We start from the raw sequence: 244,070 nt of genomic DNA, 5'->3' as shown, positions 1-244,070 counted from the left end.
TTTGCTCAAAAAATTGCCTTTCTATGATGTTACATTTGTGCCCCCACCTGAGCACGCAGTGAGATTAATGTGAGCACATCTTTGTGAATCAACTATTCATGGTGTGTGTGTTTAAAGGCTGTGTTAAATCTCACGCTCGCGCCCTGATTCTCCTGTATGGCAAGCTGTTGCTATCGATAATAGCCTGTCAACTAAAACGTTTTAAACCATAGCCAGTGGTATTCACTGTTGTGATTGTGCAACCGTTTTGTAAATCGTAATGTGTAGTGAAGTAAATGTGATTATATCGCCAGCTATTTTAATTAACTGTATCTTAGCACCCCATATTACCAGCTACATGTTTTTTGTCACACAAACTCAATCAATTATTTGGTCCCCTCTGGATTTGTGCTCTTTTCCAAATTCTGCCCATTCTGTTGAGAAAAGCAACTGACCTCTAATTACAGAACCAACTTGACACCAATTTGAGTTTACAAAAATGGACTTTAAATGCATCAATTTTGAATGTGTTAATTTATTTATACTCCTTTTTTTTTTCTTCCTGTGTCAGACTGTATGATATTCACAATATAGCAAATATACAAAAAATAGAGTGCAATGACTTCACACTACAGTAACAAATAATATCACACATAATAAACAGTGGACAGTCTGTTACCTGCGGGCATGTACATGCATGCATGCACAGGAACGTACAACAAAATGATGCTGCAATTGCAGACAGGATACGGACTGGAACCCGGGTGAGTTCTGCCGTTTTTAAGCATGCATATCTCTGAATTATTATAGATCCACTGCAAGGCGGTGAACTGAGGTAGCATGCAGATAAATCACAGAGCAAATTAGGGTGGGAGGGGAAGCATCTTTACAAACCAAAGCCAGGAAAGCATCAAATACCTGATATTGTTTATGCCCAAACATTAGGCAGTTTCTATTGTAAATAATCTCACAACAGTTCACCATCATGCATTTTCATGTCTGTTAGAGACAGAAGAGATGAGAGTGTTGGATTCAAGTGGCACTAGTGAAGTTGGACTCACAGGGAGCATCATGGAGGTCCTAGGCAGAGTTGACAAAGTTCACGCTGCTGTCAAATGGTAAGTTTAATCTTTTTTGAAATATTAATAACTAAAAACAGTTAAAGACCTGGCTTGACCTTAAATATTAAGGTAAATAAGAAATATATGGTTGATTCTTTAATACTGTATCCTGAATGTCTTGCTTTAAAAATGTAAAATTCATTTTAATAAGACTTGTATCAATATAAAAAAGTTTAAAACAAACACCATATTACTCTTACTAGGATGGTTCAGGATTTTTCAAGTGAGGCTTTCTTAAAAGCAGAGATGATAGTTGCTATAGTTACATCTACCCAGTTACAATTACTTGAGTAATTTTTTGGGGAATAATTTTACTACACTGTCCTTTTTACTTTTACTTGAGTAATATTATGAAGCATCGCTACACTTACTTGAGTAACATTTCTGGCTACACTACCCACTATGAGTAACTTCACTAAATGAAGAAAGTTTAACTAAATGTGCACCAGACACACCTGCAGTTCATGTTAAAGTGAGATCTTCTGTTTGTACTCAAGCGTTGCTTTTCCAATTCTATTTTCTATCTTCTGATTTTGAAGGTCAAGTGAGCATCCAGTAAACCCAATACATTGGGAAGAAGGACAGAGTCCACTTTGGTTTCACTCTTAATTACCGTTAGCTTCATCCTTTAGGATGAATCTAGACTTACAATAAATTATGCATACTGTATGAAGATGTTGAACTGCAGATGAGATATTGGTGTAGAATTTTTCAAGAAATTCACATAACATAAAAAAAAAAATTCTGAACTATCCCTTTGAGTTGATCTGAGTGCTTTTGAACTTCACAAACAACTGCCTAGCTCCTCCACAGCAGGATGCAGGTGACAGCTTAAGGTTTCCACAGCCTTAACAGGCCATCCTCGCTGTATGTGGCAATCAGGTTCTCATGTGGGTGGTGAGCGATGCCAATTACATCTTTGTGGTGAACCTGTGGGTGCAGAGGAATGCAGATCAATACACATTCTCATTCCCCCCCAACCTCCTACAGACATCCAGCTTTCCTAACTGCACTTGCTGAAAGATGCTAGCACGACAATGAGGCAGCAAAATAGGGAGTCGAGGCCCACTAATGGTTTTTCTCAAAGATAATAGTTGGGTATGAGCAGAGGGGCTTACAGTCAGCGTTTTCTCCAGCCTCCCTGTCGTGTAGTTAAAACAGTACAGCACGCTGTCCTCCCCCACACAGTAGATCCACTCCCCGTGGGGTGACACGGCGCAGCACACAAAGCCTGCTCTCTCTGGCTGCTCTGAACAGAAAGTCTTCACTGTCTGAGGAGGAAGAAGGAAGGAAATGAGCTTTTCCGTAGTAGCCACGCTGTAAATTGGTAGGACTAAATGAGTGAAATATTATAAACTGTTTTAAATGTTAACTCATCTGTCACATTAAGGGATAAACATAGAGTTACAGAATAGAATCATACTTTCCTGTTTAGAACAGGTTCACTAAAAAGTTTAAACTTTTTGAAGTTTGTTTGTTGTTCTGCTTTCCCAGTAGAAGTAATTAAAAACCTAAACATGTCAAAAGAAGATCCTGCAGACACCTGGGAGGTTGGACAAATGTAATAAATATCTTCAATAACTATTTTTATTATTTTTCCCGTTAAGTTTTTAGTAAACAACTTTGTTGAAAGCTTCAGTACTTTAATAGTCAAAAAAAAAAAAAAAAACTTTAGACAGTAATTAGATTTTAATTCACTTTTCAAACTTTTATTTTCTTTAATAGATCAGACAGAAGGGCTGTGATACACGTTACTGCTGTATTCCTAAAGACTGGCGGACTGTGGAAAAGTTTGAAAACTTCGAAAACTGATTTAACGTATGGAAAAAGAAACTTATTTTCAAGAATAGTTACATTTTTAGTTGCTTTTTCACTGTATAAATGTTGTATTTAGTTATCTCTGTCTCACCCGTGTTTGTACTGAGAACTCTTGGGAAAAGGTCTTGAACATTAAGTAATATCGATGCTGATATTATAAAGTATTTGCTGAAACCCAGAAAATATGAGATGCTGGAGCTCTACATTTGTCTACATATCTGTGTTCCTTGCATCGATTTTAAGCTGTAGTTTAGTTAATTAGGCACTTTCTGTCACAAGGACGGCATCATGACCAGATAACAATAATTAAACTCTCAAAATTCAATGCAGGCCAGCCATAATAAAACTGCCTCTACACGTCATATTGGCAACTTGTGTTTTAATCACCCCAGCAATTTAGCAGACACAGTTTCCTCTTTGAGCATAACTACCTGTGTTCATTCAGTAAGACATCTTGATGTCTTCCATATGGTTTAAATAGAAGGGAATGTTTTCTACATCTTTTGAGAAAAAACATTTGCTGGGAGTTGCCCTATTCAGCTTGATTTGCACGTTGAGACATGTTGCCATATAAATGATTATCACAAGTTTTTGTGTATTATGAGAATCATGTTTTGTCTAAACGTCGAAATACAGAATGCGAAAAATTATCTGCTGTATGTTCATTTATTTATGCTGACACTAGTATTAGAAACGATTAGCAGAATATGTCATTAGTCTTTGTAAAAAAAAAAAAGGCAAGATTTAATTATTGCTTTTAGAGCCATTTAGTTTTAAAAAAAAAAACTAGAAAAAAAAAAATCACTAATAATTTCCATGAAGAAGCGTAAAAATCAGACTGTTTCAAACCAAGTCAAACGATGCTCTCACCTGACCGTGCATGTTCATGATGACCACCATGCTGGAGTGGTTACACACCACAAACTCCTCAGGCTTTTGGGGAAGAGGAATCACATTGTTGACTGGGACTTCTGACGTCATTGACTGGGATTTGAACGTGTGAATGCATTCGCAGGATTTTGTGCTCCAAATCTGGGAAGAAATATTTTCCAGCTTAACAATTCTAGTCAGAAGTTTACAGGAACTCGTTTTTGGCATAAACACATTTGAACCAAACACACTTGAGTGAAATTTTTAAAACAAGAACTGTGTGAATTACTTGATGGTTTTCTCTAATCCAAACAGGGGTCATAATTGTGCATACAGGCTCAGATATATACACACACATAAAATGTCCCTTAGCAAGTTGCAGAGAAGCCACACACTTTCTGTACCCATCAACAAAGTTTGGTCATAATTCTGCCTGAATATTTAACCACTTTTCTTTTTAGGAAAGGTACATTTAAGTCAAGTTAATTGGTTTTCTTACAGCTATTCACTGAGGTTGAGCTTGGAGTCATTTCAACAGCTTAATTATCCAGCTTTACCCATTCCAGAACCATTTTATTCCAATCAAGTGTATGACATAGTTGCCCAGTTGGAACACAGAGTTAATTAAAATTTTCTACTTTTAATTTGATGGGAAGCTGAAGAATTTGGAAGAAGTTCTTAGTTACTTAATCACTGCAGGGCTGGCAGGAAAACAAACCCCATCACCTTCTAACAACTTCATGCTTCACGGTTGCATGGAGGTTTAAGTTTATTCTGCTTAAATTATTTATTGCTGTGGTTAAAATACATCCATGTTTACCTAATCTGTCCAGAAAACTTTTATTCAGAATGACCTGAGGAAATCTGTGGACTATCCCAACTCTGCCAAGCAGAATTTTACCAGGAATCTAAATAAGTGTGTGGACAATGTGCAAACAGTCCAGACCAAATATCAATTAGGTTGTATAAGTATATTTAAGGATGTATTCATAAATATCTACAATAAATTCAAATTTGTGCATCCAACTCTTGGGTTTAAAAAGTTCTGAAGTTGTGTGACGTACAATCATTCCTTTCTGTACCAAATCATCCTTAAAAGCTCCAAAAATATTAGATCTATGCCCCGGATGATTGTATAACTTTTGACAGGAGCCATAAATTACATCTAATATGGCACAACTGAGTGTGGACCCAGACTGTTTATGTAAATCATACCTTAACAGTGCCATCGGCTGAGGCGCTGATGATGTGAAAACCGTCCTGAGCGAAGCACGCGTCGTTTACAAACGATGAATGTCCTTTCAACTCCCTCAGCGTCTTGCCTGACCTCAGCTCATGGATTCTGAAAATGATGTCGAAAAGCGAATGACTGTTAAGCCTTTGTTTAACTGGAGGAGCGTATTATTCTTGAAAGCAGACAAAATGTGTAGCCACTGAGTTATTTTTGGCTCCTGCTGAGTGAATGGGTGCAGATGAGCTAAACCACGACAAAACACCTCACGCTTACTGATTCACTTTGTCTCCTGGAAAGGAAGACTCGCTCCTTGTGAGGAATTTTCTCGACTTGAGGATCCGTGAGGTGGAGAGACACGTTGCAGCTTTGTGCCTGAGCGCATGGTACCTCAGCTGCACCCACACAGCACATGTGCCTCCAACTCGAGGCTCAGCCCACACCCCCCTCCCAGGAGTCAGAAATAACATTCAACCCCTCAAAATGTTTGTGTGCAGAGGGGAAGTCTGGAGCAAGCAGAATACTTTGAAGGCACTGCAACTTTGCATATTTGCTTATGCAAGTGGATTAAAATAGGTGAATTACAGATGCTAATTCTGTACTTTGAAAGTTGTTTTCTGTGTAAAATGTATAGTTACTTTAGTTTGGATTCGTATTTGCAGAAGTTTGAAATGCAAGCATATGTATATTCATGTCATTAATATGCAACCAGCCTGTTACTTCAGAAAAGAGTCATACATTAAACCGCAGTACCACAACTGAAGATTACTAACATCTTGAATATTTTTCAGGCATTTTTTTTCCTAACTTGTTGCCCACCCACTCTTGTGTTTCTTATGAATTTACAGTGGGCTGTAAAAGTAAACACTGCGATAAAAAAATAGAAAAAGCACCCATCTTCCTGCCGTCCTTCATGAGCCGATGCCTGTATGTGCATCTTCCAAACCTTTATGAATCATCTTTCAGGTCAATAAGATCTCTCGCTTTCCTCCCACTGCAGACAAACCTGCTTCTGCACAAGACTCCAGAAACTGAACAAAGCTCCTACCTCGTGTTTGGTTACTTTAAGAAGTCAATTTCAGAATTAAGGCTGTTGTAATGATAATTTCAAGGAACAATGCTTATCTGCTCCATTTCAGTGTTATCTTTTTAAATACATCTACATTTACCATAATTTGTTTTCAAATTTAGACACATTTTTCTGCCATGAGATGTTATACTTCAAGTGTTATGTATATAACGCACAAGCCTGCAACATAAAAATTAATAAAATAACAACTGGAAAATATGTCTTAAACATCTCAAACTAAATGAAAATTTGAATGCAGTGGTAAAAAATAAATTTAAAAAATTTAATTCTCAATGTGCTACAACTATTCAGCAGGGAAATTATCCTGAAATAGTTTTTTAGAAAATTATTTGTCAAACAATTAGTGTCGCCCTTTCAGTTATTACTTGATAATACCTCTTTTTACCAATGTAGTAGCTCCTGTTCTTTTCTCAGCGTTGGAGTTTACTGGGAGAGATGGATCTTGATCATCTGACTAAATCATTCAGTCCTGATTTCTTCTTAATCCTCTTTTAAATTCACCAACTGGCAAGTGTTGTACAGGATGTAGGACAGAGATGACCATGACAGAAGATTAATTTTGGGGCCTTTATGTGATGATTTGGCTGTATGGTTTCCACCAGGTGTTTTCTTTTTGTATTTTAACAATTCCATGATGACATATACTCTAAAAATGTCCCCCACAGCAACATGGGTACTCCACCATACTTAGCAATGGCATGTAATGCTTTCCACATATTCATCCATAGATTTTAATTGAACTGTTTAACTCGTCAAGTCAATATAGATATGTGGTATGGCTTTGGGCTCACTGTGGATGCTGTGAAATCCCACCTTATGGTTTGGTCAAATGAGGCACTGAGGATGTGGTCGCTGTTCTTTGAAAAGCTCAGACAAGTCACGCCTTTGCTGTGAGCGTGTTCGAACCTTCGCACACACAGGCCACTCTGGATCTTCCACACCTTTCTCATCAATACACAATGACATATTTCAATGTTTTAGAAACATGCACATTTTCTATTCAAATAAACATACCAAAGCTGAGACTCAAACAAGAAGACATCAGTTGGATTCTTACACTGTTTGACCAAACTAACCTTAATTTTGCCATTCTGAGCTCCTGTGGCCAGTAGATCTACATCTTGACTGAAGCACATGCACAGCACAGCATCGTCCATCATCATGAAGCTTTCTTGGGCCTGATACTTGAGATCCTGCAGGACGCCATTTACACACAAATACACAGCACAGACAGACCCATAAATAACAAAGGAACATTAAAAACACAAACCCAAAGCATACTGCTAATCACAAGAATGGTTTTGAAATTATAATCTTGATTTTTTTTTTTTTTATTGTAAGAAGTTGGGTAATGCGTAAACATTATTTAAAGAAATGCAAAACAACTTTATTACTATTCATGTAACAAAATTAAAAGGGAATATGTCTAAAAGTGTGGAAAAAAACATTTACCTTACAAATTTTTCCACTGTTGAAGTTCCAGAACACAATAAACCCATCCACTGATCCGGTGATTAAATATTTCCCATTAGGTGAGAACCGGGCGCATTCCACGTGTGAACGTCGTCCAAACTGCATATTTAAATCACACATAAAAATTACATAAGATGCCTCTTCTACCACAACAGTTTGGAGCGTATATAAACACAGGACAAAAACAAAATTTAATATCAGTCATCCTCAGGGAGAAAAAAAAAAATCTCCAGTGCTCTGCAGCAGCGTGGGCTGACCATTCTTATCACTTTTGTCACTGGAAAGCAATAATGAGTGGTGCCTGCAGCTCTTAGGAGCTAGCACTGAGAACACAAAGCTGACTGGAAGAGTTGTCCTGAGGCAAAAAAGGCAATTAGTTTTGTGTCAGAACGTCCAGTGGATGAATTCACTTATAAAACAAGCTCACATTGACCACAAATTGACCAGAAAGCACAACTTCATACATTTATTGTCCGAGCGGTTTCCTATGGATCAATACAGAAATGTGGTGATTTTTGTTGATTTACCTTTATGTGTCGGTACAGCTGAGATGGAAAGCTTTTTTTCTCCGCTTGCTGCTCCTTGTTTGTCAATGTGTCGATTGTCATTTCAGGGGAAAGATAACCTGGATTTATCTGTCGCTTCATATACTGCAACAGGGAAAACAACACAAAACTTAAAGCTGTAATACCATATAGGGCACTGGAATCCCTCATGGCTGTGTGCTCAGTCCGTTGCAGTTCACACCACTACACATGAGAAAAAAATTATCATTCAATTTGATTTAGTAGGACACATTCATATGAATTATTGGCCAATGTTCAGGCCAATGTTATTCACATAATATAGTCTACTTCAGCTAAAGATGAAAAGAGACTGTTTGCATACTTTTGGATCCATTTAGATGCAATTAAAGTCGAGCATCTCCCAAAATTACTTTACATTCATGACCCAGTCCTTCAATTCAGTACCAAAAAGGTATTCTTGAAATTTTAATGTAGCATTCCGGGGCAAAAATCAATGAAAGCAAGTAATTTCCAGGGAAATTTGACATTTATAACCTTTTTTGATTTTCTCTTCAGGACAGACAGATTTCACATCTCCAATGCTACCAAAAAAAAAGAATACCATAGTTATTATTCAGAGCTAGACCTTGAGCTTCTCTTAAGTCTGCATAACAGATCTACTGTTATGTCTGTGATTTTTTTTCCTTTTAGCTGAGAAATTTAGACAGTTTAAATGAGCCACTACTACTTTGTAGCTCATATAATTTTGTTATATAAGGCACAATTCCTATCTCTTCCGTACAACTATTGTATTATATTTCCAGAATATTGATTAAATTACAGTAATTTTCATTTGTTAAGTATTTTAAAGTACTTTGAAGTAGACTTTGTGCATGAAAACATGTCCTTCCTTGGACAAGTTTAATTAAAAGTTTTGATCCAAAGACAAAGAACCCTTTTTTCACAAGGAAAAGTTCTGATCAGCTGTGCCAAGTGAAACTATTTGTACATCTTCTGTTTTGTTTTTGTGAACCTTAGCGGTTTGTCTACCTACAAAAATTCTTGAGACATTTTCTCTGCAAACATTTCCAAGAAGAGACATTTTCTCTGCAAACATTTCCAAGAAGAGACCTTTCCTGTGCGGCTTCCTAGAGACAGTGTTCCTTTATCATCCAATAGAAAACCCTCTTGTGGATAAACCCGGAGAGTAACCGCTTTCTATTATTTGTCCCTATGTAGCCCCAGCTGGAGTCCAAAAGTCATCTCTCTAAACATTCGAGCCTAGATGACATCCAAGGCAGAAGATGACAGAGGTCTTTAATAGCATGTGCAGAGGCGCACACAACAAGTCCTGTAATAGTAGGACAAAATAAAATAAAAAAAGGACAAAAGCGAGGGGAAGTGCACATCAATAATGCACATTCCCCTGGCATGTAATTAGAGTGAGTACTAAGAAGAATATTGATCTCTGAACTCACGCTGACTTGTTCCAGGAGTCCAATGAGGCGAGAAGGAGGCACCACACTGACCTCTCTCGCTAAAGCCTCAGCTATGGCTCTGCGCTGCTTCTCCTTACTGCTGCCCTTTGGGTACGCCTGCAGTGACAGAGAAAGGGGGTTTCAGCTTGGACGTCACACCCTCATGCAAATAGTTTTCGCTTGAAGGTAGAACACTTTATTTATTTTCTAACCTCTCGAGGGTCAAAGTAAGGACACGTCAGCAGTTTCTCCAGATGGGCGTACCTCTCTGGCTCGGTCTGATTCAGCAGGATCATTGGGTCAGTTTGTCTGAGGAGCGAACGGGCAGCACCCACCTCCCTCATTTCAATGAGCTCCATTACAACCTGTTGAGAAGGCCGCTGGTAATCGGAGACGCTTTTTACTGTGTCTTGAAAAAGAATTACTGCCCCATGAAGGTTTTCATGTCGTGTCACATTACAATCACAAAAATTTTTTTTTGTATTTTATGCTGTATACCAACACAAAGTAGTGCAAGAATGTAAGGTGGAATGAAAATTATTCATCATTTTTAATATTTTTTCACAGGTGAAGCTCTTAGTCGATGCTTTGTAGAACCACGTTCCAAAACAATTAAAGTGTTGAGTGTTTAGGGAAATGTCCTGACATGCTTTCCAAATGCAGAGACTGAATTTTTATGCTTTTCTTGCCTGGCTTTACAGTTTAGGTGGTCAGTCATGTTTTGTTTGGAGTCATGCCGTTTCATTCTATGGTGGAGTAAACATTTCTCTCTAGCATCTTCAAACTTTATAAGTTTATATATATATATATATATATAATATATATATATATATAACTTAACACTGTTCTGAAATTCCCCACAATTTCATTGAACACCTAGCCATGCTTACTATCAAAACCTCTGAGGTCAAATTTAACAGTTGCAACTATACATAGGGTAAATTACACACTGCAACTGGCTAGCTTGGGTTTTAATTATGAGTATCAAAATGAAGGGTAATGAAAACCAATTATTTGGCGTTCTTTTCACGTTTTTGTTTTGTGATAAATGTTTAAAGTCATGCATTTTTCCCCTTCTAATTCATAATTCTGCACTACTTAGTGTCGGTATGTCGCATGAAATCCAATTAGAGAATACATTGACGTTTGTGGCTAAAATGTGGCAAAGTGGGAAAATGTTCAAGACACATGAGTATTTTTCAAGGTATTGCAATACACTCACAGGTTATCTGATGAGCACACTACAACTCACCTGTTCATAGAGGTCAATCAGTGTGTTGTCAGGCAACTTGAGAGACTCAATGGCCAGCAGAACAGAGTCCCAGTGGCCCCTGTTTATATCCTCTATAAAGCTCTCGATGCTTTGCACGGTGTTGAGAGAAACCGTGGTTTCCTCCTGTAAGGTCATCAGCGTGCGGTAGAGGTTATTCTCCTTGAGGTACTGCATGATCAGACGGATCACACTGCAGACACGGAGAAAAGACGAATTTCTAAGCACTTTAAACACTTTGTTTTATTGATTTTTTTCACACAACACCACAGACTATAATCATATCTGAAATTCATTTGATACAAGTGACTCTTTTCCAAACATGTGGATTTTGTGTCCTATTTAACGCCATCTGCTGTTCAAGAATCTACTTCATCACTTTTGCCCAGAAACATGCACCTGCAGGCAGTAGAGCATAAGTATAAATACCTGTCTCACTTTTTTAGTATTTTCTTATATTACAATGCATATTTTTGGAGGTTTAGTGATAGGTAAACACAAAGAAGTACACAATAGTGAAGGAAATGGATATATTGTTTTCATGTCTTTTGTATGAACCAAAAAGTGTGGCGTGTGCTCCATGTCTACTCGGTTCATGCGAAACACAAATCTGGTCTGTATAATGAGCCATTCTTGAAATAAAGGTGTTTGCATGTTGTAATGAGCCATATAGAGGGCACAGAAAAGGTCAGAAGAGAGCAAAGCTGAAAGAGTGTGTGATAATAAAAAAAAATAATAATAATAACACTGCGCCAAAAATTCAACACACCAGCCCACAGTTAGTCATGATTGTGGCAGCATCATCTTGTGGGGATGTTTTTCTGCCATATGCTACAAACACTGGAAATTTCAGCAGGAAAACAACACTTGCATTCAACCAGCAATACAGGAAATAGTTTCGAGCAAAGCTTACTGAGATGTTAAAATGGCCCAGTCAAAGTCCAGACCTTATCCTAATTAATAATTTGTGGCAAGACTTGTATTTTAAAGTTTATGAATACTTTCTATCCAATCATATTGAGCTTAAGCTAGTCTACAAAGAATGAAAAAAGGTTTTAATCTCCATGCTCAAGCAAAGCTGGTACGACACACCCCAGAAAACTCAGCAAAAGTATTGCATAGATATATGCCAAACTTTTTATATTTCTTAAGAGTAAAAACATAAAAACTTAAACATAATGTATAATTGTCCTTCATCTTCACACTTATTTTCTACTTTGTGTTGGCCCATGGGCATAAAACCCAATAAAATGTACTGAAGTTTGTGCATATAATATGGGAAAATGTTCAAGGCATGTGAAGATTTTTATAGTGCAACATCAACTACTACACCTCTAAAACTTTTCGTGAGTACACATAATATACTGCTCAAAAAAATAAAGGGAACACTTCAGTGTTCACTTAAATGTTAAAGTGTTCCCTTTATTTTTTTTGAGCATTGTATATCATCTGTAAAAAATAAAATAAAAGCAATGCACAGTATTGCCATCATACATACAAATTAACAAGCGCAAATTACCTCCCTTGAAAGGGAGGGAAAATCTACATGGGGAGGAGCAATTATAAGATCAACAGGCACATGTGGTTCATGGATGCAGGCTGACAAAATAACCAATTCTCTCCCAATATCTGCGAGACTTAAAGATCTAATGACTTTGTGCAAACATGTGAGCAAAAACGTCCCAGTTCTTCAGCGTTGTTGTTCACACAAACAGAACTATGCAGTATGAAAAGAAAATATCAAGAGCTCGTTCGTTCGTTTTTTCTAACTGGCTTTAAATATTACTTCAAGTGAACACACGAAATACAAAAACGTATTATAACCTTTTCTGTGTATTCTCTCGTGATATTATTTGCTCTAATTGTTCATGCATTGAGAATCGGGCGTGCACTTACTCAGTGGGCTCCAGCTCCACAGCCATGTTTTGGGGATGTTGTCTCCTGCTGCTGCCGCAACGGACTGACGCTGTGGAGGCTTGGCTCGGAGCGCCTCTCGGCCAGAGCCACGTGAAGACGGCGGGTCGGAGACCACCCACCCCACGTGCCGTCTCTAGCTTTTCGTATATGCTCGTCGCGGGAGGGGAGCGGCGGCCCCCAAACGTGGGACTGCCCCCGGCACGCACACAGAGAGTGTCAGAGTTGCGCCTCCCTCACTGTGACGCAAAAGAGGTTTTCTACAGATGTTTCCGAGCACGTTGAGCGCGGGGAGAAGCGGGATGCGGCTGCTGCAGCAGCAGCAGCAGCACCTCAGACATGTCCTCGTGGCTTAAAGCGTGCGGCAGCAGGAACGTTATTTTTCCGGCTCTAATCGCTCTAATGGAAAACCCCCATCCCTGCCCTGTACGTCACCATGCAGAGCTGGATGCACCTGTCCTCAATGAAAGGGCATGCTCTCAGAGGGGTTACGTTTTTTTTGTTTGTTTGTTTTTTGTCTCATTACGCCGTGCGTTTTAAGTCTCAGTTAAGTGATTATTCATCATCCACCACTTCATCGAGAGTATTTATTCTAATGTTTGTTTTGCTCAGTTAATCGACAACCACTGAAAATCGTGATAATATCAGGAATTAGGAACAAGGAGTTAAGTTATTTGAAGCTGAATCTAATGGGGAAAGTTCCAACAAAGGTTCAAATCTTGTCCATTAGCTGTAATGTTATCCTTTAATCGTTTTCACGGTAAAACAACTCATATAATCATGTCAGGGTCGTAACTTTCAGTTTAGTCGGCTGCTAACGAAATTGTAAAATACATAAATAAACGAGGTCTTGTGTGGAGGTCTTCTTACACCGTTTTGTGTTGTTATTGTTCCTAGTTTTGTCACTAAAGCCTGACAAAAAAAACAAGTCACCAAACACAGTTTTCCAACACATTGTGTGTGTTTCTAATTTTTCATTGCTAATATAAGAGGAGGGAAACTGGCTGATAACAGGGAACGAAAATTAAACTTTCTGAAAAGATGAGACAGAATTACTGGAAAATCCCCTTCAAATGTAAAATACATGACAGATTACTGGATAAAAGACATGGCATGCCTAGTTAATTATTTTTTCACAAACTCTGCAACTGTGCTTATTCCTCTCATCATCAACAAAAATCCTGTAATTTTGGTAACATTTGCTCCTTATAAGCCAGTTATTAGGACGCAACCATATATTTTAGGTGCCTGAAATAATCTGTTCCCCCTCTATAATATGGGAACAAATTAACTTAGCAAGTCTTTAACTGTCAAAAGCAACAACAAATCATGTGATTTTGGTAACATTTGCTTCTTATTTGCCAAAGTTATGAGAGGGGAACAACATATTTTATCTATTTCAGTTGCTTGAAATAATCTGTTCCCCGTCCATTTCATTGGAACAAATTACCAGCAAGTCTTTAACTGTGTATGTTCCTCTCAAAAGCAACAACAAATCATGTGATTTTGGTAACATTTGCTTCTTATTAGCCAAAGTTATGAGAGGGGAACAACATATTTTATCTATTGCGGTTGCTTGAAATAATCTGTTCCCCCTCCATTTCATTGGAACAAATCACCAGCAAGTCTTTAACTGTGTTTATTCCTCTCTCCATCAACAACAAATCCTCTGCTAAGTTTGAAAACATTTGCTCTTTATTTGCCAAAGTTATGAGGGGGGAACCATTTAATTCAGTGCTAGATTTATGATTCAGGCTTCCTTAAAATATTAACCATACTTATTGAAATGCCTGTTCCCCTTTCCATTTCCTTTCAGTAAACAAATGTCTTCTTCTTGTAGTGATGAGTCTAGTTCGAACAGATGAGACAGAAAAAACACTGCACATGTCTTTTTGCTGTTCTTGTTGAAATTAATAAAGAGCTGTTTGAGTAAAAATCACTGGCCACTGCTTGGTAATTATAAGTGACAGTTCATTTCTTCATTTAAGTTGTTTGCATTTATTTCAGTCACTCAATATATAGAATAATTACACACAAACTGATGTTTTCAAGCTTTTTCTTTCAGTTAATTATGACGTTTTCCTGAATACAGTTAAACAGTAATGGTTAAAAAACATTTTATTTCAGAAATATGGGCTTATGGGGAAAAAAGGCTCAATACTTTATTAATGTTAGTTATCAAAATGTGCTTTTAAATTGACAAAAGAACATATATTCTAAGTTATTGAGTATAATTAGGCCTTTTTAGTTGGTACAGCAGCGCTCAAAGTTATTATATGGGCACATCAACTTGTATTTTTAGATTTGGGTTCAGTTTATAGTTAAACAGTAAAAGGTGTTGAGAGTCAGAAACAACCATCGCTTCAAAGACACGTTTCTCTACCCTACTTATATATTTCAGAGAAGACACAAAAATGAGCCACAAACCAGAATGTAAAATATTCACAAGACCTTTATTAAATTTGTAGAAAAACGGCCGAGTCACTGGTTTCTACGTCAGTTTTAGCTGAAACAATGTAGCTGTGGTGTCAGGTTCTTGTCAGCAAGTGGCAGCATGAAGCTGCTTCTCCGTCAGGCCTGCAGGTGGAGACCTGATGTGTGGTTGTTGCTGCTGGAGGTGAATCATTCAACAGAAACTCATCACTCAAAAACCGTTTGTAGGAAGAAATTCATTTATAAAGATTAAAAAGAAGACTCAGGAAACAGATAGCCGTATTAAGTAGGTCAAACTCTACGACTGAACTGAAAAAAGAAGAGCAACATTTTAGTAAACAATCTTTATTATCTAACAATAACTGTTATTGTCTTGTCACTTTTGAATTTGAAATTTAATCCATATCATAATTTGATTTTATAATATTAAAAATAAAATAGAAACCTTAAACAAAAGGTTCATTAAGATTTAGTGAACTTTATGTCTGTGCTGTTGCCATCAAGTAGTCAGCAATATTTTTCTGCTGAATCAAGAACTCTTGAAAGAAAATGAAAAAATTACATATTTTGAATCTATATTTGAATTTTAAAAAATATACTCAATCATTCACAACATACCAGTGTCTAAATTAACATCTAACATGGATCTGCTAAGCAAAACCATTGATCAAAGCAAAGCATAAGTAGAAAAAAAGGATATACACAGTTATAGACATTTTCATCTTCAAAAGAAAGACAAAATTGAAAGAGAATGCACATTTATTCAAAGAGTATAATTGAATTTTGAAGAACCTCAGAAATTGAGAGTGACACCAATAAGTACAAGCAAACTTTTTATACAATCTTCACCATGTGGACAGTTCCCGCAGTTCTGGCCTCCACCTACAGACAACCGGTTCGGACCAGATCCAACAACGACCAATACAAAAACATCTCAAGGCTGTTCCACATTATCTTTTCATAAAAAGAATTTAACATAGTTAAAAAAAAGGAACCTCTGAGTTCTTTTATTGTAAGTAAGTCAAAGCACAAAGTTTCACCCTTTAAAGTTTGAAATATTCCAACTACAACACAAAATGGCTCCAACAGCTCCACAAGTCTGAAAGCTGACAGCATTCAGCCAATTGGTCTGGTAAGAAATTCAATTAATATTTCACTACACTTGGAAAAGAAAGCAAGTTTTAAAAAAACACACATAATGTAAATATACACTGCTCAAAAAAATAAAGGGAACACTTAAACAACACAATATAACTCCAAGTAAATCAAACTTCTGTGAAATCAAACTGTCCACTTAGGAAGCAACACTGATTGACAACGGGGACCCTCGTCAGGTTCCCGTTGTCGCAACGGTTTGATTTACTTGGAGTTATATTGTGTTGTTTAAGTGTTCCCTTTATTTTTTTGAGCAGTATATTTTTAAAGGCACTCAGGTAGCTCACTTAAAAAAGTCCATGGAAAGACAACATTGTCACAAAAAGGTGATTTACCTCCCACCCCCTGCTATTTTAGCAAAACTTATTTGAAATGCTTTACTTCTCTGCTACATTTTAAAATGTGTAATTACTCCACTGCCAAACAGCAAGTTACTAAAAATTGTAGAACTAGAGGTTCAAATTATGCCGTCTCACCTGTGTGAGTTCTCCCGTGAACAGCTAAAAGGTATTTTCGAGAAAAACCTTTTCCACATGTCCCACATGAGAAGGGACTCTCACCTGTGTGAATTTTCATATGATCAGTTAAACTGATTTTCTGAACAAAACTTTTCCCACATGTGCCACATAAGAAAGGCCTCTCACCTGTGTGAATTTTCATATGAACAGTTAAACTGCTTTTATGAACAAAACGTTTCCCACATGTCCCACATGAGAAAGACTTCTCACCTGTGTGACTTTTCATATGAGCAGTTAAATGGCCTTGTAGGGTAAAACCTTTCCCACATGTCCCACACAAGAAAGACTTCTCACCTGAGTGAATTCTCATATGATCAGTTAAATGGCCTTTTTTTTTAAAACGTTTCCCACATGTCCCACATAAGAAAGGCCTCTCACCTGAGTGAATTCTCATATGATGAGTTAAATGGCCTTGTAGGGTAAAACCTTTCCCACATGAGAAAGACTTCTCACCTGTGTGACTTTTCATATGAGCAGTTAAATGGCCTTGTAGGGCAAAACCTTTCCCACATGTCCCACATAAGAAAGACTTCTCACCTGAGTGAATTCTCATATGATCAGTTAAATGGCATTTTAGGGTAAAACGTTTCCCACATGTCCCACATAAGAAAGGCCTCTCACCTGTGTGAATTTTCATATGAACAGTTAAACTGCTTTTATAAACAAAACTTTTTCCACATGTCCCACATGAGAAAGACTTCTCATCTGCATGTATTTTCATATGAACAGTTAAACCGCCTTTTTGGGTAAAACCTTTCCCACATGTCCCACATAAGAAAGGCCTCTCACCTGAATGAATTCTCATATGACTAGTTAAACTGCTTTTATGAAGAAAACTTTTTCCGCATGTCCCACATGAGAAATACTTCTCATCTCTGTGTATTTTCATATGAACGGTTAAATTGCCTTTTTGGGTAAAACTTTTCCCACATGTCCCACACGAGAAAGACTTCTCACCTGTGTGAATTCTCATATGAACGGTTAAATTGCTTTTTTGGGTAAAACTTTTCCCACATGTCCCACATAAGAAAGACTTCTCACCTGTGTGAATTCTGCTTAGGTGACTAAGTAACTGAGATTTAGACATGAAACCTTGTCCACTGGTAACACAGGAGGAAGGCTTCTTATTCGTGTGAATTTTCGTGTGACAAAGTAACTGAGATTTAGTCCCATAACTCTTTCCACTGGTTAAACATGTGAAAGCCATCTTGCCTGTGTGAATTTTCATGTGATTAGACACTGAATTGTTTTGAGAAAAGGCTTTACCACAAATTTTAGAATATAGTTTTTGTTCTGAGTGAGCTTTCTTGTGTGTCTTTTGTTTTGAACCGTCAGTTGCGTCTTTCTGCTGTTTGGTTTCATGACATCTTTCATTTTGTTTTTGTTCTTCATCTCTCTCTTTTCCTTGGTCTTCAGAATTGATGCAGAGTCGCTTCTCTTCCTCTTTGAACTGTTGATGTTCTGGCTCATGTTGCTCCAGTTTTATCTGGAGAAGTTCTGGTTCATCTTGATTTAAAGCAGAGTTCCCCTCCTCCCGCTTGCTGATCTTAGTGAGAGCCTCCTCCTCTTTAAACACACAGCGTTGTGGGAAATCTGGACAAAAACACAAAACAAAAACTTTTAAATACAAGTAGCTCACTTGTTAATTAAAATGAAATACAAGGCAGGACAATACCTGCCAATTCTATGTGAAACAGCTTGTTAGAGCTTCAAGAGAAAGCTTAAAGCTTGACTTATTAGTGCAAGATTTATTTGCAATGGTTGATGATAAGATTTATTAACCAATCTCCTTTTGATATTTTTCAGTTAAAAACGAATCAAGAGAATCAGAATGCATTCTGTCATTATCTTATACAAGGGTCAAAGAAAAACGACTCGGCTGATCCAAGAGTAAAGAAACAAATATACACGTCTCTTTTTATAATCCACCAGTTACGTAAGAGCAAGACTTTCCATCAGCTTCTTCCCTTGAGAGGTTTAGGACAAAGAAGACACAGTATTATCTCTGGCTTTTGTTACGAAAATAAATCTAAAAATGCTAGGTTTTTGAACTTAACCACATGTATAATATTATATAAAATTAACAGTGTTAAAATAAGAAAATGTGCTTCCAAAATGCCTCCAAAGTCCATTTGGCATTTCATTTGTAGGATATTTATATTAAATATAACCAGGGGTGAAAGTAAGGGGGTACGGTACTGCGTACCCCTAAAAGATTTAGCGGGGGTAAGCAGTACCTGCAAGAGAGGGGAGCGGCTGTCTGCTGTAAAACAATCAATAAACGGCAAACTTGGACTAATTACCTCATTCTTTGTGAGTATATGTCAATCACAACAAACATCAAACACGGTAAATATGTTTCATTAAGTATTAAACAAATGGCTTCTACCTTGTCTAATATGAAAAAAAATAGTTTGGTGCCGTCGGGCTCAGGGTCTGATAGGCTTTTCCTTTATCAAACAAATTTTCTTTTTTGCCTCTTATTTAGTGGAAATATTGATGTTGATGAGACTTTCTCCAAAATTATAACCTTTTTCAATCTTTATAGCTCCACTGTTGAAAATGAGGCTCTAACATTCACAAATGTCATTGAAATAAAATCCAGTCCAACATCTGGTTTGAGGTGATTCCTCTGGAACTTGTTGGAGGAAAAATGTCCCAACTTCAGAAGATGTGCTTTAACCTAACAGAGCTCTGTGGTTCCTCCCGTCAGTATGAGAGTCAGGATGAGGAGGCGCCATGTTAGGAAGAGAAGTGGAAGCTGCAGGATCTTCAGGACAAACAGGTCATGATCCTAGGCTACAGATTATCAATATGTCTGGACACAGGATCAATAGAACCAGTTTAAAAGCTAAAATTAATGGTTATATGCCAGACATGGAAAACTGGGATGCACTCCATGCCATGATGTTCAGAATTTAGGTATCATGGCATCTCAAGGTGTCAACATTGCAACCAGTGGGCTGAAGGAAATACAGCTTTATTTTGTAGCAATTCAAGAGCTTATATATATATAAAATCATTATTATATTTAGATTAATATTTTGTCATAGTACCCCCAAGAATTTAAAACTACTTTCACCCCTGAATATAACACAATAAGTTGAATTTAAAATAGTTTAGTTTTCTATCATTTAAAACACAGTTCTTAACCTCGTGGCTGTTTGAGTTTAACCTTTTGACCATATTTTAGTTTTATTATAATTAATTGCTAAAATGTTAAATGTGTAGATGTTTATTTACTCAATACTACTGTCTCCTTTTTAGTTTATACAGAATATAATGATTCATAATCCGTGAGTTATATTTAGTGCTTACCTAACAAAACTTTTTTAAAAAGAATACAAATGTTTATACTCTATCAGAAGGTATCACAAACTTTCAACCATTTTATTCTTCAATTTAAACTCGAGAGTTAAGCAACTGAATACTGATAAATTATCTGCAGTTTCTTAAGTCCTGTATTGTGATGTGGAATGGTGTCACTACCACTCCAATATAGTGTGTCTCTGGGTCCAATATAGCATGACTGTGGGTCTTTAAAGCAACCAGTGAACATTAACATTAGTTTGAATATTATTCACAAAAATACTTTATGTACAATGAACCACTCTGGAGCATGTTTTTTATTATTATTTTTGATTAACTTGTGCAATGATAAATCTTCAGATGGGAGGAATGTCAAAGTAAGATCCCGTTTAACAAAAGTCTATTGTATGTATTCATGCGTATTCTTCTTTTATATCATCAATTCAACCAAAACTACGTTTTTCAGTGCTTCCAACACACATGTAATATATTTTAATGGATAAGATAAATTATTGTTTTAATATTCTTTCTCCAAACATACTTCTTCATGGCATACTTCTATAACTGAGCAGAACAATACCTACAGACGTCTCAAAATGTGTTAAACTGTTTGGCCCATTGCACTGCAACACCAACATGTATTTACATCTCCATTTGAAGGAGTTGGAATACAGGCCAGTATTCCAGTATTTGTGATTAAATACTGAGAATGTTTAATCACAAAGTCTGGATTAGGAGACAATTTCAAAAGAGTCAACAACAACTTAGTATGCCATGGACATCTGCCTGTGATCCTATAATGACCAACATTTTACATGTGAAAATGATTGGAACTTTGTCATGATGACACAACTGATGCTTTATGTAAAGCTCAGTTTTTTCACGTTGGCAGAAACACTTCGGTCTGCATTCCACCACACAATCTTGGATGAGCTTGACAGACATGCAATGTTGACAATATATCATCAGATTTACCCCGAAAATTGTACTTTGATATGCAGACTTATGCAGATTACATCCCCAAGTTGAGCTAAGTGTGTTCAGTGCTGGATGGCGAATGTCACACTAAATTGTTTCCATTTGTGTGACTTTGCAACATTAGAACATTTTCAACATTAATGCCAGTTTTATACTTAAATCTCATCATTTCTCAATTGATAACACTGAGGGGTTTTGGCCAGGTCCTGGGTCTAGTAAACAGGTGAACAAAAGGTAAAATGGATTAGCTACAACAGGAATGGGAGTCAAAAGGCCAGTGCTCAACAGTTGATTTGCATTTGCATGGCTCCCAGCAACTTCATTTAAATATGAAAACCTCTGCTAGGCACAAGGGGAGGGGGGTGATAGGGGAACGCGGACACGGACACTTTTGACCTTTCTTGGCAGTGCCCTACAATTTTCCACTCTGACAAAAACCTCTTGCCGATAGCCCTCAATCTCCATGCGCACGGCAGAACTAGATGTCAATAGCTGTTGAAAATCCCACTTTTCATCCAGTGCATCTTGATAAGGTTTAAACAGCTGGTGTAAAACTGAATGCAACATAGAATATCTATAAAACACAATCTAGTTTGTAATCTCTCCTAGTTATCAACATGTCTCGATTGAAATAGCCTAAATATAGTTTTTGGACTAATCTTTATGTTACCTGAAGCAGATTGCCTGCTAAATCTTTTGATCTGCCCTTTGTCTGTGTGGGAAAGAATGAGGAGAAGTTCCAGTTTTCACACTGATCTGTGAAAAGCCATAAAACAGCAGGAATTTAGGCCAGTGGAGGAGGAGCTGTGCTTCCACTTTGTTTAGATAAAGAAGACAACTGGTGTTTGATCTCGAAAACAAATTGTAGGGAGTTCTAACTTTGCCCATTTCCCTCTCTCAGGTAAATTCATGTGTTGTTTGCGCTTTGAGTTTTGTGATGTGCTTTTGTGGTGATAGTATGCATCTGACTTGAATAAATGCTGATTATTGTGACGCTGATACCTCTGTGAGATCTCAGTACTTTGCGCGCAGCATTTTTTGAATCCGGGTATGTGAGAGGATATAGCGAGTAAAAGACAGGAAATGGTGTGAAATCCACCAGCGGCATTAACGCCCAAACGGACAAGGAATCTTTATAATTCATCTTCTCTTAACACTTTGCAGCTGTATGACCCTGAACAGGATGGTAGAGACAAACACAGCTTCTCAGAAAACTCCTGTTATCAATATCAGTTCAGTTCCTCCAGTAAATAAGCCAAAGTTGTTTTGTCTCAACACTGACAATATTGACATGGATTGAACAACATACTGAAATTGTCCAGTAAAATAAGGGATTTTAGTACTCCATCTCCTGAACTAAGACGCAAAATGAGTTCTTGTGAAGCTGTAACAAAACACATATGAAAAGACTAAGTGTATAACAGCAATCCAATAATTTTATGCATATTGAGAAATGTAGGGTCTACATCAGCCACAGTTTTCTAACGCTGTTTGCTTTTCAATAAAGCAACTAAAGACAAAGATCCCTCCCTCTCTATCTCTGTCTCTCGTTTATTGAACAATTCTCTATGCGTTAAATAATTTCCACCACAAGAGTTAGCTGCAATTGAAGCAGAATTCACGATTTTCCGAGAGGAAATCAAACAAAGGGGGTTAAGAAATAAGAAATTGAAGAGTAACGCAGAAGTATAAAAATATGAACTTAAAGGAAATGATGATAGCTTGTGTTACATTTATGATGTATTGAAGAGAAATAATATAGACAGTCAGCAAATGCAGCAGCAAGACTCAACTAGTTACTACTCAATTGTAAACTCCGCACCATGATGCCGAATTCAGCATCGACCCCCAAACAACATTTCTTAACCTGTCTCTAGCTCTCTTTAACCTGACTAATCAGTAAAAGGTGAAGGTTTTTCGTACCTATCCGGTGTAAGATGGTCTTCGGTATCCGGGTAAAATCCAGCAGTCTGCGCTGATCGTCCATCTCTTCCATCTCGATCTTGACGTTGATTTCTTTCAACTCTGTGAATGTTTCTTCACCAGGAAGTACCTGCTCGTTGATAAATTCTCTCTGAGGCTGAATTGAAGACATTTTCACTTAAAACACGCAAATATTTACCTAAGACACCAAACTCGTCGAGAAGGACCTCGCTGCAGCAAACAGAAAGGAGCGGGACCACGTGCTTGGCCGGCTGGACGCAGAGCCGGTGTTATGCCGGTGTTATGCCCACCGGCTATCTTTACCGCGGTGTGGGACGGACCACTGGCATTATGGAAGCCCATTTCTATGGAAGCCCATTTCCGCCATGAAAGAAAAAATAAAAGACCAACAGGAAGTCATAATCATGACTTTCAAATTAATAATTATGAGATACAACGTCTTAATTTCGACTTTCAAAGTCATAATCTCATAATTCCAGTATGTTTTAAATTACATCTCAGTGTATACTTTAGGTTAATAAAGTATGCGTTTTTAGGTGCCTTAGTAATCTTTTATTATTTTTGTTAAAATGGCAAAGAATAAAAAATAAAAATAAAAAATCCTAATAGTTAAACTTGTTTTAATGTTGTTTAACAAATAATATATTCATGCCTCAACATATCAAACATTGACAGTTTAGTGACATAGGTTCTACAACAAAAACAATATTTGTTAACATTAAATGTAGCAGGTATCTTCAGTTTTACATCTCTCCGAATATGATCTGTTGTTTTCAGTTTTTTAACTAAAACACGGAAGCTGTTTTTACCGAATCCATTTTCAGATAAGATGTAAGATCTGTTAGTGAGCGGCATTTGCTTCAGTTCACACTCCAGACCAGAAGGTGGCGTTATTGCACACTTTCAGTTTTTTTGAAAAGCGCCATAAAAAGAAAAGAAGAAACCATGAGCCAGAGAAGATAATAGACGCTGTTCAAATTCGCCATTTTTACTCACAGATCATTGCCTTAAAAATAGAGCCTTGATAATAGTGTTAAGAAAATACATTTAAATATGCTAGTTTTAAAACTTAACATGTCTTGATTGAAATAGCCTAATTATAGTTTTCAGATTAATAACTTATTCTGCCCTATTGACCTTTATTTTACCTGTAGTTGCAGCAGATTGTTTGCTAAGATCTTTTTGAACTACCCTTTGTCTGTGTGGGAAAACAATCAGGAGAAGTTCCAGTTTTCACACTGATCTGTGAAAAGCCGTAAAACAGCAGCAGTCCAGGCCAGTAGAGAAGCTTTGCTTCCACTTTATTTAGACAAAGGGGACAAATGGCTTTTGATCTTGGAAACAAATTGCAGGGAGTTTCTAACTTTAAAGAGGGTCAGAGACAGCTCCTGGTTGGATGAGCAAAGATACGCCTTATTTGAATAAATTAAAGACAAGAATACGCCTTTACTACAAAACTTTCTACACAGGAGTAACAAATTAGAATTGCTCTTGCAGTTCTCCAAAGACGTCTGCTTTTCTTTCTTTCTTTTCTTATTCTTTTCCATTTGTCTCAGGTAAATGAATGTATGTCTCTGTTGTTCTTCTGTTGTAATTTCATACGTTGTCTTCTATTGGATTAAACTCTGTAATTCTGTGACGTCAACACTCATTGTTGTTTTCTGTGTGGCTTCACTTCTCGCCGGGAGAACCTGGGATCTGTAAGAGGAAGATAGAGCCAGAAATTTCCCAAAAATATACTATAACTTAAAATCTTCTTCAATAATAGTTAGTAGTTTTAGTAAATTCAAGCTTGTGACGTCCTAGTCTGAGTTAGACGACAACACAACTGGACAAGAACCGGATGGAAATTAAATGTGGGTCACGAAAGGAACCGAAGGGACGAAGGCTGCTAACGTGTGGCTAGCTGGTGGAAAGTTTGCTTCAAAATGCTAATTATCTTCGTTTAATTATAGATGGTGCAGTAAAGATATAAACAAGCTTAAGTTGGTTTCAGAAATAATTATTTTATCAATTTTATTATGACTTTTATGATTATTACTATAACAATCATTCATGTTATAATTGCATGGAGACTCTGTTTGTTGCGACTTAATATACTTTTTTTTCATAAACTTAACCTGGTTTTAATTAAGCTCCGTATGACTTTGATATTATGAGGTTGTTGGTATAACTTGTTCATCAATATTTTTATCTTCAACATATTTTTGCAGTCTAAGCAAATGAAGATGAAAAATGAAGCCAGAGAGATCAGGTATTAGAAAACCTAAAGACTTTCCTGTCTCAGATGAAGCTGTGACTCCACCAGATCAACAACCACTTCTGAGTATGATCCGCCACTTTGTCTTCATGGTGTAAGTATTTATCTATTTATTTTTTGCTGACCAGCAAGCTACATTTTCAACAGCAAAGACTGGTGTGTTACCAACACTAAGTGCTTAACAAACATAATTTGATTTAAAAATAACTGGACAGAATTTTCCCCCTTGTTAATCTGCCATTTCTCTTTAATACATTTTATTCATTGTTAGCTTTCAGGGCCCTGTGATGGACTGGTGACCTGTCCAGGGTGAACCCTACCTCTCATCTGATGGCTTCTGAAAATGGGCACCACCAGCCCCCTCGCTACCCTGCAAGGGTCAGCATGGTCAGATCATGGATGGAAAGCTTTTAAGGGAGTTTGTCTCCTGAAGTCCACACTTAAAACAGCTTCATAGTTATTGCCAACATCAACTGATTCTATGACATTGCTGACTATTTTTTTCTACTTCTAACATAAACAGGCAAAGAAGACACCCAGAAATGTTTTTCCACCCCAGGAATCCGGTCCCAGTCATCATCAGTTCTGATTATGTCACATATACAGCGAGTCTACAACGTCTTAAAATTGTAAGTCTTATTTTTTCGTTGCCATTTTTCTGTATTCTTTAAAATACAAATGCTTTCTTTGTTTAATTGCTCTTTTGTTATTTGTTTGTAGGTTTCTGTAAAGTGCAGTGGTCCAGTGAATGGGAATGTTCTGTCGTTGATCCTCTTTGTTCTTGGAAAGAAGAAATGTCAGTTTATCTGCAGTAATACTGGAATAATGTAACATTGCATCAAAACAATACTCTGTCCTTGGTGAAATATTCTTCACATTTCCTCTATTTCACATTTCCTATTGTTTTATTGTGCTAATTTTTATAAGCATGTTGTCTGTAAAGTTTGAATGTATTGACAATTTGTAAAAAAAAATTTATATTGGCACTTGAAGAAAATGTGGGTAAGACTTTATTTGACAGGGTGTGCATAAGAGTGATATGATACTGTCATAAACATTACATAACACCTGTTAAGAACATACCAACAGTGTCATGAAGTCTAATTCAGTAAATAATTATACTTTTAATGAGAATTTGATTTAAAAGTTGGATGAAAGGTTTTATGTTTATGACGGTGTCATGTCAGTATTATTATTATGTATTATGGACACCCCATCAAATAAAGTGTTACCAAAATGGTAATATATTGAAAGCACAATGTAATTAGTTTCATCAGTAAAGTGTGTTGTAATTGATCCTTCTGTGTTCTGGTACCTGATGTGTTGGCAGTACTGTAGTGTGTATGAAACGTAATGTAGAAAGTGGCAAAGCAGAATAATAAAAGACATTAAGTAACTAAAAAGTGTACTTCATTAGCAATTATAATAAACCAAAAGTGTAAGTGCAGCATACTGTAATCACACTATTAATATATTAAATATATATTTACAATATACTTAAAATACATTCTAAGTATATGTAACTCAATCACTAAAATAGCACACTCTAAATATACCAATCAAGCACATTTTTGGTACATAAAAAACAGTACAGTACACTTAAAGTACACTAAGTACTACTTAAGTTTGACCAAAAACGTATGTTGAAGTATGTATAGTACACTTTAAATAGTGCTTAAATACACTAAGCACAAAATTAGTATGTCAAAAAAGTCACACTTTAAGTATACTAATTCTAAGTATATTTGAAATATACTCATGATTAGTCCTACTAAAAGTATGCTTAAGTACGTTAAAATTTAACATACTTAATACAAATTTTTCACCAGGGGTATATCATCAGAACATCAAATATTTTATAACAGATGTAGCACCGACATGTAATTTATGTTAAAGTTACTTGAAGAATTAGCCAGTTAGATTTTGACCAAAGATTACAAGCTTCGATGTATTAAGATCTCGCGAGATCAAGGGTGGATCTCACAACAGGTGAGCACTAATTGATGACACCAGAAAGCTATTTGAGTTGGGGCCTTGACGTCAGCAGCATTTCTGAACAATGAGCTTTTTATTTCTTTGAACCGTTTCCCAAGCAGGTAAAGTGTTCATAGAAAGATTCGGTTTACGTGATAACTACATTTTTTGGTGTTCGAAAAGTGCGAGGGAAAAAAAATGCCGGTGAACAATAACAACCAGGTGAGTGCATTAAGGGAAAATAAACGCCTACGTTAATTAACTTTTTTCTGTCTAAACGTTTCTGAGGGCATACATTAAATTTCGTTGGTAATTGTGCTAATTTTAGATTTGTTCTTTCATTTTAATCAGAAAGTAGTACCGAATGCAGCTGCCCGGCTAATCAAGCTACCCCTGGTTCGCTCAGCCTGTGCCACCCTGTCTGTCCTGTACAAGGATGCTAAAAGCAGCAACCCCGGTCTGAGATCCCTGTGCGAGGCGCTGGAGAGCGGTGTGATCGCCCTGAGCACCGCGGCCTGTACCAGAGCCTCGCCGGTCATTGTTAAACTGGAGCCACAGAGTGAGTCCGACCATGACTGGTTTACTGGAAGTCTTATAATCTTTTGATGCGCAGTGGATTAACCCTGAAGCTAGACGCATTTCTCGACAGGCTGCTCTGAATATCATCAAAAAAGTAATTTCACTACCTTAACTGAAAAAGTAAGACTTTTGTAGACTTGAAGGAGTTTAAATGTTTGTCACAAACGTCAAAAATGTTTAAGTTATCTTAAAATGATTATATTGTTTTTAAGACTGAAATGTTGTGTAGACTACTTATTTTGACTGTCCAGCAGAGACACCGACGTCGTTCACGAGTCGGCCACAAAACGGTCAAAGCTGGTAAAAGCTGACTGCCCAGTTTTAAGAACATGAATAGAAAGCTGAGTGGAATAAAACCCAAGAAAAAGGTGCAGAAGGTTTTAATTGTCACATACTTTAATCCTGAAAAAAAGGGATTGAGAGGGGAGTTCCTGTTGTGCTTCATGGAGGCAACCTTTTCAAAGATCACCGTAGCTGCGATAAACGGATTTAACATATTATTCTCTGTCCTCATGAAACGTACAAATCACCAACGATTTGCCAATGTGTTTGGTTCGTGGCACCTTCATGCTTAGCCATCTACAGCAGTATCAATCACGGCTTGGCAGTTTTCAGTTTAACTTTTGCTTAAATGAGTCAGGCTTGACTCTAACTTGAAGGTATCAGAATCCATAATTTTTACTATAGTTTGAGTCAAATATATATATTTTTTCTCCGTTCTACTTTGAAGACATGCAGTAGAAATGCACTGCTGGGTATTGTCTTTAAAGCACACGTTTCTTTTCAGTCTCCATTGCAAATGATTTTGCCTGCAAGGGCCTTGACTGGCTGGAGACTTCATTCCCTGTTCTTCTGTCCCCACCAGATGAGGTACTTCTTATTTAAGTGATTGGCCTACTCTTCTGAAAGGGTGATCCTCATAATGAATTTGACTCAATCACACAGGTTGTTGCTGCTGCCAAGAGCAAGGTAAACGGGATTAGAGATGTGGTGGGCATTGCAGCCAGTGGGACAGTTGTGACAGTGCAACACACCGTCACCTGGGTGATCAGCAGACTGCATCAGGTAGACGGCATTGAGAGCCAGTCAATGGTGGAGCGAGCCATCAGCATGGCCAGTATGGGATTGGACTCGGCTCTGACTGTGTCAGAGGCTTTGGTGGACCAGGTGCTCCCACCGCCAGAAGAGGGGAGAATAGGCAAGTATCAGTCTCCCGAGTGGCAAGTCGTTCTCACTTCATTGCCTACTTTTGCTTTTCTGTCCACAGAAGAAGAAACCCATTTGGTGGAGGGTTTTGAAGCTTCTGTCCGCTCAGGAAGTTATTCTGTGCGCATGATGAAACTCACTGCTAAAGTGTGTTGGAGGACCTACCACATGGTTGGCTCAAAAATCCACTTTGTTCAGGTGTGTTGTGAGTACAGTTTGATCAGGAAAGATGTTTGAGTTTTATAAAAGTTAAATATTGGAAAAGGACCATCCCATTATAAATTTTTGACTCTTGAGATCATTTGCTTTGGACACTTCATCACAACGAGACATTTTTGTGAGATACTTCATTACTTTAGGGAAGGTATCAGTCCTTGAGTTCCAGAACCCTACAACTTTTGGGTGCATCCCTGCTCCTACACAACTGCATCATCTCCTTGGTCTCGGCAAGTTTTGTAAAGGTCATTTGATTTAGGTGTTTGACTAGGGATGCATTCGAAAGTTGCAGGACAATGGCCCTCTAGGAATGAAGTTGCAGAACAACTTGTTTTGAAACCCCAGACTTCCTATTGGTGTCTTGGCTTCTGAGGTTTTCTCTTTGATGTCCAGTTGATTTAGGAGGAGAGCAATGTTTTAGCAGGTTTGCAGCTGTGCATACTTTCTGCTTGAACAATGCTTTGTGGATTATCTAAGGCTTGGGGAAATAACAAACCCTACTTTAAACCTTGGCTTTCTACCTGTCTGGTGTTTCCTGCTCCAAATGTTTTGTTCACTAATGTTCTTGAACAAACCTCAGAGGCCTTCATCTCAGGCCTCTGAGGCCTGAGATGTGCTTATGTGAGATTAAATGACACGCAAGCAGAATACCAAATACCTATACGTGACACAGAATCAGCATTTCCAATGTGGCTGCTTAATGTTTATTCACCATTCAACAGATCACGGAGAGTTTATCCAGACCCACCATTCTGGTTCAGGACCTTCAGACGAGCTGTCAGACTCTGGTGTGGAGCCTCCAGGGGATACCCCAATACTTTCAGCATCGGGCAGTTTCTGTGTTTCTCATCTTCAGCCAGATGTGTAACCTCAGCAGTCCATCATCCCGTCAGGAACAGACTCGACGCAGAAGTCGCTTCAGAGCTGCTGAAGGTTCACCACTCTCCAAGGAACTGGCCCGCTCACAAAGTACACCAGCTTTACGAATGAGGCCCACCAAGACATCTGTGTTTGAGAATGGCTGTGTTGTGAAAGGATGTGTTCGTCGTTAGTTTTGACTTTTTGATTCTGGATTTAAACAATATAACGATGTATTAAAAGATTTGAAGCTTCATGAAACTTGATTCTTTAGTAGCAAATGTTTTCTGTCCAAATCATAAAATGCTTGTCATGTTGCAAACAAACTGATCTTGGTGTGTAAAAAATTCTAGCTTCCTTGAACACAATTTCAGAGTTACCCTTTATCAGAAGGAACTCATTAATTTGCAGAGGGGTGGGAGGGAGCGATCAAAAATTTCCAATTTTGGGTTACTGTCAGTTTTGTGAAAGCATAAAGTAACCTTGATTTTTAAGCTGGTACCATTTAGGGGTGGGAAGTGTAAAGATCTGAAGTCCAATTAAGAAACTTGGTCTCCCGTTATAAAATTACAAATTTGAAAATCAAATGGAGTTCAGTGAAAATCACTCGCTCTGAAAAAGTCCAATTAAATGCTTGTAGGGCTTATAGTTGCCAAAGTACCACATTAAGTCAACTGATCACAGTAAAACTATCCAATTAGTCAGATTAGCTCTACACTGCACTGATAAAGGGCCAGTCCTTTCACATGCCATCTTTTTAAAACTGCAGATGCATACTTTATCAAGTGTACACTAACCAAATTTTTACTTATTGCTTGAAATAAGCTTAAATGGTAAAACCGCAGAATTTGCCTAAATACTAAATTACCAAATTGCTGCAACCCTACTAAGATTGTGTTTAATGGAATAAACTGAAGAGCTGCAGCACTGTTTCAAATGTGACAATGAAGTGATTGCAACACAGAGGAACTCTTAGAAATTTAGTTTATGCTGCATCATGGGCCAGTAAGGCTCAACTAGTTTAACTATCACATGTACTGATGCTTATAATCAGTTTTCATAGAATCTTAATGTATAAATCGGTGGCATTTTCTATCAAGACACCAAGTACAACACAAATCACAGTTTTTCAGCAAAACGTTATTTTATTTCATTTAAGGATTTCACTTTTGGCTGGACTCCGACTTGGATGTGGATGCCCTCAGAGAAGAAAGGCGGCGCCTCTTGGCGATCTGTTCCTGACGCTTCTCCTTGGCCTCCTGTTTTTAAAAATTTAAGAAAATTCGAACAAAAAAAATGTTGATGGGTGTTTTACACATTCTCAGAAAAAAAGTTTATCAGGACTCAAAGATCCAACTATAAGAATTCAAATGTACTGACTATCTTGATAATGACAAGATAGTAAAGGTCTTGTCATTATCAACTTTATTTTGACTTCTATATGGACATACCATCCTAGCAGAGTTTTAGGAAAATGGTAATAATCCCATTACTTTTTGTAGTTCTGAAGCTCAGATCGATTGTAGCATTTTTTTTTATAAACATTTGAAAAATGAGCGCACCTTCATCCTCTTGGCCAGCAGCTTGGCATACTCAGAGGCCTCCTCCTTGTTCTTCTGGGTGCGTTGTCTCTTGAGGGCAATGCGGCGGCGCTTGTGCTGCAACACACGAGGGGTCACCAGTCTCTGGATCTTGGGGGCCTTAGTTCTTGGCTTCTTGCCTAAAAGAGGGAAGTGGCCATCAGTCACAGTTCAAGACAGCAAAAAATGTGCTAATAAAGAGTGAAACAACAGAACTACACTTTTCAATCATCTTTAAAATCACTTCAAGTGAAAGAATTCAGAATGTATCCAAACAAATTGTTCTGCCTTCAAGTCAAAGTGAGGTGACTTCGTTTTGAATCAGAAGTCTAAAAAATTGTTTGTTTACCCAGTTCTACCCAAAACTGATCTGAAATCTGCAGGTAATTGTGCTGGGTTATGCAACAAAAATGTTTTAGGAAAATGGGAAAAGGAACTAGGGAATACAGCAGCTTAGAAGTAGTTATGACTCCCACCTTACAATATTTAGAACAATGAGAGGCATGAGCAGCAGCACAAGATCTTAAAATGGCTAATCTAAAAATGTTGCTGTAACTGCAGCATTCATAGGGTTCAAGCTCTTACTTTATCCTAAACATTGTGCCTCAATGGTCAATTTTACTGAACTATAAGAAAGCAGCTCAGTCACAAAAAAGCCAGAATTGGAATTATTCTCCCTTTTCTACTTTTTGAAACAGAAATTGTGATGGATCCCAGACTTTTGCAGTAATAATGTTAAAAAATAAACTATAATACACCAATACAATTTTAAAGATGTACCAAAAGAAGGATCGTGCAAGAGGACATCTCAAAAACAGAAAAAAGTAGAGGCTCTTGCAACAAATTTAACAGCAGAAAACCTCCTCTGGCTGTTGTTGATATACAAGCCATAATCTCCATGTAAAAAACATTCATGCAGGCTTGGACACAACTTTCACCTTCTTTAGTCAGGGGCCTCCTCACAACATACTGCCTCACGTCATCCTCCTTAGCCAGGTTGAAGAGCTTGCGGATCTTGCTGGCCCTCTTGGGACCAAGTCGGCGAGGGACAGTGCTGTCGGTCAACCCAGGAATGTCCTTCTCACCTTGATGGCAAAACATCAGAACGTGATTGAATCAGACCACAGAGCAAATTTTCAGTTCTACAAAATCTAAAACGGGACATGCATACTCAACTCAAGGACTGAAGGGAAACTATAAGATCATGGTGCTTGCTTTATTTTTTCAACATAGCACCAGTTACAAGGTATTGTTTACTGACAAGATTAGATTTAGCCATTTGACAGACCATTCACCATCTGTTTTTTGACAACAGATTTGATATTATTTTCAGCTCCGAAGAGTAGGATAGATAATCTCTGCCTTCGCATCTTAAGGGCAGGAACAAAATAATTTAATATAGTCAGTTCTCCTAAAGAGGAGAAATATGAAACAAAATACAAAAGATCTAAACATTTCAATTAAACATTATAAAAACTTTAAGTCGTAACAGTGAGGAAGCATTGCAGTTCAACCATCCACTGTCACTGGGTCTGGTCGCATCTGGAAAGCAGCTCCACAGTTACTCTGGCAACACACTATCCCCTCTAATTTGACTATTAATCAGTCAAAAGAGACTCCATGGTGTGCCATCCATATATGCAGCAAGTCATTGGCTTACATAGGCTAACATTACTGATACAGCATGAATAATACATAAGCTTTACACAGTTGGGTTTTCCTCCACCAGATTACCTTTCTTGACGATGACCAAGTTCAGAACGCTGAGGTTGGCATCAACGATGCAACCCCGGACAGACTTGCGCTTGCGCTCGCCGGTCCTGCGAGGACGGTAGCAGGAGTGGCCCTTGCTGAGCAGCAGACGCACTCGGCCATGAGTTAGTACCCCCTGCTTCATGGGGAAGCCCTGCTTGTCGTTGCCGCCGCTGATGCGCACCACATAACCCTAGGCAAAAACACTTTTTAACATGTGCAGAAGAAGGCAGTTTCCTTTCAGGATGTCCTAATCCTATAAGATTCCTAACAAAGACTATCACTAATCCACAATCAAGAGTTTTCACAAGTCTCTAATTACATTTCAGACTTATTAAACCCTTTTGAAAGTCATCAAGTCAACATCAACATAAATAACAAATCAAGTTAAACTAACAAGTTGAATAATTTGGGTTGGAGGTTTTTGACCGACATGTGGATTATTACTTTTGCAACAAGACTGTTAACACTTCTTCACCTTACACTATACGCATAACTTCATAACAGTCATCTTTCAGTCAAACATTAAAATCCCCAATCAAGTCGCACTTTAAACATACAAAGCTATGTACAAGTTTACTTTGTACATAATGTGTACATGGACATATTTAGGATTTCTTAAAGTGTTAAAATTGAGATATTTAAATGTGTGACGCTGACTTTTGGATGCTATTAAATCTGCAAATCTGATCTTAAACGTAAAAGGCAAATTCTGCCAACACATCACTTTGTTTTCCCATCCTAATATAATCTGTATTTCCATCACAAACTAGAAGAAAAAATATATATCAATGCAACACTGCACAAAACAAAGTTTGTGTTAATGACAGAAATGCTTAACACCTTTATTCTTGCCAATTTCCCAAGTCAGCCTCTCAGCCAAATCCCACCTTAACTCACTAAACTGTGGTGTCTAATGCAAGGAAGTCAATACTTCAAAAACATGCTGCGATACATCCTGCAATCCTAGATGTTCCATTTATTGGAACAAGTCATTGGGAGAGCACAGTTGTTTCAATCTGCCACGATTAACTGGGCTGATCGCATCTGGAAATCTGCTCTACTGTTGCTCTGGCAACACACTGTCCCCCCTTAAAGACTACAGATCAGTCACAAGGGTCTCCGGTGTGCCATGATGATGTGCAATGGACAAAGATAAACTTACCTTCCACTCATCTCCCAGAGGGTCAGCAGCCACCTCAGTGGCCATTCGCTTCTCATAAAATATGCGCAGCTTCCGCTCATCATCAACTTCAATCAGCTTCTGGCAGCCGGTAGCAGGGAATGAGATGTTCAGCTAAAAAGCAATTTGAAAGAAACAACTGTTGGAGCTTTTGACCATCATAGAGACGCACAGACAACACGCCAAAGCTACAGATGTGATAACTAGGATAATCAATAACATGAATGAAACTTATAAACATCTGTGATAAATATGTTCTAGAAATAGTGCCACAGTTTCAATTGAGTAAAACAGAGGCCTGTTAGCTTCTCTGCCGGGTCCAGTTCAAAGCTGAAAACACTAGCTATGTGCACTCTTTACAAGAACATACCCAGACTATTGTATTAAAGTGTTAAAAAGAGCGTATCTCTCGAAACAATAAAGGAAATTTCACAAATCGTTCTTAATGTAAGTAGTTGCACACTGTGCGGCCATGTTTCTACAGCTCACTTTCCGACGGGCTAGTCAGCTAGCTCGTCACAATCAAAGCTCATCCTCAACTACAAAGCCACAATACCTGCATTAAACCAAACGTTCTAAAAGTCTAACATGATGGCTTTATTTCAACTAATATATTTTAACAATACTGGCTTTCACAAACAAAATAAAAGCAACTCATGGTTGTACCTTCATTTTGCCAAACCGACCCAACGACGGTCCGCCAGGGGAAAGAGGCAGGATATCCGCTCCGTGATCTCACATAGAACAAAGTAATCTCGCGATAGCTAGATCGCCGTCATGAACCACCCTAACAAGTCAATAAAGTAAATTGACATGAAATAAAGTAATTTTATTTAATTTGTTCTTTTTTTATCATCAAAAGACGTCAGTCTTAGAAAAAGACAAGCGCATAGGTGTAATGCTGCTCTGTAGCGACACATTTACACAAATAAAAGTACAGGCAACATTAAAATCATACAATGTTACATGTCACTTTTCTCTTTACATTTTAATAAATTATTGACACTTTTATGTAATAATATGTTTTATTTATTTATTTTTATTTAGATTTCAACCTTATATTTTACTTTTGTGAAACACTTGATATGCAATATGTAGAAAAAATATATATATTTCGAAGTGTAATTGAAGTCAAATTAATTTTTTGTGTGCGCAAAACTTTGCAAATAAAGCCGATTTTGATTTGTTACCAATATGTCTTATATACATATATATATTTGAGAATATTTACCTTTGGCCCTCAAACTTAATTAAAAAAATAATGATGAAAATACTAAGATAAAAATATGATTCAATATTTTCTGGTTTTACTCATAATGACTACTTTAACAATCATATTGTCAGTGTTTGCAAGAACATAATGCTACAAACAATATTGACCACTGCAGGGCGCCAGAGAGCAGATTAGTTTATGACGTTGTAGCCTACAGCAGTGTTTTTCAACCACTGTTCCGCGGCACACTAGTGCAGTGTTTTTCAACCACTGTTCCGCGGCATACTAGTGTGCCGTGAGTGATCGTCAGGTGTGCCGTGGAAATTATTCAATTTTACTACGGTACCGTATTTTCCGGACTAAAAGCTGCTACTTTTTTCCTTAACTTTGAACCATGCGGATTGTAGCCCGCTGTGGCTTTTCTGCGGATTTTTCTTCAACCACCAGGGGGCTCTCTAGCAGGAAGTGAATCATTAGAAGTCCAAATTGTGAATCAAAGAAGAACGGCTAATTTTCATTTAGAACAAGCACATGCTAGCAGCAGGCACGACGGAGAAATGTTTTCAAACTCGTATGATGCAGCTTTTAAGTTGAGGGTTGTCGATCTGGCACTACAGGAGGGAAATAGAGCCGCTGCACTTAAGTTAGGTGTGAACGAAACCATGGTTTGACTTTGGAGACGGAGGGCTGCGTCCAGCACATTTATTAGGACGAGGCATTCTGCTGGGTCCTAATGGAAAACCGAGAGCAGCTTCCAGTTTTTATTTTATTTTATTTTATTTAATTGAGGGTGCTAGTATGGTGCGCTCTATAGTCCGAAAAATACGGTAATTGGTTTTAAAAGATTTTTTGAAAATGAGTTATCTGCAAATAATGCCATCTTCGAGTATCTGCTGTAGTAGTAGCAGCGGCGTAATCATGTAATTTTCTCACCACTAGATGGCAGTAGGTATAGAGCGTTTTACATTAAAACTAGAATTGGTGATCCACGAATGTTACAGGTAGCGGTGAGAGCACTGAATCTAGAAAGACTGTGACGACAGTGATGGAAAAGACAGTGAAGCTCAGCAGTAGTTGGAAAGAGCATGAGTCCATTTCCCACAACATATCTGTGTGAAGTGAGCTTCTCCAGCCTGGCTACTATAAAAACTAGAAACAGAGAGACAGAGATGTTGAGGAAGAGCTTTGTCTTTCTTCAATTTCTGCCAGTAAATCAGATCTGTTTTCATCCAAACATGCTCAGGTTTCACACCAGGTGGGTAAAGTATACAGATATTGACATTTTGTACATGCAACTCTTCATATTGTAACAGTGAATATGAAGTGAAATGTTTCCCAAATATTATTGCTTCTTTCAAAATAAGAATTATTTTCTGTATTCTGGCTATAAGATGCTTGTGGATTAGTTTGTAAAACACTTTGGCGTTTTCTACAACTTCTTTAAATTTAACACCACATTGCTGTGGCTGTTGAGGTGTATTTTTGAAGTGGATATGTTAAGTGCAATTTGAAATAAGAAATGTAAAATGTGATAATACATTTTTGTGTTTATTTGATTCCTATTCAAGAGACTTTGATAAGAATGACTATATATAGGCGGCTACAGAGTATCTTTATTTCCATTTTTAGTTAGTGGTGTGCCTCGGGATTTTTTCAATTAAAACAGTGTACCTTGACTCAAAAATGGTTGAAAAACACTGGCCTACAGAACTTAAAATGGTTGCAAATGTTTAAAAAGGAATGTGAAATGCACGAAAGGGCTCAGACTTTCACCATTAGCTCTCGAATGGGATCAGCGCTATCTATCCGTGCTATGGTAAAAAAAATCTGACGAAAAGCAGCTTTTCGCATGCGTGACTTATTTCCAATGTGGACACAGAATGGGGTTAAGTTCAGTTCAAATGTATTTAATCAAGGACAGCACATTGAACAATGCTACATTTGGAATAAAAGAGATAAACTGTTGCTTTGTGCATAGGTTTTCTAACTTATGCACAAAATTTATTTCTTGGTTGTAGCTTTATTTTAAGACAATAGTAGCAAAAGACAAAAATTCTTGCATATACACAAAGACCTTGAATTTCTGTGACTATAAACAAGAAAAACATAAAAATATATATCAGAATGTGAGAAATCCAATTCCCCATAACAAATGTAGGTCAGTATAAATCAGTCTTCACTTATTGGTTTTTGTTTTAGCCTATGTTTCGTCTGGGAACCGAAAACTCTTAAGATTAGTCTTTTTTCCATTTTTATTCCTGAAGGTGGGGTCTCTGTGTGCAGGTGAGGTTTTCTGAACCAGGTTACTGTGGGACTGACTGAGTCAGCGCGAAGTGAAATGTGCATTTTGAGTTTTAAAATACCATATGAGTTTGTTATTTGGCTTTTGATGGTTACATTTACAGATTTACCTGTGGAAAATTAATGGAACGAGAGCTTCTAACTCGGAAATCTTCGCATGTGTTTGTATTGAACCAGTAATCAGAAAACATGCTTCTGAAAAAAACTTCATTTAATTTTAGGCTAATTTTCCCTTAATCCGCTGTGAAAGATGCATTTGGCAGGTGAAGCTAGGGCTCTTCTTGACTTCATCGAAGTTAAGAAATCCCATTTTCAACCCAATTGCATCAGACATTAACCATAAGTTTTTGTGCACTTACACACACACACACACACACACACACACACACACAGAGAGAGAGAGAGAAAGAGGGAGAATATTGCTGAGGATTACGGCCATTGAAAGAGGATATAAAAATTTGTGACTTTTTTTTTCTAGTGGCTCTAATCGTCTTTCGTAATTTACAAGCTATTTTACATAAACATGAAAAACTGATCAGTGTCACAATTGTTAGAAACATTGACTAGCAACCCACTTGTGGAAGTTTGAATTTATTAATTACATTATATAAGTGATTATAAATGATAAGTCATTACGATAGCAACTCACTAAATAAACCATATACTTTTGTAGGATTTTTTTTGTTGTTGTCGTTTAATCATGAGTATTAAAAAAAACCCCATCACCAAACACTTCCGGTTTTACCGAAGAAGGAAGCTGGGCGGAGTGAGTCCTCTTGCACAGCATGAACACTCTTTGAGGCCAGAGTGAGCAGCTGTCAGAGGACGGGGCAGACCGTCACGAAGAGCAGAGAAGAGGCTTTGTGGAAGGAAGAACTGAGTGAAAATGCAGCACAGGAGCGAGTCCCTACATCAACACTTGTCCACAGTCCGACTCAGGATCCAGACTTTAAACTGCTAGCCGTGTAGCCGCCGAGCTGGCTCATACCTCCGACTTTCCCTCTGCTGTTGTTTTGTTTTGCTCTAATCTGTTGGAGGATCACAGACTGAACAACGTTGCTGTCCACTCGACAGGACTAGTCCAGACATGAGCAACGTTAACCCGATTTTCTGGGACCAGTTGCAGGCTGGAAGCTCCGATGTCGACTGGTGTGAAGGAAATTACCTCATTTACCCCAGCATCGCTGAATTTTACAACACGGTCGGTATGAAGTCTCTGTCGAGTAAGCGGTGTTTTGGATAATGCCGTTTTGTTTACAGTTGGGGTTGCTCTGCTTTCGTTTCGCTCTGTCATGAACTGCCTTCTAACACTTCATCAACACACCGCCGTATTACCAACAATAACGGCTCCTATGAGTTGAAGAGACTTTCCAAAAGTTAATCTGCTTCAAATGTTTTCCTCTCCAGTTTAGCCGCTCTGCCGGACCCAGTGGGGCAACATGTTGTTTTGATGCCACGACGCTGTTTCCTCAAAGTGTTGTTTTGTTATTTCATTTCAGATCAGCAACGTCTTGTTCTTTGTTTTGCCTCCCATATTGATGTTCTTGTTCCGTGAATATGCCCAGCATTTCAACAGCGGGATCTACCTCATCTGGATCCTGCTGGTGGTGGTCGGTAAGTTGATGACTTCCTCTACTTCATAGTGAGGATGAGCAGCCCAGACACCCAGCTTCAGTGCTTTTTTTTTTTTTTTTTTTTTTTAATTAGCAAATATTTTTTATTTGTGGGTGCAAACAGAAACCACAGGTGAAAAAAGCAGCTTATTCTCTGTGTACAGGTTCCATATTCTTTTGGAATATGAAAAGTTATCTGCTTAATCTGCTTGATATAATCTCAGACTGGTAGGATACGAGTTGAGATCAGAACCCACATCTAAGGGTGGGGGCATTTCCACAATCTGCTCCTTGATTCGTTTTGTCTTCTTTGTTACTCAAAACCCATTTTGTAAACGCAGGGAAGCCTCGATAATGTAACTGTGCTGCAAACTATGCCGTGTTACTCATACTTTTATGTTTGGTTCCGATGGGGTGTGTGTGTTTCTCTAGATAATCTTCTCAAATCCAATTATTTAAAAATGTAAGCTGCACAAAATACTGAATTGCAGTATTACAATTGGAAATGCCTGCATGGACAGTATGTTTCTCGGAAATTTAGCATTCTAATAATAAACTTGACCTCCTTAATGAACTTTCACCCACTCTGGTGTTCATGTATATTTTTAATTAATAAAGCTACCGGCTAAATAATTGGGGGCATGATATAATTGTTCATTTTTGAAAATGAACAATTAAGATCAGAGTTCAGCGCAAATGTATAAAAACACCTGATGAACATGCTGATCTTTGTCCGCTGGTCTGAGGTCCTGTTACCTACTGACACGGATGAAGACAAAAGGAAAAGTGATTGTGCTCGTTTTCCACTTTAGATGCGATTACTGCTACATGATTAACGAAGTCTGCTCAGTGTTTCCATGGGATTTTTTTTTCTCTCACGGACTGAGGTCACCTCTCAGGAACCGGTGAGGGGAGGGCTGGGTGGAGGACTTGGTGGTGGTGGTGGGTGGTTCTGGCTATCTTTGCTGACTATGCAACCTGCATGTTTTCAAACAGCGCTGGCACCCGGTCTCCATTCACACACAACGGCTCCATTCACTGCTGTGATCTATAAATCAGACGTGCATTTTAACAGTATTTGCTTAAAAAAAAAAAAACATATTAATTTCCTTTTCAGAACAAGATGTACAATTTATGAAACATTTGTAAATGTTTATACTTCCAACTACATTATTTTTAGCCCTCTGCAGTTTATTAGAGCCACTTTGTATAATTTATAGTGTTTTAGAGACTCCATTTTTCAGCTCATTTGTAAACAACTTGCCTTATAGCTAAAGGGAAAAGAAGAGACCAGGTGTTTGGTTCCATTTTTCAGAAACGGGGCTGATTCATAGACTAATAAGCAGAATTTAAGTTTTTTTACTCACTTTTTTATTTCAGTGTATAGTATTATTAGAATTTTAGGGCACTAACCTTAAATTTCAATGTTGTTATAGGTAGAACTAATTTTACTACATTACATAATGAGTCTCAACAATATTAGCTTATACAGTGTAATCCAAGTTGTAAAATAATTAACTCTTCAGATGGAAAATATTAAATGAAGTCATGTTGTTTGATTAAAATCTTCTTGACAATACATATGTGGTATGTATATTTTTATACTACATAAAACCTTAAGGAGTGTTCATTCAGCTGACAATCAGTGTGCAGCAACAGGTGGGGAAGGGGAGTCGGGGCATTACTCAGTCATTCTGGAACTTTCTCTAGTATCTTATTACAAGGACTTTAAACCACAGGGGCAGATTGATGACAATGTTTTAAAAATTGAATCTTTTAAAACCATTTCTTTAATCTTTAACCCATAAATTAGTAGAATCGTTGTACAAGACTAGATAATAAGAAAAGAATCCTATGGGGGTAGCATTACAGCTATGTTGTGACTGTTCCATTAAGAATATTTTATTGGTTGATGACGACTTAATGGTGTTAAAATAAGCATAAAAGGCTTTTATAAATGCATAATATATGCAAAAAAACTCAAAGTTACAAAATAATTTTCAATTGGGATTCATAATTAATCTTACAATGTAAAATAAAATTAGTATGCGGCAGCTGTTCCATAGGTTGTCTGAGGTCAATATTTCAGGTTTTAGTGATTCATAAAATGACCTAATTGTTTTGACAAGTTGGTGGATAAGCAGATAATGTGGCCGTAATAAAATCTCTAGTAGATTCTGGTCACACCACTCATTTGTGATTTTGTAACTTACCAGTTTTGGTCGTTTCATGCATTGAACTTTCCACTCACTGTTTAGTTCCAACAACAACAGAAGTTGTTTTAAAACAGAAATGTTCTTCAGTTATTGTTCACATTTATTTATCTTTGCGACTTTCTTTCTCACAGGCATCGGATCAACGTATTTCCATGCCACACTCAGCTTCCTCGGCCAAATGCTGGATGAGCTGGCCATTCTTTGGGTGCTCATGTGCGCCATCGCCATGTGGTTTCCCAAGAGATACCTGCCACAGATGTTCAGGAGAAGTCGGTATGTCGATCATTCCAAATGAAACCACTAGGAAGCAGAAACGCGGTTTGAGGTGTACGGAAAAGGCTAATTGGTTTATTTATTTATCTTTTTTTAAGAGACAAAAGTGGAGTTTACTGTGGGTCATTGGCTTCTCTTCTGATGCATCTACTGTTATGACTCATTACATCTAAATATAGGCACATCCAAGATAGCTGACACCAGTAAAAGCAGCATCACATGTCTGCACTTCTTGTATTGTCACAGAGACTTGATGGCTGCTCTCCTGCTGCAGGCTGTCGCTTAACCTTTCCTCCTCATGTGAATTATTTGATTCTAGTGGTCTTTCTTTTCCTGAAACAGGTAAAAAAGAACAAAAGTTGGCTAGAATCACATGGAGAGAAAATGAAACAACAGCAAAGCACAAAGTAGAACTACAGTAAAAAGGTCTAATTTAATATAACACAGCTAGAGTAAACGACCTGGATTTGCTTAGTACAAGTCAAATTATTTTGTTCATGCAGGTCTAACATACAGCAACGCATTATCAACACAAACTACAAGTGGATAAACAGTTTGGTCAGGTTGCCATCCAAAGATTGTTTCATATTGTTGCTGTTTTGCTTCTTTGTGTAGTTTAAGGTTTAAAGTGGTCATCGGCATCCTGTCTGGGATCACCACCGGACTGGCCTTTGTTAAACCTGTGGTCAACTCGCTGTCGCTCATGACTCTGGGCATCCCCTGCACAGTACTGCTTATCACTGAGCTTAAAAGGTGAGTAGAGATTATCTGATCCCGCCGTACATTACACGACATCACACAACATCACACAACAAAACGTGAACCTTCTGCTCCGCATGAGTCGGTCAGAAACGAGAGTAAAATTTGCATGAGCAATAAATGCTACATAACATCTCAATGAAAATGATCGGCTTTGTTTGTGCCATTTCTATCGCTGACTCATTTCCAACTCTAACTTGTTTTTGTGTCCGGTCCATTGTTTCTCTGCGCTTGTGAGTCATGCTATGCCTGCGTAGGTTTAGGAATTTGTCATTCAAATTCAAGCTGCAAAATATTTTTTGAGTTGTTCCCGTTATTCCTAAATCTATTGCCCAAGATTTTTAGTTGAAGTCCTTTGTTCTTGTCATAAATCATTCACTGTTTTGGTATCGCTGTCCCTATTGGATCAGTATTTAAGCAGAATGGAAGCTAACAATGTTCAGGAATTTGTCTATCATTTGCTCATTGTTTCCTTTAAGTATATGTGATCATGTGACTTCCAGACATATTCCACAGGAAATATTCCAAATTGTAAATATCCCACGTTAATTTTGGGAATTAACTAGAATTAAGAGGTAATCAAAACAAACTGTATTGTGATCAGACATAAACATCAACATTCTATTTGCCATAAGTGGACATCCATGCATAATAGGTAAAAATACCTCCAAGTCAAAATTCTATTAAGGTTGAATTATTTTGTCAAACAAAAAATTTTTTCATTAAACAACAAAACATGAATTGTTACATTTTTTTGTTTTGTTTTAATCATGGGTCATATTCTGTATTATTCTATAAGAGCAACATTGAACAGCAATTAAACTTTGGAAATAATGTGGGATTTAAAAGCTTATGAAATTTTTTTTAAAATTACACTTAGATTAGTCTCAAGATTTGAGCATTTTTATAATTTATTTATATGCAGTGGCTAAGTAAATGCATACAAATGGTTAATGGCGCACAATGGAAATACATTAGGATAAAATAACAATAGGTGGGTGTTGAGTGTGGAAGAAAGCACAACACTCCTTGGGTTTAGGAGTTTCTTTATGCCTTAATAGATCAAAAGTTAAATGGCTAAAACAAACAAAAAATTCCTTCAAAAGTAGACAAATGCTGGACTGAAAATGAGTGAAAAAAATCCTAAAGAGAAGGAGTGAAACCTCCTGAAACCCAGAACAACCATTAATCAAGACTTCTTAGGTCTAGGAATGAAACATGAAGGACTCATCACTACGGCACAGTGCTGTATTTAGCAATAACATGAGGTCAGATCAGCAAGAAAACCCTAATGGCTTCACAGACTACATACAGCACAATAACACTTGATCTTCAATCTCTTGCAATTTTAATGTTGAAGGCACGTTTTCTTATCCCGACTAATAGATTATTTTTACGATCATATGTCCCTGAAAACACATTTCCAACAAACTCCTTGTTTGCGTCAAAGGGAGAGCCTGTGTGAGAGCCTCGAGGCATTTCCTCTGTCTCAGTATCTGCATGTTGTGCTTTTTCCCCTCAACACTTACTTACAAGCATCAGTCCTGAAACATTAGGTCACCTATTGTTTCATTTCTGGTTAATTCTTGACATTGCTGCAGCACCAGTCATCAGTTGAAGCCTCTTGTTATTTTGCAAGACCAGACAGAGTTCCTGTAGCCATGACTGATGGACTCCTGTCCTTTGAAAGAACATACTGTTTTGGTTGTTGTTTGACTTTTCTACACTGTGACTCTTGGCCCCCCTTTGACGGAGTTCCAGCTGCACAAAAAAAAACCCAAAGTGCTCGGTGTCTCAGACAGACAATGTAACGCTTATTTAAGCGGAAAGTGTAAAAGCAGAAATTCTAGTCAGAGCTTTGTCATAAAATGTGTTGTCACTATCAGAGAAGTGAAGGGATGATGAAAAAGCCTGAAGATAAACATGTTTTATTGCAATCGTGTAATCGCACACTAAAAAAAAATCTAAATAACAAAAAATATATTACATTAAAATGTAAAACTATAGACAAATCCAACTTTTAGTATGTCTACATTTTTCAAGAAGGGAAAATATATCATGATAGGAAGTTTTTTTTGTTTTTTTTTGTGCATTATTTAAACTGCAGTGGGCGTGCCATTTGTGAAGGCCATCAGGGGTTCAGTTTCCAGCCTTGAGACCTTTGCTGCATTTTTTTCTTTCTCTCACTGCCCATTTCCTGTCTGATTACTCTGCATGACAGCCACTAGGAAAACTATTTTGAAACAAAATCATTTCTGGTACACTAATTGCTACCTTCGCATTGAATACTTTGTATGACTCCCCCTCCCTGTTGCCAGTAAGACAGCACTTAGTCTTCTATAACATTTCATAAGGTTGAAGAGATCTTCAACAGCCTCTCTAATGATGTTTCTATATCATCTCTCATATTCAGTCCACTAGCAGAATCCATTAGATTTTTAAAGGTAAAATTACAGGTATTTCACAGAGTTTAAGATGCCACACTCTACCAAGATTAACAGTACTTTTGAAAAAGAAACAGGCTCCACAGATTCTACATCAGTTGAATCAGTTGTCATTTGCTATTTTCAATATTAACCTTTTGTTTTTCTTTAAACATTCCAAAAGGTTCTGTAAAGAAAGTTGTATTTTAGATAGTAACTTTAAGTTGTAACTTTAGATGGGAGAGCAATAAAAACAGGTCAGGTATTTCTGCTTTTTCTCTTTCCGTCTCCTAAATTCTGCTGACTTTGAGTTACAAGAATAGTTTTTGAGTGTTTGCAATCAGAGCACTCAAACTAAGTTCTTCACATAGCTTCAGTCAGGCTCTTGACATCAAATATGCAATTTATAGCATCATTAATAGCACATATTTCCACTAGGTAAACAACTCCAAGGAGTTGCACTAAATAAGGTTTTTTCTTTCTCAAATTCTTCAGCACATTCAGCGGTGCTCCCTCCAAACGGGACTCCTTGTTCGTCGTTTTTTTCTTATCTTCGTTTCTCCTGCAACATGAGAGGACAGCAGATATCCTGCAGCCTGCTGATAGTTTTCGTAGGCAGGAAGAGGTGTTTGCCAACCGAGGGCAATCTGTACATTAACTTATAGAGGCCAAGTGGCACAATGCTTTAAGAACAGTTAGAATTTTCTTCTATGGGAATACAAACATTTGGTATATATCTGAGCGATAATGATGGTTTAATGGCTTTTTCCCTTTTTATTCTCGTAGTTCCTGTTGCTAATGAGACACTGTTGCCCCTTTCCTGTTTCCTTGAAACGGTTACATAACATAGAGATACTTTACCAGCAAGGCCGACCAGCTGACTTTCTTCCCTTCATAAAAATGTAGGCAGAAAGAGTCAAGTAATTTAGATTTTTCTTTTTGCCACATTTTATGCCCGAACCACCTCAGCTGACTCCTTTCAAAGCGGAGGAGTAGCAGCTCTTCTTCAAACTCCGTCCCAGGCGATGGTGCTCCTTTCCCACTACAAAGATCCTTTTCATTCCAGCTTGAATCCAGGATCTTTTTTATCAGTCACGATCAATTCATGATGACCATTAGTCAGGAATGGGACCGATGGACCAGTGACTGTAAACATTTGCTTTTCAAAGCAAATAGGGTCATTTTATAACATAATCAAGTAACTTTGTTACCTTTAGTTGTTATAAAAATGCTATAAATATCAAATATCACTTATTTAAATGATATAAAAGCAATTTTACTTCTTGATTTTAATATCTTGAAATTGGGCCTCTGTCTCTTTAAAAACTCCTACTCTTTCTGAAAGAAACTCTGCCTTCAGGAAATTATCACAACATCGCTTCTCTATTAACCCTTAAACAATGTTTCTATGAGCGTTACACTGAGAATTAGCTCAGAAACTGCAGCTTCAAGGAGGAGCTTTGCCTTGAAGGTGGCACTTGGTCCAACCAGGTGTTTTGGACAGTTGAATAGTTGCCATAGCAAATTAAAAGATTTCTCAAACATGTATAAAAGTATTAAGGCAACACTCCAAGTATGTTTATGAAGAGGGAATAACATTATATGATGATGAAAAAAGTTGATTTTATGTAATACTCTCTCTTTAAATAAACAATTCCTTAATATTGATTTTTTTAAAGTACTACTTCTACTGGCAGATTATTTAACTTATTACAATAAATTTTCCCATCCTATAAGTGAGATATTCTGCCAGTAAATTTTTATCAATAATGAGGAATTATTTACTAAAACAGGCTACTATGTCTTGCTGAAAAGTTACTTATAAGTTAGCTTTGGCATTTTTAAAGCGCACTAAGGTATTTGCACAAGAAACTTGACCAGAAATACATAGTGAGTGATTTCTGGTTGAGAACTATGGCTTCAGATTCAGAGGAGCTGATCCTCCCTCTTGCACTAAGAACAAGAGGCATCGTGTGCTGAAAATGGGACAATGCTTTGGGTAAACAAGGACCCGTAAACCCTTAGAGAACATCCCCAGCACCACATACACAAAACATGGACATAAACTCTCAACCAGAACAATAAAACTTGTAGTCTGCTCCACCAAACTCACAGCTGGCGCTACAATTATGTCAGTGTGCACAATAAGCCTCGGTGTGAACAAAGGTTAAAAACTAAAACCACGTTTCAAGTGCTGTTTGACACCTCACTCCTTGAAACAATGGCACCAAATAAGGCACCAGTGAAACAGTGCGACTCCATCAGAAGAGAAGCTGAAACATTGTCTCTGCCAGCACACTGCTGCGTCATCAGAACAGCTCTGTCACAGTCAGGCCTGCACGTCTCTGCCTCAGTGTCACAAGTATTTCTAAGGAGGACATCGCTAAGAATAGCTTATCAGTGGCACTCTGGATTAGCACGTTTTTGTAGGTCAGGCGATGTTTATTTACGTGGGGATTACATACAACTTTCCCTCTTAAACACCCACATGTGGCAACATCAGGGACTATTTAAGAAAAAGAACCTTCTTATTAGAGACACAGTGGAATATTTCTTCACTATGAAGTCACAGTCATACCAGAGTGCACCTCTATGGTTTTAATACGTGAATAATATGGTCTGTAAGAGTAATTTAAATATAACCTCAAGCAAAAAAAAAAAAAACACACACACACACAACACAACCCACCATGTACTGGCCCATGTACTTATTTCTTACTTATTACTTATTTCTATAACAGTTGAAGCAAAATGGAAAGGTTTATGGAAAGTGAGTTCACCCAAAACTCTAGATTTTTTACAAAATGCATAACTTAATTTTTCAGGCAGATAAACCATTTTTAGATTTGTTAGATATTAAATCAAAAATAGTTATCAACACTTAGAATGACAGACTCTGATAACTGTTGCATTAGATGTAATTGTTAAACTGCAATGGAAAAACGACTTGCTCTGTAGTTGTATGAAAAAGTATCTGTTTTAATTCTGAAGCGACTCACTGGGCCATTGCTGCCCATTGACGTTATTTTTAGCCATTTTATTTTAGATCTGCAGGTTTTCTCGGACAAGTTTTGCACAAGCTTTTATTCTCTGAGACTGAAACATACCTTGCGTGTGTGTTCAGCGTCGCACACATTTCTCATCTCACTCTCATTGCAGGTGCGAAAACTCGCGTGTGTTCAAGCTCGGGCTGATTTCCGGGATCTGGTGGGCGCTGGCTCTGCTCTGCTGGATCAGCGACAGGATATTCTGCGAAATGTGGTCGTCGGTCAACTTTCCCTACTTACACTGTGCTTGGTGAGCTCAGAGTCAAGTCGGAGAATGCATGCTGTTTATTATCTGGAAAATCAAAGTTAATCAAAAATTTAAAGACTAATCGCACATCACCCTGAACACACCATCCCAATTGTAAAACCTGGTGGTTCTCTGGGGGTTGCCTTTTTGATGAAAAGATGCAAGTAGCTAAAAATTCGGATGAACAACAGTTTAGATCAAACCATGTTAATGTGTCAGAATGGCCTCATCAAAGTCGAGACTCAAATTCAATTGAGAATTTGTGGTGACGGATGGTCTTCATCCAATCTAAGCTCGAGTTGTTATACAAAGAAGAAAAAGTCAGTTTGTCGATACGCTTCTATTCAAAACTCATACAAACATACCACAGGCAATTTATTTTGCAGTGGATTTTATTTTGGAGTATCAATACACAAGACATTTCGGATTTCGACTTGTAAAACAAATAAACGAAAAGGAAACGTTTAAAGCCGTCTAGGATTTTCCTTTCAGTTCAGTCTTGCAGTAGTTTATCACATTGACCTGGTTGCCTTTTCAAGGTTCTTTAAGAATGTCAGAATGTTAGACTGTAAAGAAAAATGCATTGTTGAACGTAGCATTGCCTTACTGATACTGCTCCTGCTCCCTCAGGCACATCCTCATCTGTCTGGCCTCCTATTTAGGCTGCGTCTGCTTCGCCTACTTCCACGTGGCGACCGAGGCGCCGGAGCAAGGCCCGGTCATCATGTTCTGGCCCAACGAGAAGTGGGCCTTCATCGGCGTGCCGTATGTTTCGCTACTCTGCGTCCACAAGAAATCGTCCATCAAGGTGACTTAAGGTGGCCTTAGAAGTTCTCAGCTCTACAGTTTTAACACCAGCATGATACGGCAGTCCGTCTGCGAGTCGTGTTACCCCGCATCGTGTTCTTTTTGATTTGACTGGTAGATATGATGCACTTGTTCAAAAAGTATAAACTTTTTCCTGCTCTGCAGTCCTCTTTGAATCCTGACAGAGCAGGGATTTATGCAACTTTGATGTCATTAGTTTGTGAAATATGCTGCAGGGTATCTCCTTAAATAACATATCAAAGCCAACAAACCTTTATTGTGTTCTACACCTACACTCAGGCTTTGCATGAGACGAGTGATAGTGTTGCAGTTATCTACCTGTAGATTTTCTAAATGTTGGAAGACCTCAGTATTAAGCGTTATGCTGCCTCAATAATTATTACTATAGCAACCCGTTGGTGCCAGGTTTAGTAACAGTAATTTCACCACATGTAACTATTACAAAACCAAGCCAGTCACAGAAGACTCTGAAATTATAAGCTGGTTCCTAACAAGAACATAATTCACACCAAGCCTTAGGCCTCTTTTTAGCCTTTAGATGTGTTCCTTTCTTCAAGCATGCTACCCTGATAGTAGTAATTTTGATATATTTTGCAAAATATCAATGCAATACTCAGTTATTTTCCAAAGAACACGTGTTTCCTTTATTCTTATAGAAGTTGGTACCTTTAATTGTGGTGAACACAGTATATTGTCAAGAAACAGAAATAGTTAGATTTTGATATCAGAACATGGTTGATAAAACTATTTTCCTCAAAAATTAGTCTTGTAAAGTTAGTATTTTAGAGTTAACCAGGTTTATATAAAAGGCTAAGGTTATATAAAATGGTGCAAAGACATTTCAGCCAAGATACTAAGATATAGAAAATGGAATAGTAATTGCAAGTGAATGTGCATTGTTTCTGTAAGTTTGTTTTGGCACTTGTGAGACACGTCTGTAGAGAGGAACTACAATTTTTTTTTCCTCCATTATACCAAAACTACGTAGAAGTCATTATTGAAAAAAATGCCAATGTATGAAATAGAGGGATGTATTTTTGATGTTTCTAATGAAATGCCAATCCCAAAGGATAAGAACTGTTTACGTTTTTCCTTCTCAAATATTTGTTTGACGTGTCAAAGCCTCACACTGTTTGACTTTTCCGCTCGAAGTGCATGCAAAGATTTTGAGCAACTAAAGATGTCAAAATAAGTTGTGCAATCATAAAAGGTTCAATGAAGGGTTTCAATTTTCAAAAACCCGACAAAATAGATTCTGAGACAATATTTTTTCTGAAAATAATTTGTTGTTAAGCTATTTGTTGTTTCTATTTCCATTTTACAGTGTTTCTGCTTTTTGTTCTGCTAAACTTGTTTTTTAGAGAAACCTTAGGGAGGATTGACGACGTGAAGAGATACCGATAGCACCTGCAGTGTAATGCACAACACGTTGAATAATACAGGTGGCTGAAAGTGATGAGTTCATTGAGTCCTGCAGTGAAAGTGAAAACACTCATGCCATGAGAAGCGAATTGGCATCACATTAAGCAGCCAGTGTAAAGAAAGCAGGGCTTTAAATGATGCTTTCTGCAGTGTGATGCCTGACGATAAGTAAGGATTGTTATTGTCTCAAATCTGTATGAATTTCAGTGTTTCTCCACTTGCATTCTTAATACAGATAAGTTGCACAGACATATTTATTTTCATAAATTATCCTGTTTTGTACACAAACATTTGTAGCAGATTAGAGTTTTGATATTTTCTGTAATAAACAAAGCAAATTTTGAACATGGCTACTGTTGTGTTTATTGTCCAACTGCTGACTCAGAAAGTTTGAATGTTATGGTAAATGTAAATAAGTTACATTGTGCCTTATTTTAGTATAATTGAGACGAGCCTTTTGACACATTTGTAAGTCAGGTTAACAACTCTATTCTCTGCTTACGACAGTTAAATGTTTCTGAAACGGTGGCAAATAATTTTGGTGTACCTGAAGGTTCTACATTGGGTTCTCGTTCTCAGCTTGATCTTGACTTCTACAGTTCTGGAAGGACTAAGGACTGCGAGGGGTGGGGTTTGTAAAAATAACTATCCAAAACTCACATTTAATTTATCATTTCAATAAGAGATTAATGGCTTAACGGAGATGCAGATAACAGAAGCGGCCACTAGACGGCGGCGTTGCTACGTGTTCGAAACTCTTACAATCCGCTTATTATTGATATAAATTCAGTGAATCATTAAAGCCTCAGGATTCTTACAACCTGCACTGTAACGGTTTTAATGAATCTGCTTTCTATTACGGTACAATAATAAGTTGCTTACCGATGAGCAAACGAGAATGAGAAAACGATGAGCTCAGATGGAATAAAGAACCTAAATTCCGTATTCCTGTCAAAGAAAAAGCACAGATCCACTTTATTAAAAAAAAAAACCTCCCAGATTTACTTTGAGTCATATGATTTTCAGTTTAAAATTACAATCCGTCTTTGTTAAAAATAACGTTACAGCTTGAAGTAATAGCCCAAGTTATATTTGTATTAACATAAACAATAACAATAATAGTCACTATTATTATGACTATTTTATTACTAATAATAATTATTAATAATAATTTAATAACTATTATTATTATGAGTAATTATTACTAATAATTACTAATTAATTATTAAATTATTAACAATGATACAATTATATATATTAATATAATTACTGGTGATGCAGATAACGTATTATCTGTAATAATAATAGTCATCATTAGTAGTAATAACAACAATAATAATAATAAAATAATAATAATGATTATTATTATTATTACTACAATTATTACTATTATACAATTATGGTTTGATAATTTGAAATTTTTTAAGTGTGACAAAAGATAGCTATGTGATGTTGGTGATTATTATTATTATTATTATTATGTTGTTCAAGTAAATTAACAAAATGTAACAAAAATAAGACATTTGGGAACAATATTCATAGATATGAATACGTATTTATGATTAGACCGTGGGCCCAAAAGGAAGTCCCGCCCTCTAAAGCACCAACACAATCTGATTGGTTCTCAGAAATGCCCCTCAGATGACAACCGCTATGTCTTTGGTCTGAACTACGGGTCAGCTGGGGGACCACCATCTCTAACCAGGCTCTCACAGTGGACTCACTCAAGCTGTCCTCTTTGTGTGTCCTGAGTGGGTATGTTTGGACCCTCGACAGACTGACCGACCGCCCTCCGCAGCTCCATCTGCGCCTTTTCTCCGCGGAGACGCAGAATGATGCTTCCAATGAGCCGCTGAAATTTGGAGCCATTAAAATCATTAAAGGGTGTTTCCACCCAAGCCACCAGGTTGTTGTCAAACATCAGAGAAGCGTCGATGCGAATCCTTCCAGCGTTGCGGACGAGACTCTGAAACCGAAGCCGTCCAGATGATGTCAGGGAAGCATTTCAAAGCTCAGGAAGTGAGCTGCTGCATCAAGTATTTCATTTTCGGATTCAACATCATATTCTGGGTGAGTCCCCTGTTTGCTGCCCAGACCTCCTCTCTAATGCACTGTGTCTCTCGCGGCTCTCAGCGTTGTTGTGTTGACGAGCTGTTGGATAGAATAGGGTTTTTTTTTCTCTCGCGCGCACTTGTTCCCTTTGTCACCTATCAGCACGCCTTCGCTTTTGTTTGATTGCGGCCGCGATGATGATGTTTGTGCAGGGAAAAGTGCGCTCAGACCTGTCAACGTCTCTGGTCGTGCTGTGCAGCAGCGTGGAGCTCCCACGAAGGACAACAAACGCATCATGCAACACTTTGCCGTCCGGCCTCCGTGGTCAAACATCACCTTACTCAGTGGTGTTGGGTTTGAAATAATACAGGCTTTATTGGGATGTGTTGATCAGAAAGGGCATTTACTGACAAGATGGATAAGAACTGGGTTCAAAATGACAATATCTCCCCTTTAGATGAAACATTTGGTTCTATCAAACGAGTGCCTATGTACAAAGCTTACCTAAAAACTTAAATATAACAGTTTCCAGGTGTATTTACTGTCTCTAATTATTTCATAAATATGAATTTGTTGAGTGTGTGCTGTCTTAAAGATAAAAAATATGGCCTGCATTTGTCTTTTGCCCAAGAGATTACCTATTGCAGCTGTTACAACTGCAGATCTGTGAGGGATATTTCTACCAGCTACAGTTTGCACATCTGCTGATTATATTTATTTTTTTACCAATCTTTTTTGCAAAACAGCTCAAGCTCAGTCACAGAGGATGAAATCTCTGTGAACAGTTTCACAGGTTTTATAAACCACAGATTCTCAACTGAATTAAGGTCTGGACTTTGAGTAGGCCATTCTAACGTACCATGTGTGCTTAGACGTAAACATTTGCATTGTGATTTTGGTTGTATGTTAAAGGGCGTAGTCGTTCTGACTACAACTGCAACAATTCACAGAAGGCGTTGCAATATCTGTCTGTGCAATATTGCCATGTTTTATGTATTATGCACCATGTGATCAGGTCTGGCACCTGATTTATAGTTTTAGTGGCTGAGATACTAAAGCTCACAGAGAACAGTGATGCCATTTTTTTGTGATAGAAATAAGTCAAGAAAATGCAGCTCAATGCAAATCATATCTATGTTTTTACTATTTGACCTATCTTAACCTTTAGCTAAGGCAGATCTGGCCTGTTTCTTTTTCCAGAGCGTTCGCTGACCTAAATTCACACATTGATCAAAAAGAGTCCAGCAGACTTTACATTTAATCACAAAACCCTCTCCAAGAGAAATAAATCCACTAAAATTATTCACTAATTACCTTATTTTGAGATGGATTTATGAATCTAGAGTAAGCTCTTCATTAAATTGATGCTCTGGGAATCTGCTGCTAATTTTATAATGCTCCACCATCTGGGTATTCCTCCTTGGTTTTGCTCTTTTATATCTTTTTCAATCAAATTCAAAAATGCTTAATTGATGCAATAATAAATTGCTATCTGAAGAAATCAGTAGCCAGGTCACACCTAAAAGAAAATCGAAAGTCTGTATCAGCCTTTTGATTGGTCCACCTTCATTTCAGATACGACGTTGGACAGTGCTGCAATTCTTTTGAATACAGACTTGTAAAAATATGTTTGAACTATGGAGAAATATGGAGAACTTTATGTTCAGAAAAAAGATACATAGCAGCTGGATAAAGCCCTGGGACGGAGTAGTTTAGATAGAAAATTTAAACGTAGTTTAAACAAAGAGTCACTTCCGACTAGCATCTCTTTTTTTGAGGAGACCTGGTCAAGATGGCACGCAGTTATCATCAACATCCATGTTCTTGAGCCTAGACAAAAATCATGTACAAGCCTATAAAAACCCTTAAAACCTCGATAATTAATGTTGGCTTGATATGTTGATAACAACGTCTGGAATTGTATATTTAGGCTCTCTTGGATAACATAAAACCAGACACAGTGTAAACAAAGGAGCTTGTTAGTGATTAACTCCACATATGGTAAACGGCCTGCATTTCTACAGCACTTTATAAAGTCAGAGGACTCCAAAGCACTTTCAGACAATTAACCCATTCACACACATTCACACACAAATGGGGGCAACAGCTGCATTGTAGCCACAGTTTCCATTGGGCAGACTGATAGAAACGACCGCCATCAGCAGGCAGCCGCCATCGCCCTCAACAATAAATAATCATAATACTTCTTAAAGTTATTCAAAATAATCCACCCATCCATTCTTCCCCTTAACAGAAATCAGGTAAAAGGGGCAACAGGTTCATGAGGGACACCACCGCTATTTTAGTAGACAATATTTTACCATTCAGTGTTAAAATTTAATGCCATGAATGTGATAATATGCTATGGCATTACCATGAGATACATCTTAATACACCAAATCATGTCAAAAATTCTCTGATCCCAGCTTTCAAATCCTTGAATTTCTGCACCTTAGGCAGGAAGTTTTCCTAAATCACCCCGTCATAAAGCAGTTTAAAGATGCTTCCTGATGTGGGAGCTTCCTGCTGATTCTGCAGACTGGGATTGGGAAATGTTTAGCTGTGGACCAGAGCCAGAAAAAGTCTGTCTGGGTTCTCTTTCCGTGTGCTCCTGTGTGATGTCTACATGTTGTAGTCAACACTAAGTAACCCCTCCATTCTCCCCTCTCTTTCAGTTCCTAGGAATAGCCTTCCTTGGCATTGGCTTGTGGGCTTGGAGCGAAAAGGTGGGTGTGTTACATATTTAGGAGGCAGAAGTGGCAGTAGCTAATCATACAAGTCTTCACACCCGGCAACATCTGCAAAGAATCAGCAGATTGTTTTTCTTTAATTTCTCACTTGTATCCGGATGTCTGGGTGGAATGTGAAAGTGGCCTTACTGAATGAGGAAGGAATGTCGTGTTTTCCTGCGAGACATCCTGACGAACAATGAGAGGATCTGATCTGATTCATTTCGCAGACTGATTCATTGTTCTGTACTAATGTTACAGTGGGACTCTGAGCGCTCAGCCGTTTCCACACTTTATGTGAAGAACATTTATGAATGTACCGTTAATACTTGTCCATAAAGAACGCGTTGTTGTCACGTGAAGGAATTTGCCCCTTTACGTTAGCAAAGGTCCGATGTTGGGCTGAATCAGTGGGTACTTTGTTTCTTACAGGCTGTGACAATTCTGCCTTCTCGTCTGGATCTATGAAAAACACCAAAAATATCGTATGCTGACAAACACAAATTGTATTTTAAATCCAAAAAAACTTGATTCCTTTGGAGTAGTCGGCTAAAACCTTTGTTAACAGAAGGACAACAAACCCGTCTTTGCTGGGTTTGTTTCCTGTTTGTTAAAGACACTTAATATTGCTTATCTCTAAGTAGATAATTTATCTGATAGTAAGTTTGCAATTATATTAGACTAAATGATTTTTTTTTTGTGAAACTGTTTCACATAACCTTCAAGATATTGTTACTATAATCTCCTCATTCAGGATCATGATCCTCTGCGTCAGTGGGAGTTACATGCTACATGTTTGGGCGAAAGTGTTGCCTTCTAACAGACTAAAATTACAGCTAAAAGTGAATCACTGATGCTTATGAAGTTGTGCTTCCTCCCCAGGGTGTTCTCTCCAACATCTCATCCATCACTGACCTGGGGGGTTTCGACCCGGTGTGGCTCTTTCTCGTGGTCGGGGGAGTGATGTTCATCCTCGGTTTCGCTGGCTGCATTGGAGCGCTCCGGGAGAACTCCTTTCTTCTCAAGTTTGTATGTTGCCTCCAGGCTTGTTCGGAGATTTCGTTCCACTTTTACTTTCCGCTTATCTTGATCTTGAAAAGGTGACTGTTTTTGTATTTTAGTTCTCAGTGTTCCTGGGTATCATCTTCTTTCTGGAGCTGACCGCAGGAGTTTTGGCCTTCGTTTTCAAGGACTGGATAAAGAATCAGCTCAACTTTTTCATTAACAACAACATTCGAGCTTACAGGGATGACATTGATCTTCAAAACCTGATTGACTTCACACAGGAATATGTGAGCGCTAGCTTTTTTTTTTTCCAATCCCTTCTCTGATTTCTCCCGGATACTACTTGACCCTGTGTTGATCAGCGATGTGGGACTTTTTGACATTCATCTCAAGCTTTGTTTACGTCTCTCTGACCTTGCAGTGGGAGTGCTGTGGAGCCTTTGGAGCCGATGACTGGAATTTGAACATTTACTTCAACTGCACCGATTCCAACCCGAGTCGTGAGAAATGTGGAGTGCCCTTTTCCTGTTGCACCAAAGATCCAGCTGTATGTATTTTTTATATGCATTCCTTAGTCTCGTTAGTAACACATAGCAATGAGCACAGTATGTTGGTTCTTCTCTTATGGGTTTAGATGAAGTAGGAAACATAGTCAGGAGTGGAGACCATGTTGTAAAAGTTTTCCAGATGACAGAAAGCTGCCTGACAGTGTCAGCTGTGATGGCGATCTTCCAAAAGGAAGTTAAAGCGTCAATGTTTATTTCCCTCAGACTCAGCATACAGGAAAGTCTGAGAGAAGAAGGGAGGAGACCTTTTCCAAGGATTTTTTTTTTTAGTTTGTTTTCATTTGGACAGAAAAACTCTCCTACAGCTGCTCAGTAAGCACAGCCTTGACAGCAAAATATTGCAGCAAAGCACTCTTTTTAATGAAAGAACTTGCTGTCCCGACAAGGCGGTGCTTTAGAAAAAGCATGGATATATTCAGCAATAAGTTTCCTGGAGTGATACTCGGACTGATGGCTAGACTCGGTCATTCTTAGTGATATAATTTATACATTTGAAATGTGTGTTTTGATTAATATTTCTGTCATATTGTGCTAAAATGAGCTTTGCTTGTTCTAATGGTTTTGATAATACTGTGGTGGTACATGATCTGTAGTAGCCCTTTTCTTACCATCACAGTTTTAGCTCCACTGGAAAAAAAAGTTGTTAAATCGTTAAGAAATTGAGTTTGAAGGATGCAGTGACATCTAGCAGCAATGTGGAAAATTGCAGATCACTGAATAACTCTTATTGTGGTAACAACTGTATTGGACCCAAAAAAATACACCTTAAAGTTACAGTCCTGCGCTATTGCTATAAGGCAGAACAGAAGTTTTGACAGAAATTTCTGTCAAAATACTGACAGAAATTTCTTGGAAAAATATAAATCAAAATATTTTTCTTTCTTTCTTTCCCAATAAAAACATAATTCTAAACATGATTCAACATTTGAGTTGAGATGTTAAAGTCTGATTTAATAAGTTATGTTCTAATTGTTATTGCTTTTTACCTCTAAGTGGATAGTCTCAAATTGACATTTTAATACCATGAGCTATTTAAAGTTACATGCCTATGGCCAAGTCATGTTTTTTTTTTGTGAATAACCTGTAGTTTGCGTCATTTATATTTTTAGAGTTTAAAAGCTTGGATTTTACTGGTTTGAAACTGTTAGAAACATCTGAAAAACTTAAATAGTTTTTATCCATATCAGCTGTAAGGAGAGAAATATGCAAGTAAATTTAAGATTTTAAAGTTTCTCTATATTTAAAAAAAATCAAAGCTTTAAATTGGAGCACAAACGATATCCTTTTAACAACAGCCTAAATAAGTGCAGGACATCTTAATGATAACCGATATAGAAAAGAGGGATTTTTACACTTCTTGTTTTTGTGTTTTTTTCACCTACCTGAATTTACTCACTTTTTTATATAATAATAAATCCAAATTTCATAAGAATAATTATTTAAACAGATGCATTTTCCCAAAATCATTTTGTTTTCTCTATTTCCATTCAAATTGCAGTTCTATGATTAATTCAATTAAGCTGTAAACCATTTCCTTTATTTCACAGGAGGACGTCATTAACACTCAGTGTGGATATGACATCCGTGCAAAGTCGGTGAGTTGTAAACACAAACTCTGAACTATACAGGCGAGTCCAAGTTGTCCATGGCTGTAATATTATAGTTTGGGAGTGAGTCTGGTAAAAACAAAAGGCGGAGGGAGCTAAAACTCATCATCCATCAGGTGGAGGCACGGTTCGCTATTACAGGAACGGTTCCATTGCTCTAATGCCAAAAAAGATGTTTTTCACTAATTATTTGAAAGAGTATAAAAGTCTAAAAATAAAAAAGGTAATTACTTTTTAAAACGCTTTTTACTGGTTTCATTATCTTTGGGGACCGCCTCTCTCTCATTCCCTATCAGACCTTCTTGATCAAATGAAAATGTATTTTAAATCTAAATCCTCCAACCTTATAATTCTTAACTGTAGAAACTACAGTGAGATCTTCTTCCAGAAAGCTATTGTGGCAATGAGCATGTAAAGGGCAGAGTGTGAACGGCTCTCGGTTCTTTGGCCCCAGGCTGGGTGAGCTCATCGGCAGCTCCACCCTGGTCACAATAATCCTCTTTCATTTCGCTTCCAAACTCCTCCATCTTCAGAACGAAGCAGCTGGCTCTCCATCAGTACTCAGGGCGGTGTGTGGTATTACTCACACGGCAGCAATGCGATGCAATGCAAATTGAGCCGCCCGCCACCCTCCACCCCCCCCCCCCCTCCCACACCCACCCTCCGTCATTAGCTTTGGCTGTTCTCCATAGCAGCAAAATGTAAGGGGAAGGCTCTGTTTGTTTTCCTGGCCTTGCATTTGAGCTGCAGTTGGGCAGTTTTAGCAAGACTCAGAACAGGAAAACAGTGAGCTGAGTTATTGTTAACAAGTGAGGAATATTAGAGGGATTTCACTCCGAAGGAGAACAAGAGATCAAAATACAGCACATGTGCTCCCATCAAAGGTAACCGTGCCATTAAGGATTACAAAAGGACATCCAGACCCAACAGTGTTTCTGCATGGAATAAGAATCAAAATAATTCATGGTTTAACTCATGAATGTGTGTTTTTTTTTGTTTTTTTTTTAGGATTCAGAGCAGAGAAACTTCATTTACATCAAAGGCTGCGTCCCACAGTTTGAGAGGTGGCTTCAAGACAACCTGACCGTGGTGGCGGGCATCTTCATCGGAATTGCATTACTGCAGGTGGGGAAGTGTGTGGGAAATAAACCCCCATCTTACATCCGATGTGTTCCTGTGTCTAATATCATCCTAATCTGGTTTGTTTGTGTCTGTTCTTAGATATTTGGGATCTGTTTGGCACAGAATCTTGTGAGCGACATTGAAGCTGTGAGAGAAAGCTGGTAAGTGACAATAGTTTGTTCCAAAAAAAGTGGGATGCGAGTTTCAGCCACAGGACTCTGAGCTTCCAAATTGTTCCATAGCGCTCCTTAAATATATTGGCACCCTTGGAGAAAATAAGCCTTAAAATGAACCTCAACTTTGGTGCTATTACCATCCTTCTCATTGTTCTTGGTGACAAGATAGACATTGTTTCCCATCGAGCTTTGCAGGTCAAGGTTCCAGCTGTTTTTAACTTATTCAGGCTCAGATCATGGCATGTACATCATACGCTTCTCATTCACACAGAGCAAACGTCTCAAATGCGCCTGTACTTTATTGGCACGGTCTCTTGGCTTTCGGCTTTCCCGTCGCGATTTTGAAGAGTGGGGTGAGAGAACGGGCCAGCTGTTTCACACCAAACATACTTACTGGGTTTCTGCGAGGTCTCAAAAAGTCATAAAAAAAAATCCTCTTGATTATAGACCTCAGCCAGTCTTAAACAGGACCAGATTTTCACCAGCTCTTAAATTACTTTGCGTTGTGAAAAATGCAAATGCCACAAAGAAACAGGATCAGTAAGGTTTATTTGGAAGGAGTTTGTCCCCAGACAGCACACTGTCTTAAATTCGTATGTTTACATGAATAAAATCAAACATTTGTGCTTCATTAAATAAGGTCTATATGTAACATTTTATTTTTAGTTTTGTTTTTTAAAGAAGGGTTTTAGGGTTTTACCTAAATTTTGTAATTATGTATTGCTTTGTGCTGTTCTGTTATTTGCAAACCTAAGGAGGCATTTTTCTTTTAACTCTGGCTTCTGTTTGTGTGCAGTCTGTTCACCTAAGACCTTCACACAGTGACAGGAGGGATGCATCAGGTAAACACTGAGAGATTAAATCTCTCTGCTTGCATTGTATTCTCTAGATTTCTCCCTTTCCGCCCTGCGTGTTTGGACTGACAGTTTCGTTTCGTCTTTTCTCTGCAGGACTGAAGTTTGGACACCATCAGCCAAGATTCCACCAGTCTCATGTAAATAGTTCATTGCAAACTGATACGAGTCGTTTTAAATGAAATGCTCCTTCCGAAATCTGTTCAGAGCTCTGATGCAGAGCGTCATAAAAACAGTCCAATTCATCCCCGTACGAGTAGCTCTAAAAGTAAAAAGATTGCATGGAGGAGCTGAGGAGGGAGATGATTTGTTCACACAGGAACTAAAGTGAGATTGTAAATGAGTTTTTACAGCTGCAGCTTGCAGCTGCTGCATTAGGAGGAATGCGCGCAAAGACGAAAGAAGTTCCGGAAATGCACCGCATGCCGTTTGCCTTCTGATGGATCACTGGCTCGCCTAAATGTATTTGATTTAGTATTTCACGGTGTTTATTGAATCATCACACTTGACCCGGCTGGTCGGCACTTTGCCCAGCGTTTAACGGACTCTGCTCTAAACTACTGTAACTTTAGTGAAGAGTTTTCTCTGTGGGATTACAGTGTTACGTCATCGTTTATGGGAGGCTGTGTAAAGTTTAAGTAGCTCATCAGTGACAGAAAAGGTCCAAATGCATGGATGCAGTGTGCAATCCAAATTCAGATCGAAGCACTTTAGTCATCATGAAACAGTGATGGAAGTTAATTTCAGCGTTTTGGTTTCGTTCATCTTTTCTTAATTGGGGAGAGAACAACCGGAGATGTTCGCACATCGTGTTTGTGAGTTTTATTTTCTTTCATTTATTAATACGAATCACGTATTTCCACTGATGAAATCAAACTAATTGTGATAGAGATGTTGGTTTATTACCGCTCCTTTGATATCGCCTACTTCAGCCGGATGTTTTTAAAGTAATTTCTCAAGTGCCATAATTAACTGCATGCTGATTCCCTTTTCCCCCCTTTAACAGCATGTAGATGCGATTTACGGCCGGCTCATAAAACTCTCCAGCTTTTCCACTAGCAGTTTTGGTTGAAATCAGACTGCGCCGGGATACAATTGTTTCTGTGTTTGCATGTAAAAAAAAAAGTCCTTTCAGGCTCCAGCAGCGGGTTTATTGGAAATCTAACGGGCTGAACTGAAACATTGTCAGACAAAACTGTCATTTCTAAACATTTGCTTCCTCGGATCACTGGATTTCATGTAGATACTTTAATAAACCAGAAATGGTTTTTAAAAATATTGATTTTTTTTTTCTTCGGTAAAAGCTTCTGATTGTCTGTGTTTGCTAATCACATTATTTCTCACCATCTAGTGCCATATTTGTGATCTCTGCTTAGAATCTTTTTTTTCTTCTTGTTTCCTATGTTAGTTCTTGTAAATATCAAATGTCTTCTCGGAAAACAAATAAATACTTCCTCATTCAACTCTAAGATGTTGACGGAAATAAAACTGCTAAGATTCTTAATTTTGGCTGTAAAATTCTGTGTTTTGACTTGAATACAAAAATACAATTTCTGATGTATGTTTCTCACTATTATAATAGTTATTACCCTTTAAGGGTTAGACAGTTCCTTTCATTAATGTCATTTGAAAGATGGTGCATTTTCTATTTTCAGTGACTTTACAATGTAAAATATGTAAATGTATGCAAATATCTGAATAAATGTCACCTTGTACGTTTTCTGGGTTTAGTTTTGTTAAGATTTTGTGTTAGTGAGGGGGACTGGGATGCAGACAGGAAGCTGGAAAAGAACAGCTTTTAAATCCTATTGACCAAAACGATACCAAGAGCAAAACAGGATACCTAAAAACCAAACCAAAACATGGCAGGAGATAGGCCAAGCCAACTGGGATTCATTATTTGGATTGCACACAGCAATATAAAGTAGTACAGTGGAAGAAAATGATGCATCATTTTTTCTAGCTTTACAATTACTGATATTTTTGTATACATTTATTTTTTTTGCAAAATTGCTCCAGATCATCTCCATCACCTTAGATTGAGAGAATATATGGAGATAAACTTTCAGGTTTTGCTGGAGTTTCACAACAGGCTTTATTGCCTGGATTTCATCCATTTTTATACACGAATATGTTGTGATTTCAACCCTTTTATAGTAATTTCTAGAAACAAAAATGGTAACAAACAGGATGAATTGCATGTTCTTATTAGTATGTCTAACAAAGGAGCTGTTTTTCTTATTCTGTTAATGAGTGTGAAGCATTACTCTCTCCTTCCACCTAGTGTTTGAAACGAGTATTTCTGCCACTTGCAGTGTTATCCTTCTAACAACAAATGACATTGGTCAAATGGGAGTTAAGCAAAGCTATATCTAGAATTAAAATGATATAATACCTGTTTGGTATAATAAAATCAATTAATTATAAAATATGAACATTGCAGGGGAAAGATTAAATATAAAAAAACCTTGTTATTTTTAAGGATTTTTGAAAAATATGGCTCAGAAGAGAGCACTGCATGCTCCCTCTGTTTTTCTGTTTCTCTGATCTGCAGCCATTTATGTGACAGAGAGGAAGTGGTCGAAGGCTTGTCTGTGGTGGAAAACCACAAGGACGCTATTTTTATTTAACCTGTTTAGGAAATGTAACTGCACTGATTTTTTAAATTTTTTTTACATGAACTCACAGACAGTCTTCAGTTGAGATAATGTGAATAAAGCTTATCTGCTTTGTTGTGCTATCAGGGAATTGATTGAAACGTAAGCTTTGACCTTTGGCATGACGCTCTCATAATCTCTGCTTCTTTTCTTTCCTCTGAAGTGAATAATAGCACGCTTATTCAAGCTGATGTAATAATACTTTTCACTGGAACTGACATTTGCTCTTAGTAATATCTGTACACACATAGGTTGGCACGTTGTTGCTTCTGAAACGGAGCAGAATCATTCATCAGATTAACCAGAGCTACAGAGGTATGAAAGGAACGCCTCAGAACGCTTCAGGCTCTCCAGAGTCCTGCTGAGGATTTCACTCAGGTGTGTTGAAACTGAGACACGTTTAAAACTTGCAGGACAACCGGCCACCAGGTCTGGAGTTGAAGACCCCTGACCTAGAGGAGCTGTAAACTCATGGCAGAGGAAGATAAACAGAGCAACAGGCAAACACTGACATCTGCTGGCTGGCCAGTGTAATTCAAACTGTCTTAGTTCTTGCAGGCCTGAATTCAGAATATTTCAAAAAATATCCAGTCATTGAATATGTGTGTCTATCTAAAGTAATATTCAATAAATTAGGCAATTTATTTAGGCAACTCAATCCACTAAGTGAAACAGATTATACAGATCACACAGAGGCTCGGATTTTAAATTTTAACAAACAGATCAGAATCTGTTCAGCAAAAATGTTTCTTAAGGCAAATAAATAAACTTGAGCCAGTTTTCTCGAGGCATGATTCAGAGGGAATAACACATGCCTTCATCTCAATTCGTTTATGCTGGTGTCAGTCAAGCGTCCCTTTCGCATAGCTTCCCAATTTTGATCAAAAGGCAACACAATAAAGAGACGTGGGTTATTCATACAAAAGTGTTATTTATTTCTGCCATGAAAACTAAAATAGTGATGCAGTCAAATATAATCTGCGTATAAAATAAAAGTACGGTAACAAAACACATCTAATAAACAATTTACCCTTCGACTGCACGGCATCTCAATCTCGGTAAACAAAAACGCAGATCAACACATAATTTAAACGTATGACTCAAAGTGCTTGAGACTGTACGCAAATATTGCAGAAAGCAAAACAGGCCAGCCTAATAAAGACTTGACACCTCTATAGTGGGAAAGCTGTAATTCGAGCTGGTTTCTCTGGCAGGACTTCCCACTTCCTGCAAACGTAACATGACAAAGTGCCGACTGTTCATCTCCGGGGGGGGAAATTAGGTGAAAGGTGTCCCGGCATGAAGACTTTTGCATATCAGCTCCTGGTAACTACAACCGTCATAAATTACATTTTGATAACTCTACGCAATCTTAGTTCAGCTTTCGAAAATGTGTTCTGTGCTTTAAAGCCGCAAAAAAAAAAAAAAAAAAAAAAAAAAAAGATTTGTGATCTCACTCTTATGACGAAGAAAATCAATCCGATTAAGCTACGTGTTTGGACTAATTAATCGATCACATGGCCTCGGTGTATTTTTTAAAACAATGACCCACCTGGCTGCATGCGCATCTGTAGACGGCAGCAGTTCCTGTCAAATCTGTGCTGCCCTGGTTAATGATTTGCGGGTTATCTCGTACTTAGTACTTGAGCGTGGAGTTTGGAGTCTGCCCTCCCCTCAGATAAAGCAGGACACAAGAGGCTCGGGCTCGCTGTGCGTTTTCTTTTTGGCCTTTTCATTGGTGCCACTTCAGCAGCTTTTTGGGCTTGGATCACCTGGCTGCAGGGAGAGGAGGACGCACAATGTTGGTTCTGGCTGTTTTGTTGCTTTGCGCAGCCACTTCTGCCACAGCTTCCACCAAAGGTGAGTGAATTGGTTCTTGAGATGCTTAGATGCCAGCAGTTCTTTAGATGACAGCTGACTGAAGACAGCTGGTTCACCTTGAGCCTGCAAAACCATTGGTTTGTAGTTGTAATCTTAAAACTTGGGCACTTAAAACTTGAAAGCTGCTGTTGGACTTTCTGAGCAGCTTTACGGTTTTCAGTCTGGATTTGTGGAAAGCAGTGAATGAATGAATCGATGCAGGCTGGGGATCTCCATCACACTCATAGTCAGAGATCATCTTTTAGAGACAGTCAGAAGGGAAAAAAAAGTCAGATGATGACCTTTACTAACACTTTCCTTTTTTAAGTTCCTGAAATATTTAAGGCAGTTTGATGCAACAAATTGACCCTGAATTTCATTTGGTGGAAGTTTAGCGCAAGCAGCCGGTGATGAAATCAAAAAGTGACACGTCAGTTTGTATTCCCTCATGGCCGAATGACACATCTATCTCCTCTCACCTGGAACACACCCAGTTCAATGATTGAATCAGCTCAACACCATGTCCACTATACCCACTGAGAAGAATAAGAAGAAATGAGACAATACAAGGAGTGAGTCCTAGAATAAGGTGTCTGAATTACAGTTACACCCAACATTATTTTACTAAGTTTGGCTGGATGGATAAAATGTTTTTTTTTGTTGTTTTTTTTTAATAAATCAAAAAGTTTATTTCTGATAGAGCCGGAGAAACATATATTTTTTACAAAATGGTACTTTGAAAACAATATATGCTCTTCTCAATAATCAATAGAAAAACATTTATTGATAAGAATGACTTTACATCAATCTTCTCAAGGTGATATTTGTTGTGAATTGCCTCTCTATAAATCCATTGAATTGAATTAAATTCAACTGACTGTAGGAATTGAAATATGATGGGGAAAGTCCATTGATGTCTTTTTTAGCTGCTTAAGGTTATTTTGTTCTTGTTTAGAAAAAAAAAAATCTATTGAAAACGATTCTTAGTTTTTCTTGAATACTAAGGTTTGGCTGAGAAGATTGTTTTCAAACCCACCAACAAAAATATTTGGCACTATTTTACACTAATAAGCAAAACTGTTTCAGCTGGATGTGCTATGAAAAATATTTTAAAACTATTCTGATTACAAAACATCTTTAATAAATGACTAAACTGCTTTCAGTTACTTACACTCTATGGTAATTTTACATTGACAATGATAAGTTAGACAAGTGTTTCATTGTAGCGCCTTCTCATTTTGACTTTGCTTCAAGCTGCATGTCCTGTTTTTCCAGGTGCTGCTGCTGCTGCTGCTGCTGCTGGACCCCGGCTGAACAACAACCAGCTGTACAAATTCAGCTACACCACTGAGCTCCTGCTGGACAAAGCTTGGGGGTCAAAGGAGGGCAGCGCCGGCTACAGAATCTCAAGCAACGTGAACGTCAACCTCGTTTGGAGAGATCCGAGCAACAAGGACGACCAGCTGATTCAGCTGGCTGTATGTGGGCCCAAAAAATGACTGTCACAGTTCTCTAAACAAGGTTCTCCTTTAGAATAAAAGTACTTAAGAGGTTACTCTCTTCAACAGATCTCAAATGTGAGGATTGAGCCTGTGACTGAGAGGTCAGAGAAGAACAACATCCTTCATGGAGCCACGACCGAAAGCATCTTGGGGAAAACCAAACTAGAAGCTCTAACAAAACCTTTCCTGGTGCATCTGAAAAATGGGAAGGTGAGAACTTCAACACTACTACCACTCATTTTTTAACATCTGTGGCTGCAGTGTCTGCAGTTTCCTGCAACGATAATAAGCGGAGTGCCCAGAATAGCTTTTGACCCCAGATATAACACACTTTTTACTACAGCCAGAGAGCAATCCTAGGAAAAGTTATCTGTAGTACACAAGTACTGATATGCAGGCATGTGCAGGAGTGGAGGAAAGCCAGGCAGATGTCTTCAGAGCATTATAAAGTTGTTGTTTTTTTTCTATTTGGATAGTGTTAAAGTGATGATGCTGGCAGGGGAATTAACAGAAATGTGTGTGCGTTTATCAAAGGTCAGCTGATTCAGAAGGTCAATGTCTAAATTTATGAATGAGTCAGAGTAAAAGAAATGGTTGTAGGTTGATGGAAGAATATCTTGCTGAGGTAAACTATTAATGTGAATGACGTCAGTGTCTTTGATAACCTGTTGAGTCCAGATATAAAGGGGACCTCAAATGAAATTGAGATATCAATGGTGTTAGTAGTAGATTTAGTATTTAAAAAACAAAACAAAACAATGTTATTTATTGTTTCCATTCCAAGTGTTTAGTAGTGCTGAACAGGTTTGAGAATTTTTTTTAGTATTTCATAAACTATATTTACAAAATATAAAATGATTCATTTAAAAAACATTCACAATATTTTATTTTAGACTTTCTTTTCTGAGTATTCAATAATAATATTTCATCCTCTCTACTCTACAATGTTTCTAAGACATTTTTCCCCCCGTCTTTTCTACAGTGCAAACAGAATGGAATTGATTTTAAGGTTTCCACTAAAGAAGAAACATTTTTGTTTGTCAGTCAAATGGGACAGACGAGTCTCCACTGGTGTTGTCGGATTATTCATACCAGTCAGAAAGGGGGAGGAATAACACACAGTAGCAGCAGACAGTCTATTTATGGTAGTCCTATCTGATATTGTGGCTGAGTACCACAAATAAATATCATACTGTAAAGGAAACATTATAGGATGATGTAATTGGCTCCTTTCTACATTCATGACCTGGAAACTGTGTGTCACTGAGCTAAACCGAACCCCTGTTTGGAGAAGTTTGGCAGGTAACGTTTTGGTGGGCTGTCCAATCTCTAAAGGGATTTGTGCAGCCATTTTGATTCAGTCAAATCTTTCATTTTACTAGAAACTTGTAAAGAATCTTGTCACTAAATGATTGGGTTTTGGTTGACATGTCCAGAATAGGTTCCTTTTTTTATGTTTTAATACTGCAAAAGTAAAAGTAATTTTCTCTTACATGAAAGCATTAATCTTAAAGAAAGCCTGTACGTAGAATTTAGTCAATATCTATATTTTTTTTTTGCCAATTTCTAACTGGCAAAAAAAATGCAGCATATATATTTGGCTATTTAAATTAAGCAAGTAATTAACTACATGTAATACTTAAGGTACTCATTCTTGTCGTTTGTTTATAGATAAATTCAAAAATAAATTGAATGGTAAAATGCCACACATGGAAAATCTACTCTTGGTGAATACAAGCTACTTTTTAAAGTGAAAGAAAATGGTAGAAAATAGATCCAGATGCATCCACTTTTGGACAAAGACCAGCAACGGACAAAAGTTTTATGTATGCACTATACCAAAATGTCTCTCCTTTGACTGATCATCAACATATTCCAGATTGTTATAGAAAAAGTGAAATTCCACTTGTCTAACTTTTAGCATGTAAACGTCAACATGTGAACTGCAGTTAAAGTTGACATGTGAAGTTTTAGCATGTGAACTATGTGAGCATGTTTTTTCAGCAGTAAAAACTGCTTTTCAGCACAGCAGTTTTCACTGCTGTGCTGAAAAAACTACTGCTGTGTTTTTTTATACCGCATGACTACTCCTAATTTAATTTATTCAGCACAGCAGTAGCATTGTCTAAATCACATTTACATTACTAAATCATCATTGGCGTCAGTCACAGTGTCGATAGTTGACTATGAAAAGTTGGCAGTCAGGTCTATGTTTGCAAATTTGACTGTCAGCACAATTTCAGCTAAATGTTGCAAAGCTCGCACAAAACTACTTTACTCCACATGCTGGAGAAATATCTGGCGTATTTCCATTCTGGCTCTTTAGCATTATCGAGCTACATATCTTGTTACCATTAGAGGTTCAATAATAAAGTATCACACTAATAATTTCCATAAACAATCCTTAAATATTATTGTTGGGGGTATCAGAAGATCAGCAATTTACTTCTAACTAAGTAGCTATTAAAGACTCATTCAGTAATTATAGGTGCTAATGCTGTAACAGTCTGAGTGTGGTTTTGATCTGGACTCCAGAGAGCAACACATAATGTAAATAGTGTCTGATGTCATAACTATGCACATATGTTTGTGAACACAAATGTACCATAGGAAACTGACACCCTGGATGCCTTTGTGAAGGCTGCTTTGCTCAGTAGCTAATTTATCTACAGGTCAAAGTTTTGCTGCATGTCATTTCAAAGCATGTTTTTTTCTCTCTTGACGTGTTGCTTTCTTTTCTACACACCCCATGCAGATAAAAGCATTCTATTCCTACTGGTCAGAACCTGCAACCATCAAGAATTTAAAAAGAGGTATCAGCAGCTTGTTGCAGTTTCAGATCCATACCGGGAAAGTTGTTGAGGTAAAGAGCATTACAATATTTACTCACCAGAAGTGATTGTGTAATAAAAAAAAAAAATGCTTGCAAATTGGTAAACAAATTCAAACCATGTCGTACAACAGAATGATGTGTCCGGGAGGTGCACAGTTCAGTATCAAGCAGCGCAAGGTCAAGTTACAAGAACCAAGATCCTGGAGACGTGTAAGACGTCAGAGACCGGATTTACCACACATAGTACGGTTAGTCAGCGTTCAGAACAACTCGTCATCTTATAGGAGGAGCAATCAGTTGTAAAGTTCTAAATGTCACTTAATGTCTTCTCCCATCCAGGTATTGGGTGTAAATAGGAAATCCAGTTCTGTTACAGTGTTTAAACTTGAAGATGGTTTCATCCGGTCAGCAGAGGCTGAAGAAACTCACTTTCTGGGTGTTAACGCTCACCGACCCACTGCTGCTAAAATCCTATCCAGGTAATTGTGTAATATAATGTTATCTACAAAAAGTTTAATGTATTTTTTTTTTTACCCATATAAAAATGTTTAGGTGTGTTATAACTAGCTCTGCGACTGGAAACTCTACATGTGAACATTGTTGTTTCCCAGACAATCCCTGGTGCTGCTGGGTAAAGAGGCTGGACCACTTGAGGTGGCTGGAAAAGACGTTGCTGGAGTCGTCAAGTCAGTAGATGGAAAACTGGCAGCTGTTGGTGTTGTTCCTGAGAAGCTAAAAACTCAATGCAAAGGCTGTCCTTCAGTAAGTACAAATTATTCTTCACACACTATATCTTCACTCTGTACTCGTACACAAACATGGTTTGGTTTTGAAATTACTGTAAGGTGGTAGAGATTTGTTTCATCCACATAAGAAAACTTCAAAATTTCCTAAAAGGGTAAATATGATAAATGGTAAATGGACTAAACTGAGATTTTCAAATGAGCAAATATCACATTTTAGAGCCAGAAAAACCTCCTACAAGACATGAAAGTGTTGAAAATAAAAATAAATCGCAATTGACCTTTGCAGTGATTTCTTGAAGCAATTTAAAAATTCTGGTTTTTGACACATCCCATAAATTGAAACACACTCCCAGATATGGTAACGTGTCGTTTGAAGCTGCAAAGAGAATGACTATTGATTTTAATAAAATCATGTCAAACTGATGTGTGTTTACTGGCAACACATTCCTACTTGGAGAATCTTGCTAGGTAGGAAAAGAGAAGTTGGGTGATATTTGAGAAAGTGAAGCCAGTGGACTTTTCCTAACCCACCAAAGCTAGTCTCTTTAACAGCAACAATTTTTTTCTTAGACTCCAAGCCAAATGAAAGACAGATTGTATTTTGACTTCCTCTCCAACCCACATAGTAAGAATCCTAATGATTAAAACATGAACTGATTATATGGACTTTCAGCTGCTTTCATTCACTGCTTTTACTATAAAACATGGCCGCACTTTTGGCTAGGTTAACGTATTATGATGACAGCTGGTTGGAAAACGGTTAGTTTAAACACCCTTGTTACTTGCAGGTTGTAGTCATGAGACAGTGCTTTTAAATCTCTGTGTAGGGTGCCAGTCTGTTGTGTCTCCTTACTGCTGTTGGACAACATTTCTATTATAATAGAATAATAGATTATAATACATTATAAAAAAAACAACAGCACAAGATTATAATTCACTCACAGTTATTCTTGTCCTTTTTTTACACATTCTCTGTCAAGTTGGACAAGTGTTTATGACAAAATGAATTTTTATAACACACTGTTACTAATCGGACGCAGTGTATTTTTGTACTTGAAACACTGACTGAAGATGATATGTCCTCTAATCCTTTTCTGCCCCCTGTGTTCCCCACGCTTAGCTCTTCGAACATTGGCAGGCGGTGCAAAAGCAGCTGGAGCCAGCAAGCCTGTCCAAAGCCACGGCTCCTCGCAGCTTCCTGGGCTTCATCCAGAGCATTAGGAAGGCGTCCAAGGACGAGATTCTCAAAGTTCTGAAAAGTGCCAGCAAGACAACCCTGTAAACCAGATCCTACCTTTTTTTTTATACATATTGATTTTATGACTCTGCTTGTCACTTAACCTGAAAATGTTAAATTCTAAGAATCTGCGAATGCTACTAGCCTACCAAAGTGTTAACAGTTGCAGCTTTAATTACTTTCTGCTTCTGTCAGACCTCAGGTGGTAGATGCGGTGACTTCTTCTCAAACCCCTGCATCTCTGGATGCCATGCTTGAGTTTCTTAATTTCACCGACTCAAAGGGTTCGGTTCTGCAGGAGCGTTTTCTCTATGCATGTGGCTTCGCCTCCCATCCCAATGAGAGAATGCTCCAGGCTCTGCTGGTAGGTGTAGTGCACAGCTTTGACATGTGACAAAGAGGATTTTGTTTAGTTTTATGGTAAGACAAACCTCAAACTGTAACCACTTAGCAGGTCCTTTAACTGAACGTGGCTTACGAAAATGGTACACATGTAACATGTATGAGTACGAACGGTGCATTTCCAAAAATGTTCACAGTTGTTAAAATGTCCTCCATTTTGTTTTGTTACAACCACACGCAAATAAAATGCAGTTTTATTTATTTTCATTTTCTTGATTCTCTAAAGCAAAATGGAAAAGTTTACATAATTTTAAAAATCATTTATTAAAAAAAAACAACACAAATGTGAAAAAGCAACGTGTTGGTAGGTTTGCTGTGATGCCATACATTTTTGGATGATTATTTTAACACCACCGGATGTGATGTTCATAGTTTGGGACACTGTTCTTTAAACTTCTGAATAGAAATGCATCCCACATTTTCAGACTTTTACTAGTAAACAAATTGAAAATCGTGCATCCTATTTCTTCCACATTACAAAGAAAGGCTTGTTCATAATTTATAACACTATTTCCCAACAAAATTCATTGATTTTTCTGGTTGACAAAGTGTGAAAAAGTGGAAGGTGAATGACAAGATTTCTGCAGCACTGTAAGTGCATTACTTTTGAATAAACTGTAGCAATTCTGTCTTCGCAGAACATTGCTAAGGGAAAGATCAGCAGCACGGAGATCAAAGAATCTGTGGTGATCATCATGGGAGCTCTGGTCCACAAGCTCTGTCTGAAAGGAAGCTGTGATATACCGGTGAGCTTCCAGGAAAATCTTTTAGGAAAAAAAAGCTAAAGTTACCTGAATTTTATATCTTGATGTAAACGTCCTTATGGTACCAGAATTTGTGTAGTTCTCCTGAGAATTAGTTTTGAGATTGAATATTTTTCCCTTTCAGACAGTGGTGCAGGTGAAGAAGATGATTTTAGAAGGTCCTGAAAGCACGCAGGTTGAGTCCGAGGTCCAGATGTACCTTCTGGCACTGAAGAACTCTCTGCTCCCCGACGCCATTCCCATCCTCACAAAGTTTGCGGAGTCGGAGGTGGGATCTTACAGCACCATTGCCCTCACAGCCCTGGAGAGATACGACGTCAACCTCATCACCCCCGAGGTAAACCACAGCAGACATTGCAGCTCGTTCAGTGGGTTTTACTTCCATGTAGAAGGACTGATCTCAAACATTTCTCTCACTTTCCAGGTCAAACAGACCGTGAACAGGATTTACCACCAGAACAGGCGAATCTATGAGAAGAACGTGAGAGCTGCTGCCGCTGACGTCATCCTCAGTAGCAACCCTTCGTACATCGAGGTGAAAAATCTGCTTCTGTCCATCGGAAACTTGCCGCATGAGATGAACAAGTACATGCTGTCGAAGATCCAGGACATCCTTCGCTTTCAAATGCCAGCCAGGTTTGTTATACAGGAAGCTCAGACTGACAGAGCAGCCACTCCAACAAACGTAAACACAGACTCGTACTTAGAACATAATAAGGTAACATGAAGTTATTACTTGCATTTCTGCAGCAAAATTATACAACGAGCTTTGGAGGACATGATTTCCCATAACTACGATCGCTTTGCTAAAGTTGGGTCATCGTCTGCATTCTCAGGATTCATGGCCCGTAAGTAACAGGAACATATTTTTGTTTCTATCCTGAAAATGTTTTATATTGCTAAAGGTTTCATAATCCTTGAACGCCTTTCAGTTTTAGTCAAACTTACCTGGAATTTTATGTGACAGACAAACACAAAGTTGCACACAACAGCTGCAACTTTGGACCGCCTCTACCAGCCTTGAGTATGTAGGAACAGAACCTTCTGCTCGTTCCTCTTTGCAAAATAGCTCAAGCTCAGTCAGATTTGATGGAAAGCGTCAGCGGATGTCAGTTTTCACATATTTCAACAGATTTTCAATGAACTTATTCCTAGACGTAATATTTTCACTTGTATTATACACCATTCCATTGTAGCTCTGACATTCTCCTCCTGGATGGTGAAGCTGGACTTTATTTTTGAGTATCGGATTGAAGGTTGATTAAAATGCTACAATTCCTTATTTTTACCTGTTGAAACATTTTAACTTTGGTTACTACTTTTTTGTACTACTTTTAATGAGCTGTGGTTTTGGGTTAGTGTGTCATGTAAATTCATGATTAAATACAAAGAGAGTTTTGAATTTACTGTTGCAAGATCTGAAAAAAGTTCAAAAGTTTGTCAGGCCTTCAATTAGTTGTAATGTTATTTCTACAGGCTACAACTTGGTGAAAATGGACATGGAAAATAAAAGTTGTTAAAATGATCATTAAATTAAAACATTTTACAGAAGCATTTTATGTTGGTCTTGAATAAAAAACAAAAAGACTAAAAAAAACCCAAAAAACAAACAACCTGCTGTTCCCACAGAATCTCCTGATGTGACCTCGACATACAGTTTGGACATCCTGTACTCAGGCTCTGGTATCCTCAGAAGAAGTAACATGAATATTTATGGTGCCAGTCAAGGTTCAATGCTACATGGGCTGCAGGTGCACACACAAGGACACACGAGTTTTTTTTATTTATTTTTTTTATCATTTTTATTACTTTGTTGGAAAAAATCTGTCTTATGCTAATCTCTTATTTCTTTTTGTCTTTCAGGTGGCGATTGAGGCTCAGGGTTTAGAGTCTCTAATCGCTGCCACTCCCGATGAGGGGGAGGAAGACCTGGAGTCGTTTGCCGGTATGTCAGCTCTGCTGTTCGACGTTCAGCTGCGACCCGTCACGTTCTTCAAGGGTTACAGTGACCTCATGTCCAAAATGTTCTCCATGACCGGGGAGCCAATGAACGTGGTGAAAGGACTCATCCTGCTCACGGATCACTCCGAGGTACGCGGCTTAACACGGAGAGCTTTCGCGTTTTTAAAGTGGAATCCTATTTAAAGCTCTCATGGAAAACAGAACAATATCCTGTGTAGAGGTCCAGCTTTTTTAATTTCCTTTTTTTTTAATAGCTCCAACCTCAATGGAGCAAAACTCAACTTAATAAGCACGTTAGCGGAAGCCTGGCAGAAAAGGCGCTCGTAAACCATGTTTAACATGTGCGCCATATGGTGTCTATTAATTTACAGATATGGCGCATATATATCAAGCTTCTCTCACCAGAGCTTTGGTATGTCTGTGTCAAGCCCCCAACAGCTTTAACCTTAAAGAGAACAGTGTCTGAAGAGCTGGATGCCATCACTTTAACAGGTTGATGAAGCCATAATTGTCCTATTTTTGAAAAGGGAGCTGTCCATTTTGACTTCTGTGCCCAGTCTGTTTGACCCTGGAAAGTGAGAGAAAAGTATGAGGTCAGTCGATCTACGTGCACATTTGTTATAATAAATAAAACGCTGTCTAAGGAAATGTCAGTCACTCAGTTAAATACTGCTGATTTGATTCTCACCAGGTTCACTGACACTGCTAATTAAATTCTGGAAAAAGGCTTAAAATAAGAATAGCTATATTAACAATTTCACAAAAGAGAAAAAAAAAATCTTTAATTTGGTATTTTTAGTGTTGTAAATCTCACTTCAACAAATAAATTGATACAGATGTCATATATTGTAAAAATGACTATAATTTTTTATTGTATTTATTTTTTTACTTTTCAAAAATGGGACAATACCTTCATCAACCTGTTATATCATTTTATTAAATTTCTTTATACAAACATTTTGACTTAATTTTAAAATGTATATATATTTGGGATGCTATAAACGGTAAAAATAACTGCAATTTCTTAACATGACATCCACCGTCACTGAATAATTGTCCTCAAATTTAAAGTTAGATTTCTTTTTTGAGTTTGACTCCATAGTTTCGTCAATACAACATTGTCATTCTAAGTCGTTTATCACCAAATATGACTAATCTAATATATGTAACTTAAATTCAACAGAGAAATATTGCAATGTTTGCTATGAATTTTGTAGAATTTTATTATGGAAATAATAAAAATGCTCTTCCTTACTCAGAGAGCCCTAATTTCAAAACTTCACTCTTGCCTATTTTGTTTGGATTTGTCATCCTGCAGGTCGTCCAGCTTCAGTCGGGTCTGAAGGCGAATGCAGAGTTTCAAGGAGGCTTAGCCATCGACATTTCCGGAGGGATGGAGATAAGCCTGTGGTACAGAGAGTCAAAAACCAGCGTCAATAACAGGTACTGGTCAAAGACGCTGATATAAACAACTTGCATCATCAGAGGACATGCTCTCCGCGTCCAGGTCCCGGCCAAAGTTCGGTCAAATTTATGGATTAACTCGCCGAGTCAAAGAAGCGCTATATGCGCCGTACGACGTAATGCACACGCAGGTCAGAGGCCTTGTTGACATTTACACAATTCTTAGAAAACAATCTCGGTGCCTTGAAAGGAAGATAATTTTAGAGGTTCCTGCTGTGTCACTCAGTTGTGATAGGATTTCTCTTGATGCTGGGTTTATCTGAACTTTAGCAGGTCTATAAGTGCCGTCTGATTCATCCGTTCCACCGACTCTCTGGGCGTGTTCCAGGACTGCGCTTTCACGCCCGGATCCTTTGTCGTGTGCCGGCGACGTCGGGTTGTGTCTGAGTCTCTATTTTAAAAGCATTACAGTCAACACCCAACAGTAGCTGCTGAAAATGGAGCACGTCATCGCTTCTGAGTCAGATGGCTCATGGCATCAGGTGATGAAACGGGGCTCAAGAAGAACGCAAGAGAATTTAAACCTTGAAATGCGGTTTTATGGCTGCTGAGCTAACTCATGCTGCCGTGTCACTTCAACGTAAATTTAGGTTACACAGTGAATTAAGAGAGACGACTATTTTAATGTTTTAAATGATTGTATTCAGTACAACTTGGAAGAGCTTCACTTAGACTGGATGTTATTGTGCTTTTTTTTTTTTCCATAAATCTCACCTTTTCTTTACAACTGGACTTGTAAATGTCTTCAGGATTAGTTGTGTGCCGGCAGGTGAATGGACCAGCATAGCTGCACCTCTCCACTGCTGATAATAGACTGGATGGCTATGTATAGGGCAACACCAAACCACACTAGCATCTTTGCCTTGGCTGGTCTCCCAGGGCAAAGTTGGAAAAGTTTTTTTTTTTTTTTTTCTTCGTTTTTGTTTCAAAACTCAAGGTAAATAAAATATCTGGACCAGGTAATGGGAAATGCTATGTTGGGAAACATAGTATTTTCAACACTATGATTAAAAAATATTTACAGCTGTTCAATTAAAACCTTTCTTTGGTGTAACTCCAACATGCGACCCTGATTTTAAGAAACTGATGACCTGAGCTGAACTCTTGTCACTTTTCTTGATCTCGTTGACCGTGCTTTTGTTCGGTTCTCTCTCTCCAGAGGAGCCTTAGTGGTCACCGGCAACGTAACGGTGGACATGGACTTTCTGAGGGCTGGTGTGGAGGTCAGCTTTGACACAGAAGCCTCTCTGGACTTCATCACCACAGTCCAGTTCTCTGAATATCCCTTCCTGGTGTGCATGCAGATGGACAAGGCTACCTTCCCTGTCAGGTAGCGATCAGCTGAAAGCTCCACCCCAAAATAGTCTGACTTTCCTTTTAGCGAATGCAAACTTTAACTTTTTATTTGTGTTTTTATTTTTTAGTGATTACTTTTCCAGGTATGAGAGCCTGCCATCAGGGAAGAGCATTATGTCACGAAAGGCTAAAAAGCAGCTTGTGTCCGGCTCCGAGTTCCCTCTCCATCAGGAGAACTCCAACATGTGCAAAAGGGTTTTTGAGTCCAGCTGGTAGAGAAAACCTCCGGATGTGTCGGCTACCAAAGGATTTACTGGATTCGCAGGCGGTTGACACATGCTTACACTGAAAAAGCAGGTCTTGATTTCTCAGGCAATGAAAGATCATTAAGGGTGGGAAAAAAAAAACAAACACAAAAAGAAATGGTGAATGTTTTTAGTAACGTTTACATTCCTGTGAGTATTTAAGGGGTGCTGGTCATTTTTGCTGCTTCATCATTTCATGCTCTTACAGTTTAGGCCATATTCTGTCTATCTATCTTATTTGAATATGTAAATAGTCGTCTTGCCACAGAATATTTTTGTTCTGACTGTACCTCAAATCGCTCTGCGGATGTTTAATGCCTACTTTCACATTTTGAGAATTTAAAGTTATCTTTATGTAATTTACTCATTGTCTTTTATTTAGAAATATGGTTGGTCGAATGTAGTTATTTGGTTTGGTCATATTTCATAGTAGTAGAATCTCTGAGATCAGAACATCAATAAATGGAAGAAGTTGTAAAATAATATACAATTCAATCAAACATATTGGAGCATTTTTAGCATCATTTATCTTCATAAATGCTGAACTAGAATGATAAACTGACATGAAATTATTCTGTACTAAATAACTACTGAAAAGCTACATATTTAGTACAAAATAATTTCTTTACAGGTAAACAGAAGAAAGGTGTCAAAATGTTGCTAAAAAAGAGGACATGAATTGGCAAAGGGCTAAAATGACCTGGTTATATTTAAATCATTTTAATTAAATGTTTTGGTTTTTTTTGTCAGAAATTGGGAGCTCTCACATTTTGTGTTTTTGGATTTCTTTGAAAAATGATATTTATGATGGGCACATTTAATAAACTGTGACGCTACAGTGAAGAAGAAGTTGTAAATACTGACGAAGCTGGAAAAAGTGCATAAAGCTTTCAAGACCAGAAAACTATTTCCTGACTATATTGTATTTTTTAAATAAATTTGCTGAATGAGACTGGACATGTGAAACGATTAACAGAGTAATGTTTTTAATTATATTTGTGATAATCTAGTTGATTAGATAATTAGATGATTTCTGATAATCTAGTTGATTATCACAAATATGGCAAGCAAAATAAATATCAGAACATTGTTTTCTAGTAGTAAGGTAAGTTGAATATTAAAATATGAATCCATCAACACTTCTATTGAGTGCATTTTTAAAATATCCATGTCTGAAATAGTTTAAAATATGACTATTGCTGTTGGTTTCCATATTTAAGATTCGACAAAATTTATTTGCTGGCAATAAAATGTGCTGATGAAACATTTTGCATTGTCCTAGATTGATTAAAACAGTGTATAATTCTAACGTGATAGAATAAACACATTAGACATAAACCTTTAAATCCAGTGTCCATCCATCTAATTGGTAAACGGAGACCGTCTCTGTGTAATCTGGTCTCTGCACGAATTTAGCTGTTGTGTGAAGACTTCAGAGGATTGTTGGAGAACGTCAGTGAATAAACTGCTTCACTGAGATCAAGTAAAGCAGCAAACGGATCAGAAAGCATTCTACAATTTACCAACAACTCATCAAAACGGAACGGAACAGCTTTGTTTGCAAAGGAAACGGGCGCCACGTAGAAGAAGAATCTTTAGCTGCAAGAGACTTGGCCACGGCCACAACTAAACGGTTTTAGATAAAAGCATGTTTATGTGTACGGCCCGGCCAAGTCAAGACCTGAGTCGATTATAACTTACGGTAAGACTTGAAAATAGATGTTATTCTTTCAATTTGAGTGAGCTTGAGGAATTTTGCTAAGAAGGGCCAAACAATTTAGAGATGAGGTGAGATGAGGGCCACATTTTCAGATTTTCAGGACCAAAATGAGTTGGGGAAAATATACATTTTTTTCTTTCGGTTTTGGCAGTCTGAAGACATCTCATGCCAGATTCAATTATTGTTTAATTCTGATCACAGATTTAACTTTGCATTTCCACCACATAGCTATGTGTATGAATTATAACACGTAATTCATACACGTAGATTTTTACATGGACGGAGTTAATGATGACAAACGGCAGTGTTTTCCTTCTATCTGCTGAATAAAAACTATTTCACCATGTAAATGTTATCAGTTCATCCGACAGATAGTAAATATGTTAAAATCCATGTGCTTTGATTCTTGGACTGTCTCAAGGAAACGCATCTCAGTCAATTTTAGCAAAAGTCTGCAAAGAGAAGACAGACTTTGACGACCTAAAACATGACACTCCCTCGCTCATCCAGGTAAGGCCATAAATCGTGAGTCGTCCCGTGTCACAACTGTGACATCAGAGCCCCTGCTGGCATCCAAAAGCAACAACTGGGCCCTAATGTAGATTCTTTAGAAAGCACAGGGAGCAGCTGGGGGCAAGCGGGTGTCTGCCAGTCTCACTGCATCCACGGCAACCAAGTAAACACAGCAGCAAACTGTCAGGTTAAACTTAAGCACCACCGGGTGATGTTTCACTGTCACCAGAAAGCTAACCTCGCACGCATGGCACATGCCACGCGTGTTCTTCTGCTGGCATAAATCTACTTGATTGCCTCTCATCTATGTTATTTTGAAGTTATTTGATCTTATTTTGTGAATTTGTGTTCAAATGTGTTGTTGGTTATCAGTGGCAGCTCTTGCCTGAATGGTGCTCTGCCGACCTCCATCCACGGCCTCTTAACATTAACACGGCACTTTACTATCTTTCTAAAAGATTTGGCACAATGAATAAAATTAGTTGCAAGTACAATTTAGTGTAACAAAACATTAATTAACTAAGCACATAATATCCTACTTTGGTAGTTTACAATATGAATCTGTAAGAATTCCTTCTGTACAACAAGAGGGAAATTTCAAGTTATATTCATAAGACAGGCAGAGTTAGGTTTAAAGCAATTGGACTGGCTTACTTGTTCTTATAAAAGTTCTAAAGTCTTTTTAACTTAAATTGGGATTTGAACAGATCAAGTAAAAGTGTAAACAACAGATTCTGATAAAGAAAAAATAAACATCGATGGAGCCGGATGTTAAGTTTACTAAAAACAGAAGTTCTTTTTAAGACTGCTCTAAATTACCACCCTGACTAACGAGTGCTGTGAAGAAAAGAAAGAGAACAGTTTCAGTGTCTTGCATTTGAACATTTATTGCAAACATGTAGATGTATCAGTCTACATTACATCCATCCATCACGCTTATTCTTCTCAGTACAGTAGATGCAAAATTTGCATTCACATCCCCTTTTCAAAGTAGTCCCTCTACTTTTCATCCCGACCTTTAGCTTCTTCACAGGCACAGACGGCAGTTTTAAATCAGCGATGGCATCAATTCAAACAGAGTTCAGTCATGTGCGTCTTATTTTTAAACCTTCTGCAAGCACGTATCTCAGACCATCTCACCTTAACGCTTTCCTCGTCCGCTATACAAAAACACTGATAGCGTCATTTTCCCATGTTTAATCCTGAAATCCTGTCAGACATTGTGACATGGCATGTGAACAGTACAGAGCATCACCGTCACCGTTTATGAACTTTAGTTGATTCAAATGCTGATTAACTCAGTGATGACACCCAATTTCAGACAGATCGTCCTCTCTGTGTGCCTCATTTTTGAAAGCAAAAAATGAGAAACGCTCCTGCGTTGATGCGTCATTCACACGCGATGCCATGATCCTGAAGTTCTCCATCACAAAGTTTCAAAACATACAGAGCCTCGCAAATGTATTCATCCTATTTTATCCTTTCATCACATCACAGCCACATCCTTGAGAAGTTTATTAGGATTTTATGTGATAGATTAATGCAAAGTAGCACATAATTGTGAGGTCTGAGGAAAAATACATATTATTTTCAAACAATTGGAGAGGGGCTAAAAGGGGCTATTCAACCAAGACATCCTCCTTTGTTCTGATATAAAATTGTTGCTGTGTTTGATTTTAGTTATGTTGGCCTTACATGCAAAATGTTGTGTGATGAAGAACCAACATTATCCTGAACACACACTCCTCCACATGACACGTGGTGGTGGCAGCATCATGCTGTGGGAGTGCTGTTCTTTTCACAACAGGGAAGATGGAGGGAGCTAAAGACAGGTCAGTTTGGGAAGAAAGCCTGTTGGAGGCTGCAAAAGACCTGAGACAGGGTCAACATTTTTATGTTTTCAAATAAACATAAAAATGTTTATTTGAAAAAAGAAAAAAGTATTATTATTATTGTGCAGCATTTTATTCCCTTTCACAGTTATGGACATCTTATTGTTGATCTATCACATAAAAATCCAACAAAATATTTTGACCAGAGGTATTAATACTTTTGGAAGGTACTGTATAACATAACCTGCATCTTATTCTTTATGTAAAGAATAAAAAATGGTACATAAAAATGTCTCAATAGTGCTTTTGTCACCCACGGTTACAGCCATTTACATTTAGTGCTGTCATTTTTGGTGACCGCCCATGTGCAATTATTTAGAAAATAGAATGAAATAAAATGTACATTTCAAATTTCACATGTTCCAGTAAAATAAGAATAAAAAGAGAAATTTTTATTAGAAACTAAATATTAGGTAAAATATTAGAGAAATTCAATTTTTTTTTCTTTCAGTCATCCAACGCTGGAAACACTGTGTCAAGTTTTCAGGTGATCTGTGTTCATTTTCTCACGTGTTGTTTAGGTCTCGGCAGCTTGATTTAAACTGTTCCCAACAGCTTCAGGCTACAATGCGCCTCAAATTGAATCAACCATTGCACTGTCAATTAGGCTCTTGAAAGCAAACCCTTCAGAAAAGTTAACAAAATGTGTTCAAAACCTGGACTGATCTTAGTAAAATAAACTTTTAGGGCGCGAGATGGGGAAATGATATGTATTTTTAAATGGAGGTAAGTAGACTGACCAGCAGCTCCAAATACCTTTTAGTTTGTGCTTTGTTTTGACACATTCTGCAAATAGCAAATCTACAGCTGGTATTATGCTCAGAGGGATGCTGGTTCATGTTAACACAAAGACCAATGAGGCCCTGCTGCCTATTCAGTGGGAAACAGGACAGAAAATATATTTAAAAAATCAAAATATTATTGTTCAAATATCAAAAAAGACAGAATCAAAGGGGGAGGAAAAAACCCATAAATTCATTTTGGATAGTAATTCCAAGTACAGTTTTGCACCAAACAGCTCACTCAAAAGCGTCTTTAGAACCTGGTATTACGTTGTGTGTGCTAATCGTAAAGAGACACGCTTCACACATGTACACTCTGTGTGATCCTGTTTGCAGGGGAGTAACGCAACTCCTCGTTGTGCTCACAGAATGCTCGAATGCCACGCATAGCTCACGGCCACGAACACGGACACATTCAGACGCAAGCAGACTCGCTCCCATCTCATTACACAAAAGTGTAAACCGAACCAAGACAAATAGAGGAAGTTATCCTGTAAATGTCTCAGTTGGCTCCGACTCATTAGGCCCAATACTACTTATAGTGACCTGAGCTCAGTGCTAAATCTGAGTCGGAGCTCCGTTTTCATCTGAGCAACATGCATAGTGTTACTCCTCTCACCTCACTAGTAAAAACAAGTGCATTAAGGAAATAATATTAATAATAATAATATTAATAATAAAACACTTCATTTACACATCATGCTGGTGGGCATTGAGACGCATTTCACAGGACGCAACGAGGAGTTGATGTCAGCAGGAAAGCTGATTAATATCAAAAAGCTACTGTGGAAGGGTTTAGTGTTAGCACACAAAGGAAAACCAGATTCTTTTGATATGACTGTTATTTACTTGATTTTACACATGTAATGGACCAGACACACTGCAGCGGAAGGTCTGGAGTGATTCAACATTCAGTAAAGTTAAATGGTCCCTTTCCTCAGATAAGTGTGAAAAATCACAAGTATTTATATCCTTTTTTTAAAAACGCAGAACTACTCTGTTGAAAGTAGTTTTTACCCAGAAGTAATCCACATGAGCTCATCTTTTATTAAGACAACTCTAATAAGTCCAAATCTATTTAGACTTTGCGGTCATTACTTTTTGGGGGATTCAAAGTTCATTTTACACTTTGGCATACTGATACTGTATTAGCATGCGCTAATACGAACTTTTCCCCCTCTCTGCTGGTCCAGGTAGCTAGCATGACTCTCTCCATTTAGCAACATTTCCAGTTTTTCCTGGAGGACCTTGAGACATTCCAGTGCAGGACAGGGTATGTAACTCCTTCAGAGTATTCTGGGCCCATCCTGTGATCTTTTTTTTTTTTTTTCTACTTGGATGTGTCAGGAATGCCTCCACAGGAATCTGAACAAGAGCCCAATAGATATTATTGATAGGTCAGAATTATATTTATCTATATATATGAGCCAACAGAGAGAGATGATTTGCTTAAAGCTACTCAGCTCAATAAAATAACTTACCATGTCTGCATTATACCATTGTGTCACATAAAAAAGTAATAATTGTTGCACATATATACAATTATATCTGTGCACAGTCAACATCAACCTAAAGAAACAAACTCTAACAGCAGCCTCTCTTAATCTTGAAAGCCCGGAGTTTTATTTTGAAGGATGATTAAGCTTATCCTTAATTTATTATCTTCATGAGATTAAACTGGTGCTTAGCGTTATAGTCATCATTCATTAGTTAAAGCTCAAATCTCAGAAATGTGTTATGTCAAGCCACCCTACCCAACATTAGAGTTGTCAGCCGTTGGCTTTCAAATAGTTAATTTTCCCCTATTTGCCTCAAACCACCACTAATGATACACCACTAATGGCTTCTGGTGCACTTTCCAAACACCCCAACGTTCACATTAAATGCACACGCCAGCAAATCTAATGATTTTAGTTATTCCAAAAATAATTAGAATTTTGATAATAAATACCTAAACTTATATGTTTTATTTAAGCCACATTCAAATGGACAATCTCTACTTCATTTAGAATATCCTTAACAAAAACACAAATGATTTATTTCTAAGTCACAGTAAATACATTAAGGCAACACAACATGTGATCGCTCCAGGATTTCAGTAACGTCAAACCCCAGAAAAATTGTTTTGAATTCCTGATTGACTCTGTTCCCCTTGTGACCTTCAATAACGGATCGACCAGGAAGAGACAAATGTAACAATTTAACTTTCAGTTTGCTACAGTTTCTCTGATGAAATCATAAACTTTTCAGTTTAGTTATGTTTTTAGAAAACTGTCAATAAAATAGTGATGAGAGCACAAGCTAGCAAACAAATGTGTCTCGACAATAAATTTGGCTTGTATTAAGTTATACCTTTATGATACCTCTATCAAAAGCCATGACTTTATGGCCTAGATAGTAAATAATAGCATATCTAGTATGTATTGTCAATCATCAGACTCAGTCAGGTGACACGAGACTATGATGTTCTAGAAACAAACATTCTGACTTTAATGATGCTACTTTTTATTTTTTTATGTACATAAATTTAACTCCTGTGAGTATATTGTGTTTTATCAAATAAACACAGTCTAACCTTAAATACATATTACCATTAACGTCTGAATAAAACAGATTGGCAGTATATAACACTTTATTGCGACAGAACTGTCTTGTTTCCTTTTGAATAGACCGCAGGGCACACATGGCATTTAAATACAGACCAATCTACACAGCACCTGAATGGAAAGTATCTCTACGATTCATATCTATAAAGTGCTACAATGCATACAGAAAAAAAACAACAACACAAAAACAAAAACAAACAGCAGAACAGAGAGACACAGGTGAAGGGCTGATGGTGGAAGTTGTCCAGAGAGCGGGTCACAGGATGAAAAGTCCACTTACAGTGAATGAAGGCGGATTCCTCAGCAGAGCTATCTGGAAATGAAAGAAAAGAAAGAAGTAATGAGTTCAGATGCCAAAATACATTTTTGTTCCTAAATTGTTCATTGTGTTGATATTAAAGTGCCTTCCAAACTATTCACAGCTCTTGACCTGTGGCTACTTCTTCACATATTTTTGCATCAAAACCACAAGTTTTAATGGGTTTTATTGCGATTTTTGTGATACAGCAATTCTGCAAGCAGTTCATAATTGTTAAGTGAACCATTTTTTTAATTATATAAATGAAATAAATAAATATGAAATAGAATGTCCTGTTGACATGAATGTACTCCAGATGTTACATTTTGAAGATAAAGACTTTTCTTGGTAATGGTAACTTCAAGACATCTATATAAATTAGTGAATTCATTGTTCAGATGTAATTTTGACCCATTCTTCCACATAAATTCTTTGAATCTTGAAGATTCTGGGCAACATTTCTTTCATCTTTCAATAGAATTTTAATTTCTTACAAGTCAAGTGATTAACTGGGCCATTTACGCATCTTTCAGGTTGCTGTGCAGAATTATTATGCAAATACGGTGTGTACGCTGACACCCAAAACACTTTGCTTTGACCTCATCTGACCACTGACCAGACCATGTTCTCCCAGTGTTTCACTTGTCTGTTCAAATCTACTGTAACTTTAAACAACCTTCATCATATTCTGTCTTCATCAGGGGAGTCTTCTGCAGTGAGTTGACAAAACTCAAGCATAGCACTGAAATAACCTCCAACTATGAAGCACAGAGCTAGAAGTAAATCTGATGGGACACTTTTGTGCATCAGGATCAAACCACCAATATAGAATCCACCATGAATTGTATTGTACTATCAGAGACTGCTTGAGGAAAATGGGAGATCATCTCAAATATTAAATGTCAACCTGCAAGAGAAGACAATGACTCAAAACAAAACCCACACATCCACAAAATATCGTCTGAGATCGAGATCTGGATTTCATTGAGACGTGAGTTGAAATGGGCTGTTTGTGGAAGAAACCCTTAAACATCTCCCAGCTGAAAGTGAAGAACTAGAAAAGCATTTTTCACACTGGTAGACTGGTAGATGAAGAAACATCTCACTGAAGTCATTTAAACTAAATTATGTAAGATTAATTTTTAAGAGGGAGGGTGTTCTGATTTTCACTTACAATACACATTTTTCTTAATATCTCCTGCTTGATTAGTCAAACAAGTTAAAGTAGGAGATAATTAAGAAGACGTCAGAAAAGGTCATATAAACAGAAGACATCTGTATTTTTTATTTAAATTTCTCCTTCCAGCTAACAGTGGTAGGCCTGTGTTGGTCTATCACATAAGCCCCACTAAAACACAAATTGAAGTTTGTGCTATTAATGTAACAAAACAGAAAAGAAAGTAAAAGCTGTACAATCTTGTAGTTAGCCTTTTGGCTCACTACATTTAGCCAGTCATGGCTATGTTGAAACTAATCGATTAGTTTACGCAGAAGGAATGAAGGTCAGCAGTGATTTCCAACTCCTTCTCCGCATTTAGTAATAGGCGGTGGTGGAGGAGGGGGGCTGGCATGGCGTAGGAGGGGGGGGGGACTATAAAAAGTTGACCCTCTCGCAGTCCGACAGACTCGCTCCCAAGCCAGAGCTGCAGCAGCATCTGATCTCTCCGAGCAGCTGTCCTCTCCCTGCATCAGCACAACAAATACTTTGCATTGCCTGACCTTTTCCTCCTGCATCACTATTCCAGCCATGCCCCAATAACCCCTCCTGAATCCCCCCCCATACCCAACTGCATGAGACACCAGCGCCAGCTCCACACATCTCATGTAGCCATCACACCACTACTCAACCCCATACTAGGCCTCCGGCTGCCACGCTCTCGGCTGACATGTATCCCCCACGCTCATGCAGTTGTGTTCTTGCTCTGACACATTAGCTGCGAGCGAGACCTCCAGCAAGGTGTGAGTGTGTACATCTGAGAAAGAATTACAAATTTAAATGGTTCAGAGGATAATCTCGACAATGGCTCATTGTTTAGTTTTAAGGTCCAGTTGAAATAAAGTCAAACCGCTGTTATAGATCCAAAGGTGCCTTGTCACACAGTTAGAGAACTCAATGGTAGACACGGTTATATTTCAGCTCATGATGCCGTCTTGACGTCACAGTGGCGAGACTAGCAGCAATAATGATGAAACCCACAAAAGACAGGAGGTCAGTTGTATCGTTGAGGACTGTTTAAACAATAATCAGGTCCCAAAAAGGAATAAAGTTGTTGTGGATTTAAGGAAGCTGAGAATGCGTCTACTCTTGTTTAATGGCTTGAGGTGGAAAGGGTAGCTTTGTCCTGGATTTATTTGTCCAGAGAGCGGACAAATAAATCTGGTGAGGTTCAAAAACCTCACCAGGATTTTTGAACCCCTCCTGCCTGGTAAAGGGAACTCAATAGAGACTTTTCCTTTTTGAAGGAGGCAGTATGAACAACGAGGGAAATCTGTTGTGGGTACACAGCACTGGTGGGAAGATTTTAGAAGCTAAACTCTGTATCCTGTATCAGTTTGGACCAGGCTCACTCTGATTACTTCCTGTTAATGTTCTGAACACCTGAATTAACAGGATGAGTAACAGCTTCCTTCTGAGGGATCTGGCCACCAGCCCAGAACACACATAAATGTAGACACATGTACAACACAGATAAGAGGCATAACACATGTGATATCAATAATATATTTCTAATTTATCTGCAGTCTTATTTTATTCGTAGTAACTTCTTTATTTATTTTAGCAAAAAAATTTTTTGAAATTATCATGTTGCATTATGTGACTAATTTTATTGTTTTCTTTTATGTTGTCCTGTTCCTTTACTTTAGGGAAATTTATATACTGCTTTTGTATCTCATTTTCCATCTAACTTCATGTTTATATTCACCTTTAATAGGTATAAACAGAGGTGTGACTAAGTCACTGTGTTGCAAGTCTCAAGTAAGTCTCAAGTCTCTGTCCTCAAGTCCAAGTCATGTGACTTGAGTCCCCACCTCTGGGTAGGAACACCTTAACCATCTGATTTGATTTAAGTTTTACTATTTTATTTTTTTCTGGCTCAAAAGATGAAATAGTAAAACTTAACCTAAACATTAGGTTTTTTTTTAGCTGTTGTTTTGGGCTCCGATGGACAGCTTCACTCTTACCTGCATCAAACTAATCTTTGAGTGACAAATGTTAAAAAAAACAACTCTCTAATCTAAAAACTTTCCTGGTGGTTCATGTGAACAATTTCTCAAAAGTCATTGCAGTTTTTCTCAGTATTTTACTTTCGAGGTGTGTATCAGTTTCTTGTTTATTGTCAGTACACCTGTTTACTACCAAAGACACAGTGGAGTTGAGCAGCTTAGAGACTGGCGTGGGGCATCATTTTGAGGATGAAGTGGGGCAACTGTGCTGGACCCACAGAGTTGTGATTTGCCTTCAGTGTGCTGGTAAACTGCACTTCTACAAGCTGTTTCTGGACATTAGCAAGTGTTCTCTCGCAGGTCACAATCAAAGTCAATATAAAACAGTTCCAGATTACTTTAGTGCACTTCAACTTTAGTAAAGTGCTTCATGAACTATTTGAGCAAAAATATGCACTTGGGAACCCAGTGGTGGGGCTGACTTGGGGTTTTACAACATGGCAGGACAAAAATTGTCATAAGTCCCCTTATTACATCTGATTCTTCCACAAGTACAGCTTGCAGACTTCTGAGCTGCATTATGAGAGATGTTGTGTAACTAGTGAGAGTGATGTATAGGTGGGCAATTAATTATAAAATATACAAAACTGCCTTTCGGGACCAAAACAGTTGTATGGCGGCGGATGTGATCCACATCTGCCTTCTTGCACCTGGGATTTGTACCCAAGTACGAACGAGATTCTCTTCCTGGTATCTTGGTTGATTTTTTTCCATTATGGCATTTAAGGAAGCAGTATGTTGCAGTGTTGCCTTAGACTGCATCCCCAGTTATGCCTCCAATTAACTCAGACGTTACATATAAACTTATCAGAAGCTTGTAAAGCCATGACATCATCATCTAATCTTAGCATAGTGATCTAAATTAATCTAAACTTATGACTCTGAACTAAAACACTTTCTAAAAATTTCATAATTTGGCATGTAGAAGAAAAAAATATTTTTGGTAATCCCAAAATAAAATAAAATAAATAAAATGTTAACTGTGGATATCTGATCATTAAAAACTAAGGCTTTTGCTTCCAGAATCTTACACTAGCGAGAGTGCCTGGAACATACAGAGAAAATAGTTGTTGAAATTTAACATCCATTATGTGTAAATCAGTACCTAAGATTAGGCTTAAGCTGCTACCTTATTTTGCTTTTCTAATAAAATGACTAACGAAATGCTTCACTTCAGGCTCTAGTAAACCTGCCTAAGGGATGAACAGAATAGTGATCTGTAATGCTATATAGGAAATTAAAAACCTTAATGGCTGATTAAGAATAACTTAATGTTAAGGCGTCACTAACTGGAATAGTTTCCAGTGACACCCTGAGAATAAACTGTGTAAACAAACTCGCCTCACACTATTAAAATAGTTTGACGATGTGTAATGCAGAAAAAAAGAAAAGGCTCAAGGATGAAAATCCAATCTCTCATGGGAGTCAGGTTACCTGTCATGGAGCTACTGCAAGTCTATTAACACTGTCAGAGTGCTGCTAAAGTGCTACAGTAGGTTATATTGCTGCTTGGAGAAAACGTGGAAAACTCAAATAACCGCACAATAAGGAAAAACTAATGAGAAAACGTCCTGCCAAGATTATCCCTTTTCTCCTATTAATATTGCCTCTACATTCTGATTTTTGGCTTGTGTTGAACTTGAAATTTTAGTGTATTTTGGGCCTTTTGTTTTTTTTAAAAATATGTTTTGAATACGAGATCCTTTACTTGTAATATTTAGTCTTACCTTGAGATATTAATGCTTTGCTGTTATTACAATTTTGTCATGATTTGTTGTTAATTTTTAATGCCCTATAGATGGAGTCATACTTTTTATAAAGCCCTGTGGGAATAATAAAGTACTTTTGAACTAAATTTCAGTTAAATTATGAAAAAAATCTGTAAATATGACAAACTGAAAACTTTGCACAACCAACTTTGCTAACAAGACAACACAAATTTTCAGTAACCTCTTTGGGTCTCTTATGCTTTCTTTACAATCATTCTTACTGTGCAAGACGGCAAGATGAGCTTGGGTAATACTCTTCCAGTCATTCGTATTGCATTGCTATTCACATTTATACACTTATCTATGTTTTCCACATGTTTAATGCCTTTCCAATTTATAAAATGATCAAGAGTACTGTGTCAGGTCATGTTGATAAACCAGAGAGACAGGAAGTCACGGATTACTAAATAAAAGTTTTTTTTCCCACAACCTAATAAACAAGTATTTATTGTAATAAAACTGTTAGGAATCCCAATTTCTTAACGTGATTTTATTAATTTGTATGCAAATTATAGGGTGGATGTTGACCAAATGTTTAACTGTGAGAATATGTTGTTGGAATAAAGTATTCATTTTTATTTTAATCTGTTGCATGTTTGATCTTTTGGACTGGGAACACCAGCAAGCTAAACAGGTTCAGCAAAGACAGTTTTATGTGTGTTTACAAAACTGTGTCTATGTTGAGTATGTTTCTCACAACAGGTAAGTTGCTTCTAAAATGAAAACGTGAAACTGTTCAGGGCAGAGCTTCTTTGTCATATCCCAACGCTGCTCTGACTGGTCAGACGCATAACTAATGGGTAAATGAGTGCCAAATAACCATTATCATTATTCACCGCTGTAGCAATGCTGGCAAGATGCCTCATAAAATATCTTGATTTAACTGGATCTCTGTCTCTGCCCAGTCTTTATCCTCAGGTTCCAGTGCGTCAGTGGCAAATCTCTCCAGTATCTGTTTCCACATTTGAACTTCAGAGCTGATCTTCAAAGCTCAACTGTTTGGTCTCCACCAGGACAAAGAGCCGTGCAACAATGGGCTTTCTCCTCTGCTGCTCCATGTCTGTTCAATTCCCATTTCGACAAATGGAGGATCTCACAAACATCGGAAAGTTTCAAAAAGAAACCAAAAATCTTCCTTTATAAAATACATTTTAACCTTTGCATTCTCTTTGTGCTTTATTTTATTTAATTTTTTTTGCTTTTGCTACCTGTACACTGGAGGGTTTTTTGTGTTCTTAAGTCTGCAAATTGTTTTTACTTTTTAGCATTTAAAGATTATTTTACAAAGTGCTTTTACATAGAAATGTATTATTAAAAAAAAACAGAATCAAGTTTTTTGCAATTCAAACATGTCGCTTATATTATTATCCTCTTTGACTCTATGGTTTGTATGGCTTTTTTCCCCATCTGTCTGCAGGAGAATCTACATTATGTGACACATGACAGATTTATGAAAGCTTTTCCTTCTGACACCAGGTCTGATAATACTTTGACATTTAGACTAAGATCCTTACTCAGATCTGGATTAGTTTGATTAATTCGTGTTCATGTTAACTCACATTTATGAAGAGAAGTCCTCTTGGTCACCGATGCTCAACCACAAAGCTCATAGTTTTCCCATCAAACGAGGGTGGAGCGATGATTCTTGGACCCTGCTGTGTTGTGATGCTGATAAGTGCCTTTTTGTCAGAGCTTCCAGGCCCTCCTTTAGTGGACACGTGTCCCAAACTCAGCGGCAGATGAAGCGGCCCCTGCTGAGCCTCTGCCGTCGCGCTGTAGTAAGCCTTCTCTGTACCTGGGCTCATTGGATTACTTTTGATTCTTTCTCCTGCTGCATCCTCTGAGTGACAGGGGGACTGCGGCACCACCGCCTGGGCTGCCAACGTAGGAGAGATGAAGCCTGGGTAGACCACGTAGGTGGGGGCGAGAGCTAGGGGGGATAGCGAAAAAGGTACGGGTGTGACGGACGCGATGGGTGAGTGAGGCACGGGGACATCCACGTACTGGCCTGTCTCTGGATCGAAAAGTCTCTTGGTGGTGGCCAGTATGGGAGTGTCCACCAGGTAATAATGTCCAGTTGTGGGGTCCAAGAGCATCTTGCGTTGGGTTTGAGGGACCATTTCTCCTCCAGGGGGTGTTGGGGACATATTGATGGACGGGGAGAAGCGTAACACCTGCTGCTGATTTTGAGGACTTGTCGCTGCTGTTGGAAGATGGTAGATAGTTGCAGATGGACAGTCCATGATTACATGTGACATGTTTTGCTCTGGCACCTTGATATCACCCTTCTGACTGAGCAGCTTGGTTTCATTCATGCAGCCAATCCCTGGCATGGTTAGGTAATTCTCAGAGTCCAGGAAACCCCTTGTAGTGGTGGGATCTGTGAAACTGGATTTGGCCTTGTCCTGCTCCACCAGTTTTACAGACGCTGGTTTAATCGCCGACGTTTTGGAGCTTCTCACAACAGAGGACGCTTGCAAAGCAGAATCTTGCTCAATTAAGCTGCTGTGTTTCTTATTGGCAAAATGCAGGACGCTTTTGTTGGTGAAGATTTTACTTTGCTGCGATTGTGTTTTAAAAGTGTCATGGTTGTATGGAACATGGATGATATTCAGAGATCTTCTAGCTCCTTGGCTTTTCTGAACTTCTTTGCCGTCGGTGAGAGACTGAGGTGTCCTGCCACTGTTTTTCACCTCCTGCTCATCTGCAGCTGCCTGACCCTGAACGGTGAGACGCGGCAGCACGTGGCTGTCTGCGACCGGGCGAGAGGCTTGGGTTTTACGCTTCCATTCATTCCTGTCAAAAACATAAAGCTGCTCCATGGTTTTAACTGCAGCCTTGAGCTTTTCTAGGGCATCCTGTTTTGGCATTGCGGGGTCATTTCTCCTTTCGTTTGTCTCCCCAGTGAACCTATCCTGTCTCTGTTTTTCCAGTTTGGCCTCAAGATTTTGATGCGCCTCAGGGTGATCGGAATTTCCTTGTCTTGCCGTAAGAGTGGGAACTCTACAGGAGGTGTCAGGCATGGTGCCTACCTCCACTTGTGCCCGTGTTGTGTCGTCTGTCTCTGGTTTAATGTTTGTTTTAACAGAGTTGCATTTGATCACAATGGAGGATGGTTTTTCTGGATCCACTTTGGTTTTCTCCTCGGCCACCGTGGAACATCTCCGGTCACTTCTGTTCAAAGAGACAAAACGATACGAGCTTTTCACTAGCTTACGCACATCCCTGACGTGATATATTGGTGTCTGAAATTTGCACTTTGTGTCCCTGATGTCTCTGACGGTGAAACTCGGAGCCTTGTCTCCTGAGGATAAAATATGACACCTGCCATTGTCCGCTGCCCTGTATTTGTTGATGCTGTTACTGATTTTGGGTGTTAGGAGATTTGCAATATTCAGAGTGCAGCCTTTGTTTTCTTTCACGTTTCTCAGGCAGATTTTGATCTCGGGTGCTTTTCCCACCCTCTCATGTTTTTCTTTACTTTCTGCATTTTTATCATCCGACTTTTGCAGGTCTTTCTCGCATGTCTTTGCACCTGTGCCGGGTGTGTTGGGGGTTAAATCCTCTGCCAGGTTTCCGTCTTTTGAAAGAAGCTGGCAGTTTGGAACAAACAGAAGCTTCGTCAGAACGCTGCTGGAGTCCAGTCCTTCTCTTGCTGCCTCTGCCTCCTTCCCGGACTGCGGCTTCTGTGGTGTTTCCTGATGCTCTCCTGAAGAATCGGCAGCCTTTCTGTCACCCTGTGTCTCCTCTGCAGGCCCACAGGAACTGGATCTGGATCTGTGATCTTCAGGCGAGTTCACGGAGTTTCCTAATTCTGAGGTCTGTCCCTGCAAGCCTCTGCTCTCGCTCCTCTCCTTCACGCCCTCCAGATCTCTAAAGTGAACGCAGGGGGAGCCTGAGGGGTAAGTGTCTGATATTTCTCCCCTCTCCATTTTGCGTTCCTGTTCAAACTGCATTTTTTTGGAAATGACATTTTTCAGCAGACTCGAGGCAAAAATAGCCCTCTTGTGTGTGTCCCCCGAGCTCTCTGTGCGACGATACTGCATCTCACACCCCGATCTGGCCAACATTTCATTGGGTCGATCCTTTTGGAAGCACTTTGGGCCCCGGGGAGTTCTGGATTCAACATTACAGTGAAAATTTAGTGTGACCCCTTGCTGTGCTGACTGTTCCTGCATTTGAAGCGTTCTGCCTGAAGACGTTGTCTGCTGTGAAGTAATTCTCTTGTTCAGGGCGCAGATTCTTGTCTGTTGATCGTTCATGCCAGTTTTGCATCTGTTGTTCCTCTTGCTGTCCTGCACAGTCTTATTCATTTCCAGTGTTGCACTGGAGGTGTTGTGTGTAATATTTCCATAATTCCAGTCCACATAAGCTGACCACTTATTCAGGCCATATTCTGACACGGATGACTCACTGGAAGTGCTAAGATTGATGGCATCAAAGTATGGACATGCCAGGCTTCGGAAAGACTTGGCGGTTAGGTTACGCACCTCTTTATCAGCGTCGTCCAGCTCACTAAAAGAGCTGGACGCTCCGCTGGAATACTCATTAATATCTTTCCGTCTCAGTTTGGTTGCAAGGTGTTGACGGCCCGGAGCCGGGATGAAATATTGACCCCTATCGCACAGGGGCCCCGCTCTGGCGCCAGGGTTCACAAAGGAGTAATGGCTTCCATCTCCAAGGTGTTTGGCGCGCCACTGCGCGCTATTGTCAAACACGCCTGCGGGGTCGTTCACTGCCCTGGAGGAGGTTTTAATCGACAGGTGGATCTTCCCCGCAGACGGGTCACCGCCGCTCTGGGTTCTGCACAGGCTCTCATCCGAACTGGCGCACAGATCACTCTCCTCCTGCTCGGTGCTGACAGCCGCTCCGCTAAGATTAGACTGCGCCTTCGGCTGGCTCCGGCCGCGCTCCACGATCAGGGTGCCCTCCTGGATGTCGTCGCTCTCGAAAGAGGCGTAATCCACAAAGGCGTAGACCAGGTTGCCGTCCTCAAATTCCCAGCGGGTCCCGCGGCCAAGGTCGTAGTCCACGTCGTGGTCGAGCTCGGTGAGCTGGATCTCGTGCGTGGTGATGTAGTGGGACTCGGACAGCTCGGCGTCGCTCTTGCCGTTCAGACACATGTCGGTGTAGCGCAGCTCGCCGCTGTCGCTGCACTCGCTGGAGTCCAACTCAGTCTGCTTCTCGCTCCCTGAGTCCGGGTCCGCGGTGGGGAGTTTGGTCAGGGTTTCCAGCGGGGACTCGGCAGAGGAGGTTTTGCTCTCCTCCTGCTTCGAGCTGTCCGATTTGATCACAGACAGCTGGTTCCCCTCTCCGGTGAAAGTCACTTTCACCGTCTTCGGCCCGTCGGGTCTCATGTCCAGATCCACATAATTGGACTCTTCGCTTTTTGTCTCCGTGTGCTGGTCCTTGCCGTCCTCCTTCTTTTTAACATGTTTGAGCAGCTTGTTGCTGTGAAGTCCGGTGTCATCTCGGTAAGTGAGAGTTTTCTCCGCTGCTTCCATTTAGTCCGGACTTAACCGTCAGGTGGTCCTCGTTTACGATGTTACTCCGACACTGGACGGAAAACTCTGCAGGCAGGAGCGTGGGGGCAGCCGGGAGGGTGTGTGTGCGTGTGTGTGTGTGTATGTGTGTGTGTGCGTGCGCGCGCGTGTGTGTGCGTGTGTTTGTGTGTGTATGGGTGAGTGACTTTGAGACAGGATGGAGGGGTGTGTGTTGGGGGGAGTCCCACAGAAATTCCCACGACACTGTCAGGCGTCTTTTTTTGTAACTCTAAAACAAACCTCCAAAGTTTTCAGCACCTCTCCTATAGAACAGCTCCTCCTCAGAGGGAATGAAAGTAGGAGTTTTCATCTTACCTGAGACATTACGAGAAGTAGATTACTCTAAGCCTTTATTTTTTTTATTAGACATTTTCTTTTTTTCTCTTTTCTTTTAGGGTTTTTGTTTGTTTTCTTTTTTCTTTTTTTTTATTTTGGCATGAGAGGTAAAAATCGCCCGTTTCTTACTGCAGCTTTTGTAAAAGTCCTGGCTGTTTTCAAATAAAACCAGTAACGTTTTTGGTTTAAAGGAGGCACATTTCCTGAAAACGTTTCCAGCAACAGGAAGTTTTCTGAACATCCGGTCGGTTCCAGGCTGAATCAGCTGGTGATCAAATTTTTTTTTCCACCCCAGATATCGTAGCAGCATCTCTGCCGCATGGTGCGAAGTGTGACATCAGACTCGATCAGTCTGATGCATTCTTAGATAGATACAAGCAGCCTGTCCCAATCAGATGAAGCGAAGAAAGAAAGGAAGAAAGAGGACAACATGCCAATGAGAAAGAAAAAAGACAGGACTAAAAAATTTAGAGAGAAAATAAGAAAACATTGCTTTGCTTCATAATAACACTGTATGCTGTTATTGTTTCAGAGTTTTATTAAACTCGACTAAAGACGGCTAAATATCACAAATAATCTTAATATAAGTTGAGCAAAAAATGGTGATGTTTATTCCCAAAATAAAATGTAATTTGAGGTAAAGTCAAAAGAAAAAAAAATGAACCACTCAGCTGCTTTGATTTATCTTTACCACTGCAGCACATATTGGTATTTATAAGACACAGCAACGCCCAGCAGATCAATGTTCACTTGCCGAAACAGCTGCTTACAAAGAATTCTCCTTCACATTATCTCCTTCACATTATCACGGACGGACGGACGGACGGACGGACGGACGGACGGACGGACAGACAGACAGACAGACAGACAGACAGACAGACAGACAGACAGATTCCTTCTCATGCAGATGTTATTGTCCCAAACATTTTTAGTAGTGATGCCCTCTCCCTCCTTAACATGGCTGAATCGGGATGCCCTGCATATCAGGGATCCAGTTGTCAGACGTCTGTCTAGGTTTTGAAGACGCAAGTGTTGTTCCTGGACAGGGCCCCAGATTTGTGGTATGCTGTGGGGAGGGGGGCAGGCCAACAGCTGCTGCATGTGGAGGGCACACCGACAGCAGTATCAAGGACAGAGGCCACTGGTATAAAGCTTCTGACACCCTCAAATCCCACATTTAGTCTCATTGTCAGTAACATGGAGAAGGTGTTATGGTGCAGCTATTGGAGGCAGCAGCAGAAACCTTAAAAAAAGGAGGAACCCCCAGTGCTTTTGAGCAACGCCACAAGCACACTGTTTGAAGTTTGCGAGTATTTCCTTTACATGGCCGTTCGAGCCTCTGCAGCCTGTCGTGTTATAAAATGTAACCCGTCACATACACATGGACAGCTGGAGTTATTTACAGATTAATCTTTTACATAAAAGCAAATCTAAGACATCTGATCAGCTAATAAAACTGTCCTTAACCTTTTTAACATGTGACCCCTCGTAAAATGCTGCTGCGTCAGGTTTAATATAAAAAGACTGTGGGAGTGTCTGTGACTTCTAATTATAAAAAGATTTTGTAATCTCTGAGTGCACTCTAAATTAACCCTTAGATGTTTTTTTTATGTATATGTATATATATCCTTATAGAAGCAGAATTACTGGGGGTGGGTGGAGGGATTTGTAGTCTTAACTCTGTAATGTTTCCGTGAGGTTTTCCCTATATTAGAGGCAGCACAACATGTAAACAGGTTGAAGTGGCTTACACAAAGCTGACAAACTTAGGCTGCTATTTAAAATGGGGCCACAGCTCACGCAAGCAATTTGAGATCAGATTCTTACTGTGGCCACATTAAAACAGCAGGTGCTAAATCATGACTGCCATTAATCAAAATAAGGAACTGAGCGCATGAGAAGCGCCTCGCTCAGCCCTCTCAGCCCCCACTGGCTCTCACAAATCTTCATGCAGAACTAGGAAAATCGACAGTCAGCCTATACGTTGCCCCGACGGAGACAGTTTAACGAGCAAAAGCCGCAGAATTGGCAGTAGGAATCAGGAAGTGTTGCTCAGATGACATGTTTTCTTTGCAAAATAGCTGAAGCTCAGTCAGATTGGATGGATTCTTGTTTGGGAACAGAAATTTCGAAGTGGAAATTTTGAAGTCTCTATTTAACTCAGCACATCTCATCAGATGAAGAGCTTCTCCGTCCCTAATGAAAATAAGCAATCCCCTAGCATGATGCTGCCAATTCTTTCTTTCTCGGCTTTTGCCTTGCTCATGGTTTAGAAGGAGATGTACTCCAACTACTAATTTGTAGTAGGTTTGTAGTAAAAATCGCTGAATATTTAGTTCAGTGAAAATCTTAAAACATGGAGGTTTTAAGATTTTTTTAAAAATCCGAGGTTTTTTTTCGCCACGGGCAACTTTGTGTTAGAGTTTCACTTAAAATGACACACATACGCATTTATGGCTGTTATGAGAAAAAATGGCATGAACACTTATAAATTTAGCTGGAAATATTACAGTATCCAATCAAATAAATAATAAATAAATAAATATTCTACTCAGTTTAAAGAAACAATAATTCAATGGAAGACAAAACACTTCAACAATAATCTGAACTTCAGAAAAATCATATAAGAAGAAAAACGTGCAGATTCGTGCCATTTCATGAGAAATTTCCTAGAAGATAGACTTGCCTCAAACACACATATGAACATTTAAACACACATTTGCTGAAAGTTCTTGAGAAACTTGGAAGTGAAGCAGCTTTTGCTGAGCATCATCTGGTTTCAGCTCGCATGTTGCCTGTAAGTGTTTAGGGATCATAAAAACAGCAATGCAAGAGGCAGAGTTGTCATGAATCATGCCAGCCACGGCAGACATGTTTGGTTGCTCCCAGTTATTTGGTTTCACTCATATTCACAGGCTGATGGAGCTCCTGCAAAGGTTAGCACCTTGTTACTGGCTAATGGGACATTGGATATCTTTATTGTTCTGTGAATTATCCAACATTTTGCAGAATTTTTTGGGTGCAATACACATCCTATATTTTGGATGCATTTTTATGTATTCTTTACTTCATTCAGTTGTGTGACAAGTCAGTAAAGCCAAAACAATAAGAAACAAAGACAGAACTTCTCCAGCTTTGGTAATGTCTTTAACACCTGTACCATCTGCATTGCTATGTGTGGTGAAAAATAAACTCATTCAAACTTGCTTGTCTCTGTTCCAGTCTGTTTAAACATTCTCATTTTTGCACTGGTCATATATGTAGGTGAGTGTAAAGAAGCTATTTGTTGTCATATCCTGGCATAAAAATATCAGCGCACCTCTGCTTACTTGAATAGGAATAGGTTATTTTTTTTTTATCTTTCCTATTTTGAAGAGTGTTTAAGATAGACAATTTCATTATGGATTACTAACTAAAATTAATCAATAAAGTACAAAAATCACATGTCTGCATTTAACAACAACAAAAAAACTACAATACAAAGGCTGTTTTACAAAAGATAAAACCAGAACAGTGATTTTATTTCTAAGACAAGTTGCTTCTTCTCATTTCTCTATCAAAAGCTTCCCTCTAGCGGTGTGCTCCTGTACCTGCACTCATAGCTCCACTGCAGCGCTTGACTTTTTCTGTCTTTTGAAACAATGCAAGGACCAAAACTGACGTAATTAAAAATAAAATTCCTTTTCTTTGTACGGTATTGTTGTATAACATCATATGACGTTTCTCTGCTTAAAATGGATAAGTATAGTTTTAGTTTCAGTTTTAATGTTAAACTTCATTCAGTCTGCAGGATTTTCATGATTTGATCTAAAACTCCATGGGTTCCTCTTTGCAGCTCACATGTACATGCAAGATGATATTTTTAAAAATGAACTTTTAAAAATGACAAGCCAAAAGTTTGTTTGGATTGAAATTTTATCTTCACTGCCAACTCAAAAATTTGTGGAGTAGAGGTAAAATTCTAGAAACCAGAAATAAAAATTATAAACATGATACTACTGATGCATGGTTACATTAAAATCTGACTCAGAAATACGACACAGGTCTTAAATAAATAAATGAATCAAATTAGGTTTAACTACTGGAATAGTCAAATATATAATATATTATAATGCATGGTACTGAACTGAAACCCTATAAATATTCTAAACTTTTTTTTCAGAAATACGCTCTTTCAGCTTAAATTATATTATTATTATTATTATTTTTATTTTTATTTTATAAATTATCTTATTAGCAGCTTTCCCTGAAACCAAATATAATTACTCATCATGCATTGATTGATTGTTATTTTTTGCCAAAGCTCAGCAGCCTTCCTGTTCGCAGCTGCAGCCGTAACAGTCTGTGTCAGGGCTTTTCTCTGTGCTGCTGCTGCTGCTGCTGCATACCGATGTCGCGCATCAGCGGCTAAACCTGACCGCCGTCTCTTCAGTCTTTTATTCCCAGCGTGAAGGAGCAAAATGGCACATGCTGCGCGTTGGTCAGCGGTTGTTTTTCTGTTGTTGTGCTTTTTAGGAGCAGCGGAATCCAGAAGGATCGTTAAATGCCCTTCAGGATGCACCTGCTCCAAGGAGACTCTCATTTGCGTCGGGGCTTCCCAGATCCCCCGGACCATCCCGACGGAGATCAACTCACTGTAAGTAAACAACCGGGGAAAAGAGTTTCACTCAAAACGAAATAGCCCGAGAAGGTAATGAGATAAATTGTGCTTAATGTGGGAAATAAATATGTCTTGGCTCTGGTTTAGTTTGTGTTTGGTGTTAAGATGTCCTCTCTGTGCTTCACCATAGAAGCGTAGTTAATGGATCCGTTGCGGAAATCACAGAGGGGATGTTTGCTCTCATGCCTTCCCTTCAGTTGCTGTAAGTGCCATGAAACGCAGAGGATTAGTGATTATATTTAACTTTAGTAGCTTTGCTGGGTTTAGTTGTCCTACTAATGACTGGGGTATGCACAAAAAATACAAACTTTCAAAGACAGGAGGTTTCTGCTTTATTTTGTGCATCTTTTGCAGGCTTCTCAACTCTAATTCTTTGACCGCAATCAAAGATGATGCCTTCTCTGGTCTGTCTCATCTAGAGTATTTGTGAGTAGTTCAGGCATTTATTTCACTGCATGTTTTCATAATTTTTTATTTTTTACTTAGTTTATCAGTAACACTGAAATTCAATGTTTTTCTAAATCTGACAGCAAAACACATGTGAATTTATTTTCTTAGCAGTTAACAAGTTAGACTAAATAAATTAGTTTAAAATGGCTAAAACAAATGGTATATATGGTTTTTAACATAATATTGTGTAGATTACTAATCATCCCTGTTTACTCCCTTTCCCTATGAATAAAATCAAGGGTATTTAAAAGTCACCTAACTAATAAGCAGTCAAGCCATGCATGGTAATCTCAGAATGAATATGGTTGTTTTCTTCAGAGATTTGCTAGAAAACATTAGCAAAGAAGGATAGGCGTTGGGTTACAAAACAACACCCCAAGCTTCAAATATGTCATTTGAAATTTGAAAGAGTATGCTTTGCTTTGTACAGAAAGTCACTGTTGAGAATACTTCCTGGAGGCGTGGACTGTGTCGAGGCTTTAAATGTTATCTGATTGCTAACGTTTGTCCGTGACATATAACGCGCCAGTTTGAGACTATGAATCTTACCGGAAATTGCCTGCGCTGTAAACAAACATCCTTCACCGCAAAGAGAGAAATGCCAATCTAAACAAATGGGCTGTTAATGTTAATTCACAACTCTCTAGAGATCGCTGAAATCCGTAGAAAGATTCAAAAGCTATTTTTCAAACTGTACCTAAGCAACATTTTATTTCTAGACAAGCAAAGGTGGAAGAAACATACCCCCAAAGACTCACACCTGTTGTTACAGTGAAAGGGTGTTATACCAAATATTAATTTATATGGGTTGTATAATAAGGAATGTCAGAATTTTGATAAAGTATTTATATATTTTTTCTACTTCTCAGATGTGCACTATTTTGGGTTGGTTGAGCAGGTTGAGCATAAAAATTCAAATAAAATGTGTTACTAATTGTTGTATGATAAAAATAGCTAAATAGGTATGCATTACCTGCTTTAATTATTAAATCATATCCCTTGAATTACCATCTATATCTCATCTGGTCTTTTGTGACTAAATCACAGATTCATTGAACGAAACAAGATCGACACAATCACCAAAAATGCCTTCAGAGGTCTGCGAACCCTCACCCATCTGTAAGCCCTGTGCACCTGTCTCTGAAAATCACAGAAGATACTGAACAGGCAAAGAAGGCATTTATTGTCCCTTTGTGTGTTCGGTGCAGCTCCCTGGCAAATAACAAGATACGGTTTCTGCCAAGAGATCTGTTCTTCGACTTGGATTCGTTGCTAGAGCTGTGAGTAAGCAGTTGCGGTATCAGCAGTGTGTGTATATGTCTGTGTGTGTTTGTGTAAGAGTCACAGAGAGAGAAAGCAGTCATCTACTTTTTCCATAATGTGTTTCAAAGTGAAGCTGATCATGCTGTTCTTCTTTAAGTCCCTCAAGACTGAAGCAGCACAAAGTCTCGATGCATCCCTTATTTTTTAATATCCAAGAAGCAAGATTTTTTTTGTGCAAACTTTTGCAGTGGTGTTTTTTAGATGGGCTTTCTGAGGGTCTTTGAATTATTCCCAAATAGTGATTCCCTAGAAACTGAATGATGAGTAATGTATCTGTCAAGTCCACTGTCAAGGCTTTGCTAATGTTTTTTTCTGTCCTATGGCAAATTAACATTACGATACCGATTATCTGCTGATGGTAATTTATTTGTTATTGTTTTGCTATTGGGCCTGTAATATTGAAATAATGTCTGAGTCATTTAGGTACAAAGATGGTAGAACACACAGGTACACATCTATTGCTCAAACATGTTTTTTTATCTGTAAGGCTCTGAGCATCAGGGTCACATCGGCCATAAATCCTCACTGTTCCCTTTTTCCACCAGGGATCTGCGAGGCAACTCCTTCCAGTGCACTTGTGAGAACAAATGGCTGATGATGTGGCTGAAAAACACAAACGCCTCCGTATCAGATGTCTTTTGCGCAGGCCCCAGTGACATGAAGGGCAAGCGGCTCAATGACCTCCCTATTCCACCGGGCGAGTGCATTTCTACAGGTAAGAACAATGGCACTTTTCAGAGAAAGACAGCAGCAAAAGGGAAGCGCTCAGGTTAAGAACAAAAAAATTGATAAAAAAAAAAAAATCTATTAAGTGGTTTAATTATTCAACAGGACATGACAGAGTATGGATGCACACATAAAAACAAGAAACGCAAGGTCAGCGCACATTTCCTTCAAACAGCCTCTGACAAAATAAGATTTAAGGTGGATACCATGATGTTGAGCTGCCCAGAGTCTGCCACAGCAAAACACCTCCAAATCTTGACATTTCACCTTCATGCTTCACAGATAGTACATGAGTCTTTTCCCTGGAATGCTCTTGTTTTATGCTCCCAGCTATGGTGTCCAAATAATTCACTGATATTTCCTAAAAACATTATTTTCCAGAAGCCAGGCAAAGTTATTAAACAATATGTGTTTTGATGGTGGCGCTATGAACTATTACCAGTTATTTTTAAACATAGTTCTTTGCCATTTTGTTACAGTTATGTATTGTTAGTGTTCATCCAAAAAGAGAAATTTTTAATTACAGCAGGTATACACTGAACATGGCATGCAGGCAGGAAAAACACAACTGATCCAGGTAATTGCTAAAAGAGTTTTTATAAATAATGAATGATGTACTTCAATGTACCCCTCCCATAAACTATGTGTGGGAAAGCCTTTGCTAGAGAATGTGCTGAAATAACTTATACTATGTATAGGGCTAAATCTAAAGCCAAAAGAACAATTAAAAGCAGGTTTCTGTCTTTTGACTATAGTATTGTAAGCATTTATACTATCAGTGTATCAGAAGTGCATCTATGGCTCTTACTGCTGAATTTGATAGCTGTAGTCCTCCAAAGATAAAGGTTGCCACTACTCAAATTGCTGTTTAAACAGTTCCTTAATTCAAAAACTCTTCTTTTTGTCTTTTTATTTCTTTTGCCAGATTTTGTGCGTCATCAGTCTATTCCTATTCAGTCCATGTCGGCAGACATTTTTTCATTTAAGGAGGACATCTTTGTGGCCTTTGCTGCCCCTAACTCCAACAGCTGTGTGATCATGGAGTGGGATCATATCGAAATGAATTTCAGAAAATTTGACAACATTACAGGTAAGCAAAGGGCTACGGCAGCAGAAAACTGCAGTGGTTTGATGCCATTTTGTACGGAAATATTGCCATTGTCCTGTGTAATCAAAAGCATGACCCTTTGAGTTAAATGAGATTTCCGGGTCGGTTTCATCAAGGCTGCTCAATTCAGTTCTAAAGATTTTGTGACATGCGTTCCCAACAACAGAGGACCGTTCTAGAGAATGCATCATGAAGGACATTAAGAGCTTTGCTTTTTTTTTTACTATATCACGTATCACACTATATAATTGTTATCTTGCTGAAATGATATCGGGGAGTTTTCACAAACTTACATTTGTCGTAAGCTTGTGCATGGCTAAACAGCATGTTACACTGGGAGAGGTATTTAAAACTGACAACCCTTTTTCTCTTTACAGGAAAATCTGTTGTCGGATGTAAGTCCTTTCTGATAGAAAACCACGTCCTGGTAATAATCACTCAGCTCTTTGGAGGCTCCCACATTTACAAGTTTGATGAGCAGCAAAACAAGTTCACCAAGTTCCAAACCATTGAGGTCTTCAACATCTCAAAGCCGAATGACATGGAGGTCTTTCAGATGGACGGGAACTGGTATTTTCTGATTGTGGACAGTTCCAAGGCAGGCATGTCTACTCTTTACAAGTGGACTGACCTCCCAGACCGCAACGAGACCGGTTTCCATTCCTACCAGTTCCTCCATGAATGGTTTCGTGATACAGATGCTGAGATTGTTGAGGTGGATGGGAAGTTCTATCTAGTTTTAGCAAGCCGCTCCCAGTCACCTGTCATCTACCTGTGGAACAAAAGCACCCTTAAGTTCATCCTTCACAGTGACATCCCAAATGTTGACGATGTAGTATCAGTCAAAGCATTTCGAGTGGAGGGGGAACTGTTCTTGGCCCTGGCTTGCTACATCGGTGACTCCAAAGTCATTAAGTGGGTCAATAAGCAGTTTACTGAGGTGCAGGCACTTCCCTCTAGAGGAGCAATGATCCTCCAACCTTTTACCTTTGCAGATAGACATTACTTAGCTCTCGGCAGCGATTACTCTTTCACGCAGATACACCTGTGGGACACTGAGACGAAAACATTTCATAAGTTCAAGGATATTTACGTGCAGTCACCCCGTTCGTTTACTGTTGTGACCACTGATCGCAGGAGTTTCATCTTCTCCTCCAGCCTGAAGGGAAAATCCATGGTCTTTGAGCATGTGTTTGTAGACCTGAGTTTGTAAAAGACCAAAGAAGAGCTTCTTAAACTGAAATGGTGTGAACACTTACAAAAGAGTTTGACATGCTGTATAACCTTACTTATGCAATCAGATTTATGGGTTTGTTCACTATGAAAACTGCCAGGATGGTTCTGCAAATCAGACAAAAATTTAGCATAATGGACTACTAAAAGCAACAGCAATCTTGGAAATTAAGTTGCATGAAGATAATGTTATGGCAAAGCAGATTCTTATTCTGTGTTGGCTTTTATAATAATCCTAGCAAACAAAATAGAGCTGAGCCAGAGAGTGTCAGTTCTGGCTAACAGCCTTTGGAAACTATGACTTGGCCAATCCATTCAGGATTATGTAGACAACATATTATTTGTGTAGCCCATGATTCGCTATGGGATCAAAATTCAGCAAATCCAACAGTCAAAATACACAAAAAACAAGACATTTGAGCTGATTATAGTCTATTACTCATCAGGGAAGAGCGTTCAGAAACTGTTAATGTTCAGGTAACAGAATCACTTCAGATTTTCCTCTAACTTCACTGATATGACTGAATGTGAGGATTTTTTTCTTGATCAATAATAAACTGAATGCAGTAGGTAACTCGCACGAGCTTAAGTTTATAATCATAACAAGCTTTTGCAACCCAGTGCCTGATTGACAGCAAGAAATATGTACGATTTGTTGTTATCTATGCAAAGTATATAAATAAAAATGAGAAGTTGAGTGCTGCTATAACTTCAGAAATTGTGAGGAGGAAATTGTCACTATTCCTCTAATGTGTGACCAATTTCTTTGCTGAATGGAGAATTGTTTCTATAATTGTCACCTGCTGCACAGATCTGACCACACAAATCATGCTATGGTGTAGGTCTGACTGTGTGACAGATGAACGCTTTATAATGTTAACCCCTATAAGCAATATGTTTTTGTATTTTTGTCCAGATCTTTATCTAGGTAACAAAAAAAATCTATATTTTCCTTCCCACAGCTACTTTATCTGACTCTGTGGTTATGTTTATATATGTTTTCCTTTCTGCTAACCCTAAAGCAGTCATTAGAATCTTTAACATACAACTAGGTTAGTGTAAAAACGAATTGAGGAACTGCATTAAAAATTGTTTGACCAAACTAGATGGAATGGAATGTGTTTTATTGTGTCTTCTATTTAAATTCACAAATGTATTAAGTACTCAGGAAAGAGAGACATCATTTTTACTACCCGGTATACCTCTAATACAGTTTTATAACAATTTAGAGAAACAGTGAAAATGTATATAAATATATAAAACTATATCCCTCACATAGTTTTTATCCCTAAAGCTATATTAGGGATGAACTGGCTTTTAAGAAAAAAGAAAAATGTACATTTTCAAAATACTAAATTGTTACTTAAGTAGGCCTATGACCTGACCAATGGAGAGTTGAAAGTGCCAAATGACACTTGTGAAATAACTATTTAAAGTGTCATCAATTTATTGAAACCATTCGCTCTCCATAAATTTTGGGTCTTTTGATCAAACTTTAAGTAATATCATAATTATCATAAATTGTTTATTAAAAATGTACAATAAAGCTTTCTGAAATACACTTTTGTTTATTTTGTCAACAACAAAAAAAACTTTTGAAGTATTTTGCATGTATTGAAAGTAATTTTGTATTCTAGAAGATGAAAACTACTTTAGACTTTTTGTGCGTAAGTAAAATTTCAAAAATTGTACATTTTTACTTTTACTTTAGTAAAGCAGTTTAACCTATGGAAGCCCGTTTCCACAACTCTGTTAAAAATTTAAATAAATCATCACTCTATAATGAGATAGTATCTCAAAATAATGAGATAATTTATTTTATATTTTGACCACAGTGGCGGAAACTGGCTTCCACAATAGCCTGTACTTTTGCTTTTAATAGAATATTGTTTCATACTTGAGTAGAGAAGGTGAGTACTTTTGACATCTCTGGAAATGTTTTACGCCCCAGTGTCAAAACATTATGCCTAAATTTGATAAATATAACAATTTGACTCGGCCAGATATTACATGGCGTAGCTTAATTTAACTGCGCTCGTGAATGCACCATGACGCAAAAGTGACGTTGAGGCCTTAGCGGAAGTGATGCAGTTCACGTCCTCCATCAGCTAATCCAATTTGATAATGCGAGGTGTCTCTGAACTGTGCCGAACTGACGCAGTGATGCAAAGCTGAAACTCAGGCGGATTTTTGGTAAACTTGAATCGGTTGAATCGAAAGGTGAGATGGATCCGTCCAGGAGGAGCGAAAGCGACTGGCAGGGGCTGCTTAATGAGGTGAGACTGAGGAGAGAGCGTGGAAATGTCCACTAATGCATCCCATTAGGATGGACTACAGTAAATGTCCAGCAACACACAGTAAGGTCACTTTATTTAAACTAAAACTAACAGTATTCATGTCACGGGCAGCTATACAATCTAATTCAGTTTAACATGATGTGTAAAAATCTCTGCTGCTGCTGCTGCAGTCTCTCTGAAGCTGTTCTAGTATGAGGAAATACTTGTTTATTTCCTTGTGGCTTCACTGACGAGTACAATGTCAGTACTCGAGTACAAGTATTTCCAGCATGACTTTTCAATATTTTTTCACGTTACAAACTTATTGGGAAACATAAGGTGACACTATTTGTTTGGTGGAAGAGCAGCGATTCGCTGTTAATTTCTTTTCTTATTTTCTTTGAAGAAGTAGTGCTGAAATGTATTCAGTGGCTTTGAATAAATTTTTTTTTTTTTTGCAGAACCACTTTGTGCTGCAGTTTACAGCTGTAAATCTTTAAAGGTGTGTCTTTACCCGCTAGAAAAATGTATTTTTCTCCATAATTCTTTTTAGTCAGATAAGCAATTTCAACTTACTCCACACTCAGTGTCCTGGATTTGCGATGGCTCCTTCAATCTCACCATCGTCTTTGAACAGTTTTGCTGTCGGTGCTTAATAAAAGCAACCCCACAGTCTGATGCTGCCACTTACCATGTTTCACTGGAGATGGTGTGTTCAGGGGGATTTGCAGTGTTAGCTTTCCCGATGTCTAATGCATCAAGGTCATGACTTGGTAGGTTTGGAGTTGTGTCATATTCTTTCCATTTTTGAATTATTGAACAATGCGCTGTGAGATTTATTTTTTTGATTGCAATGTTGTTTTATAACCCAACTTCTCTAAAACTTCCTCTTTGACCTGCCTGTGTTCTATAGGGTTAGGGTTCTAATAAATGTCTACTTCATGGATTCAGAGACTGTAACTTTCAGGATGCTTAGTTACCGAAAACTAACGTCACGCTACGTCTTCCCTCTGTGCAGTTCCTGGTTTGTAAGCGTAAGCTGGACAGTAAAAAGGAAGCTCTTCTGATACTGTCAAAGGAGTTGGATACCTGTCAGCAGGAGAGGGATCAGTACAAACTGATGGCCAACCAGCTCCGGGAGCGACACCAGGGGCTCAAAAAGAAGTACAGAGAACTTATTGTAAGCTGAAGTTTAAAAGATTTCTTATAAGAGAGCAGAACAGAGGATAGAATCAGTGTTTACATTGTGTTCTCCACTTTTACAACTAACAGGATGGGGATCTCTCTCTGCCACCTGACAAGAGGAACCAAGTGAGTGATTTCATCCTGATTATATTGTTTGCTCAAACCGTGCTTTAAGTTTCCAGTGACACCACAGACATTCAGCAGAATAATCTGCGCACACAGCATGTGTCTTCGCTGACACAGTGGCTGTTTAAGGACCAAATGAGACAGTATTGATGACGGAGTAGAAGCCTGCTGACTCAGGCCCTCTCTGGGGGAGCAGCTATACAATAATAATACAGAATTCCCAGCTCTTCTTTACATGAGATTATTTGTGCTTTTTGTCACTCAGGTGAATTTAGCTCAGCTGCTGAGGGACTCCAGAGAACGAAGCAGTCAGCTTTCTGAGGAGATGAAGGAGCTCAAACAGCGACTGCTGGAAGCTCAGGGTGACAACAAGGTACGTCTTTTGTTGCATCAATACACAGCAAAATGTGAGAGATGAAATGAGAGTTGATTGGAGGAAAACAATGAGTCTAACCACAACATAACATCTTTAGAGCTCCTTTGCTGTCTTCCTGCAGCTTCTGCGGATGACCATCACCAAGCAGAGGCTGGGGGATGAGGAAGTCGGAGCTCGACATTTTCCAGCACACGAGAGAGAGGATCTTGTGAAACAGCTGGAGCAAGCGAGGGAACAGGTGACTGCTCGGTTTAGACTCCTAGCAGGATATTCTCCAACAGCTTTGCCGTCATTTAATCAGCCCGCACCTTTTTGTAGTTTGTGCTGTTTTGGCAAATATAAAGGCAGCAAGGCTGTACCGTTTTGACGACTGAATGTCGGCAGTGTGCTTACCGCGGCAGAATTGAATGTATGTTTTTTTTTTTGCTTCACTTGTAAGCGAAAATTGAACATTCTGTCTAGTTTTAGGAAACTGTTCTGCTATGATCTGTTTTTGAGCTTCCACGAACTGTATCTGCTTAAAATGAAACTCAGGTTATTTTACTTTATTTATGGTTGTACTTTTACTTTTTATTTTATTAACTAAATATTTATTCAGTCATTTTTTTAAAATTTTACTTTATTGTTTATTATTACAGCATATTTTATCGTTGAATTTTATTCTTGCAGAACGAGGTGCTGGTGCACAGCGTGAAGTCGCTGACGGACGAGCTCCAGGACGTGCGAGCTGAGCGGGACGTGTTCCAGCAGAAGGCTCACCGGCTCAACGTTGAAATGAACCACATCATGGGGAACGATGAGAGCCGATTCCTGGACATAGACGCCCTGTGCATGGAGAACAGGTGGGGCGATTTTTAAAAACCATTTTAATGGACTCTGTGCGTAACCCCGTATTATCAATATTTTATCGTTTCGGTTAGAAATATGCTCTCTCTTTTTTTTGTGCTTTTTTTACTGGCTAACTCAATATTACTGGGGCTTTCCTTATGGAAGATTTACATTTTTACAGGTACTTGCATGAGCGACTCCGTCAACTTCAAGAAGAGGTAAACCTGCTTAAAGGAAACTTGGTGAAATACAAGGTAGCTACAATTACTTTATTTTTTCTTTTCTTTTATTGCTCTTCTTTTACATTCTTTTACATTTTTTTTTTACATGTAATTTATTCAGTCCAAACTTTATTCTTGATGATGAATTTCAGAGCGCCCTGGAGAGCAGGAAGAACTCTAAAATGAGCGGCAAACCCAACAGCAGCGCTCTGACGGGGGTTCTTTCTGCTAAACAAGGTCAGGAATCTCTCATAAACAGATTAGTTTCTAAATCTTGATTAGCCTTGTCTCGTGATGAATGGCCTTTGCTGTGAACCGTAATTGGTGGGGTGTGGATTGCAGTGAAGGAGCTCTTGCTCTCTGAAGAAAACGGCTGCAGTTTGCCAGTGACTCCTCAGTCTATCTCAGACCTCAAGTCTCTGGCGACGGCTCTGCTGGAAACGATCCACGAGAAGAACATGGTCATCCAGCACCAACGCCAAATCAACAAGTACTGAAATTGTTACTCTTTCTCACGTCCCGTTGTTTACTCTTTAAATTTGTGGATCTGACATTAGCACAAATGTTTTTTTGGGGGGGGGGTTTGTAATTGGAGTTGATGATTGTGTTTTTTTGTTGTTTTTTTTCCTCCGTTGTGACTAGGATTCTTGGAAACCGAGTGGCAGAGCTGGAGAAAAAACTCAAAACTCTTGAAATTTCTGGATTGTGGAGTCTTCCAGGTGGATACACAAATCTTGGTTTAGATAACTCAGACATTTATGTCACTAACCAGTAAAGTGAATAATAATTTCCTCTCCTCATGCTCTTTTTCTCTTTGCTGCCTGGAGGACTGACTTATAATGTTTCTCTTGGAGTATTTGGAAGTATGCTCTTCTAATAGCAACACATTTTATTTCACCCAAGTTTAAATTTAATGGTTTTTGCATTACTTCTTATGTCTGCAAGCATTTACTCAGGGTGTAACAGTACATGTATATTTGTAAAACAGGTGAGGTTGTTTTATTTGTACTCTAGAGATACACTAAACAGATTTACATGAACATTTGCTCAAATTTGCTGAGAAATTTAAAGATGCAGCCCTAAATGGGCTATTTACACAATTTATCAACAACAGCAAAAAAAAAACAACAAAAAAAACGTTGATCTGGGGGTTAGTAACCAGATCAACTTTAAACTTTATAAAGCTTTCCACACCAAAGCATTGTAAACATAGCTGTTGATGTTGGCAGGAGCATAAAGACTTTTAAATTATCAGCATTTTGTGTTTCTGGTGATGTATATCGGAAAATGAGCAGTGGACGTATGGAAAGCCAGAAGGGTCACAACCTGGAGCAAATCTAATAAATGCTGTTAAATGCACTAAAAGTCGAGGTTTTCCCCTTGGTGATTAAATATTTCTAAGCTATTTTTTATGCATTTATTTTTATTTGCCAAAAGAAATAAGCCATCTTACCTGAAGTAGCACTTATTATATAAACATAGATCTTAATCCAACTTTTTATCAAAGTCTTTTAGTCTCCTCTCATAATGAGTGGATTGAATCAAATATTCAACATGACTGTTTTTGCTGTTGAATCAGACCTACATTGAACAACCTGAGTTACTTGACACATGTACTGTTACAGCCCTATTATTGACTCTTGCTTCTCTAATTTAACATGTTTTAATTCGTTTGCTAGTAGTGTGCACCGATTTATCGGCCAGCCAATTTATCGGTGCCAATTTCCATAATTTTGGGAGATCTGTGATCTGCCAATTTTTACATGTGAAGCCGATCTTATCCACCGATGTTATCAACCTCAGCAAAGGTCTAAAAATCAACCACCGTGCTTTTCTTTTCTCCCATGAGAGAGGTTTGACTGACAAACCGGCCGACCAGGTCATGTTTGCAAGTTTACAGTTAACAGCAGTTACCCCATTGTTGCCAATTCAGCAACTTTCTTGATATACCGAGCAACATTTCAGACAAAAAAAATGGTATCGGCCAAATTCGGAATCGGTAAGTTAGGTTTTTTAAAAGATCGGTAATTGGCGATAGGCCAGAAAACTGCAGACATTGTTTTTATGATACAGCATTTGTAGCTGTTTTGGAATTACACCAAAACTGCAGCTACTATAATATAGACTTACGGATAATGCTACGTAAACTTCAAATATTATAAAAACTAACTTTACATAATATTTTGTGGTAATAGGAGGAAAAGATGCTATCATCCTGAACACACATTTACCTGAACAAGTCGAATCACTTGATCCTCCCCAACAGGAAGGTAAATATTTAGTTGGTGCATTTATCAACTTTAATTGCCTGTAATAAAACTGTGCCACAGAAATATTAGCATTTTTTGTTTGTTTGTTTGTTTGTTTCTGAAGGTGTCAGTGTTTCTCCAAGCGACCCGAACCAAGTCTGCGCAACTCCGGCTGGGTCACATTCTCAAGAAGATGCACAAACATCTACCAGCCTGGAAACATCTCATCTCACCCTTTCGGAGCAGCTGCCAGAGGAAGAACCAGCAAGCCCTCAAGCAGAAGCAGCAAACGACGAAGACTGTCGTAAACACGACGGATCACAGACGACAGCTTGCGCTACTGCTCCATTGCTGAGTGACTGCGGTCCTGAAGCAGCCTGCCTGAGTGAACCCCACCCACCGTCTAGTCTCAGTCAACGGTCAGAGAGATTTGAACCAATCACTGGAGGAGACGATGAGTCAGAAGAACGCAACAGGGGGGTAGAAACGGTGGAAATAGAGTCTGACGTGAACAATGAAATCAATAACATTGATAGGCAGAAGAGGGCCATCCAGTCAGATCAGGAGGCGCATGTGTGCGACAGTGACGATGCACACAGTCTTCCAGGAGATGCTCTCTTGTCTCGTAGCGTTTAGGAAAAGATCCTGTGGATCAAAATCAGGTTTTGTAACTTGGTCAGCTGTTCTGACTTTGGTGAGATCTTTGGTGTGTCTCTTATCCCCACGTTTTGCACATCCTGATGGCATCTGTGTGTGATTACTGAGCATCCTGTTTTAAACTGCTGCTATAACAGCGCCTACTGCTGGCTGTAGGGATTTTATTCCCATCTATGAAGGAACATTACATAAACATGGAAAAACTATTTGCTTTAAGGCAAAGCACAGAGTGGACTGTGCTAAAAGTTTTAATCTACAAAGCAGTTGCTCTGAAACTAGTTCACAGTGAAGGAACGTGCATGTGGTGATATAAAACCCACTCAGATTTAGTTTTTTAATCACGTCGATAATTTTGTTAGCACATTTCCTGTAGATGCTGTCGTCTCTGAAACTATTGAAATAGAGACGGTGGTGACCAACTTTGTTAGCACCTTTTTAAAGACATCTTAAAATAAATTCACCTTTTATTGCCGTAATATAATCTCTAAAATACCAAATGAGTACATTTATTGTGTAGGAAAATTAAAGCAATTTTAAGATTTTTATTTTTTTTTAAACTGAATCGCTGGTAGCCTAATGTTAGCACTCATGTTGTCAATACATTGCACAACTGCCTTTTTCTAAAACGGCACACAGTCTTATACATATTTTCACCAAGTTGGAGTATAGTGAGACGGTTGTTTGACAATTTGTCTTTGCACAATTTTTTCAGATCTTCAACCCCTTATTTAGCTCACCCCGCAGGTTTTTGATACATTTGTGGACTGCGAAGTCCATAGCAGAAGACAGATTTTGTCTGGTTTTGCAGCACTGTGTTGATTTTGAGCATGTTTCAGATCATCTTTCTAGCAGTTTTCTAGCAAAGAATTGTGTTGAATGTTATTCCAATGGGGTCTTAATGTTATGCACTCGTAGCAAAGTTTCCAAGGCTTTAAAAAAAGAACCAGGCCCACAGCATCACAGATCCATCATTGTGTGAGGCAAGTTTCCACCTCTTCATTCTTTCAAGCTAAACCCACCTGGATTGTTTTCTATACCTAAATGCTCAAGCTTATTCTCAAGCTCTTGCATGTAATTGTAATGGAGACTTGGTAACGCTCAAATGCCATTTTATTTTATTTCCCCACCAGTGACTTGTTAAAGTGAATTGGTGCACTTTTTAATTTACACTAATCGGTGTGGCTTTTTAGTCCATTACCATGGGTCTCAATAAATTTCCGTCTGTATGTAAGCATTACTTGACCCTGTGCTGTTGCATCATTTTGCTCTTTTTACAGAAGCACCTCATTGCATAAAAACATAACTAATGCCTTCCATCATAACTTATAAAGAATAGATTTGCTTTATAGGTTAATTTGTGAGAATAACATTTGACATGAAAAGCGCAATGTGCATACATATGTGATAAACTTGCGTGGAGGACAGACTAAATACTGTTTCATGAATCTTTGGATTGTTTTCTTAAACATCTGCTAAATGTAAGTGTTTAAAACAAACAAAAAAAAATACATGCACACAAGGGCCAGATTATGACACTTTGTAACAGACTCAATACTCAGTTTTTATATTGATTGGATTGATTATTTTTAATACGTTACAAAATATGATAGTTGCTGTCCAATACATATTATCCAGGTAATTAGAGTAAATTTCAGAGGAGTAGTAAAGTCAATAATGTTCAAGTTAAGGTCAACAAAAGTTCACATATAAACTGTACCATTTATAGCACGTTTGGCTTAAAATTGAATTCTTAGTAAACCATGAATTTATCCTCCCAACTACTCAACACTTGGATAAATTCTGTCAAACAACACTCCTGTCTTGTGAACCTAATTCCTCCTAAGCTGCCTTGCGAAACGCTCATGCTGCGTATTCCAGACGCTGGAGGAGGACATCCCGATAACGCAGCAGGCAAGCCTGCGGCCTGCGTTCCCATGGAGCAGGCTCCCGATGTCTCCGCCGAGCCCCAGGTCGTCTCTCTTCTCATGGATCACCACCGCTCTTCCGAGCGCAGACAGGCCTCCAAACAGGGTGGCCTCTGATTCAATCAGCTCAATGATTTGTCCTTCCTGTGAGACGAAGTTGCCAAAGTCTCCCGGGTGTTTAGGATGGTTCACACTAAACGGGTTGTAGTGGCCACCGGTTGAATCGCATCCCCGGCTCAGGTCTCCGTACTGATGGATGTGCACGGCTCTGGGTTCTGGAGCGTCCTCTGCTGGGAAGCCATTGAGCCGAAGGAGGACTTGAAGCTTTCCCTCAGACTGCTCCTGTTTGAACAGCACCTGCCCGTATACCTTGGGAAGCCCCTCAGGAAGTGAAGTGCTGGGTCTCACTTTGCAGGCTGCATACAGAGTGCCATTGTACTGAGAGACCTCTGGAGGAAGGAGAGTATCGGTGTTTGCTGAGATGCATTGACAACTGGCCAGCAGTACCAGCAGAGCAGTTTGGAGTCCACTCGATGACCTGGAACATAAGATTAGAAGAACAACTCAAAATAACGGATTACAAAACAACCACAGAATAAACAAACAGCAACTTGAACAACAAATCTCTTTAGTAAATAGCTTCTCCTTGCATAGCACTTAACAAGTTGATGTGTGTGTGTGAATGACACATCGGTCATTCACACACATATCCACAACCCGACAGTGACAAGCCACTGTTGCCCTGGGGCCACTGGACCCTCTGATCACCACATAAGTTGTGTTTAACAGTTAAACTGAAGATTTTAGTTTAGACATTTTACACTAACAGAGATGTTTTCAAAAATAAAAGCTTATGCAAAGGTTTACCAACAGTTATTTAACCTAAAAAAAAGCTTATTGTATTTTAATGTTAAATTATAAAAGCACATGGATTGCAGAGAACGGGTAACAAAGTTCAGTTCATGGTATCCCATTAATGATTAAATTATGTAAGTTGTGTTGAAGCAGAGACACAAATTATAAAGTAAGCAAAAAAAAAAAAACTTTTTGAATATAGATATTTAAAAAAAAAGCTTTATTTACATGTCCAAACTTGGAACTTGTAAGTTAACAAAGATGTATTTTTTTAACTTAAACTTGGAATTTGCAAAAAGATTGTTTTTTGTTTTAGAAAAAAAGAGTGCTACTTGAAACCAGTGATTCAGTCCTTTTCCTGCACGTGATTATAATTGATGGCTGATTAACAAGCTTTTGCTGAAGTGCGGTCATCTGAATCTGGCGTGTGAAAACATCCAAAACATGCAGGAGCTGTGTGATGTTTGTCTCAAAAATGTTGTTTTCACCTCTTCATTTTCATGCTGTTGGTCAACAACTTTTTTAACATTTTGGAAACTAGTTGCGTAAGCTCCCAATGTTGGCATGGTTGCACATTTTTCAATGATTTATAAGACTTAAAACAAAATCGGCTTCTAACCAGGCAAATCTAAAGTAGTTATGCAGTAAGCAAAAAGACGCACTTGTAGGACCGCATACTTACCTGTTAATGCGCATGGTCAGCAATGAAAACAAGACTTCAAGCTTCAATGTTTCTTGACGCTGTCGAACAGCAATATAATGATTCTCTGAAAAAGACACGATGCCACTGTTTCCTAACAGTCCGTGCGCGTCAGTGGGCGTTTACAAGCCGAGGGTGGAGCGCCTTTCCCCCATCCTCTTTCTTATTGGTTAGGGGCATGAGCGTTTTTGTCTGTCACGCGTGTTTTCTTAGAGGAAAAATATATATAATTACAGTTGTCTTCAATCTCTGCCGACTCAAAACACGATGTATTTAATTACCGTAGATTATTGCTTTTGCGCAAGCAACTTGCGTGTGTCAACAAAAATTGCTTCAAAACAAGAAAGTGTAAAAAAAAAAAAAAAAAAAGAAAGAAAGAAAAAAGGAAGGAAGGAACCAATAATGTTTGCAACCAATTGAAAGCTGTCAACTCATATGTACTGGATTACTATACCAGATTTTTATGTGCGTAGTGTTTTAGTAAGGAAGCATGTTTTTTTTATCACAGGAAGTCTTGATGCCATTTAAGAGCCCATGACAACAGTCAGGTGGCGGTTTTCCAAAAACTGATTATGAGTTAGTATGATCATCTTAATAAGGTTTTGACAGTTTGCCTGTCTGTTAAGGATTATCAAACTTTTAAAATCCCATCATTCTGTTGTTTAAAAATCATTTCTTTTTGGTCAGCATTCAAGGCCGCTGTCAATCTTCCCAGGACTGAACATCTGCAGTTCACTGTTTAGAGAACATGTAAGAGCTCCATCTCAGACTCTACAGCAGAGGCCTTCAAATCCAGGCCTCCAGGGTCAGTGTCTCGCAACTCTTAAACGTCTCTCTACTCCGCATCCCCAGGACCAGAATCAAACATGGAGAAACAGCCTTTCTGTTTTTATGCTCCCCTAATCCAGAACAAACTTCCTGGAAAATTGCAAAACAGCCGAGATACCATTTGCGTCTCTAAACTTGCTTACAAAATCGACCAAGCAGATTATACCTTGTTGGGAATTAATTTTAAATCTTAGCTTAATGCAAACAGCGATGCTAATTAGAATTACATTTAATGCATGTACCAAAAGCATAAAACGCACAAAGTTAATAGCTGAGAATTTTTATTTTAAAGTGGAAAAATGCTCCTTGGTTCGTCTCAGTCAGAACCATCAGCGGTAGATGGTCACAACGATTCGTATCTTGAACAGCTGGGAAAGTCTTTTCCGCACCACGTTTGTGAATCTTTTGAAGCGGCTACGAATGGACCTAACATTTGTCGAATGGGCATCAGGTTGTGAGGACAGCCTTTCAGAAACTGTCTCTGCCCGACCCTCTGCAGAGGAGCCGGTAGGTTCTGACTCTGAGGAACGTTTCTGCTTCATCTCCCTCCACTGACGCAGACAAGAGTTCAGGTAGGCCTCTAAATAACTCCTGTGTGCTCTCTTTTCGAAACTAGAAATGGGATGTTTAAAACTGTGTCAGACATGAAAATATGAACCAATATCGACTTTTGAGAAAACTGGGTGAAAAAGTGTCATAGAACATACCTATCAGAGAAATGCTTAAAGCTCAGTTCTGATAAAGATCTTCTGGGTTGGTTGGGTGGAATAATTTGACGAAGTGACTCCAGGGGATTAAGGAACAAATCTGAGTAACTTGAGACCTCAGTGATGGACCTCATGGTCTTGAAAGAAATGTGTTCAGGACCTGAAAAATTAAGGGGGGAAAAAAGCCCTTTGTCAGTTCTGTTCTGATGTTCACAGCTTTGTGATTTATTCTGTAATATTCCTTATGTTTGTATTAGGAGATGATCCTCCTTTCAAAGTAGATTCCAGACTCACCTTCCTGAGCCTCATCTTGTTTGTTCTGTAATCGCTGATCAGTTCCTGCGCTTTTAGCTGAGATCCTAAAAGATGGTGGCATACTTTCTGTTCCAGTATCTCCAGAAATGTAGAGTTTCTCTGCACCAATAGCTGGATCAGCATTGCTTTGCTGTTTGTTTTCTTTCAAGGATGACTCCATGTCAAAGAAGAAAACATTTTTCTTAAATCTGTAAAACTGATTGTAGCTGCCAGAAGTATCAGCATTTCCCTTTACGGTTTCCACAGATCCCACGTGATGCTCCAAGGGACCTGGTGAATTGTTCTCCGTGACGGTATTCCCTGCTTGACGGCAGTCCATTGTTTGGAATGAGCCTGTGAAAGAAAACAGATACTTTTAAGTGGATGAAACTTATTTCTGTCTCACAGCCAACCCAAACGTCTTCAACAGAGCAAAAGACGTCGGTTCGACACATCAAAATAACAGTTAGATTCAGCTTGACTTACTCTTTTCCGCTTTTTCTTTCATATTTTTAAAGGTTTCACCTGGTTTCATCTCACATAAATCTTTTCCGCTGGGCTTAATGGCAGTTTTTATGCTGCTTTTTGCCTTTTTGTCTGTATCAAAACAATTCTTCTCAACATCAGAAAAATTAGGTAGCGTGTTTGGGAGGGAAGTTGACACAATGTTATAGTCAAATCTTTGATTTTGGTCCAAAATATTGGACCACATTGAGCTGTGTTCAAGAGAAGTATGAATAGATTTTGTGTCAGTTTGTTCTGCCTCAACATCCAGCTCTTGCTTTGCCTCCTGACCGACCTTTTCTGTTGATTTAATGTGCTTTTTTCTACTTTTTAGTTTATGAAACAGCCTTCTGCTGGATTTTCCTTTCTTGTCAGCAGATTTGGACTCAGATTCATGTGGAGGTTCGCTGACTGTCTGATGGTGTTGGTGAACAACTCGCTGGCTTTTAAAAAGCCTTTTAAATGCTGCTCCTTTTTTTGTCTGGTAGTGGGACGCCTTTGTACTTGCAAAGTCGCCAGCTCCATCTTGATGATCTTTATTCTTTGAGCTAGAGGTTGATGGCAACAGATCATCCAAGTCAGCAGCAAACTGTTTAGGTTGTCCCGAACCTAATATGGATATGTGCACAGGGTCAGAAGTTGCAGTTGTGTGAGGAGACAGAAAGGAAACAGCTTTGCTGCTTCTCTTAGAGGGAGGTTCCATTCTTTTGCTCTATGGAAAGAAAGACAAATACTTCAGTTTAATTAAGTACCCAAAAATACTTGCTATAGTCATTCCTACTATAGCAAAAATGCTTTATCTATCTTAGCACCCGTTTGGGTAACACTTTATTTGAAGGGGTGTGCATAAGACTGACATGACACTGTCATAAACATTACATAACACCTGTCATGAACATAAAGAAGAAGTCTTTATGAATGTTTATGACAGTTGTCATGAAGTGTCATTCGGTAAATAATGACACTTTTAATGCAAAGTTGCTCTAAAAGTTGCATTGAAAGTCTATTAAAAATGCCAACTTTGCATTAAATTGTCATTATTTACAAAATCATGCAAAGTTGGCACTTTTAAATGACTTTTAATGCAACTTTTATAGCAACTTTTCATTAATAGTGTCATTATTTACCGATTGACACTTCATGACAACAGTCATAGACATTCATAAAGACTTCTTTATGTTCATGACAGGTGTTATGTCATGTTTATGACAGTGTCATGTCAGTCTTATGCACACCTTTTCAAATGAAGTGTTACCCACATAAAATAAAACATTTGAGATTTTCAGACACTTTAGGTGTCTTCTGTTCACCACAAATCAGAAAACTGCAAAAATAGCTGAAACACCGAATTCATTTAATTCAAGGCTAAAAAACCATCTGTTTAGAGTTTCTTTGGAACCATAATGGCAAAACATTGACCAACATATTTGATATGTATTGATCATTTTGATCATGTCACTCAACAAAATGCAATGCTTGTTACACGTTCCCAACTGGTGACTGCATGATGTTTTTATTTTTATTTGTTTATTTGGATGACAGTATATTTTTGTTTGTTTGTTTGTTTGTTTGTTTGTTTGTTTGTTTGTTTGTTTGTTTGTTTGTTTGTTTGTTTGTTTGTTTGTTTGTTTGTTTGTCCGGCTATAGCAGCCGTCTGAAAAGTTTTGGTGACCTCACAAGCTTAATGTTAACAGTTAATTTTGGTGAAAACACATGTCCGTGTTTATTTTAGCTAGTATGCCACACAAATGAGCCATAAAATAAATCCAGATTTTTGTGCATGTTGTACAGCAAATTATTGTTGATTTTAAGGTCAAGGTGATTTTGACTTTAATTAAATCTTAAATTAGATACATGTTTTTTTTTTCATCAGCAATCATTTTTTGATAAATGACTTTTACATTTATCTAAAACGTACAAAATACTGAGAAATTATGCTGAAAGGCAGAAAATAAAGACATGAGCTTAAAAACCCCAGCAATATACAAGTACAACTGATCATTCAGTTATCTATAAATATATATATATTTTACCTTTCTGAAGAGAAACATCACAATATTCTTGTTCTTGCTCTGTTTGTAAGACAGTTGTGATCAGTTTCAAACTTCTTCAAACTCTATTGGAGTAAGACCTTGAGATGTGGATTTTCTGCTCTCGTGAGTGAAAATGAGGACAGAAGAATTCTGCATCACTGAATAAGTCTCTCCTTACTCTTGTAATTATAATGTCACAGATGAGTGATGTCACAACTGATTATGACATCTAGAACTAGATTAAATCTAGAACTAGATTAAATCACCAAATGCATTTCAAATTCATACAGATATACTATATATATATATATATATATATATATATATATATATATATATATATATATATATATATATATATATATATATATACCAATGAAAATTTCATCGGCGTTTAATTAATAAGTTCTCTGGCTTCAATGTGCAAAAATGTGAAAAACATTAGTGAGACATGAATATTTCTGAAAAACGAAGTAGATACTTATATTTCAGGTAATATTATAAATGATTTGAGTCAGCCATTGAAGTATCTGACATAATTTTATATCTTTATTAAATTGTTTTATTTAAAATGTGGCCATTTAAAAAAACAAACTGTACTCCACTATTGCTCACATCAGAAATGGAGAAATATGAGATGAATCATATAGTAGGATCCAATCCTGCAGGTGGCGGTGTTACAATCTGTAAAACAAATGTGGAAAAACACAGCGCAGGAATCAGGAAACTGGTAGTTGTTGCATTTGGCGCAGCACTGTTGTGTTGGTGGTACAGATAAACTACATTTTCCTAACCAATATGTCCAAAAGACACCGTTTGGATTTGGGCGATGAGTACTCCTCCAGTAAGAAGCGGTCTGACGGGTAGGTGAAGCTGCACAGCGTGTTCATACCCTTGGAACAATGAGGCTACGAGCTAGACGTTAGCCGGTGCTAGTTTAGTAAGCTAAGTACCAGCCAAAAAGCCGAAACAAAAATAACCTCGGTTGTTAGCGATGCAGCTTATTTTTGATTTGCTTCCTCTTCTCCGCACACGAGCGCTCCTCTGATACAGGGCTACAAGGGCTTGTTATTGCTTTAGAGATATATGAGAGCCAATGGAGGTGAGCTTATCTTGAGAAACGAATCATCAACGTTCTCTGCACGTGCGGGGCTAACGGTATTAGCCACATGCTAACAGCTCATTCAGGACATCTTCAAAGTTGAGCAATTGGGATAGCCTTAGCTGCCTTGTCAGAGATTGTGGTTTAATGCAACAGAATTGATGCATATTTTAAAATGTTAAGTATTATGCAATCTTTGAAGTTAGTAAGTTATGTAGTGTTGCTTTGACGCGTAAGTGTTTCCAGTGTTCAGTGCCATTCGCGCGTCTGTAGTAAGACATCAGTGCTATTTGAGTATCACTTCTCTAGGTACAAAGTTTTCTATTCTGACCCAACACCTTTATTAACTACCTTGTAATTCTAGTTGAGAAGAAAATTCATCCTTTGTTGTTTACTTGTCTTATTTGTATTCAGTTTTATTCGGTTGCGTTTTATTGTTTTCATCATTGTTCATTTTTTTTGCCGATTAGGTTAAGGTCTATTATTGTTTTGAAAGTATAGAAATGTTCTTTGACTTTATCTTCACATTTTAAAATAGTGCAATAATAGGACTATGTTTTGGGCTGTATTAAGAAGCGTAATGCCATCAATTTTAAGTGTATGTTTGACATAGAAATTAAAATTCCATTTTGTAGAAAAACCAGAACGGCACTGCTGAAAATACTTGTAAATGCAGGAATACATTATTCGCTTGGGTAACACTTTATTTGAAGGGGTGTGCATAAGACTGACATGACACTGTCATAAACATGACATAATATCTGCCATGAACATAAAGAAGAAGTCTTTATGAATGTTTGACTGTTGTCATGAAGTGTCATTCGGTAAATAATGACACTTTTAATGCAAAGTTGCTCTAAAAGTTGCATTGAAAGCCCATTAAAAATGCCAACTTTGCATGCTTTTGCAAATTATGATAATTTAATGCAAAGTTGACAATACAACTTTTAGAGCAACTTTGCATTAAAAGTGTCGTTATTTACCGAATGACACTTCATGACAACAGTCAAACATTCATAAAGACTTCTTCTTTATGTTCATGGCAGATGTTATGTCATGTTTATGACAGTGTCATGTCAGTCTTATGCACACCCCTTCAAATAAAGTGTTACCTTAGCTTGCATTGAATACCAAAATGGCCCATTCCAGTAGCCACAGCAACATCAATGCTGTCCACTTGAGTTTCTACAAGGGTTCTTGAAATGTTGGCCTCTGCACTTCACTTTGCAGTGATAACTGAAGCAAAGATCAGTGTTAATTTTTTTGACTGCATATGCCTATTAGCTCTCTAATATCCATACTCCCCCGTGTATTTCCCACTAAAGATAACCAAGTTACAACTATGGTTGTAAAAACTGTAAATAGCAATTTCTTAGTAACTGTTAGACCAATGGCCTATGCTATCACTTCAATACTTGTATGGGAGTTTCAGTAACTTGAATCTGGATAAGCTTTTACCCCGGTCTGTCTGTATTGTAACTTTATGCTCTTTAGTCTGGCAACCTAAGCTTCTCTAGAGCAGATTAAATGTCCATATGTGTCAAAAAGATTGCCCTGAGCGATTGGGTGTTTTGCAGTGTAAAGAAACCACAAAAAAACATGATGGCATGCAGAGTGAGCCTCTTCTCTCTTTTTTCAATCATTCTTACTTTTTTTGCACATAAATACAATCGCTATTTAATTTTTTAATACGCTTGTATGTTTCTTATAATCTGCTGTTTTTCATAACTTTATGGTTTTTTGTATACTTGTTGCAATAAGATTTCTATTTAATTTTTAATATTTATGTGGATCTTGGGGCTCTCCCTTTGCCTACTGCTGAGCTGCTGATGCACTTGAATCTCCTCAATAAGGACCAATCAATGATTATTCTATTCCTAAAGTTTCCTTTGCACAAGTTCAAAACAGACATAAACCCACTAAAAATTTTCTAAGTAATTCAACAATTGTAAAGGTTGTGGAATTGGCAAAACACAATAATGTCATAAAGGGGATGTGGGTTAATAGAATGATAAAGGATAATCTCCAGAAATCATGCTGAATTTAAAAGTGAAAGTTTATTGTTCTTTAGGTTTTGCTATAATTTTAACCTTGTGATGAAGCAGTGCTCATAATTGAACAGACATTGTGCAGTGGTAATAGAGGTTGTTTGCATTGTTATGATGTCCTTGTTTAATTAGCTTATCAGTAATGTTTTTTTTCAGTCAGTGAAAGTTGTGGTCTCATTTCCTCTTTATGTGGTTGTGGGTAAGAAATATCAGCTCTGAAATCTTCTGACTTAGTATTATTTCTCAGTTTAAAATGAGTCTCCTTTGGATAGATGCTTGTTTCATTAACAGGTTTTGGTGTTACTGAATGCAATACTTAAATGCTCATTACACACGAGCTCGATTATGTGAAACAATGAATATTCATGCTTTATACATCTGTTATTTAGGAGGGCTTTATATATTGATGTGTTGTTAGCGGATTTCTATTGTGGAAGATTTTAAATATTTTCGCAGAAAACCTTTAACTGCTTCTTCTCATACTTTTTTATTTTTATTTTTTTTTAGAAATTTGTATTGATAGTACTTGATTGTATCATGAAATTGTTGCTGATGAAGCATTATTTTTATTCTCAAAGGAGAGACAGAGACCGCGACAGAGATCGCGAGGACCGTTCCAGGGACAGGGATCGAGACAGAGACCGCGACAGGGACAGAGACCGGGACAGGGACTCCAAGCTGCTGCCGGCAGCTCCCTCTAACAGCATGCCGTCGATGTCGAGCATACCTCCTATCAAGCAGATGAACATGCACCAGCAGATTAACCCATTCACCAATCTGCCACACACGCCGCGCTACTACGAGATCCTGAAGAAAAGGCTACAGCTTCCGGTGTGGGAGTACAAAGACAGCTTCAGCGACATCATTACACGCCATCAGAGCTTTGTCCTTGTTGGAGAGACTGGCTCTGGAAAAACAACACAGGTATGATATTCATACAGATCCAGTGTAATCCGGTTTAAGAAACGGCTGGGAAAATCAAGAAACTTAAGAGTTAAATGGAAGATTTGAAAGAATCCTTTATGAAATAATAATATTCAAAGCTTCCTAAATTGTTGCCATTTTTTCAATCTTCAGATTCCTCAGTGGTGTGTGGACATGGTGAGGGCCTTGCCTGGTCCTAAGCGGGCCGTAGCTTGTACTCAGCCGAGGAGAGTGGCCGCCATGAGTGTGGCTCAGAGGGTTGCAGACGAAATGGATGTCATGCTTGGACAGGAAGTCGGCTACTCCATCAGATTTGAGGACTGCAGCTCTGCCAAGACTATATTAAAGTAGGGGCTGCTTTTCTGAAGAGGGTTTTTTTTTTAGTTCAAGGATGTTATTCCACAGGAATCAGAATTGATCTTGCACCAGAAATGTGCAATTTATTAAAACATTGTTATTTCTACAGATACATGACAGATGGTATGTTGCTGAGAGAGGCTATGAATGATCCTCTGCTGGAGCGATATGGTGTGATCATTCTGGATGAGGCCCACGAGCGAACTCTGGCCACAGACATCCTGATGGGCGTGTTAAAGGAAGTGGTTCGCCAAAGACAGGATCTGAAGGTGGGTTTTTTTTATTATATATATTTTAATATGTATTTTCTTTTATTATTATTGTTTTTCAGTAACAATAACACCATTGTTTAAGACTTCCAAGATTTGTAATGGAGATCTTAACGTTGCTTGGCATTCCAATAAGATTTTAGCTAATTCTGAGTTCTGAGGTCTCGTTCAGAATTTATAGCTTCCAAAATGGTTTTTGCTAATATTTGTGTCATGAACAAAAATTGACTGTTTATATTGTGATGTCACACCACTGAATACAGAGAGTGGACATCAATGTAAGTTTTACTGACATTTTAGAAAAGGCAGAATTAAACTTGTAGCAATATGTAATTATAATCAATTATTTGCATGATAAATTAAAATGAGCAAAACATTTCCATTCTAATTAATATTTTTTGAAGGTCAAATTTGTTTACAGACATCATAATCATTTTTATATGGTTTTTCTTGTAAGTGGTTTTTATTTCTTTTTTTTCTGTTTTATTTTGGATATTTAAAATATCAGTTACACTGTGAAGTGTTCTCTGCAAAATTAAAGTTTGTTTAGTCTTTGAGTGAGCAAACCTGCATCATAATGAGCTGTCATCATGATTAGCATAGTTAGCATTACATCTCAAGCATGTAAACTTAAATTTCACATATTTCTTCAGTTATAAAAAAACAGTATAATTTTTATCTATTTATTTTATAATAATAATCTTCATGTAATCAAGTGTGTCCAATTGAGATCAAAGGATTTTTTTGCAAGAGAGACCTGGACAGGATGCAGAAAAAAAAAACAGCGTTACAACATTATTAATAATGATAATGTTAAGGTCGGCCTATTTTTTGTTTTGTTTTAGAGGGGGTGAGTAATATGATGCATTTTAGTTGCCTTCTCTGATTTAAAAAAGAAAAAAAATTATTTGAGTTTTCAAACAACTTGCTAATTGCTAATCAGGACCTGTCGAGATAAAAATCCTCCTGTTCCGGTCATCAATTTTCTTTGGAGCATTTATAGTTTATTGTTACATCAACATATAATAATTACTGTGTTTACAAAGTAAACAAATGCAGACCTTCTTCACAAAGTTAAAATGCTGACTACTTTTTTTCAAGTGTGGGAAAAGTAACAGCAAAGGCACCAGCTTGTCAGGTTGCCCCATCACTGGTGACTACAGGATATTCATCTAATGTTCTGTTGACATGAAAGACTCGGAGCTCACATAGCTCCATAATTATAAGCATAATTTTTAAACAAGAACAGTGATCATATTGTCCTCTGCACAGGTAATTGTGATGAGTGCCACCCTGGATGCAGGAAAGTTCCAAGTGTACTTCGACAGCTGCCCTCTGCTGACCATTCCTGGACGCACACATCCTGTAGAGATCTTCTACACCCCTGAACCGGAGCGGGACTACCTGGAGGCAGCTATTCGTACCGTCATTCAGATTCACATGTGTGAAGAGGATGAAGGTGACGTCCTTCTGTTCCTCACAGGTCAAGAGGTAATGCTTAGAGTACTGTCAAGTACGTTACTGAACAGCGTTGTTTGTCCTGAATGAGGAAGACAAGTCATTGTCCATACTTTCAGGAAATCGATGAAGCCTGTAAGAGAATCAAACGAGAAGTTGACGACCTTGGCCCCGAAGTCGGAGACATCAAAATCATTCCACTGTATTCCACATTGCCCCCGCAGCAGCAGCAGAGGATCTTTGAGCCACCTCCTCCAAGAAAGGCAAACGGCGCTATAGGGAGAAAGGTTTGCTGGCCAAAATGGATCGGGCTAAATGGCTCCCGCTGTTTACATTCATGAATGAATATTTAAGCTGTGGCTTTCCCCTTCAGGTTGTTGTGTCAACAAATATCGCTGAGACGTCGCTAACAATTGATGGTGTCGTGTTTGTCATTGACCCTGGATTTGCCAAACAGAAGGTGAGTTAAAAGAAACCCTGTTTATTCTATATACAGTACCTTGTAAAAGTGGTCAAACAAGACCAAAATTGCACTTTTTGACCAACATGCATAGGACAGACCATGTCCACATTGTAACATGGAGGTAGCGGTATCATGCTGCGGAGTGGTTTTTATCAGCATAGCATTGTGAATTGCTTAATTTGGTATTATTCAATATTTATTTTACTTTTTCTAAGTTTGCTGGTGTTGGTTTAGTTTATCTGTTTTTTGTCCCACTGTACATGTAGCTTTAAACATGTGTGTTTACATGTCTAGGTGTACAATCCCCGCATCAGAGTTGAGTCTCTGCTAGTCACAGCCATCAGTAAAGCTTCGGCACAGCAGAGGGCGGGAAGAGCCGGCAGAACACGTCCCGGGAAATGTTTCCGTCTCTATACAGAGAAGGCCTACAAAACAGAGATGCAGGTGAGTCACAGTGGAAGAGGGAAGTTGGTTCACGCCCTTCCTGCTTTCCCTGTCTGTTTGATGTTTTTGTGTGTGTGTGTGGGTGTGTGTGTGTTTTAGTATCAAAAATGGACAAGATAAACTTATCATTAAATTTATGCTTTTCCAGGATAATACATACCCTGAGATTCTTCGGTCCAATTTGGGTTCTGTTGTGCTGCAGTTGAAGAAGTTGGGCATTGATGACCTTGTCCACTTTGACTTCATGGACCCTCCAGGTGAGTACTGGTTGATTCTGAAGAAAAGTCATGTTGACCAGTTGACTTGCGGATCCTGATCACCCTTCACTCCCCACCAATGCAGCTCCTGAAACGCTAATGAGGGCTCTTGAGCTTCTCAATTACCTGGCCGCTCTCAACGATGATGGTGACCTGACCGAGCTTGGCTCCATGATGGCAGAATTCCCGCTGGATCCTCAGCTGGCCAAGATGGTCATAGCAAGCTGCGAGTTTAACTGCTCCAATGAGATCCTCTCCATCACTGCCATGCTGTCAGGTAATGCCCAGGACTGGGCTGACACCTTCTGGCCTTTAAAAGGCCAAGCTCCTTAAGGAAAGCACTCGTTTGAAATAACCAGCCATGTTATTTCTTCGCATTATCCTAATAGGTTTGACTCCAATTTACGCCTGAAGACTTTATACCAGTTAAAGATTGGTCGATGATTATTATAAAATGATTATGACGAGGTACAGGCCAATCGGTATTTCAGGGTAAAGCTTCTGGCATCCACTGCTAAAGTTGAAATCCTTTATGAATGCAATTCCAGAGAAAGTGAATAACAGAGCAACTCACTACTGCTAAAATATTTCTGGTCCTGAAGATCATTCCCCAAAGCTAAACGAAAGTAATAGAAGATAAAGTAATTCATTCAACACCCCAACCTGCCAAAACAATAAGCTTACAACATGACGGTGAAATGATAAATAACACATGGTCCAGTTGGGCTAATAAAAAAAAATCATGCAATGGAAATTATTATTGGTAAGAAATGAAAGCCATTATGATAAATTTCAATTTTCTCCCAATCATCTACTTTTCATCTCAACAATCTTTGGGACTTTTAGCATCTTAGGCCAAGTAATCTGAGTCGGACAGGTGCAGTTGATTCATCCAACACTTGGAATATATTCTTGGCACACACTGTGTTCTGTTTTTATTTTTTATATTTTAGCAAACACTTGTTGACTTTCAAACAGTGTTGTACAAAGTGGTTTTAAGATGATTATATTTTATGTTTTGCAACCTTATTGTTCACCTTAGTTTTAAAACAACATCTAAGGCATTCTGTAGCTTATTTCTAAAATTGTAAGGTGAAGTTACTTTGAAAAGTCATAATTACTAGTTTACTAAAATATTGAACATCATAAAATTTACATGACCTAAGTACGCTACTAAAATACACTACTGCTGTTAAAATTAAAGTAAATGCTCGAGTACCTTTGCAACTTTTTAAGTGAAAGTGTTGGATGCGGTCTTTAAATTTTAGATTTTGTTTACCTACTTGAAGCCTTGTGTAAACAGCCTGTGGATAGGGCAGGCACCACTTATGTTATTTCAGATTTTGCTTAATGCTTATGAATTATTCCAAAGTATATAATTAAATATATTATTGTTTGTCAATGTCATGTGTAGTTAAGGAGAAGACGTTACATGTTTAAAAGCAAAACCTATCAGTCCTGCATCAATCAAACATTGCTGGTGTTTCTAACACTTTATAGTTGTGTGAAAACTCTTGTTTTACAGATGTGGTTAAATGACCCCTCACCCCCAACTCTCTACGAGCTTATAGCCGTTACTGTTGGAAATGACCTTGAGAAAAGCCTGCAGATCCCCCTTTGATAGAGTGTGGTCCTGCCCTGTCCCAACGCAGTGTCAAGTGCCCTAGCATCATAGGCTTTGCTCCATTTTTCTGTGAATGTTTGACTCATCCCTATGGGCGGCTTTGTTGGGGCCCATACCAACCTTGTTTAGTCCCACAGTGTTTTGTCCGTCCCACGGAGGCTAAGAAGGCAGCGGACGAGTCCAAGATGAGATTTGCTCACATTGACGGAGACCACTTGACGCTGCTCAACGTCTATCACGCCTTCAAACAAAGTGAGTGTCAAGCCTTTGTTAGTTAGGATGCTTTTCTTTCTTTCTTGCTGTTTTTAAGTGATGCCCAGAAAATATAGAAGCTGCAAGAAACCTTTCAGGCCCATTTGAGGGTAGAAGACTCGGATCACAGCATGTTACAAACATTTGGATATTAACAAAAATGTCAATTTGCTTTTTAAAATCTTCTAAAAACTGTAGATGTAAAATCTTGATGGAGATGTTGCTTTTTATTTAGTCCTAATTTCTCAGTTTCATTTGGAGATGAACAGTAAGAATCTTAAGTCTAACTTTATCAACCGTATTAGATTTTAATGTACATACCTGGGTTACATTAAAGGTTTTTCCCCTCTCTTCCTCTTACTCCACTATGAATAGCAGTCTTGGCTTTCACTGTTGACTTCACTCCCGATATAGTTGCAGTTGTTAAACTGGACTTGGAGCTTATGTTACAGTTCTACAATGAACCTTTTTGTTTTAACATATTTTATTGAGCAATTTCCATGCTTCCAAAATGCTATATATAGACCTGAATCACTTCATCTATTGACGTTCAAAACACAAAATGTGTCTCCCTCTTGTGGTAGTTATTAAAACACTTGAAACATCTGGTAATTTATTTCATTAAATGTACAATTAGATTTTTTTCCATTGATTCCATCACATAAGCTGAATTATTTAGAGATAGAAGTCTTAAAAAAACATAATCAAACGGACTTAATGCAGCCACAATCTGAAAAATGTAGATATGATGCTATTTCTGAGAGTTTTTTTTCCTTACCGTCATATATTGATAAACATGTGTTTCTTTTCTTTCTTTTTTTTAATCTCTTAATCCTTAAATTTTCTGTTGGATTGAATCTACTTTCTCTGGAACATAATTTCTTATGATTAAAATTGGTTACGTTTAGCTGTTAAATAAAATGAAAGTTTACACACCAGGATTTGTATGCGCGATAAAGTCCTGAGATCAAACCTCATTTTCCAAAAGTGGAATCAACAAGTCAGAGCTGGAAGAAAACTATAAATCTAAAACCTCTATCAGTGCAAATCCAGTTTTCTTTGCTCTGTGACAGCATTAATGTTTAAGGTAGTTGGGAAATTTTCATCTTAATTATTCTTTTACTATGTCAACAGAGCAAGAATGACCGTATAGTAGCCTCAGTTAGACAACCGTTGTAACTAACAAATGATCTACATCCACTAGTTTTTCACATGCATAACTGCTCATGTACTGATCCAAACAGGACTCACGTCTCATGGAAACAAGGAACTAAACCACTCATATTCTTTTTATGAAGTTTCCCATCCCTAATTTATATGTAAAGTTACAACATTCCAGCTTGACTATAAAACAATGCTGCTGTTCAGGTTCATTTAAAGCGTAAAAGTCTTGAAAGGCAGTTATCTTGACTCAAATCCTTCTTTTTTTTCCCAGACCACGAAGCTAACCAGTGGTGTTACGACAACTTTGTCAACTACCGCTCATTGATGTCTGCTGACAATGTACGTCAGCAGCTGTCCAGGATCATGGACCGCTTCAGTCTGCCTCGGCGAAGCACAGAGTTTACCAGCAGAGATTACTACATCAATATCCGACGAGCGCTCTGCACCGGCTTCTTCATGCAGGTCAGCTATTAGTGTAAAAATATTAGTGTAAAAAACTTCATCAGAGATGTTGATGCATACAATTTTTGGTCTTTTATTGCTTTTTTTTTTAAGATTGTAATATTAATAGTACTTGTCCTCCTTTCAGGTGGCTCATTTGGAGCGCACAGGCCATTACCTCACAGTGAAAGACAACCAGGTGGTCCAGCTGCACCCATCCACAGTTCTGGACCACAAACCTGAGTGGGTGCTCTACAACGAATTTGTTCTCACCACCAAGAACTACATCCGCACTTGCACAGACATCAAACCAGAGTGGTATGTGCACTGATAAGTTTATCACGAATGCCTGCAGGTTAACTGCAATGAATGAGTTGAAATTGTCATCTTATTGATGGGATTGTTCATGTTTTCCTCTTTGTTGCAGGTTGGTGAAGATTGCACCCCAGTACTATGACATGAGTAACTTTCCACAATGTGAAGCTAAAAGACAGCTGGAGCGAATTATTGCCAAACTAGAGAGCAAAGAGTACACCCAGTACTGAATATAGTCGAAGTATCCTGGAAAACAACCTGCATACTGTAGTTTTAGATCTTTCTGTATCATTGTACTTTAATGTTCAAACATTGGCTTTTTGATTTTTAGTATTTGTTTGCTTATTTTTGTTTTCCCCATCAATGTCGGTTCTGTAAAGTAGGTGTAATGACATGAAATATCAGCAGCAGTCATTAGATCCAGCTTAATATGATTTTCAAAAGAAATTATCTGGAGCAGGTCTTATAGATGTGGTTGAATTTAATTCAGGAGCCTTTGGAGCCATAACAAAGATCTGTGCTTGCTTTGTTTCTTAAATAAACGAGCTTTGACTTTATTTTTGTGGATACAGTTTTTTTTTTGGTAGGATTGGTGTGACAAAAATGATTTGGTGGGGAGTTTTTTTGCTTCAAGTTTGAACTACGTCTTGGCTTTGTTACATAAAAATTAAATGACGTGTTAATTCTTTTTGGGGTTTTTTTATTTTCTATTTACTACTTTCAGCTTGCCATAAAAATATGCTCATTTAGCATATTTGTACTGTACTCAACTGATAGTTTGAAAGTAGTCCCTGACAGTGACAACATAAAGCTTTGCCATGTGAAGACATACATGAAACTAAAACACAGTGGTGAATTGAGACTCAAGCTCCTTTATTAGCTGGCATTGTCTGCTTTACCAAGCAAAACCTACTTTTAATCTTAAAATGTCAACTTTTCACAATAAAACATCAACATTCAATTGCAGACAAATTTGCACAAATCTAGCTGTCAAAATTCAGTTTGCATTTTCCATAAAAATATTTACACTTTCTGATTCGTGTTAAACTGCATTTCTTCAACGTCTTCAATCGTCTCTGGCAGACACCTGTTGCGTGTCTCTGCCAAAGTCTTTGCCACCAGTCCTCCCAGTATAGCTGTTGAGCACAAGACCACTTGCGGAAGTTCCTTCCAAACCTCATCTAGTAACAGGATCAGAGGAGACACAGCAACACCAAACCGACCCATAAAGGAGTTGTAGCCCATTCCATTTTGCCTGCAACAGAGACAGAAGTGCAGCTCTTAACAGGAGACCTTATAGGCTCAAGAGATTACCTCTGCAGGAACAAGTGACTCAAGTCCCCATTGTTTATTAATATGTATAAATTTCCTTAAAGCTGCAGTCATGTTAGTTCCTATAGTATCTAGAAGCTTTTTATGTGACTAGCCATAGAGAAATGAAGTGCCACTTGTTGGGATGAAGATAAAATGTACAATTTGATTCCGTGAATGGTTTTCAAGGTCAGTGCTCTTTATGCAGTCTGAATGCCTGCAAGACAATATGTATTAGCAAAAATAAACAGAGAAATACAGCAAGTTCAACACATATCAGGAAAGTGCCCAAGGTCAAATGGAGGAGGGCAGGGGAGGGGGCAAGTCATTGTTTTAAACCATGTGTTTTCACATGCCTTTGGAAATCAAAGCAGCTACATTACTGTGTGATGACGTTATCTATAAAAGTCAGAGGTGTCCTTTACATTACCTAACCACAGTAGGAAACAGCTCTGAACTGTACAGCACAACTGTTCCAAAGGAAGCTGAAGAAAACCCCTTGCCAACAACAGCAACAACTGTTCTGGCCGCAGACATATCTGCGAAGAAAGGGGGGCAAACTTTCTTTTTCTAGATGTATTAGAATTAATTGGTTTTCTTTACATGATAATTTCTGAAGCAGTTAGTCACCTACCTTTTGGCATCACAATGTTGATTCCAAGACAGAGCGCAGATAACAACAAAGCTCCCACCTCAGTGTTGCGCCTGCCGATTTTATCCAGTAAATAGTAAACTGATATCTTGGCTGGCAACTCAATTATAGCATAGGTAAATTGAGTAAGGTAGATATTCAAGCCAAAGCCTGCGATGTTGAAGCTGATGCCGTAAAATGTTGTAGCAATACAAAGCCTGTGGGTACAGAAGTATTCAGATACAAAAAAAGTCATTTTGACCTGGCAATAATAAGGCAATAGCACAGGTTGCACAAACCATAAGAGGCCAGTTTTCAGAGCTATTTTCCTCATCTTAGGTGTTCGAACCAAGTCGAGGTACGTATAAGTTCGTCCTCTTGTCTCCTTGACTACAATCATGGATAAGGTCTGAAAAATGTCAGGGGTAGATATATATATATATATATATATATATATATATATATGGTCACTAAAATACAAATGGTCTAAAATTAAGACTAAACTTTCAGTTCTGCTGAATACAACCTCTTCATTTAGTGTGTGAATGAAATCTTCTCTTTGATTTATCTTGGCACATTTCTTCAGGTATGTCTCAGCCTGATCCAGTTTTCCATTGGCAATGAGCCACCTCGCAGAGTCAGGCATCCACCTGAGTTTAGCAAAAGAAATGGTTTTAATCCATATATTCCTATAGGAAATCAAACTTTGATCACGCCCATCACCCAGATGGAACAACTATGTTAAATATTTTATAAACTGATGTTTTTCATTAGCTTTTCTACATATGAGTACAAAGTTTTAATACTATAAAGAAACACTGAGTTAACACACTTGCCAACAAAACCTTTACAGAATTTCTGTAATTTATTTCCACAAAGTTGTATTCATGGGAATCCACCAAGTCTTACCTCCAAGTGATGATGGCCAAGATTAAAGGCGACGTAACACTTAGAATTAGCCAACGCCAGTCAGTCACAAAGTAAGCAATTGCTGCAAATCCTGTGTTGCCAAATGTCCAGGATAAACTATCAATGACTCCAACCAGTTTCCTGTGCTCAATGTCCACCCACTCCACACCTGCAAGGAAATATCTAAGTTTTCAAAACGATCAGACTGAGTTAATTACATAAACATATGTTACTCATAACCATGCCTGAAGCTGCCCAGGTCTTTTCCGGTTAGCTCAGGATAATCACAGATTAATTACAGAGAGCGGATGAGACGATGACAATGCCAGTGATGCAGAAGCCAGTGAAGAACCTCAACACTGCAAACATCACATAGGTCGTAGAAAAGACGCTTGCTACAGCAAACAGCATGCCAGATACATATGACACCAGGAGCATGATCCTGCGGCCAAACCTGTAGTGGAGAAGTAGTAGTGAAACAATTTAGCAGCATGAAGCTAAAGATACATAAAAAATAATATAAATATACATATATTTATATATATGTATATATATATATACAACTCTTAGTTTAATTACTCTATTACACAACTGTAATACCTGTCACTTAGACTTCCAAAGGCTATGGCTCCAAACATTACTCCAACAAAAAAGATGGTGGCTGTTGCTTTGTTTTTACCTCTTCTGTCACACACAAGGTCCCACTTTATGTAACAAGAGTAAAAAGGCACATTCCCTCCAAAAATTAGTCTTCTTTTAGGAAAATGTCCATTTTAATATAAAAGATTATCTACATAAAGAAAGATTACCTCTGAGGTTATTGTTGATTTGAAGGTTGTGTTGTCGTACACCCATCCATCCTGGCACGGAACAGTGGACGCATCAGTAGCATCAGAAGAGTTGAGCAACAGTTGATACTGAGGCTTCGCAAACATCCTACAGGAGCTGGGACTCCCATCTGTCTCGACTGGGATACTCACAGTAATTCTTTCTGCCTGAGATAAATTCAGAAAATCATCTAGCGAGCTGGTGTCACAGTGGTGAGTTGGTATCGCTGCGACAAAATTATTCAGCATGAAGTGGCAAGGAAGCGTGAAGCGACCCAGGAAGTTGATCGCAATGATCATTATCTGGAATTTTCCAAATCCATTAATATCAGCAAGAACATTCTCAAACTTCATTGTTGCGTCTTTCTGCAGTGCGATGGGTCTTCACGCAAGATCAATAAAGCAAGTAGATGAACTACTCTAGCTCCCATGCCTGTATACTGACAAATCCACCAATCTCTTCAATCTCTGCCGAGCGAGTATGACCTTTGGCATTGGGTGAAACCACCCACTGCAAGATTACAGGTGAAGGGAGTGAATATTTTACTTTACAAACTTGCTGCTAACATTCCCTTATGTATGAAGAGCTTGCAGTTATCTTATGAAGGCAATTATTTAGAAAGAAAAATTGGACCACCACTTTTGCTGTTGATTTGTTCATAAACTTCGTAGATCAGACGAAACACACAACAGTTTTATCAGAAACTGAAGATTCTGGCATGTTGAAGGGGAACTCTCTGTGGCCACTTCATTAGGTAGAAATCACTAGCAGTAGGTTCAACTTTTGTCTTCAGAATTGCGCTAATGTTTTGTTGCACAGATTCAACAACAATGTCTTGCAATATTTTTTCCTTACAATTTTTGCACAATATTAACTTGATAGATCTGCACTTGTTGATTTGTTGGCTCTAGCTCAGAGCAGCACAGTGAAATCGTCAGGTTCATAAAACAAAAAAGTAGTAAAAGCCTTCCCAGAAGATGGATGCAGAGTCTCATAAAGGGATGGAGCAGCAACAACACTCAAGTAGGCCGTGGCGTTTAAACAAGAGCAACAAATTGTGCTAAGAATCCATATACCATTACACCATCACTCCCTACTTCTGCCAAAATCTGACCACGACCTCTTGCAGTTGGAATCAATACTCGTTGGATTGTTTTGTTTTTATCCAGTTTTGTTAAGCCTGTGTTTTGAAATGACAATATTTTCAAGATGAAGCAAATCTGCTTTTTTTCCCCCGACCTTGCCATTAACTCTGACACTAATCTTCATTTTGGTAAAAGTTTAGATGCTCAGAGAGTTACCCTCTGAAGGGAAGGTATTTGCTTGTCTTCTGATTTACCCCTACAGTGTTGACACAAAGCAGGTCCCCAGCTTTGAAAAACACTGCAGAGCACATATCAAAAAAGTTATTTCACCTCATATCCATAAATGGCTTGGTATTTAGTGAACTTTTTATGTTTACACTTTCTAAGAGACAGGTTTTTGATGGTTGAGTCAATACTTTTCCCTTTAAAGACTGATGAGAGATTGTAGTTGGAACTCTTCCTCCTGTTTATCTCCATGCCCAACTGGCATCATGTTGTTTACTGGTTATTAAGGGAGAAAGTTGAACTGTTTAAACAAGTCATTGCTTAAGTTTTTAACACCAACATGTCTTACTTACTTGTCCTGATTAGACTTAATACAATTTTTGAAATTTTCTTTCTCCATTGTTTTCTTTAATAGTTTGTTTCTTTCATGTTTTCTTTTATGAGAATTTGAATTTACACTAAAATCAAAATTTACTTAAAAAAAAATTTGAGCACAAAATTAGGATATTAAACACGCAATACAGAACAATCCACTGTTAAATTTAGTCTTTAGTGAGATCTGCATAATGTGGCATTACAATGCATAGTAATATTATTGCTGTTGTACTGTATGTTTAGTCTATTCACCTAAAAAGACAGTCGTTTTTATGCCTCTGTAAGCTAGACATAAAAAAAGACAAAGCACCACTTTTGAACAGTTAATTATTTAAAAACACATTTCTTTATCTTGCTTGCAAACTTTGTTTTCAGATTTGTACAGGATTGTGATGAGTCATGCTCATACAGCACATCACTAGATTTACAGGGAAATGTTGAATATTACCTGGCTTTACTGATTCATGTATAACAGAGCAGCTGTTGGTCTAATACCTGTAATTTTGTAAGCTGCGTCTCCAACAATCAACACAATCCAGTTTAACAGAACTACTTAAAAACTTGAAGCCTCTTTTCATATGCCTCTTTGTTGACCTAAACAAAATCTAAATCTGTATTTCCCCAACAATTCAGGTTATTTTTCACTATGATTGAATTCCAACCCGTGAAACGGCAAGCCCCAAACATTTTCATGTTTAAACCACTCATGTGTTTGTTGTAAGCAAAAATAATAAAGACACCCTGACAATGTTCATCACATGCATGTTTTAAATTGTGACCGTCTGTCACCTTCAGCAGACTTTTTATTCATTTCAAACCTAACTGGATTTTAACTTTGTGTTAAAACATCAACAGGAGAGGCACTGGCTCAGCGGCTCCACTCTGCCGTGTTGCAGGCAGCGTTTGATGCAGGGCCATCATCATATGTTTTTGGTAAATTGACATAAGTATTACAGAGTCATATTAAAGCATGGAGTAAACTTGTGAACATTAGCTTAGCGCTTCAGCGTCAAAGCATCAACAGCAGCAAAATATGACTCAGCTGAAAAATGGCTGCATGTGTCAAGTCCTGGGTGATCTGAACGTCTGGACAGGGCTATATGCATGTGACACAGTGATGGCAAAATCTTTACAGGTGGCCTGGACACTTGTGCTTGCATTACTTTGGCAGTCTGAACACAGTCCACCGTCTGAAGAGACTATCTCCACCTATCAGTGTTACCTGGATGGCTGTAGGTTAAAAAAAATGTAGGTGTTGACAGAATCAGTGGTCCTCTCATCTATTAAAACAGCTTTACAGCCATTAAATAAAGACTGCTTCCTTTCCCCTTTTAAAATGTTTACTCATTGAAATTCTCCCTAGTATAAAAAATGACATTTTCTCATTATTTGGGATTTTATCATTAGTGGATCAGGTTGCTGTGAATTTCTCTCAGATATGTAGGTAATTTATCTATTGATGATAAAATTACTAATTCAGAGTACAGAATCACTTTGTATGATGGGGTAGTTGCTTGTTCAAGTCCTGTCTGTTAAACTACACAGACAAGCCTTAAATCCATAGCTGAAATAACTGCACAAAAATGTGACTACAATAAACTTCTGCCTTTATATTAAAAAGTTTAAGTAATTTATTGCATCTGATGTTACAAAAACAACAGCAGGCCTGTTGATTGCTCTGATGACAGCCCACTGTGTGACACGGATACATATTTATTTTCATGTAAAGCAGTAGTTGACATCCAATTACTGAGGATGGATTGTAATGCAAGGAATTGTCGTTGGCACAGTCTGATCAGATTTTAACGAGCCCTTATGAACATGGACACATTCCTGATGGGACCAATTATTTTCCCATCAGGAGGCTGCAGCAGCCTCAACGTTGTCGATGAATAAATTTAAAAGGACACAGTCACGACACTGACGTACACCATTTAGTGTGTAATTTTATTTTAAAGTTGTAGATTCTTCAAGGATTTACATGACAATCACTTAATTTTAGCATCAGACTGAGACATACTTTACTGTTTCTAATCAGTGTCAGAAACAAACAGGTTCTGCTCACGACATCAAAGCATTTCATCAAACAACAGAGTAGAGTTTGTATAGCAGATTAACATTGTAGACAATTATTCTCCAGTGGAAATCGACCATTTTGTTTTTCATGCCCAAAAGCAGTCACAGAGTCGCGTTATCATCGGATGTCGGTATTGATCGTCTTCTGCAAAACAAAATATGTTTTCACAAAGCCGTCGTTTTTAGGTTTTGCTAAAAACAGACAGTTTTTATTGCATGTTACCTTGTCTGTTCAATGTCTTCGATGGTCTCCGGGAGACGGACGTTTAGTGTCTCAGGAAGAAAAGAAGTTGACACAGTTCCAATGCAAGCCACCAAGGTGAAAATGATATTTGGTAGGTAAGACCTGACGTCCTCAAGAATCATCACCAGGGGGGATAGAGACACACCAGTGCGAGCAGCGAAAGAGCTGAAACCAAGTCCGTTTTGCCTGTATAAGCCAACACAGAATCATTTTAATTTCGAGTCCTTATTTACAGATATTTTTCTTACTATTGTTTTTATGAGAATAACATGCTTGCAAATCTGTTTTCCTGGATACTAAAATGTGTCTGACTAGACAAAAAGAGGTCAAATGTTTTCTTCAGACCTCATGACAGTCGGATAAAGCTCTGTTGTGTACAGGAACACAGTTGTAAAAGCTGCTTCTGCAAACATCTTGCCTGCAGCTCCAAAAACCGTCCTTGTTATCCACAGATCTGAAAGAAAAAAACTACTTTTATTAGGTATTCTTTCACAATTCATGATTTCATGGTCGCTTCAAGTCACTGACAATTCAAATGTTTGTCATGTGTAAATGCTACTGCAAGCTTTCTGGTTATGAGAAATACATGCTTAGATTTCTGATTTACTCTGAGGGACAAAAATGTTGCAGAACAAACACAGCCCTGTGAAGCCAAGTGTTCCAGCCTGAGTCCATCTTCGGCCTAATTTGTTCAAAAAGAAAATGATGAAGATTTTTCCTGGGATTTCGGAGATGGCGTAGATGAACTGCGTGAGATAAATGTCCACTCCAAACCCAGGAACATTTAAGCTGATTCCATAATAGACGCAGGCCACTCCAAACCTACAGGTAAAAAAAAAAAAAACACAACAAGAAATGTGTTTAGTAAAAAACAAGAAAAAAAAGTTTTATGAATGCTGGTTTCTGATTGGCTAGTTTGTGTCACGTGTTGTATTTCTGCTGCTGAAACTGCTTCCTGTCGAACAATAAAATAGAGTCCAAACTATTGGTGTGTAGGTTTTTAGTTTAAACCTAAGTCAAATCAGGAATCCCTAACAAAATCACAAAACTGATTTTGACAGATGAAACTAAGGGTGATCAGACTGGAGCTATTTTGAAAGACGAACAGAGTAATACTCTATTATTCTAGAGTCTATAGCCTCACGATGTGTAAAGCCAATGTACTAAATCACAATAAAAACATTAAAGAGGTATTACTGCTTTTGCTAGGCCCTGTGATATCACAGTTTGAAAAACGATAAAAAATGTTTATATACCAAACAATGCCAGTTAGTAGAGCAAGTCGTCTCATTCTGGGAGTCTTCACAAGGTCCATGTAGGAGTATTTTCTATTTTCATCCTCAACAAGTATTACTTTGGAGAGAATCTGGACAATTTAAAGAGAAATTTAAACAAAAAGCTCTTTACATGAAGACAATGTGGAAATTGTTGTACCTCAGGTTTTAGGTCAGCCATGAACTCCTCTCTGCGGTTGAGTTTTGCACACTTCGTCAGGTAAAAATGAGCACTATTCACTTTTCCAGTACTTATCAACCATCTGGCAGACTCTGGGAGCCACCTGCATAAGAACAGTTGGCGGCATGACTCAAAACAAAAGATTTTCTAATGTTCAAAAATGCACTTGCTTCTACAAACAGGAGTGAATGCTTACTTTCTTTTTACTGTTTAAATCTAACCAGTTCCTGCTTACCGCCAACAGATTATAGCCAGCAGCAGTGGGCTGGTCACAGTGGCAGTCAGGTATCTCCAATCATTCACAAAGTAGGCCACACCGGGCAGCAGAATCGTTGAAAAACTCCAGTCCAAACTCATTAGGACTCCCACCAAGGTACGATGCTTGATTCCGACCCATTCTACACCTGTCAAAAAAAGAACATTAAAGGTATTGAAAGAGAACAGAACATAAAATCAACAGACTAAAATTAAGATTCATTCAAGGGAGCTTAGTATTTTATTTCACAGTCAAGATTTTCTGTATAAATAGAAAACTTTTTGTTGTAAATGTTAAGATTTTGCTTTACAGTACCATAAACCAAGACAATAATGGAAAAACATTTGATCAGATTTACAGCATAATAGCACCTCCTTTTATTCACATAACTTTAATGGCATTCTATTTTAAATACAAAACCTTTAGTATGGAATTGGCCCATTATTTGCAGCTATAGGAGCTTAAACTCTGAAAAGTGTCAACAAAGTTTAGGAATGTGTTTGTGCAGCCTGTTATTTTTTCTAAACGGACATTTGAGAGATCAGACGCTGATGTTGGATGACAAAGCCTGGCTGAAAGTCTACTTTCTAATTCATTCCAGAGGTGTTCTGTTGGGTTGAGGTCAGGACTTCATGTTGGTCAGTCAAGTTTTCTCACTCATTCATCATTTTATGGAGCTTGCTTTTTGCACTGCTGTGCAGTCACGTTTGAAATAAAGAGCCATCCTCAAACTTTGGAAACCATGGTCTTGAACTGGAAAAATGTAGATTGCCCTCTTCAGGTTTGGTACAAAGTCCTACAACCAGCTGGAGGAGTTTGAGTATCTTTAGGTCTTGTTCACAAATGAGGGGAAAATGGGGCAGGAGATCGATAGTCTGACATCTGCAGTATATTGTGAAGAGAAATCCGGTCAATCTACATTCCTATCTTCAACTGTGGTCATGAGTTTTGGGATGTGAGCAAAAGAACAAGATTACGAGTGGTCATCAGTTCAAACCTCTGATACAGAACAACATTTTTGATGTGGTGACAGACAACTTACATAGAACAATGGTGATTATACTGACTCCAGAAATCCCAAATCCAGTGAAAAATCTCATGACAGCAAACATGTTGAAATTATAAGAGAAAGCACTTGCAAAACCAAAGATGGCGGTCATTATGTAAGACACCAGAAGTGTTCTCTTCCGGCCAAACCTGTGAGAATGAATATAATTATTGAATAAATAAGACTATTTAAAATTCAAAAAATAGACTGCAGTCCAAATGATTGCAGTCACAACTTATTGCGTATAAATGTATACAGAGCAACATTTGGATCCAGATGACAAACAACCATGCATGCACATCCTCACTCCTAAAGAGACTACCGTATTTTCCGGACTATAAGCCACTACTTTTTTCCTAAACTTTGAACCTTGCGGTTTATAATCTGGTGCAGATTTTATGTGGATTTTTCTTTCTTCAACTTTCTGCTCTTTAGCAGGAAGTGAATCATTGGTAGTCGAAATTGGAAATAAAAAAAGAAAGCGCCCATTAAAACGGAATTAGGTTTTAATAGGGAATTGAAATTTGAGAATGTTGTTGATCAGTTAAATAGCATTGAGGGGAAAAAGAAGATTTTTGTTTTATTAAATAATACTGGGATCATGAGAATTTGAGGTATAGATATTAGGATCCAGTAGATGGCAGTAGTGCAGCAATAATGGATGCAAGCTGCCTTTGAAATCTAAAGAAGAAGAAGAAGAAGAAGGCGCCCATTTTCATTTAGCACATGCTAGTATCAGACACGAAGGATCAGCACTTTTACTGTTAGTTACGTTCAGAAACTACCGTAATAAGTTCAATTAAATCTAAAATTGGCACCTTTTTTCTTTTTCAACCATAATAAATGTGATATTCAATTGAAATGTTATGACTCAAATTTTGGGTGTCCGCCCCCCTTTGCTACATCGTTGTGGAAAACCTGTAGCGGAAGAGATATCTGCGGCTTATAGTCCGGTGCGGCTTATAGTCCGGAAAATACGGTAATTAACTCAACAGCCTTATTATCTTAATGTAGGACACAGCCAAAGGGCCCAAAAAGAACCCACACATGCACAGGAAGAAAATACATTGATTAAAAAAAAACCCCATTATTTTTTTATTATTTCTGTTTATGCAAGTGTTTCTAAGTGATCACACAAGACATCTGACACTATATGCCAGCACTGATGTTTATATAAATGAACATATGATCTTCTACTTTAGCAATATCATTTAGTGCTTCTGATTTTGTCATAATTTAAAACTTTCCGGAATGTTTTAAATACATATATAAACCAACTGACTGGAAACATGTGGGGAATATCCACACCTGTCACTAAGATAGCCAAAAACCGCTGCTCCAAACATAACCCCCATGAAGAAGATGGTGGCTGTGACTCTGTTCACACTTCTCTTATCACAAACCAGGTCCCACTAAAACAAAACACAGATAACGGGGATAAGGGATAAACCACTAATTCATGATAACGGAAAAAAAAACATACCGACAAAGCTTACCTCGGTGGCGAGAGTCGATTTAAAGATGCTGTTGTCATAAACCCACCCGTCCTGGCATGAAATCGTAGGTAGATCAGTGGAGTTGGTAGAGTTATACAGCAGGTGGTACTGAGGCTCCGCAAACATCTGACACGAGCTCGGGCTCCCATCACTCTGTAAAGGAATACTGACAACGAGCTTGTCTTCAATAGATAAATTCCCAAATATTTCTCCATCGTCTAATGCACTGATGTTGCAGCGGTGAGAAGGAATCACCGAGATGAAGTTATTAAGCAGGAAGTGAAATGGCAAAGTCATACGAGGAATGACCAGCAAAAGAAGTGTCCTAATCTGAAATCTGCCAAAGCCATTAACCTCTGCAAGCACATTCTCAAACTTCATCTTGCTGACAGATGATGTAGTGCCAGAGAGTGGAGGAAAGCACCACACAGGAGGCAGGGAACTGAAAAGTGCATCTTTTTTTTGTCTCTGTTACAGACCTCTGGTTAATGGACATACAGCTCTGCTCACTAGAGCTTGTCATGTAACTATTGTTTTTCAATAAATAACTTTTTCCGTCAGACAGTTCTTGAAGTGTTCCTTGGTTTGATTAACCCATACCTGTAAGCAAAACCATCGGCTTCATTGACGTTCTTGAGTAAATGATCTAGGACCTCTGTTCTGTGAAACCAAAGGACTTGGCTCTTAGTGTCTCTGGATCCTTCAGGTGTTAGTTACAGAAATAACTGGGGCACAAGATACCAGCTATGACTCTGCAGAAACAACTGATGTTTAGAATCACTATCATGAAGATTTTATAGTATCACATAATGTGGTGTAGTGAGTTTATCACACCCTGCTCCTGGGGTTTATGTTAACAGGACATTGACACTGAATATAAATGAAAAAAAAAGTATTGGAAAAAATAAGTAAGATTCCTTTTGAAAACGTTTATGTTCTGTTGCCATACTGTGGCAAACATAGCAGAACAATATGTACCAGTGTTTACATTTGCTTTAGAATTTACAGTTGTTTAGGAATTAATGCAAAGATTTCAGATGAGTAAATCTACAATGTTCAGACATGCACTGAGTTCCTTAGAGTTTCCTCATGTATTGTGTTGAAAAGCACAGTGAGAAAATAATCCTTGTGTAACAGATGCTGCAATTCATTAGTATCACTAACAGGACAATAATGCGTCTGTTACTGAAATCTGTCATATTATTTCATATCTTCCATTTCTTCTAATATAACCTGAAAACAAAGTGTTGTTTTGCTGCAATTTGTCATTTACTGCTCTTTTACTTTCCGGTGTCTCTTGAACTAAAATTGCAATAAACTCTTTGCTGCTTTCCATAGAACTCTAATGACTTAACACAGTGGTCCCCAAACTACGGCCCGCGGGCCGGATCCGGCCCGCCTCCACATTTGGTCCGGCCCCCTGAACAATACCAGAGAGTATTAAGTTTTTTTCATATACCGTATTTTCCGGACTATAAGCCGTGGATATGTGGATTTTTCTTCAACCACCAGGGAGCTCTTTAGCAGGAAGTGAATCATTGGAAGTCAAAATTGGAAATAAAAGAAGAAAGCTCCCATTAAAACGGAATTAGATTTTAATAAGAAATTGAAATGTGAGAATATTGTTGATCAGTTAAATAGCATTGAGGGGAAAAATAAGATTTTTGTTTTTTTTTATAATACTGGGATCATTATGAGAATTTGAGGTATAGATATTAGGATCCAGTAGATGGTAGTAGTGCAGCAATAATGGATGCAAGCTGCTGTTGAAATTTAAAGAAGCAGCAGAAGAAGAAGGCGCCCATTTTCATTTAGCACATGCTAGTAGCAACACGAAGGATCAGCACTTTTACTGTTACAGTTACCGTTCAGAAACTACCGTAATCAGTTCAGTTAAATCTAATCTTGGCAACTTTTTCTTTTTCAATCCTAATAAATGTGATATTCAATTGAAATGTTATGACTTAGATTTTGGCTGTCCACCCCCCTCTGCTCCTGCTACATCGTTGTGGAAAACTTGGAGCGGCAGAGATATATGCGGCTTATATGTGTATGTTTACTGGTTTAAAAAAAAAAACAAAAAAAAAACTGGGGTTGTGGCTTATAGTCCGGTGAGGCTCATAGTTAGGAAAATACGGACTATAATCCTTCCTGGATTTTTTCTGTGAAGATCCCAGAGAGGGTTATTTGGTTATTATTTATTTAATTAATAGTGTTATTATTTATTTCCTGACTTTTGTTCTATGAAGAACGCAGAGAAGGTTATTTGATTGTGCTTTCTGGAAAACAATAAATTTTTACATTTAGGCACTCCTGTAATGGTCACACTTTTTCTGTTACAAACTGACTCCGGCCCCCCACCAGAGAAGGGAGAAGTTATGTGGCCCTCACAGGAAAAAGTTTGGGGACCCCTGACTTAACACGTAATCCAGGCCAATCCATATAATGAGGATTATGTTGTGTGCACTGACGTGATTGCATGTTTTACGTTTTACAGTCTTAAACTGTAATTCACACTTATCATTTTTAAAGTTAACTAACTTTTCAAGTGTTATTTTCATTAAAAGTCACATATGGAAATAATTTTTAGTAAGCTGACAACAGAATTTGTGGATTTATTAATTGTCACACATTTATTGTGATTTGAAAGTCATTCCAGTTAAAAGTTACCACACCATTGGGCATAATTAAAACAGGACACTTAGTAAGGTGTCCTGATTTAAGCACATTTATGTATACTATTGAACAGATAAAAAGAAACTAACAAGACAACACATTTTGAGATTAAGCATTTTATTGGTATAAAAAATAGATTTTATTTATATACTTTTCAAAACACACTGACTTCACGGAGCAACCAGAAGAGACAATAAAGTTAAAATTATTAAATTGAAGCACAAAACATCGCAAAGAGACAAAATGACATTACAGTAATTGTTTTATTATAGGTAAGGTAAGGTTATTTTATTATGTAGCCCATTTTCAGCAACAAGGAAATTCAAAGTGCTTTACATGAATTAAAAGGAAATACAAACAAATTATTTTAAACTGGGACTTGACGATAATTCATACAATAAGATTACAGATGATTTATGGAGGAGAGTGAAGACTAGATGTCCGACATCTGAAAGGTTTAGCTTGCATTGACGTGTGGAACTGGAAACATATAAAGGCTTTGATGTGAATAAACCTATGTGTCAGAGGAACAATATTTAGACCAGTTTAGTGGTGTGCCAGTGATGCCAATAGAAGTTAATTTCATGAATTTCATGGGATTTGGTGTCAAAGTCCAAAGTCAGATTCCAGGAGGATGAGGATAGTGAATAGTCAAGGATAATGTTTTCTCTTTTTGTTTTCTTGTTTCAAAATCAGTTTTGTTGTTAAAAATATCCTGTTACTGGTTGTTTATCCTTTTTACTGAAAGACCATCTTCCGTGTTGACTTGTTCCTGCAATACAAATAAAACTCACTTATTTCTCCATACACATATCCTTCAAAAAAAAGAGAAAAAGAAAACATTTCCAAAGGCATTAAAAAATGTTCTGTGTTTATGCAATGTGCTTAAATTACACCTTTGTACTGGGAGGTTCTGTAAATAACTAAACTAAACCTATTTGATATTGGATTACACATAATGTTCCCTTGAAACGTCTTTTCCTTTTTACCTGGGTTTCTCAATGTCTTCGATGAACTCTGGCAGCTGGGTGTTTAATGTTTCAGGCAGGAGTGAAGCAGCCAAACCGGAGCTAACCGCCACGGCACAGTAAGTGGCAGCGGGGAGGAACTGCCACACGTCTTCCAAGAGCATAATGAGCGGAGAGATGGACACACCTAGCCGTGCCACAAACGAGGTGTAGCCTAGACCATTCTGCCTGGAAAAGGATAAAAAGGTTATTGGGAACCTTCCGATCACAACAAAATCAAACATCCTTAATAAACATAACTATATATGTTCGACTGACCGCACTACAGTAGGATAAAGTTCAGTTGTGTAAAGATACATGATGGTAAATGAAGCCTCTGACATGGATTTTCCCAGGACGGCCACAATGGTCCGAATAATCCACTTATCTGGGGAAAAGTCCACAGTGATTAGATGTGCCACAAAACATCTGAAAGCGAAGAACAATCTTACTTAGGAATGTATTTCTAACCAAACGCGACAGTTTTAAATTAAAATTGTACCTTTTGAAACAAAAATATTGATGAATAGACAGACTCCCGCAGACAGCAGAGCTGCCATCTCACAGCGCCTTCGACCAATTTTCTCCAAGGAGAAATAGACGCCAATTTTCATCGGCATTTCGATTGAAGCAAAGATGAATTGTGTGAGGAATGGATTTAGTCCAAAGCCTGTAATGTTTAGACTTATTCCATAATAGGTAAATGCCACTCCAAACCTAGAAGACAAACAACATTTTACTTTAAGCACTTTCTTTGCTATTCTCACTTTTTCTTTATAAGGCAACCATAAACTTTATGAACGAGTAGTTAAACCCAAATTTGTTTCCTTTGTTGTTTTCTCAGAGTTTTCTGAAACTCATCAATAAAATAGATATCTGAAACATAACATTAATATTTTGGAGTTATCTTCCACAGAGACCAACATTATATTGTAGCCCAGTGTTTCTCAACCCTGGTCCTCACTGACCCCCTGTCCTGCATGTTTTAGTTATTTCCCTTCTGCCACACACCTGAATTGTATCTCTGGGTGAATAACAGGCTTCTGCAGTACTTGATGTCATGCAATCATTTGAATCAGCTGTTCTGGAGTAGAGGCACATCTAAAACATGCAGAGCAGGGGGGCGGTGAGGACCAGGGTTGAGAAACACTGTTGTAGCCTGACAACTTTTTGCAATATACCAGCAGTGCTGATACACCCGTTAGCAGCTGACAAACCTGTAGAGAGCAACACAGTTGATGCGGTTTGGATTGATCGGCCTATCCTTTCAGTATCTGCTGATATGTTATTATGAGAATTATACTGTTAAGTAACGACTCAATATTTTCATATCAAATGCTCTATTTAGCTAAATGTCAGTGTAAAATTATCCAATAAAATATTCATTTAAGCGTTTTAACACTTTCCAGAAAGACCAACAATTGTGTTCACAGCATGAACCTTCAAATGGGTAAGATGTTTCCCCTCGTGTTTTCTTCTTCTTCTGCGGCACCATGTTAACAATCGCAACTCAAACATAAAAGTTTCTGTTACCAAGTTACCACTTAACAAAGTACTGACCCACTCACTTTAAAATAATACATACCATACAATCCCTGAGCATATGGCAACTTTTCTTATATTTGGAGTCCTGAACAGATCAACAACAGTGTACTTCTTATCTCCAGTATCAACTTCTGCAGATTCCAGTAATGTCTTTGACAAAAACAGAAAAATAGAGCAAAGTCAGAAAGATCAAATCAAGACATTTTAAAATAATCTACTTATAAGACTGTCAGTACAGAAAATTATTTGTTTCATAGTTTAGGTTAACACATAAAGGGGATTGAGTATAAATGGACACCACACTTTTCAGGGTTTAATTTTGAAAACCCTTTGTCATTTTTTTCTTTCATTGCACTGTTACGCATCAAATGACCGCAAAATAAAAGACTTCAAGGGAACTGAACATCGTGCCAAGGCACAACACCTTTGGCGTGATGGTAGCGATACACTTGGACCTGTTGTTTGTTTCAGCGCATTTTGCAATGTAATGATGTGCAGCTTCCGCATTTTTCTTTGCCAAAAGCCACCTAGCAGACTCTGGGAGCCAACTGGAATGACAGACGAAAAACTTCATTATTTCATCAACAGAATTTGCTTCTTTCAGTAAAAAGATTTAACCTCATTACCGCCAAGCAAAGATGGCCAAAATCAGTGGCAAAGTAACAACCACAAGGAGTATCCTCCAGTCCCTCACAAAGAAAGCAATCCCTGCCAAAAGCCAGTTCCCAAGGGTCCAGTCCAGACTTATGATTACACCTGAGAAAGTCCTGCGTTCAATACTGCACCATTCAACATCTGCGGTAGCAATGGCATGGACGAAAAGTTAGATCAGAAGATGAAAATGCACGTAACATAAACAACGGAGAAGAAGCACAGGCACAGTTGAAATGTCTCTCTTACTTAAAGCAATGGCGATAATGCTTATCCCTGCAAGGGACATTCCTGTGAACAATCTCATGATGGTGAACATTACATAAGATGTGGAGAATGCGCTCAGAACTGCAAACGTCAAGGAGGATATATAAGCCGCCAGCAGCAGTCGTCGTCGCCCAAACCTGGTCATGACGGACATAAGTTTAGAGTTACAAGATGTTCAGAAGGTAAAAAATTTTTACTGACATAAAACTCCACAGTTATTGCCTAACTTTACAACAAACTTTTCTAACTGAGCTAAAGCTCCCATAATTCTCTCATTCATCTTAACTTCTTTACTTGTAGCATTGCACACATTTTTGTGAATATACTTGAGCAAATATGATGCTTTTGTTTCAACTTTTTGCACAGTGACTCATCAGCACTATATATTATACAGTATTTTTTATTTAAATCCTTACCTGTCACTGAGAAACCCAAAGAGTGGGGCTCCGATCATGACACCAATAAAGAAAATTGTAGCTGTGGCTTTGTTCATCCCTTTTCTGCTGCAGACAAGATCCCACTGCAAATGACAATCTGGTCAATTTTAAATAATAATAATAATAAAAAAATTCAACTTCAGGATTTAGGTAGATAGAATATGTCTATATGTTTGATCGAATACCTTTTTCTACAACACTTACCTCAGTTACCAAGGTAGATTTAAAGGTGCTGTTGTCATAGACCCATCCACTCTGACACTCAACAATGGACGCCTCCTCACTGCGGTTGCCTGATAGATACTCATATTGAGGCTTTGCAAACATCTGACATGAGCTAAGAGTCCCATCTTGCTCCGTTGGAATGGAAACCAACAGCTTCTGGTGGGGAGTCAAATTTCCAAAGATGCCTCCATCTTCCAGGGTGCTGATGTTGCAGTGGTGAGGGGGCACAGCGCCCATAAAGTTGTTTAGCAGAAAATGGCACGGCAGAGTGATTCGAGAGAGCATCTGAATCAAGAACAACTTGACTTGGAATTTTCCAAATCCGTTAATTTCAGAAAGTACGTTGTCAAATTTCATTTTGCTGCGGATCAGACGTCAATGAGGAGACATACAGTGAAAGTGAAGCAACGTGAGAAGACATGGAGTGAAAAGACAAAGTTAGGAGCGCATTGTTAATCATTACAGATATCTAGTTAAAACATTTTTTGCCGCCAAAATAAAAAAAGTTGTTTTCTAGCAAACGTAAACTCCTTTTTAAAATCTTTTTCAAACCAGAAAATGTTAAACTTTTGTGATTAGAGCATCTTGACAGGCGTGCAGCAAAACAGTTTTATTATGGAGCTTAAAAAGCATACAGCATATCTGTATGACAGACGGATACTTTCCTGTAAGATGTCTTGAAGATAAAAGTACAGCTGGTTACAGGCAAATATTTAACAGAAGACACTGTTAAACTTAAACAATTTGAGTCCACATCTTGCTCCCATTAAGAATCTGTGAGGAGAATTTATATGCGTCCAGACAGAAACCTTAAAAAGCAAGGTCTCATTAACCATGTTAAAACTTTTTCGTAATTATTCACTGATTTATCACAGATAAAGAGAAAATAAACCTTTCTTTTACAATCTGAACAAGATGTTACAGAGCGTCCTTGGCTGGACACACAAAACATTTATTTATGTATTCAAATTTGAAGCACATGCGACCTCTGCTGGTTGATAAAACAATTACAGTTAAGGTCATGTAAAGAAATCTTGCGACTCAACAAAAAGGGGGATTTTGGTTTGTTTATGTTTTTAATATGAGTTAGGTGGTTCTCTTGTGTTGTGGTTTTATTAGCTATGATTACTAAAAAGTGAAACAAAGGTTCTTGCATTGTCTCAAGTATGTAAACTTGTTGTTGCTTGCAGTACAGCTGGCCACATACTTTGTTGTTTATTATAGGAATTTTATGTGATAGACCAAAAGAGAGTAATTTATAATTGTGAAGCAGAAAGGAAATGACAGATGTGATGTTCCTTTGTTACCAGACCCGCATGGCAGTACCGGTTTTTTGGGACCATCTTCTGTTGCAGTAATAGGTGTAAATTATCTATGGCTTTGTTCATTTTCAGACAGATATTTATTTTATTGCTCTTTGCAGAGTAGCTAAATCAAAATTTAAAGTTTTAAAATTCAAAGTTATTGAGTGGATTTAGGTCTAGACTTTGACTGGACCATTCAAATAAATGTGCAGGGTTTCATTAAACCATTCACTCAATCTGGTGAATTACCATGACTTGGTAGCTATTCAGCTGTGCCATGCTCGTTCTATTTTCAGATGATGAACTAAATAGTAATCTGTAAAATATTCAAAACTGCTTCAAACCTCTTCACTGTTTTATCCCTGACCTGTTGTGTTCCTTGGTCTTCATGATGCTGTTATTCACAAACGTTCTCTAATAAACCTCTGATTCCTTCACGTAACAGCTGCATTTACACTAAGATGAAGGTGCACATTAAATTGGATTTTATTTACTACTTACGTGTCTGCTGACTGGAATTGCACTTGACATTATTTAGGGTTATTTAGGGGATTGGAAACATACTTTTCAGAGTTTTACTCTAAAAAAAATGTAACTACATATTATTTGACCTCCATATCACAATTATGTACTGCTTTATATCATGCAGAGACATAAAATTTCCCTAAAATACATTGTTGCTTGATTGAAATGTGACAAAACCCGAAAAGCTCCAGGGATATGAATATTTTTTGCAAATAAGCTACAGAATTGGTGAGAGAGATGTATATAAAATGTTAATATTTTTACTTCCACCTTACTTTAGAGAGGAAAAAAAAAAAATCAAATCCGACGGACATTTCAGATGGCCAGGAGTATCTCCGTGTCTCATGACACCTGACTGCTGCAGTTGCGTGATGCTACTGTCTGGGATTGGGAGTGGGAGGTGAAGGCAGGGGCACCTTTTCTTCCCCCTGCTTAAATACTGCTGCTCATGAGTGACCAACGCTGTAATATGTTGCTGTACAGCAGAAGGGCTGTGATGCTGGATGGCAACTGAAGGATTCACCTTTTGGTCAATTGTTTCATTGCACCAAAGAATAATAACCGTAAGTACCAAGTCCAATTACTGTTGTCTGATTTGTTGTTGTGTACTTGAAAAATTAAGTTTGACCTTAGTATACATTGATTAGTGTGAGTTGCACATCTTTGAGTTGCCTAAGTGCTTGTGGTAATCAGTATCATGTCGTGTTTTGTGATATTTAACACGTTTTTACTGAAAGACTGAACATTTTTGTAATGTAATTTTCTGGCAGTTTAAACTTTCTAAAAGTTGTTGAAATATACTCTGGAACTGCAAAATGCATATTTTAGCTGTTTTAAGGCCTGTAGTGTGGTAGAATACCTCAAAAACGTGTTTTTGTTTCTCATCAAAATGTGCGCTTAATTTTGGGTAACTTGGAAACATTGACTCTTCTTTAGCTTAGTCTTACGGATCACCTTCCCTAACCCCCCGACCCCCGACCAAGAGTCGTCTCATTCACCAGCGATACTGACCCCCTGTTTCCATGACAGCGGTTCAGCCTGATGGTGTTTTAGCCATACTAGGATAAAGACAGTCTTGTAGCACCAGAGCCGGATCTGATGTTGGCCAAGAGCTTAAATGAAGTGGAACCAAGTGTGAAGAGAAGCTTGGAGGGGACAGTTTTTCTTTGAAACTTGGCCAGGGTTCAAAAAGGGCTTAGCTTTATGTAACGCCACAGACAGCATAACTATAGAACAAGTCAACTTTTTTTGTAGATGTATTTCTAATGGTGCAGTTGGCATGGAACAAACGAGTCCATAAATTACATGTTGTACAATGAAATAGCTCAATAGGAAGTGATCACTGAACTTTATGTAAAAGTAGAAAAAACTTTTTTTGTCGTGAAAATGTCTCATGTATCTTCTTCAAACAGGATGTCTATAGTTAAACTTCTGTGTTAAAGTTTCCACCCAAAAGCTGGAATATACTTTTTCTTTAAGATTGTTTTTTAGTCTTGTGAATTGACAATGCATAGAAGCTTTGATGGTTAAGTTTTGTTTTGTTTAAACCTTTCTGTGAATGGTTCTCAGCTACTCTTCTGACTATTCTTTTGACCCTGCTGTCAGAAATCTTGCAAAGATCATCTGGTTTTGGTTGGTTTTGAAATGATGGTTTTTCCATTTCTGGATTTTTGCTGTAATGTTGCTTGCTGGAATACTGCAAGATGTTTAAAAATATGCTTGGAATTAATGCCATCAGCATTCTTTGCAACAATAAGGTTGGAACATTCCTAAAAGAATATCTTTCAGGACTAAATTTGTTCATATTGTTGTCACTGATGCACCTTTCTGAACGCTGATTATTGCTTCTTCTTTTATTTCTTTTTGTCATGTATTCAATACATAGTCCCTGTTTCACTCCACCTTTTCTATGGATTCCCCATGTGGAGGAAAGGAGGGCTGTTATATGGGTCCCATTTGGGTTTGTCCACAGGTTCCACGGTGACCCCACATGGGTTTGCCCATGTAGGGCCGCAGCCTACGTGGGGCCTTCATGGGCCATAAATGGACAAACCCATGTGGGGCCACCAACATGTAGGGCCCATATGGGGCCCATCTGGTCTGCCCTCCTATTCCCCACATGGGGCCCATCTAGGCATGCTGGCAGGGTAATGAATACATTGGTGGCATACATGCCAAGTCAATATCAATCACCCTCTTCTAAATATAATTGGATCGTTTTAAGGTTTTGGAAATCTTTTTTCCTTGTTGCATGTAGCTTTTCTTTAAAACAAGTATGATTGATTGCACAAAAACATTGAAATTCTTTCTTTCTTTCTTTCTTTCTTTCTTTCTTTCTTTCTTTCTTTCTTTCTTTCTTTCTTTCTTTCTTTCTTTCTTTCTTTCTTTCTTTCTTTCTTTCTTTCTTTCTTTCTATCACATTTTTAAAACGCCTAAAAAACTTTCCTGCATACAGCAAACATATTCTTGTGAGAAAATTATGCTCCTTGTACGATTGCCAAATTGTCATTTGTAACTGGTAACAAAATTTTTTTGCGATGCATATCGACTATACCTGATGGCACTAAATAAGCTTTCGTGTTGGATTACGACGCTGTAAAAGTCTGATGAGCAAAAAGACGAACATAACATTTAGTAGAGCTACAGCACCCCCTCTGGTCGATTCTATTTTCGTGGGTAAAAACAGTTTGAACAGTTTAAAAAAAATCCCCCCGAAGACGAGACTGTACCTTTCACTGTTCAAATTTCAGGTAGAAATTTCCGTTTCATATCATTACATTTTGACTCCTTTATTATGCTGGATGTTTGACAGTGGTTTGAGTCTATATTTTGCAATTAACAATTAATATGTATTCATGTGCAAATCAGGGATTATTTGAGTAAAAGAGTATCATGTCTATATAATGCAGAAAAGTCACAGAGTCTCTACCGTGTCTTAAATGGGCATGCTGACAGCTGCAGCAGTACAGAGGCTAGTTGCAGAGATAAATGGGAACAGTGGAGGGAAAAAAAAAAAAAAAACCCTTGCTGTGTAAACAAGAGTTGGGGAAACAGCCACCCAATTGTTTTGCTTATACTCTTTGACATGAATGCTGCTTTCCCTCTCCTGGTATTACATACCATTCCATTTACAGCCCTGATGAAACTGCCAGACCAAAGTTGCCCTTTCCAATTTGGGACTGGAATAATTTGAGGAATTACATTTTTTGCATGCAATGCTAAAAGGGCAACATAATTTTCCCCTGGTGAAAACTGAGTATGTAAATGATTTGGGTTTATCTACATTCTACTAGAATAATCCTGCAGTTGAATAATACTTCTGTTGTTTATCATTTGATATAGTTTCTACGTTACTTTGGGATTTTGGAGTTTGCTGTGAATTACATGCTGCATCTATGATGCTGCCACAATTTGCACTGTTCAAAGTTATATTTGTAAATAATAATCCACACTTCATGTGAGAAGGTTATCTCATTTTAACTTAGACATATTTTTGTCTTGATAAAGGAAAAAGACGTTGGACATTGTAAACCACCACAAGAGATGGAACCACAAGCTGAAGACTCTGCACACAGCCCTCTCTGGTCAGGTTCAGAAGGTTCCCAGGAACTTTGTCCCTCTGAGCATTTGGCCGAGTCCTATAATGAAGATGATGATAGTGAATCAGAGGACCTCTCAGACTCACAAAATACTCATATCCCCTCATCCCAGTCTCCAGAGTGCCTTCAGTTGCAACACAGGGAATCTGCAGATGGTCCAGAATCTCTCCTGGAACAGAGTGAGCAGGAAGAGTCAGTTTTCTGTCAAGAAAATGATGATTTTTATTTTTCTGAATCAAGAGAATCTATGACAGACTCTCCTTACATCGAAGCTTCACAAACATCAGCGACCTCCCCCCCAGAGTGCCCAGATTCCAAGTCGTGGCAGCATTCCTGCTCGTCCTCCTCCTCCTCTCTTGGCTGTGCTGCTGATATGACCAAGGCCCTGACCCTGAGCTCAGAACGGCCCCTGGGGGCCAGTGATGGGCATGGCCCAAGGACTGAGAACAGGAGCGTTGAATCTTCAGAGGAAGGAGGGAGCAGCGAAGCACCTCCTGCTTCTGTCTTCTTTGGAATTTCTGACGAGGGTGCTGAGCAGGCAGAGACGAGGAACTTGGGGTCTGACAGAGATCTCTGCAGACCGGACAGGCAAAGGGCAAGGCACACACGTAAGTATCTATTTTTCTATCCTACTTATTGAGTTTCAACCATTTTTCTAGCCATCCACATCGCAAAGCATGGATTGAAATCGCCTTTCGACATTGAAATGTTTGTAATTAATAAAAAAAAAAAAAAGATGACGTGCTGCTTTATGTTTGCTTCGAGTGCAGTAGATCATTTTAAAATAACATCTGACTAATCAAATTTGTACTTTTTTTTTCTGTCTGCATTTGCTACAAATGTGCAAAAAAAGATTTTGTTTTGCCGATAACTTGAAAGTAGCACAATGGGTGCAGCTATTTTCATGCTCTTACATGAGATCTATTTCAGGTGGGCTTAGTGGGGGAGGATTCCCACAGCTTTATTAGTCTGAGCAGGACAAGAATAAAATTTGACCATATGATGAGGCTGGCAGAACCAAATTTGACGGACACCAACATGTGTTACCCAGCCACCCGATCCCTTTTCCAGTCGTAGTACTTGACAGCAATGGAAAGTGAGCCCCTCACTTTCCTTGCCTTTGGATCCCTCATGGGTTAGCTGTAAGTAAATATGATGCTTTTATTAGTGTGCTTGCTGCAGCAAAGAAAGATGAAATTGATTCTTTTTGTAATGCTCAATTTAAATATTAATACCACAAAAGAAAAAAAAATGTCTGCAATTGAGCAGAAACCCATCAAATTCTGTGAATTTTAATGTGGTGACTGACCCAATAAATTACAAGATTATGTATTTTGTTTGTTTGTTAGTTTTTTTGCCAAAAGTATTGTGTACACCAATTAAGCATAACATTATGACTACTGACAAATACATTCTGAAACATTTACTATATAGAAATTATGGCAACTGTAAATGGGTGGGATATTTTTATCATATTTTATAAACCTCTTCAAAAAAGATATTCTTTGAATGGGAAAGCATAATGATTTGAGCAAATTTAAGATCTGCAGTGGTCAGAGTCTATCTAATCTAGTCTAAGGATGCAGCAGTGGTGAACCAACAACCAGATCATTCATATCCATATGATTCCATATGAACTCCGACCCACCAGATGTGCTAATGTATCTTGAAGAAAGAAACACTGCTTGTGATAGAAGGATGTCGTAATTCATAGCTTGCTGCTACATCACCTCAAACCAGTGGGCGTGTCAATGATGGTCATTATGGTATTGGTGACTGATGTGCATATTTGTACATTTTGATTGTCTCATTGTCTTCCCTTCTCTCTCTTTTTGTCCCCTTCCTGCTCTTCATCTCAGGACTCAGTCACAAAGAGAGCCAATCAGAGAGACACGTGAAGGAGACCAAGTCTAAATGCAAGCGAATTGCCCAACTCCTGGCCAATGCACCCAACCCCCAAAACAAGGGAGCGTTGCTCTTTAAAAAGCGCCGCCAGAGGGTGAAGAAGTACACTCTTGTGAGTTACGGAACTGGAGTTCACGCCTTTGACAGCTCAGGTCAAATAGAGGGCGAAACTGACAAAGCTAGATCTGCTGGTTACAGCTTTCCGGGTTCGAGTGATTCTGATTTTGAGGAGCAGTATTTTCAGCATCACCAGTACCATAATCCAGCTCTGACCTGGGGCAGTGGTGAAGACATGGATGTGCTGCCAGAGACAAAGGGGAAGGGACTTTTGATGTTTGAACAGCGTCGCAAAAGAATCAATGAACTCGTGTCAGAGCAAGAAGACGAGAGGAGTGAAGGCTCTCCTGAGAATGTTTTGAAAGAAACACAACGTGCAAGAATTTATGAAAGTAAAGAAATGTACATGCATGCCGAGGAGACCAATGTGAAGAAGCACATGGATTACCATGCAGATGTTCAAGAGGTGAACCACTTCTCCACTGTGCCAAAACCCATGGTGCCAAACAGAACTGCCAGACCCTTTTTGGGATTTCAAGATAGTCCAACACTTGAACCTGTCACACATGGCTGGACTGGTGGGGTCAGTCCAGCCATGAAGAAGCATGAACTAGCATTCAAGGTCCCTGTACCGATTAACTCCAACCCCAAGGTTTGGTCTCCAACTGGAGACATTATTGCCTCGAGAGATGAACGAATATCCGTGCCTGCCATCAAGACTGGCATATTACCAGAGTCAAAGCGGAAAACTGCAAATAAGCATGCATCAGTGCCTGCAAAAGAATCAGAACTTTATAGCCAAAGCAAAGGTGAAAGGAAGTCTTATATTGAGTCAGAGGAAGACTTTTTCAGTTTGGGTGCCGAGGCTTGTAATTTTATGCAACCCAAACCAATAAAACTTAAAAATCCTCCCCCGGTTGCCCCCAAACCCACCATTAACCCAGCATGCCCACCCTGGAACCCCTCTAGCGAGCCCTATGTTCCTTCAAGGAGTCCGGTGTCCCATCCCTCTCACAGCCCCATTGGTCTTCATGGTCAGCATTATTTACAGCAGCAAGATTGGACTCAACCTCAACAGATGGCTGGCCACTGGGCATCAGATCAAACGGAGGCTTCACTTCAAACACCTGCCAATGCCCGGGTTCCGGTCAACTCTCCTCAGCTCCGTCTTCATCCAACCGCAAATAGCTGGAGTCAACAGCCGTCACTATCCCCTGTGAGTAAGCAGGCCCACAGTCCTACTTATAGCCCAGTTTCACACTCAAAGAATAAATCAGACAGTTCTCCAAACTTGGTTGCTCCTTTCCTACCACAGGCAGAGAAGTCATACCTTCAGACACCAAAACCTTTGGAGGTTTCTCCAAAGCTCAGAGTCCCAGACAGGAGTGTTAATCAGGCTGCTGATGGGACAACTATGGCAGGGAAAGGCGCTAAATTATTTGCTAAAAGACAGTCTCGCATGGAGAAGTTTGTCATTGATGGTGAAACAGTGCAAGCGAACAAAACAAGATCCCCCTCCCCAACCTCATCCCTCCCTAACTCTTGGAGATATTCATCCAATATTCGTGCCCCACCCCCCCTGTCATATAATCCTCTTCTGTCTCCTTTCTACCCTCCATCAGCAGCCAAGCAGCCCCCTTCCACAAGCTCCAAAACCAAGCCCAAGTCCAAAGAGAAACCTAAGTCAACCCCCAAGCAACTCAACGCCTTAGATATCATGAAACATCAGCCATACCAATTGGACTCTACTCTGTTCACATATGATGCAGCCTCTGAGGCTAAAAGCCCCAGTCCTAAACCAACTCCCGTGTCAAAGTTTGAAGTTACCAAATGCCTTAAGCAAAGAGCCGACTCTTCCTATTCTCCTTATAATCCATCTGAGCCTGCTGGCCAAAGCAAGGCAGAGGCTCCTGCTAAGGCTCATAAGTCGGTAAGTGTCCCAAATTTCTCCGCTAAAAGCACAAGATCAGCTGAGCAGCTTTCAACAGACAAGCATTTGGAGGAAAAGCTTGCCGTCACCAGTGCTGCCTCTCACACAAGCAGCAAGCAAGCACAAGGCTCCCGACCTGCAAGCACGACTTCGCAGCACTCGTCTTCTTTCAGCGACACCATTGCTTCAGCTTTCTCTCCTGCATCTCTCATTGCTAGAGGCGTGCGTCAAATGGCTCCGCGGCCAAAATTCTCTGCTAAGAAGCCGGCAGCGACCGGAAAACAGTGGAAACCCGTTGCTATGCTTTCCTCTGCATAACACTGTACATGGTCATGCTTTGGTGTAGAGGGAGACGACAGTCACATTAGTACATCTGCATCTGGGTGGCTTCACAAATGTCTTAAGAGGATTAGCTAAGTAGGTCTCATGAAAAGTTGCTAAAATAAAATATGTAGCAATTATTAATTAATTAAATAAATAACTTTATTTAGTTTGTTTAAGGTAGCACCATTTGAGAGGTCATCTCAGGGCACTTCTCATACAGAGAAACACAGCAGTTTTTAAGAAAAGAAAAAGACACATTACCATCCAAAAACATGGAAGACATGACATTAGAAGATAAGTTAATGTTAAATGGTTCTCAGGATGTGCTTTTATATGCAATAATATCTGCAGAGAGTCTTCTTCTAGTCCCTTTAGTTTGTATTTTTAAGAGGTAAGGTTCAATGTTTGCATATGTAGCAGTAAATATTAATCCTGGTCAAATCAAATCAAATCATTTTCAATATTTCTTTCACTTGAAAGCTATTCTGGATAACAACGACTGACCCGTCCAGCCACTTTGAAAGAGCATTTTCAATCCCTTATTCTGTTTGGGGTCAAATCTGTGACTGCATTTCAATTTCTGTGCACAATTTAAAATTTTTTTCAGTCTCATTCCAGACTCTGATTATATCACAACTGATAAAAGACTCTCTCATGTGGTCATTAACAAATCATTTTCAAAAAAAAAAAAAAAAAAAAAAGATTTAAATGAAGGTTATATTTTTGAGAGCTGATAAATTACAAATACTTTAATACTAGAAAATTTATTCATGTTATTTGTAATTCAAAATAAAATCTAAACAAATCTGTCCTGTTTGTATCTCTGTCTTTCTGACATATTACTGTTTCTTGAACTTCTTATAGCACTGTGATGCTATTAAATTTTTCCTCTCCTACTTGTTGTCTTTTATGTGTGCTAATGACTGCTTTGAGTGGCCAGCGCTTCCTCCTGTCTTACCACTTCACTCTCTTGAGTTGAATGCACACGTCTCTGTGTTTGTTTCACTCATTTAGCTAAACATTCAGCAAATATGAAAAGCTTGGAACTGTAATCTTTAAGCAAAATTTCTATTAAAAATGTCTTAAAACCTAGTTTTAAGACATTTGAACTATAGAATTGTTTATATCAGAAATCTCAAGCATGTGGTTTATAAAACAAACTACGTGACACGTTAAATATTCTTTTCAAATGGTTTCGGTTTCAGTCGCTTTTGTTTTGTAACAAAGCAGTAATTGCTCAATTCATTTTGATGCAGGAAAAAAAAGAGAATTAATTAAAAGAATTCATATTGAACAATTCACTACATTTGATAATGCAATTTAAAAATAATAGAAAATGAAATGCAGATTCAAAAAGATTTATATTTTAAAATGTTCTATTCTGTTTAGTTTCTTAATACATAATTTACCTCCCAGTTGCTTCCTTTATAAGCATTTACAGGACACACAAACATGGCAATAAAATAAATAATAATAATAATAATAATAATAATAATAATAATAATAATAATAATAATAATAATAATAATAATAATAAGCATTATTATTATTACTACTTATAATAAATATGTTGACTGTCATTTATAATATTAATGATATTTATTCTTAATTGTAATAATAATGAGTAAAAGAAAAATATATTATTGGAGTTATTATTAGTGGTATTAATGCCACCAGGACTAGTTGAATTCACAGTATTATTGTAATGGCAGTAGTGGTGTAATCTAAAGTAATTATCTGACCTCAGAAACAAACAAAAAAAACAACCCGCCTAGTATCTTTTTTTAACAAAGACCTGTAATTTAGGGTTTTATTTGACCAGGCATGTTTGAAAGTAATAACTCCTTGGCCAAGATATTATCTTATGGCATTCCAGTTTTGAACAAATCATAAAATTTTTAGGATAAGGTGAAATTCTTTTTCTAAAAAATCTTAAACTCTAAGCCTGAGAAGATTGTAATTATCATGGAAAACAACTTAGCTGGGAGGATGTGCAAAGAGATTTTCTTCCTAGAAGCAGACCCATAATAAATGTTGTGTTTGGGTTGGATTTTCAAATGAAAGAGGATGACACTGGAAAAATACTAGTTCCAAAAAGTATAAAAATGTATCATTTTTTTACATTCAACTGTTTGTTTTAAGGTCTTTGAAGAAACATGAGGTAAGTTGTGTGATCTTTATATTTTTCCGCTATACTAACATAGCTGAAAAATATTTTCATATTTTTAGTTGTGAGATCTTATATAGTTGTAAGATCCCAACTAATTAGTTGTTGTGGGATCTGGATCCTTATATGTTTTCAGGAATTACAATGAACCTCAAAAAATCTCCAAAATGGTTTCAAGATTGGCTTTAGAAAATACATTTCAAACATGGACTGCTTTCCAAAACACAATATAAAGGTTTTAAAGTCAGAACAAAACCCTACTGATGGAAAACCAGCAGTCCAGAGTTTAATTAATGCATTATTTAACTGACTAAATGCGACATACAGAAAACAAATCTTGCATTGTCTTGAATTCCTACACCTGCATGTTCAAAGTTTTAACTAAGGTTAAAATGCTGCTGTATTGAAATACCATTCATCTGTTCAGGCTGAAAGAAGCCCAGGGATGGCAGCAGAGTCTGCAGAACTGCGTCTGAATACTAAGCTCTTGATTCTGTCTTTAGGTTTTTGGGAGAAGCCGCTCCCTGAGCCTCCCACAGCGACTGAATTCACTGCTTTCACCTGGACTTCTGTCACCTCTGAGCACGCCTGGAGTCCAGCCAGCTTTTTTTCCCGCGCAGAGGCAAACATCCTTTCACAGGAAACCTCTGTCGCCATGGGAGGCAGCATCAAGGAGTCCAATCGGCTCCGTGGACGAGGCCTTCGTGTTCCAGAGTCCGATGTCCTCCATCGCCTCTGACGTTATGGCAGCAGCACATCACAGATCTCTGCCTGAGCCTCCGGAGGATTGGAAGCGCCGGGTTTCTCTCGATTCTGCTGCTGTGAGCAAGGGTCACTACGAGCATCTGGCTCCATCTTTCCAGGCACTGTCCTCGAGCAGAAAGGAGAAACCAGCCTTCTACGGGCCCCCGTTCAGACCTGCCCAGCCTTTAAGACCTGTCAGTCTTGGATTCAAAGCGCAAAGTCCAAATAAGTTCTCTCATTTTTATAGCACGTCGCAGAGAAGTTAATATTACTGAGAAGCAGCAAGGGAAGAAAGCTCATGTTAGATGTTGTGTCAACTATTGTGGTTGTAATACAAAAAGGAGGTTAGAGTAGTTTTGCAAGATGCCGTGTTTGACTTAGTGAATCAAATTGTCCTTGATAGAAGTTTTTTTATTCTTTACTCAGATTTCTTTTAAACCACTTTACACAAGCAGAACACCTCAGTGAAATAAACTGATGTGTGAACAAGCAACTAGACTCTGTTGAGTATAAGAGTAGAAACTGCATCTTTTTATTCAGAAAATAATTTTTAATTCTTGGATTCATCAAAGAAAATTAGATATCTAACAAACTGAAAGCCAGTTTTTCAATGGTATGAAACCATTTTTAATTCAGAACTAAGCAAATATGTTTTTTGGTTTGTTTTTGGGGGGAGTGATTTATTTTGTGTGATTTTTGTTTGTACTTAGAGGGTGAATTTTTAGAGAAGAAGATGAATAAGAAGATATTTAAGTGTTGGTGACCTGAACAGCAGTGTTTTAGATGATATAGTCGTTTTTTTTCACATACACTTAGTTTTTGTCTGTAAGATGAGATTTTTTTCTTACCAACAACATTTATCACCATCAATTATTGTGAAGAATAAACACATGTAGCTTTTTAAGCTACTGTCAGTTCCAGTGTAGCTATAATGGATCATTTTCTTTAAAATGTTTTAATCAAGTTTGCTGTGGACTTTGTTGTGATTTTACATGCAATTTTATTTCAGCTGATGTAAATATCATAATTCTCCACAATTGTATCGGAAGCTCATCTCTGTCACTGCAGCAAAATACACTGAGCTGTTTCTTCTCCACCGACGGCCACATAGACACAGAGCACTGCATATGTTTCTCTATCCTGCAAGGTATTTTTGCACATTTACACAATGTCATTCCAAATGTATTTATGTGTGAACTAGTGTTTGATTCAGTGGTTAACTTGATGAATTAACTTAGAAGGAATAGTTGTTTCAGACATAACTTTGTGTATTATCACATTGATCAGTATCCATACTGTGCTGTGTTTCACAAATAGATTTGTGATTTTGAGCTTTTCCATGATGCAGCCCTGTGATTCTTTCTGTAGTTTTCTTTGGGTTTTTTTCTTTAGTCACTTATAAGACCAATAAACAATATGAAAACTGTGCTTGTTATCCACTTTTTAAAATGTATGGATATATTTTAACATGAAACTCATTCTGTCCTGGGATTGCGCTTCTTTGTATTTACCAATCACACATATTCTAGTTTTGGAAAATAACAGTCTAAAATGAATATCCATGTCTTTGAATTAGCCAGAGAACTGTAAATATTCAGTATTTCATGAGTGTTCTTATCGGTAAATTAAAATTAACCTCCTTGGATAAAGCCTGGAATCTGGTTTGTATTTCGTTTCACTAGAATATCCCAATCAGTAATGTCAGTGCACTTATTGGGTTTAAAAAAATATATTCAAAAGCATACTCATTATCACTTGATTAACTCTGATGTCAATATTTAGATCTGAGAACTGACAAGATCACATTGAAAGCCTTAATTCAGTTTCCTGGCAGCATTCACAAGATGTGTAGGTCCAAGGTTCCCCGGGTCTGTGGAGGAGAAAAGAATGGGGTTGAAGTACCTAATTTTCACCTATTCTTTTCTTTACTCCAGAACCAACTCGAGTGTTTGTTGCTGAAAAGCCTTATGAAAGCCTCATCTGGACAAAGTAAATTATTGCACAGTTCCAGGTGAAAATGAATCAAATTCTACTGAATACATGTGTTCAAATTAAAAGTTGGATTTTTCTAAATTTTTAAAAATTTGATGAATGTATTGGATTGTGAAACCACAAGAAAAAAAAAAATCTTACTAATATTGCTAAGTCAATTAGACAGACACTAGTCAGCAGTTACACAGCATAACAAGAATCGAATTTGTAGAGAAGAATTAGAAACTGCAGCTGCGCACCGTGTCGAGAACCACACCAACTTAAAGGCATGTTAAACTCAAAGTTACGTCAAACCTCAAATATGTGTCATGTCATCCCCAAAAAGACAGAAATAAGGAAACAAGTTTTCTCAAGTGGGAAAATCTTCATTCCCCAAGAACATCCGAGTGGAAATCCACATCCCATCATCTATTCTACTCACTACCCTTGCCCCATGGTGTCTGAGAGTGCCGCTGAGTGTTTGACAGGTTAAATTTAGCCTATTGATGCAAGCTGCATTCCACTCACAACAGAGACAGAGACACACTCACAGTTTGCCTTTAGTGTCTGTGAGCGTGAAGATCAGCAAAGATCACACACCACTGACCCCTTCGTCTCCGTGTCTCCCCTTCAAGGATACGGGCTGCACAGCAGGGACACGACGACAGGTACGAGCGCGTCTTAAAAAGGTGCGCTTCAATAATCTGACGCTGTAACTAAAATCAGTCTGCAATAATGGAGAGTGGTGCTTCAGGGGGGATGAATCCAGCTGCATGTGACTTTTATGTTGGAAGGAAACTAAAGGCACATTTTCACATTTTTGTGTCTGTTTATTTTTTTTCCCACCGGATCACTTCACACACTTTACATACGCAGCCTGACTTACTTGTTGTTTTGCATGTAAAATGTTTCTATAGTTACAATTCCTGTAAATGAACACAACAAAAGCATTTAACTATTATTTGGCTTTTTAACAAACTAGCATTGAGTTCTGCAGTTGGTTAGCAAAATGAAAAGATGGACTTCACCAACAGCTGAGAGCGACCTAATGTTTGAACACTTCTGTTGGCACTGGTGGACATGTTTTATGCATGGCAACTTACACAAACTTAGGGCACGATTAATCCTTGACCTTTCAGACTGGTAATTTAACCTCTAACAAATTTAAAAGAGCATGTCGCTGATTTTAGCCTGCAGTCCCACAAAAGAGGATGCAACTGAGATGTGATTACATAGATATTAAAAGCTCTATGCAGATCCTGACATTACTGTAAAATAACAAACACTCTAATATCACGAGTTATGCTGACAGATTGAATTTCTTTTAATTTTTATTTTTTTGCAAAACACCAATTTATTGTATCAATGCATTTTCTAAAAGTAAAATGAGAACCAGGCTAATGTTATATGAGGGCTTGAGCAGAATTAGCTTTGGGGGAATCACTCACTTTTTCAAGTTCAGATCAGAAAGTTCCTCATTTTCTTCTTTTTAAAACCTATTATGAATTTACACAAGTTTTAAATGGGTATTGTTCTGTTTTTTAGATCATTTTGAGTAGTTTTGTTTGAAATTCTGGAGTTCTGTTTAAGAGAAAAGTGCATCAATATGAGAAGTTACCATTTTAAAAGTTCTTGTTTTAAATTGAATGTAAAGCCTAATTAGGATCAAAGTAAGAAGAAAGGCATTGTGCCTTATGGTAACCAGATTTAAATTTATTTTAGGTAGGAGGGGCCAAAGTTAATTTTGCATTCTAGGGCAACCATGGGCAAAATTTCTTGAGACCCTAGGTAACTCAGCAGGGTGTCCTGATGCCTTAACCATGAGAGTTTCTCTCCAGCCTTTTTGCATCTTCCTTTATGGCGACATCACTCCAGCACTTCAAAATACATATATATATTTTTACAAATAGCAAAATGATACAAAACTTAACTTGCTATTTCCATAAAACCTGAGACGTAGCACTGAATTATTGTCTTTCTTTGCTCACTCACGACAGCAGATTCATCTGTCCTGTTAAAGGCTCTTTTATGTTCTCATTCAAGCCCCAGTTCATAGCAAGACACATGCAGGAACGAGAGGAAGAGGCACTCAGACACTGTGTGAGCGGCGCTCTATGTTGCGATAAGGAGTCAGAGCAAAACAGCAGAGTTCAAAATGTCAGGGCTACTGACCAGTGTGAGCCATAAATACATTGGGATGATTTACTGTGAAGGCTGCCTAATCCCTTGTCGTTGTTCTTTCACTATAGGCTATTTCTAACTGGGTGGGAGTGCTGGTGAAAGATGGGAGGGAAGCTTTGTCAGAGCAACTGTGAAGCTGACTGGGCAACGTGAAGGTCTACAACAGCTGGGGTGCATTCTGTCTGTGCACGTGAATGAGGAAACATCTTGTACCCAAAAAGCTCAAGCACAATGACGGCTTCATTTGGGAACAGGACTCGTGATAAAAATAGAAACTGGGAAAGTTTTGATGAAATTTTATTCGGTTAAAATTGAAATTTTTAATAAAAGTAATTTGAAATTAAACTAGAGAGTATTTAGACAGATCCACAGCATAATCCCACAAAACTTTTAAAATTCACCCAATAAACGTCTATGGAAAATATTCAATTAGCTGTGAAGTGGAAGCAAAATTATGCAATGCTTTCAAAAACATTTTCACACAAAAACCTGAAAAGTTCTCCATGTTCAAGTATTTAGCCCACATGTGTCGATGCTTTATAGAAACACATGTTTGGGGTCTGATTTAACCAGCTTTACATACTGTATCTAGAGACTGATTTTCTCCCATCTCACTTGGCAAAATCAGGTTTACTGAGTTTGGATAGATAGTGTTTGAAATCTTACCAAATATTTGTCATTTATTTGCATCTAAACTTTGACTGATCCCTTCCGGTGCATAAATATATTTGATTTAACCCAGTTGTAGGTTTGGCAGTACATACTGGTTCATTGATGGAAGGTCTGGAAGTTCATTATCCATCTCCATGTTTTGTCATTGGGGGTGATGCATTCAGGGACATTTGTAGTTTCAGTTTTCCACCAGACATACCCAGAGCTGAGCCGCACAGTTATATTCACTCAGATATGTTTACCAAAGTTGCATTTCTCTTGTGCTCCCAGAAGTAGTTTTACTTCACCACATAGCTCCCTTACTTGAGTAATTTTGAAGTAAGGCTTTGAAGTTATTTGTTGTGTAAGAAAAATGAATTTGTTTTACTTGTGCCTTAATCTGAATTTATTAAAGATGTTAGGAATTTTCAGCATTTTTCAAATTTATTATTTAAAAGTGTGATCATTTGCGTGACTACATGATTTCTACAAAATGAATCAGACGTTATGATCAAACAGTTATTCATCAATTGAGTAGTCTTTCCACCCAAAAAAAATAATTTTTTATTTTTGTCTTTTGCTTTTTCTTGAGATGACTACTTTTGCTTTCTACTTAATTATTCTGAAATAATGCTGTTCTTAATTTAGCGAGGTTTTTGGAACTGTTGGCCAGAAATCCTAAATATAATTTTTTTTTTATGTATCTGGAACAAACTTCCAGAAAACTGCAAAAGTAGTCAAACACTGAGTGCCTTTAAATCAAGGCTAAAAACCCACTTTGATAAATTATAAGTACAACCTTTCATTGCTTCTCTTTATTTTGCCACTGATGAAATGTTTCTTTTTTCTATTTAGTTTATTGTTCACCTTTAATTGCTTTGTTCCTGAAATGTGCTATATAAATAAACCTTGCTTTTTATTTGGGATTTCTGTGGTTTTTGTTGCCACACACACTTCAAAGTTATCTAATTTCATTCCTTGGGCCTTCATTGAGTTGCAATTCAAGAATCCCAGAAGGTATTTTTGACTGATAATTGATCATTTCCTTGGTTTATGCTGTTGTCAACCATAACTCTCAGGTGTTAGCAAAGGGATCTGCTTAGAATATTATGTACAAAATTAATAAGCAAATTCTTTTGGGTGTCAGGAGTCATGGACCTGGGAAAGAAGCTCAGCACTCCAAAAGACATCATGCTAGAGGAGCTGTCGCTGCTCTCCAACAGAGGTTCTCGGCTTTTCAAAATGCGACAGAGGAGGTCTGAGAAGTACACGTTCGAAAGCATTCAAAATGAAGCAAACGCTCTCCTGAATGTAAGCCCCCTACTTTTTGCTCTAAATCTCTTCAAATGATTAGATATAATCCAATCTTGTCTACGCTATGGATTTCTGGCGCGGATCTGTATGTTCTTTGAGATAAAGTTGTAGACCACACAGACAATAGCTGTGACAAGCTGCAGCTGTTTCATCTGAGAGGCCGCTTAGGCACTTAACTTGAAGAGCTGCTACCATGTTTATCAGTGCATGATGATAAGCTGTGGAACTGGAACTGGTCTCTTGGTTTAATCTACATAAATGAAGCCACTAAGCAATGCACATTTTAAAATGTCTGGGACCATAGCCTTTCAGATGTTCCTCAATATGCTGTTTTGCAGAATGACATTTTGAATCAGAACACACACTCTGTGGAGATTAAGGTGGAGCCGCCGGCAGATGGAAGTGCTGCAAATTCAGCTTCAGGTAATTGTGCATTTCATTATGCCTATTTCCTTACATATGGATATTAAATATTTCAACTTGCACTTAATAATAATAATCATCATCATCATCATCATCATCATCATCATCATCATCATCATCATCATCATCATCATCATCATCATCATCATCATCATCATCATCATCATCATCAATAAAATTATCGAACACAAATTATTCACTCCAAGGATACTTTTAAATATTTAGAAAAAATAAAAATAACTAACAAAATAAGTGTTTGATTGAAACAATAGCAGAAATTATTATCAGTTTTATGTGGTTTTATTTTCCGAAAATTGATTCATCTTAGGGCTGTCCATAAAGATGTTTTAACCAGAGAGTTCTACTTATTGTTACCATTTTTAAAGCCCTCCAGTCCTTCCGCAATGCTTTGGTGAAGCCTTAACTCATTATACAATGAGCGCACACTTGAAACGTTCTATTTTAAGTTGCCACTGTAGCTATTTTAATCGCATCCACTTTGAAAATTTCGGGCTGCAGAAAACAGCTCTAAAAAAAAAACAAAAAGGCCTTGTCGGCAATCCAAACTGATAGATCAGCCTGTTGTGATACGGAAGCGGTTGTCACATCTGTCTCTCTTTTTCCGCAGACATGGCTGCAGAAAAGCTGGACACCCAGCCTGTGCATAAGACTTACCACTCACCGTGGGAACAGGTGATCCTTAGTGACCCCAGCCTTGCTGAATCTCTGCAACTCAGAATGCCAGAGCCAGAGCCGCGGCAGGAGCTCCCTGAATACAAATGCTTCAACCGGTGAGAAAACGACAATAACTCCATAAATCCAAAAGGGAAGGCTATGGCATGCAAAGCAATCAGTATGTTGCTCTCAACTGCAGGGTTGCCACTCCTTATGGTGGTTTTGAGAAAGCTCCAAGAGGGATCACATTCAAGCTCCCGGAGGTGGACCTGAGCCCGCCGCAGTACCAGGAGCTAAGTGACCCCCAGGCCAAGCGGCCCACGTTCAACAGGACGGCCCAGGGCTGGATATCTGAGGGCATTCATCTCATTCTACCAACTATCACCTTGGAGTCCTTCAGTGTGCCTGAGTCTGATGACCTGTAGAGGATTCTACTGGAACACGGGAACACAACGCAGCCTTTAGCGGTCAACCTGCAGAACGGGACAAAGGAGGGGGGGTCTATTAGTTTCACCACTGTAATTTCTTTACAGCATTTAATATAACATCCAGTGAACCTGACAGAGAGGTTAACTTGCCTGTTTTCTGACAGTAGTATTTATTTTAATGACACATTACAAAATTTGCATTCAATATCCGGAAGAAGGCTGTAAATAAACAATATTCAAATGATAAGATGAATATTTTATGTACATAACATTTGCACATTTGGATATATGCTCTGTACAATAAAGTCATCATCATTTATCATTTAGTGGGAGTTTTCAGGGGGTGGGGGAAGAATATACAGAGTATATAAATGCCTGTCTGCAACTATGTCTGTTAGATACAATTAAGCACCAAAGCAGCATCAAAATGTTTGGTTAAATAATAGATTAAGATTAAGAAGTATTCTGAGTAAAAGCAGGACTTACATATATCCTATCATCTAGTTCATCCAGGTCCTACAAATCGGGTAGTGCAACCTTAAATACAAATTTATTACACAAGATGTGATTTACTGAAAACTAAAGGCCAAAACATGAGAATGTAAACAGCAATGTGATAAATAGCAGCCTGGTGCTGCTAATCAAATGCACTTCACTATCAGATCAACAGCATGTGTCTATGAAAGGAGAAGCTTTGGGGCCTGAAAAGTCTGCAGGCCTTTTAACACAACGTGAGCCTGGAGTAAGGAGCAATCTGGAAAATATTCCAAACACTTTCCAGTGTCCACAGTAACAAACATCCAAGGTTCCTCTGTCAGACAAACCAGAACATAAAAAAATGCTAAAAATCTAAAGAGCTTCATCATAGACAAACCCATTAAAAAACCTTTGAAGGTGAACTTAGTTTTGACCTTTACTAGAACAGGTGAAAGGTCATATATTATCACACAGATGAGTTCTGCTAAAGTAGTTCTTTGGGCAATTGGATCATGTAACAGGCTGTGATTTTTGTTATGTATTTCTGTTAATCAGGTCAGAAATGTTTCACTAAATTTTAAGACCTGTCAATCAGATGAATATTTTGTGTTAACAGGCATAAGCCCCTAAAGAACTGCACTAAGTTTTCATCATGATCATACTGTATATTGTATGTACTTGAGCCATTTTGTTGCCACGTCCAAAACATCAAGTGTGTGAGTAGTTCAAGCAACAATAAAAGATGAAATAAGTTCATTTTAGCTTTTCTTTTAAGTGCAAAACATTCGGTTCTTCAGATGAAGCTTTGCACCCAATGTGGGAAGCATTCACAGTGAGCAAAATTGTCTTCATCAGGGTGGGTCAATCTGGAAATCAATGATGAAAGAGACATTTTATAGCGAAAATTTTCACATTTTGTCGTGTCACAACCACAGATTTAGTGTATTTTATCGATGTTTTACAGGCCACCACAAAGCAGTGTAAACCAATATAGTGAAATAAAAATGATGCATGAATTTCTAAATTGTTTACACATAAAGATCTGAAAAAGGTATGTGTGGATTTTGACTGTATGTACTTTTAACACATATATGTCAATCTGCGTGTTTGTAATAATAATCCTGCTGGAATGTAAACGTCTGCCCCACTTCCAGATTTTCTCACATGATTGATCCATGATTGCTGTAACATTCACGTCGCAGTGGGGGTGAGGGAAGATCCGGAGGTTAGTGGAGGTGTCATGATGCCCTCCACGAGACGCTGCCCTGGGCGGTTGCCCATGTCGCCCATATCTGAAACGGCCACTGCAGCTAAAATGCAAGAGAAGGAGATAAATAGGATGAAGTTCCCAGGGGACAGGCTTTAGGATGAGTTAAAACATAAGTTACATTAATCAGATAGAATTTAGGAACATTTTCTTTACTTTTGGGATATTTATGGTACATGGTGGAAAATAAATATAACCACAGTACATGTGGTGGTGCTTAATGTAATTTTTTAATAATAATAATAAAAAAAAGAAACTTTAGGAATCTACAACAAAACTGACTCATCTGTAGTGACTGCACGTGGATTGTGCAGCGACATTATGGCTTGGCAGTTCACAGAAACCTGCAAAAAATAAAAATAAATAAATAAAACAGACATATCTATCTCCAAAAATAGCCTTTAGAACATCAGCATTGACTTTGACGGCTGATCTGAAAAGATTTCCGGTGTTCCATATCTGGCAAGACATTTTTTTTCCCCCTCTGCAGACATACTTTATAAATAATACAAAAACTTCTCTTTATGTGTCCCGAGGGAGGTTTCAAGGTTTATAGCACTAACACATTTGACGTTAAAAAATATGCAGTGTCACTAAAATAAGCCAACAAATTCTTTGTGCTTTTTTGACACACCCATTCCTCCCTGCGGATTGCACATCCTTGTCTCTTTCACATAAATGTTTTAGGGGGAAAGAAAATATTGCACACGTCTTCCAATCTTTAAACGAACAGAAACGTTTCTGGTTGTTTTTTGTTCTCCAGCAATCGCTGCCACTGTTGAAATTGACTTGGACTCTGAGATAGTTTACATAAAACCCAACGAAGGCATCAACAAATTTACCTGATATTGACTCATGATTGATTTTAGTTCTCACATCCCATTCTTTTGTTATTAACTGATAAGCTCAGGTCAACTCAGTTGATCTTAGTTTTTACCAAAATGACTTTGATTCAGATTTTTTGCAGCCCTTTCTGATCCCCACATATGAACATGTGCAAAAGATACAAAACATTAGAGTTTCACACTTAATTACATTAAGACCTAAACTTTAATGGAAGAATTGGGGGGGATCTGTTGATATGACAACCCTTAGTTCTGTACCATGCTGGGTATTATGGAGTCACAAAACCAAACCATTGATGTAATGAAATTTGTGAGAAGAGAGTCCCACTCAATAGATTTAAATGCAACCCATACAAGATCAAAACATCAATCTTCATAGATATTCTCCGTGCAATCTAAGTGCACTTGGGCTTTACTTAAAGAGAACTTAAAGAGAACTTAAAGAGAACTTGGCAAGTAATTTAGCCTTTAGTGGGTTGAGTAGGCCTAACCAAAGCTCTACGCAAATAACCACTATCCCAACATGTTTTTACTCAAGTAAAAGTAAAAAGTAGCCATCCAAGAAATTGCTAAAGTTTGAGTAAACAGTATTTTATAAGGTTATTCAAGTTGTGAGTAACTGATCATAACATTTGATTGAATATTTAAACATGACAGATAAAAATATTGTTATTTGCAAATTTTGGTAGTTTAAGATTTTCTCTACATAAAAGTCATAAAACAAATACAGTAGGTGGGGTATAGATATTAGAACAGGACAAGGTACTTCTAATTATTATATCTACTGTTTAATACAGCAGGCTCACCAGATAGAAAATAACAGAAACATTAAGTTGGTGAATAAACAAGGTGCCTCACTTTAGCATAAGCTATGTTATGTGTGTGTTTTTGGTCAAAACATTATTGTTAAGGGAAGGAAATTTTATTCAATTAAGAGAAGCAATACTTCATAATAACTTTACCCAAGTAAGAGTAAAAGGTATAGTGTAATAAAGAAGCAGATTTTTTATTTTTCAAAAAGTTACCTAAGTAAATCAATCATATTTGAAATGAAAAGTTGTTTTACAAACTATGTTAGTCATAAAGAAAACCTAAAAGATACAACACTTTCACATAAAACCACAATAAAATCCACAGATGAAGTTCCAGGGTATTGATACTTTTACAAGCTACTGTGTTTATCTGGGCACCACTTTTTAAAACCTTTCTGTGTCTCTGTATTTTAGGGAGCAGCACCAAAATCTGTTAGAATAAGACACACAGTTCAGCGGGACAATTGCTGACTGCAGCTTGCATCAGCTTCTTTTAGTCCTCCTGTCTCCACTTATAACCTGCGAAGCTCTGCAGTCTTTCCCTGCCAGGCTCTCCATCTGCCCCATTTTTTCTTTTTTTTTTTTCCTTTCTATTTTTTATATATATTTTTGCAATACCCTGTCTTGCTTACTGCAGCATCAGAGTCCCTCGGATATCGACAGTGCACATTTACAAATTTCAAAAGCTCAATAGAGAATTGTGATAACAGATCAGTGTCTTTTGCACTTTATGCACGTTGTGATATAAATGTAAAAAAATGCAAGTTTATTGCTCTCATTTGTTCACTTCAGTTTTTCCCTTAAAACGTGAATGTTGATTTGACGTTTCACTGAGAGCATCTCCACCAAACAGGAAGGGGTTAGTCCCCACAGTGCTGCATGATTATGAAACCAGTGCGGTCATGTGATGTCTTCTCTCATCACCATCATGACAAGTTGGAAGTCTGACCTTCCTCCGGCACACAGTTTTCCATGCAGGCATTGAGGATTGCAATGGAGCGGCAGTGCACTTGAGGCTACACTAGGGGCGGAGTTTGACCTCTCAAAATTTCAAAACATCACTAATCCGCGTCGGACATTCTGGCACAGGCCAAGCATCAGTACAGCATTTTCAGAAAAAAAAAAAAAAAAAAAAAAAAAAAAGGAGGGAGAGAAATTTCGTTTCCTACACGGTCGGTACCACACCGAGGCTGGGGAAGGAGGAGTTGGGAATGCTGCACGGATAGTACCGCTACATGCGCCCCGGATCCCACATCTGCAGTGATTTCTGCCCGGGTTTGTTATCAGCATTCTGGGAAAAAAGTCGCGGGATTTGGCGCGTTGACAGCTGGAGCGCCCTGCAGACTTCAGTGGAAGAGACCCGACCGCGGCTGTTGGAGGTGAGCGCAGCGGCGTTTGGCTGCCTTACTGTAGGCAGAAATGCAAGTTGCGGCATATTTATTTCTGGCGGTGTAGCTGAGCAGGAGCTGGAGAGTATAGAAGGGCTGTTCTAACAGTAGGAGTAAGAATCCTACAGTGGCAGCGTGCTGGTTGAAGCTTTTATGAGCTTAAAAAGCAGAGAATTAGAGGATCCGATCATTAAATCTCGTTCAATAAAGTATGCATGCCCCCTGCTTGAACCAGAAAGCAAAGATGCTCGATTATCGGAAACATTACAGGCCTTTAAAAGCGTCACATGGTAGGTGTTTAACACATAAAGTAATACTAAACCATTTGACTTTATGGTGGACACATTGGTACACAAAAATATAATAATAACAGCTTTGATTACATTAGATTCAGTATAGCTTAATCTTATTTTGTGCTGCTTTGTTGAGCTACATGTTTATATTTGATCATACTTATGTAATTTGAAGTTTGCCAAGTAACTTTCTATTATTAATCCAGCAATTTATTTTAACCATGCACTATAAAAACTGTTGAGTTAAAACCAATCTAGTCCTGGGTAAAGTAAGTATCAATTCAACACAGATTATAAGTCTCATATAGTTATTTTTAACCACCCCAATGTGTTAAAGTCAATTATCTTTAATTGTAGTACTGAGAGTGAGATGGGGGGGAAAAATCCATTAACATGCATTACTAGAAAAAGTTAAATAAAAATATTTTATTTTTGGCTTATTTCTTTATTTAAAATGATTAGGAAAAAAACACACCTAAGATAGAAATCCCCCCCCCCTAAAAAAAGTATCTACTATTAAAATAAAAAAAACAAAACTCATAAAACCACATAAAATATTTGTTTTTTGTCCTCCTCAGGTCAGAGTATCTTTGGTTAAGTTCCAAAGTTGATTGAATTTCAGAAATAATACAACTAAAACAATAGTACAAAAATAAAATGGCAAGACAACTGTGACATAAATATTACACAATTTGACAGAAAAACAAACATGTTGGGGAGAGGAATTAAAATGCTGCAATGTCCTTTTTGCGTTAGTTTTCAATGCCTTATTTTTACTGCAACAACCTTAGACTAAGGTTGTCAAATGGTAGTTTTGTTAAACCACCATTTGAAACAATATTCAGTGTTCTTCAGTTGGACTTTATCAGCATCCCACCCACCCACCTTTCCTCCTATCAGTTTGTGAGGACATCTCTTATACCCAATCCTCTTTAGGTGGCTTCTATTTCTAACATTTTGTATCCTTTTCAACTGAAGCCGATCTTTTGCTCATTTGAATGCATTCTTGGACTCACTGATGCTCACAAACCAGATCCAGCTTTTATTCTTAAGACCATGACATGTTACTTAGCATGGTTTCTCCAGTTACTGATTACTATCTTCACTTAACCATTGTAAATTCACTTAACCATTGTAAATACATAACATCCCAGGTGAAAAAAAGTATAGGCTACTTTAGTATACTTCAATCATACTTAAATTTGTGAAAGTACACTTTAAGTATACTAATTATTAAGTGTACTACGTATAAGTATATCTGAAGTATACTAAAAATACACTTGTACCAATTTCGAAATTAGTACTTTAAACACACTTAAACATAATTGTGCCAAAGTACACTTTTAATATATTAAATAAAAATATACTTTAAGTGAACAAAATATAAATAAATATGTATGAATTTTTAAGTGCCTTAATAATCTTTTACTATTTATTAAAATTGCATACAATAAAAAAAGGATAATCATGATGTAATTTTTAAGAAAGTACCCAATCAATTTTCAGATGTGTGATGTAAAACCTTATTATCAACGGCATTAGCTCCAGTTCATACCCCAGACCAGATAGCGGCGGTATTGCACATTTTCATTTATTTAAAAAACGCCACAAAGAGAAGAAAAAACTTGACGCATGGAAGATAACAGACGCTGTTCAAATTCGCCATTTTTGCTCGCACAATGCCTTAAAAGTAGAGAGGGCCTTGATAATAGTTACTAATTTTGGTAAATTCAAGCTAGTGACGTCCTAGTTCGAGTTAGACAACAACACAACGGGACAACAACTGAAGGAAATGAAATGTGTGTCACAAAAGGAGCCCGGGGGGACGAAGGCTGCTAAGTGCTGCTAGCTGGTGGTAAGTTTGCTTATTAATTACCTTCATTTAATTATAAACAGTGCAGTAAAGATATATAACTTACATTGGTTTCTTAAATAATTATTTTATCAATTGTATTGTGACTTGTATGATTATTACTATAGCAATCATTCAGCTTCATGTTATAACTGCATGGAGGCTGTTTGTTGCGACTTATACTTTAATTCATAAACTAACCTGGTTTTAATTAAGCTCCATAAGACAGAGAGACTTTGATATTGTGAGATTGTTGTTCTAACTCGTTCATCAATGACTTTATCTTCAACATATGTTTGCAGTCTAACTAAGCAAATGAAGATGAAAGAAAAAGCCAGAGAAATCGGATGTTAGGAAACCTAAAGACTTTCTGTCTCAGAAGAAGCTCTGACTCCACCAGATCACCAACCAGCTCTGAGGATGAACCTCCACATCGTTTTCATGACGTAAGTTTGTTTGTTCAATGAGGAGCTAGCTACATTTTCAACAACAAAAACTGGTGTGTTACCAACACTAAGTGCTTAATAAACATGATTTGATTTAAAGGTAACTGGAAATAATTTTTCTCTTCTTGTTAATCTAACATTTATCTTTCTTTTTTTTTATTTGTTGTTAACTTTCAGGGCCCTGGTGACCTGTCCAGGGTGAACCCTGCCTCTCATCTGATGGCTGCTGAAGATGGGCACCACCAGCCCCCTCACCACCCTGCAAGGATCAGTGTGTTCAGATCATGGATTGAAAGATTTTAAGGTAGTTTGTCTCCTTAAGTCCACACTTAAAACAGCTTCATAGTTGATGCCAACATCAACTGATTCTATGATATTGCTGACTATTTTTTTTCTACTTCTAACATAAACAGGCAAAGAAGACACCCAGAAATGTTTTTCCACCCCAGGCATCCGGTCCCAATCATCATAGTTCTTATGATGTCACATACATGGCAAGTCCACAATGTCTTAAAATTGTAAGTATTATTTTTTTATTTGTCATTGTTCTCTTTAAATACAAATACTTTCTCTGTTTAATTGCTCCATTGTTCTTTGTTGTAGGTTCCTGTAAGGTGCAGTCAACGGGAATGTTCTGTCATTGATCCTCACTTTTATGTTTTATTGTCACACTTTAATTTTCATGTTCATGTGTTCACTTTTGATGTGTAAAGTGATCATTTATGTAAAGTTCATAAAGTTGTGAGTAAAATTGGACAATTTTAAAATGTCGGTAATAAAACAAAATATTCGAATTACCTTGGGCATCTTGTGTAATTAATCTTTCCATGTAATTGTAGCCTAAAACAATGTAAGCACTGTAGTGTAGTTATGCATGTCATGTACAAAATAGGTACATAGGAATATTAGGACTTTCATGAGTAATTAAAATTGTAGTTTATTATCAATAGCAGGAAATCAAAAATAAAAATTAACTAATTTAAATACATTACTAATATATCAATAGTATATTTAAAATATATTTGAAGTAGCCTATATTAAATATATATTTTTAATATAATTCTGAGAGAATTATACTCAAAATATAATTATATCAAAATATAATAATAAAGCTCTGAAATATATTTAAAAAATATACTTTAAGTACACTTGAAGTTGTTCCAAAAAAGTACGTATAGTATACTAAAATATACTCCATCCATCCATCCATTTTCTTTCACCCTTGTCCCTCAATGGGGTCGGGAGGGTTGCTGGTGCCTATCTCCAGCTGGCGTACTAAAATATACTATTTGTTGTAATTTAATACTATTTAAATACTACTAAAGTATACTAAGCACAAAATTAGTTGTTCCAAAGTAGTACAGTTTAAGTACATCGATAAAAGTATACTAAAGTATGTTAAAATTTAGTATTCTAAAGTATACTTTTTTCACCTGGGATGTTAAATTTTGTTGAATTCTTCTCCTGACTGATACCTTTCTGTATGGGTATATTGTTTTAAACATGTGTAGCATCTCTGTAGACTGTGGCTTCTGGTAAAAGATACAAATTAGCATCTCAGAAAATATATAAAGCATTTGAATTATTTTTCCTCTTTACTAGACCCACGTTAATTGACTACAGATGTGAAGTCCAAAATAAAAAAATACAAAAGTGGTTTAAATATGAATTAGCTTAAGGATGAATATTTGAAACATGTAGGAAAAAAGTTAAACTTTAGGTGGAGAAAGTTAGTAAAAATATTAATTATGATACATTGTTTACTAAAATCTGGTATACAAGTGAAGTTTACTGTTGCATGTTAAAGGCCAATGTAATTTTATATGAATAACCTTGTTCTTCACTGTGAACTAATGTCCTAAGAATAATACACTGACTTCAAGATTATTATACAATATTATTTTGTCATATTTGTGTTTATTATTTGATTCTGTTGAATCAAGTTGTTGCATTTTTCACAATGGAGGTCTCTGGTTAATTCTTGTAGCTTTTTCTACTAATCCAACACAGTCCCAACAGCATGAACCAGGAATTTGGGTTAATAAATATCCCAGTTGTTTTTTGTGTGGCACAAGTACCACTAGAGGCTGCCTCTAGTGGTACTCTGAATACCAGAGATTATTTTGTATCAAATATCTGTAAGATAAACACAAAGTGATATAGAAACAATGAGGTTTGGTGGAGAATAAGATAAGTTGCCCAAGGACATTGATTTTTCCTTTATCAAAAAAAATTCTTAAGAGAGGCTGAGAAAAGCATATTTCAAGAATGTCTAGTATGAAATGAAGCAATCAAAAAGAAATGTATGCAAATGGCTACTTAAACTGCGTTGTATTTTGTTTCTGAAGTCACAATTTCAATTAAGGAATGACATCAAACCCAACTTAACTGTGCTCCGATCCCAAGTTCGAAATTCAGAGGGATTTACTAGTTTATTATTAACTACTGACCAAGTTTCTGACTGTTAGCAATGTGAGCTAATAATAGTGTATTTATCTGCAAATATCCAAATGTTGGCCACACCTTTAACTAAAGATGGTTAAACACTACTGTGAATATGAAAGACTGAGTGAAATACAAATTGTTAGGAGAACAATTAAACTGCATTTTATATGCAGTGTGGCCATCTTGGATTTTGAGATTGGGAGTTGGTGAGAAACCTCAGACTTTCCCACTTGAAATTCCCACTGCTCTGTTCAGCTCCACAACTAGAAGCATGGCAATTTCAACTTCTAAATAAGAATGGACCATCCATTTGAGGTTAATTTAAAGTCTTACAAGCAGTTAATATCATGCAAAATATTACACTCTTAGCATCTTAATTTAGGGTAAATCTAGTCTCGGGGCGTCAACAATGATATTCCTGTGTGAAACAACAATCTTACCCTAAAACAATCTCTCAAGCAAAGCAATGCAAGATTTGAAGAAAATATAATACTTTTTTAAAAACAAAAATAATACAAAAATAAAGAAAGTACATACATTTTCCAATTTAGGGCACACTTTACATCCTCAGATGTAAAGCATCATCCTCAAAGAACGCAGTTGATAAAATAATATGCTTTAAAGGTGTTCAGATATCAGAATGCAGTTTTTATCCTAAAAGAGGAAGTTTAAGAGCAAGCTGCATGACTCAAACAGTAGCAGACAAATGCTGAACAAGTCATTGAATGTGAGCACAAACAGATGTTGCTAAAAGGAACCAGAGCCGATTTGTGAGCAGACTTGCATGTCTTTAAAGTTTGAAAACAGAGTTCTGAGCAAGAGCCGTGCATTGTCTGTGAATGAAGATAAGAAATTATTAGTGCATGATTTTTATAAACCCATTATGCATTTTCTTCCCAAATGTATGGCTGTCTTAGGGTTTAAAAATCGTTTAAATGCAGCCCAGCTCTTCCTCTCCTCCTCCAGCTGCTGTTCAATGCCCAGTAGTACGTGTCTTAGCCTGCCCTGTGGCTGATCCTGGACATGCTTTCCACGAACCGCCGTGGAGGCGCGTGGGGGTGAAATGGACGGAGTCAGTGGCCACACCCAACGACCAGCTCCCATGTTCCAGCATGTCCGGCTGCAGCAAGTCTCCTGCCAACTCTGGAGAAGGTTGGTGGCAGGGATTCCTCTCACACAGACCACCAGACTGGTGATTCATGTTACTGACATAATGAACTGTGTTGAAGATGAACCGGATTAATCGTCTAAGGCCCCTGTCATGTCACGAATCAATTCTCTGTTCATGTCACAGCAATGAAAGCCCTTGCTTTACAGAATGCGTGCACAATCAGCGGGTGTCATCCTTCCAGGATGAAAACGCTGTTGGATACAGTACAAAGTGTTTCTTTGTACCTCACTACAAAGGATGCAAGCAGAGTTTTTCTTCAGCTGCAGGTTCTAACTCCATGGCATGGGTGAAGAAGTTCAAAAAAACCGGAGGAGGCCTGAAGAAGTCCTACCAACCTGGGAGCATGGTGTCCCTCGCGCTAACTAAAGGTCTGCTGAACGAGCCCGGCCAGAACAGCTGCTTCCTCAACAGCGCTGTTCAGGTGAGAATCAGCATTCATGATTTATTTATTTTTTTTAAACTCCCACGTGGATTGAGTTTAGCACTATTTTTTTTATTTTTTTTATATTGCTTTAACGATGAGTCTGACTTGCTGCTGAATTCCGCACACACCAGCAATTCAGAGGTAATTGGCCTAAAAATCGCTAGCAGCTGAGTGAGCTGCTGTGTTTTGTGTTAGAGTTGTGTGGGTTTGGCTTAACTCACAGGCTTTGTTCGCTACACAAAAAGCTGAGACACACCAATCGATTGGCCAGTGTCTAGAATCAGCTCAGCTTCGGCTTCAGCAGCCGGGGTTGCCAAGCAGTCAGCTAGAGACAAATATAGTTAACTCTATCAAATGAACCTATGAATAGCAGTTCAGAAATCACTGAAGTCACAGTTTGTAATGCCTGCAAGAGGTTGGGTTCAAAGCAACAGATTTTTTAAGGAGCCGAACTAAGAATAATAATAAAAAAAAATACAAACCAAGCGGAAAGGAAAAACACTGATGTCAGGAATTTAAATCCAAATGGACAAAGAATAGAACATAAGAAAAAAAATTATTGCTAGCAATATCTAAGCACGGATAAAGGAATATGATGGCATCATATTCCTTTATCCGTCAATGTGGTTGTGTTGGTCAATTAGAGCCCGCAAATGTGCAGTGGAGTTATGGTCAGGACCATTCCAAGCAATTCCTTGGCAATTTCTAGAAATAGTCAATTAACAAACCCAACTTCCAGTCAGAAAATTGTGTGACTAATCTGTATTGTAGCAGTGCTTTCAGATTTTTTAATGAAATATTTTTTATTTTCCATCATCAATCTAATTTTGAACCTCCGCAGGTGCTTTGGCAGCTGGACATCTTCAGGAGGAGCTTGAGGCAGCTTTCTGGCCACTTTTGTCTCGGTGATGCCTGTATTTTCTGTGCATTAAAGGTAAGGTTACTTACAAAATCGAGATAGAAAAACTTTGAGTTAGCTAAGGGTTTTACATTTATTATTTTTTTATTTATCTCAGATGCATAAATATTTCTCACAAAAAAAACTCTTTCAGAGTATATTCAACCAGTTCCAGCAGAGCAGAGAGCGAGTCCTGCCCTCCGACAGCCTGCGAAACGCCCTCGCTGAAACCTTTAAGAACGAGCAGCGCTTCCAACTTGGGCTGATGGACGACGCTGCTGAGTGCTTTGTATGGTTCAAAATAATATTTCAAGGACCTTTCTCCCTATTTGTGTTTCATAAAATACTGAAATTCTCTTTGGTATTTCACTTTATATCTAAATGTTGGGCGTAAGAGACAAAAATAATTGTTTAGTTTTATTTTTTACCTTGTGTATTGGATTTGTGTTGCAGAAATTTGACTGGTATCTTTTTAATCTGCTCCTGTTTCGCACAAACAGGAGAACATCCTGGAGCGAATTCACTTGCACATAGTTTCAGACACACCAACCGATGCGTGCTCATCCAAATCCTGCATCACCCATCAAAAATTCGCTATGATGCTTTACGAACAGGTAAGTAAAGTCAGTAACAACATGAACTCCTGTGTTGTACTGAATTCTGCTTTGAGTGAACCAAATACTGTGTAGAAAATACGGATATTGTTACTAAATGTAAAATTAGTCTCTAAATATTTTATGTAATTTAAAATAGCGACATGCTTTGCTTCACAGTTTGTGTGCCGTTGTTGTGGTGCATCTTCAGATCCACACCCGTTCACAGAGTTTGTTCATTATGTATCGACCACGGCTTTATGGTGAGCACAGTAACACATGTTCATACATTTTCATGTTTTAGCCATTAGAAAGCAAAGAAAGGTTGATTAAGAGATTTCATTTTTAAATCGTGAAACTCTACGGGGTCGTTGTTACTTCTTGACACAAAAAATGTTATCAAATGTTTAATAATATCTAATTAATATGTATATTATTACTACATTACTTCCAAGTAGGCCTGTCACGATAACAAATTTTGCTGAGCGATTAATTGTCTAAAAAATTATTGCAATAAACGATAATATTGTTTAAAGACCTTTTAACACTGATTTAATAGAAATAACATAATAATGCATGCAATTTCCTGCCATAGATAGATGCACTTTATTTTCAAAAGAACACATAACACTGGAACTGATAAACTAAATAAACAAAACAACCAAAAACAAAAATAAAATAGATTCTCAGTCTCCATTAACAAAAAACGTCCTTGAATAAAAACTAAACAACATAAAGCCAAAGTGGAAATAAATACTGCATTCAATCAAAAGAGTGCAGATTATGAAGTTTGTATACTATATTAGCCTTCAGTAATCACTAGATTTAAATGGAGAAGAAATGGAGAATAACTACTGCATTAGGTAGTCGGATGCATCCGACTACCTAATGCAGTAGTTCACATTACACGATTTTTTGCCCCTATTTTCCCCTTATGACAATCTTAGAACGTTGGCTGATCTAAAATTGTCGCTGGTGATTTTGTAACCGATCATCCTGCAGTGTGTGGTGTGTTACGGTAGATTGTCGCGGTCGCTCTGATCTAAATCAGGGGTTTTCCCTGACTGGGAGCGTTAACGCAGCCTGTTGAATGTGACAATCAGAAAGCGCGGATTCTCCTCCGCGCTTTCTAAGGGGAAATTACGGAGGGGAATCCCAAACAGCTGACACGGCGCAACCCAAAATCCAGTGGACATTGGAGATAATATGTAGAAACAACATTAATATTTATTCAACATTTCGTGCAAAGAATATAGAAATGACAAGGGGAGGAGTTGGAGCCAAATTGCTACCGCAGTTGATAAACCCGGTACGTTTTCAGCTGTTCTTAACGTGACAGGTAGATTCTAGTAAAGCATTGATTAATGCCTGATTTTAAAATTAGTTAACTGGACTCCATTATTTTGTGTCCATGTGGCTGGACACCACACGGCACGATCGAACCGTTATACCTAGGATTTCTGTCGGCTAATGTGTCTCTCAGGTTTTGAAAATGGGCCGACAATCAGCCCACAACTCGTGTAGTGTGCGCTTGACATTACACTTAGGAAATGAAGAACGGAGGGTCAGGGGAGAGCACCAGAGGTGAGCCTTTTTTCATTCAGTGTCATCAACAGAAAGAAAATAAAAAGGCAGGAAGAGACGATAAAGCCGATAATTAAAATGAGGTCGATAGGTTTAATTTATCGTGCGATTAATTGATTTATCGTTTATCGTGACAGGCCTACTTCCAAGTTTATCAGGGGAAAAAGGCAGGCTCCTTATCACAACCAACTAACCAGCAGTGCTCAGCAGCACTGTGTTACTTTATATTTTAAACTCCGGCTTCTATGACATTTTCTATTTTATCCCACCAAAATTCTTTTCAGCTGTCATAACAGTATTTTGTAGTTTAAGAAAACTATAGTTTTTTCATACTAAATGTGTGGTTGCAATCTTTTTTAGCATGTTTATTTATAGAATGTGAGTTTATTTGAACCTTTTCCAACAGTTTTTACAGCCTATATAAATTATAAAAAATATATAAATATAGAATATAGAATTAGCTGCAAACAGACTATAATCTATAGACATGCTGTCTGTCTCTGTGCTCAGTCAACAGGTTGACCGGACACTGGGGAAGAACGAGCGTCTCAGGTCAGACATGTTTGGGGAACTGCTGCAGGCGGCAAACAGCACCGGTGACCTCCGAAGTTGCCCTGTATGTTATGTTTTTTTTTGCCTTTTTGAGAAAATATCTTTACCGTCATATTTATTAAATTAGAATATGTTCAGACGAGACTGGTTTGTCTGATGAAAAGTATTTTTGAAGATTACAACTCTTGAGCAGGTATTAGACATTTTTTTCGTCAAGCTCATATTATACAGACCTCTTCAATAATTTATGATCTTATTAAAAAATTTATTTATTTCAGTAACTCGAATCTCTAAATGAAACACATTAATTTCTTCCTTCTTTTTTGCTTACAGCTAATGAAGACACTGCATTTAAAATTAGAATGTTACATCAGATCAATAAAAAAAAACATTTTATGGAGAAATCTGGACTTAATGAAAAGTATTTTAAAGACTTGCTGAAAGGTTATTTCGAAAACGTACTTTTAATCTGACTAATTAGTCTCCTCAGATCAGAGATTCCAACTTATTGCATGCTTTAATGTGAGGTCGCTCCATATGTTTGCATTTTTAGATGTTGCGTCAGACATCCAGCTGAATTAAAACATTAATGAAAGCTAAACATTAATAGTTAGATTATCGGTTTCACAGTTTCGTGGTAACATAAGGCAAACACAGAAATGATTCTTCCAGTGGTGCAGAGTACTGTCAGTGTTTTCCACCTTAGTGCAACTCAAGGACTGAAAGGAGACAGTGCAAAACTAGAGTAAGGATAGAAATAGTGTTAAGGCTTATCCTTGTTTTTCTCTCATCTGAATTTCCTCCCTTTGCTTCCCTTTCAGCTCGTATTAGCTTAGTGAAGCTTACTGCTCTGTTCCCACGAATCTTCCTGAATCTTCTTCAGGTGCAGTCCACTTCTAATGAAATGAGTGTGCCTATTCTTTTCTGTCTTTTCTATCCTCCGAGATAGGAAAGGCAGAAATGTGCTTTTCAAATATGCATTTGATTTCACATCATTGGAGCAGACATTAAGTTGTAAATCTATAAATTACATACTGTTTCAATAATGTCCTTCAATTTTTTATTTGTGGGTTTCACCTGGGAGATTGCCTTTAAATATCTTCTAAGGAATCAGATAACTTGTGATTAGAAACTGCATGAACAACTGAGGGGGAAGCCAACATCCTGAGCTGTCGGAGTGACACTGCATGGAATACGGTGTGCTTGCTTGGAGGTGGAGGCTGGACAGCGCAGCATAACTTAAAACTGGCCTGCAGGAAATAGCAACACTGCTCCTTTTGTCAGCAGTGGATCGATTGTTTGATGATTCAAGAATGCATGCAGCTTAGAAACTCACAGTAAATAGACCGCTGTGTTTTTGTTTTTGACTACTACTTAATCAAAGTGGACATCCGGATGACAAAGCGGTTGTTTGAGTGTTTTGTAGGGTTAGTTCATATGTTTTAAAGTGAGATCCTGTGACGTCATCTGCAAAAGTTCCAGAAGTAAAAAAAGTTGTCTTACATGTGCTTGTTGTACAGAAAGGATGTCCTCAGAGTGGTGGATGCTAAGAAATAGTCAGATAGATACCAAGCATTTTACCTGTCTAGCAATGTAAAAGCACTAAAGCTGAGACAAAAAACCTAAAGTTAACTGTTTCCTTGACTCTTTTCAAAATGTGTCTGTAAATATATGCTTTCAGCGATATTTGAAATAAAAAAATCACTTCCTATTTGTGAATCCAGTGTTTATGAGCTGATTTTTTTTCTCCCCTGTCGATACATTAATATTACTGTGGATAACAAAACATTTCTTGTCCAATGTTTTGCAGAGTGACTGTGGTCAGAGCATCAAAATTCGTCGTGTCCTCATGAACTGTCCGGAGATCGTCACTATTGGATTTGTGTGGGACACAGAGCAGTCTGATCTCACGGATGATGTTATCAGGTCTCTTGGTCCACGTTTAAACTTGTGCGGGGTAAGAGCTGAAAAAGCCGCCTCCCTCTATTCAGTGCTTGTAAACGAAATACAACAAGTTTGAGTTCAAGATATGAATGTTAGTTCCACAAAACAGCAAAACATCATTGATCCTATTATGTGGGAATGTAACAGTTTTTCGGATGAGAGATCAATATCTGTCATTTTACATACAAACAAACAGAAACTTGAGCCTCAGTGGATTTGACGTCTGGCTGAGAGTGATCAAATATACCGTCTTTCAGCTTTTCAACCGAGTGACTGATGAAAGCGCCAAACGCAGCGAGCTACATCTGGTGGGGATGATCTGTTTCTCCAGCAAACATTACTCAGCTTTCGCCTATCACACCAAATCTTCAAAATGGATGTTTTTTGACGATGCCACTGTAAAGGAGGTTAGCATGTCTGCCATTAAACCTTTTCAATCTTTTTTTTAATTTATGACAGTCCATTACATACATTCTCTTTTCTAAGTTTTTTTTTTTCTTGTTTACTAGATTGGATCCAAATGGAAGGATGTTGCTTCAAAATGTATCAGGGGACATTTCCAACCTCTTCTTTTATTTTACACCAATCCTGAGGGGAGTCCAGTTTCTAATGAAGATGCACCACGGCAAACCACTATGTGCCCTCATTACAAAGCCCAAGTAAATGGAGATCTGACCAGTAAGAAAGTCTTCCATTTGCTAGCATGACTGACAAAGACACTTAAAACATATGCTTTTTTGTTCTTTCTATAGCTGAATGGTATATAGGTATTTACCATCACTGATTTGACCTGACACTTTTTGTGTATATTTGCAAATTTTGATAGTTTTTAATCTAGTGAAGTCAATAGAAACTCAAAAATTCAAAGAGAGTCACATTCTTGATTGTTGGTATCGTCAGTTTTAGAAGGATTTATGACAATCTAAAGCATCTCGTCAGTTTTAGAGTAAATTCAACCATCATCCCAAAAACACATCAACTTGATACGACATTCTAATTACCATTGTTTCTTAATATTACAATAGTTAAAAAGTAGCATAATAAACAAAAAGAGAGGATCTGCTGTAACTAAAATTATGAATGCAAATGGATTAAATTAGTCTAATATTATTTTAGATGGCAATTTCTATGTATTATGTATTCATTAGCTTATTAAAATTAGCTAATGTTCGAAAGAGCACAAATATATAGCTAAACATTTACTTATTTCTAATAGCAGGCAGTTAGTAAGAGCTTGAGATGAGATACACATGTAGTTTCCTCTGTGCATGTATTGTGCAGCTGTATAATTCAGTTAAGGTACATGTTGCCCTTGGTGATCTTTGATGGTTTAAATATTCCTGTCTTACTTTCACTGCCTTCTGCTCATGTCTGTCATGACACATCAGAGACGATGCATTTAATGAAAAAAGAAACAAAAAGTTTTAACGCCCAATTACAAGTTTTAAAAATAATTTTGTTTCCAACTTACTATGATAATGATATACTAATATTACTGCAGTCATTAAAATCAGTGAGCATGAAAGGTTTACTGTGCGAGAGCATAGAAATGCTTTGCCTATAATGTCCCTCATGGACAATCTTGTGATCTCCCTGCTTTGGCTGCTTTTCAACATATTCTAATCTTTCACCATCTAATATTGACACATAAGCTACCACTAAAATTGATGACATGAAGCACTCTGTCTGCAGAGTGTATTTCTGTACACTGATCTTTCCAGAGATCATTAATGAGAACCAGGAGTTGCTAGAGGTAAATTTCTCTTTGTTTTTTTTTTTTAAACACTGACACCAAACCAGACATTTAAGTGCCACTGAGGAAATATTCCTTTGAACTGATTCTGCATCAAATACAGAAGTGATTCTGCCACAGTAATGGTTGGGATTGTGGCGTAAAGCTCCCAGAGAAAGACTTTCTATCCATATCTGATGGCCCAGACCTTGCATGAGGATGATGTCTCTGTTGCACGCAGATTACCACCCACGCCTAGCCCCTAATCCCCGTTCCTGTGGCCAAACGCGTCGCTGCTCTTACTCCTCCCCTTGATGTTTCAAACATTTGCCTCCATTATTTATCATCTTGCTTATTTTTTTAGGAGGTGGTGGGGGGTGTTCTCGCTTGGATTGCTTCGCTTTTATGTGTTGCCCGGATATTTTGGCATGGGGAAGGATTCTTACTTTGGTGACAGTCAGGGTGAGTCAGTAACTGATTGTGGGTTTTTCACAGGAAATAAAAACATTGTCTAGCTCTCTGTATGCTGTAAATCACAATTCGTTTTCTTAAATTGATCGCATTCTGCTAAAGTTTACATTGCTTTGTTTCTTTAATTTGCTCTTTTGTCCATTATTACAAATGAGGAAATTGGTCTGACTGGCTCATACTGGAATTCTTGCATAATTGGGGCTCTGCAGTAAGTAAGGAACAATGATGCATGTGTGCATTAGTTAATTACTTGGCAGTTGTTAGGCATAGAAAAGTAGATCTGAGTCCAAAATGACTTTTCTAGGGATCCTCCTAAATATCGGCGTCAGGCTACATAATCAGATGGGAATTTCTATCAGTGCTTCTTTAGCATGTAACAGTAACACACGTAGTTTTTCTTATTACATCCTTGACAGAAGCTTTAGGTACAATTTCGCTCATCTGTTCTCAAATTATCATCGTGTGATGTGTTTTTTTTTTTTTTGACACTCTGATCAAGGGCCTTTTGAAAGTTGCAATATTGGCTGAGTAAAAATAGATGCAGCTGTAAACGGCGTCAGAGAAAATGATTTAATTAGGAGGAGGTGAGATGTGAAAGTGAAAGACAGCAGCTGTTAGATGTAACACGCTCATCTGAAGGCAGATGCTCGCAGTTCATGTTGTCGCTGCTTCCCTTCGTGACCTGCTTGCCAGGCGGAGGAAACACACCGCGGGCTTGGCAGCCGAGGCAGCGGAGGTGTGTTTTATCAAAGTTAATGATGCAGCATCTGTTCTTTTCTAAGACTTTGTTTTGTTTCCTATTTGCAGACGGACGGAAGGGATGGGAGATGGGATGTGTGAGCTATAAAACTGAAAATCTGTTTGAGCTACTTCTATATTTGTCATGACTGACAAATTCTCTCACAGGAGTGGCACACTTTCATAAGACTTTACCATCATAAACTAATTGAGTTTAAAATTTATGTTGAAACTACATAATTATGTTCCTTATTTTGTTGGGTTTTTTAAAATTTTTTTTTATAAGACAACAATCACCAATTTTGACACCTGCTAATGTTTATCTTTTATAAACTGTGATTAATCAGTTTATTAAAGACAAACGTTAACACATTACATCTGACCGGCAAAAGTATGTGAACCTAAAAGTGGATTATGCTTTCAAATCCTTCCTTTACAAGTTTAAGTCTGAATTTCTTCTTGTTGCTCCACATGCCTTCTTTTACCCCTGTTCTGGAGTGCAACTCAGTTTTGTTGCTGTCGTTTTAAATTCAAATGAGCCCTTTCACATCCTGCAGAGCGTTCCGCTCCGTCCTGTTCAGCCATTTTTGTAGTTCCATAGCAGATGTGTCAAACTACCCAAATGTTTGAAACATCAAGGAGGAGGAGCTTCTAATTCCCAAACTGATTAAATGTTGTCATCAACAGATGGTAAAAATGGCAAAAACAATTGAAACTGTCGACGCGGTTCAGTCCTTCATGAGCTAAATGCTAACACTCTAGTGCTAACTTAAGCAGAAGTCACGATGCTGCTGCTGTCAAAACAATGTCCAGGATATCATATTAGCACACAATAGATTCATGTCTAGAATAAAGCGTGTCATTTTAGCTCAATTTGAGGTTTCCGTTTTGCTGTGTCTGTCGTTTCCATGGACAGAAGGAACTGACTCCATCAGATGAAGTCTTTTGGCAAATCCTTCCTGATTCTGGCGCTGAAGCACTTGTCCTTGAAGCTTTTTGTGCAAACAGAGAGGTTTTTCCCCACAGATGTAGGTATATTTCTAAGAAAAATATATTTTAATTTGGCACTCCAAAGGGGTACTGATCTTTGGGGACGGTGTAATACATTGTGTGAGTTATTACACCCAACAACTGAAAATTTTAACTCGTCTAGTTGTAGCTTTGGCATTCAAAAACTTGGACTACAGATTTGCTGCAAGAACTAAAAATGACTGATTCGGTAGACTACTTTAGCCAGAAGTCCGTGACCTTGATTAGTACTTTAGTAGTAAATACTGTGACATAAGAGTTCAAAAACAATAATAGGGAATAGAAAAAACTGAACACAAACATAATATAAAGATAATGTACTTTAAATGTTTTTTTTTGTTTGTTTTTTTTTTTTTGCTGAAATCTCACTCACTATCCTGTCTGGGTTTTAGTGACACTACTGTGTAACCAAGTGTTTAATAAAACCAGTCAAATTGTTTTTAATTATTTTCAGTAAAAAACATAAGTGTTCTGTGAACCTCAGGGGTTCATCATCAGGAAGACTAAACATTGCAGATTGAAGGTTGTGAAAAAGAAGTAGCTGAAATATTATATTGGTTGAGAACATCCAGCACTCACAGAGCAATACAAGAAGAAAGTGTGAGGCTGAAAATTGCTGCTGCTGAGGTTCAAATCCAGCACTATAGTGACAAGTAGAACGAAATAGTGCATTGGCCTTTTTATTCAACAGTCTTGAGTCCAACCATAAACAACTCAAGCATGTCATTTATACTTTATCGGACTTCTAGCTTGATTAATGCTCAATATTTTTGCTTAGTGACTATAGTTTCAAGTGAAAATATTTATCATGGTGGCATAACGGTTTCTGTTTTTGACAGTTTAAGTGCCATACTGTAATTAATTGCAACTCAAATAATATTTCTGATTGCATATTTTGCACCTGCATTTGATGTATACCTTTCTCCTTTCTTTGCTCTGTCCCCAGTATTTATGTGAGTGATGCTGGCATAAAGTTTCCTATTTATTTACACCACGCAGGAAATCTGATAGTGATTAATTGTGGAAAATACTTCAGTCAAAATAAAATTGTGGCTCAAATCCAGTTTAATTTAAACAGCCTGTGCTTTTCTTGGCAGTCAGTTAACACAGTGTCTCGGAAGTAAAAAGATTTATTTAGGGCTGGACTATATAAATCGCAAATGTATTGCCGTCACAATATCAGTGTGTGCAATATTAGCAAACCGATATTGTCATAATTATCGGCTAATATATTCCACATGTAAAGAACTTGCATTTTACATGCAAATGTAAAATAGAGCAACATCAGATGCTCACACTGGACACAATTAACATTTTGCAAAGGTCAGAGAGTGTCAGAAGCACGGACGAGGAAAGACGGAAGAAGAAAATCATATTTCACAACTGATGTCATTGTGTCAATATTTACCAAAATTATCATCATTGCAAGATTTTCTAATGTTGTGCAGATTTACTTTAAATGCAATATATTGTTTGTAGGACTTAAATTTATGTTCTTATTGTTTGCATTCTTCAGTGAAACATCCTTTTGGCAGCCCTAACAAATTTCAGGATCCCTTCATGGAGAATCTACAAAGACCAGTTGAAACATCAAAAAAGGACAGGGGACATCGGAGAATCGAGCCTTCACCACACAAAGGTAGGCTCCGTGGACGGCAACATTTAAACAAGCAATGAGCATCGGACAGTCTGAATATCAGAGCAACGGTCGGGCAATTAATGACCTTTGTCAACCCTCTTCAGACATGACACACACAAGATCTTCATCCCCCCCAGAGAATGGGCCCCGGCCTCCTGTAGAGAAAATAAAGAACTCTCTGCGCTCTGAGAAGTCATCGAATCAAAGCAGAGGATCTCAGGAGCCCCACGGACAGTCGGGCAGTGCACAGAGTGGGGGACACGTCAGAAAGGTCAACGTTTCCCCAGGACGCAATGAGCAGGAGGGCAGCCACAAACACTGGGAAAAAGGAGGCAGCGGGAGCCAAAATAGGTCAAAGTCAACTTGGAGACCCATCAGGGAGGTGCTGAATGTAGACACGGTGCTGAATGAACTGGAGCAGCGACGGCAGCAGCAGCAGCAGCAGCAGGACAGCCCGCGGTGCAGCAAGCCTTCTTCCCAGGAGAGAGCGCGCACAGAACCAAGCAGGGAGCGCGAACACGCAAAAACTAGAGAGGAGCGCAAACAGAAGTGCTTAATGACGATTTATGAGGACGAGCAGCGGCACGAGACAGAGAGCCACAGCTCCGTGGAATCAGAGAGCAGAGCGGGCCAGCAGAGAGGAAGCCGACTCAAGGCCGTTCCCAAGACTCTGCTGCGCAGCGACACCTGGACCATTCAGAGGACGGAGTCGGGCTACGAGAGCAGCGATCGACTCAGCAGCGGCTCCACCAATCCCGACTCACCTGGGGTCGATGGGTTTGGGCTCAGACCAGATCAGAGGTTAACACCTGAGATCCTTTTACAAAGGTAGGAAAGAAAAGTGCCACTCTGCAGTGGATTTAGTTTCACAGAAACATTGATTTGCCTTCAGTATTCGAAAGCAATACTGAACGTAGTAAAAAATCTGCAGTAATAAGACTCTCTTTTGTAATACTCACTCAACAAGAAAAAGAAGAAATGCTTTCATGTCTATGAGATGGTAAGAACAAGAAGAAAGTTCTTTCTGGCCAGGACATTTCATGTTTAACAAGAACTCGAGTGCAGGACTCCTGGGAGGTTCTCCCTGGTCCCTCACACTGCAGCATTTGTTGCTACATGAACCACTTCAAATTTTTTGACAAATTACACAATAGCTCTCAGACACTACTCAAGGAACAAGGATATGATATAAGAACAAAATGATGTCATTATGAAACAAATACAATGTTTATATTCACAGATAAAGTTAGAATCTGCATCCTCTGGAGAAAAAAACATGCAGACTGTTGTTTCAGTAATGACCTAAGCACGCTAACACCTATCCTAATATAATATAAAAAAGTGTTCATTCACACACACAGTGATGAAAGAACGGTGCTGAATAATTGTTGACAGCTCTCAGTTTTCTTATGTCGTCTTATTTTTCAGTCAGCTGCATCAAAGGGAAGCCAATGCAAAGTCAAGCATGACATCATCTCTTTCCCACAACGGTAAGCCCGACGGTTTATTTTGCTTCAAAAGGGTTTGGAGCTGAGTAAAGAGCCCCAGCTGATTATAAACGCAGTACGGAAAACCACAACGAAAAGCATCAGAATGAAGCAGGTCTGGATCAAATCCTGCTGATCACTTTGCCACAACCTCCTTCCATTTTCTACCCCTCTGGTGACTATTTTGTGCTGTATGTCAGCTACCTGATTGCACCTCAAAGTTCCTCATAGTACAAGTGACTAATCAGGTTTTCCAGCACCACAATTCCAACACTAGTTGGTATTATTAAAGAGCAAAATTATTGTCTTAAGTAACTTTTCCAAACTGTTTAAAGAAGTTTGTCCTGCATGTTTTATTCTTCATTGGTTCTATTAATTACTCATTCATTTGCTTGTTTAACTCTTTTTTTTTTTCTGTGGCAGGTTTTCGTTCTTTTTTTTTTACGGTCCATTCACAGAAGCCAAACAGCTTTTCCTCTGGTAACTAGTCAGATTTAAGAGACATCAATTTGAGCCAAAAGTAAATTGCTGAAAAAGGAAGCCAACTAATAAAATATGCCACCAACTTAAGATGTAAAACAGACCTCCTGATTTAAAGTAGAGCAGAGCAGCAAATGTTTGGCAGGAAAGGGTGAGTTCCTTTTCTCATCCGCGGAACCTCGCGGAAAAGATTTAAAGCAAAGAAACAAACACGTTCGTTCATTTAGTCTGGTGTGTACAGGCAGGATTTGCTTTCTGTGATGTTTATTATCGCTCCTGTTTTGTTAAATCTTGTAAGTTTTAGTGCGATCTGCACTCAGTCCTGACTGTGTTTGTGTAACAGAAGATCGCCGAACATCTGGGTTGATTTCTGTGCCTGAACTTGTTATTTAACCTCCGGCCCCTGCCTGCCCGGCACTGGCATTAATCTGATGATAATCCCACAAAGCTGAGATGGCGCAGCTGGACACGGTCGCTGACATTGTCATAAATAGCATTCTGTTGCACGTACCGTCCTGCTCTATCTCAATGAATCAAGACTTTACGCGTTAAGAGGTTATGCAAAAGCAATGCCCAGTATTTGAGTCAACCTCTAACGGGTTAAGTTGAAAACAAATATATGTTTAAGAAAATGTGCTTTCAAAATGCAGTAAGTCAGCATCAGGGTGTCTCTTGCTGTTGACAGGTCAGAACATTGTGTCTTAGAATGGCCTGCTGCCACCTAGTGGACATAAAGAATACAGCATTTACTGTGTGCGCGCCTATCTTACAGTTACGTAAGCGGATCAGGCTCAAATGTTTAAACTGCAATATTTTTGATATGTTAGACCAAAGGTCGCACTTCTATCTTATGGGGGCTCTGAGTTTATTCTCAGAATTCTGCATATTCAGAGAAAAATTCAGAGAAAAATTAGATTCATTCCAGTGACTAATCCTCATTTTCATTCATGTCCTTGTGATCATGAACAGAATGTACCTCTGATGGAACAAACCCCTTGGAAAGAGGATTTTAATCACAGTTATGTTTTTTTCTTGTACATTTTCATTCCTTTCTTTTTCCTTTTTTCTCTCTTTTTTTAGGTAAACATCCAACTAAACCTCAGGGGAACCACGATCAAGTTTTACTTTCTCAACTAAAGTGCAGTCCAAGTTCAAGGTAGCATTCTTAGAATGATAGGTTTTTATTTTTAAAAAATGTGTTGGTAATTATAGTATATTTCTGAATGTTGACTGACTTTCACTCGTGCCGGCACAGTTAAATCCAACTGTGGACTCTTCCATTAGATCTTCACAAGCCTTTATTTACAGCACTCACTGTTCATATCGTCAGTGCTGGTAATGATGGTTAAAAAAAGCCATAAAATAAATAAATATGTTATTGCAGTTGTGTCAAAACACACTGAAAAACCTACAGAAAAAAAAACTTTTAAGATTAAGTGGAAAGAATAGCTAAGGATCATCATAACCTTAAAAATTCCCATAATTAATTGTGTTATAATTATGGAATATCATCTCACTGTGGCCTTTTTAAACTGACCTGCAACCAGAAGGCTATTGAAACAGGTCAAATTTATGTTGATCAGAAAATGGACAGTCAATATTCCCATTTATGTTACTGTAAAAAGCCTTTGAACTCTTGTTAACAGAAATACTAACAAATATATTGTGGTGAGATGATTAAGAGAAGATTTGTTACCCTCCCCCCCCCATGCTGAAATACACAGACTAATTAAAACTGCTCTCAATAATTGTAAGGGAATCACAGGAGTATTCATGTTAAATAGTGGAAGTACTGAATAAAACAATAATTATAGGCTGAGGAAAGCTTTCTAACATCATTGAGTTAAACAATGGGTAAGCTTGAGATATTTTGCCAAGAATAATGAGCAGGTTTCAGTGTGTAAATACGCAGAATAATTGCAAAATACTTACTGCTTTACCTGCAACAACAGTAATCACTGAACAGTGGCAAAATAGAAATGCATTTTAGATTTTTATTTGGTCAAAACTTTTGCTAATTTCTCTTTTACTTCACAGTAATGAAGGGCTTTGTGATGGAATGTTATTTAAAATCCCACAAATACATATATATATATATATATATATATATATATATATATATATATATATATATATATATATATATATATATATATGTGTGTGTGTGTGTGTGTTTAGTTTTAAGATGAAGAAATTTAAAGTTACAGGTGCATTACAAACACATTTACATGTCTGTATTAAAATGTATTTACCTGCTTTTTCTTTCTTGTAGACAGAGATCAAAACACACATCTAACACCTCCAGGAAAGCGAAGGGTTCAGAGAAGAGCTCGACTGGTTCAGAGAGCCGGCAGAGTGAGCACCAGGAGCCGACTGCCTATAGAGGGCTCAGCGGGGAGAACACAACCCCGAGACACATCACAAAGACCAGCAGCTCTGAGTGGAACAGCTCAGACGATCTCGTTCTCTCAGAATCCGAGGACAGAGAAAGCACTTACTTGTCCAGTAACAGTGAGGCTGTGACCTCTGACTCCCCGTGCCCTCACATTGACCTGCCATACCACCCGCCTAGCAGCGCAACAGCAGAAACTCAGCTCGCTGCCACTGGGTTGCCTCACCTCCAACCCAACCCGCAGGCTTCTTCGCTCCACGGCGAAGCGAGCCACGCTGCGTTTCGCCCCCGAATGCTTCAGGAACCCTTCCCATCGAGCCCTCGCCTCTCTCCCTCGTCCTATGTCAGCCCCAAAAGGAGGCCCGACATTTCGGGCCTCCGAACCTTTTCGGACGCGAGCTCAAAGTCGGGCTCGGACCCAGAGAGGAGCACTCAGTCGTCGTGCGAGAGCGAGGAGAGGCTGACAGGGAGCAGAGCGGATGAGGCGGCACAAGCTCCGGAGGTTTCCCTGACGACGTACTTTAACGTGGACAACTGCATGACGGAAACGTACCGCCTCAAGTACCACAACCAGAGGCCTCTGGTCCTCTCTGCCACAGTGCCAAGGACAGCTGCTGAGAGTGAGCGCAGAGATAACAGCCACACACTCCCCGGTGACGCACACTCACATGACGTGCCAAAAGCCCGACCTGAAACAAGTAAGACTTAGAAAAAAAAAAAAACTATTCAAACAGAGCGAAATAGCTGCATAAGATAGTTTTCTGTTATTCTGATCTGCATATGCCCAGAGAACTTTCATAAAGTACATTTTTAACAACAGAGATCTCGTCTTTCTTTCTGCACAGGCCATAATAGCAATAAACCCACTGCAAAATGGAAACCAGTGACAGCCAAAGGACTGGATGAGCGAGGTTTTTTATGAGTGTTGACTTGGTAAGTTTTGTTTACATGGACGGACAGTGCAACTGGATGCCAAAGAGTTTACAGAATGGGAAAAAAAATGTTCAGATGCCCCCCGACGCCTCCAGACTGGGTGGAATTTATTTATGCAAGCTTGTCACATAAATACAACCTACTTCTAAATGCTGTAGTGTGTTGTTTGACAGATTATCAACTATCACGTATATCTTCCACTGTCCCGTGGTGTTGTTAAGAAAATGAAATCTGTTTTCAGTTTGCACAAAGCGTTGTTTAGTTTTTAGTTATTTTTTTATGACACGTCATGGCAGCTTTATGTCATTTAGTTTTGTTGGTGGAGGAGCTCTGCTGAAGTGCTGAAGGCCGGACGGAGCTCAAACAACAGCAAAGGCCAAATGTTTTCATACCCCTGGCATATTTAGTTTTAATGATATTTTTAATAAAGATGCTTGTTAGGAAATATGAATGATAATAAAGTAACAAAAGGAATATCAATTTGAAAAAAAATAAATAAATAATTTGCCTGTTATTACAGGTAAATTATTTTTCATGTTCCCACTAGTATTTTGACAATTTATTTCTGGTGCTGAACTCCGAGTCTTGAAGGGTTAAAGGCTTCCTGGCATCAGCCTGATTAACTAAATATTCTCGTTCAAATTCAATATGTTGGTAAAATAGTGCTAAATTTGTTAGGGGTTTAAAAACTCTGGTATTAACTACACAACGGGGTAACTATTTGATCCCCTGCTGATCTTGTTAGTTTGCTCATTTGCAAACAAATGAACAGTCTCTAAATTCATTTGGTAGTTTGATTCCAGTGTAGAAGGACAGCATGTCCACCTGAAATACATAGTTACTAACTAGTTGTTTTGCTGCTAAGGGAAGTAAATGATTGTTCCTTCAGTAAATTAGAATTAAACACTGGGTGTTGGCAGTTGTAGCACTAAGGCATATTTTTCAGTTGGTCACAAAGTCCCCACTCGTCTCAAGGAACTTTGACCCGTTTGGTCATGAAAAAAAAAAAAAAAACTTAATTTTCTTGGGATCTTGGCTTTTTCTTGGCAAGTCAACGATTCAGCTCCCTCCAGATTTTACTCGACAACATGACTGTAATTCTTCTTTAGCCACTCTTTTGTTAACATTGCTGTATGTTTTGAGTTATGTTTTGTGGGCAGCACCGCGGCGCCATTATTAGCTTTGTTGTCTTGTAGCAAGAGGCTGGGGGATTGCATGAAGTTTGCATGCGTCTCATTGCATGCTCTCTGGGTAATTTGGCTTCCACCCAAAGTCCAGTGAAAAGCATGGCAAGTTAATTGGTCTCCTCCCCACCCCCATTGCTCTTAGGTGTGTGTGCATGGTTGTTTGTCCTGTTTGTGTTTTCTGATGATCGACTGGTGACCTGTCCAGTGCGTCTCACAAACATCGACCGCCACCCCCTGCAATCTAGCAAGGATTCCCTAGGAATAAAAGGATGGGATTTCTTTCTGAAGACACCCTTCACTCCGTCGTGTCATCATTTCTAAGTCTATGCAACTAAATGCTTCTTGATGATTGAAGCTCATTCCTGCCTTAGGCAGATCTACTGTCTTCCTGATGTCCTTGGAGAGCTGTTTGTCCTGTTCCTGGTGAAGGACGGGTTGGTATGGAACAATCTGATTCTACAGTCAGGTGTCCCTGATACACACAAAACATTTACATCAGGATTATTGATAATTGTTATTGATTAACTGATTGATTTCTGTCAAACGTCTAATTCTGCCTTACATCCTTTTTTTTGGATCAAATACTTATTTCACCCAAGTGACGTGCCCATCATTAATAACATCTATATAAAGGTTTTGGCTAATATTCTGTCTCCACATTAAAATAAAATTGCAGTTAAATTAAAGACTGTTCATTTATTTGTCAACAGACTAACATGACCAGAATTGGATCGATGTCTAAAGTTAGAGATTATCAACAGGTGATGCTGAAATCTGTACAAATGTTCTGCAACGAGGGACGAATCTGTGTATTAAACATATTTTATCCAATTGTCATGTTTTTTTTTTGTTTTTGTTTTTTTCTGTAGAACAAATCCCGGTTTAACTCAGCAACACAGCTGTCAACATAATATAGCGGGCAATTCTTTTTCTGTCAGAATCTGGGCGGCTCACTGACTTTATGCACACTGGGGATTTTTTTTCCACTGTCACCAGATAACATATGCTGCAACAGTCACTCTTTGTAAGTTACTGATTTGTTATCATTTATCTGATCTTTTGCAACATTTATGTGTTAATGAATGACTGTTGGCTGCCCCAAAGCAGACGGCCTCCACTGCTGTAAAAATCTGCCGGCGAATAAGGTTCTGGTTTGGTCTTTATCTTCATATAAATGATAGTGAAAAACACTTTTGTTTCATTAAAGTGTAATTTTGCATGACTGCCTTCAGTTTGTGGTGATCCATAAAGTCATATTAGCTTAAGAACCGGGAGTTCAGTAGCAGGGGCAGCCCTCAGGCTATTCACTACAACTTTTCCTTTGTCACGCTGGTCCTTCTGATCCATTTCTCTGTACTTTATCTTGTCTTCCTCCTTGAAGAAATCCAAACAGATCTATATTTGTAGGTATTTTCATAATGTACCGGACACATCTGACATCATTACTAACTATACGGCTCAACACACTGGTATTCCTGTTCAGAACAGTGATGTTGTGAAACCTGCATGTGGCCTTTATAAAACATACTAGCTGTATGTGCAGCATGAGCATGAAAATGCTGGACTCCTGAGTCCTCTTAGCATTATAAGGGATTCTATCTAATTGTAAGGAATCAATTTATTAAATAGAAGTTTGTAACCATAACTGTTCTGGGAAGTTGAATGTTTTTTGTTTTTTTGTTGTTTTCTTTTTTTTCTCTCTTTCTCTCTCTCTCTTGCTCGCACAACAATACAGTCTGTTGTTTATGCATTTGAAAACAGTTTGCTGGAAACCTACTACTAACTGACCAGGACAATATGCATTCACCAACATTTTCAAAAGAGTCCCAATGCACATGTGGGTGTTTTACATGTGTGTAACGTGTTCATTCTCGACATTTCCAAGAACATATAAAGATCTATGTTGTTTTACTTCCAGATAAATGTTTCTATAGATGCATATCTTTTATGCTCATTACAGTGTATGGTCTTTTCCTACATATTGTGTCATTTATGTTTTCCTTTATTTGCTTTTATCTGTTCTTGGTAACCTTTGTTCAGGTTATTTGTTCCATGAGTTCATTGAAGCAGTAAATCTGTGTGTGTGTGTGTGTGTGCGTGCGTGTGTGTGTGTGTGTGTAATGTTTATGCTGTCAAATACTAAATGATAGCAGATTCATTGTGGGAGCTTAGTCATTTGAACAAAGATCTTTCCGATTTGCCCTCCTAATAATTTATTGTTTTATTGTTCAGAATCTGATTCAAAGAAAACAGCTTTGGTTGCAACTTTTTGCACTTTATAGAACATACCAGCTACTAAAACATTAAAAAGTGAAATTTAATGTTCACTTACTTTGAACTAATTGGTTACTTATTATACTGCAACCATGATCAATTGTAGTAATAATGTTGTCTTTTTAATTGATTTACTGCCCCAAAGAAATGATTGTTTATTGGACAAGTTCAAACAGATAGTTGTCAGAGTACGTTTTCCTTTTCTTCCATCTCTTTGATTTTTTTCCTTGTTCTGCTTTACATTCTGAATGTTGTGTCTTTTGTTGTATTGGCTGTGCCTTGACATCTTCAGTGCAATATGTCTGTTTTCCTTGTCTCTGTTCAAATAAACCACTTTTAGGAAATAACGCAGAAAAATGAACAGACACATTTCAATATATGGTGTGTTGCAAAAGTATTTCTACCCGTTTTAGCCATTACAGCTGCAAGTATTTTGGGGGAAAGTCTCCAACAGATTTGCGCTTCTCCATGTAGGTAGTTCAAGTTCAGAGTAAAGAAGAAAACCTGTCTACCCACGGATCCTCAAGGGCTCCAAGTTTTGATCTTTTTTAAAGATTATCTTGCATTGTAAAGGTTGCTGACCCATGTTTTAGGTGAACTTCCCACCTAATTATGCACTATCTGCAAGATGTTCAAAACCTAGGATATCATTTAATTACCAATTCTTCTTTACAATTTTCTCAATGACCCGTCTGCCGTGCTCCTTGGTTTTTGTGATGCTTTTTTGTTCTTTAAGGCTCTCTAACAAATCTCTGAGACCTTCACAGAACAACTGTACTGGATTTTATTTAAGGTTTTTTTGTCGATAACGTTTTTTTTTTTTGTCTTCTCCACAGTTATGCACTTGTCTGTGTCATAAAATCCAAAAGAAATTCAATAAAGTTTCCGGCTGTAATGTGACAAAATGTAAGAAGGTTCGAAGCTAACGGGCAAATTACATTTTGTTGTATGGAAAGCGCTTTTAGTCTTGATGGCTACAGTCATGACTGCAAGTAGATAAATTGCAGCGTTGACAAAGTCTGTTAACTCTAAAAGTGCAGAGAAGAAATCTGCAGCACCCACCTCATTTCAAAGGTTGGTGCTAAATCCTAAAGGATAATAAATGCATTTTGTTTCTTACAGTTTAATCAAGTTATTGTAATTGCAATTGTTCGTTTTGTACTCATGGTCTGTAGTCTTCAGGTAAAGACTTCACATGGCGGTCTCCTCCTGAGTCCCATACAGCCTGAACCAGTCCAAGATTGTTTGAGATCCTAAGCATGATTTGATTATCAAGCCACAATTCACCTTATTATATTTCTTTAAATTGTGGAGACGAGGTCATTTGTCCCACTAAACGACTTGTCATGTCTGGAGCACAAAGTTTCAGTGTTTCCTACTGATTAGGTGACAGTTAACGTTTCACGTGAAATTCCTGCGACAATATGGTGTGACTATAAATAACGATCGTTTTCAGCTACATACATAATGACTCAACTTGCCGGCTCTTTCCGATGTATACAAAATTAAATTAAAATTTGATACTCATAAACCTTTGAAATAAAATTATTTTGAAATAGGCTCATTATTGACAAATGTAGCTAAGAATGTTAAGTTTGTGTGGGAAGTCAAGTCCTGCAGAGGTAACCGGGGCGGGGGCAGGCTCTCCATGTACTGATAGATGGTGTTACTGTAAAACACATCTTTTATCCTGTGTTTTAAACACACAGAGACATAATCTAATTACCCTGTTTAGCATCAATATCAACAATTGAGGGCTAAAAAGGACATTTTCCACATTATGTGACAGATCTTATCCGATCTTATCCAGGCTCTTGAGTCCTACTGGTCATCAGATAACCTGCAAGCGTTTCACTGGATCTCCCTTCACGCCTCTGTGTGGTCTCCTCCGTGAAGCTGTTGATAATCCACTGCATGCTTTATGACATGTCCAGTTGCAGATTCATTTGAAAAAAAAAAATGCTACTGTTAAATCTGTCTTCACTTTCTACTTTTGGAGATAATATATCTTTATTTTTACTTATTGTTGAATAAAGTTTTAATTACCGCACCACTCCTATATTAGTCACCTTCCTGTGTTATGACTGCACACGAAGCTCACTCGAAAAGCATGTTTGTTTGCTTTTTTTTTGCAAAAACAAGAGGCGTAAAAACTGAAAACTGGCTGTTATAATTTTATTAATGCAGGTATAAAAATGCATCACAAATCTGGCACCTTTGGATGTTGACGTATGTGACAGTTCAACACAATACTGTACATAATTTCATAATTCACATTTGTTTAGTAAAGAAGACGGGGTCTAACTCCTCTTGAAAATCCTCTTTGCGTCCACACCTTCGTAGTTGTAGCTCTGTTGAAAACAAAAATGTGAAATTTTGCGTTAGATCTCACATACCCACATATAATTTAAAAATACATCTCCATTGTTTTGCAAGTGTTCAGACACTGCAGTGCTAGAATTGGCATGGAGGCAAACAATCACACTGTTCACCTGAACGAGTTCATCTCCTTGGATGGTTCTGATTGTTGTCAGCTGTTTTCCGTTGTCCTTCCTGTTGAAAACCCCCTTTAGCGTGTCGCCCTCCATGGTCCAGGCACCCTGTGGTTTGACACATGACCAAAAAGATCTCACATAAAGGTGTAGTTCTTAATAATCATCTCATATATAAGATGTCTGGGCAGAAAAGTTTGAGCTGAAATCGATGCGGCTCTATTTTTTTTTGCTTACCGATAGTTCAGTTCCATCTGCCAGGCTGTACTCAAAGTTGACTCCCAGGGTGAAGTTTATTTCAATGTTGCGGAAACTGCTGCTCTCCTTCACATGAAACTTGTCTCCAGTCTGTTCGATGGTGATCTTCAGGTTGTCATGAGCGGCCAGCTTCCTCTTCACCATGTTTACTCCTGTCGTCAGACATGTTGAACATGCTCAGTGGGTTAATAAACAAGTACTTCCTTTGTGTCTTTGCGGAGTGGAAGTAAGAGTTCAAGAGCCAAATCAGGAACTAGAAAGTGTTCATGCAATCAACAGTTTGCAAATAAAACTTAGATGACCAAAACTTGGCTTAGTCAACCTGTAATTAGTAGTTTACCATCTGAATCTGAGTACTTGAATTTTCAGTCCTCCATAAAGTACCTCATCAATTTCTGCGAATATTAAGGTCACTTCTTTACCTAAAACTCAAGTTTTTAAACAGACTGACGCTAGCTATCTCCAGTCTGACAAAGCTCACCCATTTTTTCCATGAACTTCTCGTAGTTTTCATTGCGATCAACCTTCCAGGTGCCGTTGAAGGTCATGTTGACTGCTTGAGGCGAGCTGGACCACTGTGCAGAAAGGAGTGTCCCACTGCGGGTGTGGTGCTCCTTTTAAGCTGCGTACGCTCTTATCTCGTCGTCTGCGTGATGATGTGGCCGTTTAAGGCTCAGGTTTTTTCAAGGCATTATCCACAGCAAACACTTAATGAATTATTGAATGCTTGGCTTTCTTGCTGAACTTGTGTGTGTGTGTGTGTGTGTGTGTGTGTTTACATAGGGTGGTGGCATTGTGTGTTCAGCAAACTATCACATATCAATGGAAAATTACGGCAGGTGTGCCTGTGAACTTTTGTTCTGTGTCTGACTATTGGGGGAAAATTTAAGGATGGGCCCTCAGTGGAGCTGGTTCCTAAACTTTTTGCAACCACCTTGGTAAACGCTCTTCCTCGTAATAACTCAAAAATACTTTAAAACAAAAGTGCAACAGGACTTGGACTTGAAGTTTGTTTTTAGAATAAGAAAAGATATTCAAAGACGCGATTTAAACACACATTGTCATTTTTGCACGGAAGGTTTACGCGTTTCAAGATGAAAAGAATGAATCGCTCAGGATTTGGATTTCCATGTTAGAAAGTCAGAATATGCCCAGCTATATCAACTGCCTTGAACATAAAACTTAGTAATAAAATCATTCAAACTACTGACTGAACTACTTGTATTCACCTCTGGTTATATGCTTGACCTCAAAAGTACACAACCTGTTGCTACGGTGTTTGCACAATCATTTGAGAAACACAGTGCTAAATGATGCAAATATGTATATTTTTTTAATCGACCATTAAATCTGACTGAATTTAATCTTCTTTTTTAATTATACTATTCAATCAAGTTACCAAAGCTCTTCCTATCACTGCTTTGTTCATTGGTTAAGCTGGTCATACCCGTCCTTCAATGTCTTTGACCTAAATCAAACAATTACTGATAAGGAAGACCTTTGATATTTAAAGTTATTACCACATAAGAGCTTACACAGATATGTGGACTAAACTAATGCTAAGACTTGCTCTAAATTAATTAAAAAAAAACTGAGGCCAGTGAAAGCACATACTTTGTTGGACGTTTGACTATAAGTTGGGGAATGTACTTGGTGATTTCCACAAAGAGATGATTAAAGTCCTTCACTTGTCAGGGATTTCTATCTTGTCCCTGATAGCTTGTCAGTCTTCTTTTTTATTAGAGTTCCTTATGTTTTTGTTCAGTGTGACATAAATGCTTCAATATCTGCACTTTTATCAAAAGGAAGACCTTTCTACCTTGACTGAGGTGATGAAACCAAGAGTCAAGCTTGGGACACACTAGATTAGGTCTAGTGGATGCTTATCGTTAACACATTCATATCACAAGCCGTTTATCTGTGCCTGAGTATCAGTTTTTTATCAATTGTCTATCACTTTTGCTAGAGCAGAAAAAAATGATAAAGTGGCTGTATAAAAAAGACGTATGTCCTTGAAGAACCCAAATTCTTTGGCATGTGATCAAAGTCTAGAAAAACTGTAATTGTAAAGAATTGTTAAGACACCATGTAGTTACTTTAGCTCTATCCAGGATACTTATTTTGACAAAAAAATGTAATCTGAAGGTAAAAAGACAAATTACTTGAAGTGCTTGAGTCTATGCATATTCATTTCTTTCACTGATCAGGATGTTATTCCCTTGATCTCAATCGGACGCATTTAATATGTCTGATTAAATGCAGCACCAGGTAATATGAATGTTTGATCCATGTGTGTCATTATATACATCGTTTGATGTGATGTTTCTATCATTTATTATCTTATTTTGTAAGTGTGTCAGCACTGGTGACTGAAGCCCTGCCAGGAGGGGGTGGTGTGTCAAGAGATTTTAGATGTCAAGGGTTCAAAGTTAACTAAGGTTAAATGACATAATGATCTTTGGCAACATGCTGGAACAATAACACTGATTTTATAGCCTTATGTCAGCTAGTGAAGGCAGATAAATTACTACTTTGTTTAGAGAGAGAAGACCAGAGTTATTTTGCAGTATTTAAAAGTTTCTTTCCACCCAGAATTCTTCCAGCGTTTTATTTAACCCACCTGAAAATAACCTCACAAGTCAAAGGTTGTCTTGCTGTCCTAGGAGTGAAGGGAAGGAGAAAAGATTCGACTCTTATCATTTACAGTTTAATTAGGGGGATTTTTTATAAGCTGTGGGATTAAATTAACCTTAGATTGTTACACTTTGCTTCCTGTATTGCTTCCTCTCTATGCCATAGAAATTTAAATATGATAATGACCTTCAAACTATTTAATAGCTTAGTTTTTCTCAACAGAATCATGCGAGCAAAAAAAAATAAAAAATAGCCAGAAATATTGTTTAATTCCTCCCCAACCAACATAGATGTGCCTGAACTTCGAAATTTCTATTTTTTTTTATAACAGCGAAATACAGAATATATCCTGATTAGATAACACTGACAGAAAGTTGGATGACTACATATAATGAACACAATATTATGGATTTAGATTTGGTCACTACCAGACATTCACTTTATTGTCTGTCGCCTTTGCTGTGTATTTATGGTAGTTTTCTGGCAGGTTGAATCAAATTATCCACCAATTTAATTTTACATTCCTGTGAAAAGCTTCACCATGTCATTATGATGCCAGCACCATTCTTCATGGTGAAAAGTGTAACTTTGTGGTGAGGTGCAGAATTTTGTGTTCAAAAGCAACATTTTGTTCCAACAGACTGAAGAACCTTCTTCTTGAAGTTTCTATTACTTGGGACACATCAGCTGTTCAGTCTCTGGTAATTTAATAATTTAATAACAAAGCAGTGCTTGGAGAAGTCATGGCTTTATGACAATTGTCCTGAGTACCTAATAAGTGTCAGGTACCAACTGACCAGTCCAGTGGTGGCAGCATCATGTGAGGGTCTGTCTTGGTGTGAGTGTATTTGCAAAGATGATGGAATGTATCAGGAAATAAGATTTTGCCCCAATTCTAGATTTTCACCTCAAGTCAAAGATATCTTAAAAAATGGACAAAGTTGAGTTTTCCAGCAAGATTAAAAGTCCAGACTATAATTGGTCCTAGAGTTGATCAAGGAAGCTAAAATTATGCTTTAGGAATGACCCTGGCCTCAACTTGAAAATGGGTAAGCAATGCTTTAAGTCAGGTCTATGCAGAAAAACAAAAATTATTTGTTATTTCTTATAAAAAAAGTGGTCAAATATTCACCATAAACTGGGTGTGGTGTGCCAAGACACATTTATTCAGAAAAACAGTGTGGGCGTTTGTAAATATTTGAGTCTGTGTGTATAATTATGACTTTGGGTGATTAGAGATAAACCACTATAAATTCAAAATTGGGCACTAAGTCGGCTATTTGGTTTTGAAATATCACAATTCCACCCTATGGACACTTTTTACCGGAACTGGGGGAGCTTAATGCATCAAAGTTGTTTTTTATGACAAAGCAAGATTGATCTATTTTATCATGTGATTTTCAGATCATCCAGTAGGTGGAGAACTTTAAAAACTATTACATGTTTAAAAGCAGGTATAGGACTGTCTTACAAAGCAAAATTGCCTCGTTCTAATGATGATCAAGCTTTAAATTACCTTGTTTATGCTCATATTTACTTTTGTAAAGGTCTGAAGTTACAAATAGTCGATAAAGAAATATAAATTTCTAAGACATGTTTTGTAGCCCCAAAGAACATTTTTATTTTATAGAAAAATACTGATTTGGTTTGGCACAAAAAACTGTAAGAATATTTTAAATGTACTGGAAGTAAATCATTAAAAATAGATCAAAATGTTTCTGATACATATAATAAATGCATTCAACATATAAAGCACATGAATTTTTACTTTATTTATTAAAATGATGAAAGTAAATCAGCAGATTCAAAGTAAAATGTATTTATTTTTCAATTTTACAAACGATCACTACTTCTCGAATAACTTCTTTTTTTGTCTAAAAAAATAAATACCAGGTAAAATAAAACAAACAATAAATATATACTAAGACTATTTATAGGATAATGAGAGATTCTGTTGAGCTGTATTATTTTACAACAACAAACAAAAATAATTAAGGAATAATGAGGCAAGTGAAGAAAATATATAAAACTAGTATTCATGTTTATTGATGATGCTACCTAAATATTTATGTGAAATACATAATAATACGCCACTGTTTTATTTGTGACTTAAAAATTATCTTGTATCGTCTTCTTACAGTTTTCTTGCTAAACAGCAGATGACAACAAAAACACAGAACCTTCCACATCTAGATTCATTTTCATCATCACTGTCGTCGCTAAAAGTGAAACATAATCTATCGCTATGAGGCAAATAAGCAGTTCTGAATGTAAACCGTACATTTGTTTGGCAATCACAAGTCACATGAGCATACCACGAACATTTGGCACCCTAATATTGTGTGGCTAATTGTAAATGTTTAGCTTATCATTTACCTATAAGTGTGTAATACTATATCATAAAAAAAATTTTAAGATAACTTGAATGTACCAAGCTATATTATAAACACTGCACAATTCTAAAACCTATAGTGAGGTTGTAATGTATCAGGTGTGTGGAGAAAAATGGAAAGGTGAGAATACAAGTTCAAATACTCTTTGAAACACTTTCTTTTTATGTATTAAAAATATCCATATTTCTATACCTATATTAATTTTAATGTTCCCCTCACTCATTTTCATCTGAAGTTTATAATAACACCATACTTTACAGAGCTGAAGTCCTAGCTGCCGGAGGCTCCGTGTCGTTGGTCTTCCTAGAGAGAAACCACACCTTCATCGGCTCCTTCTTTCCTTTCATGGTGATGGGGCCGCGGTACTCCAGATGAAACTGGGGGTCGGCGTTCTCCGCAGACTGCAAGCACCTAGAGTACAACGCCATGTTTATTTCTGGCTCTTGTTTTACCTTGGTCTGTTATATCCAACATAAAATTATTATAATCTGCGTGCAGCTTAAAGGATAATTCCCCTACATAGGCAGAGTTACAACTAGATGAATGTATTAACGAAAAGTTTTAAAAGAAATATGTGATGTTACATCAAACTAAGTTATTATCAGTTATTAAGTTATCATCAGTTAGACATAAAGTAGATTTAAATATTTGATTTCACGTTTTTCTGTTTCTACTACTAAAATTCAAGCTTGTTTTGTAGGACTCTGAAAAATGGCCGGTTTTGTACAGATAAACAACACAGGATTACCAAAACTCACCTGTAAGTGTATTCTGAGACATTAATTTTTCCTTTGTCTCCCGTCGTCTCCGTTCGACTTGTAAGGTTGACCGTATTTCCAAAAAGGCAATATCTGGGCATCCTCTGGCCAATCACACCTGTCACCACCTCTCCAGTGTGGATCCCAATTGTGATCTTGAACAAAAACGATAAAAAGCATGACGTCAAAATATGTTCCTAATAAAACACAGCAGGGACAATTTGAGCTTCTGGACAAACTTTAGAGTACTACAGACATAAATAAATGTTTTTTTCAAAGTCAAATTTATTTCCTGAAAAACTTAAAAGGGTGTTGTTGTTGTGCCGGTTTGAGTCCCAGCCTGTTGACCTTTGCCGCATGTCTTCCCCCTCAGTCATAACCAACTTTTCTGTGAATTCACTGTCAGATAAAGGCCACTACAGCCAAAAAAAAATAAAAATAAAAACTGCAGAGAAAATGTCTCAAAACATTAAAAGCATTAAGATAAAGAAGGGTTCGGGTTATATTCGGCTTGCAAACAATAATTATAATCCTCATGCCTTTTCGGTCTGTTCACACAACTCTTAGCTTTCAAATGAAAAGGTGCAACATTTAGTGGGTGGATAAAAGATTCACTCTGCCAGGAATTTGTGCTCTATGGACAAAATTAGAAATGATCTCAGTTTTTCTTGAGATAATTATCGTTAAATCTGCAGGAAGGACAACTTAGAGACTATGACTTATCTTCAGAGCTGTGGGCACTTCTCAGCGCTTGCGTTCCAGAAAGCATAGATGTGCTGTTAGTGTCTAGGACGAACAGGCATCTATTTTCGTCGCCAGCATCACGAGATGAGTTGAGCGAGCTCCTGCTACGTAACCGGACTCATCTTTTTGCCAGAGCCACATCGTACAGTAAACACGCTTTCATTACATAGATATTATTTTACAGTGGAAGGTTTCAGCAGTCAAAGTTACAATAACAATTGACATTAGTCAACTAAACAAATGTCTCAGTCTCCCACCAACCTGTTATTACAATGCAAAAATATGTCTGGATGCATAGATATTCAAAAATTTATTCAAAAATTAATGAACAGAAAAAAAAAACACCAAACAGAGATCCAGAGTGTTTGTATCATCTATGCCAAAGTAACAGATGCATTGCTAAAAAAGCTGCAGAAATAATTAAATATGTGAAGAAAAACAGACGGACAATCATTAAATTATGTGCCAAAACAGACAAACTGTTTCACCAACGCAAAACCATTTCACAGAGAAAGAAAACCCACTTACAGTCCAGCCTACTGTTAGTAAAAAAAAAAAAAAGCCAATCCATTATATTATATATCTACTATATTAAGTAGTCAGTCGTTAGCACTCCAGATAAAGATGTGTTAACCCTTTCAAATAAATCCATCCCTGGCCTTTTGGGGGTGGAAGGAGATAATTTTTGTGAAATACAAAGATTGCTCTATTTTGATTTCTTTAATTTTAGGCGATCGACAATCAGTCAACATTTACATTAGAAACTGACCTCATCAAATTTTTTCTACCACCACAAGGTTCTAAGAGAGGGACATTCTTAACAATAGTCTGCTTACTGTTGCCAACTTTCCAACTCATTTGGTACAGAAACAAATCGGTATAGGCCAAAATCAGTCAGTCCGTTTTCAATACCGATGATCGGCCAGAAAACTGCAATCAATGCACTCATACTTTTCTTTCGTAACAGCGATCAGTTTGTACACCAACTGATTAATGATCATTAACACAAGCAAAATCTATGTAACACCTATTGAAGAAGTACTTGAATACGTCTGCATATTGTACAGAACATTCCCAAGGGGAAAAAATTTAAATGTTCTCTATTCATCTTCCATAAACTGTATTTATTTATCTCTTAAATAAATCCATTTTTTTCAACTGTACTGTATCTGTCTATCTCCCTCTTGCTCTCTCTAACTATATCCTGTATGTATTTTCTTACCAAGTTCAGTGCTATATGACCGGGGGGGTATTTCCCCTCTGACAGCCACACCACGTCAACACCTTTTATTCGGTGATGACTTGATTTTTGCTGTGTCAGGGCTTTAGCACCTGCGCTGGATCTACCTTTGCCACACGTATCAGGAGGAGCGTTATCTACATGATGCTGATTTTTAGAAGGGGTACCAGGACAAAACGTTTCTGTCCTTCAGTCACAAATGTAACTTAGTTTGCAAAACATTGCCGTTAAACTGGAGCTTGTGTGCATTGACTAAACTTGGAAAAAATAACGAAAATGTGAACGAGCTCTTTGTGCCCACAGTAAAGTACGGTGAAGGGTCTGTGATGCTGTGGGGCTGCTTCTCTACCAAAGGTCCTGGGAAAGTTTCTAGAGTGTATGGTGTTATGAATGAATTAAGTTACCAGGATATGTTAAGTAAAAATCTATCAAAACACGGCCATATGGCATAACAATTTTGTAAAAACAAACAAAAATACCAGTTGTTATTTAGTCTGAGATTTTTTTTCTCTTTGATTAAATTGAAGGTTGGGTCTCTCTAGGTTTCTCTAGATGTTTCAGGGTAATAACACAGGAATAAAACATTCATTTATTTTATGGCTTTTTACACACTTTTCCCGCAGGTACTAATTTTTATTATTTAAAATTATTTCAAAATATCATTTTAGATAATATCACCTGATGTCACTCAACATTTTTTTTTTTTTGTGGAGTCTTAAAACCGTCTTCTATGGTTCTGCCTCTGAAAGTGTAAAGCGTAGTGTATGAATGCTTAGCTGTGAGATTTCAATACTATTTTTAGATTCTGTTTTCTTTATCACACCTGCACTGGCTCATCATCCACTTTGACTTGTCCTGCTATCTCCATCATATCAAGGGCAAGGTGGCAGATGGACTTGGCATGGTGCGTGCAAGGCTCTGGCAAACCGCTCACTGTCATGTACTTATCACCGACTGTTTCCACCTGTGAAAGACAGATAATTTCCCATTTAAATGTGGCATGACAGGTTAAAGTGCTTCTCTTTATTTAACGCTTCTTACAGAATTCCCACCTTTCTATAAAGGGAGCCTCTGTTAAGGTCAGAATGAACCGAAACAGCTTGAGATTAAACACTTACATCAGCCACGAGGCATTCAGGGCTTCTCTTAAGGCCTGCTAATACCCCAGGACCACCAAGCCATTCAGTTTGTCGAGTAAATATTACTACTTTTGGTGACCCAGAGTAGTGAAGCCGATCCCCTGGAAGTGCCAGGGTCTGTTTGACTTCTCAAAGTGCATTCTTGTCTGAAAGCCTGGAGTGTAAATCTGCTGCACCGGGTCTATAAAATTGTGCAGTCGCCCTGTAAAACTCCACTGTGTTCAGGAGTTAGTGCTAGTCATGAAAAAAGAAAAAAAATAAATAAATCAAGATATAAATATACCTGTGCTGAGTTGTATGTGCAAGACTCTATAATTACTATTAATCACACTGGTACAAATAACCAGAGGACCAGAAGAGAAATTGTCGTCTCAAAATAATCCTTGCTTCCTTTTTTTAATCCCGCCTGTTTTTCTTAGTCCAAAATAAGATTACACAAAAGCCTGATAAACTGCGGTGGTAACGTTCTTGTTTCCAACCTTGTATACATAAGGGTTCTTCCGAGAGTCCGTCAAGATGTCGAAGCGCGTGTAAACATCGTTGAGAAGGTTAACTATCTTGATGGCTCCCTCGGCTGAGGCGTGCTTGCTGCAGAAAGCGTTGAATCCCACGATGCCGCTGAACAGGATGGTGACGTTGTCGTAACGCTTCGCCGGGACGGGGCGCTTGTGGCGCAGCTCGTTGGCAACAGATGGTGGCAGAACAGAATAGAGCAGCCTGAAAAGAGGAAGAGGAGCAAAAATGCATTATTCAGAGCAGACACACAGTTACACAGGGGGGTGAGGAATCAGGGCTTCCAGACTGAAGTTCATTGTATCAGCATCTCTTTTGTTCTCCCACTACCTTGTGGTAGCTTCACCATGCAAGCTGCTCTCAGATAATAAAAAACGGGGTGGTGTTACTATGGTAACAGTTAGGTCATGGCTGCCTTGTTAAAAGCAAAGAAACTTTCCTGGTGCAATACACTTGAGGCATCAGGGGATGTGATACATAACAATAGCTTGTCAAAATATCTTATGTTTATCAAATTAGTTTGAAATTTGTAGTTTAAATATGTTGAGTTTGTGTCTGATGAAGAGCAAAATCAGCTTCAGTTCTCCTGAATTTTCACACAGAGTAAAATGCCGGACCATCGAACTACCACCACCATATTTGAGTCTAATGCTTTTCTTCTGAGAGGCTTTTAATACTGACAATATTGTTGCTCCTAAAATTACAATCTAAAATGAGGCCATCTGATTAGTACTGAAATAAATGAACCCTACAAAGATTTACTGAGATGCCAATACATAAGAAACTTTAAAGCTGTAAACAACCTGCAGCTTATTTAAATATTAAGAGAACTTAATTCCGCGTTTAGAGACGTTATAATGCTATGTGTAGAATAACATTATAGCTATCCAATGGCAACGAACTGGCACAACAGTCTTAAATACCATCATGCTCCACTGCTGTGATCATCTCCAGCTCCTGCCTTGTGCTATGACAGGCCAACTTCTAAACTGTTTTAATCCTAACAGGGCCTGAAGATTAGCTTTGGTAAATATCAACCTGCATAATAAAGTCCGACCCCAGGTGCTCCTGTTGCCATGCAGCATTCTGACAGCACTATGAGACTGAGACCTGTTAGTTTATGTATATCAACTGTTTCTGGTTTGGGGTTTGACCTTAAAAGGGAATCCTTCACACAGCTTCTTTTATTTATTTATTTTTTTACGTCACACTACAACATGCACTAATGAGCAATCTAACACTTTGCTTTAACAGCCATGTTGCAACAGAATGACTTTGAGGCTGACTCACAGCATTGAGATAATGACTAGGCTGCTGTATGTAATTAATTTCCTAAATGATGCACTACAGAGAAATAGTTTGCATACAGTGCTTTTACTGGGTGCGAATAATAATAATAATAATAAAAAAGCTTTTTGTCAAAGTGCTGCGTCACATTTTCCATTTCACAATTTCCAGACTTGTGTTTATAAATATCCCTGAGAATTGTCAGCCATTTTTTGAGTTATAGTAACAAAAGTTTGCTTCACTCTAAAAAAAACCCTCAAAATTATTATCAAAGGCATGTCCATCTGTGAAATGCATGCCTTTGTTAATTAACTTAATGATATCTGAAGTGGTTGTCCCCCTCTTTGTCTATTATGACATATGTTGGTGTATAGGAATTGTATCCAAGTGTGGGAAAATGTTCTAGCATACTTCTGAAGTAATGTTTAAATTGGGGTGCTTCAAATTTCGTAAAATGTAAAAAAAATCATTATAAGTGTGATCATTTTTAGAGGATAAATTGCACCTATAAAATCTCTTACTTCTGTTTAACCCGTTTTCTACTGAGCAGCATTTCTGATTTCATTATTATTTATTTTGTAACATGAAAAAGGACAGAACGGAAAAAATTAGAAAACCGAGAGCCATTGTGTGCTAAATATGTGACTGTTGGAAATATTGGTGAAAAACATTATTTTGATCTAATGTGCTGACATTTAGATTTATTTGCATGCCATTCATATTACAATAGCTCCACTATTAAAAGCCTCAACTGCAATTTACTGTGCCATTGACATTTATTGGTCCCTCTGTTAACAATGCGTTAAAACCCTTAAGTACAAATTTATTTCAAACTTAAGCAGTATAATCTCACACTTATTTTGGTGCTTTTATTCAGCGAGAAAAAACTAAATCTCAAGAGAACAAATACAAAACAATTCAGCTTCAACGTAAAAATCATGATATGTTATTATAGTTTCGATACAATTAAACTGACAGCAAAAAAACTGGTTTTGAAAAGACAAATACTTTGTAAGGAATTTTTCTATTTTAAGATAATTTTAATTTGCTTAAATTTTTTATTTATTTTTTTTATTCTCTGTCTGCTATGAACAGACAATAAATACTTACTGTCTGCATACTTGCAGGGAAAATGTGTACTGTTGTAGCAGGAGGTTTCCCAAATTCAGTACAAGAGCTTCAAATGGACACAACTGCTCAGGTAAGACTGAGACAAATAATCTCAGGGTTGACCAAATCTCTGAGACAACCACTGATTGAGGTGGTTGAGGCTTTTGTAACTGGGGAAGGGATAATAGTGGAGGGTGCTGGTTGTGAGATTAAAGCTAACTCATTTTTACACAAGAAACGGGAAACCTGTCCGTCTTCTTCTTCTCGTCCTCCAGGGCCCGCAGTGTGTGCTGGAGGCGATCCGTCAAAATTTCCAGCTCCTGCGTTAGCTTGTACTCCTCACGAAACTGTTCCCCCAGCAGCACCAGGTCACGCGTGGCGTCATGTAGCGGGATGTCACTCAGGTAGAGTCCCCTCCTCGTCAGATCGTCCAGGTTCATAACACTAACCACAGAAACGCGCAGCAAATCGAGACAGAAAGGAGAAAACGGTGAAACGCTACTTCAATTTTAGAGCTATTTTTATATATAAACTGAGATAAGGACTTCTCTGGTTAAACAGAAACTGCTCGTACTCTTCTCTGAAAGGGTATAAAATAAATAGATCACGGAGCAGTGATGTCATCACTCTGGCAGAGCCGTCTGCCTCCTAATAAATGATCTCGTTCAGTGAGGTCAGACACAGCTTGATATGACTCCCCCTGATAAGATGAATAGAAACTCTTCATGCTTTTAGCTCCCGTGAGTTAGTTTTGTCTGGACAGGCACCTTTTAGCAAAACCACTTGAAAGCCTGTTTAGACAAATAGCACAAGGTCCACAGAACATTACTTTCCTGCAACAATTATCTCAGCAAATTCCTCAAAATGGTCATGCCAGGAGGCTAATGGAGGCCACGATGAATTATCCCAAGTATCTACCTACTTATTATCTTCTTCTCTAATTTTTCTCTCTTACCATTTAACTACATGTGTGTTTATAAAAGGCTGGAGAGAGAAAAGAAATCCTAAACTTAAAATCAAATACCAGCACTACAACAGAAATGTATATCAAAATATTTTGGTGCAGACATTTTGATGTTTTTTATAGTTCTTATAACTTTTTTTTGCTGATTTGCAAACATTATGTGCTGTGCAAATTCAACATTGCACAGCACCTGAAAAACATCATCCCTGTCATGAAACACTGTAGTGGCAGCATCATGTTGTGGTTATCCTTTTCTCTATTAGCTGGTTGGAGTTGATGGGAAGATAGATGGAGCTAGATTTTGGAAGAAAATCCGTTAAAGGCTGCAAAGGACTTCAGAATGGGGCAAAGGTTCACCATTCAGTGGGGAAACGAACATAAACATGCAGTCAAAAGTACATATCAAAACATAACCATGGTTACATCAAGTCTAAACAATTGTAATATTTTCCCTATGACACACTGCTTTATGTCATAGTCCATCACATACAATCCAAATCCAGTACATTAAAGCTTTTGGTCATAATGCCACAAACTGTTCAGAAGTTTAAATAATTGTAACAGGTTATTCTTCATCGCATATATTCTCATCTCATTTCTTGCATTTTTGTGAAACCTTCATGCTTGGCTCTGTCAGAACAAATCGACTCCCTTCAGTGAATCTGGGTTATATAATGACCTGTTTTAACAGAACAGTCTCTTCTCACCAACAGTCTGCTTCAGCAACAACACATTTCTTCAACTCCGTTTGGCATGCAGTTCACTCACTTGTTCTCAGAAAATCTGCTTCCTGACTGTTAAACTTGGAGGCTAACGAGGGTTAAATGGTATCAACACAATTATTAAGATTGAAGTATTTCAGCAAGTATCTGGTGGAAGCAGTGGATTGGGCGTTTTCTTTTTTTATGTTTGCAGAAACAGCTCAGTTTTTGAGGTACAGATGATTTTCTTCAAACATTTGTCATATCTGCACGGAAATATGATAAGATTATGCATGCCGCAAAAAAACTAAAGAAACTTTAAGAAACTAAATCACCAGATTAAGTTCAAATACATACACTTTAAACCTCGTTGTAGAATCAAGCAATTACTCTCTATCTAAAGGTGAAGCAGCCAGGATATTAATGGCTGACCTCCCATCCTCTGTGGGATTCAGTCCACCCACTTCTAACCTCTGTTGTCATGAAACAATCCGGCGACATGAACACAGACCTTTTAGATTCAAAGCAAGCAGAGCTACGACTTTCCTCTACTCAATAATCCACTTCCTTTAAGTTTAACCTTTAGTTCAGATTAGTCGAGCCGTTTATTAGCTTTTTCAAAGCTTGCAATTTTGATGTAACTTTAAGTTTGGACTCTTTATTTTGGTCTACATTCTGTGACACTGTCGTTTTTTCTAGATTTTACTTTCACCCCTAAGTATAAATAAAAAAAAAACATATACAGTAATTACATCAGGAATCTTCTATTCATTTTGAATATAAGTCCAGTCTTCTGCTTTATCTAAGCTTATGGTTTTTGATGAACAATGATTATCTATGAGAGCATTGGAGACGAACGGCTCGGATGCAGCTGGTCGTAGAAAACTGTTCAAGGAAGCTGTGTGCGCTCCGTTCTTGAGCTAATCTGAAGGCCACATGAGGTTTGGAGATCTACAGCTACTGACTCTGCAGAAAGCCACCTCAAGGCTCTGTACTGCTGAATCCGCACTGTGGTTTTACATGACCTCCCACTTTGAATTGCAGTGGGTCCAATTAATTTCCACTTTGATATAATACCACTAATACTGGTTTGTTGAATACTTAGTGGTGAGAAAGTTTCAGTTGGCTTCCTACATTGTTACCACACCGGAAATCACTGATCTCCTAAGAGTGACCAGTTATTTTACACATGCTTGCAGAAGCACTCTGCGCCCCTCAGTGCTGGATTTTACACACATGTGGACACGAACGTGTTCTGAACACCTGAATTCAATTATTTGGAGGGATGAACAAATTATTTTGAAAGAAAGTGTCAGATATTCACTTTGCTTTGATTGGCCAGACAGCTATCCTCCTTTGGCGTAACAAAACAATAAGAAAATATCTAAGATCTTCAACTTTTTCTAGAAGAAATTATGGACTTTTATTGCACAGAGGAAGCAAGTTAATGATTTGATATGCTTTAGTTGTTGCAGATGTATCTATTGTTTCTTGAGATCACACCTGCAGGCTCTGCTACAGGCCAGTAATAAAGAGAAGGTATGGTAAAATGGGAGAGGGACAATCTGAGGCAGGATAAGATCTTAGAATATTATTTAGTGAGCTGTGAACCAAAATGTAAAGCATGATCAAAGGGAGCAGTGAAAATGAAAAGGGTTCAAAAACTGCCTTGTTAATCTTCATCTCAGATATCAAGCAAATAATCTGTGACCAGTAAGGCTGCATTTCAAATCAAAAATAGCAAATCAGAATTAGATTTGCTGTTTTACTCTCCTAAGATAACCAGTTATGTGACGAACACCAGCAGATCAGGAAATCAAGGTAATGTTGTATTTACAAAAAAAAGTAGATCGATGAATAAATTACTTTCAAACAGCAATTATTTTCATTAGTTCATCTGTTCCTGCTGCTAATTGAAACTCATCTGAGACATGAGGTGCAAAACTGTTACAGATTTTATTAGCCAGGTAGATTACAATTCACTAGAAAGAGGTGTGTGAAGCGGAGCTGCGGTTTGAGTGCACATATCAGCTTGTGTGAAAGCAGAGAGCGCAGTAGGTTTACCTGGGCGAGCAAAGGAAAAGGATGTTCTCTGCTTCTGGCAAATAAATCATCTGCCCTTTCAGTCTCAGACAGCTGATCTCCACCCCTGTCAGCTCGTCCTCATTCTCCACAGTCTCCACATTAAGGAGGCCCTCCTGTCAGGAATACATCACACTTATGAATATTTCATTACACTGTATGTTCTTTTCTAAATCGCCTTCAAATCTGGCAGCCTTTGTTTGAATTTTAGATTTCAATGCACACAAAACATGATGAACTCCTCCGTCACGCAACGCCGGAGTTTTATTTATTAATTTATTTTAAAGGACGATAATCTACATACAGTGAATCTAACTTGAAGCCTAAACAGTTATCTTTATCTTGATAGAAAGTCTTATAAAGCATTTTCTTTATCTCTGAATTACTTTCCTCTATACTGCTTAAGTTTTACATTCATTTATTTTTGTCAGAGTATGCAATATTCACAGAAAATAAATATTTTCCTCCTATCATGAAATACATTCCAACATTTTAAGTTGTTCACATAGATGTCGTCTGCATGAATAGCATCAATGAGACCCACTGCTAAACCCCATGCTGTTGCTAAAAATATCAGTGACCTTATTAATATTTAAGACGACCCATTATGCACAGTTCAGCATCTTTTTTTTTTAAACTATAACTCTACTATGTTGGATGTGCATAATTTATAGATTAAAAACAAATATTTTTTTCTGGACTACTGGTGTTTTTTTGAGATCCAGCATTCGATCCATCAACAGAAACAAGCTGTTACACCTCCGGTCCTTAAGGACAAACTCTGTTGAAGATCTACATTCTCCTGATAAGAAGGACTGAAGAGGTTCTTGTTAATCTCTCAAGTAAAAAAAAAAAAAAAAAGTTAAACTTGAAAGAGATTTTCCATCTCATTTCACAAATGTTCCATTATTTTATCATCTCAGCAATCTTCCACTGACAATTTGTTTTGAAGTATGAAGAGCATGTTATGCAATATAACAATAGTAGGTCACAAGTTCAGTGAGTCCGTGGCTCCCCTGCTAAAGCTTTGCAAAAAGCCTGAAAATAAATTCATGTTATTTCAGCAACATAATCTCACTGTCAAAAATGTAGCAAGAAATATTTTTCTTTTGACTGCATTTTAAAAAATTGCCACAAAATAACTAGTGCAAATATTAGTTAGTTCTGTTGACATAAAATAATCATTACTGAAGTATTTTTTAAAAAATACTTTGCTTTTTTTAAATTATACAGGAGATCTAAATTAGGAACCCAGGACTTCTTGCTGTGACATGACATAGAGGACAATTTTTTTTAGCCACTCCTCAAAATGGGAAACACACGTCAAGCAAGACGCGTGTTGATTTGTACAAGTCACGAAACAGCAACAATCTACAGTCAGAGAGAATAATTAAAACAAACAACCACAACTGCGGCTGAATGAAGGCCAATGTTTTTACTCACAGTGGGAATAGTAAAAAAAAAAAACTGAAGTGTTAGAAAACTGCAGCGGAAACTTCACACAGCAGTTTGAGGGTTTGTTTATTTTGAGGCCATTAATGCATAATTACAAGGGGTGTCAAAAATTGTGAAGAGTGTTGCAATTACAGTTTCACTTACATTGTCTGAAATCATTTCTGCTCTTGTAATAGTAATGAATCACAGAAGCTGAGGGCGGGCATGCTCACCATACATATTTGTTGTGTGGTTGTCTCAAGACAACAAGAAAAATGTGTTATCATGAGAAAACAAGAGTCATTATCTCTTGATATCAGTATATTTGCTTGGGGGAGAAATGATACGTTTCTGAGCTCCGAAGAAAATACTTCAGCGAACAGTGCTTCGTTTCTTCCATTTAACAACTGACTGTCTCCATGTTTGAAACTAGTTAACCATAATTACCTACATCAAGTCTTTGATGAGGATATAATGTTCTTAACTCCAGGACCCGAAACGTTTAAGAAAAACTGTGAGTCTGATGTGTTCAGTGGATTGATCATATCAGGCATTACAGGAAAAGAGCTTCATAAATCAGAATAGTAGAGCAACTATTTCTGTGCTTTTACAGATCCAGTAATGAGCTTGGTCACAGTCTTTTTGAACCACCAGATGAAACCACAGTGTGCATAACTTCATTTAATTAGCAGCTGAAAGATATGACTGGCTATTTGTAGATTGGAGTAAAGTAAAAAAAAATAAAAAAAATAAAAAAAACTAGTCTGGTTATATTAATAAATTGAGCATCAGTGTTAAAGAGAAAATTAATTGATCTATTTTATTAGTTGGAGTCAAAAGGTTTAATCTCCTTTTAAAACTGATCTTTGCCATGAAGAAAAATCCTTCCGAAAAGAAGACATCGAAGACATCATTTGATCCTAAAATGTATTTCAGCCATCATCAAGGCACCTTTTTCCATTTTGTAGTTTTCCTTTGTCTATACAGTAGTTCTTAACCTGGGTTCGATCGAACCCCAGGGGTTCGATGAGTCGGTCTCAGGGGTTCGGCGGAGCCTCTGCCGCGAAGGTAAAGACACATTAAATAACTTGTGTAAAGTCATGATGACGCGCCCCGCTTTGCCATCACTTGCTGCAGAGGATCACGTTACATTGCTTAGCCAATCAGTGCTGCGCAGGAGCACTGATTGAAGGAGCTCCACTCTCAGCATGGATTTGAACTTGTGTCTTTAATTACGTCAGCAAAGCTCAGTTTTTACCAAATTCGGTAGCTTTCGTGTACTTCTAAGTCTGGGGTTCGGGGTTACTACTGCCTCTAGTGGCGTGGGGGTGGTAACACAACTAATATAATTACATTACTAAATCAGAATACCGCAAAGTCTTTATTATTTATTATTAATTTTTCATTCTCTTAAGAATGTAGAGCTAATTAAATGATCTAAACAAGACCTTAAAGTGGTTCCAGTTTCTCTCGATGGCCAACCTGTTGAAACTGTGGCAAATTTTAAATACCTTGGGTCGTTCCTGGACAGTCAGCTCAACTTTGCTGAAAACACTGACTATATTTTGAAGATCTGTTCTTGGAGACCCTACCTTTTAAGAAGACTTAGTGACTCTAGTTGGGTCACCCCTATGTCTTGAATTTGGGGGCGGAGGAGGGGGGGAATAATATTTTATTTATCACTACAGAAGGGTTCAGTGAATGCGCATATGGAACTGGTGGGTTCGGTACCTCAAAAAAGGTTAAAAACCACTGGTCTATACAATTACAATTACAATGTAACTGGATTGCTAATAATCCTGGCAGGATTCTATTCTTCAAAGGACACATAATAGACACCTTTTAGTACGTAGAACTGAGATTCAAATTTGTCAGAAATAACAAAGCCAGGTATTGATAATTAGCACATTGATCAATTTTTATGATTTCTCTAGAAAACTATTCATATTCAGTACCTAGCAAAAGTATTTAACTTTACACATTTTGTCATGCTACAACTACAGACATCAGTTTATGTTATTGAAATATTTATATCACAGATCATCACACACCAGCAGATAACTGTTGAGACGGAAGAAAAAATATCCTTTGTTTTCAGCAAACTAGAAAATGTAAAAAAGAAAGTTTATTTTTATTTTTTTAAAGTAAAAGAATAAATAAATAAACATCTGAAAAGTGTGGCATGTATCTGTATTAAGCCCCAGTCATTAGTTTTATGCAGCTTTGTGCAGGTTTTCTTCCAGGATTACCCTATATTTAGCTAAAAACATCTTGCAGTCAAATTTGACCAGTTTCCCTGTTCCCAATGAAGAACAAAATCCCCACAACATTATTTTCAGTTATGCTTCTCTTTCTCATGCGGAATTTAGCGCAACTGATTGCACTAAATTTTATCTATAGGGCTCAACAAAACTCTTGAGATTTTTATGTGCATAAGTGATTGCAAATTGTTCTGTTCACCTACCACATAAACTCCTCATAGAATATATTGTTTGGTTGCAATTTGTAATGACAAAATGTGAAAAAGTTGAATACTTTTGCGAGGCCCTTTACAAGCAAAATATAGACATGTTTCAGAACAAAAAGCCAGACTTAAATAAAGCCCTTTCTGATATCTGACGTCTACCTTGCTTCGCAGAACAAACACGGTGTTGATGTGGGAAAGGATGCCGTGAAAGCTGAAGTCAATGTGTGGACGAACCAAAGAAAAAACGGAAGGGAGGATGCAGGCACCAGGCTGGAGCTGAGGAACAAAACAACATTTTCAATTTAAAGTTAGTTGCACGTCGCACAAAGAGAAATTAAACTGTTATTGTGCAGATATATCAATGGAAAACAACAACCAAGTGCTGACTTAACATCAAGTCCCACATTTTACAGTGGCGTTCGCCATGTTGGCTGGATGTGAATGCACACCTGCGGCAGGACCCTGTATATGGCGTTCCCACACTGTGTGAGCATCAGGTCTTTGTCAAACATGAGGTGAAACGGAAAGGCCTTGCAGAACGTGTACGGGCTGATCCGAGTCTCCTGTGTGCCGTTCTCCTCAAAACCGTCAAGATCTTCATAGAACGCCTCCTCCTCAGAGTCCTTCTCCTCAATCAGAAACTTGATGTGGTCACACTCCTCACTCTTCGGTTGGATCACCTGCACCCAGAGAATCCATCACTTAAAGAACAATCTACAACACGGCTTTAACCCTCGTGGACTCTTCAACCATATTGGCCTATTATATATACTCTTGGTTAAAGGAAAATAAGTCTAGAAATGTCAGGGGTATTAGTAATTTTGGCCTTAACTGTAAAAGTTAAAGATAGGTATTGCTACACAAGTAAACTGACCAAATAAAAAAAAAAAAAGGTTGAAAGAATGTAAAACTAAATATGGGGGTTCAGGGTGCATAAGAAGTAAATAAAGTATACCAGTAGTACAATTAAAAACTAAAATATATCCTAAAGATGGTCATTGCTCCTTATAAAAACTGAATGAGTGAATCATTAATTTCATGTCTTCCATATTGAATCAGGAGGGCAATAAATGGCATTTCTGTGGGTTTATGAGCATAAGGCGTACTGACGTCGAGCTGCTGTCTCTGCACCCTGTTTCCACAGCAACGGTGGCTAATATTTTCAGAAAATTGGGTGTCACATTTGGAGCGTCTGCCATTTTCTGTTCTTTCACAGCACACACAACGGTTGAAAAAATATTATCTTGTCCGCCCAACATGATTAGGTCTGGGAGAAAATGTCACTGTTGTAATAAGGAGACACATCCATGCAAGCTCACTGGATGTCTGAGAAGGAAAAAAAGGAAAACGACAAGCTTCTGTGACTCGATGAATGGGATCTGTCGGGTGAACATTAAAATGCGATTAAAAATACCAATACCACCTAGTTGAGACATTAGGCGTGACATGTGCTTATTCTTCTTAGTCAATATCCAATTAGCCAGTCTAAATCTATTTTATGTGCAGTAAAAGTTAGACAAAGTTAAACTAGACAGAGGAACAGAAAAAAAAAACCCTGAAGAGGCAGCCAGTCTCTTGCCTGTGACTCTATAACTTAGATCTAAAAATATCCTCTGACTCACTGGCATTAGCCAAAAACTGAGCTGCATTTATCACAGCGTTTCCGTTTGAGTATTTCAGGGGGGGAACTTCTGTTTAATCCCTACATCAGATCCTCTTCAATTATATTCGGAGTCATAAACTGTCACATTCTTACACAAAGCACCACAGATACTTCAAAAGCCTTATTGAACATTGTAGCCATAAATCAGAAGGGGGCTTTAAGTCAGCTTCATTTATCATCATGATCAGCAGCAGCAGAAGAAGCAGACTGGACCATTAGCGTGCGGTGTCTTTCACCAGAGCAGGAAAATAACGACGCTGACCTTCATCTCTATCTCTGTGCCATGGATTTGTTGAGCGACTGTTTTAATGATGCCAATCACAATATCCTGCAATCCTTCTCTCTCTGAGTAGTAGTGAAGGATCAGGTTGTTTCCCTTCTCTGCGTCGGTGCAGCGAAACGACGGGGCCCTCATCCCGGGGTAAATGGTGCCCAGGTGGTCGTGTAGGGCATCCAGGTTCTGCAAATTCAGATGAAAAATTCAACAAATAATCACAGTAAGGAAAGTAATGGTTTATGTTGTTTTTTTTTTTTTTTTTCTTTGTTTACAACTCCTTATGGACTATCTGTGTGTGTTCTCGGTCCTCTCTTTGGCTCTGTTGGCTTTTCTAGAGCAGATGGCCGTAAAATATATAGTTTTTGTGGAAAGATGGTTTTTACTTTGAAAAAAAGTTAAATATTCAGATTCTTTTGTCACAATAAGATAATTCATTTTCACATTTTAATAAGCAGGAAAACCTGCGTAAACAATTATGACACAGGTTTTATCTTAAATGCAGCAAACACAATATGTTGTGTTTGAACAGAAGAATTTCTAAAAGTATCCAAGTATTTTCCCATCACCATGTAGCTGTGTATTCAACTTTAGCTCTGCGACTACTTCACCTCACAGAGTAAGGGACCAAGCCACATAAAACATATAACAACATTAAGGGACGTTCTATACTCCCTCCACCAGGCTGTGCGACAGGAAATTGTAATCAACAGGAGGTTTTGATTTGATAGTATAAACTGTTTATTATTTATGACTGAACCGCAGAGGACATCCTGCATAGCGGAGCGGAAAAGGAGCTGTTCTTTAACACAATAAAACACCCTCACATCAAAATGATGACCTTGCATTGCTCTGAATTTTCTAGTTGTTTCTTTCATTAATTTAACCACTTGTGATGTGATCTCTAGCAAAACACACATATTAACCTACTCTGAATTATTTGTCAGGTTACTGCTGACACGAAACAAAGACTTTATTACTTAGGAACTGTTTCCCCTTCATTGCTGTGCAGCTGCGGCATTTCTGCCTCACAGTAACCGCTGTGCAGTTAGTGGCTCGCAGCATGAAGCAGCTCCCAGTGAGCGAGATGTTTGCACATGTAGTTGTTTTGTGGTTACACAATACAGAAAATAAAGTTAAAAAAAACCCCAAAAGGAACATCTTAACTCTTTATAGATGTAAATTTAAAAGGTCTTTTAAGCCATTTTGTAAAAAAAATAAAGAAAGAAAATAAAGAAAATGAACACAATTATTTTTCCCTTGTGGTAAAAATGCAAAAAAATGTCTGGGCTGGATTATTTCTTTCCCGTTCAGCTACAGCAAAAATGGCAATGAACTTGGAAGGATATGTAAAGCACCTTAATTTTCCCCAATTCAGCACTTCTGAAATTTTTAACTACAAATCAAAACTTAGTATCAACTGAAGAGTTTTTTGTTTACTTATTTCTGGTTGCAAGGAAGATTAGTCTTTATTTTTTGTGAAGAGCAACATTGCACTTTAAAGGTGGAGGTTATGATGTAGAAATGGCTCCAAGAGTTACTGCTGCTGCTGCTTTACAGTCCAAAGCCTTCTGGGTAAATTCTCAGGTCAGGCCTTTCAAAGTGGCATTTACAGGTGCGGTTGTGTCGTTTCTTGAGGTTATGAAGTTATAAAGCCTTACACCAGCTTTACCATGATGATAAAGCATTACCAAACCACAGAGAATGCTTTTCACACTAAGACCGTATTATTTTAAGTACATAGGTTTCACAGTTTTTGTTGCAAGTCAAAGACGTAAAAGGTTTTGCATCGTCTCTCTACTGCAAGAGCCTACCTGCAGGAACTCTCGAACATTTGAGCCCAGCACACGCAATATGGTGTCATAGCCTGACTCCTGGCAAAATTCAAAAAACATCTTTCCAAACATCTGCAAGATTTCGCCTGCATCGACCTCTGAAAAACAAGATGAAAACATACTCATGCCTGACCATGTGATTTAGTCTGCACGTTATGAATTATTTCCTTTTAGTCACTTTCCAGCAGTTAAAAAATGTGCAGTCACTTACTCAGAACTTTACTTGCAGCTGCAACAAGGTCGTACGTCTTAGCATCCTCGTATATGATTCGAACAAGAAACTGACCCTCAATGTCAAGCTGAGCTTCCCTCCTGCAAACACAGAAACGCCGTCACAGGAAAACATCTCAGCAAGCAGCTTTGACTTTATTTTCTACTTTTAATAGAATGGCTAAATAGCAAAATATTTGTCTTCTATTGGAAACGCTGGTCTGTAAGGTCTTAACTAACATTATCGTGTAATTAAAATGTTTTTTTTTAATTTTTTTTTATTTCCCTTGAAAATCAGTGGTGGTGTTTAGCTACAACAAGGGAAGCAAAATGATTTACAGGCCTGACGAGCAACCGCAGTCTTATCAGAATGTGCTACAGCTGCAAAAACATACCAGACCTTGAAATGTTTTGCAAAGAAAACAAGAATTCAGTCTTGCTTCGGTCAGCTTGTGATAACATTGAAAGAAAAAGAGCAAAATCTTATAAGCTGCGCTTTAGCTAAAAGTGAGTCCCATCTGCAGTCATCGCACACATCCGTGCACATTAGTTTTTTTTGCACTGGCTGACTACTTTAAAAACATTTACACAAGGCAGCTGCTGTTCTCGTTTCCCTTACCTTCTATTTTAGGATGGGTCAAGTTGAGTTCAGTCAGATTTAAAAAAACAAACCTAGTCTGAGCCAAATTTTTCAACACGCTGAAAAATGTTACTGTTATAATTACTTGTTACAATGATCGCACAGAAATTACCTTCTTTACATGCAACACAACATATCAGGTTTGCAACATGCAGTTCAGATGAACGGCCAGCAATACCTAAACCCATTGACTTACATGGAAACATTTTAAGGGCAATAGTTAAGGGGTTAAATTGTTCAAACAGTGTGCACTCCAGCAAATAATGATAATTATATTTATATTTGATGTCAAAACAGAAAGGTTTTTTCTGACATCATGATTACCTAATTAGCATCTTAACACCAGCAGTACAATATTCTTAGCTGCTACCTATACATGTTCAGTATCTCCTGTTTTATCAGGATATCCACCCTAACAATTGATGCAGTCAAGCAACACTTAAGTCAGCATAGCATAGCATCACATACATCTCTCAGTCTTTTTTTTTCAAGTTGGATTTTACCCCATAATCTGATCCAAATAACAGTTTTATGATAAAAAATAATTTAAATAATTTTAAATGACAAATGAAATGCCAAATAAAAATAATTTGAAAATGTTACTTCTAATGTTATGCGCACTGAAAGGCAGGGCAATTTTAAATAAACAAACACACAAAAAAAAACAATGTATCCTGATCTAAAACTGTTTTCGTTTCAAATAACAAGTTTATAGATCAGTATCAGAGTAAAATCTATTCCTTTATCTATTCTATTCCACCACTGGACGAATATCGTTCTCGCTGAAACTCGCTGAAAGTGTGTTAACAGAGGACTATATTTAATCGACAGAATTTACAGAAAATCATTAGACCACTTAACCTGTCATTAATATTTTTAGACTGTGAGAGGAAGCTGGAGTACCAGAAGTGAACCTACGCATGCCTGGGGAGAACATGCAAACTCCATGCAGAAAGACACAAGGCAGTGATTTTAGCGGCGCTAAAATTGTGTCCAACCTTCTTGTATGATCAACTAACAGCAAATGAAAAAGATCCAACAATTAAGGTTTAATAACTGATGTAATATTATGAAAAAAAAATGATTTCACTTAAATGATGGAATTAAGTGACAAAATTGCTTAAGTCAGTGTTAAAATAAAATTGTAACTTAATTAGCTAGTTTATTAATTCCATTTTTTAAAGACACATATGGGTAAATACCAGAATAAATTTGTAAAACCAAAAGTCTTTGGTTCATACAAACTTTAGCTATATAACTGTGCCTTGTACTACTGTTATTAAGAACATAATGGATGTATGAATGATGCATATGAAACTTCAAATAAAAATAATATTAAAAAGAGAGCTCTATTGTCAATTAAGTGGCCGTTATTTAACTAAAAAGTAGAACATTTATCAAAGGACATATACTGAAAATTTCTTAAAATGTTTAGAAAAGGATAAAGATTATCTCTTATAGATTCTATTTTAAAATGCCGTTACTTTATATTTCTAAACCAACACAGATCATTTCTATCATTTGAAATCTACTCTCTAATAAGGCATTTGAAAGCCCTGCTGATATCATAGCGTTAACTGACAAGCAAATATGAAGGCACTCTGTAGTAATTCTTTGCTTTTGAGCCTGCTTTACACGGAAAAATCATCTGAAGGCAGCACAAACACAACTCACTTGATGTCTTCCCATACTTCTGGGCCGTAATTCCGTAAAACCAGAAGCTCCAGGGCGTGATTCACAAACCCGTACTAGAAACGAAGGGAAAATAGGACCAACGTCAATATTATTCCATGCAATTAGTTTCCAACAACTAGGTATGTCTATATATAGCTTATGCGTGCAGGATTTCTGCTGGTAAAATATGTGCATATTGTATCCACCTGTTTAGGATAGCACTACAATTTTATTCAGTTACCGTAGCTTGTAACCGCTGTTCTCCCAACAGGAAATGTCAAACGCTAATAGGTTGGACTACGAGGCGAAAACCTAATTTTCTCAGCATTCAGATAGAAGAGAGAAGTCAATGTGTACGTACCATGGTGAGCGCTGCTTTTCTGCCTCTTTATTTTTCAATAAAAAACCGCTGAATTAAGCAAAACCTTCATGGTTTGGTCCAGATGCTGAGAGCCTCTGAGTCCATCCCAACTATTTTTGCCAGCACTTTACGGACAGCAGATCTGTCCAATAGCGTATCCGGAATAATATAACGTCAGCTGTGATTGACCAATCAAAACCGAGAGGAAGGTAGCGTACTACAAATGATGCTAGTCAACCTGCGATTCTCGCAGATGTTTGTTTTTCTTGGCAACTGCTTTATATGTTGATGTTTGATCTTGTAATAAGTATGTGATTATATTTACGATGCAGCCTTCAGTGTAAGCTGTAAGATATTAAGGCGTAACAGGAATGATAGCAATACATTGCAATAGTACCCCTTAAAAAAATGAAAAATAAATAATATATACACTGCTCAAAAAAATAAAGGGAACACTTTTTTTGTGAGTTTGTGGAATATGCATAATGCTTAATCGAGATTTGGGAAAAATAAAAAATATATACTTGACAGAAAACAAAAAAAAAAAACAACTTCACATTTGGTATGCTTGTATTCAGCTTCTCTAATCTAATGAAATTGGACATCTCTAATCAGAAGATGTCCAATTAGCAAAAAAAGAGTCCATCTGGGTGCTATTTGATTCAAGTATGAATAATTGTTCTGTGGCCTCAAAGGTTTACATCAGCATCATGAAGACTAAACACTTGCTGCTCATTGATCAAGTTGTGGGGAAGTTTAAAGCAAGGTTATGACTTTTAATTAATGTTCCAAACAGCCCTGTTCAAGCCATCATCTGACACTGGAAAGAGTAGGACACCTAAACTGACAGGCAAGGACAGTGTTATTAAGAGAAGTTATCCCAGAGGCCCACGATAGCGCTAAAGAAACTCCAGAGATCCACAATATCATGTAGGGGGATCTGTTGTCAAGACAACCATGGCACTAGTTGTTATTGGCAATGAGGAAAGGATTATTGAAAGAAAGCGATCAGAAGTTGTATTTGCACTTAACTTAAAGTCATGAAAGAGACAAAACAAATGCACAAGGTGCTTTCTTTGGTCCGATAAGACCAAAATGAAAGCTTTATGGAAACATGGCAGCAGCACAATAATGCAGTACGGATCTTTTGCTTCATCAGTCATCTATATTTCCTTCTAGAACAATAGATGGGGATAAAAGTGAGGCAGTGCTGGAAGAAAACCCGTGGTTACAAAATACTTGATATTAGGATGGAGGTCACTTTGCAACAGAACAATGTCCTCACTCTAAACATTCAGCTGGAGTAATAATGGAAGTATAGCCATGTATTGGGATGGACCAGTCAAAGTCCAGATCTAAATCTAGTTGAGAATCTGATTCTACTCCTGAAATCTGATGTTCACAGATGCTCTCCTTCAAATCTGAGCAGAAATTATAAAAAAAGAGCATTTCAGTCTCTTGATGGACAAAGCTGGAAGTGACTTCAAAAGACATATAGCTGTGACTACAGCTAAAGTATTAATCCTGTGGAACAAAATACTATTATTAATTTTATTTGTTAAACAATTTGTAAAACCTTGTATAACTTTACTTCTGCTTTAGCATTATGCTGTACTTACTGCTTATTTATTTAATAAAAACCAAAATATATTTTCAAGAATCTGTTTTATGAGGCTTTGTGCAAACTGCCTTAATTTCTTGAGTGAACAAAATCAACCACAATATTTCATGACAATATTTATTGCACTTTGATATATAACAATAATTAAAGCACATTGCTGTGAGTGGTAGAAAGACATTCATTGAACTCGTCCTGTGTTATATTTCCTCTGTATATTAAAGGTGTGTTTACAACTCATGTAATAAATATGTTACAGATGTGCACAGTAGGATGAGTACAAATGCAAAAGCATACCTTATTAGGGAACTAATATGAAGACAATGCTTTGTGTCAACAAGCCACACACAGTTAGATAAACACTTCTATTATTCTGCTAGTGGGAGAAATGTCATTCATATATCACTCTAGTCTATTTTAAAGTGAATTATAATCTTTATTTATATGTGTGATTGAAAAATCCTTATCTACTTGGCACATGTCTGTGGCGTTCCCATAAGGCACCTTAATCTGTTCTGCATTAACAGAATTTCATAAAAGTGAATTCTGCATCCTTAAGTATCCTTTTTGGTGGACATCTTTGATTGAAAGAAATCTTGTCAAATATATTATCTTTGTGCTTTGGCAGGTAGAATAAATGTAAAAAATCACATAATTATATAATCACTACCTTAATGTATAAGCTTGAATTGGTGCATTACATTTGTCATGGATGTCAGAACTCAGATACAGGAATTACTTTTAACATTTAGTTTTATTTGAAAGGCACAAAGCCAGTGCAAGTATTATTTTGTGTACTAATGCCATGATTAGCAATTCATTAAAATGTTAAAGGAACCTGCTCACAAACATAAATTGTACAGTACTGTCACAAATGCAAATTTATAGATTGCTTTTGCAACTTTGACTATGTTTTGAATAAGACATTTTCTAACTTACAATTACAACTTACAAGTTGTAATTGTAAGTTCAGAAAGGGTTCCATTGGACTTTCCAACATGGGACTAAAAGATTCTGACGACTGAATACAAATAATCGCACCATTGATTGATATGTGATTGTAAACCAGTTTTTTTTTTAAATGTGCCACATAAACAAATTAGATCTTTGACCATTCATAGTAAAGTCTGTAGCTACATCATAAACATATTTTATAAGTTAATAGTGTGTGCATTTCTGTGCTTTTTTAGTGTCCACATTTATTAGTTTTTACCTCTGTGTTAAAAAAAGAACAAAACAGTCCCAAAGTCTTGTCTTGACTGTCAACTTATCTGATGCGAGCACAATTTTTCCAAAGATCTCAAAATGCAGCGATGACTCATTGTGGAAGAAAGATGAAACAGGTTTATCTCCACAACCACTGCACAAATGGATAATAGCACAGAGAGAACATGTTTGACAATAAACTGACATTTCTATGACTTAAACAGCCGCTGTGATAGTTTCACTTGAAAACAATGAAAGACTCAGAATAAATTATACGATACAACTGTTTTCTTCATTTAACCTTATCTAATATTTTTGGACTTGTAGAAGTTTGGCTTCAGTTTGTCGTCGGTTTTGAAACTTTGAAGGCTGCCTCCAAAAAGTAACAAACACCAGGGATGTCTTCTGGGAAGTTGGCCGGAAGCTCCTGTCTGCTCCTGGGAACAAAGACAAACTCTGGGCGACCTCTCAGCGATCTGGGACGAAGAACATACAAATAAACCATGAGTCTAAAAACAATGTGGCAAATTATTTGACTCAAGAGGATATACAGCTCCCTCCTAAAAGTTAAGTATCTTGTCAAAAGCACTTAAAGGTTTTTTTTCTTTCCATGTCTCTAGTAAAAAATAAATGATACTACACACTGCATATACAAAGGTAAAAGCAATTACTTCAGGGGTTGCTGTAAAAACTCCCTGTGATCATTATTGCTTGTAATGCGTGTTTACCTGTGCGTTGTAGGGCTGACGTTGATTTTTCTCGGCTGGCTGCATGACTCAAACTTGTTTGCCAATGTAACATTATTCCCAAAAAGGCAGTAGCGGGGCATTTTCACTCCAACTACACCCGCCAACACTGACCCACTGTGGAGACCAATTCTCATCTGGAAGACAAGAAAAGATAAGTTCCTGATCACTGCTTGTATGAATTGGGCATCTGCACAGTGTCTATGTATTGGCTTCAACCTACAGCTTTTTGGTTACTTTTCTTTACATTCTATGGTGAGTATTTTTCCGTATATGAATAATAACTGTTTTGGTTTTTTTTTTTGTCTTTTTTTGATGAAATAAATGAAATGGGGAGGATTTGTAAATGCTGATGTTTAAATCCAGCTACAGATTTTAATTTTGACCAGACAACACAAATTCATGTTTTTATAAAAATGCCTTCTTTGGAACCAGTTCATAGTGGCTCTGTCTGTATGTTTCAGAACCATTTTCCAGCTGGAAGATGAAATAATTACTGTTGAGAAATTCTCCCACCCAAGTTGTGGCTCTCTGCACCTCTTCCAAATTTATCAGGTCCCTCTCTGATTAAGCTTCTCTTTGCCTCCTCTGTCAGCTTGAGTCGATGTGATGTCTTGACAGGTATATAGTTGTACCAGGTTTTTTTTTTTTTAAATAAAAATCAATTATTTCACTGCAGTTGTACACTGCTGTGGGTTGGTCTATCACATAAAATCCCTGAAACAGGGCAAAATGTGCAAAGACTCTATTATGCTATTCCAATGCATTGTTTAAGAAGCACATTTTTATACTTTTATTGTAACCAGCAGTTTGCAAAGTGATACTTAAGCAGATTAATGTGAAAATGTAGCAAGTATAATAGCCAAATCTTAATAAAGGGAGGGTACATTTGATATAGATTTAATTTTTTTTATTTGTTTCATGAAACCGGATACAATTTGTTAGCACTCAATGAACATGCTAAATATTTTGAACAGCAGCTATGAAGGTAAGCAATTTCTTAAATCTTTGACCAACTCCACTTAACAACCACATGGACATCATGTCCTACGAAGCTCAGATCAGGGCTCTGGGGAGCTATACTGAAGATCAAACAGTATATTTGAGGTCATGTTCAAGCAGAGGGATGAAGATGGAATCAGTCAAACGTTTATATAATTCTCTAATTATCTTTTTTTTTAGCTTAAGTCTAACTTTTGCATTCTCATTTCCATGTTTATTATTTTAAAAAAATCACTCATCATCCTAACTGTTTAAGGATGTTGGTATGTTAAGTGGACTTCAGAGAGAGCAATAGCAACCACTAAAAATGTCAATGGTGGCATTTAGGATAAATATGTAGCCTGGGAAGAAGTGAATGTGAGAATCCATGTTTTATTTTTAAAAGGTCTTGCCTCTCCCAGGCCAAACAAAGTTTGTTAATATAATATATGTTGCTGGTATTTTCTAGGACCACACAAAGAAGTGATATTGATGCTTCTCCTCCATGCATTTGGTTGCTGTGATTAGCTGCCTGACTGTGTTTAGACATACAACAGGCCACACTTTGCAAGCCTATTACAGAACCAAATCAAACTCAAATATGTGAACTTGCACGTATGGTCAAGCTCAGATTCTAGTAACTATTTCTGATGGTTTTTCCAGCAAAGCTAATAGAAGTTAATAGAAATCAATCTCAGGGTAATTTTATGTTTAAATCCCAGAAAAACATATACTTATTGACAACTACCCTAAAGCTCTTAGATATTCTGTCACACTGAAAAATGTAGAAATACAACTTGTTTTATTTGCATTGATAACTATGGCAAAGCTGATTTTGTTTACGACAATTGTTTATTAGCGTAGAATTTTTTTCCTAAATGAATTAAAGCACACAGATGAAATGCAGAATTCTTCTTCATTTTCCAGTGTGAAATTATGTTTCCCATAAAGACACATTTATTTTATGGTTTTCAGCATCATGTTTACCAGTGGAAGGCCCCGCATTTCACAGTTAACCATTGGAAAAACATTGAAAGTATGAATAACTAATTCAAGATACAATTTAATTTGTTTTTCTAAAACTGAAAGTATTTCAGTAATGACAGAAAACATTTCTAGATCAGAGAAATCTCTGCCTGTTTAAAACTCTTCACATGAACATTCTCCAACTTCACTGCAGTCTGCACAATTAGATTTAATGAGGTGTATTACCGTGATTGGTGCTTGACCCTTACCTGTATCGGTTCTCCTGTTGGCGTCATGACTTCGTCTGACAGCTCCATCATTTTCAGAGCCATGAGTGCAATCTGGACTGCATGAGTCTCACTCTCCTTATGTAAGCCACCAGCCACACAATAGGCATCACCAATGGTCTCCACCTGAAGAGAGCCGAAATGCTGTTACAGTAATTCTGGACTGCTCAGCTGAGACGGAACAAAGCCTCTCAGCAGGTTTTTGTGGTCTGCCCAAGCTGAAGTCAAAAGATTATTTGCACAATTATTATTGCTTGGTTAGTTTGATCTTTCTCCCCCCCTTCAAGCTATTCAAGCTACGTCTGAAAGCAATGTTGAAATGAAGACAATGTAGCTTAAAACAATGATTAATGTCAAGTGGCTGCTCATCAAAACCGTAGCTTCTTGTGTGAAAAAAGAAGAGGTTGGAATACAGCCAAAAGCAAAACTTTTACAAATAACAGTACTAGAGGAATGCTTAAAAGTCAAATGTTACTTCTGTCTTTTCTTCTTGTCATTTGTATAAATCTGGTCTTTTGCTACTTTGACCAGATTAGATAAAACTATTTTAGGGTTATATGCAGAGTGGAAACAGGGGCCTTAAGCATCCTCAAACCATTGCATTTTACAAGACACTTGACAAATGTGCTTCTCTTTCTGTTTTGCTTGTCTGACACTTTGATTACATTATCCAACATTGCTCCAGGTTAGAAGCCGTCTGCAGACTTTACTGTTGTTATAACTAAACTAAGAGTTGACCTTTTAGTCAAAGTAGATTTGATCTATTTTTTTTCTTTTCTCCCAATTAAGTGCAACCACTGATCCAACAAAAATAACCTGAGTACATATAAAAAAATGCTATCAAATCAAAAACATTTAAACCAACGTGGCCGTTTGTAAATTAACAAATTGCATTTACTTGCTAAATCATGAAATGACTGATTAGCCACATTTTCTGTCCAATTGTGCAAGCCATGCTACGGCCAAATTACTGATATAATTTTAGAGTCATGATATCCCTTAAATAGCATGAAGTAGCCTAAAATATCTCAAAAAGCAGCAGTATGTACCGATCAAAGATGTTGAGGAACAGTAGGAAAGCAAAGCTATTAACACTCATCAGTCTGGAAAGGGTAACAAAGTCATTTCTAAGAGTTTGGGGCTCCAATGAATCATAGTGAAAACCATTATCCCTAAATGGAGAAAACATGAAATAGTGGGGAAGTTTCCCAGCAGTGACCAGCCTGCCAAAATTACTCTTAAGAGCACATTGAGGAGGTTACAAAATAACACAGAGTAGTTTAGATAAACTACTGCAGACTTGATCAGTGATTCAACAGTACCAGAGAGACTGGGAAGCAGTGACTGACTGCTGACTAAAACGAACACAAAGGTTTGTCTCAAATTTATGCAGTGGGGAAATTATCCAAAGCACCCCACAGCACATTCACCCTTCAAATGGCTGACAAACAAAACAGAATTAAAGTTGTTAAGTGGAATAGCTGCTCTAAAATTTGAATGACATGATCTGGATTGACTTTAAGGAGGCTGTTAATTGGTAAAAATGCTTCAATGTGGAGAAATTGTACCAATCCTCAAAATTACTGCGCAGAGATGGAAAAGGCCCATTACTTGTTGCGAGGGCAGGTGGAACAGGAGGTTGTAATGTTTAAGGGCCATGAATTTTTCAGAAAAGACTCGGTTGATTTATTTACAGCAATCATCACTTGATAACTGCTTTTTGTATTTACTCGGGTTATCTGTGTTTGGAATTGATATTTGCATAATAATCCAAAACAATAAAATGTTACAAAAAAGCAATAACAGAGACAATCAGCTGGGTAACACTTCCACTGTACCAGAAACAAGAGACTTACACAGACATGCACATTCATTTCTGAACATGTTTTTTAAAGGTCAGTATAATCATTTTCAGACTGAAAAATGAAGTTATTTGCTCTTGTTTACATTCAATAGTATTTTCAAAATTGTTTGTAAAAAACTTGTAGAAAAATGAACAATTACTAGGCTGTGTTTACCTTTACTTAAAAACATAAAATCTGTATTTTTGAAGAGAGCTAGCACAGGCACCTATAAGGTTAATGGTACTGTGATGCCTAATCACATTTCTCCTTACAGCTTTTTGCCACACCTTACAAAACAAACATAAACATATTAGAGTTTTATCCACAGACAGCCACCTAAACAAAATAAAGTACATCCTCTTACTTGAGCATACCTTATACACATCCAGCTCTCCACACTGGTGGTCAAACCTGGTGTACAGCTCATTGAGCATGGTGATCACTTGCATCGGTGTGCAGACCGCACAAACAGCCGTGAAGCCCACTATGTCAGAGAACAGCATTGTAACTTGATCAAACTTCTTGGCCTGAACTGTTTCACCCTGCCACAGCTGCTGTGCCACTTTTCCAGGGAAGATGCAGTAGAGGAGGTCCACCGTCTTCTTTTTCTCCTCCTCCAGGGCCTGGTGAGCATGCTCCAGGGCCGCCTTGGCTTTCCCCAGCCTCTTCTTCAAACCGTCCTGGGCTTTGGCCTGCTCGCCAACCAGGACCACGTCCCGAAGTGCGTTATGGATAGGAATGTCTGACAGGTAGAGGCCGCAGCCCGTTAGCTCCTCCAGCTTGTCTACACACGGTGAACCCAAGAACAAGATGGCATTTGACTCTGAGACGTAAATCATCTGACCTTTAAGGTCCATGAGCTAGGAGGAAAAAGAGAAAGATGACAAAGATTGACTAAGGAGGAACGTGGCTTACACTTTTGTAAGAGACGTGTGTAAAGATCAGCATGTAAGCAGCGTTTCCAGTAAAGCTCCCTGACTTCAGAGGATACAACTACACCCCAAAATGATTAATTTACCTTGTATATTAAGATTTTAAATGTTTTTCATTCAACCAATTGGTTTTATTCTGGTGGGAAATCAGACTGACATTTCACAAAAGATAGTTAATAAATGTAAATTGGGTTTTTATACTGAAAAGCAAACTGTTTTTGTCTATATTTCATCCATAAAATGCAATGTCAAAAGTTGGAATTCCTACTTGGCATGAGCCAAACAGAATTAAGTCGACATCAAGCTGTTAAAATTACTTCCAGTCACAAGACACTTGCTGGTAAAGTAAAAGATTAGCTTACATTTAAATCTTCAAGGGGTATGAATCATTTTCTGATCAACTATGTAAGAAAAAAATAATAATTTTCTCTTTTGGCCTCCATGTATTTAGATTATCTAACATACGATGTAAATACACTTAATTTTATGACTGTGTGTAAATATAAACACGAGAGAAACTCAACCCAAACATGTCAAATTCAAAATTTATAAAACCACAGCTGGATATGGGTTTCTGTCGGTCGCAAGTTTAGAGGGCTAAATCCTCGATTTATATTCTAATTCAAAGTACCTTATCAGAGGGACTTTTCACTAACCGCATCGCAGCATTGCCAGGGGAGATGTCATTAATTCACTAACGAACCACTGTAGTCCAGACTGATTTTTTGTCTCAGCAGCATGTAGATGAATTGATGTTATATTTGGTCCAGACATCAAAAGTGGACATTAATAGTGCTTGTCTGCCGGCTGAATTATACCTCTGCTTTTCATCCCTCACTATCATTAAGGTTACATTTGCTCTGATGAAGAATACACTGATCTATTCTTCTCCTTACAGCCTGTGATGACTTGCAAATTTGCAATTCTTTGTAGGGTGATTTTCTGCTTTTCGTGATTTTCATACAGATGAGAATTTTGATTTTTTTTCCAGTTTAAGTTTGATTTTTTTCAAAGGTTTCTGAGCACATACCAGTGAAAAAGCATGTCAGCAAAATGACGTCTGTAAACTGTGTGCTATGTGGTAGGATTATAAAACTGAACTTGTTGATTAATGTTATACAAAGGTATGTGTTAAGGTTTGTTATACTTTCTCATGGGATATCCAGCATTGTCTCCATTTCTTGGTACACCTGAAGTAAAAAGACTCTAAATATATCCATGTTTTCCTGTATTAATCTGACATTGGGGCATTTTGCTGCAGTTCTCTTAACAGTGAGGCTTTCAGATTTTATTACTTCCCATCTTCCTCTTTCAGTCTTGTTTGATACAATTCCAGTTGGTTTAAGAATTTTATTGCTGTGACTGTATATTTTGGTTTTCGTGAGCAAATATAATCTTGCAGCTATTTTCTGGCCTTTAATTTAACAACTGGCATGTCCTCTTCTCCTTCCCCTTTTGAAGAGAGCCTCAGAGAAAATGAACTTTATAATGCATTTCATTTTCCTAGAGAACAACTACTATTATTTCTATTTGGGAACCGATACTCTGATCAAGTTTAATACTCAAAGTTGATACGTCTTGAATTTTGCACAGACAGACCGAAAATTTTCACTTCTAAAAATATATTTTGTTTTTGTTTTGAATGTCATTGCAAAGTTGCAAAACAATTATATCAATCTAAGCATTTGTTATTTTTGATAGGCTCGTGTGTGGGCGGTGAAGCAGAGCAGCAGGAGTGTTTTCAAATTGCAACATAATTCAGGTTAATTGTGTCACTTCCACTGACATCGCAGTCGTATTTTTACACCGGGGAGCTGCCGGTAACACAGTATTGACTCCAGATGAAAGACACTGCTGTGTCTGCTCACTCACCCACTCACAGATTTCCACCTGTTTTACACCACCGTCACGTTTACTCGTTGATGCTTTTTTTTGTTGTTGTTGCTTGTCAGGGTGACCGATTGCTGTGCACTCTTGCTGAAATAGCACCAGCATGGCTCTGCATTTGATGGGTAAAATGCTTTGACATTTGCTTCTGATCTCCACTGGGGGTATAATGTTGATCTCCACCTCGGGACAAGTGTGCTCAAGTACAACACTAATAGGCTTGACTGCTTGTAAACAGCTCCATTTTTTTAAACCCTATGTCTCTTTCCTTTTAATATCAACATAACCATGAGAATATTTTCAGCCTCATGAATCAAGAACGTCCCTTTTTTTTTAGCAGAGATGCATCAATCAGAATCCTGTGGCCAGTTACCAAGCTCCGGTTCTTGTAAAGCTTTGACCCGATGATGTTATTTTTATTGTGTTGTAGTTTCTCTTACAATGTTATAAAAACAGCCTTCAAAATATTCCCTTAAAGTCTCTACTCCTAGTAGTGGGTTTTAATTATTTGTAACGGGAGAAGAATCGTGCCACTGTATGTGATTACACTTTTAAGCTACTGTCTTTAGCATCTCAAACTAGCAATTAGCACAGTTAGCAATGCTCACATTATTGAAAGAGTGATCTCTGGGTATGCACGCTAGAAAATGTAGAACATCAACAAAACCGCAACAAAAATGAATGAGTTTCAACATGAAAAAATACAATACACCTTTAAACAGCTTCTTACATCTCTTTGCTTTCTCTGAACTCATTTTAAACATCTCGCCAATCCTGTATAGCTATTTTTGTTACTTCTTAGTAATGCCTTCCACACCAAGGAAGGAGTATGATTGCTATCATCTAGTGCTTTCACTGATCAGAAAAGAAAGTATGTTTTTAATCAACTAGTCAGGGCAAATCAATCTAATCCCACTTAACACTTGATTTCTAAGTGAGTCTCTATCATTTAATTTACATCTACATACCTTCCCTGTGTTGTCTGCAGTAGGGACTCCATGCTTGATCCGAATGATAAATTGTGCATTTAGCATGGTCAGAATACCCTGAAAGGTGCATTTGATCTGTGGGGAGACAATGGAGAAGTATTCTTGGAAGGTCGAAGACCGTCTCTGTCCATCCTTCCTAAACAGTCTCTTTCTGAGCCCATGTCCTATTTGAACCAGAACCATGTCTTGGTCAAGTATCAG

General features: G+C 37.9%; 22 protein-coding genes and 1 long non-coding RNA gene across 32 annotated transcripts in view; 10 read left to right on the top strand and 13 right to left on the bottom strand.

The window, feature by feature from the left end:
• Positions 1–1,405: 1,405 nt before the first annotated feature.
• Positions 1,406–12,957, bottom strand: smu1b (SMU1 DNA replication regulator and spliceosomal factor b). 2 transcript variants are annotated; one of them, XM_008411253.3, is made up of 12 exons: positions 12,733–12,953; positions 10,819–11,029; positions 9,779–9,931; positions 9,567–9,683; positions 8,110–8,232; positions 7,562–7,681; positions 7,186–7,302; positions 6,923–7,050; positions 5,004–5,130; positions 3,789–3,950; positions 2,219–2,371; positions 1,406–2,030 (listed from the first exon to the last, which is right to left on the bottom strand). In XM_008411253.3, exons 1-12 carry the CDS (start codon positions 12,756–12,758, stop codon positions 1,932–1,934), a joined length of 1,536 nt encoding a protein of 511 aa, XP_008409475.2. In that variant the 5' UTR covers positions 12,759–12,953; the 3' UTR covers positions 1,406–1,931. The 2 variants fall into 2 exon arrangements, with proteins under 2 accessions (XP_008409475.2, XP_081464317.1); XM_081608191.1 differs by lacking the exon at positions 2,219–2,371 and having other exon boundaries at positions 12,733–12,957.
• A 2,967-nt stretch (positions 12,958–15,924) lies between these two features.
• LOC108166158 (uncharacterized) lies at positions 15,925–23,444 on the bottom strand. Of its 2 annotated transcripts, XM_081608173.1 has the most exons (3): positions 23,266–23,444; positions 23,067–23,196; positions 15,925–18,449 (listed from the first exon to the last, which is right to left on the bottom strand). In XM_081608173.1, the coding sequence occupies exons 2-3, from the start codon at positions 23,137–23,139 to the stop codon at positions 16,801–16,803; spliced, it is 1,722 nt and encodes a 573-aa protein (XP_081464299.1). In that variant the 5' UTR covers positions 23,140–23,196; positions 23,266–23,444; the 3' UTR covers positions 15,925–16,800. The 2 variants fall into 2 exon arrangements, with proteins under 2 accessions (XP_081464299.1, XP_017159324.2); XM_017303835.2 differs by having other exon boundaries at positions 23,067–23,444.
• A 3,907-nt stretch (positions 23,445–27,351) lies between these two features.
• Positions 27,352–30,446, top strand: LOC103466009 (perilipin-2-like). 2 transcript variants are annotated; one of them, XM_008411271.3, is made up of 6 exons: positions 27,355–27,543; positions 27,673–27,880; positions 28,688–28,770; positions 28,846–29,098; positions 29,168–29,304; positions 30,045–30,446. In XM_008411271.3, the coding sequence occupies exons 1-6, from the start codon at positions 27,520–27,522 to the stop codon at positions 30,372–30,374; spliced, it is 1,035 nt and encodes a 344-aa protein (XP_008409493.2). In that variant the 5' UTR covers positions 27,355–27,519; the 3' UTR covers positions 30,375–30,446. The 2 variants fall into 2 exon arrangements, with proteins under 2 accessions (XP_008409502.1, XP_008409493.2); XM_008411280.2 differs by lacking the exon at positions 29,168–29,304 and having other exon boundaries at positions 27,352–27,543; positions 30,045–30,326.
• Positions 30,447–31,299: 853 nt separating this feature from the next.
• rps6 (ribosomal protein S6) lies at positions 31,300–35,498 on the bottom strand. Its single transcript, XM_008411293.2, has 6 exons — positions 35,362–35,498; positions 34,678–34,809; positions 33,495–33,705; positions 32,699–32,845; positions 31,743–31,900; positions 31,300–31,439 (listed from the first exon to the last, which is right to left on the bottom strand). The coding sequence occupies exons 1-6, from the start codon at positions 35,365–35,367 to the stop codon at positions 31,344–31,346; spliced, it is 750 nt and encodes a 249-aa protein (XP_008409515.1). The 5' UTR covers positions 35,368–35,498; the 3' UTR covers positions 31,300–31,343.
• A 3,450-nt stretch (positions 35,499–38,948) lies between these two features.
• acer2 (alkaline ceramidase 2) lies at positions 38,949–51,382 on the top strand. 2 transcript variants are annotated; one of them, XM_008411306.3, is made up of 7 exons: positions 38,949–39,410; positions 39,709–39,823; positions 42,170–42,311; positions 42,927–43,064; positions 48,653–48,790; positions 49,418–49,595; positions 50,977–51,382. In XM_008411306.3, the coding sequence occupies exons 1-7, from the start codon at positions 39,297–39,299 to the stop codon at positions 50,995–50,997; spliced, it is 846 nt and encodes a 281-aa protein (XP_008409528.1). In that variant the 5' UTR covers positions 38,949–39,296; the 3' UTR covers positions 50,998–51,382. The 2 variants fall into 2 exon arrangements, with proteins under 2 accessions (XP_008409528.1, XP_008409536.1); XM_008411314.3 differs by having other exon boundaries at positions 38,950–39,410; positions 49,418–51,382.
• Positions 51,383–52,693: 1,311 nt separating this feature from the next.
• Positions 52,694–62,868, top strand: LOC103466032 (tetraspanin-5). Its single transcript, XM_008411329.3, has 10 exons — positions 52,694–53,107; positions 55,765–55,815; positions 56,701–56,847; positions 56,940–57,110; positions 57,245–57,370; positions 58,937–58,984; positions 60,005–60,121; positions 60,218–60,279; positions 61,091–61,136; positions 61,245–62,868. Exons 1-9 carry the CDS (start codon positions 53,024–53,026, stop codon positions 61,101–61,103), a joined length of 819 nt encoding a protein of 272 aa, XP_008409551.1. The 5' UTR covers positions 52,694–53,023; the 3' UTR covers positions 61,104–61,136; positions 61,245–62,868.
• Positions 62,869–64,583: 1,715 nt separating this feature from the next.
• Positions 64,584–79,445, top strand: mttp (microsomal triglyceride transfer protein). Its single transcript, XM_008411350.3, has 18 exons — positions 64,584–65,665; positions 66,941–67,143; positions 67,234–67,377; positions 69,923–70,030; positions 70,132–70,248; positions 70,340–70,479; positions 70,612–70,762; positions 71,867–72,024; positions 72,179–72,347; positions 73,024–73,131; positions 73,274–73,486; positions 73,574–73,785; positions 73,900–73,997; positions 74,779–74,900; positions 75,013–75,240; positions 76,430–76,554; positions 77,735–77,905; positions 78,000–79,445. Exons 1-18 carry the CDS (start codon positions 65,605–65,607, stop codon positions 78,145–78,147), a joined length of 2,676 nt encoding a protein of 891 aa, XP_008409572.2. The 5' UTR covers positions 64,584–65,604; the 3' UTR covers positions 78,148–79,445.
• Positions 79,446–81,270: 1,825 nt separating this feature from the next.
• lg1h4orf54 (linkage group 1 C4orf54 homolog) lies at positions 81,271–96,587 on the bottom strand. The gene is made up of 2 exons (XM_008411372.3): positions 92,541–96,587; positions 81,271–86,002 (listed from the first exon to the last, which is right to left on the bottom strand). The coding sequence occupies exon 1, from the start codon at positions 96,483–96,485 to the stop codon at positions 92,565–92,567; it is 3,921 nt and encodes a 1,306-aa protein (XP_008409594.2). The 5' UTR covers positions 96,486–96,587; the 3' UTR covers positions 81,271–86,002; positions 92,541–92,564.
• A 4,597-nt stretch (positions 96,588–101,184) lies between these two features.
• LOC103466060 (leucine-rich repeat LGI family member 2) lies at positions 101,185–107,462 on the top strand. The gene is made up of 8 exons (XM_008411386.3): positions 101,185–101,496; positions 101,651–101,722; positions 101,875–101,946; positions 103,018–103,089; positions 103,179–103,250; positions 103,839–104,008; positions 104,945–105,109; positions 105,505–107,462. Exons 1-8 carry the CDS (start codon positions 101,321–101,323, stop codon positions 106,338–106,340), a joined length of 1,635 nt encoding a protein of 544 aa, XP_008409608.2. The 5' UTR covers positions 101,185–101,320; the 3' UTR covers positions 106,341–107,462.
• Positions 107,463–108,424: 962 nt separating this feature from the next.
• LOC103466069 (coiled-coil domain-containing protein 149-like) lies at positions 108,425–115,515 on the top strand. 3 transcript variants are annotated; one of them, XM_081608100.1, is made up of 14 exons: positions 108,425–108,636; positions 109,098–109,138; positions 109,655–109,816; positions 109,909–109,947; positions 110,213–110,320; positions 110,445–110,561; positions 110,993–111,165; positions 111,333–111,405; positions 111,525–111,609; positions 111,715–111,862; positions 112,015–112,091; positions 112,200–112,235; positions 113,568–113,642; positions 113,746–115,515. In XM_081608100.1, the coding sequence occupies exons 3-14, from the start codon at positions 109,757–109,759 to the stop codon at positions 114,255–114,257; spliced, it is 1,503 nt and encodes a 500-aa protein (XP_081464226.1). In that variant the 5' UTR covers positions 108,425–108,636; positions 109,098–109,138; positions 109,655–109,756; the 3' UTR covers positions 114,258–115,515. The 3 variants fall into 3 exon arrangements, with proteins under 3 accessions (XP_081464226.1, XP_008409620.1, XP_008409640.1); XM_008411398.3 differs by lacking the exon at positions 109,098–109,138; XM_008411418.3 differs by lacking the exons at positions 109,098–109,138; positions 112,200–112,235.
• A 322-nt stretch (positions 115,516–115,837) lies between these two features.
• LOC103466079 (superoxide dismutase 3) lies at positions 115,838–117,907 on the bottom strand. Its single transcript, XM_008411432.3, has 2 exons — positions 117,741–117,907; positions 115,838–116,741 (listed from the first exon to the last, which is right to left on the bottom strand). Exons 1-2 carry the CDS (start codon positions 117,752–117,754, stop codon positions 116,108–116,110), a joined length of 648 nt encoding a protein of 215 aa, XP_008409654.1. The 5' UTR covers positions 117,755–117,907; the 3' UTR covers positions 115,838–116,107.
• Positions 117,908–118,850: 943 nt separating this feature from the next.
• LOC103466085 (uncharacterized) lies at positions 118,851–122,296 on the bottom strand. Its single transcript, XM_081608111.1, has 5 exons — positions 122,125–122,296; positions 120,074–120,803; positions 119,588–119,941; positions 119,294–119,453; positions 118,851–119,198 (listed from the first exon to the last, which is right to left on the bottom strand). The coding sequence occupies exons 1-5, from the start codon at positions 122,140–122,142 to the stop codon at positions 118,916–118,918; spliced, it is 1,545 nt and encodes a 514-aa protein (XP_081464237.1). The 5' UTR covers positions 122,143–122,296; the 3' UTR covers positions 118,851–118,915.
• Positions 122,297–122,818: 522 nt separating this feature from the next.
• LOC103466089 (ATP-dependent RNA helicase DHX15) lies at positions 122,819–133,799 on the top strand. Its single transcript, XM_008411460.3, has 14 exons — positions 122,819–122,987; positions 125,853–126,198; positions 126,352–126,545; positions 126,665–126,824; positions 128,097–128,315; positions 128,402–128,569; positions 128,656–128,742; positions 129,040–129,189; positions 129,338–129,446; positions 129,532–129,723; positions 131,200–131,322; positions 132,758–132,948; positions 133,076–133,245; positions 133,355–133,799. The coding sequence occupies exons 1-14, from the start codon at positions 122,923–122,925 to the stop codon at positions 133,470–133,472; spliced, it is 2,292 nt and encodes a 763-aa protein (XP_008409682.1). The 5' UTR covers positions 122,819–122,922; the 3' UTR covers positions 133,473–133,799.
• A 295-nt stretch (positions 133,800–134,094) lies between these two features.
• Positions 134,095–137,498, bottom strand: LOC103466540 (solute carrier family 22 member 7-like). Its single transcript, XM_017307023.2, has 9 exons — positions 136,903–137,498; positions 136,694–136,797; positions 136,393–136,547; positions 136,094–136,262; positions 135,711–135,834; positions 135,484–135,593; positions 135,188–135,402; positions 134,984–135,092; positions 134,095–134,497 (listed from the first exon to the last, which is right to left on the bottom strand). Exons 1-9 carry the CDS (start codon positions 137,272–137,274, stop codon positions 134,266–134,268), a joined length of 1,590 nt encoding a protein of 529 aa, XP_017162512.1. The 5' UTR covers positions 137,275–137,498; the 3' UTR covers positions 134,095–134,265.
• A 3,036-nt stretch (positions 137,499–140,534) lies between these two features.
• Positions 140,535–145,599, bottom strand: LOC108165963 (solute carrier family 22 member 7-like). Its single transcript, XM_017303383.2, has 10 exons — positions 145,182–145,599; positions 144,994–145,097; positions 143,680–143,834; positions 142,617–142,785; positions 142,361–142,484; positions 142,183–142,292; positions 141,534–141,748; positions 141,272–141,380; positions 140,906–141,112; positions 140,535–140,827 (listed from the first exon to the last, which is right to left on the bottom strand). Exons 1-10 carry the CDS (start codon positions 145,560–145,562, stop codon positions 140,785–140,787), a joined length of 1,617 nt encoding a protein of 538 aa, XP_017158872.1. The 5' UTR covers positions 145,563–145,599; the 3' UTR covers positions 140,535–140,784.
• Positions 145,600–148,101: 2,502 nt separating this feature from the next.
• LOC103466098 (solute carrier family 22 member 7-like) lies at positions 148,102–156,324 on the bottom strand. Its single transcript, XM_008411472.3, has 10 exons — positions 151,969–156,324; positions 151,744–151,847; positions 151,310–151,464; positions 151,036–151,204; positions 150,834–150,957; positions 150,450–150,559; positions 149,367–149,581; positions 149,144–149,252; positions 148,847–149,053; positions 148,102–148,629 (listed from the first exon to the last, which is right to left on the bottom strand). The coding sequence occupies exons 1-10, from the start codon at positions 152,344–152,346 to the stop codon at positions 148,596–148,598; spliced, it is 1,605 nt and encodes a 534-aa protein (XP_008409694.2). The 5' UTR covers positions 152,347–156,324; the 3' UTR covers positions 148,102–148,595.
• Positions 156,325–157,276: 952 nt separating this feature from the next.
• On the bottom strand, positions 157,277–157,823 carry LOC145551981 (uncharacterized). The gene is made up of 2 exons (XR_014087890.1): positions 157,683–157,823; positions 157,277–157,586 (listed from the first exon to the last, which is right to left on the bottom strand). It is a non-coding gene; the product is annotated as an uncharacterized LOC145551981 (long non-coding RNA).
• synpo2b (synaptopodin 2b) lies at positions 157,779–165,970 on the top strand. Of its 3 annotated transcripts, none has more exons than XM_081608063.1 (3): positions 157,779–158,025; positions 159,277–160,595; positions 160,695–162,304. In XM_081608063.1, the coding sequence occupies exons 1-3, from the start codon at positions 157,791–157,793 to the stop codon at positions 161,625–161,627; spliced, it is 2,487 nt and encodes an 828-aa protein (XP_081464189.1). In that variant the 5' UTR covers positions 157,779–157,790; the 3' UTR covers positions 161,628–162,304. The 3 variants fall into 3 exon arrangements, with proteins under 3 accessions (XP_081464189.1, XP_008409704.2, XP_008409713.2); XM_008411491.3 differs by lacking the exon at positions 160,695–162,304 and adding an exon at positions 164,304–165,970 and having other exon boundaries at positions 157,791–158,025; XM_008411482.3 differs by having other exon boundaries at positions 157,783–158,025; positions 159,277–162,304.
• A 690-nt stretch (positions 165,971–166,660) lies between these two features.
• myoz2b (myozenin 2b) lies at positions 166,661–173,420 on the top strand. The gene is made up of 5 exons (XM_008411503.3): positions 166,661–167,183; positions 170,495–170,658; positions 171,000–171,084; positions 171,713–171,875; positions 171,959–173,420. The coding sequence occupies exons 2-5, from the start codon at positions 170,500–170,502 to the stop codon at positions 172,182–172,184; spliced, it is 633 nt and encodes a 210-aa protein (XP_008409725.1). The 5' UTR covers positions 166,661–167,183; positions 170,495–170,499; the 3' UTR covers positions 172,185–173,420.
• A 1,057-nt stretch (positions 173,421–174,477) lies between these two features.
• Positions 174,478–205,596, top strand: usp53b (ubiquitin specific peptidase 53b). Its single transcript, XM_008411514.3, has 17 exons — positions 174,478–176,967; positions 182,979–183,164; positions 183,444–183,604; positions 184,449–184,541; positions 184,660–184,794; positions 185,006–185,119; positions 185,279–185,361; positions 187,193–187,298; positions 189,045–189,191; positions 189,436–189,585; positions 189,688–189,856; positions 194,665–194,787; positions 194,892–195,615; positions 196,216–196,277; positions 197,835–197,910; positions 199,027–199,844; positions 199,992–205,596. The coding sequence occupies exons 2-17, from the start codon at positions 183,125–183,127 to the stop codon at positions 200,066–200,068; spliced, it is 3,078 nt and encodes a 1,025-aa protein (XP_008409736.1). The 5' UTR covers positions 174,478–176,967; positions 182,979–183,124; the 3' UTR covers positions 200,069–205,596.
• A 105-nt stretch (positions 205,597–205,701) lies between these two features.
• On the bottom strand, positions 205,702–210,820 carry fabp2 (fatty acid binding protein 2, intestinal). Its single transcript, XM_008411525.3, has 4 exons — positions 206,772–210,820; positions 206,270–206,442; positions 206,033–206,140; positions 205,702–205,891 (listed from the first exon to the last, which is right to left on the bottom strand). Exons 1-4 carry the CDS (start codon positions 206,836–206,838, stop codon positions 205,841–205,843), a joined length of 399 nt encoding a protein of 132 aa, XP_008409747.1. The 5' UTR covers positions 206,839–210,820; the 3' UTR covers positions 205,702–205,840.
• A 126-nt stretch (positions 210,821–210,946) lies between these two features.
• Positions 210,947–232,552, bottom strand: gucy1b1 (guanylate cyclase 1 soluble subunit beta 1). The gene is made up of 13 exons (XM_008411538.3): positions 232,414–232,552; positions 232,053–232,126; positions 229,740–229,840; positions 229,508–229,626; positions 227,682–227,879; positions 226,206–226,436; positions 225,916–226,032; positions 221,838–221,971; positions 218,355–218,552; positions 215,678–215,915; positions 214,883–215,023; positions 212,076–212,230; positions 210,947–211,728 (listed from the first exon to the last, which is right to left on the bottom strand). Exons 1-13 carry the CDS (start codon positions 232,414–232,416, stop codon positions 211,572–211,574), a joined length of 1,866 nt encoding a protein of 621 aa, XP_008409760.1. The 5' UTR covers positions 232,417–232,552; the 3' UTR covers positions 210,947–211,571.
• A 1,585-nt stretch (positions 232,553–234,137) lies between these two features.
• Positions 234,138–244,070, bottom strand: part of gucy1a1 (guanylate cyclase 1 soluble subunit alpha 1) — a 13,049-nt gene continuing 3,116 nt past the window's right edge. For both annotated transcript variants that reach the window (XM_008411550.3, XM_017307138.1), the window contains 5 exons: positions 243,849–244,070; positions 240,436–240,921; positions 238,200–238,343; positions 235,966–236,120; positions 234,138–235,713 (listed from right to left, as the gene is read on the bottom strand). The exon at positions 243,849–244,070 is cut by the window's right edge and continues 494 nt beyond it. In XM_008411550.3, the coding sequence (XP_008409772.1) occupies positions 235,575–235,713; positions 235,966–236,120; positions 238,200–238,343; positions 240,436–240,921; positions 243,849–244,070 (1,146 nt within the window). In that variant the 3' untranslated portion in view covers positions 234,138–235,574. The remainder of the gene's footprint in view (positions 235,714–235,965; positions 236,121–238,199; positions 238,344–240,435; positions 240,922–243,848) is intronic.

The sequence above is a fragment of the Poecilia reticulata genome, chromosome 1 (genome assembly GCF_904066995.2).
Source record: "Poecilia reticulata chromosome 1, P_reticulata-male-v2, whole genome shotgun sequence".
NCBI lineage: Eukaryota > Metazoa > Chordata > Actinopteri > Cyprinodontiformes > Poeciliidae > Poecilia > Poecilia reticulata.
Note: the sequence above shows the minus strand (reverse complement) of the source record. Positions and strands in the feature narration are given on the sequence as shown.

Bases quoted from the DNA above. Each gene is read 5' to 3' on its own strand.
- synpo2b (XM_008411482.3), top strand. From the start codon at position 157,791: ATGACCAAGGCCCTGACCCTGAGCTCAGAACGGCCCCTGGGGGCCAGT. The intron at 158,026-159,276 runs GTAAGTATCTAT...TCTTCATCTCAG, and splicing joins GCAAAGGGCAAGGCACACAC to GACTCAGTCACAAAGAGAGC.
- usp53b (XM_008411514.3), top strand. From the start codon at position 183,125: ATGTCCGGCTGCAGCAAGTCTCCTGCCAACTCTGGAGAAG. The intron at 183,605-184,448 runs GTGAGAATCAGC...GAACCTCCGCAG, and splicing joins TCCTCAACAGCGCTGTTCAG to GTGCTTTGGCAGCTGGACAT. The intron at 194,788-194,891 runs GTAGGCTCCGTG...AACCCTCTTCAG, and splicing joins CGAGCCTTCACCACACAAAG to ACATGACACACACAAGATCT.
- LOC108165963 (XM_017303383.2), bottom strand. From the start codon at position 145,562: ATGAAGTTTGAGAATGTGCTTGCAGAGGTTAATGGCTTTGGCAGATTT. The intron at 143,835-144,993 runs GTGTGGATATTC...TCATTCTCACAG, and splicing joins TTTGGCTATCTTAGTGACAG to GTTTGGCCGGAAGAGAACAC. The intron at 142,293-142,360 runs GTACAACAATTT...TAAATTGTCCAG, and splicing joins TGGCTGACCTAAAACCTGAG to ATTCTCTCCAAAGTAATACT.
- rps6 (XM_008411293.2), bottom strand. The intron at 33,706-34,677 runs GTAAGTTTATCT...GTTTTTGCCTAG, and splicing joins CTCTGGGAGATGAGTGGAAG to GGTTATGTGGTGCGCATCAG. The intron at 31,901-32,698 runs GTGAAAGTTGTG...TCCCTCTTTTAG, and splicing joins GAGGCCCCTGACTAAAGAAG to GCAAGAAGCCAAGAACTAAG.
- LOC103466098 (XM_008411472.3), bottom strand. From the start codon at position 152,346: ATGAAATTTGACAACGTACTTTCTGAAATTAACGGATTTGGAAAATTC. The intron at 149,582-150,449 runs GTATGTATTATT...TTTGTCTTCTAG, and splicing joins ATATGCTCAGGGATTGTATG to GTTTGGAGTGGCATTTACCT. The intron at 148,630-148,846 runs GTAAAAAGGAAA...TTTGTATTGCAG, and splicing joins GAAGACATTGAGAAACCCAG to GAACAAGTCAACACGGAAGA.
- gucy1b1 (XM_008411538.3), bottom strand. The intron at 226,437-227,681 runs GTCAGCGTCGTT...CTCTGGGTGCAG, and splicing joins GCACAGAGATAGAGATGAAG to GTGATCCAACCGAAGAGTGA. The intron at 215,916-218,354 runs GTTTCCCGTTTC...TCCTCTTTTCAG, and splicing joins GAGAAGAAGAAGACGGACAG to GCTGCTCTATTCTGTTCTGC.
- LOC103466060 (XM_008411386.3), top strand. From the start codon at position 101,321: ATGGCACATGCTGCGCGTTGGTCAGCGGTTGTTTTTCTGTTGTTGTGC. The intron at 101,497-101,650 runs GTAAGTAAACAA...GCTTCACCATAG, and splicing joins CCGACGGAGATCAACTCACT to AAGCGTAGTTAATGGATCCG. The intron at 104,009-104,944 runs GTAAGAACAATG...TTCTTTTGCCAG, and splicing joins GGGCGAGTGCATTTCTACAG to ATTTTGTGCGTCATCAGTCT.
- mttp (XM_008411350.3), top strand. From the start codon at position 65,605: ATGTTGGTTCTGGCTGTTTTGTTGCTTTGCGCAGCCACTTCTGCCACA. The intron at 70,480-70,611 runs GTAATTGTGTAA...GTTGTTTCCCAG, and splicing joins GCTGCTAAAATCCTATCCAG to ACAATCCCTGGTGCTGCTGG. The intron at 73,998-74,778 runs GTAAGTAACAGG...CTGTTCCCACAG, and splicing joins ATTCTCAGGATTCATGGCCC to AATCTCCTGATGTGACCTCG.
- LOC103466085 (XM_081608111.1), bottom strand. The intron at 119,942-120,073 runs GTAAGTCAAGCT...TTTCTTTCACAG, and splicing joins GAAAGAAAAAGCGGAAAAGA to GCTCATTCCAAACAATGGAC. The intron at 119,454-119,587 runs GTGAGTCTGGAA...TTAATTTTTCAG, and splicing joins ACAAGATGAGGCTCAGGAAG to GTCCTGAACACATTTCTTTC.
- LOC103466032 (XM_008411329.3), top strand. From the start codon at position 53,024: ATGATGTCAGGGAAGCATTTCAAAGCTCAGGAAGTGAGCTGCTGCATC. The intron at 57,111-57,244 runs GTGAGCGCTAGC...CTGACCTTGCAG, and splicing joins TTGACTTCACACAGGAATAT to TGGGAGTGCTGTGGAGCCTT. The intron at 60,122-60,217 runs GTGGGGAAGTGT...GTCTGTTCTTAG, and splicing joins TCGGAATTGCATTACTGCAG to ATATTTGGGATCTGTTTGGC.
- myoz2b (XM_008411503.3), top strand. From the start codon at position 170,500: ATGGACCTGGGAAAGAAGCTCAGCACTCCAAAAGACATCATGCTAGAG. The intron at 170,659-170,999 runs GTAAGCCCCCTA...GCTGTTTTGCAG, and splicing joins AAGCAAACGCTCTCCTGAAT to AATGACATTTTGAATCAGAA. The intron at 171,876-171,958 runs GTGAGAAAACGA...TCTCAACTGCAG, and splicing joins GAATACAAATGCTTCAACCG to GGTTGCCACTCCTTATGGTG.
- LOC108166158 (XM_017303835.2), bottom strand. From the start codon at position 23,238: ATGTCTTCAATTCAGCCTCAGAGAGAATTTATCAACGAGCAGGTACTT. The intron at 18,450-23,066 runs GTACGAAAAACC...GTTTTTGTCCAG, and splicing joins GACCATCTTACACCGGATAG to ATTTCCCACAACGCTGTGTG.
- smu1b (XM_008411253.3), bottom strand. From the start codon at position 12,758: ATGGCTGTGGAGCTGGAGCCCACTGA. The intron at 7,303-7,561 runs GTAAATGTTTTT...GGCGTCCTGCAG, and splicing joins ACAGTGGAAAAATTTGTAAG to GATCTCAAGTATCAGGCCCA. The intron at 3,951-5,003 runs GTATGATTTACA...ATTTCTTCCCAG, and splicing joins CAGCCGATGGCACTGTTAAG to ATTTGGAGCACAAAATCCTG.
- LOC103466089 (XM_008411460.3), top strand. From the start codon at position 122,923: ATGTCCAAAAGACACCGTTTGGATTTGGGCGATGAGTACTCCTCCAGT. The intron at 128,316-128,401 runs GTAATGCTTAGA...CCATACTTTCAG, and splicing joins TGTTCCTCACAGGTCAAGAG to GAAATCGATGAAGCCTGTAA. The intron at 128,570-128,655 runs GTTTGCTGGCCA...TTTCCCCTTCAG, and splicing joins ACGGCGCTATAGGGAGAAAG to GTTGTTGTGTCAACAAATAT.
- fabp2 (XM_008411525.3), bottom strand. From the start codon at position 206,838: ATGACCTTCAACGGCACCTGGAAGGTTGATCGCAATGAAAACTACGAG. The intron at 206,141-206,269 runs GTAAGCAAAAAA...GTCAAACCACAG, and splicing joins CAGATGGAACTGAACTATCG to GGTGCCTGGACCATGGAGGG. The intron at 205,892-206,032 runs GTGAACAGTGTG...TGTTTTCAACAG, and splicing joins AAGGAGATGAACTCGTTCAG to AGCTACAACTACGAAGGTGT.
- LOC103466540 (XM_017307023.2), bottom strand. From the start codon at position 137,274: ATGAAGTTTGAGAATGTTCTTGCTGATATTAATGGATTTGGAAAATTC. The intron at 136,798-136,902 runs GTAATCTTTCTT...TGTTACATAAAG, and splicing joins AATCAACAATAACCTCAGAG to TGGGACCTTGTGTGTGACAG. The intron at 135,835-136,093 runs GTAAGACTTGGT...TGCTAAACTCAG, and splicing joins TTGGCCATCATCACTTGGAG to GTGGATGCCTGACTCTGCGA.
- LOC103466009 (XM_008411271.3), top strand. From the start codon at position 27,520: ATGCCGGTGAACAATAACAACCAG. The intron at 27,881-28,687 runs GTGAGTCCGACC...GTTTCTTTTCAG, and splicing joins TGTTAAACTGGAGCCACAGA to TCTCCATTGCAAATGATTTT. The intron at 29,099-29,167 runs GCAAGTATCAGT...TTCTGTCCACAG, and splicing joins GCCAGAAGAGGGGAGAATAG to AAGAAGAAACCCATTTGGTG.
- LOC103466069 (XM_008411398.3), top strand. From the start codon at position 108,586: ATGGATCCGTCCAGGAGGAGCGAAAGCGACTGGCAGGGGCTGCTTAAT. The intron at 111,610-111,714 runs GTCAGGAATCTC...TGTGGATTGCAG, and splicing joins GGTTCTTTCTGCTAAACAAG to TGAAGGAGCTCTTGCTCTCT. The intron at 113,643-113,745 runs GTAAATATTTAG...TTGTTTCTGAAG, and splicing joins TGATCCTCCCCAACAGGAAG to GTGTCAGTGTTTCTCCAAGC.
- acer2 (XM_008411306.3), top strand. From the start codon at position 39,297: ATGAGCAACGTTAACCCGATTTTCTGGGACCAGTTGCAGGCTGGAAGC. The intron at 48,791-49,417 runs GTGAGCTCAGAG...CTGCTCCCTCAG, and splicing joins CCCTACTTACACTGTGCTTG to GCACATCCTCATCTGTCTGG. The intron at 49,596-50,976 runs GTGACTTAAGGT...CTTGTTTTTTAG, and splicing joins ACAAGAAATCGTCCATCAAG to AGAAACCTTAGGGAGGATTG.
- lg1h4orf54 (XM_008411372.3), bottom strand. From the start codon at position 96,485: ATGGAAGCAGCGGAGAAAACTCTCACTTACCGAGATGACACCGGACTT.